Below are 288358 nucleotides of genomic sequence, written 5' to 3'. Positions count from 1 at the left end.
CCATCTACCATGTAATATTTTCCATTTCTAATATTTGTGGCCCCCTAGGAACCAGGAGCCAGCGTTACTGCCACCTCCACACTCCCTATATCAACACCACTGCTTGTTAGTGACTAAAAATCTTCATGCAACATTAATAAAACATCTTCATTTGATAAACTATTCTGATAGTGAACAGATCGTTTGTTCTTATCAGTGCTGATTTCAGATCTTATAAGAGGCCGCTCTTCAGATCCTCGGAGAATGTCTGCGTCTCCTCCATGAAATAATGCCGTATATAGAAACCTATGTCCCTCATAATCTCATGCTCTGCATTTTTTTTTTTTTGGTGAGCTTAAATAATTGTATGCTTATCTTCGATGCCAAATAATACTCCATATGGTGAAACTAATGGGATTTATTTTTCATAACTGACCTACTTTGCAGAAAATAAAACTGCTTTCATAGCCTTTGGCAGTGAATTCTGATCCGACGCACAGATAGAGAAGGTACTTCTTTAATGACTCACATTAATTCTAATGATAATTTCCAACATGGAGAGAAGCTCGTTCAGCTGGGTTTATGGTCTAACAGCGTGAAATAGCATTGATGTACGCCATTAAATTAATCAGGAGAGCTGTGAGTATGTGAAATAGGAATGACTGGGATGCGATTGTGTTTTATTTTAAGAGAACCCTAACTCTATTCGATGGTTTTCTTTTCATTGTTGTGTTAATTACTTCAAATACCAGAATGATAAGGGTTAATTTACCTGGAAGTTCATTAGCTTTACTTTTAACTGTTTGCCTAGGTAGTATGATATATGTCACCCATATTTAGTGGTTCACAGTAAAGCACCATGTAATGCAGGTGATATACCCAGACGGCAATGCCTGTAGCTGCATAAAGCCCTCCATACACATATGTTGCTTTGACCAATTGTTCAGTTGAAAGCCATCTCATTTGGCCGAGTGCTCTTGTAATCTCTATGAGAAAGCCGCTGACAGACGTCTCTTACGGTGGCTTACTCCGGAAGACCAAAGTGATCTGCTGCCCAATATCATACATGCCCGATCAACATCTCCGGCAACAATCAGTTGGCTGGTGTCCCAATACATATTAGACTGTCGGCTGAACCTGTCGATATCGGATGATGCTGCCAACATTAATCTAATAAGTATAGGAGGTGCTTGTGGCCCCCAACTATCAGTCTTTAATAGAATTGGTCTTCTCACGTAGGCCAAAAAGACCTTTTCTGCTCCCTAAAGCTTCATGGCAACTGCAACTCTGTACTCACTATAGTAATACCCCTGCAGGGTGGTTATCCCTACATCTGTCCATTGTTGAGGTTTTGTCTCTGATAAGGTTAAGCTTTTTCCTCTTCTCAGAACCTGTAACTACCAAAAACATTACCTCTTGGGGAGTCTTTGAACCAATCAAGCTCATTGCCTTTCTGTGAGTAAAATGGTTGAATGGTGTCATCTGTGTATGCTTCAATTTTTTTCATCATCCCTAAATGAGGAACCAGTGTAACACCAAAAGCCATTTCATCCATATAATATGTAAAGGAACACAACTCTACAACCTGTGTACACCCCTTATACATAGTCTCACAGTCTGTCTTGGGACCCTGTTCTCGAGATCGTTGGAGTTCACAAAGGTCATATCCCCAGAAGTAATCCATGTATCACCTGTCCTGTAGATAGATGATGAATGTATTGGTGGGGAACTCCTTAAAGAAGTTATCCACTACCCTAAAGGGTACTTTACACGCTGCAATCTCACTAGCGAGATCGCAAGCGATCGAACCCGCCCCCGTCGGTTGTGCGACACGGGCAAATCGCTGTCTGTGCCGCACAACCTCGCTTACCCCCGTCACATGCACTTACCTGCCCTGCGACGTCGCTCTTTCTAAGGGGGCGGTTCATGCAGCGTCATAGCGACGTCACACGGCAGCCATCCAATATAAGCGGAGGGGCGGAGATGAGCAGGACGTAACATCCCGCCCACCTCCTTCCTTCCTCATTGCCGGTGGACGCAGGTAAGGAGATGTTCGTCGCTCCTGCGGTGTCACACACAGCGATGTGTGGTGCCGCAGGAACGAGGAACAGCATCGCTAATAAGCAGAGAACGATTTTTTAGTTTCAGGACAACCTGCTGCAGCAAACGATTTTAACCGCTTTTGCGATCGTTTAAGGTCGCTTGTACTTGTCACACACTGCGATATCGTTAATGACGCCGTATGTGCGTCACAAACACCGTGACCCCGGCGATAATTCAATAACGATATTGCAGCCTGTAAAGTCCCCTTTAGTCATTTCATTTTTTTATTGATCAATCAATGCATCCATACATTTATTATAGTAATATAAACCTTTTATTATGCAGATAACAGCACTTGATGTCTGCCAGCAGCAGCTTTGTTGTTTAAATCCATCTTTTCCCCTACCCAGACTTACTCTGTTCTATTACTACAAGTTTCATAATGCAGGACAGTAGCCTGTTATCCAGCACATAGCTCGCCCCTTCCCTTCTCCACCCTATGTTGCTGATGATATTGAGAAATAACAAGTGTCAGAGTGGCCCAGGGTAGTTCCCAGCTTATCTGGCAATTGCCAGATGGCCAGTACAGGCCTGCCACTGTGTTTGTGATGCAAATTCCATCGCTTTTTAGCTGTCCATGTAAGTGATTGGATTACCTTAACCCTTTGCTAGTGAAGTGCTGAGATCTGCATTTCAAAAGCAAAGGTGTCAGCCCCTACTTTTACTGATGGATGAAATGAAATTATCAACTCATCTTGTGAGGCAGACTAATTGTGATTCACTCAAAAACATCTACACCCACCATCAGAAGCACAGTGACAACTTCCTTTCATTTAGCCTGATTTCTGTGCCGGAAAAGGCAGTACCAGGAGGAAAATGAATCTGGCACATAGTACTGGATTGTTATCCCGCACTATGTGATCCCTGCTGAGATGCGCTCATAGAAGTTATATATCCAGTGTAAGTATATTACAAAAGGTATTGTTTTGAAGAGCTATAATATATGGCAAAGGGGTGAAAAAGCAGTGGAAAACACCTATAAGGGACTGTGCGCACTGGGTAGATGAGTTTCTTAAGCAAAATACACACCCTCTGGCAGAATTCCACACCTGTGGCAAAAAAACGCACCCGAAATCCGCATGCGGTTTTACCGCGGTTTGTTACGGTTTTGCCATGAATTTGTCCCTGCGGTTTTTAACCATTTATCAATGGCAAAACCGCAGGTACCTGCGGAAAAGAAGTGACATGCTGCTTCTTTTTGCTGCAGAAATTCTGCAGCCAAACCTGTAGGGAAAAAAAAACGCAGTGTGCGTACAGCATTTTGGATTTCACATAGATTTTGCTGGGGAAGGACTGCAGAAACGTTAGGAACAAAAAACTGCACCTTTTCTGCAGCAAAAACAGCGGCAAAAAACGCAGTGTGCGCACAGGGCCTAAATATGTTCATCATAGGCTCCAATACCTGGATGTGACTGCTCCTCCTATACTTCAGATACTACACAGCACATATTGTATCTGTATATGTTCAACTACTGTAAGAGCTATAGAGATGCCATGAAGGGTTTCTCCGATTTACCTTTTCTTTTCTACTTTGTTTGTAAATTGCATCTAATGAAGTGATTTTTCCGCATTTGAAGACTGCTGTCTCCTTAGTTAAATAGACTTGTTCCTATCGCTCTGTGTGAAATGGGTGATCGGCTTTGAACTGATTGCAGATTTATGAATGATTAAGGCTGAACACTAACTACAAAGATCAAAAGTAATTTATAGAACTGACGGCGAAACCTCTCCTGAGGGAGACGACTAGCTGATGTTTCCAACAAGGCTGAACGATAATTCTTAAAGAGACACTGTAACAATCACAAACATGTATGGATTTAGTGGATGATATTGCGGATGCTTTAAATGTCACACTGTCCAGTAGTCCTTTACATATTATATACAGTACAATCTACATATGTTTGTTTTACTTGAGACTGAATCTCTATACAGTAAAATGTTCAGCATCCAAGAGTCCAATATCTTAAAGGAAGACCTAAATTTCTACTTATTCACTCCAGCCACAAATTGAGACCAGACCTTTGCCATTCATGTTTATAGGAAGAGATGGCACTTCTTTAGTTGATTGACAGATCTCTCTCGTGTGTACAGATGGAAACACCTGTCAATTACCTAGAACAAAGAAAGGAGAAACTGTCCGGGGCTACTTGTAACGCTTGTCACTACCCAACAAGGTCGCATGAACGGAAGGGGTCTGGTAACAGGAGGTCACGTATAATCATAAGGGGTAAACAGAGACGTAGTCAGGGCACAATCCGAGGGTCACAATACCAAAAGGGCACGTAGTAGTAAAAGTGAGCAAGCAAAGACGTAGTCAGATAACGGTACAGGGTCCAAGACAGGAATAGGGAGTAGTCAGAGGGAAGTCCAATAACAGTGTGGGGTCAGAAAACAAAATCAGAATACTAGCAGATAGGGCTCTTTTCCACTTGCGTACCGCTTCCAATGCGGGAGCATCGGAAGCGATATGCTAATGACCCTCTGCTGCGGGTGTCAGCCGAGGGTCATGCGACTGTGATGCGAACTTACGATCGCATAACAGCTATAGAGAAAATGGAGGGAGCACTTTCTCCCCATCTCTTCCCCTGTCTGTCTCTGCGTGCACCGCACTGCAGTTGCATAACATGTGAGTGCAGTGCGATGTTGGGGGTGCGTGAGCCGAGACTCTGTGGAGAGATAACAGGAAAAGAGGAAACTCGCTCATTGATTAAGACTGGTGCGAGTGCATCAGGTTTTTGTCTTACATGTATTATTAAAAAAAACTTTGGCAATGTTTTCTTTCCACATCTTTTTTAGACTCTAAGTTCCTGTTATTTCAGGAAATCTACATGTACAAATGCCACAATAGTCAGACCCCGACCCTATCCTTTGTTTTAGAGCATCTTTTGAACCTGTAGAAAGGTCATTGTGAATGCAATTGGGGCAGGTTCAACTGTGACATAAAATTATGATTAGTGGAACATGTATGGTGTTTAGACATGTTACCTAGCATTGTAATCCTGCCTCTGGCCTAAAACACACTTCCGCAAAAAAAACTTACATGTCTTACGGTCCGTTTTTCGGGTCCGTGTTCCGTTTTTTAGGGGCGTTTCTCCGGTACGTATGGCATCCGTGTGATGGCGTATGCGAGCCGTGTGTGCGTGTGGAATGTCCGTATTGACATAAAATACGTACGTGTGCTGTCCGTGTGCTGTCCGTTTTTAAAGGCCCGCATTCTTACCCAATTAACGATTTTAATCATTCATCATGAGATCCTGGTGTTGTTGTTTGCTCTCAAATGACCTGATAGATTGGTAGCAAGTGTTGCAGATTTTGTGATGAAAAATGGACACGGACGATACGTGCTGAACACGGACATACTCCATGTGCGGTCCATGCAGGCACGGACCCATAGACTATCGCGGGTCCGTGCCTGCGTGCTGCCGGCCAAAAACAGACATGTCGTCCGTGTAGAAAAGCTCACACACGTACTTACCACACGGACACACGTTCCGTGTGATTTTACGTGTGTGTGCCATCTACCATTGAATAACATGGGTCTTCGTGTCTCTGTGTCTCCGGTACGTGCAAATACATACCGCACACGTACAAAAAAAACGGATGTGGGTTGCAGGTCTCTGATCATAAGGAAACAGTTGTAAAGTCTTTCTGAAAGGACAGGATGTCAGACTCTGAAATAAACAGTGATCACTATGAAAACATGAAAATTGTAAGATTACCAATTTTGTCTTAGATGTTACAAATAGTAATATGAAAAAAGTGACAAAATGTTTAAAAAAAAAATACAAACATAAAAACCTCATTTAAACAATAAGTTATTTGATGTTAATTTCCTTTTAAAGGGAGACACGACTTCCAATCCGACTTGAATAGTCTCTTCCTTCCACTGACAAGGAAAAGGGTAACAATTTTTTTAACTTTTGATTCTTAAGGGGGCTTTACACGCTACGATATCGTTAATGTTTTATCGTCAGGGTCACATTGTTAGTGACGCACATCCGGCGTCATTAACAATATCGCAGCGTGTAATACTTACCAGCGACCTTAGGCGACCTCAAAAATGGTGAAAATCGTTCACCATGGAGAGGTCGTCCCAAACTCAAAAATCGGTAAGGGTTGTTTAGCGTTGTGGTTCATCGCTCATGCGGCAGCACACATCGCTATGTGTGACACCGCATGAGCGAGGAACGTCTCCTTACCTGCCGCCGGCCGCAATGCAGAAGGAAGAGGTGGGCGGGATGTTTACATCACACTCAGCTCCGCCCCTCCGCTTTCATTGGCCGGCCGCTTAGTGACGTTGCGGTTACGTCGCTGTGATGCCGAACGTCCCTCCCCCTTGAAGGAGGGATTGTTCGGCAGTCACAGCGCCGCCGACGACCAGGTAAGTATGTGTGACGCTGCGTAGCGATAATGTTCGCTACGGCAGCGATCACAAACAATCGCATGCGCGACGGGGGCGGGTACTTACACGCTCGCTATCACTACAAATTGCTAGCGATATCGCTACCGTGTAAAGCCCCCTTTAGGCTCCATATCTCACCATCCACCACAGCTTAGAACATGAGACTACCTTTATTTTATAGACAATCATCTTGACTATCTCATTTATGATTAGTTATGCAGATTCTTGTCAAGTCACTGAGAAACCAAGGAAAAAATTGTGAAAACATACCCTGCTGTAACTAAATAAAAGCATAGTGCATATAAACATAGGGTACTTAGTAAACACTGTTTTTAATCAAAAAAAGCATAAAGCTATCCCACCAACGCCAAGGTGTACCCAGTTGGGATAGTACCTACACTCTCTAATATTAAAACCTTACCATGGGTCTAAAATAGGCCTCAATGTGGCTAAGGGCTGAGAGCGACCGGGTCCCAACAGGACACACACAGTCAGGGGGATTCACAGAATGAAATGTCCAGCTCGCTGAGAAGGGGGCCACTCCCTGTTTGTACTGAATACAAAAAAAAAAAAAAAAACTACATAAAAACAAAAAAGTGAGCCGGAGTATGAGATGGAATACATGGTACTTGTGAGACCATGTTCACACTGGCCATGAGACAAAGAGAAACCAAGGAAAAAATTGTGAAAACATACCCTGCTGTAACTAAATAAAAGCATAGTGCATATAAACATAGGGTACTTAGTAAACACTGTTTTTGATCAAAAAAAGCATAAAGCTATCCCACCAACGCCAAGGTGTACCCAGTTGGGATAGTACCTACACTCTCTAATATTAAAACCTTACCATGGGTCTAAAATAGGCCTCAATGTGGCTAAGGGCTGAGAGCGACCGGGTCCCAACAGGACACACACAGTCAGGGGGATTCACAGAATGAAATGTCCAGCTCGCTGAGAAGGGGGCCACTCCCTGTTTGTACTGAATACAAAAAAAAAAACAAAAAAGTGAGCCGGAGTATGAGATGGAATACATGGTACTTGTGAGACCATGTTCACACTGGCCATGAGACAAAGAGAAACCAAGGAAAAAATTGTGAAAACATACCCTGCTGTAACTAAATAAAAGCATAGTGCATATAAACATAGGGTACTTAGTAAACACTGTTTTTGATCAAAAAAAGCATAAAGCTATCCCACCAACGCCAAGGTGTACCCAGTTGGGATAGTACCTACACTCTCTAATATTAAAACCTTACCATGGGTCTAAAATAGGCCTCAATGTGGCTAAGGGCTGAGAGCGACCGGGTCCCAACAGGACACACACAGTCAGGGGGATTCACAGCTGCGTAGCGATAATGTTCGCTACGGCAGCGATCACAAACAATCGCATGCGCGACCGGGGCGGGTACTTACACACTCGCTATCACTACAAATTGCTAGCGATATCGCTACTGTGTAAAGCCCCCTTTAGGCTCCATATCTCACCATCCACCACAGCTTAGAACATGAGACTACCTTTATTTTATAGACAATCATCTTGACTATCTCATTTATGATTAGTTATGCAGATTCTTGTCAAGTCACTGCATTGTTGTTTTGCTCCTAAACATGTACATTTTTGTTATTTTGTTATTATTTTGTAGTTCAATTGGGTTGAGGTCTGGGGACTGTGGAGCCCATCCATCACCTCTACTTCAGTGTCATTGAACCATTTCTTCACCAATCGTGACATATGCTTCGAGTCGTTGTTCTGCTGGAACACTATGTTGTCTTTTTCGTACCTATAGTACTCAAGTGTAGGAAGTAACTCATCTTGTTTCTCACATATAGCTCAGCATTGAGACCACCATAGATCCTGGTCAAGTGTCCAACACCTTTGGCTGTGAAACACCCCCATATCATCAGGCTCCCTCCACCGAACTTGGCAGTTCCTTCAATTTCTTGATCCATTAGCCCCTTTTTCCTTTGTTTCTTCCAGACCAATTTGCACCCATCAGAGCCTAGTCCAGGGGTCGGGAACCTTTTTGGCTGAGAGAGCCATGAACGCCACTTCATTCCTTGAGAGCCAAACTCACCAGGGGGGAGTAGCGATGGTGGAGCGGCTCAAGAGGGTCAGTGTGCGGAGGGTCGGTGATACTGCTGCGGGCTCGTGGGGTGTCACAGAAGCGGGCGGCACTGATCTGCCGGTGTGCTGCTTTGAATCTCCAACAGTCAATGAGATTGACGTCAAGAAAATTGCCACGGCGCATGCACAAAATGACTGCAGAGTCCTATCTGCGCATGCGCCGCCTCGCAGTCATTTTCTTGAAGTCGATCTCATCAACTGCAGGAGATTTAAAGCAGCCCACAGATCAATGGCGCCCGCCACCACCGCGACAGCCCACAGTATTGCCAACCCTGTGCGACGCTGCCACCCCGGTAAGCCTTTTGCAGTTTGTAAGATGCACCCCCATTTTCCCCCCAGTTTTGAGGGAAAAAAGTGTGTCTTATAAACTGGAAGATTTGTCTGCGAGCCAGATCCGGCCATCAAAAGAGCCACATCTGGCTCACGAGCAATAGGTTCCCGACCCCTGGCCTAGTCTATTGACTTTTGTCTCATCGCTCTAGATCACCCTTTTTACACTTTTTGTAATTATGACGATGTTGAAGCCAAGGCTTCTCCACCTTTTTTCCGGCTAGTATTCCAGACTTATGTAACATGCATTGCACAGTGCTTGCATGGACATCTGTAATCTCACTATTATGAAGAATACGAGCCGCCCCCACTGCCGTTTTTGTTGCATCAGAACTGATAGATCTCATGATGAGCCGACTTGTTAACTCTGGTATGTTGCCTGGACGTTCCCCTCTTGGCTTTTGAATGGATGGATGAACTTCATTTCATATTATTCCAACTGTCATGGCCTCACATGATGCAGTTTAGCCATTTTCTTGACCGAGAGACTGCTATCTATGAACTGGATGAAGCTGTTTCTCTTTTCTTGGGAAATCTTCATGGCTGCTCTTCATTTCGAACCAGTGACCTTTCATTTGGAAATCAACATAATAACTCATTGAGCTATTAGGGAATGTGACAACAGGTTGTAATTTGTAGTATGCAGGAAGAAATAAAAAAAATTCAAACACTAGGAGCAAAACAGTAACAATGCACTGATATGACAATAATCTGCATAACTGATCATATACTAAATAGTCGCAGGTCAAATTTATGTATGAGATAGCCAAGATGATCTATAAAATGAAGATAGTCTCACATTCGAAGATGTAGTGATGGTGAGATATGGAGCCTGAAAGTTAAAATTGAAAACATTGTTACCCTTTTGCTCGTCAGTGTATTGCCTCATAGATTGTAAGCTCTTGTGAGCAAGGACAGAATTCCTCTATGAATTGTGTAGCAGAATATGCTGGGGCTATATGAATGACTATTATTAATATTATTATTACTTCAGCAATCTTTGAGCAGTTTATATTTTTAAACCTGAGAATAAAGTTGAGCTGAGCTCTCTTTGCTTATCCCTATAAGTACTACTATAAAATAATGGAAGCAGAACATTTCATGAAGTAGAGAATATCACCAGTTCTCCGACTTTACTCAATTGGCATCACGACACCCCTGTGCTCAATAAGTGGACCAATTTTCAGATCGTAGCAAACTTTTGTAATATTTCTACAAGAGAACCTGTCACATACACCATCTGCAACATGGTAAAATGCAGAAGTAGCTAAGCAGATTGGTATATATGGTAGTTTTGTGGGACCAGATTCTGTGTAATTCATACATTATAAATTGCATCTATGCATCTATTCATAGGACTTCAGTGCACAGGTCCATTAAGAGCCTTAGGCTGAGGCCAAACGGGGATTAGAGCGAGTCCTCACATGACATTCGGCACACGCTGGCAGCACAGCGGGAGCCGATTGTCATGTGAGTGTCATGCGACTGTGGTCCGATCGTGCGATCAGACCACAGTTGCGGAGGGGAAGGCCGGCACTGTGGAGGGGAAGGCTGGTGCTGCGCAGGAGAGGGAGGGATTTATCTCCCCATCTCCTCTGTTGCCGACTGATGCGAGAATCGCACTGCTCTCGCGTTACACCGGTGTAACGCGAGTGCAGTGCGATGTTTCTCTCGCCCCATAGACTTGAATGGGTGTGAGTGAAACAAGATCACATTCCACCCGCATCATGCTGCGATTGTTTTCTCAGTCTAATTAGGGCTGAGAAAACAATCGCTCATGGGACCATAGAGTAATATTGGTCTGAGTGGAATGCGATTTTTTTATCGCATTCCACTCGCTCCGTATTACTCGCCATGTGTGCTGACCCTTACAGTAATGATGAGCGAATAGTAAGATATTTGGGTTTGGATTATTTGTACTGAATACCTAGTACTATTCCAGTATTCATCACGAATTACAAACTAATGCAAGCTAATAGAGAACAGGAGCATTTTTCATGAAGATGTCCAAGAAAAATACTCAGATTCATCATTGACTTGTATTAGATCCGTTATTTGGAACAAATACCGGAATAGTACTAGGTATTGGGTGCGAATAATCCGAACCCGAATATTTTACTATTCATTCATCACATCACTACCTTACAGCTATCATACGTACAGTGCCTACAAGTAGTATTCAACCCCCTGCAGATTTAGCAGGTTTACACATTCGGAATTAACTTGGCATTGTGACATTTGGACTGTAGATCAGCCTGGAAGTGTGAAATGCACTGCAGCAAAAAAGAATGTTATTTTTTTTTTTTTTTTTTTAAATTGTGAAAAGTTTATTCAGAGTGTCATTTATTATTCAACCCTTCAATCCACCAGAATTCTGTTTGGTTCCCCTAAAGTATTAAGAAGTATTTCAGGCACAAAGAACAATGAGCTTCACATGTTTGGATTAATTATCTCTTTTTCCAGCCTTTTCTGACTAATTAAGACCCTCCCCAAACTTGTGAACAGCACTCATACTTGGTCAACATGGGAAAGACAAAGGAGCATTCCAAGGCCATCAGAGACAAGATCGTGGAGGGTCACAAGGCTGGCAAGGGGTACAAAACCCTTTCCAAGGAGTTGGGCCTACCTGTCTCCACTGTTGGGAGCATCATCCGGAAGTGGAAGGCTTATGGAACTACTGTTAGCCTTCCACGGCCTGGACAGCCTTTGAAAGTTTCCACCCGTGCCGAGGCCAGGCTTGTCCGAAGAGTCAAGGCTAACCCAAGGACAACAAGGAAGGAGGTCCGGGAAGATCTCATGGCAGTGGGGACATTGGTTTCAGTCAATACCATAAGTAACGTACTCCACAGCAATGGTCTCCGTTCCAGACGAGCCCGTAAGGTACCTTTACTTTCAAAGCGTCATGTCAAGGCTCGTCTACAGTTTGCTCATGATCACTTGGAGGACTCTGAGACAGACTGGTTCAAGGTTCTCTGTTCTGATGAGACCAAGATCGAGATGTTTGGTGCCAACCACACACGTGACATTTGGAGACTGGATGGCACTGCATACGACCCCAAGAATACCATCCCTACAGTCAAGCATAGTGGTGGCAGCATCATGCTGTGGGGCTGTTTCTCAGCCAAGGGGCCTGGCCATCTGGTCCGCATCCATGGGAAGATGGATAGCACGGCCTACCTGGAGATTTTGGCCAAGAACCTCTGCTCCTCCATCAAGGATCTTAAGATGGGTCATTATTTCATCTTCCAACAAGACAACGACCCAAAGCACACAGCCAAGAAAACCAAGGCCTGGTTCAAGAGGGAAAAAATCAAGGTGTTGAAGTGGCCTAGTCAGTCTCCTGACCTTAACCCAATTGAAAACTTGTGGAAGGAGCTCAAGATTAAAGTCCACATGAGACACCCAAAGAACCTAGATAACTTGGAGAAGATCTGCATGGAGGAGTGGGCCAAGATAACTCCAGAGACCTGTGCCGGCCTGATCAGGTCTTATAAAAGACGATTATTAGCTGTAATTGCAAACAAGGGTTATTCCACAAAATATTAAACCTAGGGGTTGAATAATAATTGACCCACACTTTTATGTTGAAAATTTATTAACATTTAACTGAGCAACATAACTTGTTGGTTTGTAAGATTTATGCATCTGTTAATAAATCCTGCTCTTGTTTGAAGTTTGCAGGCTCTAACTTATTTGCATCTTATCAAACCTGCTAAATCTGCAGGGGGTTGAATACTACTTGTAGGCACTGTAGAAGGCAAGCAAGTATTGAATAAGACTGACTCCTAAACATAGAATGAGAAGAGATACAAGTGAATAAAAAACAAATTATGATGAACCCTTACCCATAAAACGATATATCTGTATGCTCAGTGTCAGACTGAGGCAGCAAGGGCCAACCAGTAACAATGACTTTTGAGGGTCCACTAATTAAGTACATGCAAATATTCCATTCACAAAATTACCTGTGCTTCTAGATAATAATATACTGGATAGTTTGTAAAATGAATGATGTGATGCTTCCTTTATAGATATATAGTGAAACAAGTGTATTGTGCCAACTACTGATTATGTTGGAGGAAAGTGACTTGGGGCCCACCGGAGGATTCTCCTGCTGTCCTGTGGGCCAGTCCAAGCCTGTGTATGCTTAGCTCCTGCTGCCCTATAACATGATATTTGAAGATCAGTTCAATATGAAATGTGTCATTTAATAATTTAATGTCGCCCACTGACGGCTTTTTGGTTTTTTTCCACTATATAACTTTATAGTGTATGAGGGTTTTTTGGCCAGTGCTATGTATTGTAGCCTTGTAATTTTTTTATTTTATTTTGTGTTTTTACAGCAGTTCTGCCATTAACAAGCACTGGGAAGCAGAACTGGCCACACTCAAAGGAAACAATGCCAAGCTCACAGCAGCCTTGCTGGAGTCTACTGCCAATGTCAAACAATGGAAACAACAGCTTGCTGCGTATCAGGAAGAAGCAGAGCGTCTCCACAAACGGGTGGGTATTGGCAAAACCAATGGTGGCTCATGGTGTGGAGCGCCAGGTGGGAACCGGTTAGTTTTTCATGTATTATATTCACAGGATGTTACATGTCATTCTTTTTCTTGAAATCACTTTGCTCTATATATTTCTACAAATTCACCATACAATCTTGGGAGCTTATGGTTGTCTTAGGCTCTTTCAATGTAGCTTCCATTTCCATGTTTGGGAAAGTCTGAGATAGTACATCTTACCGTTATAAAGTCCAAATTACTTACATTCATTAATACTATTTATTTATGGAATAAGAATAAAATCAATGGATGTTCTTTAAAGGGAACCTGTCCCAGATTTGGCAACTATAAACTGCGGCCATCACCAGTGAGCTGTTATATACAGCATTCCAGAATACTCTATATAAGAGCCCAGGCTGCTATGTAGAATGTAAAAATCACTTTTATAATACTCATTTAGGAGTCGGTCCGGTCCAATGGGTGTCGCTGCTCCCCGGTCCGACGCTACCTCTCTCCAGTCCAGTGCATCCTCTCTACGGCGATCGCCGTCTTCCTTCGACCCAGCCCAGTATGGATGACGCGTCCTACATCATCCACATTGGCTGGCATTGGGGTCCTGCGCAGGCTCACTTTGACCTGCCCTGCTTGGGCCAGATCAAAGTACTGTAATATGCAAGCATGATGAAAGGTGAAAGGCCGCCCATGCATTACAGTACTTATATCTGCTCTGAGCAGGGCAGATCAAAGTGCCCCTGCGCAGGACCACATTGCTGGCTTGTGTGAAGGACATAGGACACATCATCCATACTGGGCTAGGTCGAAGGAGGATGGCAATCACAGCAGAGAGGAGGTGCCGGACCGGAGAGAGGAGGCATCAGACTGAAGAGCAGCGACACCCAGCGGACTAGACCGTCCTGTAGGTGATTTTTACGTTATACAGAGCAGCCTTGGCTCTTATATGTAGTATTCTGAGAATCAGCCTCCAGAGCTTATTTTATAAGAAAGGGGGAATTACCAGTGTGAGACATGCAGGAGAGCAGACTGTCAGTCATTACATGCTCACACCGGTTAAAGGGGAAGTGATAGTCCCCTATTAATTACTAATGTCAGCCTTGACTATTAATGATGAATATTTAAATTAATTAATGATGCTTTAATGTTTCCTGTTCCCTATGCTATATACTGTATGTAAAAACAGCAAGTAAACTGAGATGAAACAGTGTACTAAGAAAGAATATTTATTATACGCTCCAAAAAGTCTACAGTTTATTATTTTACTAGCTACAAAAATGCAATAAGAGCACAATAATAATACACAAACCCACAATAACCTAACAACTTTACACATATTACTTAAAACACATACACAATAGCAGCCCACTCCACCTAACACTAGCTGTCCCTAGATGGAGATTAAGGGGTTAATAGCAGTGCAACAAGGGTTAAGATAAATAACCTTTTTTGTGGAAAGATTTAATATATAAGGGGGTTAAAGCAGGGGTCCGACAGGTTACTCACAGTATGCAGGGGTAATGCAGGGTTAATGCAGTGATATTAGTGATGGTTAGAATGCAGGGGTACTGGAGAAGGATACTTAGCACAGTATGCTGTAGGGATGCGGATGAGGGAAGAGCGGAAGGACTAAGAACCCACTTGATGGTGGGGCTACGATGGACAGGAGACGGCAGAGCTGACGGGCTTCTTCCACATAGGAGATGAAATAGACTGAGCGTTGCTACTGCCGAATATTTTAACCCAGTGTGACACTCTTCCATGTGCTTCTGCCCCCTGCAGGTGCACTTGCAAGACGCAAGTGCCAGCGTGGTGATATGATGTGACCACCCCAGCACATGCATACCTGCTGACGCCCTGTCCCAGCGGCAGGGTGCTTTGAAGTGCCGCACGCTTCCAGTGATATGATTCCATTGCCAGGAACATCCTTGATCCTTTGTTCTAGCAGCCTGTGGTCATCTCCTGATATGGTAATTAAGCCTGTCAGCAGATGATCTGCAATCAACAGATGGACTATTGTCCATCTGCTTTTGATAAACCCAGACTGGATATTCCTTCTTAGTCCAGAGCATTATACATGTGGGGGAACATCAGTGGGAGCCTATGTGGGGTCAAATATATGTGTGGGGTTGGTTTCTATACATACATATAGAAAGAGAGATAAATAGATGGATATTTACACAATTGGGCACACATGGGATACTTACCTCTACACTAATTTCTCCCTTTCATATAAAATAGGATCTGGAGGCAGATTCTCGGGGTATATCTGTGTCTGCCCCATAGCTCTTAATAGCTCATTTACATATTAAGAAAAACATGGATTTTCCTGGAAAAAAGACATCAGATCACAGATATAATTTTATACAGCTTCCTAGACCTACATACCCATATAGGACTAATGAAGGTGAATCCTACTGACAGATTCCCTTTATAAAATTCTGACCTTTCTAAACAAAAATAAAAATTTGTTTGTGGTATAACTTTTTTTTATTTTTTTTGTCAATGGAGCAGTGTGGGGGTTGTTTTTTGTGTGCATACATTTTTATTGACACATTGTTGGTGTACAAAAACATTATGATCCTTTTTATTGTATTTTAAGTGAGAAGGGCAACAACCAAAAAATGGCAAATTATTTTATGCTGTTAATCTTCTTGCTGAAATAATTTTATATTTGATAGATAGGACTATTGATGTGGTGATATTGAATATGATTTTCTGATTTCTTTATTTTTGGATGGGGTGAGGAAGGAAGGGGGGGTGATTAAAATCTTTCATTTTTTATATTTTTGTTTTATTAACGTCTCTAAGTCATTTTATTTTTACTTGATTTTTAGTCCCCATACAGTACTTGAACCGGTGATCTTTTTGCTTGTACTATACATCATAGTATTACAGTTTTAATGTACAAATCACAGCCTCCCTTGATGCCCAGTCTGTGACTGTGCTTCACGGGTGAATCAACCTATCAGGGGCGATTGTGCTGAAGGATGGCTAAAACAAGAGCAGACATACTATTGGTGCACAGGTAGCAGAGAATTAAAGGGGCATACTTCCACCTTCAAAGAAGCAAGTGGCTTCTGTCACAAACACATAAAGGGGTCCCATGTATTCTTCTTGCAACTGGTGGACACAGACAGAATATAGTATGTGGGCACTTTTCAGTCCAATAACTCACCAAAATGCACAATTCCACCTGCTTTGAAGGTGGCAGTTATCCCCTTACCTCTTGGGCCCCTTTGTGTCTGCTACAGGTTTTATGGACTCCTGACTGGATGTCCTAGTAGGATTACACCACTTACACATGAACTGACAGCGGCATTTAAGTGGTTAAACAACAGCGAATAGAGCTATCTCTGATTCCTGCTGTTAGAAGTAGGTGCTGGGTGTATACCACAACTGGCACCTGCCCTGTGTGATGAGGGCTCAGCTTCTGAACCTGTTACGTACACCTGCACCTGCTCCATTACGGATATATAAGTCATGGTGCGGGAAGGGGTAATAGGTCATTTGGACTTCTATGGCATTCACTTTTAGGCTGCTATTTTTAGGCTGGGGGTGGCCCAATAAGCATGTGTCTCCCCAGCCTGAGAATACCAGCTTCCAGCTGTCGGGCTTTATCTTGGCTGGGTATCCAAAAAAGCCGCATTCATTCATCTTATTTTGATACACAACCAAGATAAGTGCACGGCTGGGGGCTGCAGCCTGTAGCCGTATTCTTTATCTGTGCTGGGTATCATAATATGAGGAGACCTTCGCTAAATATTTTATTTATTTTTATACCATGATAGATGCATGTAGCGTCTGTGATTGGAAGCAGTCAGCTGACACTCAGGGTGGGGGCACATCTGACTGCAACTAATCACAGATGCCGGTGGGTGCGGAAAGCAGTGCATATGTAATGAAGGTAATGAGCGGCCCTGGAAGGGAATAAGCAGCTGCGGGAGCAGTTACAGCTGCGCCAGAGCCTCGGTAAGTATGAAGCGCTTGCTATTATCCCTCCTACCACCATTTTTAATAGCCAAATTCTGGTCCCCATAGACTTATATGGGGACCAGCGTCCGGACAGATATCCTGGATCAATCTTGGGCCGGAACCAGTTTTTTTTTAACCTGGTTAGACCCGCCAGTCCCGGATATCTGCGTGTCCGCCCATCACTAATAATAAGCCTCCATAAGTATAAGAATTATGTGTTAGTTGAATGGAAGGTTACAATTAATTAGAGAGGTTTTCCAAGTGCAGAAAACTGAGCAAAACTCAGCAAAGGTCTTCTGAATATATAGTGTTCTGGTGTCCAGGGCAATGTAACTTGAGGAGGCCTTAGCATTTGTCTTATGCCTGCGCCCCATTAAACAGCTTGTTGGTGGATGTGCTGAGATCTGATATTTCTCAATTTTATAGAGTTGAAGAACTCTTTACAACATTGAGCAAGGAAACAAATTTCTGTATAGTTGTACTGTGATGAATGATGTTCTCTCTTTCCACAGGTGAGCGAGTTAGAATGTGTCAGCAGTCAAGCGAATGCAGTGCAAACGCACAAAACAGAACTGAACCAGACTATACAAGAATTAGAGTCCACACTAAAAAAGAAAGAAGAGGTACAGTACATTTCTCCAATGGAGCCAGTGCTTACACGAGATTTTACTCACTGGATTGTGAGACTCTGTTTGTTGTGTGCCATTGTTATGTGCCTTATTTTTTCTTATACCTCTGCCACATATCATAAGCCAAATATTAATCTAGGAGAGCAACATATTAGCATTACCATAGGATTTAAAGTAACCAATCACTGAATAATCAACATATCCTTTCCATTTTGGATTTCAAAGGGGTATTCTCAAGTTCTGTCTACGAGAAAGGGAATAATTTCCAAATCGCTGGTGGTCCAAACTTGGGACTGCCCATTTTAAAGGTTTATACAGGTAAAAAAATAAACTTAGTAAATTATGCAACTTACTAGTACAGTTAGGACTAGAAGATATCCTGATCTTCAGGACAAAGGTCCAGCCATAGGTCCCAGCAGGCAAAAGGTCAAGCACGTGGGTCCCAGCAGGCAAAAGGTCCAGCCGTGGGTCCCAGAAGGCAAAAGGTCTAGCCGTGGGTCCCAGCAGGCAAAAGGTCCAGCCGTGGGTCCCAGCAGGCAAAAGGTCCAGCCATGGGTCCCAGCAGGCAAAAGGTCCAGCCGTGGGTCCCAGCAGGCAAAAGGTCCAGCTATGGGTCTCAGCAGAGCAGGTCCAGCCACGGGTCCCAGCAGGCAAAAGGTCCAGCTATGGGTCTCAGCAGAGCAGGTCCAGCCACGGGTCCCAGCAAGTTCTCTTCAGGAAAGTGCTCTGAAGTTGCATTCTTAAAAGTGTGATATTTAGACATAAGGCTTCATTCAGATGACCTTTTATTTGCATACGAGAAAAAAAACCTCCACAATTTTTCATCACTGTGCCAGATCCAATTTTCATCCATTTTTGGGTCTTGTGTCCATTTTTACCATCAGTATGGGATCCGTTTATCTTATGCAAAAAAAAGATAACACTTTCCAAGCATTTCCTACCCATTAAATAGTAAATACCAGAAAGCAGTTGGATGAAAACTGATTAACTTGCAATGGTATTAGTGACAAGCGAGCTCTACCATGCTCGGGTGCTCGGTACTAGTAACGAGCAGTTGGATGCTCAGATGGGCACGACTCGAGCATCAGAGTATAATGGAAGTCAATGGCGGACTGGAGCATTTTTTAGGAAAATTTCCAAGAAAAATGTTTGAGTCTCCCATTTACTTCCATTATACTCAGGTACTGGAGTCACACCCATCAGAGCATCTAACTGCTCATGATGAGTACCGAGCACCCAAGCATGGTAGTGTTCACACGTCACTTATTGATAAATTTGATTCATGACTTAGATCAAAACAAGACATGTCTCCATTTTTTCTTTTTTTTGCTGTTATTCAGTTTGCAAAAAACTATGGAAATGTGAGCAACCCCAGAGACTATAATGTTTACATGCAAATAGGAATAACGTTTGGAACACCATTCTAAGTCCGAACTGGGTGCAAAAACCTAAAAAAACATCACTATGGGGAGATAAGGTATGCACACCAGTGACTATGTAAGGGGAATACATGAAATAGCAGAAACTGCTGTGTGAATACTGACTTGAAAAATCCAATAGCTATATGTAAGAGTGAAAATGTGAAAAATGGAATCTGCATTACTGCCATGAACATATGAATCAAGAGAAATTTAGCTACTGAATTGATCAATGCAATAGAGCCCCAACACTACGCCAAAGTATTTCTACACCTATTGCCAATCCATATCATACGCATAAATAGCCTGGGTCTCAGCGTCCCATACACGGTAGGTTTTTTAACTGCATGAGAGGACACACACAAGCTAGGGACCCCAACGTAGAGAAATACTTTGGCGTAGTGTTGGGGCTCTATTGCATTGATCAATTCAGTAGCTAAATTTCTCTTGATTCATATGTTCATGGCAGTAATGCAGATTCCATTTTTCACATTTTCACTCTTACATATAGCTATTGGATTTTTCAAGTCAGTATTCACACAGCAGTTTCTGCTATTTCATGTATTCCCCTTACATAGTCACTGGTGTGCATACCTTATCTCCCCATTATAATGTTTACATGGTCTATCTGTAAAAAACATGTATGGGGAAAAATAGACATCCAAATGAGGCCCAACACACATATTTTCATTCACAACTTCAATTCCAACCAAGTTGGGATGGTGTGGAAAATGTAGAGAGAACAAGAATGCAATGATTTGGAAATCTCTTAGCCCCCTTTCATACTGTGTTCTGATCTCCATTCAGTGTTCCTGTCGATGCTTCTGTCTGAACACCCCATAAAACGGGTTTCGTACGCATGTGCCGACTGGGCCATTGACTATAATGGTGCAGACCGAGTTACCGTGTGCTCTGTCGTGCACCATTTTTGAGAGTATTTCGCTTTCTGGAGGGGGACACCGAGATGCCCGATAGGACCACTGAACGGAGATCAGAAAGCAACGTTGTTGATAAAATAGTCATATTTTATTCTCAGCAGAACATACATTACAGTTAAGAAGGTGAATGTTAGATATTTCTCCATTTCATTTGAACAAATTAACTCATTTAAAATTCATGGCAACAACACATCTCAAAAAAGTTTGGAAAGCGTTAACAAAGGTTGGAAAAGTAAGTGGCTTAAAGGGAACCTGTCAGGTGCAATATACACCCAGTACCACGAGCAGTTCTGGGTGCATATTGCAAATCCCTGCCTAACTGTCCCTGTATACACTAGCATAGATAAAGAGATTGTTAGAAAAAGTATTTCTAAAGATCCTTTATGATATGCTAATGAGTGAGGGGACTAGTCACAAGGGTGTTACTTCCCCCAACTAATCTGCCTTCTTAGCATGGTAGTACGCCCACAGGGACGTGCTAACATGCTACTCAATGCAACATCATGTTACGGTTGCTGCGAGCACTGGAGACTATGTCCAGATTTCTTGCTACTGCACATGTGCGAGCGCTGGAGACTAAGTCCAGATTTCTTGCTACTGCACATGTGCGAGCGCTGGAGACTAAGTCCAGATTTCTTGCTACTGCACATGTGCGAGCGCTGGAGACTAAGTCCAGATTTCTTGCTACTGCACATGTGCGAGCGCCGGAAACTAAGTCCAATCTTGGAGCCATTGCACATGTGCGGGTGACATCATCGCTGACACGAGGTTACATGTCTCTGACACCTTCTATGCCGATTGGTTGCTGGTCATGTGCTTGTGACGCCTTGCTCGGTGATAGGCCAGCATGACGTCACTCCTGTCGTTCTGGCAGCGGATTGGCTCTGGTGTCCTCCATCTTGGATGAGGCACAGAGTCTATATAAGACCCTGACACACGCCGCATGGTGCTCAGTCCTCTTGGTTCATGCATATGAGTAGACGCTCTGTGCGCGTTCCTCTAGGCATTCCTCTGTCTATGCTAGGTGAGCGCTACCGGCAGGGTAGCGTTCTTATACCTTACAGCTTCGGCTGCTGTCCGTATCCTTACCTCTTAGGGGAGCGGACATAGGCAGGTGCCTGAGGCACATGGTCTGGCTGGGCCTTGTGATTCTACTCGTAGGTGGACGTTGCCGCTAGGGTAACGTTCCTTATACTGCGTCTGGCAGTTGTTCGTATCCTCGCACACTAGGGGAGCGAACAGAGGTAGGAGCTTTGTGCGGCTTACGCTGCTGTTCGTCTCTTTTGCACCACTAGAAGAGCGGACCTAGGCAGGTGCCATATCTAGTGGTTCGTGTCCTCGCACACTAGTGGAGCGAACGCAGGTAGGAGCTTTGTGCGGCTTACGCTGCTGTTCGTCTCTTTTGCACCACTAGAAGAGCGGACCTAGGTAGGTGCCATTTCGCACACATTGCCTTTGTCTCTGTGATTATTAACAGAGTTCATTCCACACACCCTCCAAGTAAGGGAGGAATTGCTTTACTTACTTATTATATCCTTCTGTGAGTTAACAGAGGTATTGCACTCTGCCATAGTCTGCAGCAAAGTCTTTGCACGGTGGACCCTGACTGTCTGATACTCCTTTCGGTTATTATCAGACAGCCCCCCGTAACATTAGGACTGAGCCAAGGGTCTGGCAGTTATGGCAGAATATCAGCAGTTACACCGTTACATACAAGTACTTGAGTCACGGCTCAAGAGTATAGAGGATAAACCTCAGACCATGGTGACATCTGCACATGATCCTCGACTTGCTCTGCCAAACAGATATTCTGGCGATGCCAGATCATGTCGTGGTTTCATTAGTCAGTGTCAGATACACCTAGAGGTCAACTCTTCTCGCTTCTCTACGGAGAGGTCCAGAGTAGGCTTTATCATCTCCTTACTTCAGGACAAAGCCTTAGAATGGGCGACTCCCCTATGGGAGCGCTCTGATGTGGTTACTCTGAGACATCAAAATTTTCTTGATGCTCTTAAGGCGGTATTCATGGGTCCGCAGGTTACCCATGATGCGGCCCTGAGACTGTTAGATCTATCTCAGGGTTCGTTATCCACTAGGTCTTATGCCATTGCTTTTAGAACTCTGGTGGCAGAACTAGATTAGCCAGAGAAGGTGTTGATTCCTATCTTCTGGAGAGGGTTGGCAGGCTATGTCAAGGATGCCCTTGCTACTCGTGAGGTCCCTGCTTCTCTGGAGGACTTGATCACAGTAGCAACGAGGATCGATGTACGCCATAAGGAACGTAGACTCGAGGTCTCTTCCTCACGCCCTAAGCATCGGGCTATTCCAGTTGTTGAGGGTCCACTACCATCTTCCTCAGCATCTGAAACATCTCCCACTCCTATGGAGTTAGGTCATACGTTCTCCAGACTACGCAAGTCTGGTCCTCCTATATGTTACGTATGTCGTCAGGCTGGGCACTATGCCAACAAGTGTCCTAGTCGTCAAGGAAACTCCCTGGCCTAGTAACCATTAGAGGGGGGTTACTAGAGACGTCTTCTGCACCCTCTAAGTGTTGTATCCCAGGTCAGCTCTCGTTATCTGAGAATACATGGCCTATTATGGCTTTTGTGGATTCCGGAGCTGACGGGATTTTTGTGTCCTCAGGATTTGTAAAGGGACACAATATTCCCTCTATCATGTTAGAGGCGCCTATTCCTGTCCGTGTTGTTAATGGAACTATGTTGTCTGACTCCATTACATTGAGGACAGTTCCCTTGCGCCTTTCCCTGTCTCAGGGTCACATAGAGGAGATTTCTTTTCTTGTTTTGCCTGAGGGTATAGACGACGTCCTTCTGGGTCTTCCATGGCTTCGGACTCATGCTCCTCACATTGACTGGGAGTCTGACAGCATTATTAGTTGGGGTTCGAAATGTCAGTCCCGATGTCTTCCCTTACCACCTAAGGTCGTTGCGGTTGCATCAACTGATCTCTCTCCCATACCTACACCCTATTTGGATTTCGCTGACGTGTTCTCCAAACAGGGTGCTGAGGTTCTTCCACCCCATAGGCCGTATGACTGTGCCATAGACCTTATCCCAGGTTCGGTTCCACCTAAAGGCAGGGTTTACCCCCTGTCGATACCTGAGTCGGAGGCCATGTCGACCTATATAAGAGAGAGTTTAGAGAAGGGGTTCATTCGTAAGTCTGTCTCTCCCGCGGTGTTACGGTTGCTGCGAGCACTGGAGACTATGTCCAGATTTCTTGCTACTGCACATGTGCGAGCGCTGGAGACTAAGTCCAGATTTCTTGCTACTGCACATGTGCGAGCGCTGGAGACTAAGTCCAGATTTCTTGCTACTGCACATGTGCGAGCGCTGGAGACTAAGTCCAGATTTCTTGCTACTGCACATGTGCGAGCGCCGGAGACTAAGTCCAATCTTGGAGCCATTGCACATGTGCGGGTGACATCATCGCTGACACGAGGTCACATGTCTCTGACACCTTCTATGCCGATTGGTCGCTGGTCATGTGCTTGTGACGTCTTGCTCGGTGATAGGCCAGCATGACGTCACTCCTGTCGTTCTGGCAGCGGATTGGCTCTGGTGTCCTCCATCTTGGATGAGGCACAGAGTCTATATAAGACCCTGACACACGCCGCATGGTGCTCAGTCCTCTTGGTTCATGCATATGAGTAGACGCTCTGTGCGCGTTCCTCTAGGCATTCCTCTGTCTATGCTAGGTGAGCGCTACCGGCAGGGTAGCGTTCTTATACCTTACAGCTTCGGCTGCTGTCCGTATCCTTACCTCTTAGGTGAGCGGACATAGGCAGGTGCCTGAGGCACATGGTCTGGCTGGGCCTTGTGATTCTACTCGTAGGTGGACGTTGCCGCTAGGGTAACGTTCCTTATACTGCGTCTGGCAGTTCGTATCCTCGCACACTAGGGGAGCGAACAGAGGTAGGAGATTTGTGCGGCTTACGCTGCTGTTCGTCTCTTTTGCACCACTAGAAGAGCGGACCTAGGCAGGTGCCATATCTAGTGGTTCGTGTCCTCGCACACTAGTGGAGCGAACGCAGGTAGGAGCTTTGTGCGGCTTACGCTGCTGTTCGTCTCTTTTGCACCACTAGAAGAGCGGACCTAGGTAGGTGCCATTTCGCACACATTGCCTTTGTCTCTGTGATTATTAACAGAGATCATTCCACACACCCTCCAAGTAAGGGAGGAATTGCTTTACTTACCTATTATATTCTTCTGTGAGTTAACAGAGGTATTGCACTCTGCCATAGTTTGCAGCAAAGTCTTTGCACGGTGGACCCTGACTGTCTGATACTCCTTTCAGTTATTATCAGACAGCCCCCCGTAACATTAGGACTGAGGCAAGGGTCTGGCAGTTATGGCAGAATATCAGCAGTTACACCGTTACATACAAGTACTTGAGTCACGGCTCAAGAGTATAGAGGATAAACCTCAGACCATGGTGACATCTGCACATGATCCTCGACTTGCTCTGCCAAACAGATATTCTGGCGATGCCAGATCATGTCGTGGTTTCATTAGTCAGTGTCAGATACACCTAGAGGTCAACTCTTCTCGCTTCTCTACGGAGAGGTCCAGAGTAGGCTTTATCATCTCCTTACTTCAGGACAAAGCCTTAGAATGGGCGACTCCCCTATGGGAGCGCTCTGATGTGGTTACTCTGAGACATCAAGACTTTCTTGATGCTCTTAAGGCGGTATTCATGGGTCCGCAGGTTACCCATGATGCGGCCCTGAGACTGTTAGATCTATCTCAGGGTTCGTTATCCACTAGTACTTATGCCATTGCTTTTAGAACTCTGGTGGCAGAACTAGATTGGCCAGAGAAGGTGTTGATTCCTATCTTCTGGAGAGGGTTGGCAGGCTATGTCAAGGATGCCCTTGCTACTCGTGAGGTCCCTGCTTCTCTGGAGGACTTGATCACAGTAGCAACGAGGATCGATGTACGCCATAAGGAACGTAGACTCGAGGTCTCTTCCTCACGCCCTAAGCATCGGGCTATTCCAGTTGTTGAGGGTCCACTACCATCTTCCTCAGCATCTGAAACATCTCCCACTCCTATGGAGTTAGGTCATACGTCCTCCAGACTACGCAAGTCTGGTCCTCCTATATGTTACGTATGTCGTCAGGCTGGGCACTATGCCAACAAGTGTCCTAGTCGTCAGGGAAACTTCCTGGCCTAGTAACCATTAGAGGGGGGTTACTAGAGACGTCTTCTGCACCCTCTAAGTGTTGTATCCCAGGTCAGCTCTCGTTATCTGAGAATACATGGCCTATTATGGCTTTTGTGGATTCCGGAGCTGACGGGATTTTTGTGTCCTCAGGATTTGTAAAGGGACACAATATTCCCTCTATCATGTTAGAGGCGCCTATTCCTGTCCGTGTTGTTAATGGAACTATGTTGTCTGACTCCATTACATTGAGGACAGTTCCCTTGCGCCTTTCCCTGTCTCAGGGTCACATAGAGGAGATTTCTTTTCTTGTTTTGCCTGAGGGTATAGACGACGTCCTTCTGGGTCTTCCATGGCTTCGGACTCATGCTCCTCACATTGACTGGGAGTCTGACAGCATTATTAGTTGGGGTTCGAAATGTCAGTCCCGATGTCTTCCCTTACCACCTAAGGTCGTTGCGGTTGCATCAACTGATCTCTCTCCCATACCTACACCCTATTTGGATTTCGCTGACGTGTTCTCCAAACAGGGTGCTGAGGTTCTTCCACCCCATAGGCCGTATGACTGTGCCATAGACCTTATCCCAGGTTCGGTTCCACCTAAAGGCAGGGTTTACCCCCTGTCGATACCTGAGTCGGAGGCCATGTCGACCTATATAAGAGAGAGTTTAGAGAAGGGGTTCATTCGTAAGTCTGTCTCTCCCGCGGGAGCTGGGTTTTTCTTTGTTCGGAAGAAAGAGGGTGATTTGCGTCCCTGCATAGATTACAGGGGTCTCAACGCAATCACAATAAAGAACAAATACCCATTACCTTTAATTTCGGAGCTCTTTGACAGACTGAGAGGAGCTCAAGTTTTTACGAAGTTGGATCTGCGGGGTGCGTATAACTTGGTACGAATTCGAAAGGGTGACGAATGGAAGACCGCTTTTAACACCCGAGACGGTCACTATGAATACCTCGTCATGCCTTTTGGGTTATGTAATGCACCCGCAGTATTTCAGGACTTCGTAAACGATGTGTTCAGGGATTTACTGTTATCCTCAGTAGTGGTGTATCTGGACGACATCCTGATTTTTTCTCCTGATCTGGAGACTCATCGTCAGGATGTCGTTCGTGTCCTTTCCCGTTTAAGGGAGCACTCACTGTTTGCTAAACTCGAGAAATGTGTATTCGAGCAGTCCTCATTGCCTTTTTTGGGTTACATTATCTCACAAGAGGGTCTGGCTATGGATCCTGCGAAGCTCTCTGCTGTCCTGCAATGGTCCGAACCTCATTCCTTGAAGGCGGTGCAACGCTTCTTAGGATTCATAAATTATTACAGGCAGTTCATACCCCATTTTTCTACTTTGGTGGCCCCTTTGGTGGCCTTGACTAAGAAAGGTGCTAATCCCAAAGCCTGGTCTACTGAGACATCTCAGGCTTTTGAGGCAGTAAAAAGACACTTTTCAACTGCTCCCATTCTTCAAAGACCCGATGAGAATAAGCCCTTCCTCTTAGAGGTTGATGCCTCTTCAGTGGGTGCTGGTGCGGTCTTGTATCAAAAGAACGGTGCAGGTAGAAAAAGGCCGTGTTTCTTCTTTGCTAAAACCTTTTCACCGGCAGAGAGAAACTATACCATTGGGGATAGGGAACTGCTCGCCTTGAGATTAGCCTTGGAGGAGTGGCGTCACTTGCTGGAAGGAGCGAAACATCCTTTCCAGGTCTATACAGACCATAAGAATCTGACGTACTTACAAACCGCTCAGCGTCTGAATCCTCGCCAAGGCCGCTGGTCCTTGTTTTTCTCCCGCTTTCACTTCTCCATCAACTATCTGTCTGGGAGTAAGAATAACAAGGCAGACGCCCTGTCTCGCTCTATGCTTTCTACCCAGGAAGAGATTGACGAACCTCGTCTTATCCTTCCCTCCAGGGTTTTTCATACGCTCTCCCCTATGACGTTAGACCAAATCCCACCGGGCAAGACCTTTGTTCCGCCTGATCGACAGAATGATATACTGTCATGGGCCCACACCTCAAAGGTGGGTGGGCATTTTGGTATTAGGCGGACACGAGAGTTACTGGAGAGGTGGTATTGGTGGCCACACTTAGCCAGCCACGTCAAGAGATATGTCGGTTCCTGCTACTCGTGTGCTCGCAACCGTCCATTACGGCAGAGACCGGCTGGGCTCTTGCATCCTTTACCAGTGCCAGATAGACCATGGGAGGTGGTAGGCATGGACTTTGTGGGTGATCTTCCATGTTCACAGGGACATAGATTTGTGTGGGTCATTACGGACCATTTCTCCCGGATGGTTCATCTCGTACCGTTATCGAGAATCCCATCTTCCAGGGTACTAGCCAAACTATTCCTCAAGCATGTCTTTAGGCTTCACGGGATGCCAGATCGTATCATTTGTGATAGAGGCCCGCAATTTACTTCCCGTTTCTGGCGAGATCTTTGTAGCCTTCTGCAAATTGAGTTGAATCTCTCTTCGGCATACCATCCGGAGACTAATGGTTTGGTTGAACGTACCAATCAATCTATGATTATATACCTTCGACACTTTGTTGCTGAGAACCACGATAACTGGTCCTCCCTCCTACCCTGGGCAGAATTTGCCCTTAACAATTCGCTGGCTGAGGCCACTGGGCAGACACCGTTCGTACTCAATAATGGGCAACACCCTAGGGTACCAGTACCGTTTCCCGCTGCTGCACCTCCTCCTCTTGTGGCCGACTGGGCAACTAATGCCAGAGAGGTTTGGGATCGGACTCAAGAGTCGATCCAAGCAGCTAAGGACCGTATGAAGACGGTGTCCGATCGGTTTCGTCGCCCGGCTCCTGTCTTTTCTCCAGGGGACTTTGTGTGGCTCTCTGCAAAACACGTGAAACTTAGAGTGAGCTCTGTCAAATTTGCTCCTCGCTTCCTGGGTCCTTATGAGGTTCTTCGACAGGTAAATCCTGTAGTCTATCAATTGAAGTTACCTGTCCATCTTAGGATTCATGACAAATTCCATGTCTCACTGCTAAAGCCGGCTATTTTACCTCACGCTCGTGAAGTACACTCTCCTGCCTCTGATTCCTCTCGCTCTAGCTATGAGGTACGAGCCATAGTTGGTTCTAAGATGGTTAGAGGGCGCAGGTTCTTCTTGATAGATTGGGAGGGCTATGGCCCGGAACATCGCTCTTGGGAGCCTGAGGAGGCTGTCCATGCTCCCGACTTAGTTGCCGATTACCTGCGTCGCCGGGAGGGGGGCCCTTGAGGGGGAGGTACTGTTACGGTTGCTGCGAGCACTGGAGACTATGTCCAGATTTCTTGCTACTGCACATGTGCGAGCGCTGGAGACTAAGTCCAGATTTCTTGCTACTGCACATGTGCGAGCGCTGGAGACTAAGTCCAGATTTCTTGCTACTGCACATGTGCGAGCGCTGGAGACTAAGTCCAGATTTCTTGCTACTGCACATGTGCGAGCGCCGGAGACTAAGTCCAATCTTGGAGCCATTGCACATGTGCGGGTGACATCATCGCTGACACGAGGTCACATGTCTCTGACACCTTCTATGCCGATTGGTCGCTGGTCATGTGCTTGTGACGTCTTGCTCGGTGATAGGCCAGCATGACGTCACTCCTGTCGTTCTGGCAGCGGATTGGCTCTGGTGTCCTCCATCTTGGATGAGGCACAGAGTCTATATAAGACCCTGACACACGCCGCATGGTGCTCAGTCCTCTTGGTTCATGCATATGAGTAGACGCTCTGTGCGCGTTCCTCTAGGCATTCCTCTGTCTATGCTAGGTGAGCGCTACCGGCAGGGTAGCGTTCTTATACCTTACAGCTTCGGCTGCTGTCCGTATCCTTACCTCTTAGGTGAGCGGACATAGGCAGGTGCCTGAGGCACATGGTCTGGCTGGGCCTTGTGATTCTACTCGTAGGTGGACGTTGCCGCTAGGGTAACGTTCCTTATACTGCGTCTGGCAGTTCGTATCCTCGCACACTAGGGGAGCGAACAGAGGTAGGAGCTTTGTGCGGCTTACGCTGCTGTTCGTCTCTTTTGCACCACTAGAAGAGCGGACCTAGGCAGGTGCCATATCTAGTGGTTCGTGTCCTCGCACACTAGTGGAGCGAACGCAGGTAGGAGCTTTGTGCGGCTTACGCTGCTGTTCGTCTCTTTTGCACCACTAGAAGAGCGGACCTAGGTAGGTGCCATTTCGCACACATTGCCTTTGTCTCTGTGATTATTAACAGAGATCATTCCACACACCCTCCAAGTAAGGGAGGAATTGCTTTACTTACCTATTATATTCTTCTGTGAGTTAACAGAGGTATTGCACTCTGCCATAGTTTGCAGCAAAGTCTTTGCACGGTGGACCCTGACTGTCTGATACTCCTTTCAGTTATTATCAGACAGCCCCCCGTAACACGCGGGAGCTGGGTTTTTCTTTGTTCGGAAGAAAGAGGGTGATTTGCGTCCCTGCATAGATTACAGGGGTCTCAACGCAATCACAATAAAGAACAAATACCCATTACCTTTAATTTCGGAGCTCTTTGACAGACTGAGAGGAGCTCAAGTTTTTACGAAGTTGGATCTGCGGGGTGCGTATAACTTGGTACGAATTCGAAAGGGTGACGAATGGAAGACCGCTTTTAACACCCGAGACAGTCACTATGAATACCTCGTCATGCCTTTTTAGTTATGTAATGCACCCGCAGTATTTCAGGACTTCGTAAACGATGTGTTCAGGGATTTACTGTTATCCTCTGTAGTGGTGTATCTGGACGACATCCTGATTTTTTCTCCTGATCTGGAGACTCATCGTCAGGATGTCGTTCGTGTCCTTTCCCGTTTAAGGGAGCACTCATTGTTTGCTAAACTCGAGAAATGTGTATTCGAGCAGTCCTCATTGCCTTTTTTGGGTTACATTATCTCACAAGAGGGTCTGGCTATGGATCCTGCGAAGCTCTCTGCTGTCCTGCAATGGTCCGAACCTCATTCCTTGAAGGCGGTGCAACGCTTCTTAGGATTCATAAATTATTACAGGCAGTTCATACCCCATTTTTCTACTTTGGTGGCCCCTTTGGTGGCCTTGACTAAGAAAGGTGCTAATCCCAAAGCCTGGTCTACTGAGACATCTCAGGCTTTTGAGGCAGTAAAAAGACACTTTTCAACTGCTCCTGTTCTTCAAAGACCCGATGAGAGTAAGCCCTTCCTCTTAGAGGTTGATGCCTCTTCAGTGGGTGCTGGTGCGGTCTTGTATCAAAAGAACGGTGCAGGTAGAAAAAGGCCGTGTTTCTTCTTTGCTAAAACCTTTTCACCGGCAGAGAGAAACTATACCATTGGGGATAGGGAACTGCTCGCCTTGAGATTAGCCTTGGAGGAGTGGCGTCACTTGCTGGAAGGAGCGAAACATCCTTTCCAGGTCTATACAGACCATAAGAATCTGACGTACTTACAAACCGCTCAGCGTCTGAATCCTCGCCAAGCCCGCTGGTCCTTGTTTTTCTCCCGCTTTCACTTCTCCATCAACTATCTGTCTGGGAGTAAGAATAACAAGGCAGATGCCCTGTCTCGCTCTATGCTTTCTACCCAGGAAGAGATTGACGAACCTCGTCTTATCCTTCCCTCCAGGGTTTTTCATACGCTCTCCCCTGTGACGTTAGACCAAATCCCACCGGGCAAGACCTTTGTTCCGCCTGATCGACAGAATGATATACTGTCATGGGCCCACACCTCAAAGGTGGGTGGGCATTTTGGTATTAGGCGGACACGAGAGTTACTGGAGAGGTGGTATTGGTGGCCACACTTAGCCAGCCACGTCAAGAGATATGTCGGTTCCTGCTACTCGTGTGCTCGCAACCGTCCATTACGGCAGAGACCGGCTGGGCTCTTGCATCCTTTACCAGTGCCAGATAGACCATGGGAGGTGGTAGGCATGGACTTTGTGGGTGATCTTCCATGTTCACAGGGACATAGATTTGTGTGGGTCATTACGGACCATTTCTCCCGGATGGTTCATCTCGTACCGTTATCGAGAATCCCATCTTCCAGGGTACTAGCCAAACTATTCCTCAAGCATGTCTTTAGGCTTCACGGGATGCCAGATCGTATCATTTGTGATAGAGGCCCGCAATTTACTTCCCGTTTCTGGCGAGATCTTTGTAGCCTTCTGCAAATTGAGTTGAATCTCTCTTCGGCATACCATCCGGAGACTAATGGTTTGGTTGAACGTACCAATCAATCTATGATTATATACCTTCGACACTTTGTTGCTGAGAACCACGATAACTGGTCCTCCCTCCTACCCTGGGCAGAATTTGCCCTTAACAATTCGCTGGCTGAGGCCACTGGGCAGACACCGTTCGTACTCAATAATGGGCAACACCCTAGGGTACCGGTACCGTTTCCCGCTGCTGCACCTCCTCCTCTTGTGGCCGACTGGGCAACTAATGCCAGAGAGGTTTGGGATCGGACTCAAGAGTCGATCCAAGCAGCTAAGGACCGTATGAAGACGGTGTCCGATCGGTTTCGTCGCCCGGCTCCTGTCTTTTCTCCAGGGGACTTTGTGTGGCTCTCTGCAAAACACGTGAGACTTAGAGTGAGCTCTGTCAAATTTGCTCCTCGCTTCCTGGGTCCTTATGAGGTTCTTCGACAGGTAAATCCTGTAGTCTACCAATTGAAGTTACCTGTCCATCTTAGGATTCATGACAAATTCCATGTCTCACTGCTAAAGCCGGCTATTTTACCTCACGCTCGTGAAGTGCACTCTCCTGCCTCTGATTCCTCTCGCTCTAGCTATGAGGTACGAGCCATAGTTGGTTCTAAGATGGTTAGAGGGCGCAGGTTCTTCTTGATAGATTGGGAGGACTATGGCCCGGAACATCGCTCTTGGGAGCCTGAGGAGGCTGTCCATGCTCCCTACTTAGTTGCCGATTACCTGCATCGCCGGGAGGGGGGCCCTTGAGGGGGAGGTACTGTTACGGTTGCTGCGAGCACTGGAGACTATGTCCAGATTTCTTGCTACTGCACATGTGCGAGCGCTGGAGACTAAGTCCAGATTTCTTGCTACTGCACATGTGCGAGCGCTGGAGACTAAGTCCAGATTTCTTGCTACTGCACATGTGCGAGCGCTGGAGACTAAGTCCAGATTTCTTGCTACTGCACATGTGCGAGCGCCGGAAACTAAGTCCAATCTTGGAGCCATTGCACATGTGCGGGTGACATCATCGCTGACACGAGGTCACATGTCTCTGACACCTTCTATGCCGATTGGTTGCTGGTCATGTGCTTGTGACGCCTTGCTCGGTGATAGGCCAGCATGACGTCACTCCTGTCGTTCTGGCAGCGGATTGGCTCTGGTGTCCTCCATCTTGGATGAGGCACAGAGTCTATATAAGACCCTGACACACGCCGCATGGTGCTCAGTCCTCTTGGTTCATGCATATGAGTAGACGCTCTGTGCGCGTTCCTCTAGGCATTCCTCTGTCTATGCTAGGTGAGCGCTACCGGCAGGGTAGCGTTCTTATACCTTACAGCTTCGGCTGCTGTCCGTATCCTTACCTCTTAGGGGAGTGGACATAGGCAGGTGCCTGAGGCACATGGTCTGGCTGGGCCTTGTGATTCTACTCGTAGGTGGACGTTGCCGCTAGGGTAACGTTCCTTATACTGCGTCTGGCAGTTGTTCGTATCCTCGCACACTAGGGGAGCGAACAGAGGTAGGAGCTTTGTGCGGCTTACGCTGCTGTTCGTCTCTTTTGCACCACTAGAAGAGCGGACCTAGGCAGGTGCCATATCTAGTGGTTCGTGTCCTCGCACACTAGTGGAGCGAACGCAGGTAGGAGCTTTGTGCGGCTTACGCTGCTGTTCGTCTCTTTTGCACCACTAGAAGAGCGGACCTAGGTAGGTGCCATTTCGCACACATTGCCTTTGTCTCTGTGATTATTAACAGAGTTCATTCCACACACCCTCCAAGTAAGGGAGGAATTGCTTTACTTACTTATTATATCCTTCTGTGAGTTAACAGAGGTATTGCACTCTGCCATAGTCTGCAGCAAAGTCTTTGCACGGTGGACCCTGACTGTCTGATACTCCTTTCGGTTATTATCAGACAGCCCCCCGTAACACATCACCAGCGGTGACGTGCATACCTGTGTCCGCTGTCTCTGCTGTTCAGAAGTCCCTGGCACTTTCAGTCATGTGCAGTATGAAGCTGGGTGTACACGTCTCGGCTTCAGCGAGGCCTAGTACGCATGACCGGAAGTGCCGGGGACTTCTGAAAAGCGGAGACAGCGGACACAGGTACGAACATCACTGCTGGTGATGCTGCATTGAATTGCATATTAGTCCACCCCTGTGAGTGTTCTACCATGCTAAGAGGGCGGACTAATTGGGGGAAATAATGCCCTTGTGACTAGTCCCTGCGCTCATTAGCATATGATAAAAGATCTTTAGAAATACTTTTCTAAAGATCTCTTTATCTATGCTAGTATATACAGGGACGGTTAGGCAGGGATTAAAAATATGCACCCAGAACTGCTCGTGGTACTGGGTGCATATTGCACCTGACAGGTTCCTTTAGGTTATGGGATAACGATGAGAACTTGTGCAGAATTTCTCATTATCAACTTTTCCATTTTAGGAAATAGAGAGATTGAAGGAAGAAGTGGAACACGCTAAAGAACTACAAGACCAGAGGGATTCTTTGAGCCAAAAATTACAGGTATTCTTCCACAATAATATCCCAAATATCTGTTGATGAATGACGTATATTATCCCGGCGATGCTTTACGTGTACTTTAAGTGTGAAATATTTCTTCACATTTGTGTAGCATGTTTTGAAAACGCTTAGCTCTGCGTGAAATGTGGAATCTGCTTAAATATTAAGATTCTTTGTGTCATTAAAGGAATATTAATATGGACTGATAAGATTCTAATTGCGTGGTTCATCCAGAATCCAATATATGGACACAGCAATCTTGGTTAAATGAATTTGAAAGAACGTTTGATAAGCCTTAAATAATTAATTTAAAATAAAGCTCAGGGATAATATAGAGAGTAATGAAAAAGACAGACACTTAATTGCAATAATAAAATGTAAAATATTTTGGAGTCACAGCAGTCAGTGTGGTGCTTTGTAGTTGAGGGTAGACGGAGATTAATTACACGTCTTCCTCTCCAGCTCAGGAATGAGTACAGCAGAAGGCTGGTGAGGGCGTTTGGCTAATTGTCCTAATTGTCATCTGCTCTTACAACAAAAGGGACGATAAAGAGACTTGGATTCAAATTACTTTTATCTGCAAGATCAAAAAAATGTACGAGATTGAGGAAGAATCCAATTCACTGTTAATAGAGGTGCTGGCACCTTGAGATAACCCATTTATGTAATGAATTTGGTCTGCAGGACTGACTCCTGACAACTCAAGTCTGCAAGACTGACTTCTGACACTTCATGTCTGCAGGACCAACTTCTGACACCTCATGTCTGCAGGACTGACTCCTGACACCTCATGTCTGCAGGACTGACTCCTGACAACTCATGTCTGCAGGACCGACTCCTGACACCTCATGTCTGCAGGAACAATTTCTGACACCTCATGTCTGCAGGTCTCACTCCTGACACCTCATGTCTACAGGACCGACTCCTGACACCTCATGTCTGCAGGACCGACTCCTGACACCTCGTGTCTGCATGACCGACTTCTGACACCTCATGTCTGCAGGACCAAATTCTGACAATTCATGTCTGTAAGACTGAATCCTGACAACTCATGTCTGCAGGACCAACTTCTGACAACTCAAGTCTGCAGGACCGACTTCTGACACCCCAGCGATCAGCTCTGATCAGCGACATTAAAATGTCTGGAGAAGCCACATCTTCGATGTTTCTTTGCTCTGGTTTATAGAGGAGTATCCTAAGCAGAGGACCACTCCTCCTCTAATCAATATATAGGATATAAACAAAGGAGTTGTTCTATAATTATTTCTGGGGCTATTGGTTATTTTTACCTTGGAATAGGCTTATAATGTGTTTTGTATGGGCAAAATAAAAATAATAAAAATTGCTTGCCATCTAAGGCGGTACCAAACAGCATCACAAGGAGTGTTTATAGGGCCATAATATAGATATGTGAGGGTACTTGTTGAGTAAAAAACAGAGTTTTTGTCACACCCGAGCGTATGGACACTAAAGTTGCAGTGTGACACAAAAGGAACGACAGGAATGGTATAGAAGGAAGGCACTGGTGACAGGGCGAGGGGACACCTGAGTCTGTACCCTACGCTCCCTAAGGTCCCTATACGGGTCATTCATCCAGTCGTCATCACATGCCTAGGCCCTCACTTCTCACTTGCCCTGAACTCACCCTGGCTAGTGAGAAGGCTGGCAGAAACACTGCAACAATACAAGGGAAGGGAGACAGACAGAGGGAAAATAGAAACAAAAAGAAAAACACTCCAAGCTTCTCCAATGCAGCTAAACACCACAGCTGCAATAGTCACAATTCCTCAGTTTCTTCCAGAGACTAGCTCATTCCAAAGTGGTCAGCATAAGAATGAGATTCTATAACTGGCGTAAGATGGTAAGACATGTGAATTTTTAAAGTGAAGTGGAGTGGTCACAAAAGAGCTGCACCTTAGATTAAGGCTACAAAGGACAGGCAGATAGGAAAGAGTCCTTAACCTCTGCAGCATTAAAAGAAAGTAGATGCACTCAAATACAAGTTGTAGACCTGCAAGCAGTAAGGCGTTGTGACCTTTTGGTCCCAGAATCGCCAACGGTTTCTCCAGAGTGAGACACACTCATGACACACGATGGCAAAGCTATTAAAAAGTACAATAAAGCAATGGTGGGGGATTAGGAGTTATCAAATTGACAGATTCTCTTTACATTTCATCAATAAAGAATAAAAAGACCTAACCATTTAATCACTTGTGCCTCCCTATTGTATCAATACAGTATTGATATATTAAAGGCTTGCAAGATGAGAGGCAAAAGACAGAAGTGATAACCAATTTTAAGTCTATTTTGACATAATTAATTGCATATTACTTACCGAATTTATTCTGGGTCATGTGTCTTCTTAGGATTTTGTTAATCTTAAACGTTTTCAACCGAAACCTAAGAAATGTGTATTTGGGTACATGGGAACGCCAAGATATAAAAAAACGTGCAGTTTAACTTCCAAACATATCTTTCCAAGCATGACCCTGGGTATTATTCTTTTTCGAAGGTAAAGTGGGGAAAATAAATATTTGATATGCTGCTGATTTTGCAAGTTTTCTTCAAAGAATGGAGAGACTTGTAATTTGTATCGTAGGTACACTTTAACTGTGACAGTGAATGAAAAATAAATCCAGAAAATCACATTGTATAATTTTTAAATAATTAATTTGCATTTTATTGCATGAAATAAGTATTTAATCCCCTATCAACAAACAAGAAAGAATTCTGGTTCCCAAAGACCTGTTATTTTTTCTTCAAGAAGCCCTCCTGTGCTGCACGCTTTACCTGTATTAATTGCACCTGTTTGAGCTTGTTACCCGTATAAAAGACACCTGTCCACACACTCAATCAATCACTCTCCAACCTCTCCACCATGGCCAAGACCAAAAAGCTGTCTAAAGACACAAGAGACAAAATTGTAGACCTACACAAGGCTGGGATGGGCTACAGGACAATAGGCAAGCAGCTTGTTAAGAAGGTAACAACTGTTGGTGCAATTATTAGAAAATGGAAGAAACACAAGATGACTGTCAATCTTACTTGGTCTGGTGCTCCATGCAAGATCTTGAATCGTGGGGTAAGGATGATTCTAAGATAGGTCAGGAATCAGCCCGGAACTACACAGGACGACCTGGTCAATGACCTGAAAAGAGCTGGGACCACAGTCTCAAAGATCACCATTAGTAACACACTATGCCGTCATGGATAAAAATCCTGCAGAGCATGCAAGGTCCCCCCTGTTCACACCAGCATATGCCCAGGTCTGTTTGACGTTCGCCAACGGCCATCTGGATGATCCAGAGATGATGCGAGACGATCATATGGTCAGATGAGACCAAACTAGAACTTTTTCGTATCAACTCCACTCGCCGTATTTGGAAGAAGAAAGTTGAGTACAACCCCAAAAACACCGTCCGAACTGTGAAGCATGTGGGTGGAAACATCATACTTTGGGGGTGCTTTTTTGCAAAGGAGACAGGACGACTGCACCGTATTGAATAGAGGATGGTTGGGGTTATGTATCGCAAGATTTTGTTCAACAACCTCCATCCCTCAGTAAGAGCATTAAAGATGGGTCTTGGCTCGGTTTTCCAGCATGACAGTGACCCAAAATATACAGCCAGGGCAACTGAGGAGCAGCTCCGTAAGAAGAATTTCAAGGTCCTGCACTGGCCTAGCCAGTCTCCAGACCTGAACTGGTTGGCACTGAAACTCAATGTTACCCAGCGACAGCCCGAAACCTGAAAGATCTGGAGACGGTCTGTATGGAGGAGTCACCAAAATCCCTGCTGCACTATGTGCAAACTTGGTCAAGAGCTACAGAAAACGTCTGACCTCTGTAATTGCAAAGAAAGGTTTCTGTACCAAATATTAAGTTCTGTTTTATCTATTGTATCAAATACTTCTTTCATGCAATAAAATACAAACTAATCATTTAAAAATCATACAATGTGATTTTCTGGATTTTTTTTTATTCTGGCTGTCATAGTTGAAGTGTACCTACGATACAAATCACAGACCTCTCCATTCTTTGTAAGTGGAAAACTTGCAAAATCAGCAGTGTACCAAATACTTATTTTCCTCACTGTAGACCTCTGTTCTCCTTTTACAAAATGACCAAAAATGTCGATTTTAGATATATAGATTTTTAACAAAAAAATTGTGGGAGGGGGAAAGTGGTGCTTGACAAACCTAAAGCCATGTTCTTTCTTACTGTAAATGCTGTATTTTTTTTCTGCTGCATTTTCTTAGTGCATAAAATCATCTGTGTTTAACAATTCAAGCAATTGATGAAAACTGAGCATTTATAGACGTTGTTGAACCGTACGTTCTTTGTTGCAGTTTTACCTATGGATTTCTGCCCCCAAAGTGTTAAAAAAACCGCTGATTCAAATCTGTATTAAAAACACATAGAAAAGGAAGAAATGTATAAAATAGCAGAACAAAAACACAGCATGCAGCAGATTGTTATTGTGTACTTTGGTGCTGACACCTGTCTCCTTCACATGCCGTGCAAACACTAACATTTTGCATGGTCCATGGTGAAGGTCTGTGTGTGTGTGTGTGGGTGTGTTCTATGCGTGCCATCCCTCTCCTATCCATGTGACATCCAGATAGCACATGGACAGCATGAGCTGGTATACTTACCTTTCTTCGGCGCTGCTGCCTCAGGCGCTGCTGTTACTTCAGGATCTGCGGTGAGTGCAGTGAATATGCATGAGCTTAATGAAGGGGCCCGGAAGGAACAGCTGAATTAGAGTAAGCAGCGCCGGAGACAGGTAAGTATAAAAATTATTTATTTTTATGTGACACGTGTTGTCACATGGATCACATCAGTGTGTGGTCCATGTGACACCCGTGCTGCTGGAGAAGAACAGATATGCCACCATGTGGAGCACACAGACACATGTGTGCTCCATACAACCTTACGGTCTGTGGGAAAACACAGATGTGTGACCAAGCCCATTGAATTTAATGCTTCTACATGTGTCCATGTCTCCAGTACGTGTGAAAACGGACGTGTGAAAGAGGTCTTAGACCATTACGACAACTTTACCATGTTACTATCTTTATGGCAAGTTAGTCAACCAATACCGAAATTTTAACTTGTCGTTTTCACTTTTCAACCATAGGAAGTGGAGACGCATAACAAAGACTTGGAAGGGCAACTGAGCGACTTAGAGCAACGGCTGGAGAAGAGTCAGGGAGAGCAGGAAGCATTTCGCAATAACTTGAAGACTCTTTTAGAAATCCTGGATGGCAAAATCTTTGAACTCACTGAATTGAGAGACAACCTGGCCAAGTTGATAGAGTGCAGTTAAAAAGGCAAAAAAAAAGGGCTGCCACCACCACCCTTCTTAAAGACGCACCGTCTCTCTTCACAGCACGGTGGTGGGCTCTGTATCAGAGTTGCACAAAATCTGAACGGGAAAACTCCTTTCCGAGAGTTTAATTGCAAATTTCGTAGTTGGCTGAAGTGTGAAATTGAGACTTGCTTTATTAGCTAACAGAGAGGAAATTAAAAAAAATAAAACTTGAATTACAAATTACCTCCTTATTCCCTTATTGGCCATAACGAACTTTTAACACATTCGGTGCCAGGTAGTCCCTACAATCTAGCCCTGAATGTACAAGATCCTATCCAGTCATTTTTTAGCAATCGATCTCTGATTTGCTGACAGATGAATATTTAAAAAAAAACAAAACAAAACAAAATATATATATATAGCCGCCAATATTTTTTTTCCCTTTTCTTTTTTCTTTTCAGACATTCTAAACAGGATATTGCTTTATTTTATAGGTTTTTATTTTGTTCTTTTCTATAAAATACCTGCTTGCAGTGTTTTGTGCAAAAAAACAACAAAAAAAACGAAAAAAAAAAAAACACAAAAAAAATAAAACTTAGTGATGGGAGAAGCCCTTTGTATTTTTGTTGAAATCTGAACATTTTCTCAGGATATTTTTGCACTGTTGAAAAAAAAAAGTGCATTACTAATTCACCTAGCCAGGAGTGAGAGAGACAGTGGTTAGAGTACCCTCCGACCCGTTGTATAACATTCTTTCTTTTTTTATATACTGGAAGATGTCTCTTTACAAACTTCACTCTGGTCTTTATTTCTTTACTAGGACGTCTGGTGTAAAGTTTACTTTTCTTTTTTTTTTTGGGTTCATTTTAAGGCAATTTTATTTCCAAAAACAACAACAACTCGGTCTCATTTTCTTATACACTGTAAAGCCAACTCCAAAGGCAGCTGAACATTATGGAGATTAAAGTTGTTACATTAGTATATATTTGAAGAGTATTACTAAGAATATTTAACAAGAGTTTAATATATGGACTTTTAACTGCATATGAGTATGTTTTGAAATGAATGCAAAAATGTTTACTTATGTATTTTGGAAGACATCATTTCTGAACGTCCGATGCATCTCAATGTACGTAGTCAGTGATAATAGGAAATCCTGTTTGTTAATTATATTTAAGGATGTACCTCTATTGGGAAGCTGTTCATTTTAATTGATCAAACTGTGAACTCAATTTCTTGGAAATGTAATGATCCCAGTTTAGCCCCTTCATCCATGAAGACCATTTCTGCAAAGTTTCCCTGGAATACGGTAATTTTCATTAGAAAGATCTCCGTTGGGATAAGAATGAAACTCTACCAATATGCCAATGGGTTTTCCTGCTTGGTGACATCTTTCTTGTACCAAGTGCCAGTAATAATGTAAATTAGGCTCCTGAGAGGCAGATCAGGAGACGTTCACAGTGTGTTTCTGGTGCTGCATTTATAAGCATATACTTAGGCACTTGCTGGGTATTAATACCTCAAAATACAAGTTTATTAGGTATAACCTCTTGTCTGTGTCTTAATGCAAAAAATATGCTTTATTTAATGTACATTTATTTATAAAGTAAATGCCCCTTTTCTAAGTCTGGGTGAGCATCTTGTATAAATGTGAAAAAAATCCTTCCAATCTCAACATCTTATTTTTAAGTGCAGACTTGATCTCTGTATCCTTCCACAGCTCATCACCCACTGGATTGATATACGGTGATATCCCGCCGGACAGTGGCCAGGCACCTTAGATCTCATTTGATCCACATACTATATTTTTCGTTTTATAAGACTCACCCCAAATTTAGAGATAGAAAAGGTAAAACAAAAAAAGGAGTCCTTCTTATACTCTGATGGTGTCTTACAGGAGGGGGGCAGCAACAATGGTGGAGCGGGGTCATAGGAGACAGGGGCAGTACTGGAGTAGGGTATTGCTGCACGCACTACGGTGGGGGGCTATGCTGGCTGCGGGTGCTGTGCTGGCTGTGTGGAGCAGGGCAATGTAGCGGGTGTCACAGATGCTCTGTGACCAGAGTCTGCGCATGCACAGATTGAGCTCTCGTCTCAATGACAAGCCGAGATCTCATCTGCGCACACACCACCTTTGGCGCCATTTTCCTTAAGTCCACTGCTGGGAGATCAGTGGGCTGCAACGCCTGCCTGGAACCACAGGCTCAGACTGGCTGTAATGGACAGGCTAGAAGAAAGCCACTACAAAGCAGGACCCCGAGAACCCGAAACCCTTTAACACCTATACAGGGATTTGAAATTACACAGAGCCCCGGAAATCACTACCTGTTGTAGGCAGCAGTCCGATGAGAGTAATAGCCAGGCAGGGTCAAACTGGGAAATGCAAAACAGGGACAGAATCAGACAGGCAAGGACATAATCAGAAAACAAAGCAGAGGTCAAATCCGGATTGGGCAGCGAGGTATAAATACGGCAGGCAGGAGAGTAGTCAGAGAGCAGGCCGGGGTCAAAGCAGGAATCAAATAATTAGAGTTGGGAGAACCAGAGTCTAGCAGGAATACAATCTATATCTGGCAATGGTCAGCAGACAGAAGAAGGGATAAAAAGAGTGTGGTGTCTTCCCATTGGCTGTAGCTGATTTATGGCAACCTCAGCTGGAAGACACACGCCACCTACACTCAGCCAGTGCTACTGCAGGCACCAGGAAAACTCAGCCTAGTGAATGAGCGGAGCCTACGCCCACCAGAGCCATCGGCACCGACTCCTTCCCCATCACCAGCACAGTAGTCTACAGCGGGAATACTGTAGCGCTTGGTAACTGAAGCAGAGGTCGCAGGAGCGGACTCTGGTGAGGACGTGACATGGGCCGGAGGCAGCGCGTGCACAGATGAGATCTTGAGCTGAGAGGTCTATCTGCACACGTGCCAACTCCGGGCACCATTATTTGAAGCTTGCACCGCTGACAGATGATCTCACCTGCCGCACTGCACTGGTCCACACAGCCCCCACCGCAGCCTGCACAGCGCCCCGCTTGTTTACCGCCGATGAACAATTGTGGGTACAGGACGATCACTAACACGATTGCTCTGTTCTCTACAGTATACTGTTATTGGCAGCACATTGGCTGTTTACGCACAGAGAAGTGCCTCTGATAAGAATGATTTCACCCAACAAATGAGCACTTTGCTTGATCGCCTGCTCATTTCAGTGTAAAAATAGATGATACATTGATACATACAGTTGAAACCAGAAGTTTCCATCCACTCTGTATAAAGACACATCTGCATGTTTTTCTCACTATCTGACATGAAATCAGAATAAACCTTTCTCTTTTATTAGGTCAATTAGGAACCAAAATTATTTATATTTGCCAAATGCCAGAATAATATGAGAATTTTTTTAAGGCATTTTTATTACTTTCAAAAGTTTCCATTCATTTCATTAGTATTTGGTACCACTGCCCTTAAACTGTATGACTTGAGTCAAACGTTTTTGGATATCCTTTCACAAGCTTCTCACAATAGATGGTAGGATTTTTTTGCCCATTCCTCCTGACATAACTGGTATAACTGAGCCATGTTTGTAGGTCACCTGGCCTTTTCAGCTTTGCCCTTACATTTTCAATAGGGTTGAGATCAGGGCTTTGTGATGGCCACTCCAAAACATTGACTTTGTTATCCTTAAGCCACTTGGTAACCAGTTTGGCAGTATATGTCTGGTCATTGTCCATTTGGAATACCAATTCCACCCAAACTTTAAGTTCCTTGTTGATGTCTTGAGATGTTGCTTCAGTATTGCCACATAATCTTCTTTCTTCATGATGCCACCTATTTTGTGAAGTGCACCAGTCCCTCCTGCAGCAAAACAACCCAACAATATGATGCTGCCACCCCTATGTTTCACAGTTAGGATGGTGTTCTTTGGTTTCAAAGCATTTCCCTTTTTCCTCCAAACGTAACGATGATCATTATGGCCAAACAGTTCAATTTTAGTTTTGTCAGACCGCAGGACATGTCTCTAAAAATTAAGGTCTGTGCATTAAAATATTAAAATACATCTACAGGTGTGTCTCTAATTAACTGAGATGTTGCCAATAAACCTATCAGAAGCTTCCAAAGACATGACATCATCATATGGGCTGTCCCATATTGCTTAAAGGCATAGTACTCTTCGTGTATGTAAACTTTTGAATTTGCAAAAAGTAATAAAAATGCCTTAAAACATTCTCTCTCTTTCTCATTATTCTGGCATTTGGCAAATATAAATAATTTTGGTTCCTAATTGACCTAAAAGGGAAAGGTTTATTCTGATTTCATGTCGGATAGTGAGAAAAACATGCAGATGTGTCTTTTTAGACAGTGGATGGAAACTTCTGGTTTCAACTGTGGATAGATAGATAGATAGATAGATAGATAGATAGATAGATAGATAGATAGATAGATAGATCGGGTTGGCATATGTACCCTAGAGGCAGTTCTTCAGAACCAAAAGAGAGGGGTTGTGTATTAGCTTAGACTAATCTTCCCAGTGTAAGGACTTGAAAAGACTGGTGTAGTGTTCCTGTGTTAGGACGATGGAGACCACTGCAGCTATACGGAATTGATCTAGCAGCACTATCAATCACTAAGGTGTTCTTTCAGTCCAGTAGAACAATGAGGTTGTGGGTCTTCCATCACTATTAGGCATTTTTAGGCAAAATGAAAGAGTTGGCTTTATGGTCTCTTAAAATGTGTTTACTGGCATGACCGGCACCAAGGAGAGCCCCTTTATTCTATTGACATCATTTTTACTTCATAATCATCTATAGAAATCTGGTTGAAATCCCAACAGAAGAAACTAGCAAACCTGAATTGGGCACTGATCATATTACCAATAGGAACCTGTTGGAAAATCAATCACTTTTTATGACAACAATATGAAACCTCAACAGAAGCCAGAATCACGTTCTTCCTTACACCTCCAGCAATGTATGGAAAAGATATAGTCGAGTATTGTCTGTGAAATTGCTGGAGATAGCCAAGTGCCCATTACCATTGTTCTGGTAAAGAATAGGGATCCCACCTATCTAGGGCAAGGTTGGTAAATGGCAATGGAGGCGATACCCTTTTATTTCTTAGTAGTAAAGGAGTATTATTTACCACCTTAGAGATTTATCTCATATTCATGGGTTCTGCATCTAGAGAAGGAGTGAATGCAGAGGTGGTCAACACTAGCTCACCTGTTTCTGTGACAAACATAGGGGTAATTTTGATCTCTACTAGGTCTTGGCTATCAGCATCTGCTTGCAGAGGTAAAACAGGGCTTCTGGAGATAGAAGTGGGCTGCACTTCTGGGACCTTTGCCTATCAGACATTTATGGAATACAGATGTAGCAAAGGTTAAGCTGCACAATGCACCGTCTTGCTAACTGTAGCACCGGTGTCCCTGCACTGCTGGGTCTCCCCCTAGCAGGGACACCAACACATGATCACTGCGGCCGGGTTGTGTCCTCCCCTGCTGCCCTTAGGAGGACCACATGCTCCTCTTCTCTCTCTCTCTCTCACTTTCCAAGGCCTGCACATTGCACAGGCTCCCCAGGAATGCGCTTTGGGCGCCCGCAGCACACCTGCCATCTTCTTAAAGGGCCGACACGCCATTTTTTTGAAAGTGCCTCTCAGCTTATGACTGTGAAGCACTAGGTACTTAAGGCATTCTCCCACTAGCGGAGGTTCCTTTAGTTAGTCTACTGTCTGCTAGCTAGTTGTCAGGTCTCATGCTCCTGTCCAGTTACCTATTCCTGAGTCTGCCTTTCCATATCTATCTGTCCCTGTCCTGCCCATTATACCTGTCCATACCCACCTTTCCTGTCTGCCTCAGCCATCTCGCCTGTACCTGTGTGTACCTGCCACAGTCCCGGTCACTGCCCTGGGAGTCGTACTTCGTGTTGGCCTCACTGCAGGCGCTTAGTTAAGCCCCTTAAAAGGTAAACCCGGGTCCCCCCTGTTGTCCACTCTTGCTTGCTGAAAACACCAGCGGTGAGCATTACAGTTTGCACAGGCCATGGACTTCGTCACCTTTTCGCTGCTAGTGCTGTACCACAAGATGTCACAGATGCAGAAATACCAAGATCAGATAATGTCCTTTCTGCGACAGTCAACTCCCATCTGAAAGACCTGGGTCTGGATGTTCCATCGGTATCTGTCCAGCCCACAGCTCCGGCACCAACAAAATCCTGGCCTTGTTTGTCTGCTCTCTCATGTTTTGAGAACAATCCCAAGCAAAGCTGAGGGTTCATCAATCAGTGCCCTTTGTACTTTTGCCACATCAGTCCACTTTGACGTGGGCCAAAGTGGCTTTCCTGATGTCGCACCTCGGCCGGGAGGTTGTCACTTGGATTAACCCTCTGTGGAAGAAAAGCGATCCGGTCACCTCCTACGTCCTAGACCTTCTGGAAGCCTTCAGGAAGGTTTTTGATGAGCCGGGTCATGTAACCGTTGCTGCATCTTCTCTTCTGCAGTTACAGCAGGGTGTCCACACTGTTGGTCAGTATGTGGTACAGTTCCGCACCTTCTCCTTGGAACTAAGCTGGAATAATCAGGTGCTGGTGGCAGCATTTTGGGAAGGCTTATCTAGGAGAATTAAGGATGAACTATCATGCCGTGATATTTAAGCTACTCTGCATGACCTGATTTCCTTGGCTACCTGGGTCGATTTCAGGTTCCAGGAGCGATCCATGGAAGTGAAACGTGATAGGGGACCGATACATTTGGCTCCATCCCTCCAGATGCTTCTTGTTTCCCAGTTTCCAGTTTCCGCTCCTGCTGCTGAACCCATGCAGGTTGACTATATCAAGATGTCTGAACAATGTCAAAACCATTGTCGAGGCATTGGAAGTATTTCTACTGCAGAGGTGCGGAAGACTTCATCTATACATGTCCAGTAAGTCCAGGACCCTCTTGCTTTGGGTCAGTAGGAGGGTCACCCTTGGCAAGAGCAAATCTTTGTTGGCTCTGTCTATGTCACTTGTGTGTAAAGGTATTAATTTCTCTGAGATGGCCCATCTAAATTCCAGATCTGCTGTTAACTTCATTCAATAGGCTGTGGTGGATCGGTACCAGATTCATGTCCGACACTTCTGAAATCCGTTGATGGTGTCTGCGGTAGATGGAACACTCTGGACGGAACCAATATTCTTAGTTTCCAAGCAGGTGGAACTTCAAGTAGGAGCTTCACATTCGGAGAAGATATCTTTCCTGGTGCTTCCGAACTTGTCCTATCCACTGGTTCTTCATCTTCCATGGTTCCATTCCATGCCCATGAGCCGAGCCGCCCCTGGACTGGAAATCCAGAGAGGTGCTTCATTGGGGGCAGAAATTTCATGGGAGATGTCAGGTTCCTGAAGCGTCTGTAATGTCTACACTGGACGTCGGTGCTGTCTTCCTTTCAGGCCCCAGGAAGAAGCCCCCTAAGCAGCAGCCATATGCCATACCTGTTATGATCCGGAACCATGGAAGATCACAATAGATCATTGGCAAAAAGGTGACAAGAGCATTGGCAACTAATCTGGCAGCCATCCCCTTACTAACCATCAACACTAGAAGAAGCTGAAGGGTGAACTAACATCCTATGCACCGCGAACCGAGCTGGGGAACTAGCTATCCTAAAGGAAGGAAGGATGAATAACTCTCTGCCTCAGAAATAGACCGCAAAAGGTATAGCAAGCCCCCCACATTCAAGATTACGGTGATATAGGAAAATACAATACACAGAAGGATAATAGGATCAGGAAAGGTGAGGGCCCCACTGACTAAATAGGAAAGGATAGGAAAGGTGCTGATGGTGGACAGAGAAAAACCCTACAAAAACCCAAATACCTGATAGTACAAAAAGGTCCTCACTCCGCCCTATATCAGGCGCTCTTGTCATACCAATGAACAGAAAACAGGAACAATTACAAATTCAAGAAGCAACAAACACATGGACTTATAGGAGCAAAACCCCAAACATAACTGCGGGGAGCTTCCCAGCAAAGCAACAGAGAGGGAAGATTCCTGCATGCAAATAAACTGAAAATAACCACAATAATTGACAACCCAGATAAGAACAAAAGAACAAAAACAACATAAGAAAGAGCCAAGCACTTATCTGGGGTAGATGTGGTCTGGAGCAAGATGAAAAGGCTGGTGAGCTACAGGACAATGATAACCGGCTCAGCCTGCTAGGAGGCCAGGGTTTAAATAGGCAGAGAGTTAGCAATGGAAACGCCCATTGCTCCAGCACACCTGGTCTCTGTCCAAACCATTCCTGGCCACAAGAGGGAGCCTTACAGTAGCAAAAGCATAACTGACATTCACAACACTTACCTCTTCCACCGGCCATTCATACATCTTCCAAAAACAGCTTGTTGGGGAAGAAACTTCCTTTAGGCCTGGTGAAGAGGGGTCTAAGGGGGGTCCTGTAGTGCTGGCGTCCCTGCAGTTCCCGGTCTCTCCCCAGCAGGGACGCCGATGCACAGGCTCCCTAGGAATGCACTTAGGGCACACACACACACCTGCCCTCCTCTTAAAGGGTCGGTTCAGCATTTCCCAGAAGTGCCTCTCAGCCTGTGGCACTAGTTACTTAAGGCATCTTCCCATTAGGGGTGGTTCCAGCTCAATACCTTTAGTTAGTCTTCTGTCTGCTAGCTAGTGTTCAGGTCCTGTGCTCCTGTTCCATTACCTATTTGTGAGTCCGCCTTCCCATACCTATCTGTCCCTGTCATGCCCACTCGCCTTTCCTGCCTGCACCGGAGTCCATACCTGAGTGAATCTCCTGTCCGGGTCAGCTGCCACAGTCGTGGTCACAGCCATGGGAGTCGTACCTGGCGTCTGCCTCATGGCAGGGGCTTAGTTAAGCCTTTCCCACTAAAGGGTAAGCCCGGGTTCCAGTGTGGTCCAGTGGGTCCAATCTTGCTCGCAACCTCAACACCAGTGGTGAGCGTTACACTAACTAGTTATGGAAGGTTATCATACTTAAGAGGATTTAGATAAAGTTGGCCATACACATTAGATAGCTATCAATCGGCTGACTACTACATTTCCCTACAACCACATGAAGGCAAATACTTGATCCAGCCAAGTTTTCTGGTGTTATGTATGAGAAAGAGCTGCCTGAATTATCTGGCAGTGACTTATCTTCTGGCCAAGCAAAAAGATTAGGGAATTGAATCCTAACCATCACCTGGAGGGCTCCATTCACATTAGATGGTGAGGCATCTATGGGGCCTTTACTTAACACTGACCAGTGTCAAGTAATGTATCAAATTCCACTCTTTTGTGTCATCATATCCCAGTGCTTTGGTAACTGAGTCAAGGTAACCTTTGCTAGATCTGTACATTATGAATACAGTATACCATACATGTCTAGTGTGAGAATATTCTTTTAAGTCATGTTCAAGTTTCTAAAAAGTTGTTTTTAATGATCAGGAAGTTACATTGAGATCTGCTGATGTTTATTAGGCTCAGAAGAGCCTAAAGGGCAAATGCCCAGCAGCCCACTGCATAGTAAAATGTAATGAAAAGCAATAATACAAGTTCAGTTTCCTGCCAGCTACGGTTGTGTACTGAGGTCGGAATGAATGCGTATACTTGACTGATTCACTCAGCTCTTCCCTTGTATTTCAACCATCATTTTATCTCTAATTATTCTTTTTTTTATTCCTAAAGTAATGAAGACACACTATGCTGATATCTCGATAAAATACTGGTGCAATATCTGCCTTAACCACGACACTGTAATATACAGAAATTGCCTCCTGCAATCATTGTGGCATTAACTCAACGTAAATTCTTTTTTTACAGTGAAAAAAAAAAAAAGATTGATACTTCAAATAAAGAAACTCTTCTTCATGTTATGTCTTTAGTTGGCTCCAATATGCAGCATAAAATACCACCGTGAAAATGACAGAATTTATTATTTATGATTAAATAATGTCTAAAACTAATCTGTTCTGTTCATTCTGAGACTGTGTCAGGGGGACGGCTCCTCATGGGCTGGACAGTCTGAGGACAGAGGTGGAGAAGGATGAAGGGGCTAAATACTCGGGGGCCATTAAAGAGCAATCCTATCTAACATAAGAAGAGATCAGTACATATATATCTTTAACCTTCGTCCAGCTGAATAGGTACAATTGTAACTATTCCCTTTTTAAATTGAAATAATTTTTTTTTTCGAAAAGCCGTAGAGGGCTGAAATTTTGTGACATCTCAGCAGTTTTGGTCCAGAATATATTGGCCAAATTTCAATAAAATATCTCCACCCCCTTCCGAGATAAGGGGTCGAGAAATTTTGGCAAAATTATGCAGCCTGACAAAGGTTAAAGAGGACCAACCAGCAGGATTTTGCTATATGAACTAAAGGCAGTGCTATACTGACAGTAAGATGCTGAACCCCGGCATACCCGTATTAGAAAAATGGCATCTTTGATTGATGAAATATCTTTAATCAAAGTTGCAGAAATGCACTGCACTTTGATTGATGGCTGCAATGGTTGTGGGTCTTTGTGGGTCGGGTTCGTACTGTAAAGCCCTCTTCCAGCGTCCTCTATGACGTGCCCCCTTTTCTTTATTTTAATATTGCACCGCCATTGCTGTTGTTGGAGGTGTGTGTGCATCGCCACAGTAATACTGTCTTCACTAAAATGACGCCGGAGTCTGCACATGCGCGTATTGTGATCTTCGGTACCATTTTATTGAAGACACTGCGGTCTTATGAGCAGCAGGGGTGTGTACACAGATGTAAAAGAAAATTCTGTGCACGGACCGATGCCTCTTCACCGCAGTGACTCTGGCCCCATTTTAATGAAGACAGAATTACTGTGTCAGTGCACACGCTATGCTAAGAACAGCAATGGGGCGCAGCACAATATTCAAATAAAGAAAAGGGAGCACGTCAGGACTGGTATTACCACCTGGCACACCCGGGTAAGTGCAGGGGCTCTGAACAAACATGGGGACCCACTTCGCTGTCAGGGACACAGTCAGAACTGTTTGCCCAGTGGTGTCCCCATCCCTTTATGATGTATGGTGCCCGTGCACTTTCCTCCCGTGTGCTGTCTCTCTGCACTATGTGATGAGCGCAACATCCTGACTGCTCCTGGTTTATGAATAATAATAAGCTGGGAGCAGAGACCAGTGAAGTCACCTCACACCTGCGGTCAGTAGCATTGATCTCCTGTATCTCTAGGACACTGCTCAACAGTAAGGACGCTGCACTCATTATACTGTACAGGGGGAGAAGAGAGATCACGGGGAGAAAAGACCGCACATGAGTTGAAGAGACTGCACAGGGGGAGAAGAGACTGTACAGGGGGAGAAGAGACCGCACATAGGGGGCAAGAAACCACACAGGGGGAAGAGACAGCAAAGGGGGTAAAGAGACTGTAGAGAGGGAGAGAAGACCGCGCAGGGGGAGAAGAGAGAGCACAGGGAAGAGACACACATGGGGAGAGACCGCACAGGGGAAGAAACCACAGAGAGGGAGAAGAGAGAGCACAGGGAGCAACCGCACAGGTGGAGAGACAGCACAGGGGACAAGAGACTGCACAGGGGGAGAAGAGAGAGCACAGAGGAAAGATCACATGGGGAGAAGAGACCGCACAGGGGGAGAGACTGCACAGGGAGAGAAGAGTCCGTACAGGGGGAAAAAGAGACCGCACAAAGGGAGAGACTGCACAGGGGGAGAAGAGAGAGCATGGGGGAGAGACTAAAAAGGGGGAGAAGAGAGAGCATGGGGGAGAGACTACAAAGAAGGAGAAGAGAGAGCATGGGGGAGAGCCCACATGGGGAGAAGAGAGAGCAAAGGGGAGAGACCGCACAGAGGGAGAAGAGACCACACAGGGGGACAAGAGACGACACATGGGAAGTAGAAACCACACATGGGGAGAGACTGCACAGGAGGAGAGACCACATAGGGGGAGAAGAGAGAGAACAGGTGAAAGACCACACAGGGGACAAGAGACCAGACAGGGGGAGAAGAGACTACACAGGGGGAGAGAAGACCACACAGGAGGAGAGACCACATAGGGGGAGAAGATACCACAAGGGGGAGCAGAGAGAGCACAGGGAGAGAAGAGACCACATAGGGGGAGAGACTACACAGGGGGAGAAGAGAGAGCATGGGGGAGAGACTACACAGGGGAAGAAGAGAGAGCATGGGGGAGAGACCACACAGTGGGAGAAGAGAGAACATAGGAGAGAGACCGCACAGGGGAGACGAGACCACATAGGGGGAGACACTGCACAGGGGGAGAAGAGAGAGCATGGGGTAGAGACCACACAGAGGGAGAAGAGAGATCATGGGGGAGAGACCGCAAAGGGGGAGAAGATAGAGTATGGGGAGAGACCACATGGGGAGAAGAGACCACACGGGGGGACAAGAGACTACACATGGGAAGTAGAAACCACACATGGGGGAGACTACACAGGAAGAGAGACCGCACAGGGGGAGAGACCTCACAAGGGGAGAAGAGAGAGCATGGGGGAAGGACCGCACAGGTGACAAGAGACCGCACAGGGGGAGAAGAGACTACACAGGGGGAGAGGAGACCACACAGGAGGAGAGACCACATAGGGGGAGAACATACCGCAAGGGGGGAGAAGAGAGAGCACAGGGAGAAAAGAGACCAAATAGGGGGATAGACTGCACAGGGGGAGAAGAGAGCATGGGGTAGAAACCACCCAGGGGAAGAAGAGAGAGCACGGGGGAGAAGCCACACAGTGGGAAAATAGAGAACATAGAGGAGAGACCGCACAGGGGCAGAAGAGACCACACAGGAGGAGAAGAGACCGCACAGGGTAGAGACCGCACAGGGGGAGGAGAGAGAGCATGGGGGAGAGACCGCACAGGGAGAGAAGAGACTGCATAAGGGTAGAAGAGCGCACAGGGAGAGGTGAGAGAGATGTTCATCTGAAATAAAGCAGTGAGCAGTGACAGCTGGAGCCCCTGCACTGGCCTCAATGTCAAGGGGGGGAGCACATGCCTGCGGGCCACAAGAAGCAGCATGAGGGGCCACGAGTTTGAGACAGTACAGATGTTTGAAGTTAGTTTTTTTCCAGCTTTCTTAAAGTGGCAAATGTAAAATTATGCATTAATTAGTCATTCATTTCCATATCATTGCATAGCTAGATTCACCATTCAGGATCTGACTAAAATAATGGCCACTATTCGCTTTCAGCTTCCCCAGATTTTTGAATGGCAGATCTCACTAGTTATGAGTTATGTAGAAGTGAGGAAACTGCATAACTTTACTTCCCAGGAAATTCTCTCTTTTTTTATTTCTAGATTTCTTTCAAATGGTTTTAATGGATTTTCAAATGTAGTACCCTACATTTGAAAATCAATAAAAACCATGTGAAAGAAATCTAGGGTATGAACTAGGAACATATGGGGATACAGAAGGAAAAAGTAGAAAAACGCAGACCTGTAACATCTTCTTTAAGAGGCTCCTCTGTCCTCCACTCATTACCACTAGCATGGCACCTGTTTGACTTTGTTATCAGTATAGAAGGCACCTGTCCACAATCTCAAACAGTCACACTCAAAACTCCACTATAGTGAAGACCAAAGAGCTGTTGAAGGATACCAGAAACAAAATTGTAGCCCTGCACGAGGCTGGGAAGACTGAATCTGCAATAGGCAAGCAGCTTGGTGTGATAAAATCAACTGTTGGAGTAATAATAAGAAAATGGAAGACATACGAGACCACTAATAATCTCCCTTGATCAGGGGCTCCACGCAAGATCTCACCCTGTAAGGTCAAAATGATCACAAGAACGGTGAGCAAAAATCCCAGAACCACATGGGAGGGCCTAGTAAATGATCTGCATAGAGCTGGGACCACTGTGGCAAAGGCTACCAACAGTAACACAGTATGCCGCCAGGGACTCAGATCCTGCAATGCCAGACATGTTCCCCTGCCTAAGGCTGGTTTCAGACGTCCGTGTTTCAGGTACGTGTGACATCCGCTTTCAACACAGATGCCATACGTACCCATGTTATTATTTGCTGTTACTCACACGTCCGTGTTTTCACACGGACCGTGTGACCTCTCATGACCCCGCACGCACACACGCAGGCATGTCCATTTTTTTTCCGGTAGCACGGATGTCACACTGATCGCACACTGATGTGATCCATGTGACATCAGTGTGACACGTACCAGAGAAACGGGTATTTTTAATAAAAAGATTTTCTATATTTACCTGTATCCAGCAATGCTTTCTCCGGCTCTACTGCCTCCTGCTCCTGACCCCCGCTCATTATACTCACTGAATATTCAGTACCCTGTGGAGCTGGAAGTGGGGACAGCGCTGGTGATTTCAGTGCCGCGGGGTGTTATCAGGAAACTCCAATGACCTCCTGGATGTCATTGTGCTTGCAGAATACTCACCTGTCCCCGCAGTGCTGTCCTCGGCGGTGCTGTAACCAGCGCTGTCCCCAGCGCTGCTCCGGCTTCCAGGTCCTGCGTGCGGTGAATAATCGATGACTATAATGAGCGGGGGTCAGCAGCGGGAGGCCGCAGGATGGAGACAGAAGGTAAATATGGAAAATCTTTTTACTTCACAGAACCATGTTTTTTCCGGTACCTGTCACACATCTGCAAACACGGATGTCACACGTGTGACACATGTGTGACACACGTGTGACCATAATCATGTGTGTGACTGGTACCTGATTAAACACGGATGTCTGAAACCGGCCTAAGTCAGTACATGTCCGGGCCCGTCTAAAGTTTGCTAGAGAACATTAGGATTATGCAGAAGAATATTGAGAGAATGTCATATGGTCTGATGAAACCAAAGTAGAACTGTTTGGTAGAAACACAACTCATCGTGTTTGGAGGAGACAGAATGCTGAGTTGCATCCAAAGAACACCATACCTACTGTGAAGCAAAGGGCAGTGGCAACATCATGCTTTGGGGCTGATTCTCTGCAAAGGGACCAGGATGACTGATCAGTGTACATGAAAGAATGAATGGGGCCATATATCGTGAGATTTTGAGTGCAAACCTCTTTCCATCAGCAAGGGCATTGAAGATAAAACGTGGCTGGTTCTTTCAGCATGATAATGATCCCAAGCACATTGCCAGGGCAACGAAGGAGTGGCTTCGTAAAAAGTATATGAAGGTCCTGGAGTGGCCTAGCCAGTCTCCAGATCTCAACCCCATGGAAAACCTTTGGAGGGAGTTGAAAGTCCATGTTGCCCTGCGATATGCCCAAAACATCACTGCTCTAGAGGAGATCTGCGTGGAGGAATGGGCCAACATACCACCAACAGTGTGTGCCAACCTTGTGAATACTTATAGAAAACATTTGACCTCTGGCATTGCCAACAAAGGATATATAACAAAATATTAACCTGAAGTTTTGTTATTGACCAAATTCTTATTTTCCATCATAATTTGCAAAAAAAATCTTGCCAAATTAGACAAGGTGATTTTCTGGATTTGTTTTCTTTTCTTTTTTTTTTTTTTTTTTAAATCAGATCTTTTTTATTAAACAACTAGGAATCAACACAGAGAAAATATATTGCATCTTATATAACTAGTAAAAGCGTACATTGAAAAAACATATGTTGTCTATAAATCAGGTTCTTCCTCTGTATAAAAAAAAAAAAAGAAAGGATTCTTAGATCAGCTATATAAATTGAGTCTACAAAAAACATGGCTCCACAGATAAACAAAAGTTAAATTATGCAATAATACCTCAGTCTAATAGAAAAGTCTCTTCCATCAGCCGTGTCGCTCCACATCATATTTCCATACCCGCTTGCCTCTCTCTCCCTGTTTAATCATCAATCACACCCTTCCGGCCCCTCCCACAGCGCCGCTCAAAGACCACTTTGCCACGTAAAACACTAGTTTTAACTTTTACCCCCCAAACGTTCCATTCACTGCAAGCGCAACAGTAACTGGTCCAGCATTGCATCCTGCACTAGTGCCCCAGAGGGGAGACCCGGCAACTCCATCCATGGCTGCCAGATTTTGTAAAACTTTCTCAGTGTTTTTCTCTTTAAATAAACTCCCCTTTCCAATCTAATGACATTAATTTATTTTTAAGCTCTGGTAATGTTGGTGGTAGAGGATCTAACCAATGGTATGCCAGTATCTTCCTTGCTTGATACAGGATACGTGCTATTCCCAGGGCTGTGGGAGAGTCCGGGTCTACTCCTACCTCCCACAGACTCAACAAACATAAACAAGGTGACAGCTGTATTGTGATATGATATATTTGGTCTATGAGTCCCAGGGTTTGTTTCCAGAAATCACCAATGTGCCCACACTCCCACATAACATGCATCAAATGGGCATCATCCTGTCCACACCTAACACATTGTGCATTTGGTCTAAGTCCCATCCTGAATAATAGGCTGGGAGTTTTATATACCCTGTGGATGAGATATATTTGAGAAAGTCTTTGGCACTCAGAGACCGCCAGTTTAGGGACCTGTTCTAGAATGTCGGACCACTGGTCTTCCGTCAGGGGACCAACGTCCCGTTTCCATTTACTTTTAACAGTCAGTGGGTATGTCTCCAAATGGGCAGGTAGTAATCTTTTGTATAGTTCAGAAATAAGACCTTTAGAGGACTCAGATGTAAGTAGCATATGTAATGTTTGATTATGTGTCACTGTCACCGGGTTTGTCCTCCTCTGTCTTTCCAGTGCGTGCCTCAGCTGTAAGTACTGATAAAAGAAGACATGTGGAAGGTGAAACTCCGTTCTCAATTGCTCAAAACTCTTAAGAATATTATTTTGTAGTACTTGTGACACTAAATGGATCCCTTTATCTTCCCATCCTCTGAACCCCACTAATTTTTGTAATTTCTGGCAAATCCGGGTTCCGCCACAGTGGCCAGAACTCTGTAGGCCCATTTATCTTCAAAAGAAACTTACCTCTGTCCCATACCCTAAATATCATAGCCAACGTGGGATATCATGCCCCATTTATCTGTCTTTGTCTCACATCCAACTGGCTGGATTTGTTTTCTAATTTTGTCTCTTAGGCCTAAGACACACAGCATGAAAATCGGTGCGAGTGGAATGCGATAAAACATCGCATTCCACTCAGACCTATATTAGCCTGTGTGTCAGCGCACGTGAGCGATTGTTTTCTCATCCCTAATCGGACTGAGAAAACAATCGCAGCATGCTGCGAGTGTAATGCGATCCTTGTTTCTCTCGCACCCATTCAAGTCTATGGGGCGAGAGAAAAATCGCACTGCACTCGCAGTACTCTGTGTACTGTGAGGGCAGAGCGAGAATAGCAATAGCTGCCAACGGAGGAGAGAGGGAAATAAATCCCTCCCCTCCTCAGCGACGGCCCGCACCCGGCAGCTGTGGTCGTGTCGTGGCTGTGCTGCCAGCGTGAGCCGAGTGTCATGCGAGGATCGCAGTAGTTCCCGGTGTGGCCCCTGCCTTATAGTTGTGGGCTACCTATGATGTCAATTACAGGCCTCTGTCATCTTCTTAAGTGGGAGAACTTGCACAATTTGGCGGCTGACTACTTTTTTTCCCCACTGTATACAGTATGTACACACGCATAGCACACACACATATATACACCGAGCACACACATGTGAACACACACATAGCCCACACATGTTTACAGAGCACATATATACACATTTATGTCTCCAAATATACAGTATGTCACAGGAGTAAAGGGTACTTTACACACTAATGATATATCGTCGGGGTCACTTAGTGACGCACATCCAAGGAGCGACGATCAACGAGCGCAAACACGTGAAAAAACGTTGCTCGTTGACACGTCTCTCCTTTCCCAAATATCGTTGCTGCTGCAGGTACGATGTTTTGCGTTGTTCCTGCGGCAGCACACATCGCTATTTGTGACACTGCAGGAACGCCGAACATCTCCTTACCTGCGTCCACCGGCAATGAGGAAGGAAGGAGGTGGGCGGCATGTTCCGGCTGCTCATCTCCGCCCCTCCTCTGCTATTAGACGGCTGCCGTGTGACGTCACTGTGACGCCGCACGAACCGCCCCCTTAAAAAGGAGGCAAATCGCCGGCCAGAGCGATGTCGCAGAGAAGGTTCCGTGTGACGGGTGTTAGCGATGTTGTGCGCCACAGGCAGCAATTTGCTCGTGACGCACAACCGATGGGTGTGGGTATGCTCGGGCTCGGTACCGATATCGCATCGGGTAAAGTACCCTTAAGTACACTGCTCACATTTTTGTACAGATTTTATTATATCTTTTCTTGGGACAACACTGAGAACATAACACTTTGTTACAATGTAAAATAGTCAGTGTACAGCTTGTATAACAGTGTAAATTTGGTGTTTTCCTAAATAACTCCGCACACAGCCATAAATGTCTAAGGCTAGTTTCACACTTGCGTTCAGCGCATTCCGTCACTATGGAGAATAGCGCAGTCCATTAACGCACTGCGCTATTCTCCATAGAGTTGTATGGACGACGCACTGTAACGCAAGTGTCTGCGTTGCATCCGCTGGACGACGCAGCGTCGTTATTTTGACGCTGCGTCTGGCGGATGGAACGCTGCATGTAGCGTTTTTCTCCTCTTGGCGGAGTGTCAAAAAAACGCAACCTGCAGGAATCCGTTAGGCGTCCGTTGTTTTTATAATGGACGCCTATGGTGGCGGATTCCGTTAGAATGCGTCATTTGACGGATTCAGTTAACGCATCCGTCTTTACACAACTGCGCATGCCCAGATGTGTAAAGTCAAGGAAAAAAACTATAACGGATTGCGTTATTTTGTACGATCCGTAGCATTGCGTTGTGCCACTATATGCAACGCATCCGTTGCATGATCCACACAACGCAATGCTACGGATCCCGTCCAACGCAAGTGTGAAACTAGCCTAAAGCGCTGGAAACAAAAGTGAGTACACCTCTATGTGAAAATGGCCAAATTGTGGCCAAAATGTCAATATTTTGTGTGGCCACCATTAATTTCAAGCACTACGTTAACTCTCTTGGGCATGGAATTCACTAGAGTGTCACAGAAGCCGCTGGATCCTGTTCCATCCTCCAAGATGACATCACAGAGCTTGTGGATGTTAGAGACCTTGCGCTCCTCCACCTTCCATTTGAGGATGCCCCACAGATGCTCCATAGGGTTTAGGTCTGGAGACATGCTTTACCAGTCCAGCACCTTTGCCCTCAGTTTCTTTAGCAAGGCAGTGGTCATCTTGGAGGTGTTTTTGGGGTCATTATCATGTTGGAATACTACCCTGCAGTCCAGATTCGAAGGGAGGGGATCATGCTCTGCTTCAGTATGTCACAGTACATGTTTCATTCATGGTTAGCTCAATGAACTGTAGCTCCCCACAGCCGGCAACATTCATGCAGCGCCAAACCATGACACTCCACCACAATACTTGACTGTAGGCAAGACACACTTGCCTTTGTACTGCTCACCTGGTTGCTGCCACCACACATGCTTGAAACCATCTGAACCAAATAAATGTATCTTTGTTTCATCAGACCACAGGATATGGTTCCAGTAATCCATGTCCTTAGTCTACTTGTCTTCAGCAAACTTTGTGGGCTCTCTTTAGTAGAGGCTTTCTTCTGGGATGACAACTATGCAGACTAATGGGATGCAGTGTGCGGCGTATGGTCTGAACACTGACTGGCTGACACCCCCCCCCCCCCCATATAATCTCTGCAGCAATGCTGGCAGCACTGATACATCTATTTTCAAAAGACAACCTCTGGATATGATGCTAAGCACATGCACTCAACTTCTTTGATCAACCATGGTGAGGCCTGTTTTGAGTAGAACCTGTTTTGTTAAACTGCTGTATGGTCTTGGTCACCTATATGCAGCTCAGTTTTGGGGTGTCGATCTTCTTATAGTCTGGGCCATCTTTATGTAGAGCAACAATTCTTTTTTTTCAGATCCTCAGAGAATTCTTTGCTATTAATTGCCCATGATAAATATGGGAGAGTGTATGAGTGCTAACACCAAATGTAACACCCTGATCCCTATTAACACACCTGAGACCTGGTAACACTAGTCACATGACAGCGGGGAGGAAAATGGCTAATTGAGCAAAATTGTGCCATTTTCACTTAGGCTACATGCGCACGCTGCTTCTTTTTCGTGTTCACAAACTGCAGCCAAAACTGCACCTTGTCAGAGAGAGCCTGGAAATGTCACAAAAAATGTAGGCGCTTTTTTGGTGCATTTTTGCTGCTTTTTTGGTGCGTTTTTGGCTGCAGTTTTGTCAACAATTGTTTCATGTATTTTTCAGTTCAAACAAGCCCATAAAGCTTGTTGAATTGAAAAAAAAAATTAGAAATAAATAAATAATTAAAAAAAACTGGCGTGCGGTCCACCCAATTTTAATGCCAGCCAGATAAAGCCATACGGCTGAAGGCTGGTATTCTCAGGATGGGGAGCTCCACGTTATGGTGAACCCCTCAGCCTAACAATATCAGTCAGCAGCCGCCCAGAATTGCCGCATACATTAGATGCGACAGTTCTGGGACTGTACCCGGCTCTTCCCGATTTGCCCTGGTGCGTTGGCAAATCGGGGTAATAAGGAGTTAATGGCCGCCCATAGCTGCCAATAAGTCCTAGATTAATCATGTCAGGCGTCTATGAGACACCCTCCATGATTAATCTGTAAATTACAGTAAATAAACACACACACACGAAAAATCCTTTATTAGAAATAAAAAACACAAACACATTCCCTCATTACCAATTTATTAACCCCGACAAAGCCCTCCATGTCCGGCGTAATCCAGGATGGTCCAGCGCCGCATCCAGCTCTGCTGCATGGAGGTGACCGGAGAAGCAGCAGACACCACCGCTCCGGTCACCTCCATGCAGCAAATGAAGACAGCCGCGCGATCAGCTGAGCTGTCACTGAGGTTACCCGCGGCCACCGCTGCATCCAGCGGTGGCCGCGAGTAACCTCAGTGACAGCTCAGCTGATCGCGCTACTGCGTGGAGCTGACAGGAGCGTGGAGGACGGGACTTTCAGCTGTGGCGGTGAGAGGGGTCCATCATCTCCCCTGTGCGTGCACGCTGGGGACAGCGGTACTTCGGGGAACACGTGGAGGACGGGACTATCAGCGGCGGCAGCGAGAGGGGGATGGACATTGGCAGCTAAAAACATTGATTTTTCCCTCTCGCTGCCGCCGCCGCTGATAGTCCCGTCCTCCACATCATCTCCCCTGTGCGTGCATGCTGGGTACAGTGGTACTTCGGGGAACACGTGGAGAACGGGACTATCAGCGGCAGCAGCGAGAGGGGGATGGACATTGGCAGCTAAAAACATTGATTTTTCCCTCTCGCTGCCGCCGTCGCTGATAGTCCCGTCCTCCACATCATCTCCCCTGTGCGTGCATGCTGGGTACAGTGGTACTTCGGGGAACACGTGGAGAACAGGACTATCAGCGGCAGCGAGAGGGGGATGGACATTGGCAGCTGAAAACATTGATTTTTCCCTCTCGCTGCAACCGCTGCTGATAGTCCCCGTCCTTCACATCATCTCCCCTGGGGACAGCGGTACTTCGGGGAACACATGGAGGACGGGACGGGACGGGACCACTTGCCTGACCTCACTTCCTGACAAATCACCTGCGTTTTTGGTACCAAAAACGCAGGTAAAAGGCAGGTAAAATGCACCACTTTTGATTAGCATGCATTTTTCCTGCGTTTTTGATGCCCTCATTGATTTCAATGGGTGACAAATGTTGACAAAAACGCAGGAAGAATGAACATGCTGCATTTTTTTTGTCACAAACTTTTGACAAAAAAAATGCTGACAAATAAACAGAAATGTGCGCATGACAAATCTGACTTCTCATAGACTTTGCTGGGAAGTCAGATGTCAGAAAGTTCTGCTGACAAAACTGCAGCCAAAAAAGCAGCAAAAAAGCAGGAAAAAAAGCAGCGTGCGCATGTAGCCTTAGAAGTGTACTCATTTTTGTTGCAACAGCTTTGACACTTATAGCTGTGTGCTGAGATTTTTAGAGGACACAACGAATTTACACAAGCATACAGTTATACAAGCTGTACACTGATTACTTTACATTGTATCAAAGTGCCAGATCTTCAATGTTGCCCTATGAAAGGATCTAAAATATTTACAAAATGCGAGGGGTGTACTCATTTTTGTGGCATACAGTATACAGTATATACCACCAAGAGTCCATATATTCAAGGCTCCATCACACACCGACACATCCATTCACATCACTGGGCTTCTGTGTCATACAGCACGGACCCTCCAAGAAGAGACATTCTTTGTAACCCCTTATACTCTGACCAAAAGATGGGTATTCTGAGCACAGAAAACACAAATATTTACATACATATTTACACAAATATATATATATATATATATATATATATATATATATATACAGTCATATGAAAACGTTTGGGCACCCCTATTAATGTTAACCTTTTTTCTTTATAACAATTTGGGATTTTGCAACAGCTATTTCAGTTTCATATATCTAATAACTGATGGACTGAGTAATATTTCAGGATTAAAATGAGGTTTATTGTACTAACAGAAAATGTGCAATCCGCCTTTAAACAGAATTTAACCGGTGCAAAAGTATGGGCACCTCAACATAAAAGGGACATTAATATTTTCTAGATCCTCCTTTTGCAAAAATAACAGCCTCTAGTCACTTCCTGTAGCTTTTAATGAGTTCCTGGATTCTGGATGAAGGTATATTTGACCATTCCCGTTTACAAAACAATTCCAGTTCAGTTAAGTTTGATGGTCGCCGAGCATGGACAGCACGCTTCAAATCATCCCACAGATTTTCAATGATATTCAGGTCTGGGGACTGGGATGGCCATTTCAGAACATTGTAATTGTTCCTCTGCATGAATGCCTGAGTAGATTTGGAGCGGTGTTTTGGTCATTGTCTTGCTGAAATATCCATCCCCTGTGTAACTTCAACTTCGTCACTGATTCTTGCACATTAATGTCAAGAATCTGCTGATACTGAGTTGAATCCATGTGACCCTCAACTTTAACAAGATTCCCGGTGCCGGCATTGGCCACACAGCCCCAAAGCATGATGGAACCTCCACCAAATTTTACTGTGGGTAGCAAGTGCTTTTCTTGGAATGCCATGTTTTTTTGCCTCCATGCATAACGCCTTTTTGTATGACCAAACAACTCAATCTTTGTTTCATCAGTCCACAGGACCTTCTTCCAAAATGTAACTGGCTTGTCCAAATGTGCTTTTGCATACCTCAGGCCACTGTTTGTGGCATGCCTGCAGAAACGGCTTCTTTCGCATCACTCTCCCATACAGCTTCTCCTTGTGCAACGTGCACTGGATTGTTGACCGATGCACATTGACACGATCTGCAGCAAGATGATGCTGCAGGTCTCTGGAGGTGGTCTGTGGATTGTCCTTGACTGTTCTCACCATTCTTCTTCTCTGCCTTTCTGATATTTTTCTTGGCCTGCCACTTCTGGGCTTAACAAGAACTGTACCTGTGTTCTTCCATTTCCTTACTATGTTCCTCACAGTGGAAACTGACAGTTTAAATCTCTGAGACAACTTTTTGTATCCTTCCCCTGAACAACTATGTTAAATAATCTTTGATTTCAGATCATTTGAGAGTTGTTTTGAGGAGCCCATGATGCCACTCTTCATAGGAGATTCAAATAGGAGAACAACTTGCAAGTGGCCACCTTAAATACCTTTTCTCATGTTTGGATACACCTGCCTATGAAGTTCAAAGCTCAATGAAGTTACAAAACCAATTTAGTGCTTTAGGAAGTCAGTAAAAAGTAGTTAGGAGTGTTCAAATCAAGAAATTGATAAGGGTGCCCATACTTTTGCACCGGTCAAATTTTGTACAAATGCGGATTGCACATTTTCTGTTAGTACAATAAACCTCATTTCAATCCAGAAATATTACTCAGTCCATCAGTTATTAGATATATGAAACTGAAATAGCTGTTGCAAAAACCCAAATTGTTATAAAGAAAAAAGGTTAACATTAATAGGGGTGCCCAAACTTTTTCATATAACTGTATATATGTATATATATATATATACAGTTAAGTCCAGAAATATTTGGACAGTGACACAATTTTGTTATTTTAGCTGTTTACAAAAACATGTTCAGAAATACAATTATATATATAATATGGGCTGAAAGTGCACACTCCCAGCTGCAATATGAGAGTTTTCACATCCAAATCGGAGAAAGGGTTTAGGAATCATAGCTCTGTAATGCATAGCCTCCTCTTTTTCAAGGGACCAAAAGTAATTGGACAAGGGACTCTAAGGGCTGCAATTAACTCTGAAGGCATCTCCCTCATTAACCTGTAATCAATGAAGTAGTTAAAAGGTCTGTGGTTGATTACAGGTGTGTGGTTTTGCATTTGGAAGCTGTTGCTGTGACCAGACAACATGCGGTCTAAGGAACTCTCAATTGAGGTGAAGCAGAACATCCTGAGGGTGAAAAAAAAGAAAAAATCCATCAGAGAGATAGCAGACATGCTTGGAGTAGCAAAATCAACAGTCGGGTACATTCTGAGAAAAAATGAATTGACTGGTGAGCTTGGGAACTCAAAAAGGCCTCGGCGTCCACGGATGACAACAGTGGTGGATGATCGCCGCATACTTTCTTTGGTGAAGAAGAACCCGTTCACAACATCAACTGAAGTCCAGAACACTCTCAGTGAAGTAGGTGTATCTGTCTCTAAGTCAACAGTAAAGAGAAGACTCCATGAAAGTAAATACAAAGGGTTCACATCTAGATGCAAACCATTCATCAATTCCAAAAATAGACAGGCCAGAGTTAAATTTGCTGAAAAACACCTCATGAAGCCAGCTCAGTTCTGGAAAAGTATTCTATGGACAGATGAGACAAAGATCAACCTGTACCAGAATGATGGGAAGAAAAAAGTTTGGAGAAGAAAGGGAACGGCACATGATCCAAGGCACACCACATCCTCTGTAAAACATGGTGGAGGCAACGTGATGGCATGGGCATGCATGGCTTTCAATCGCACTGGGTCACTTGTGTTTATTGATGACATAACAGCAGACAAGAGTAGCCGGATGAATTCTGAAGTGTACCGGGATATACTTTCAGCCTAGATTCAGCCAAATGCCGCAAAGTTGATTGGACGGCGCTTCATAGTACAGATGGACAATGACCCCAAGCATACAGCCAAAGCTACCCAGGAGTTCATGAGTGCAAAAAAGTGGAACATTCTGCAATGGCCAAGTGAATCACCAGATCTTAACCCAATTGAGCATGCATTTCACTTGCTCAAATCCAGACTTAAGACGGAAAGACCCACAAACAAGCAAGACCTGAAGGCTGCGGCCGTAAAGGCCTGGCAAAGCATTAAGAAGGAGGAAACCCAGCGTTTGGTGATGTCCATGGGTTCCAGACTTAAGGCAGTGATTGCCTCCAAAGGATTCGCAACAAAATATTGAAAATAAAAATATTTTGTTTGGGTTTGGTTTATTTGTCCAATTACTTTTGACCTCCTAAAATGTGGAGTGTTTGTAAAGAAATGTGTACAATTCCTACAATTTCTATCAGATATTTTTGTTCAAACCTTCAAATTAAACGTTACAATCTGCACTTGAATTCTGTTGTAGAGGTTTCATTTCAAATCCAATGTGGTGGCATGCAGAGCCCAACTCGCGAAAATTGTGTCACTGTCCAAATATTTCTGGACCTAACTGTATATATATATACATACACGACAGTTCAAATGATTGGGGTCACCCAATCAATTTTGTCTTTTCCACGAGGAATCATACTTTTATTTATCAAATGAGTTGCATAATGGATAGAACATATAGTCCAGACATTGACGAGGTTAGAAATAATGATTTTTACTTGAAATAATAATTTTCTCCTTCACACTTTTCTTTCGTCACAGAATTCTCCTTTGCAGCAATTTTAGCTTTGCAAACCTTTGGCATTCTAGCTGTTAATTTGCTGACGTAATCTGGAGCTATTTCACCCCATGCTTCCAGAAGGCCCTCCCACAAGTTGGATTGGATTGATGGGCACTTTTTGCGTACCATACGGTTAAGCTGCTCCCACAACAGCTCAATAGGGTTGAGATCTGGTGACTGGGCTGGCCACACCATTACAGATAGAATACCAGCTGCCTGCTTCTTCCCTAAATAGCTCATACATAATTTGGAGGTGTGCTTTGGGTCATTGTCCTGTTGTAGGATGAAATTGGCTCCAATCAAGCGCTGTCCACAGGGTATGGCATGGCATTGTAAAATGATAGCTTTCTTTAGTCAAAATCCCTTTTACATTGTACAAATCTCCCACTTTACCAACACCAAAGCAACCCCGGACAATCACATTACCTCCACCATGCTTGACAGATGGTGTCAGGCACTCTTCCAGGATATTTTCAGGTGTTCTGCATCTCAGAAATGTTCTTCTGTGTGATCCAAACACCTCAAACTTCGTTTTGTCTGTCCATAACACTTTTTTCCAATCTTCCTCTGTCCAATGTCTGTGTTCTTTTGCTCATACTGATCTTTTCCTTTTATTAGCCAGTCTCAGATATGGCTTTTTCTTTGCAACTTTGCTCTGAAGGCCAGCATACCAGAGTCACCTCTTCACTGTAGACGTTGACACTGGGGTTTTGCAGGTACTATTTAATAAAGCTGCCGGTTGAGGACCTGTGAGGCGTCGATTTCTCAAACTAGAGACTTGTCTTGTTGCTCAGTTGTGCAGCGCGGCCTCCCATGTCTCTTTCTACTCTGGTTAGAGCCTGTTTGTGCTCTCCTCTGAAGGGAATAGTACAAACTGTTGCAGGAAATGTTCAGTTTCTTGGCAATTTCTCGCATGGAATATCCTTCATTTCTAAGAACAAGAATAGACTGTCGAGTTTCACATGAAAGTTCTCTTTTTCTGGCCATTTTGAGAGTTTAATGGAATCAACAAATGTAATGCTCCAGATTCTCAACTAGCTTAAAGGAAGGTCAGTTTTATACCTTCTTTAATCAGCAAAACTGTTTTCAGCTGTGCTAACATACTTGCACAACGGTTTTCAAGGGATTTCTAAACATCCATTAGCCTTTTAACACAGGTAGCAAACACAATGTACCATTAGAACACTGGGGTGGTGGTTGTTGGAAATGGGCCTCTATACACCTATGTAGATATTGCATTAAAAACCAGACGTTTTAAGCTAGAATAGTCATTTACCACATTAACAATGTATAGAGTGTATTTCTGTTTAATTTAATGTTAGCTTCATTGAAAAAAAATGTGCTTTTCTTTCAAAAATAAGAAAATATCTAAGTAACCCTAAACATTTGAACTGTAGTGTATTCTCTCACTGAGAGCAATCAATCTTTTTTGCAACTGGTACATAGTACCAAGTTTTCCTGTCTTTCAAAGTTGGGAAGCTGTATGCAAAAAACTAAACAGACAAGAACAATGTAAATAGGTCCTCACAACCAATACAAATTAAGCACAAAACTGCCTACTGCTCCCTTTGAATTATTTACCCCTTAATGACAAACATCTTTAGCACTGTCATGCCTTTGATCCGGCAGCCTCCTGTGCTGTAATTTGTTTCTCTCTTCACTGAGCTACAGTCAGGTTCGGTTGCTGTCCTAGTTCAGAACATTTTGTTTTTGTGTTCATTGCCTTTCTGCCAACAAGTGTTTCCAATGCTGTAATTCAGTCTGCCCTATCACCCGGTGGGTGTAAGTATTTAAAGTTTCGTCAAGCTTGCATTTCCTGCTGGTGATATTTCTGAGGTGTACCCTGCTTGATATTACAGCCTGTCAGCCTAGTGTTTCTCCTGCAGATTATTACTTTTGGTTTACCTTATTTTTACTCTTGACCTTCCCCCGGATTCTTTAAGAAGTATGTGGAACTCTTGATGGCTGCTTAGAAAGCAAAGATCCGAGTGGTCAAATGAGTAATCCAGTTATGGTTGTTTCAGTCTGCGCAGGGGCCTTTAGGCACTGCACAACTGGGACCTCTAATCTGTACAAGAATCGGGCAGATCAGGTGTAGTAGTTTTAAGTTAGACCTTATCATATGTTATATTCCACGTGTGCACATCAGGACACATAACAAGTGCTTATTAGAGCACCTTTAGTTGTTATTACCTGCGGCAAAGAAAATTCAAAGACGGACACCAGCTCTTGGCAGCGTTCCTGAGGTATCCCATTTATTTTGGGAAAAGGCTTCCAGTGCACTAATATTCTTCAGTTTGTGAGCTGCAACTGCTTTCATGAAAGAGCACCAAAGATTTTGTATCGTATTCAAGGCAGTCAACTGTGATGGGCAGCACAAACTCTACCAGGATTTCTTTAGAAACCAAGCTTTGGATGCTGAGGTATTGTCACATCTCCATCAGAACCTGCTCCTGCAATGTCTGTTTCTTTTACCAGGCTTTGCTGTATTCACCCTGTGGGAAGCACTGGTGATAGAGATGTCAGAACCATCTCTGGATGATACAAGTTCTGTCTATCCACTAAGGTTGGAGTGGTTGACACATGTAGTACTTTCCAGTCTGACAGAATTGGTGTGTGTGCTGTTCATCTGAAGTCATCAGCTCCTTGCTTCAGCCCATTAGAAGGCATCACACCCTACTAAAACTGCCACCTTACTGCTGGAAGCTGGCAGATACAGCTTGTGATTCTCTAGTTAGGTCTGTGTTTGTTTCTCCTGTCTAGTATTGGTGTTTTCCTGTTTTGACCTTGCTTGAATATAGACGCTGCGCCTGCCTGACAATTTTGTGCCTTGCGGCTCGCTCGGTTTTGACCCACCTACCTGACTACTCTTACGGATCCTGATTTTGTCCTTTACGTGACCTCTCAGCTTAGACCCTGCTTGGCGACCATTTCTGCCTCTGGTTCACACCTCTAGGTGACAGCCCTAATCTGGGTAGCAATCCACTGGACCCCATTGTAAATTCAGATCCGAGTTAAAGGGTGTCAGGGTTTCTCTGGATTCTGGCAAACAAAATGGCTTGTGCAAAGTCTGTACAAAGTCACCTTTTTGATCTTGTGGCCTCAGGCAGATGTTACAGGTATGCTCAGGATAATTTTGCGTCTAGAAGATTTAATAACGCCCCAGTTTCAGCTTCTTCACAAAAGGCATGATATTCTTTGCTATGATTTACTGATGCTTGATTATGTCTATTTTGTGTGGCGCCCCTGAGGCTTCAGTCGCCACAGGGTATTGCATCTGACTTAAGGTGCAATGCTCATCCGGGTAAGAAGAGGTTAACCACTGGTGTTTTCTAGCTTACACAACACAATGAGTCAGCAGTTACACAACATCCTGTGCTCATGGCTTAGGCTAGTTTCACACTTGCGTTGAACGGTATCCATTGCATTGCGTTGTGTGATGGATGCAACGGATGTGTTGCATATAGTGGCACAATGGATGCAACGGATGCTGCAAAACAACGGAATCTGTTTTGATTTTTTTTTTTTTTACAGTTTACCGCAGACTATTATGAACGATCAGCTGATCGCTCACAGCAGCCGGTCGCCGGGTGATCAGCTGATCGCTCCCAGTAGCCGGCTGCCGGGTGATCAGCTGATGGCTCCCAGTAGCCGGCCGCCGGGTGATCAGCTGATGGCTCCCAGTAGCCGGCCGCCGGGTAATCAGCTGATCGCTCCCAGTAGCCGGCCGCTGGGTGATCAGCTGATCGCTCCCAGTAGCCGGCCGCCGGGTGATCAGCTGATCGCTCCCCGTAGCCGGCCGCCGGGTGATAGGCTAATCGCTCACAGCAGCCGGTCGCCGGGTGATCAGCTGATCACTCACAGCAGCCAGTCGCCGGGTGATCAGCTGATCGCTCCCAGCAGCCGGTCGCCGGGTGATCAGCTGATCACTCACAGCAGCCAGTCGCCGGGTGATCAGCTGATCGCTCCCAGCAGCCGGCCGCCGCGTGATCAGCTGATCGCTCGGCCGCCGAGAATGTGTGCGGGGTGGGTGGAGCCAAGCGGGGCCATGGCGCTGAGGACAGGTGAGTGTGTGTGTGTGTATACATGTGGAGTAGAGTGCGGGAGGAGGCGGAGCCAAGCGGGGAAGTGTTGGGCTCCCTGCACACGTACCCAGGGTAAATATCGGGTATAACTAGGCAAAGCACTTTGCTTGATTACCCGATATTTACCTTGGTTACGGGTGCAGGGAGCCAGAGAGAGCATGCGCAGTGAAATCCTGAGGATTCCGCTGCTCAAAAAAAGTTACATGCTGCGTTCCTCTCGCTGGGCGGAAGCAACGGAGCGTCGCCCAGCGGAAGCAACGCAGGTCTTTTTGGCACAATCCGTCATCCATACAAGTCTATGGGAAACAGCGGAATCCGTTAACGGATTCCGCTGTTTTCCAAAAAGAGAGGGGAGCCAGCACGATCTGAAAATGGCATGCATCATATAAAAAGTGCAAATTCACAGATTTATTCCAACTGTACTGTAATATAAATGAGATTTTTAGCAAATAATTGATCAATTCTTTGAGCCACCCCTGCCAACGTCACGGCAAATCTCAATAGGGGGGTCCTACTCTATATTCTGTATTTCATGTGCCATGCGGCCTCCTAGATAAAGTTAAAAGCAGAACCATAATGGAGCACACATACCTGTAACCTGTATATATAACCGCTTCTATGTTGCAAAAGAGGCAATTGTGGATAGAGGCCAGCCCAGGTCCCAGCATGTGGAGCAAGCTCTACACATACCAGGACTATATCAGAACTGACCCTCCCAGTGCCAGAGAGCAACCATTGATAAAGGCGGACCAGATCCAAGTATGGTGCTTAATTAGCAATGCCTGTGGAAAAGGTGAGGCAACTGAATGTGTACAGCTACCAACAGGAGGAATATATTGCAAACCAAGATCAGGCGTGCATAGCATGGTGGTGACCAGCCACCAGACATTTGTAGCATAACTACAACCAAACAGAGAGAGAGGGGAGCCAGCACGATCTGAAAATGGCATGCATCATATAAAAAGTGCAAATTCACAGATTTATTCCAACTGTACTGTAATATAAATGAGATTTTTAGCAAATAATTGATCAATTCTTTGAGCCACCCCTGCCAACGTCACGGCAAATCTCAATAGGGGGGGTCCTACTCTATATTCTGTATTTCATGTGCCATGCGGCCTCCTAGATAAAGTTAAAAGCAGAACCATAATGGAGCACACATACCTGTAACCTGTATATATAACCGCTTCTATGTTGCAAAAGAGGCAATTGTGGATAGAGGCCAGCCCAGGTCCCAGCATGTGGAGCAAGCTCTACACATACCAGGACTATATCAGAACTGACCCTCCCAGTGTCAGACAGCAACCATTGATAAAGGCGGACCAGATCCAAGTATGGTGCTTAATTAGCAATGCCTGTGGAAAAGGTGAGGCAACTGAATGTGTACAGCTACCAACAGGAGGAATATATTGCAAACCAAGATCAGGCGTGCATAGCTAATAATGGAGCACACATACCTGTAACCTGTGATCATAATGGAGCACACATACCTGTAACCTGTAATAATGTAATAATTTTTTCTCTGTTTTGACCGTAGTTATGCTACAATTCTGGTGACTGACCATCACTATACCATGCACGTGTTAGGGCCAGGTGGATGGGCAGACCCGGGAGGTGGATCCACTGGGCCGAACTCCCCGATGAGGGAAAGGAATCCGGTAGCCGGAGCACTATAGGTAGCCGGACAGTCCGCGCACAAGAGCACAATGGAGAAGTCCCTGGGACCACGGGGTCACTGATGGTGGTCCGGGTGACGGAGCTCAGGTTCGGAAGCCGGGATGATGTCAGGCGGGGTCCGGAACCGTTGGAGCGAGATGACGGGTCACCGCAGGGAACAGAGATGGTACGGACTGTCAGGATGGCAGATAGGCAGCGTTCGGGGTTCGGGATTCGGCAGGACCGGATGGTAATGCAGGATCGGCTCTAGAAGAGAGAGAGGTAAGTATCTCACAGGAACACAAGGAGACCTGACTCCTAGCTTGGGAAACACGAAGAACAGGCCCCGCCCCCTTGGACATTAAACCCCTTTATACCCTGTACCTGTGTGCTTCATTTCCTGTCAGTGGACACTGGCCCTTTAAGAAAGGGTCAGTGACCGCGCGTGCGCCCTAATGCGCATGCGCGCGGCTCGGGTGCCAGAAGCCAGGGCAGGAAGCTGAGAGGAGGAAGCAGCAGAGCCGGGCTGGGGCTGGGAAGTCGACGGGCGCCGGGAGCGGGGGCCAGGAGGCCTGGGAAGCGCGGGCAATGGAGGCTGGAGAGCGGGGAGCGTGGCAGGTGAGCCGGGGAGCGGAGCAGAGGACCCGGGGAGCGTGACAGCATGCCTGATTTTGGTTTGCAATGTATTCCTCCTGTTGGTGGCTGTTCAAATTCAGTTACCTCACCCCTTTCCACAGGCAATGCTAATTAAGCACCATTCTTGGATCTGGTCCGCCTTTATCAATGGTTGCTGTTTGGCACTGGGAGGATCAGTTCTGATATAGTCCTGGTATGTGTAGAGCTTGCTCCACATGCTGGGACCTGGGCTGGTCTCTATCCACAATTGCCTTTTTTGCAACATAGAAGCGGTTATATATACAGGTTACAGGTATGTGTGCTCCATTATGGTTCTGCTTTTAACTTTATCTAGGAGGCCGCATGGCACATGAAATATAGAATGTAGAGTAGGACCCCCCTATTGAGATTTGCCGTGACGTTGGCAGGGGTGGCTCAAAAAATTGATCAATTATTTGCTAAAAATCTCATTTTTTTTATTATAGTACAGTTGGAATAAATCTGTGAATTTTCACTTTTTATATGATGCATGCCAATTTCAGATCGTGCTGGTTCCTTTTTTTCTCTGTTTTCCAAAAAGGCGGATTGTGACGGATGGAAAAAAAACGCAAGTGTGAAAGTACTCTTACACAACACAGCCAGCCAGCAGTTACACAACACAGGTGGTCACCATAGCAACGTTTTTTCCCCAGCACTGGTGAGTCATCAGAAAGGTGGGGACTGTCTGGGGAAGTGAGCGAGCACACACAGTTTCACTTCAGAATGAGTTACTTTTACCAGAGAACAGTTTGGACGCAGGAGAGAGAACAGCTTAAGGCAGAGAAGAGCAAGGCCTTTAGGGAGATGCTGAACGGCTCCTCCCAGAGGGGCCGACCGTGTACCGGGCAGACCGAGAGAGAAGCAGGAGATGACCGGGTGGAGCTGTGAGACAGAGGAGCAACTCAGTAGCCGGAGGGTGAGCCCCCAACAGCGTTTTCGGGATCGGCGCAGTCAGGGTGCAGAGCCCTCAGAGCCTTAAGGTAGAACACCCTCCACGTTGGACTACCAGAATCTGCCAGGGAAAGGGAATTTCAAAACCCATTGCCCACCATAGAGGTCCCGGGGCACAGCAGCATATAGAGACAGGAGCCACGGCCATGGTCAGGTCCATAACATGTTTCGCGCTGCCTGCGTATGGGACGGCAACTAAAGCCAAGGACACTGAGGTCCACAAGTAGCTTCACACCACGGGGATCCACACTACAGAGCGCAAAGAGGAAGGTCTCACATGCTTCACAACACCAGTGGTGACCTTTGATTCATCCAGGAATGGCTGGGGCCCATCACAGTGATGACCGGTACTCTGAGGGCCCAGCACACGAACTGTGAGTAAAAGACCTGGAACCGCAGCCCCTGTGTGAGTCTCTGATTTGCTGACACCGCCGCCCCACGCTTCGATGCCAATGGCCCTTATCCCATCACCACAGTCCTCCCTGAGGCTCGCTCCACCTGTGGGGAGCTGGACTATCTGAGCTGCAGTAACATCAGCCCCGGAGGAGAGCGACATCTCGCAGTGGCGGCTAATCCCTGGCCGCGCACCACAGGTGGCGCTACAAAGCAACCCCCCCATACCCCTGGGACTCTCTTTGCTGGTAGCAGACAGGCCACAGAGCCGGGTCAGGCCATTCACAGCAACCCCACAAAACCACTGTCCTGGTGATGAGTAAGCCCTGCAGGTCCTGTGGGGTGCTACAAATTTGCCCTTAACACTTCAGGTTTGCAGTGCCAGAGGTAGCAACGTAGCCCCAAAGCTTTACCTAGCCACAGACATGCTTCACTGGAAGTTTAGCCGAGTCACTGACATGATTTACTGTAGGCATCACTGAACCAATACCATGCTTAATTGTAGGGAATACTGAGCCACCACCATTCTTCCATGTAGGTTGGGTTTTCTTTCCGTTTTATGCTTTATTCTTCTTTTTACAGATGTAAGAGGGTGTCCAGTGCCCTGTCACCCCTGAAGAAGTGTTATAGATGTTTTAGACTGTAATGTATTGGGTTTGTCCTGTGTAATTTGGCCACTGCCACTAGGTGTCACCGGGTCCCTGGTCCCTTGATGTAGGGAATGTAGAGGGAGTGACAGGACGGCTTGGGTTAATAGGAGGAGGAGAGTCCCCAGCACAGGAGGATATAGGAAAGGAGCTTCCTGTTTTAAGGCAGATCGGAGTAGTGACAAGAAGAGGGAAAGGACCTGTAGGGTCAGATGTAGCAGAGTGGAGTCAGGTGGTGTGGAGGATTCAGGCAGAGAGAGAAGACAGAAGGAAGATGGAGCAAAGGAGACTGAAGTGGAGTGTGAGCTCCCTCAGCTAAAGAGCATAATTCCAGTAAAGAAAGAGAAAAGGAGAAGAGCGTCCCTTTCTTAGGCCGGCAGCTGTAAGGCTCCTTTCACATTGCGTTTTCCCTTCCGCTCACAGGTCCTGTTGGAGCATCAGTCTGAACTGCCCCTCCCCCACTCTGCGAAGCGTGTTCCGGACGCATGCGCCCGACAGGGCCATTCACTGCTATGGAGCGCACTGCGTTAGCGTGTGCTCTGTTTTGTGCCATTTTTTTGCACATATACGTTTCTGCAGACGGACACCCGAACGTAGGTGGACTACGGTCGGATGCTCCGACGGGACCTGTGAGCGGAAGGGAAAACGCAATGTGAAAGGGACATAAGTAAGTGTACAGACAGGTGTCCTGAGGGGTCACTAGCACAGTGGGAGCCCAGTCAGAAGGAGTCCTTCCATTGTTAAAGAGCTGAGTCGTCAGACAGACCAGCCATCATGCTTAATGACTGGATCAGGAAGGAAAGGATAAATCGCTCCTTGATGGCCATAGCTGAAGAACCGGATTCTTTAATGAAGGAAATGCCGGTAGAAAATATTAGAAAATCATAGTGCATAACAAATGTAATGAAATGGATCAGCCTACGTTTCTCAACACCACAGTAGACAGTTGAAGCAAAAAAATACTAGAGAAGAAATTATTGCATGAAGAGAATGAAGCACCCCTGACAGATAGTCCAAAAATCACTCATAAATCAAAGGACGAGAGTTTGACTACTGAGGCTCAGTAACCAAACCAGATGCATGTTTCACACACATGCAATAACATGAGAGAACTGGAGGCTTTTGTGCATGAACACTAGGCTAAAATTCCTCAGGACACCGTCAGAAGTTGCTGTGTGGCTATGCATCATGTTTATAACACGTCAGAACAGCCAAAGAGGCTCTACAGATACTAAAGATGGGTATTATGAAGAATGTGAATTGTGCAGTAAAAGAGGCAGTTTGTGCTGAATTTGGAGAAACCACTTATTATATGTTACACTCGCAGGGCGAACATTGTATTAATGGGTCCACTGGACCGAAGGTACTATTCACTTGCCTGGGGGAGCAAACTAGACCGACCACCGAATCTTCACTACTGCCACTGAAGGTACACACGCTGGTAAGCAGCCGGCAGCCCCAGGGGATCTCCGGTACCCCGGCAGCTGGCGCCATGGATCCAGTATAGTCTTTGGTAGAAGCAACAGCAGCAGCAGGCAGAGTAGTGAGTCTGTCCGGGATGGATGGATACGGCAGCAGCGACCAGTGTGGATATTTGTGGCAGCTTGTATCACAGCAGACAGCCGGCGTAGGTGGTCGTAGCAGCAGCAGATACGAGGTGCACTGAAACAGAGGTACAAAGCAGCAGCAGAAGGTAGCACAGTATCAGCAACAGCACTGAGAACCTGAGAACTAGCAACCTAATTAACTCAATGCCCAGGCACCTCCCTTAAGGGGAAGATACCTTAAATACCTGCAACCTCTCAGCTGATCCCAGAGGCACTTCCAGGTCAGGGTGCACTGGCCCTTTAAAAAAAGGGGTGTGGACGCTCGCGCACCCTTTAGGCAGAACCAGAAGCCTGTGAGGTGTACACAGGTTCTGGGAGACAGCAGCATAGACCAGGGATGGGGAAGCCACCGCAGGATGGCCAGTCGGTGAGAGAACTAACGTCTCTGCCGGGGGAGGGGGGCAGGATGCCGGTATGGGCATTACATTTGTTGCATTAAAGTATTTAAATTGTTCTTCTTTGATTGGTTTACTACAGACAGCAGAAGTTTGTACGTTTGGCTAATGAGCCTAATTTACAATGGGGGATAAATAATTTTGTATTGCAATTGAATATCACAATATAAATAGTGAGATTTGCATTTGGCATTCAAGACATATGTGAATAAATCCCAAAATTATGGAGTGCTCATAAAAACTACAGGCTTTATATAAGTGAAACTATCTGTATTGGAAGCTAATAAGATGAGTTGAAAACCTGTCTGCTACAACTAGGGGTACTTTCACACTTGCGTTTATTTCCTTCCGTTACAATCCGCCCTTTTGGAAAACAGCGGAATCCGTTAACGGATTCCGCTGTTTCCCATAGACTTGTATGGGTGACGGATTGTACCAAAAGGACCTGCGTTGCTTCCGCTGGGCGACGGTCCGTTGCTTCCGCCCAGCGGGAGGAACGCAGCATGTAACGTTATTTTGAGCAGCGGAATCCTCTGGATTTCACTGCGCATGCTCTTTTTTTTTTTAAAATCAAACTTTATTTTGGCTCACGGTGGCCGAACGTTCAGCTGAGCGTCTGGCCGTCGGCAAGCGACAGTGCTCAGCTGAGCGCCCGCCCGCCGGCATGCCCGGACGCCGGCAAGTGACAGCGCTCAGCTGAGCGCCCGCCCGCCGGCATGCCCGGGCGCCGGCAAGCGACAGTGCTCAGCTGAGCGATCGGCCGCCGGCATGCCCGGCCGTCGGCAAGTCACAGCGCTCAGCTGAGCGCCCGCCCGCCGGCATGCCCGGGCGCCGGCAAGTGACAGCGCTCAGCTGAGCGCACGCCCGCCGGCATGCCCGGGCGCCGGCAAGTGACAGCGCTCAGCTGATCACCCGGCGGTCGGCTGCAGGGAGCGATCACCTGATCACCCGGCGGCCGGCAAGTGACAGAGCTCAGCTGATCACCGGCGGTCGGCTGCAGGGAGCAATCAGCTGATCACCCGGCGGCCGGCTACTGGGAGCGATCAGCTGATCACCCGGCGGCCGGCTGCAGGGAGCGATCAGCTGATCGTTCACAATAGTCTGCCGCTGGTAAAAAAAAAAAAAAAAATCAAAACGAATTGCGTTGTTTTGCAGGATCCGTTGCATCCGTTGTGCCACTATATGCAACACATCCGTTGCATCCGTTACACAACGCAGTGCAACGGATACCGTTCAACGCAAGTGTGAAACTAGCCTAAGTCACAAATGTAAATTACACTGGAACACATAAAGCAGGGTAATAATCACCATGGCAACCTACAGAGATGTAGCAGAGATGAGCTTGTCATTTGGCACAACTCATCAACCTGCACAATGTTAGGTATGACTGAGAACAGGCCAAGTTATCATGATGTACAGTGGAGTATATATCACAAAGCAGCAGAAGAGACTTAAAGGGAGACTGAAAGGTCCTCTGTGCCACCAGAATCACCGGCAGCTGTGTCTCCCTATCTAAATTCCCTTCCTAAAGGCCCCTTTACACACTGAGACTTTCTAGCGATCCCACCAGCGATTCCGACCTGGTCGGGATCGCTGGAAAGTCGCTGGTGAGCTGTCAAACAGGAGAACGACCTCGCTGGTCGTTGGGGACGTTTCACACAGCAGGGGACGCTATAGCACGCTGGGTTCTAAGTCGCTAACAATGTCATTGTAACGGTGTCAAACACACCGATACATGCTGCGCAGCGGGAAACAAAGGACCAAAAAATGGTCCTGAAAGATTTGGTCGCTGATGCGTGTCACACACTGCAATGTCGCTGGGGAGGACGCTATTATGTCACAACACTGGTGACGCTACAGCGATATCGCTAGTGATGTTGCAGTGTGTAAAGGGGCCTTAACAGTCCCTTTATTACATTGCACATAAACAGATCTTTAGAAAATGTATTTCTAAAGTCTGTTTATGATATGCAAATAAACCCTTTGACTAGTCAATGGGGCGTTAGTTCCCATTGACTAGTCAACCACTTCACAGACTAGTTGACCACTTAGCATGTTTTGTTCTTGTCGGCATGATAACATGACTTATAAGAGCCAGACTGCACTGTACAAACTGGCCTCAGGCTATTCAAGAGCTGTCTCTGGGTTATAAGGCTGTACAAGAGTTGTCCCTGGGTTGTAAGTCTATACAAAAGCTGTCCCTGGGTATAACAGAGCTGTCTCTTGGCAGTTGGGTATATGACAGCTGTCCCTGGGTGGTATGACTATACGAGAGCTGTCCCTGGGTAATAGGGCTATACAACAGCTGTCCCTGGGTAGTAGGACTATACAAGCAGCCCCATAGTACATACTGCATTATGCAGCCCATTAGTCCATATAGTATAATGCACCCCCATAATCCATATTGTATTAGACAGCCCCATTTTCCCATATAGTATAATGTATCCCCATAGTCCATATTGTATTATGCAGCCGCCATAGTCCATATTGTATTATGCAGCCCCTAGTCCATAATGTATAATGCACCCCCATAGTCCATATTGTATAATGCAGTCCCATAGTCCATATTGTATTATGCAGCCCCAAAGTCGATATTGTATTATGCAGCCCCCATACAGTTTAATGCACCCCCATAGGCCTCTTCCACTGTGTATTCACTGATTAAAAAACATAAACAAGTTCTGACCCTCCTCGTTCCCCTGCTGCTCCGGTCAGTGTCCCACGCACTCTGCAGTATCAGCACAGCAGACACGCAGTAGTGACATCACCGCACTCTGCTGCACTGAGATATCGAGTGCAGGTACAGGGGGAGAAAGAAGAAGGATGGAGTGGAGCACACCTCTCCATTCTTCATCATTGCTGTGTACGATGATGGGCAAAGGCCTGCAGGCAAGGGGGGCCCGGGGCCGCTGCTGGCACCGGGACCCTCTGACTCATGGGCCCCATAGCGGCCACATAGTCTGCCACTGAACAGTGCAGCTCCTCTCTCACAGAGAGGAGCCGGCTGCTTCTCTGCAGGGCGGGCGCTGGGCCCCTAACTCTGCTAGGCCTGGTCATAGAGGCGATTTCTGCGATTGTGGTCATTACGCCCCTGAAGATGAGTTTGACACCCCTGGCATGTAGTATCCAATTCTCTCACATAAGAGAATCCCTTGGATTGTATATGCCGTTGTGTACGCAGTTGTGACCCCAGCCAAAGCCTGAAGCTGCTGGGAGGAATAAAGTTCATTTCCTCTCAGTGTGGCAGCCACATAGATTCAGAAAGGTATTAAGCAGATTAACTGCTTATCTGCAGATTAATATGATTTCTTTTTTTACATGACAGATTCCTTTTAATTTGCAATTACAATTGCAGATAATTATGAACAAGCATTTTTAAAAACGCTATTTGCACGATAATCTTTCAATGTAAACAGGTTGCCAATCACACTATGAACAAGCAAAATGCTCATTCCCTGGGTGTATAGTGCAAAAGATCATTGTTATCGCTGGTGAATAATCCTGTGTAAACAGGACTCGCACTACCGAGAACCAAGGCAGACAATGCGCACTGAGCGAACTGCAGCATATTGTGTACGCTGGTCTGCGTGTGTAAACAGGCTATTAAACGGGTGCCGAGTGCCGACCAACAAAAGTCTCCAGAATAGTGGCCATGTCGCTGGTTGTTTCGTGGAAAAAGACCCTCAATAAGTGACTAATCTAGTTCTGCTACACCACACGTGACAAAGTGGAGACACAACTGCAGCGAGTGTTGGGATCTGTTGGGTCTGACGGGGATGTTACTCATGTTCATGTCATTATATAACCTGCACTTTAAATATAAAAGTGACAGTTTTCTAAAGGTCTCAAAATAAAGATCGTGTGTGGTAGGAGTATACGTGGGGGATTGGATGTGAGATAGTGAATACTAAATGAAGCAAAGAATGAAGAATAGGTTTAGTTTTCCAATTATGACAAGAATATTTTTTAACTAAAAAAAGCCATTATTTTGCTCTTTAGAGAAGAGCATTTCAAGACGCATGTATAGCATCTGCTACGATGGGCAGTTTCCAAGAGGCATAATATCACATGTAGTGAGTGATAGACACTGACGATGACTGCCAAGCCTAGAGCAAGCGTCAGGATAAAAAATATGGAAATGGTTCTGTTATGGGAATCAATCAACTAATTATGCTAGAGATTGCTAAATCTAGAATAGTGGAGAACTGTTCCAATAGTTGTTCTGGAAATACAATCAACATGTGTATGCCAGATTTTCTTTATTACTCCAAAGCCTATTACAAATATAAAGGCCGATTTACACACAGTGACATCGCTAATGAGATATTGCTGGGGTCACGGAATTGACGCACATCCGGCCTCGTTAGCGACGTCGTTGTGTGACACCTACGAGCGACCGCTAACGATCAGAAATACTCACCTAATCGTTGATCATTGACACGTCGTTCATTTTCAAAATATGGTTCTCTTTCAGGACGCAGGTTGTTCGTTGTTCCTGAGGCAGCACACATCGCTATGTGTGACACCCCGGGAACGACGAACAACAGCGTTCCTGCGTCCTCCGGCAACGAGGCGGGAGTGACGTGAATGCAGATGCTCTCTGCCCCTCCGCTTCTATTGGTGGCCCGCTGAGTGACATCGCTGTGATGGCGCACAAACCTTCCCCTTAAAAAAAGAGGTTGTAGACTTCCTGTTCCTGTGCTGAGATGTGAGGAGGGAAAAGGAGCAGCTCCATACAGCCCCTGCAATATACAGCGACCTACAGAAGCAAACAGCACCCTAGACCAACATAGAGAGGCTGCACTGAATTACCAGCTGTCAGTGCATGGATCGTTATCTTCTCAGAAGTGGAGGAACACCATTCAAGCCCAGAGCAGAGCAGAGGGAGGAGGGGGTGAGTGGAGATAACATGGGGCCGACAGTGAGGAGGAAGGAGGGGGAGGAGGGAGAGGAACCACAAGGGCAGCTGCAGCAATGTGCAGGAGGCCAAGATAACAGTAGAATTCAGAGTATGCAGAGTGGTACAGAGACATTGGGCTTAGGGGAAAGATATGAGATTGATTACAAAAGGCTGGCAAAAGAAGTGGCAGATCATCTGACAGCAGAAATCAGAGAGGCAATAGCAGCCTCAGTGAAGAAGGCTTTGGCTGCGCTGCAGGAGGATGTGGAGCACCATGATATGAGACTGACAGAGGTAGAGCAAAGAGTTTCTGAAGCTGAAGAGAATATGACAAGATTGGAGAGCAGATTTAAGGAGGTAATGCTCAGCTTATGAAGGATAAAATAGAAGATCTTGAAAACAGATCTAGGAGGAATAACTTAAGGCTGGTGGGTCTGCCTGAGACAGTGACAACAAAATATTTGGACTCAATCTGTGAAAAAGAATTACCCCAGGCTTTAGGCTTACCACATAGCTGCCGTGTAGAAAGAGCGCACAGAGTGGGACCCATAAGGGAGCAAAGAGATGGTCACAGTAACAATGATAATACCTCCAGGCAAGGTGAAATGTCCAGAGCAAGACAGGTTATTATAAAATACCTGGAATACAAAGATAAAGAAGAAATTCTTCGGGCCTTCAGGAATAGGAAACAGGCACTATGCATTCAGGGACACAAGATTCTATTATTTGTCGACTATTCGGCAGAAGTCACACGAAAAAGAAAAGCATTTAGCCAGATCTGCACTTCCCTCTATCACAAAAACATTAAATTTCAGCTTTTATACCCAGCAATACTAAGAGTAAGAGGAGCAGATGGGGTCACAAAGACTTTTCGGGATCCTTCAGAGGCGGAGCGAGAGATACTACAGGAGGGGAGAACACGGCGACAGGAGAGGAATGGAAAAGAAGGGACTTTCACTGATCCGAAACATGCAGATCCTGCAAACATAACATGTGCAGTTAGACCCGACAACGAGCCAGAGTGGAGTCAATCGAGATCCAGACCAGCCAGTCCGAAGGAAAAGCGACAGATGGCGACTTCAGCTGGGAAAAGAGGAGGAAAAGGCAGCAGCTCATGAACAAGCAGGCAAGACAAGGACTTAGTTTGGGACTGCTGAATGGAGCCGTATGGTGACAAATGTGCCTTAACTCTCTAAAGTCTCGCCTACCTCCTCTTCTCTTTCTTCTCTATTTCTTTTTCTTTCGCTCCCTTTTTCTCTCTCTTTTTCATGCTTATCACTTTTTCCCATCTACTAATGCTTTTTTTTTTCTCTCTCTCTCTTTTTCTTCTCTTAATGACGGTTTTAGGAGCTTGATAAATTTATAAAGGCTGTTTAGGGGCAAGGAGTTAATAGCCAATAGAGGGGGAGAGGTGACTTAGTGGGGTGGCCTCATGGAGAGCTTGACTTGAAGCAGGGGTTTGAAAGGAGTCTCAATCATCTCAGAAAAAATGGAAGACGTTAATTGTATTTGTAAAGTTGGGGATGGGAGGAGTTATATACAGTTGGGGGAGCGGAGGGGAGGGAAGAGAGTTGGGGAATCCATGCGACACGGCCTGAAAAAGGAACTGTTGATTTTGGGGATTATGGTTAAGCTCATTACGTGGAATGTTAAGGGACTCAGATCGCCGCACAAACAAAATATGATACTATGTCATCTCAAGAAGCTTAAGGTTGATATTGCTTTATTACAGGAGACGCACTTGCAAAAGGATGAGTTCTTCCGTATGAACAAGATGTGGGTGGGAAGGGTATATGGGTCGGCCTCAAAAGGTAGGAAAGCAGGGGTTCTTATTTTGATCAATAAAAACTTTGCACAGGAGGTGGAAACACAAGATTCAGATGAAGAAGGAAGATACATACATATAAAGATTTCAGGTACTCAAGGCACTTTTAGTATCCACAATATATATGCACCCAATACGGAACAAAGGTGTTTTTTTTTTTAAATATAGCTAATAAGATTTTGCTGGATGGGGATATATGTAAATTGGTGGGGGGAGACTTCAATACAGTGGTTTCTTAGGAAGAATACAGGAGGAGTCAGAGGAAGCAGGGGAGGAACACGGAGGTGTCGCTGAGAGCATTGTTAAATACAACTACACTACAGGATTGCTGGAGATTATATCATCCGCAAGAGTGAGAATTTACACACTATTCCCACCCACACGACTCTTGGTCAAGGATTGACCTTTGGCTGACAAGTGAGAATTTATTGCAGAGGGTAGAAGAGATAGTTATAGAGACTATGGTAATATCGGATCATAGCCCAGTGGTAGTCAGTATAGCTGACAAAGTTCAGAGAGGACAGGATTATATATGGCGCTTCCCCTCATTCTTGACTTTGGACGAGAACTTCCATAGAATACTGAGAGAATGGTGGGTGGATTATACATTGACGAATCAGGAGCACAGTGGGGAAACACTATTGTATTGGGAGACGGCTAAGGCAGTTTTGAGAGGAAAAGTGATAGGATATACGACAAAGGCGAAACGACAGGCACAAGTAAAGTTTCAGGAGGCTAGCCGGGCAGTCAGGGAAGCATATACTGACTTCTTAGAAAAACTATCAAAGGTGACAAAAGCAAAGTGGGTGGAGGCGAAGGGCAATTTTGAGAACTGGGTAGAAAGGAAAGAAGGTATGTACGGGACACAACAAGAGGCAGAGTTGAATCGTTTCAGGAACAAGGCAGGGAAGTTATTGGCAAATCTGGCAAGGGGACGACGACCGATGACACATATTATGACACTGAGAAACGCTGTGGGGAGTAAAACGACAGATCCCAAAGAGATAAACGACATTCTTGGTGACTTCTATGCAGGTTTATATAAAGAGGAGGGGTTAGATGATAGGAGAGAAGGAAATGAGTGGTTAAAAGGAACAAAAATGCCTACGCTCACAGAGGAAAATTTACAGGCTCTGAATAAAGAGGTGACGGAGGAGGAGGTGCTACAGGTTATAGGAGAGTTAAAAACTACAAAGGCCCAAGGACCAGATGGCTTTAGCGGCAGTTTTTTCAAAATTCTGAAGGATCAAATCTCACCTATACTGACAGAGTTATTCAATAAGATAATGGACGGGGAAAGAATATCGGGTACACTTAATACAGCATATATAAAGATCATTCCTAAAGGAGGAAAGAATTTAGAAGAACCATCTAGTTATAGGCCCATCTCGCTGATTAATCAAGACCTAAAAATTTTAGCGAAGTTGATGGCAAATAGGTTAGCGGCAGTATTGCCAGAGATTATAGATCTCCCCCAGGCTGGCTTTGTTAAAGGACGTTCAGTGGTGACAAACATTAGGAAAGTAATGCTAGCAATTGATGTAGTAAAGCAAAGGAGAGAAGGGGGGTAGGGGCATCCAGCCTTGATCACCTTGGACGCGGAAAAAGCCTTTGACAATGTGAGGTGGTCATGGCTGGAACAGGTGTTAGATCACCTGGGCTTACTCGGAGCTATTAGAAATTTTGTGAGGGTCCTTTATGCAAATCCTCAGGAAAGAGTGAGTACCCCGGTATTTCTGTCAAAAACATTTCCTTTGATGAAGGGAACCAGGCAAGGATGCCCGATGTCACCACTATTGTTTAACTTGGCTATTGAACCACTGGCTAGACGTTTGAATGAGGGGGGTGGTTTGAAGGGATCAAGGTAGGGAGGAAGTCATTGCACTCAGCCTTGTTTGCTGACGATATAATCCTGTTCATGAGGAAACCTAAAACGCAATTGAGTAGAGTCATAGAACAAATTGATGAGTTTGGGAGGTTAGCAGGGTTTAGACTTAACAAAAACAAATGTGAAATTTTCTTCTTGGACGGAAAGAGAGCGGAGGGGGAGAGGGGTGCATTATGTGACATTCCAATAGCTAGAAATACAATTAAATACTTGGGAGTACAGGTTGGGAGGGATACAAAAACCATATATTCATTAAATTATTCCCCTTTGATCGAGAAAATTGAACGTGAACTGCAAGGTTGGGCAAATTTGCCGTTGACTCTTCTGGGAAGAAATCATCTAATAAAAATGATGAGCTTTTCCAAGCTTCTCTATCCAATGCAGACAATCCCATTGCTTCTTAAACACTCGGATGTGAACAGATTGACAAAAGCGTTCTCACGTTTTTTGTGGAAGGGATATAGGCCGAGGATTAGTGCCAAAAAGCTAATGTTATCAACGGAAAATGGAGGGATCAGACTACCTAACATCAGGGGGTACAATTTGGCCTGTATCTTAAGACATGTAGTCGATTGGATTAGACGAACAAGTAGGTATTCTGACTGGGATATAGAGGCTGAATTTTGTAAACCTTGGGACCTGAGTTCAATCCTACATACCTCCATTAAAAATTTGCCGCCCAACATTAAACACTCACTGATTTGTAGAGACACAGTGATGACTTGGAAGGCGGTTAGGAAAAAGTTCGGGTTAGCCTGGAACATCTCCAAATTCCTTAATATATGGGCTTGTCCTGACTTTCCACAGGGAAGGGAAAATTATCTCTTTACAGAATGGAGGAAAAAAGGGATTGGAACTCTAAAAAACCTGATGCATGATACAGAACGGAGATGGATGACGTGTGAGGAGTTGACAGCAAAGTATGACTTGCGCCCACTCCAGACTCTCCAGTTTGAACAGGTGAAACAAGGGATAATGAAGAAACTATACAACATAAATAACGAATATGAGGCAAATCAGATGGATGCGATCATATATAGGGACATCCATGCCACAAATATATCAAGTCTTTATGGAAATATGAGAGAAGTGTTAGTCCCTAACATATCAGGAAGAATGTTGGAAGGGTGGGCAAAGCAGTTGGGAGATCAAGAGGTGGAGGAGAAGATTTTGAATGGTTGGATGGTGATGAGAAAGAAGATTGTGAATGAGAACTTAAGAGATACCCAATTCAGGATCATACATAGAGCTATCTATGGATTTAATATACTGAATGCAAGACATCCAGATAAGATGATGAGTTGTCCAAATTGTGGTACGGAAAAAACAGATCTATAACATGGGATATGGCAGTGCGAAAGGATTGAAAGATTTTGGAAACAAGTCCAAGGGGTAGTGAGGAAAATCTTGAATAGAAATGTAGAGTTGGATCCAATGGTCTGGTTATTTCACTATCAGCATCGGGAGGAGGGAGAGAAAGGGGATACAAGTTACCGAATCTTTTCCATGATATAGCAATAATAAGTAAAAGGGCTATTCTTCAGAAGTGGCTAGTGAAGGAAATACCAACAAAAGAAGAACTTGTTAATCAATTGAAAAAAAACGCTCATGTTGGAGAAGGTGATGGTGGAGAGGTGTAAAGAAAGGATGACAGCAACATTTTTCAGTAAATGGAGAAAGTTCATAAGCGTTATATGTTCTAGAGAAGAAATAATACAAATAATGTCCACATTTGTGTCTACGGAATGGTACATGAAGGAAGACCTGTCAGGGTCCCTGTGCGAGCTGAAAGTATAGTTGGCCAAATTCTGGGTTGTGTCGCATGGAGAGGGGAGGGGGGGATGGGAGGGATAGTGTTTATAAGTAATGTTTGTAACAAGTTATCAAGGAATGCTGAAGGGGGGTAGCGGAGACTGAATAATGGAAGAAGGGAATTTTGTTTACTTACCGTAAATTCCTTTTCTTCTAGCTCCTATTGGGAGACCCAGACAATTGGGTGTATAGCTTCTGCCTCCGGAGGCCACACAAAGTATTACACTTTAAAAAGTGTAACCCCTCCCCTCTGCCTGTACACCCTCCCGTGGCTCACGGGCTCCTCAGTTTTGGTGCAAAAGCAGGAAGGAGGAAACTTATAAATGGTCTAAGGTAAATTCAATCCGAAGGATGTTCGGAGAACTGAAACCATGAACCAAAGGAACAAATCAACATGAACAACATGTGTACACAAAAGAACAAACAGCCCGAAGGGAACAGGGGCGGGTGCTGGGTCTCCCAATAGGAGCTAGAAGAAAAGGAATTTACGGTAAGTAAACAAAATTCCCTTCTTCTTTGTCGCTCCATTGGGAGACCCAGACAATTGGGACGTCCAAAAGCAGTCCCTGGGTGGGTAAAGAATAACCCGATAAAAAGAGCCGAAAACGGCCCCCTCTTACAGGTGGGCAACCGCCGCCTGAAGGACTCGCCTACCTAGACTGGCATCTGCCGAAGCATAGGTATGCACCTGATAGTGTTTTGTGAAAGTGTGCAGACTAGACCAGGTAGCCGCCTAACACACCTGCTGAGCCGTAGCCCGGTGCCGCAATGCCCAGGACGCACCCACGGCTCTGGTAGAATGGGCTTTCAGCCCTGAAGGAATCGGAAGCCCCGAAGAACGGTAGGCTTCAAAAATCGGTTCCTTGATCCACCGAGCCAAGGTTGACCTGGAAGCCTGCGACCCCTTACGCTGGCCAGCGACAAGGACAAAGAGCGCATCAGAACGGCGCAGTGGCGCCGTGCGAGACACGTAGAGCCGGAGTGCTCTCACTAGATCTAACAAGTGCAAATCCTTTTCACATTGGTGAACTGGATGAGGGCAAAATGAAGGTAAGGAGATATCCTGATTGAGATGAAAAGGGGATACCACCTTAGGGAGGAATTCCGGGACCGGACGCAGAACCACCTTATCCTGGTGAAAAACCAGGAAGGGGGCTTTGCATGACAGCGCTGCAAGCTCCGACACTCTACGGAGCGATGTAACTGCCACTAGAAAAGCCACCTTCTGCGAAAGACGTGATAGAGAGACATCCCGCAGCGGCTCGAAAGGTGGTTTCTGAAGAGCCCTTAGAACCCTGTTAAGATCCCAGGGTTCCAGCGGCCGCTTGTAAGGTGGGACTATGTGGCAAACTCCCTGCAGGAACGTGCGGACCTGCGGAAGCCTGGCTAGACGTTTTTGAAAAAACACGGAAAGCGCCGATACTTGTCCCTTGAGAGAGCCGAGAGACAAACCCTTGTCCATTCCAGATTGAAGGAAGGAAAGAAAAGTGGGTAAGGCAAACGGCCAGGGGGTAAAACCCTTATCAGAGCACCAGGATAAGAAGATCCTCCAAGCCCTGTGATAGATCTTGGCGGACGTTGGTTTCCTGGCCTGTCTCATAGTGGCAATGACATCTTGAGATAACCCTGAGGACGCTAGGAGCCAGGACTTAATGGCCACACAGTCAGGTTGAGGGCCGCAGAATTCAGATGGAAAAATGGCCCTTGAGACAGCAAGTCTGGTCGGTCTGGGAGTGCCCACGGTTGACCCACCGTGAGGTGCTACAGATCCGGGTACCACGACCTCCTCGGCCAGTCTGGAGCGACGAGGATGGCGCGTCGGCAGTCGGACCTGATCTTGCGTAACACTCTGGGCAGCATTGCCAGAGGAGGAAATACATAAGGCAGTCGAAACTGCGACCAATCCTGAACTAATGCGTCCGCCGCCAGAGCTCTGTGATCCTGAGACCGTGCCATGAATGCCGGGACTTTGTTGTTGTGCCGAGACGCCATGAGATCGACGTCCGGCGTTCCCCAGCGGCAACAGATCTCTTGAAACACGTCCGGGTGAAGAGACCATTCCCCTGCGTCCATGCCCTGGCGACTGAGAAAGTCTGCTTCCCAGTTTTCTACGCCCGGGATGTGAACTGTGGAGATGGTGGAGGCTGTGGTCTCCGCCCACAGCAGAATCCGCCGAACTTCTTGGAAGGCTTGACGGCTGCGCGTGCCGCCCTGGAGGGCTAGGTACACTGCCCTTATCTCCAGAACATTGATCTGAAGGGAGGACTCTGTCGGAGTCCAGGTTCCCTGAGCCCTGTGGTGGAGAAAAAAACGTTCCCCACCCTGACAGACTCGCGTCCGTCGTGACCACAGCCCAGGATGGGGGCAGGAAGGATTTTCCCTTCGACAGAGAAGTGGGAAGAAGCCACCACTGAAGAGAGGTTTTCGCTGCCAGAGAAAGAGAGACGTTCCTGTCTAGGGACGTCGACCTCCTGTCCCATTTGCGGAGAATGTCCCATTGGAGTGGACGCAGATGAAACTGCGCAAAGGGGACTGCCTCCATTGCTGCCACCATCTTCCCCAGGAAGTGCATAAGGCGTCTCAAAGGGTGTGACTGGGCCCGAAGAAGAGAGTGCACCCCTGTCTGCAGTGAACGCTGTTTGTCCAGCGGTAGCTTGACTATCGCTGAGAGAGTATGAAACTCCATCCCGAGGTAAGTCAGTGATTGGGTCAGAGTCAATTTTGACTTTGGGAAATTGATGATCCACCCGAACCTCTGGAGAGTCTCCAGAGCAACGGTCAGGCTGTGTTGACATGCCACCCGGGAGGGTGCCTTGACTAGGAGATCGTCTAAGTAAGGGATCACCGAGTGGCCCTGAGAGTGTAGGACTGCCACAACGGATGCCATGACCTTGGTGAAGACCCGTGGGGCTGTCGCCAGGCCGAAAGGCAGTGCCACAAACTGAAGGTGTTCGTCCCCGATGGCGAAACGCAGGAAGCGTTGATGCTCTGGTGCGATCGGCACATGGAGATAAGCATCCCTGATGTCGATTGATGCTAGGAAGACTCCTTGGGACATCGAAGCGATGACAGAGCGGAGAGATTCCATGCGAAACCGTCTGGTTCTCACATGTCTGTTGAGTAGTTTGAGGTCCAAAACGGGACGGAATGATCCGTCCTTTTTTGGCACCACGAACAAGTTGGAGTAAAAACCGCGACCACGTTCCTGAAGGGGAACGGGGATCACTACTCCTTCTGTCTTCAGAGTGTTCACCGCCTGAAAAAGTGCATCGGCTCGCTCGGGGGGCGGAGATGTTCTGAAGAAACGAGTCGGAGGACGAGAGCTGAACTCTATCCTGTAACCGTGAGACAGAAGGTCTCTCACCCATCGGTCTTGGACATGTGGCCACCAGGCGTCGCCAAAGCGGGAGAGCCTGCCACCGACCGAGGATGCGGTTTGTGGGGGCCGAAAGTCATGAGGAGGCCGCCTTGGAGACGGTGCCTCCGGCGGTCTTTGGAGGACGTGACTTAGACCACCATGCAGAAGAGTTCCTCTGGCTCTTCTGTGGCCTGTTGGACGAGGAGGATTGGGATCTGGCTGAGGGCTGAAAGGACCGAAACCTCGCTTGAATTTTCCGTTGCTGAGGTCTGTTTGGTTTGGACTGGGGTAAGGACGAGTCCTTTCCCTTGGATTGCTTAATAATTTCATCCAATCGCTCGCCAAACAATCGGTCGCCAGAAAATGGCAAACCGGTTAAGAACTTCTTGGAAGCAGAGTCTGCCTTCCATTCGCGTAGCCACATGGCCCTGCGGACTGCCACCGAATTGGCGGATGCTACCGCTGTACGGCTAGCAGAGTCCAGGACGGCATTCATGGCGTAGGATGAAAATACCGACGCCTGAGAAGTCAAAGACGCTACTTGCGGAGCAGAGGTACGTGTGACCGCATTAATCTCAGACAGACAAGCTGAGATAGCTTGGAGTGCCCACACGGCTGCAAAGGCCGGAGCAAAAGACGCGCCTGTGGCTTCATAGATGGATTTCATTAGGAGCTCTATCTGCCTGTCAGTGGCATCCTTGCGCGATGAACCGTCAGCCACTGATACTACGGATCTAGCCGCCAGTCTAGAAACTGGAGGATCCACCTTGGGACATTGAGCCCAACCCTTAACTACGTCAGAGGGGAAGGGGTAACGTGTGTCATTAAGGCGCTTAGTAAAGCGCTTGTCCGGAAAAGCTCTGTGCTTCTGGACAGCATCTCTGAAGTTAGAGTGATCGAAAAAAGCACTCCGTGTACGTTTGGGAAACCTAAACTGGTGTTTCTCCTGCTGTGAAGCCGACTCCTCTACAGGTGGAGTTGGGGGAGAAAGATCTAGCACCTGGTTGATGGACGCTATAAGGTCGTTTACTATGGCGTCCCCTTCAGGTGTATCAAGATTGAGAGCAACGTCAGGGTCAGAGCCCTGGGCTGCGACCTCCGCTTCATCCTCCAGAGAGTCCTCAAGCTGAGACCCCGAACAGCGTGATGAAGTCGGGGAAGATTCCCAGCGAGCCCGCTTAGCCGGTCTGGGACTGCGGTCCGTGCCGGAGTCCTCCACGTGATACCTAGGGGCCACCCCGGGAGCACGCTGCGGCGCAGACCGAGAGGGGCCTGGGGGCGATGATCCCGCAGTGCCCGGGGCCTGTGTAAGGGCCGGTCTGGACTGCAAAGCTTCTAGTATCTTAGCAGACCATTTGTCCATAGACTGCGCCATGGATTGTGAAAGTGACTCAGAGAGTTTCTCAGCTAAAACTGCAAACTCTGTCCCTGCCACCTGGACAGAGGAAGCCGGCGGTTCCACCTGAGCCGAGGGTCCCACCAGTGCCCGAGGCTCCGGCTGAGCAAGTGCCACAGGGCCCGAGCATTGCTCACAGTGAGGGTAGGTGGAACCTGCAGGTAGCATAGCCGCACAAGAGGTACAGGTTGCAAAATAACCCTGTGTCTTGGCACCCTTGCTCCTTGTGAACGACATGCTGTTGTCTCCTAGGAGAGTGATCACTGAGGGTATATAGCCAAAAGCAAAACAATGCGGCCGAACAGAGAAAATGTATACAAATATATCTATATATATACACTTCGGCACCCTAGGGGGACCAGCACCGGGTGACCGGTGTGGCTTACCGACCGCCCAAAGCGGTGTGTGTCCACCAGATTCCCTGCCTTGGGTCTCCCAGGCTGCAGCCAGAAGTCCTCCACCGGCAGAATGTGTTTAAAACATGGCTGCCGGCGTTCTCAGGGGAGGAGGGAGCCGTGGGCGGCGACTAATAAAGTGCGGGAATCTGGTGCCCCACAGTGATTAGTGAGGGGGGAGGAGGACACCTAAAGTGTGCTCCAGCCCTCACTGTCGACGTCAGGTCGACCGTCCCGCCCTTACCCCTGACTGGCAGGCCCGGGGGCGGGAGTTATGGCACTAGGCCGCATGAAGCCGGGGACTAAATTTAATACCGCGGCCGGCAAACAGGCGCGGTCGGCGCGGTAGTCCCGGTCGTCATAAAAATACAGCAGCCGCTGCAGCGTCTGAGACCAAAGTGCTCCATGCACCGTCCCCAAGGGGACACAGAGTACCTTTAGATGCAGGGCCCTGTCCCTGATGATACCAAGTCTCCTGTCCGTCAGATTCCCACAGGGGCTGCGGAGGGAGCCCGGTCCCAGTGAATGGATGACCGGTTAGGATCCCACTTCTCCCAGAGCCTCTAAGGGATGGGGAAGGCAAACGGCATGTGGCTCCAGCCTTTGTACCCGCAATGGGTACCTCAACCTTAACAGCACCGCCGACTCAGTGGGGTGAGAAGGGAGCATGCCGGGAGCCCTGTGGGGGCCCTCTTTTCTTCCATCCGATACAATCAGCAGCTGCTGCTGACTAAAATGGGAGCTCGAGTGAATGTGTGCCTACTTCAACACAAAGCATAAAACTGAGGAGCCCGTGAGCCACGGGAGGGTGTATAGGCAGAGGGGAGGGGTTACACTTTTTAAAGTGTAATACTTTGTGTGGCCTCCGGAGGCAAAAGCTATACACCCAATTGTCTGGGTCTCCCAATGGAGCGACAAAGAAATATACACTGACGAAGAAGGGGAAGGAGCAAATTTGATGACTGTGACAAATATTTGATCGATAAATTGTACAGAGTATGTTATTTGATATTTTATTTTCTTCATTCTGTACCCTATTTTACCATTACAAGAAAAGAAATAAAAATTTGGTTTAAAAAAAAAAGAAAGAGGTTGTTCGGCGGCCACAGCGATGTCGCTAGGAAGGTAAGTATGTGTGACGCGTACCGGCAATATTGTTCGCCACGGGCAGCGATTTGCCTGTGACACACAAACGACGGGGGCGGGTGCTTTCGCTAGTGACATCGCTAGCGATGTCGCAGCTTGTAAAGCAGCCTTAAGAACTGTGTAGCGTTAACCAGACATTAAAGGGGTTGTCAAGGGGATAAAAAGGATTGCTTACAGAGCATAACTAATGCTCACCCTCATCAATTCCCCACCCCCTTCCCCTGAGCATTCTATTTACAAGTGTCAACCCCGGTAAATTACCAGAAATGCCCAATTGGTCAATATCTGGCTGAGGAGGGTTAAAACACTGATCTGATCAGTGGGCTTTCTGGCAACTTCTGATGTTTCAAGATGGAACCAGGAAGGTGAGACCAGCCGGGAAAGTGTAAGTATCAGGAAAAGAACTGGGAGGGATCAGTGGGGGGCAGTATTTTAATTTAACATTTTTAACCAGTTTTGAAGCTTTGAAATATTCTTTATCTCTTGGACAATGTTTTTAAAAATGTTCTGTAATTCATATGGACATTGTAGAGGCAAAATGTCACGGGTGTGTCATGGGTGAAAGACAGTCCTGTGGTTCCGGCTGTAGAAGGTCACAGCATTTGGCTGCGTAAACTGCTCCCTGACCTTCTATAATTTCTGCTTGGTTTTCATCCCTTTCTCTTTAGGACCCTGCAGAGTTCCTCAGCCTTTCAGCTGCTTTTCATCAGCACTTCCCTTGGTGTCTTTATATACCTTCACTTCCTATTACTCGGTGCTGATGATAGCTCTTATACCCCCTTAATAAGACTTCAGTGCAAGCAGTCGGTGTTACGAACCGGCGCCGCCATAGCCGCAAGCAGCCTGGTGCGGTTCCTGTTGCGCCCAGGCGCCGGCTGCCGTTCTTGGCCGTGCCTCGGGTCGTCCAGTTGGCTGTTCCTTCCACCACGTCTAAGTGTGGAGAGGCGGCTAGTGCGCATGCGTGCGCCGATTTACCCCAGCCAGAGTCTAAGTCCGGTGTTTTGCCTAGTGAGCATGCTCAGCCAGTTTGTGTTATGTCTGAGACTAAGTCCTCAGTTCAGGCTACTGAGCATGCTCCCACAATTAACCCTAACAGCCTCTTTGCACAGGTACTTGGACTTCGTGCTGTGTCTAAGTTCTGGGATGTGCCTACTGAGCATGCTCAAACTGATAGTCTGCTTTCTAAGCCTGTGGCTCAGGCTACTGAGCATGCTCAGGCACTTAGTGCATCAGAGGCTAGGTCCGGTAAGGACCTCACTGAGCATGTCCGTGAGGTGGCAGGCCCTGATAGGGCAGAGGGCGTCAGGCGTCCTGATGACGTGGCAACTCCGGACTGGCTCGCAGAGGCCAGCCCCTATGATCTGGCACCTCAGTATTGGTCGTCAGACGATGACTGGTGAAGTGTTTGGGGCGTGGCTGCCATGAGGTCATCAATGACGTGGCGGTTCCGGATAGGTCGCATGTGACGTCACTGATGACATGGCACTCTGCTATTGGACCTTGGTGGTTCCACCCTGGGTTTGGGGCGGACCCAGGTTATAAAAGGGGCTGGAGACAACATGGAGGTGCGCAGTCTTCACTTTTGCTCAGTCAGAGCACACCTCCATGTTAGAGCCTCATTGCGGCATAAGCCTATGTTGGGAAGCGGTAGGTAGGGTTAGGCGAACGGTGCCTGTCACGCCAAGATTCGTGGCTCGGCACATCAGGGTCAGGCGCCGTGCTTCCCTCCTGCCGTTCCAGTCTTGCTATAGCAGCCCAGTGGTGTTAACTGGGCTGCGGCTGCTGTGCTTCCTGTCCGATTGTGCTCCCTACGCACACGGACAACGCACCTGCTGCGCCACCTGTCCGATTGTGCCCCCTACGCACACGGACAACGCACCTGTTGCGCCACATGTCCGATTGTGCCCCTACGCACACGGACAACGCACCTGCTGCGCCACCTGTCCGGTTGTGCCCCCTACGCGCACAGACAGCGTACCCCAGGACCCCTGTGAAGTTAACAGGGTGTTCCTTATCCTCCTCGGCTTCCCGGTCAACGCTACTGGTGTACCCATCTGGCCTGACGTGTCCTACACACACGTGGCCAGTCGAGAGGTGGCCAGAAACGCTAATCGGAGGACCGCTCGGCCTGACGTGTCCTACACACGTGGCCGACAGGGCGCTTTCGTGGCGGTCTTCCGGTCAACGCTACCTGGTTACCACCCGGCCTGACGTGTTTCCTGCACACGTGGTTGGTGTAGCGCTAGGTGCACCAAAACGCTAATCGGGTTGTCGTCCGGTCTGACGTGTCCCAACACACGTGACCGGTTCCCAGAGTACCTGGGTTATCTCAGAGCCATCCAGCTCTATAGTCTCCGCCTAACCCTCAGGTGCCAGCAGCTCCATTGTCATCTGGAGCACGGTGGGCCCCGACTGGCGATTAGGATATATACCCCCTGGTCCTAATCTGCCGGTCCCCCCGTAACAGTCGGCTTGCATACATCTGGAGAAACTTTGTGGTTCTTGCAGTTCTGCTCCCTTAGTCATCTGGAGATAAGTTATTCGTTCACTTTACCTGTTTGTTATCCCTGTGTCTTCTTTACTGCTCAGTTGGGTTGACTACACACACTCATTCCATCCACTCCTCACCTAGGGCCTACTTCAGGGTCAGAGTCAGGTACCGGCTCGGCGCATAGGTGCGGAACCTATATAGGGTGGAGAGGGAAGCCAGGGCCCAGCAGTAGGCTTGGTTAGGGGTCACCATCTCCCCCTTCCCTAGACACAGGGTTTCCCTTCCCTTTCGCTTCGTGCTTCCCCGTACCCAGCGTGACACAGAAACACTTGAGAGCAGCATGTCAATTCCATTAAGGCCCAGGTTATGTTAGCATTAGCATATGGCAACCGCTACAATATAGTAATGACACTTGGCTCAAACTCTGCTGTGAGCATGAGAAAAGTGTGATTCACTGTGCTCCTATTCTCTCGCATGTGAGATTAGGAGCACAGGTTTGGAACAGATGGAAAAATTAAATTCTCTATCTTCTCCATTCTTTGTCTCAGCGTATATCGCACTGCATTGGATGTCATTGTTCAAGTTTTTCAGGTCTGGGAGCCGGCAGCAGGGACTGGGAATGGAGTAGATACCGCTCTGCGGCTGGGAGGGTGAGGGGGGCAGTACTGTGCAGGGGAGCCGGTAAGGGCGTTACAATTCTTACTATAAGACAGCTAAATGTCCCCCATTATCTGCTTCCATTGTATGACATGTTCAACAATATTGTCACTATTAAGGTTTGTACCTTCGTATTAATTTTTTGTTGCCCTCAACTTAAAGTGGATTGATAGTTCTGTGAGAAGACACTCCAGCCTAGTACAGCTGTTATGACAAACACTGATGTCATTAAGTTCGTCTGCACTGCGAAAACTGCCAGCAACCTCTGCATTTGATCACTCATTGTCAATGTTTTCATGGATATTCTTGAAAGTGTATTAATAAGAGCTGTGCATCATTGCAGGGATCCATCAGAAGGGGATCTTTCTGTCACAGGATGTGGCGAGGTGACTTAGATAGAACAGGGGTACCTACACTGGCCCTAGGGTGGCCCTAGCTATCCCTGTTCCCAAAGATACATCTAATGGTGACAATATTTGGGCTGCTTTCCTAACCCTAACTCCTGAATAACCCTGGTCTATATCCCCAGGAAGGGGCTCTGACAGGAGTGGTTTATTCTCCACAAATAGACAGGGAAAAACCAAAACTCAAAGTCACTGCACATACGCACAGAGGTAAGACAATGCATGCTCAGGAGGAAATAATAAGGAGGAAGTAATCAAACAATGAGGATATTTCCACAACACACCAAATAATGCACAGGAGATCACCAGAACTACTCTAGATCACCACAGCACAAGAAGCGGTATTCACAGATGAAGCTATAATCAGCATGGGGGAACAGACTCTACCATCTTTTAAAGGGCAGAGATGGCTCTGATAGGTTTCCTGTAACCTGTGACCCTAGCAGCAATACACAGACCAGCAGAAATTAACTTCAGCTAGACTGATCACTAATCAGCACACTACTGGTCGACGACCGAGTCTGACAGTGCAACTTAAAAGAACGAGGGAAACCATAGTGTGATGTGTCAGACTCTGCAGTGTGAACAGTGTCACACGGTGAGTTTGCCACACATGCTACTCGGTGAGTTTAAAGCTCAACACTATGTGACATGTTCTTTGAAATGATGCACATCTCTCTGAAAAAGTGGTTACATATTACTTACCTCTGAAAAACAAGCTGCACAACTGCTGGACTATTCACACAATAGTTGATGGTTATGACTTTTATTGTGAAGTATGTAGTGTCTATTGTCGTACTAATCTAGTGTTGCTTGGTGGCTCCGGTCATTATGTGCAAGTTGATGAGTCTTGTTATCTTCATAAAAAACAGTAAAACCTGGATGAATAATAGTGGGTCTTTGGAATTGAGGAAATGGCAACAATGCCAACATTTGGGTACATGGAAGTCGTTCATTACAGGTACAGGTACGGAAATCCTTAAGTGTTGTGTGCTCAGGTTCAACTTTGCATGGATTCCTGGGCTGCCTACAAAAATATTAAACCAACACTGAATTTGAGTCATGGACGAGTCAATCACAGTGACTGACACGTGAAGTCTATGTCATAGGAGGACCTGATCTTCGCTGACCATTCCATCCCAGCACTCCGTGGCAGCCAGACCGGTGTGATCTTCCTTGGCTGGTACTTGAATGATGGCACTTTCAGAATCTTTTTAATTTAGTAGGCCCCGACGATATTGTGACATCACATGAGGCATAGCAAATACAACAGGCCTCAGGATAAGTTCACACTTACCTGGTCCATCTGCCACAGATTACCAATCGGGATGCCAGATCAGTGTTCTAATGTAATGGCTATTTACAAGACAAGATTTACCAGAGCAAACAAACAACACCGATTATTACTTACATTTTACTTTAAATGTCAATAGCATTTTGATGATACATCCTTCCACACGAGGCGGCAGGTTACTAAGAAACAGACTTACTGTGTGAGGACACGACTGCGGCTCATAGAAATGTACTTATTTTTTCAGATAAAGTTGTAATGACTAAACTTAAAACTGGATGATACCGTAGGTGTAGTAAGATACAGTATAAATAGAATATATCGTATGTATCACAAAAATCAGGATTTTACTCAAGCACGACAGATTCCTTAACTTACACCAGCTTGTGACAAGCTGTCTTTTTAGTCACTTTTGGACTTTTAATTTTAGAAATTTTTGGCCTAACCAAAAGATAGGATTGGTTCCAGTCACTAGAATTTGGGTCCGCAATCTCTGTTCCACAGCCATTGTAAAAGTGGTGACGTGGGTTCTTTTATGCTCTTCTACAGGAGTTCTGAAAATTGCTGAGCTACAAAGTAAACCTGTGTTCACATGTCCTGTAATGATCCGTTTGTAACGGATCCATCGGAGGAATATTAATGGATTCCTTAACGGAACAAACAATTTGATCACTTTTTTTTAACCAATCTATTATTATAGCATTATAATCAACAGAGCCGATAACAGATCCGTTATGTTATATAGCTAGCTAGCTAGATGTGCAACACATATATAATGTCCCACCCCCTGCATATTGTAAGCTTGCACCCTTTAGTGTCTTCGTGTGGCACTAAAGGGTGTTTTGCTTGTTTTTTTAGCCCCAAATTCAATAATAAATAAAAAAAAGGAAGACATGGTGTCCACCTTATTTTTGGTAGCTGGCAGCATTACCTTGGCTTGTAATCCAAAACAGAGGTCACCTCATGCTGTTGCTTTAAATTATTTATTTAAAAATAAATACATAATAAAAAACAAACAAACAAACCATGGCGCCCCCCCAAATTGGATCACCAGCCAAGGTAAATCAGATAGTTGGGGTCTGGTATTCTCGGGCTGGGGAGGCGCATGCTTATTGGGCCCACCCCAGCATAAAAATAGCAGGCCGCATCCGCCCCAGATGTGGCACATGCATTAGTTGGGCTAATCCTTGCACTTCTCCTTGGCTCATCCCATTGACCTGGTACGGTGGCAAAGAGGATAATATTTGGGGTTGATGCCAACTGTGAAATGCCAGCTGGCATCAAACTCTGATATTAGTAATGGGTGGGCGTCCATTTGACACCCGCATTACTAACCAGTATTTGTAAGTTAAAAAAAAAACCCCACCAGTAATATTTTATTTATAATAAACTCCCCCGACACAAGCCCTCATTCACCAATTTATTTGAGAGAACAAAACAAAACTGCTTTGGTGCTCTGTCTCCCAACAGGGGAGGAAGCATTAAATACCTGGTGCCTCCCAGAGATAGGCTGGGGACACCTTAGTAAGGTGTGCATGCTTCCTCTTAAAGAGATAGGAAGCATGTACGCACGTTCCCTAGGTTGGAGACCAGGAAACCCCACATGGCATGCTAAGGGCATCTGAGGGGAGTTGGGGATGGCACTACACGTGGATGGCAAAGCAGGGGCGCAGAGACCACGAGACACATTGGTGGACATGGGGGGGTCGAGGATCATACAACACGAGGATTGCTGTACGGGAGCGTAGGGGACAACGCAACACCTAGCCGGCTGTGCAGGTAAGTACAGGACCACGCATCACGAGGATGGCTATGTGGGAGAAATCCTTGCTGGTGAGTTGACAGTGCATGGATACCGGCACTCAGACACACTGGCATACTTAGAGACAGGGAAGCTGGCGCTACAGTAAATTTATAAAACACTAACAAAATAATAAAAATTAACATTTAGATTTTTAGGAGCAAAACAGTAACAATGCAGTAATCCTACACACATATACTATGCATACACCCTACTCTCGGACACATTGTGTTCTACATATACATCAGATAAACCCTACACAGACGGTACATATACCGTACTACACACACACTATGCATAAACTCTACTATAGACATTACATACACTACACATAGTCACTATACAGACTCTACATATACACTCCATATACCGTTTCCCAACTCCAAACATGCCAATCAGAGTAACTCCCTGGATCTACGAACCACCCCCAGTTATCTAGTAACTAAATGACAGACGTTGCCATAGAAACTGCTTTTCTGCTGCACAAGCAGATTTCATATTGATAGTAAAACATCAAAACTACCATAAAATTAACATTGCTGTGCATTATGGTAATGTTATGGGGCGCTTTATCAGTTGGATTCTGAGCAAAATCTGCCTGAAAAAGAGCCAGTGTGCACATATCCCAGTGAAGCGATGGCAGACTAAGGCTGGTTCGTAGCTGGTGCATTTTTACTCCACATTATTTTTTATTCTCTATTTAGCTCCGTTTACCTGTGTTACATTCACATCTTCCGTGTGTTCCTATGTCATTCCTATGGCCAATTAAAACTTGCATGTGCCGGGCAGACACATACAACACTCTTCCTTTTGTTCAGTGAAGACTTTGCGCACTGGAGGGTGTGTGTGAACTTGTACTTACTGCTGTGCTTTTTTTAATGTCTGCTGCTTTAGTGTAGTCTTTAGTTGTATTTTAAGCTGTAAAACATGACCTAAAACCAATGAACACAGTTTGCAAAAAGTATTAAAAATGCCTTAAAACATTCATTCTCTTTCATTATTCTGGAATTTGATAGAAATAATTTTGTGTAACAACAATCCAGGAGGGGACCCACAGGACCATGCACCGGACTCCCCCGAGGAAGCAACCACGAGCTAACCCCTATACAGGGACGGTCGAGCGCAACCCCACAGGGCCTGAATGCACGGCAGCCAGAACCAGCGGATTTGACTGGATAGTGTCCTTTTCGGGTCTACAGATGAGGCAGTAACTGGCCCAAGATAGGTGCAGGCTGGCGGGATCAGATGGAGACCAGAGCTGAAGACAGGTGCAGGCTGGCGGAAAAAGGTGGAGACTACAGCTGACTGTCACAGGAGGTAGTAGGCAAGGGAAGGGGACTTTGAGAGACATAAGGACGGATGTTCTCAGACTGGCATTCAGAATCTGCAGGCAGAGACAGAGTTAATCAGCGTATGAGGCACAGAGGGACCTGAACAATAAGCACAAGAGACAAGGCTACAGGAACACGTTGAACAAGCACCACCCAATGGAAAAAGAAGCCTTAAGTACCCAGTACCTGTCAGAGGTCAGCAGAGCAAAATCCAGTTTAAGAGATGCTGGCCCTTTAAAAAAAAGGTTAGCGTGTGCGCCTGTGCCCTAGTGCGCATGCGCAACCCCCAAGACATGGACACCAGAGCAGGAGACACAGGAGAGGAACCAGAGTGCAGAGGTGCAGGGGCCCGAGTGGAGAGCGAGGTGCGACGCTGGGACCTGTGGACAGGGCGTGCAGGCGGCGCCGACGGAGAACAGGAACAGCGGCCAGGAGCCGGGCGCACGGGGACCAGAGCGGTGAGTGATGGGTGGTGCCACCGCCCCGGAAGCGTGACATTTTGTTTCCTAATTGAGCTAAAACGGGAAAGGTTTATTCTGATTTCATGTCAGATAGTGAAAAAAAACCTGCAAATTTGTGTTACTAGAGAGTGGATATAAACTTCTGGTTTCAACTGTAGATAAATTTACTGTAATAAAATGCCAACATCACTTTTTATATAATGTAGCTGAAGTGCAGCACAGATTCATCTCAACTAAAAAGCCAAGATCCTTTGTTCAGGAATAGAATAGACATTGATAGGACATTTTAGAACTTTCCCAAATTCTGATGAAAAAATATTCATCACATACTGCATTGAACCGCTGTATCCAATTTATTATATAATATAGAAGTCGGAGTTGGTCAATTTTATACCGACTCCACCAAAATGGACACTGACTCCGACTCCACAGCCCTGCTAAAAACTGATATTTACAATCTATCCTAAGGATAAGCCACCAATATAAAGTACTGAATGAGCCCTAACAGTACATCATGGGGCACAAAGCGCTTACAGGTCAATTCCGAACACTGCATGTGATCACCTTTCCGATGGACAACCTGATAATAATAGTGGTGAGAGACTTCCATTCAGATGGGGCATTTTAGAGCTCGTTCTTCGCATGGGTGAGGGCCCAGCAATCGGACACCCAGCAATCAGCAAGGTATCACATGTCCTGACAAAAGGTGATATCCTACAATGTCGAGAATTTAGTTTTGGGGCAAAAAGTAAAATCTGGATTGCTGGCTGCCTGGGGTGACGAAAGGTGGGCATATCGCTACAGTATAGCGCTCACCTGCTCCTGGTGGTGGTTGTTCCCTCTGAAGCACCTCCTGGCAGAGTTTTCCTCACTTTGCCGCTTCTGTTCCTCTTCTCTTTTGCTCCCTGAACTTCTCTCATTTTCTGTTTACCCTGAACTTTACTTTACAGGCTCTGCCCCTCTCTCTTCTGATTGGTCAGTCTCTAATGTGGTCATCAGCTCTCTCCATTTCTCCAATGACCTGTCCATCAGGGATGAACTCCTCTGCCTCCTACAGACTGAAATCTGTATGTGTGGAGCTCCCCCTCTTCCCTAGTAACACCTTTCCGTTTTTCATTTTTTTTCTCCCCTTCTTCCAAGAGCCATAACATTTTAATTTTTTCGTCATTATAGCCATATGAGGGCTTCTGTTTTTTTTTTTTTTTTCCCAAAACTTTTTATTAATTTTCCAATTTTTTATAAACATAACAAGATATTCAAGGTTACGCAAGGAAAAACATTTGTCTGACAATATGTGACATAATAGGGTGCAATGCCCCAACTTGATATTTTAAACTGATTATCTGATTGATATGGTCTCTATCAAACCAAGGCAAAAGTACTAAGAAATAACAGACGCGATACAAGTCAATTAGAATCATTAAGCCCCTAAGCCAACCCCGAATGCTTCTAAATTTTCTGGCACGTCTTGTGGCTACCTTAGCGTCTCGTCTCCCTTTCCTCCGGAACCCACACCTCCGTGATTTTCAATTTACCCAGTTTGTCCTGGATATCATTCAGAAGGTACCATTCCGATTGTATAAAAGGTGTCATCAGATTATTTATTTCTCCCTGAGTAAATTGACTTTCAATGAAATTTCTCCATTTCCCAAAGAACTTGGGTGTCAACCTGTCTTTGTCCGTTTCCGCTTCCACTTTCTCCAGCCTCAATAAATTATGTAATTCCCCGATGACCTCTTTTATGGATGGTCCCTCCCTTTGTATCCAATGCTTTAATATGGACCGTTTGGCTATCATGGCTATGTCATGTACTATTGTATATTTCTTCTTTCCCGGCATGTCCGATCCCCCTCTTACTCCTCCCTCAAAGGAATGGAAAATCCACACCATTAGCTCTAGATTTCCAGAAATTCCCCATGTTGCCTGGACAAATAATCTAACTTGATTCCAGAACCTGTGAATTTCCTTACACTCCCATAGTCCATGTAGCATATCTGTTTTTTCTCTTTGACATTTAGGACACTGCATATCTCTTCCCGGAATGTTGAAGCCCATAATAGCCCTGTGTAAAATTCTAAATTGGGTGTCTCTCCATCTCTCATTGGTAACATGTTTCCGCATCTGTGCCCATCCCTTCAATATATCCCCTACAACTTCCTGCCCTTTCAATTGTTTCCCCCACGCTGTTAGAGTACGGCTATCCTCCCCAGATATAAGCATTCCCCGAAATGTTCGGTAAATTTTGGAAACATTTACACTTGCTACATCACTTTCCATAAGCTCATCAATCAAACTCTTATTCAATTCCTTTCCAAGCTCCCCCAAATCTACAAATACTCCATGCTTCAGTTGTTCATACTGGATGATATGTGAGCTATTAAGTTCATACTTGTCAAGCACTTCCCGTCCTGTCAGCCACCTTCTCTCCTCCACATTCATGACATCCTTCATTCTCTCGACGCCCTTCTCTTTCCATCTAGTAAATAGCTTATTTTCCCGTCCCATGGGAAAGTTCGGAGATGCCCAGGGATTTAAGTACTTAGATACTTTCCATGACAGTCCCAATTTCTTTCTTACCAGTTTCCATGTTAGCATAGTGTCTCGGAATAAGATTGAGTTCCTTATATGCCCATCCGCCCTGGACAATGGGGAGTGTAAAATGGGCGCCAAATCCCACGGTGATGCATACTTGGCTTCCATGCCATAGTCTGAGTGCCTGCTTGTTCCTCTCAACCAATCAAACACATGTCTCATTATACACACCAGGTTATAACCCCGAACATCCGGGAAACTAAGACCTCCTTCCTCCGTTGACTTCATCAATGTTTGTAACTTTATTCTAGGTTTCCTTCCCCGCCATATAAAATCCGCATACGCTGAGTTGAGCCTATTTACGTCCCTCAGTTTTAGCAATATCGGGATCGTCTGGAATGGGTACAACAGTCTAGGAAAGCTCATCATTTTTATCAGGTGGCACCTTGCCAGTAGTGGTAGAGGCAGACCCTTCCAACCCTTTAGTTGTGCTATAATTTTCCTAATTAGTGGGCCATAATTCATCTCGTAAATTGATTCCACCGTTCTTCCTATATGAATTCCCAGATATTTAAGTGATGTCTGTGCTATAGGAATGCCACATATACAACCATCCCTTACATTCCCCCCTTTTAGGAACAGGATCTCACACTTTTTTTTATTCAATTTGAATCCTGAGACTAATCTAAATTTTTCAATTAGGGCTAGAGTCTGTGGCAAATCCACGCTAGGGTCCCCCATATATAGTATGACATCATCGGCAAAAAGTGCTGTCTTTATTTCAGTTCCCCTTACCTTAATCCCTTTAAAACTATTCGGGCCCTGCAATATTCTTGACAATGGTTCAATGGCCAAGTCGAATAGGAGGGGAGATAGCGGGCAGCCTTGTCTTGTTCCCTTCATCAAAGGGAACACGTCTGATAAAAAACCTGGAGTGTGTACCCTAGCTCCCGAGTTAGCGTAAAGATTCCTAATGTAAAGCCTCATTTTGCCTGCAATCCCTGTGGCCTCTAGTACTTTGTCCAGCCAGCTCCAATTTACATTGTCAAACGCTTTTTCTGCGTCGAGTGTAACTAGAGCGGGTCTTGCCCCCCTCTCTATCTGATCCAATCTCATCGCATCCACCACTAGTATTGTCTTCCGGATATTAGTGACAGCATTTCTCCCTTTAATAAACCCTACCTGATGCTCTGTAATGATCCTTGGAAGAATCATGGCCAATCTATTAGCCATAATCTTAGATATTATTTTTAAATCCTGGTTTATAAGTGATATGGGTCTATAACTAGAGGGATCATCCAGGTCTTTAGTTCCCTTAGGGAGTAATTTGATATATGCTACGTTTGAATTTTTAGGAATTTCCTCTCCTTCCAAAAATGCATTAAATACCGCAGTTAAATCTGGCGAGATCAGATCCCTCATAGCCTTATAAAACTCGCTGTTAAAACCGTCGGGGCCTGGTGCCTTGTTGGTGTTAAGCTCCCCGATTGTTCTAGTCACCTCCTCAACTGTGATATCTGCATTTAGGTCACTCAGATCTTCCTCTGTTACGCTAGGCAAGTGCGCTTGTCTTAACCACTCTGCCTCGTCAGTCATGTCATTGTTTCCTGGCCCATATAGTTTTCTATAAAAATGTCCCAGCAATTTATTAATTTCCTTAGGATCTGTGGTCACCTCCCCCCCCTTTCTTTTTAGTTTGGAAATCACTGTCATTTTCCTGCTACCCCTTGCCAAATTTGCCAGCATCCTCCCCGCCTTGTTGCCAAATCTATGTAGCTCTGCTTCCCTGTGCGACCAAAATAATTGTTCCTTTTTTTTTGCCCATTCGTCGAACCCCCTTTTTGCCTCCAACCATCTGTCTTTCGTCGTGGGAGATCTATTAGCCAAATACTTTGTGTATGCTACCCGCACTGCTTCACTCTGGGCATTATAATTCTCATTGGTCTTCCTTTTGATCATGGCCGCATATCCAATCAGGCGACCCCTCAAGACCGCTTTTGCCGTTTCCCAGTATAGCACTGGGTTCCCTTTGTGTTCCTTGTTTTCCTCTGTGAATTCTCCCCACCACTCTCGTAATACCCTGTGGAAATTATCTTGTCTGAGAAGAAATGATGGAAATCTCCATATGATATCTGTACCTCTCTTGAACTGCTCTCTGATACCCAATCTCAACGGACTATGATCAGATATCACCATGTTTTCTATCACACATTCTTGTGCCCGATTAACTAGGCCTTGAGAAATCCAAAATTGATCAATACGCGACCAGCTATCATGAGGATGCGAGAAGTGTGTATATTCTCTATCATGCGGGTGAGCTAATCTCCAGATGTCCTTCAAACCCACGTCTTCTAATGTCACATCCCTATGGTCCGGCCTTCTGTCCACATCCTCTGTCCTCTCCTTCCCCCTCCTCCTGTCTTCAGCTGAGTCTGGAACGGTGTTAAAATCACCTCCTACTATGATGTTGGTCTCCCCATCTGCTAGTATGCTGGCCTTTATGCCATCATGAAATATGCTCTGTTGGGAGTTTGGACCGTAAACATTATAGATACTTAATTTACCCGCTGGACTAATGATTGTTAAATGCTGCCACCGTCCCTGGTCGTCTGCCTCGTGTGTCACTACTTCATGGCTGAGCTGTTTATGTATTAGAATCATTGTCCCCGCTTTCCTACCTTGTGCCTCTGCCCCATATACAGTACCCACCCAGTATTTCTTCATGCGGAAAAAGTCCTCCTTCCTCAAATGCGTTTCCTGTAATAATGCAATATCTGTTTTTAGTCTTTTCAGATGTCTTAGTATCATTGCTCGTTTGTTAGGAGATCTCAAGCCTTTCACATTCCATGTAGTTATTTGTACCATATTTGCCTTTGTATTTTGCTCTTACTACTTCCTCCCCTGTGGGCCCTGAACTCACAAGAGACGAGACAATTATTACCAGGTATAGAATTTGCCCCCCAGGCTTGATATATCTTTTCCCCACCTTGTATGTATAACAAATATAACAATAAACAAGTAACTGTAGAACACGTTTTCCCTTCTGGGAAATTTTTGGCTCTTTTCGCCATGCTGATGACTTCCCCTTTTCCTAGCCAAACTGTTGAGCTCCCTAGTCACCCCCCTTAGAGTATACGTTCTAGCCCCGGATTCACATGAGTCACATGAACAAGCCTTAAATAATGGCAAAAATAGTACAGTATGACAAAAACTCTATAAGGACTTCAAGTCCAACTTAGCTCTATTTTCTGGTGGTCATCCCAGCACTCAGAGCAGACAGATCCACTTCATTTACGCCTGGAAGTCGTTCCTGGACAAAGGCGAGTGAAAGTAAGAATGAAAGTGAATCTGGAAGTGGAACTGAAAGTAAGCGTGAGACTGAATATGCGAGAGAAAAAGAGTGAGACAGAGCGCGTGAGGTACTGAAAGTGAGCGTGAGACTGAAAATGAAACTGAGTGTGAAACTGAAAGTAAGCGTGAAACTGAAAATGAGACTGAATATGTGAGGGAGGGAGAAAAAAAAAAAAAAAAAATCTAAAATAAAAAAAAAAAAAAAGTGTGAGAGTGAGAGTGAGTGTGAGAGTGTGAGACTGAACGTTAGGAGTAAGACTGAAAGTGAAACTGATAGCAAGCGTGAAAGCAAAACTGAACATGAGAGAGTGAAATCAAGAGAGTGAGAGAGTGCGAGAACAGGACCAGCAATATCTAGTTCAGTTCAGTTATCATGAACCATTTCCAACAGTTAGTCTCTGTGTTCCGAGCGAGGATTATTTTGTTGTTTTGGGCTCAATCTCCTTTCCTCTCTACTCTCCACCCGCGATTGCTCCTCAAAGCTTCTCGAGTCTTTCCCTGGGCCTCTTGGAGATCCTCCTCTGCTGGTCCCTTCTCCATTGTTTCCTCTTTTTTGTCCATCAGCCCGATTCTTATCTTGTTCTGCCATGAGAGTACGCTCTGCTTCTTTAAAGTCTTTGTAATATGCAAACGAGCCATTAAGATTTCTGACTTTCAGTGTGGCAGGGTATAGCAGTTGGCACTTGACTTTTTTGTTATACAGGAATGAACATACTTTGCTGAATTATTTTCTCTTTCTGGAGACTTCTGCTGAATAATCGCCGAAAATTAGCAGTCTGTTGCCTTGGTAATGCAATGGTCGCTGTCTGTCTCTAAAGGCCCTCAGTATTTCCTCTTTATGTTTATAATCAAGATATTTGACTATCACTTGTCTAGCCCTCAGCAGGGCTTTCTTGTTTGGGTTTGGATCCTCTCCCCTATTCGCTTCTTGTTGTCTCAGTGGTCCCACTCTGTGCGCTCTTTCCACTCTGAATTTAGCCTTAATGCCCAGGGCCTGAGGTAACTCGTGTTCACATATGTTATCCAGCTGTCCCAAAGATACCGATTCTGGCAGCCCCACAATGCGCAGATTATTTCGCCTCGATCGGTTCTCTAAGTCTTCCGCTTTATCTCTCAAATAATCGTTAGATTTCACTAGAGCTGCTATTTGCTCTTGCATAGCCATTATTTTCTCCTCTGAGTCAGATATTCTCTGCTCTGTTTCTGCCAGTCTAGATGCATGTCCACTAATCTGCTTTTGCATAGCTGCTAGGGATGTTTGTATGGCTGTTTCAATGGCCACTTTAATCTCTTTTGACAGCTGTGATGTCACTTCGGCAGCCAATTTTTTATAATCAACATTGAGCTCTTGTGCATGCTTGTCTTGGCCTGCAGGTGGTGCTGGTTTCTTAGTTCTCTTATTCTGAGCTGGGGATTTTCCACCCTCCCCCATTTGTTTACAGTATTTAGATAATGGTGTGGCCGGCAGTTTCTTGTTTGCTTTAGAAGGAATGTTACTGTTTCTGACATGCAGCTTCTGCTGGCATTTATCATGATTAGACACCTTATATTGCATGTCTAAGTGATCAGTCCGGTCTCCTGCGTCTCTGGCCACTCTTTGCTTGCTGCACTCCTCCTCCTCCTCTCTTTCTTGTTCCTCCATGTCCCCTTCCTCTATCCATTGTGTTTCTCCCTCTGCAATCCCCTGCAGCGATTTCTCTCCTGCTCCATCCTCCCCCGACCCCCCGCTCTCATCTCCTTCACTTCTCCCTCTCCTGGCTTCCATTACCACATCTTGCACTGGGGACTCTGGCTCCTCCTCCATCAGGCTTGTAGGTGCCATGTCAGTCTCCTCTTCTCCCTGCCGGCAGTCAGGATCTCCACTCCTGCAGGTCCTCTCACCACCACCAGCACTCCTCAGTAAGTACCGCTCCATAGCTGTGTGCTTCCTGCTACCAGACGTGCTGCTCTCTGCTCGCTCACTTGCCCGGGTATGCGGTTTATCGTCGGTTTCTCAGAGGGGTGTCGGGAGCTTCTCCTCTATGCTGCCTCCTCAGCCAGGACCGGAACAGGAAGTCAGGGCTTCTGTTTTGTGAGACAAGTTGTGTTTTCAAATGACACAATTCATTCTGCCCCATATTCTACTGAAAAATGGGGGAAAAAACCCCCTCCAAGAGCGGTGAAATTCCAAAAAAAAGTGAAATCGGACAATTTTTTTTATTTACCATGTTCACTATATAGTAAAACTGATCTATCAATATGATTCCCCAGTTCAGTATGAGTACGTAGATGCCAAACACGTATAGTTTTACTTTTATTGCAGTGGTGAAAAAAATTTTTGGAAGTTAAAAAAAAAAAAAGAATTGCGATTTGTTGCCATTTTCCGAGACCCATTTTTCAGGATCTGGGGCTCAGTGACGGCTTCGTTTTTGCATTTTGAGCTGGCGTTTTTAATTATATCCATTATGATGTAGGTTGCGATGTTTGATCACCTAATATTGCATTTTAATCCGCACCCCCCTACCACCCACCAGGCTCGTACCCACGCTACGCTCCGGGCCCCCACCAGACTGGGCAACCCTGTGCTACCCAACAGGCCCCCACCCCACTACCAACCACCGAGCCCATTAGCTTTCATTCCTATTGGGTTTTTCTGTATGTGCACATTTTTCAAGGATCCGTTTTGCTGAACCAATAAGTTACTAATTACAGTATAACTAGTTATTAATTACAGTATTTGTTGGGCTGGTCCCTTTTGCTCAGTATCACAACGGATCCGTCAAAAAACCAAAGGAACTGATGGGAAAAAAAACTGATACAACCGATCCGTTTTTTCTCCGGATCCATCGCATCAGTTTTTTCGCCGGATCGTGCCTGATGCCAAAAAACTGATGTGTGAAAGCAGCCTAAATGGTGAGTTTTTGATGTTGTGGATTTACTTTAATGACTTTTTGCCAGAATATGAATCACTGCTCAGTGGCTTAAATCCTATATTAAACTTGTCAAATGCAAACAATCAAAAGTGCTGATTGCTCTTAATACCTGCATGTTACACTTTTGACCACCTATTTGGCCACTATTTGGATACTTCCCACAATTCCTTCATGACAGGTCGCACATGCTCAATAGATACCCGCTGTTCTGTAGGAAGTATCCGCTACATACATATGTGATTGCTCACAGCACAGCTAATGTCATCTGTGGGGGGGGGGACACGTAGTTTATATATAGGTCACATGTACAGAACTGAAGGACTGTCCACATCACACGGAGCAAACACCATTATGGAGCCAGGAAAAGATGTAATAAGCCAGTATCTGAAGACTCATTGGGTTATTATACTACAAGGCGAAAAATAAAATATAGATTCTGGGATAAGCCCTTTAGGCTACATGCGCACGCTGCAGTTTTTTCTGCACACAAACTGCAACAAAAACTGCACCTTGCTACAGTAAGGCTATGTGCGCACGTAGCGTTCTGTCCCTGCAGAAATTTTTGCAGCGATTTGAACAGCACACGTGCGCTTCAAATCGCTGCAGAAACAGTGCGTACTGAAAAGCCGATTTCATGCGCTCTGAGTACAGCCCCTCCCATAGACAGGGCGGGGGATACATGCAGAGCGCACGAAAAAAGTGACATGTCACCTCTTAGAACGCACGCTTCGGGCAGCAGCCGAAGCGCTGCGCTCTAATACGCCACGTGCGCACGTCTCCTGCATAATCTCCATAGATTATGCTGGGGACGCAGGACGCATGCAGTTACGCTGCGGTGCAGATCGCAGCACAACTGCATGCAATTACGCAACGTGCGCACATAGCCTTAGCCTGGAAATGTAAAAACCAAACCCAAAAAGCTTCCAACGATGGTGTGATTTTGATAGAGTTTTTTTTTAAAGAAGAAACAAAATATTATAGGATAGGATAATTGATAGATACAGTGGCACCTCGGTTTTCATTGACATCGGTTATCAGTGTTTTTGGCTGATTTTTTGCACTAAAAATTTCCTTCGGTTTTCGCTTGTTGTCTGGATGCCCACATGACTACTACTAATTTGGCGACAACAATGGGTGATCCACGCATTCTCCTGCTCTGTGTGGCGTTGTGTGAGCGTCACTCCGCTCGTCAGTTGCAAAATGTATGTAAGATAAAATGTATTTATTCTTTACATTAGTGTTTAATATTCATTTAATATTCCTTTTATATTCATTTCTTATTGTTTTTAGTATTAATCACTATCTTTATTCTCTATAAAATGAGGTACAGTATTTTTCTATGTATTTTACAGTATCTAAAACAAATTAATTGGATTTGCATTGATTTCTATGGAAATAATTGCTTCGGTTTTCATTGGTTTCGCTTTTCACTGATTGTATTCAGACGGATTATCAACGAAAACTACGGTACCACTGTAGCTAGGATAGAAAAAATAGAAATGATAGGTAAAACATATAGAATAGATAGAAAGAGCATATACAGTGTGTACACCCATATACTGTCCACCGCCATTAACTTGAGAACGGCGGCAGCTATAGGCATAGAAGTGGTGTCTAGGTATAGTAAAGTAGTCATGCGCTACGCAATGAAACCACCTATAGCGCCACCTGGTGGAAAACAACGGAGTTAGCATTTTGATCTCGAAAACGAAACTAGAGAGAAAACAAGTGAATTACAAAGTTGTAGGGCATCATCAATTCAATACGAATCAACACCTTGCATACAGAAATGCAATGATTAGAACGTGTAAAACTTACAAGGCTGCGGATGTGAAGCGATACCTCGTGGAGACCTTCCTACAAGTCATTAGGTATGATGGCTGTGTGGAGTGGCCTCCACACTCACCTGACCTGACCCCATTGGACTTCTTTCTGTGAGGTCACATCAAACAGCAGGTGTATGCGACCCCTCCACCAACATTGCAGGACCTATGACGAAGTATCACAGATGCTTGTGCAAACGTGTCACATACCATATTGCACAACGTGCAGCAAGATACAGTATGCTGTCCAGAGTCCAGATGTGCATTGCAGCTGATGGTGGCCACTTTGAGCATCAAAGTTAAATGAGCGCCATATGTGTGACCAGCATTCAATGTTTTCGGGGGGGGGGTCATAGGTTTCATATCATAGCATTTCTGTATGCAAGGTGTCGATTCGTATTGAATCGATTATGCCCTACAATTTTTTAAATTCACTTTTTTTCTCTATCTCATTCCGTTTGAGATAAAAATGTTAACTCCGTGGTTTCCACCAGGTGGCGCTATAGGTGGTTTCATAGCGTAGCGCATGACTACTTTACGATACCTAGACACCACTTCTATGCCTATAGCTGCCGCCGTTCTCAAGTTAATGGCAGTGGACAGGATATGGGTGGACACACTCTAGAATAGCTAATAAGAAAGAACAGATAGAATAGCTCAATAGAGGGATAGCTAGCTTTGACAGCTGTATTTTTAATTATTTTTTGGCATCCAGCAAAGAAACAGCAGCAGAGGTTTGAATTAATTTAATGATCTGCTCATTTAGTCAGGCTCTTGGAGGGTCTGTTTGTTTATACATACAGTGTATTAAAGTACTATTTGTGGAGTATGTATTCTTCCCATGGTTTCCAGACATTTATTCTATTTTTTACAACAATGAAGGTTGAAATATGGTATCCCTTTATAGCATTGTTCTACTGATGGGGTTTCTCGTTATCTGCTGTTGGCTCATGTGTAACATCTTTGACATTAAGTGATATGAAAATTTGGTGACACAATTAAATCATTTTGAATGGCAAGACACTTTTTGCTGGGCGTCATTAGACGTGGAAAGTTTATTCACAAGAATACCGCAGCATTTGGGTGTCGACGTTATTATCGAGATGCGGAGAGGACTCGGTGAAGATGATTTATTGATAAACTTTGTGGAGGAGGCCTATTTTTTGTATTAAAAAATAACACCTTTAAATTTGGCCACACCTGGTATCAGCAAAATAGCGGGGTGGCGATGGGGACCCCTGTGGCTTGCACCTTTGCAAACCTTTTTCTTGCACATATGGAAGATAATCTCATATACAGCCCTAGTAATCCTTTCATAAGGCACATAAAGAAATTTATGCGTTTTGTGGATGATGTATTGATAGTTTGGGATGGGGACAGATCTCAGTTTGAATCTTTTGTGGCATATCTGAATGTGAACAACAATTATAATATGTTGTTTACACACCATTTTGGTGATAAAACTATAGAGTTCCTTGACGTTAAATTGACGGCCCAGGAAGGCAGAATTGTACGGGAACTTTATAGAAAACCCACCACTGTTAATGCTTTGTTGCATTATGATAGTGCCCATCCGAGTCATGTGCTGAGATCTGTCCCCTTTAGTCAATTCTTAAGGTTAAATAGGGTCACGAATAATCCTGATACTGTTGTTGCACAGACGAATGACCTCAGGCAAAGGTTTCGGGAAAGGGGGTATCCCTCCAATTTTATTAATTCAATGCAAAAACAAGCTGAATGTAAGATTCAATACGAGAAAAATATTTCTAGCGAAAATCAGAGCACTACACCTGCTAAAAAATTGGATCGTTTCATTTTTAACTTCAAATATGGTCCGATGGATCGGATGATCAAAACAATCATAAATAAAAATTGGCACATAATTGAAGGAGTATCAGAGCTTAGGGAAATGGCCCTTAATAAACCCCTGGTAACGCACAGAAGATGTAAAAATATTGGTGATATTATAGTCAAGAAACGGTATGTACCTCCTAAAACCTGGTTACACCAGGAAGGTCCTACAGGTAATTACAGATGTGGAAACTGTTCTTTCTGCAGTTTTCACATGACGGGTAATTCCTTTATAATTGGTGGCCATTCACATTATGTGAGGCATTTGATAACCTGTAGGACTAAAATGGTCGTTTGTGATTTTCTGCCCGTGCCAATATTTTTACATTGGAAAGACTATACGACAGCTCGTAAGATTCAGAGAACATAGGAATTCCATTCATAGTGGAATAGGGGCAACCAGGTTAATAAACCATATAAAAGAATATCACAATTCTCATTGTAATGTATTGTCCTTTGCAGGGATTGAATTGATTGAGCCTAGTGCCAGAGGAGGTGATACGCATAAAATGTTACTAAGAAAGGAAGCTGAATATATGAGATTTAATGCAATAGGCCCTTTAGGGTTAAATGATAAAAATTATCTAAGTGTGGTTCTAGGTTGATTTATGAGGCATTTGGCTTTATCCGTATATATTCATATATTTTTGCTGAAAAGTGTTGCGGAATTTCAAGTTTTGTATATATTTCTTGTTTTTAATATATGTTTTAATTATTTGACATCAACCACATTTTTGGATGTGGATAAAACGGACATGATGTCATACCTAATCAGACCAGCTGAAGCACCGGACAGGTGCGAAACGGCCGTCGTCTGCCACAGCGTGTACTCCCTCTCCCCAACAGCCCTCTCCGCACATGTAATCTCCACTGTTGAATAAATGGTACCATGCACAGCAACATAACCGGTGAGTGCTATACCTTTTTTCTATTTTCATATCGCATGATCTGTAACCTGTGGATATAAGCACCCCGGTTTTTGCTCCTGGCCTCTGGATATGAGACTTTTCCTATATTGGATATAATGGCTTGCTTGAATGCTGAGTAGTGCCCTGGAATCTCCTCCTCACCCCTGATTTGACATTAAGTGATTTTGTGTGTTTTGCATTAATAAAATTCAAATAACACTACAAAAAACACAGCATGTGCATATAGCCTTAAGTATTGTTGCACAGTTCCTCTGTTAATCCTCCTGGTAACGTGTGAACAAATTGACAACTGGCTTACCAGTAATGTGTGAACGAGGCGTCGCAGGTGGAGAAATTTGAGTGGCGCAGAACACTTGTGAGCAAAGAAGGCATAAAATAAAAACAAAATATTCAAGATGGATAAATCCTCTGTGGCTGCACCCAAATGAAGGGAATTTTGTTTACTTACCGTAAATTCCTTTTCTTCTAGCTCCAATTGGGAGACCCAGACAATTGGGTGTATAGGCTATGCCTCCGGAGGCCGCACAAAGTATTACACTAAAAGTGTAAAGCCCCTCCCCTTCTGCCTATACACCCCCCGTGCTCCCACGGGCTCCTCAGTTTTGGTGCAAAAGCAAGAAGGAGGAAAAAATTATAAACTGGTTTAAAGTAAATTCAATCCGAAGGAATATCGGAGAACTGAAACCATTCAACATGAACAACATGTGTACACAAAAAAACAGGGGCGGGTGCTGGGTCTCCCAATTGGAGCTAGAAGAAAAGGAATTTACGGTAAGTAAACAAAATTCCCTTCTTCTTTGTCGCTCCATTGGGAGACCCAGACAATTGGGACGTCCAAAAGCAGTCCCTGGGTGGGTAAAATAATACCTCGTAATAGAGCCGTAAAACGGCCCCTTCCTACAGGTGGGCAACCGCCGCCTGAAGGACTCGTCTACCTAGGCTGGCATCCGCCAAAGCATAGGTATGCACCTGATAGTGTTTCGTGAAAGTGTGCAGGCTCGACCAGGTAGCCGCCTGACACACCTGCTGAGCCGTAGCCTGGTGCCTCAAAGCCCAGGACGCACCCACGGCTCTGGTAGAATGGGCCTTCAGCCCTGAGGGAACCGGAAGCCCAGCAGAACGGTAGGCTTAAAAAATCGGTTCCTTGATCCACCGAGCCAAGGTTGACCTGGAAGCCTGCGACCCCTTACGCTGGCCAGCGACAAGGACAAAGAGCGCATCAGAACGGCGCAGTGGCGCCGTGCGAGACACGTAGAGCCGGAGTGCTCTCACTAGATCTGGAAAAACGGCCCTTGGGATAGCAAGTCTGGTCGGTCTGGTAGTGCCCACGGTTGGCCGACCGTGAGATGCCACAGATCCGGGTACCACGACCTCCTCGGCCAGTCTGGAGCGACGAGGATGACGCGGCGGCAGTCGGCCCTGATCTTGCGTAACACTCTGGGCAACAGTGCCAACGGAGGAAACACACAAGGGAGCTGAAACTGCGACCAATCCTGAACTAAGGCGTCTGCCGCCATAGCTCTGGGATCTTGAGACCGTGCCATGAACGTCGGTACCTTGTTGTTGTGCCGGGACGCCATTAGGTCGACGTCCGGCATGCCCCAGCGGCAACATATCTCCTGAAACACGTCCGAATGAAGGGACCATTCCCCTGCGTCCATGCCCTGGCGACTGAGAAAGTCTGCTTCCCAGTTTTCTACGCCTGGGATGTGAACTGCGGATATGGTGGAGGCTGTGGCTTCCACCCACAGTAGAATCCGCCGGACTTCCTGGAAGGCTTGCCGACTGCGTGTCCCGCCTTGGTGGTTGATGTATGCCACCGCTGTGGAGTTGTCCGACTGAATTCGGATCTGCTTGCCTTCCAGCCACTGCTGGAACGCTTTTAGGGCCAGATACACTGCCCTGATCTCCAGAACATTGATCTGAAGCGAGGACTCTTGCTGAGTCCACGTACCCTGAGCCCTGTGGTGGAGAAAAACTGCTCCCCACCCTGACAGACTCGCGTCCGTCGTGACCACCGCCCAGGATGGGGGTAGGAAGGATTTCCCCTTCGATAATGAAGTGGGAAGAAGCCACCACCGAAGGGAAGCTTTGGTTGCCTGAGAGAGGGAGACGTTCCTGTCGAGGGACGTCGGTTTCCTGTCCCATTTGCGTAGGATGTCCCATTGAAGAGGACGCAGGTGAAACTGCGCGAAAGGGACTGCCTCCATTGCTGCCACCATCTTCCCCAGGAAGTGCATGAGGCGCCTCAAGGGGTGTGACTGACCTTGAAGGAGAGATTGCACCCCCGTCTGTAGTGAACGCTGCTTGTTCAGCGGAAGCTTCACTATCGCTGAGAGGGTATGAAACTCCATGCCAAGATATGTCAGCGATTGGGCCGGTGTCAGATTTGACTTTGGAAAATTGATGATCCACCCGAAACTCTGGAGAGTCTCCAGAGTAGCGTTGAGGCTGTGCTGGCATGCCTCTTGGGAGGGAGCCTTGACCAGCAGATCGTCTAAGTAAGGGATCACCGAGTGACCCTGGCAGTGGAGGACCGCGACTACTGTAGCCATGACCTTGGTGAAAACCCGGGGGGCTGTCGCCAGGCCGAACGGCAGTGCCACAAACTGGAGGTGTTCGTCTCCTATGGCGAAGCGCAGGAAGCGCTGATGCTCTGGAGCAATTGGAACGTGAAGATAAGCATCTTTGATATCGATCGATGCAAGGAAATCTCCTTGGAACATTGAGGCGATGACGGAGCGGAGGGATTCCATCCGGAACCGCCTGGTCTTTACGTGTTTGTTGAGCAGTTTTAGGTCCAGGACAGGACGGAAAGACCCGTCCTTCTTTGGAACCACAAACAGGTTGGAGTAAAAACCGTGAGACAGAATGTCTCTCACCCATCGGTCTTTTACCTGTGGCAGCCAGGTGTCGCAGAAGAGGGAGAGCCTGCCACCGACCGAGGATGCGGTGTGAGGCGGCCGTAAGTCATGAGGAAGCCGCCTTGGTAGCGGCACCTCCGGCGGTCTTTTTAGGGCGTGACTTAGACCGCCATGAATCGGAGTTCCTCTGATCCTTCTGAGGCCTTTTGGACGAGGAGAATTGGGCTCTGCCCGCACCCCGAAAGGACCGAAACCTCGACTGTCCCCTCCTCTGTTGGGGTAATTTTGGTTTGGCCTGGGGTAAGGATGTTTCCTTTCCCTTGGATTGTTTTATGATTTCATCCAATCTCTCACCAAACAAACGGTCGCCAGAAAATGGCAAACCGATTAAGCACTTTTTGGCAATCGAATCTGCCTTCCATTCCCGTAGCCACAAGGCCCTGCGTAATGCCACCGAATTGTCGGCTGCAACCGCCGTACGGCTCGCAGAGTCCAGGATAGCATTAATAGCGTAGGACGCAAATGCCGACGTTTGAGATGTTATGGAAGCCACTTGCGGCGCAGACGTACGTGTGAGTGCGTCAATTTGGGCTTGACCCGCTGAGATAGCTTGGAGTGCCCATACTGCTGCGAATGCTGGAGCGAAAGACGCGCCGATAGCCTCATAGATGGATTTCAACCAGAGCTCCATCTGTCTGGCAGTGGCATCCTTGAGTGAAGCCCCATCTTCAACTGCAACTATGGATCTAGCCGCCAGTCTGGAGATTGGAGGATCCACCTTGGGACACTGAGTCCAGCCCTTGACCACGTCAGGGGGGAAGGGATAACGTGTATCCTTAAGGCGCTTGGAAAAACGCTTATCTGGACAAACTCGGTGTTTCTGGACTGCCTCTCTGAAGTCGGAGTGATCCAGAAACATACTCGCTGTACGCTTGGGGAACCTGAAACGGAACTTCTCCTGCTGAGAAGGTGACTCCTCTGCTGGAGGAGCTGAGGGAGAAATATCCAGCATCTTATTTATGGACGCAATAAGATCATTCACTATGGCGTCCCCATCAGGAGTATCAAGGTTGAGAGCGGCCTCAGGATCAGAATCCTGATCAGCTACCTCCGCTTCATCATACAGAGAGTCATCTCTCTGAGACCCTGAACAATGTGATGAGGTCGAGGGGATTTCCAAGCGAGCTCGCTTAGGCGGTCTGGGACTGCGGTCCGTGTCAGAGACCTCACCTTGGGATCTATGAGACACCCCGGGGGGACATTGTTGTTCCAACTGAGGGGAACTAGGGGGCAGTGATTCCACAGTGCCCTTGGTCTGAGATACCGGTCTGGACTGCAAAGCTTCTAGAATCTTAGCCATAGTCTCAGAAAGTCTTTCAGTAAAAACTGCAAACTCCGTCCCTGTCACCTGGACAGTGTTAGCTGGTTGCTCCCCCTGGGCCACCCCTAGCAGAGGCCCCGGCTGAGTAAGTGCCACAGGGGCCGAGCAGTGCACACAATGAGGGTCAGTGGAACCTGCCGGTAGCGAGGTTGTACATGCGGCGCAGGCAGCATAGTAAGCCTGTTTTGGCACCCCTGCTTCTTGTGGGCGCCATATTGTTGTCTCCTTTGAGCAACACAACAGGGTATATAGCCAGAAATCAACTGTGCACCATACAGTGTAAAGTATAGCCTATAAACATATAAACTATAATCACACTTCTGCACAAGTGGGGCCAGCACCTCAGGTGCTGCTTACCGCCCGCTTAAAGCGGTTGTGTGGCCACCAGAATCCCTGCCTGGGTCCCCCAGAGTTTGTCTCCCCTCTGCAGCGTCCTAGGAGCTGACAGGAATGGCTGCCGGCGTCCTGAGGAGAGGAGGGAGCCGTGGGCGTGACCCAGAAAGTGCGGGAGCTGGTGCCTCACTGTGCACAGTGAGGGGGGTGGAGTATTCAAAGCATGCTCCAGCCCTCAGTGCTGCCGTGCTGTACAGCGTCCCGCCCTTCCCCTGACTGGCAGGGCTGGGGGCGGGAAGAAAAAGAGACTAGGCCAAAAAGCCGGGGACTCGAGTTATAAGCGCGGCCGCCGTATAAGCGCGGCCGGCGCAGAGTCCCCGGCGCACTAACAGTCCCAGCCGCGCCTCAGTAAAAACAATGGCAGCGGCGGTCAGCGCGGTAGTCCCCATACACAAACACACTCAGCGACGCTGCAGTGTATAATGGCACAAACGCGGTCAGCGCCGCGGTCCCCGGTGCACTAGCACACCCAGCAATGCTGGAGTGTTGCTGTGCGCGGTCCCCACGGGGACACAGAGTACCTTAAAGTAGCAGGGCCATGTCCCTGAACGATACCCGGCTCCTATCCAGCAGGCTCCTCAGGAGTTGTGGATGAAGCACGGTCTCAGTGCCTGGAGACCGATAGGATCCCACTTCACCCAGAGCCCTAAGGGGGATGGGGAAGGAAAACAGCATGTGGGCTCCAGCCTCCGTACCCGCAATGGATACCTCAACCTTAACAACACCGCCGACAAGAGTGGGGTGAGAAGGGAGCATGCTGGGGGCCCTATATGGGCCCACTTTTCTTCCATCCGACATAGTCAGCAGTTGCTGCTGACTAATCTGTGGAGCTGTGCGTGCATGTCTGCCTCCTTCGCACAAAGCAAAAAACTGGGGAGCCCGTGGGAGCATGGGGGGGTGTATAGGCAGAAGGGGAGGGGCTTTACACTTTTAGTGTAATACTTTGTGCGGCCTCCGGAGGCATAGCCTATACACCCAATTGTCTGGGTCTCCCAATGGAGCGACAAAGAAAAATAGATACAATCTTCAGGGAACCGTAAATATGATCTTACAGGATATAATGTACTGGGGGAAAAAAAAAAAAAGAGAGAAAACATTTTGGTTCAAATAAATAACCTTTATTGAATAAAACAAATTAATAGTTTAGAAGCACCAAAACTGTGAGTATGCAGTTACACATAATATGAGAAAAGTGATTGAAAAACAACATATCAAATGGTAAAAAGAAGGGAAGGGTGGAATAAAATTAAGGAATAACCGGACTATAATAGAAAAAAAAAGCAAACAAGGAACAGAGAATTCAATATTTTCATCTCAGAGTATTGCTATATATAAAGGTTTTTTTTTATTTATTTTTTTTATTTAAATGATACTTTCATCACTTAATAAATACTTTAGGATAATGGATCATTTGTTGGAAACTGGACATTTCTGCATCACCATTTACAATACACTGAAAATAGCCATTTATTAAAGTGATATTGTCTTGTAGACAGCGCCGCGCGCCGACATTGCCTGTTTTAGTATATTGCACAAAGCTATAAAGTGAGCAGTCTACATTTTCCTATGATGGTTTCCTATACATTTATTAAAAAAAAAAAAAACAAAACAACAAAAAATAAAACCGGTACAGGCAGCTTATAGTATACGAGAACCGATCTATAGGCAGATGAGCGGTAGGCATGAGCATTCAATGGAATATCGTGTGCCATCTGAGGCAAAAGACCTGGATTATATGGTTTAGCAGAATTGATGTACGCCGGGGGGCACAGCAGACCACCTGCATGCAGAGCCCACTGTGACCGTACAATTATTTTCTTTTCTTCCTTATATAATGTATTTGGAGCTAAAAATATCATTTTTGAAATGTGGTTTGATTAAAAATGTTGCTTTTACAGACTCTTGTTTCCTGGCACATTCACCTGTGGTCATATCAACTGAGAGGCGCTTAAAAAAAAAAAGCAAAAAAATAACAGATAAGACCCCCTCCCATTGGACTATATGAACCAGCTCACTGACAGATTCTCAGTTAACTCATTCTGCAGTTAGTAATAAGACATTGCAACAAAGGCTACAAATTACCAAACGGTGCAAAATGTTTACTGAAGCCCAATTACAAGTACGGGAAAAAAAAACCTCGACAAAGGAGGACATTACCTTTCAAAATTGTGGTCACTACCAAAATTGAATTCAGAAGATTTATATATTTTTTTTTATATTGTTTTATAAACAATTTTCACCAGATCAATAATCCAATACGTCCCTTCCCCACAGAGATGCACGCTCAGCACAGCTGGGCATGCATGTTTATTTTAATAGAAAATACGTGAATGATATGGAGACAGACTCTTAAGGCAGCAGCTATTGACATTGATCTAATGAAGTCTCGCTTTACCCCACCCCATTGCCCACTAGTAGTAGACGAGAATAAATGGTCAGTTTGTCAGTGCCGAGCACGTGTCTGGATAATGTCAGAATACACCGAACATCACACTGCTCCAAGAAAAAGGGTCAAATGTAAAGAAGATATAGAGAATTCATCATTTTATGTCAGTTTTTCTTCAAAATCTGTGAATAAATGTGGTGTCAATGTCCCAGAAGCTATGAGCTTTCTACTCTAATATAAAGGGAACCAGTCACCAGCTTTAATCTATATACACTCCAACCACCACCTTTAAGGCCTCTTTTACAGCATTCTAATAAGCTGTATACAAGTTCCTTATCTGCTCTGCATAGCCCCCAAAAATCCCTTTTATAATCCTCTTCCCATATGGCATGGGCCAGTCTGATCGATGTCGCTGGTCTTGTTTCGGTGTCTTCTCTTTCATCGCAATTCCGGTCCCGTCCTGTGTCATCCAGTGTCCCCAGTCTCGTTACTGCGCAGCTGCGTGTTGTCAGTGCTGGCCTCAGCAGGGCAAAGTACTGTAATGCGCATGTGCCAGGAGAAGTCTAAGCGCGCTCATGATCTGGAAGTAAAGCCGATCCATGTGTATTAGTGATTTGCCCTCTACGTAGCAGGGCAAAGTACTGTAATGTGCATGCGCCAGGAGAAGGCTAAGCGCGCTCATTATACGGAAGTAAAGCCGATCCATGTGTATTAGGGATTTGCCCTGTACTTAGCAGGGCAAAGTACTGTAATGTGCATGCGCAGGGAGAGGCCCAAGAGTGCTCATGATCTGGAAGTAAAGCCGATGCATGCGCATTAGTGATTTGATTTGCCCTCTACTTAGCAGGACAAAGTGCTGTAATGTACATGCGCATGGAGAGGCCCAAGAGCGCTCATGATCTGGAAGTAAAGCCGGTACATGTGCATTAGTGCTTTGCTCTGTCCTCACAGGGTATAGTGAAGTGCGCCTGTGCAGGAGCATGATCGTGGATAGTGTGGATGACGTAGGAAGTCTTATCCACATGAAGCAGGGCAGGCAGGGGGGACAGTGATTGTGAGCTGAGAAGGTACTAAAGCAAGACCAGCGATGCCCATCGGACCGGACTGGGGGGGGGGGGGAAGAGGTGTTTAGAAAAGAAGGTATATTTGGGTTAAGCACAGGGTGTCGGGGACTCGCACAGAGCTTGCTATAATATCACAAAAGAGACATTAAAGGTGGTGGCCGTAGTTTACTTTGGGAAAACCCGGTGACAGGTTCCCTTTAATTGTAGTAAATCTTTCGGGCCATGGTTGGTCCCATCTACATCAGGGAAGAGAAGTTGTTTATTTTTTTTTATTTAAATAACAATAGTAAGAAACACAAAACGTTCACTTCTTACAAAACTGCAGGTTGTGAAAAATATATGTAAAAACAGAAAACGGGTGCAAAGCGTTTCATGAATGATCCCCGTTCCCCATAGTGTCAGTTATAGAAGTAGAGGGCCTCAGCTTTCCTTGTGTCCTCCACGTGATAACAATTCTGGAGCCTCTTGTCTTAGACGCTGTATCGCGCGCCCTTCCTCTGTCATTCCTCCTGGAAGGATTCTTTTGGTGATGGTTTCCCTTCCCAGTCTGACACTGTAGGCACTGATTAGCAGAGCCAGACGATGTCCCAATGACAAATAGGCAAAAAAATGGCTAAGTGGATGTTACCATTCTAAGATTTCCAGGAGGAATAAGTGAGGAACAGTCTATAATGCTAAGTACAGGTGATCCAGCATTGATAGACATGTTGGACGTGCTGACGGGTCGTCTTCTGGTACAGGATTCTTCATGTCGGACTGCACAATCCTATTGTAAGAGTTACCAAGAACCGTTTACATATTATCTTATAGTGCTTTCCTTATTTTAAAGTGCTGCGGCTCGTTTTCTACCAAAGGGGTTAAAAATAACATAACATTCAGAATATAGTCACAAAGCAATACATTATGAAAATAATCCGCTAAATCCATACAAACTATATACAAGATTTCTAGGCGGTTATGGCATCTTTTACAACTTCCCGGACCGGAGCACTGAATGTCCTCTCCTTCATAGCAGAGCATGTATGGAAAATCAGAACGAGCGCGAGAAGGGCCGGGACCACATAGGGGACCTCACTGTATTCACAGACACACAACCACATAGCAGCCTCTAAGACGTCCAACCATGATCTGATGTGCGGAGCCTTCAAATAATGACAAAAACTACTACATCTCATATAGAAAGTGCATTGCAAGATGGAGACCGGCTGTCAGGAGAGGAAGCATGGAAGTGACAAGGACACAACGGACACACTGTGTGATCGTAGAGGATACTGTGGGAAGTTTAGCCATAGAGCGCCGATGACGTTCATCATATGTGACACTTGTGGCCTTTCATCAGAATGACTGGGAGGGATCCAGGACGAGGTGTGGCTACTGCTGACCCTCCATGTTCACCAACTCCCAGGGTTTCTTATGCCAGTGTTTAAATGGAGGAGCATTTCTGGTGAAGCGCATGCACCTGAGAAGATGTGCTGAACTCATTACCTGGGGTGTGCCACTTAATGAATCTGGGGCATCGTACTCCAGCGCACCACCAGTCTTAACATGTTGGCCTCTAGGATTACATACACATTACTTTTCTGTATATTTTGCTCCAGGAAAAAAACAGGGGAAAATCGTCCCCATAAAATCACTTAAATTGATGTTCCAACATCCACTTGTCGGAGCGGTGATATCAGCAGGTCAGCTTTCTTCCAGACATACCCTGAATCTTATCTATGGGCTGCTTCTAGCATTGCTGGCTCAGACACATGCAACCTAAAGGGGGCTACTGCATCACCAAAAGGGATTGTGTCATCATCTAAAGACCGATTGTTTAAATGAGCTTTTTGTGTTACTTTTCATTAAAAAAAATACATTTTTTCATATCCTCAGCTATATTGAAAAAACCCTACAGAAATCTTGTAATTTTCACTATTAAGCCTTGTACTACACTCATACTTCCTGTTCTACACAGAAGACTTTTCAGCAGTCTCATTATCATTACAGACAGCATAAAAATGAAAGCTAACTACAGCGAAGGAAATAATTATTTGATCCCTTGCCGATTTTGTAAGTTTGACTGGCGTGCATGGGTTAAAGTCCTCCTACACTGTGTGAGGAGGCGTGACGATTCGCATGTCTCAGTGCCCTGTGTGGTAGTGAGTATCTGCGCATGCGCTGACAACGTCACAATCAGTGATGTGTGCGCCTCAAGCGTGCGTTCCACTGTGCGTCCCGGAAGAGAGGGGCGGCGTGGATGCAGCGTCACACGCAGCAGCTAATTAAGGATTTAAAAATGGCGGGCGCAAAAGAGCGGTGCACAGCATTTTGAAAGGCCCGCTGCTGCCGCTTGGTGAGTCTTTGTCAGCTATCTTCCTAGCGGTTTGCTGGATATAATGATCCTTTATTTGCAGTACTTTGATTATATGTTTTTTTTGTTTTCAGCATGTCCCGCCCAGTCCATGTGATTTTAGGACTGGTGTGTGTTGTTTTACTCCCCTGACGAATACTAAGTGTAGGAAACGCGTCGGGAGAACGGGGACACTAGGACCTCATTTCCTAATAAGGGGTCCATATGCTCAGTCCATGCAAGGACCATTGGGACACCCTGAGTGCTAAGAGGATCCTCTAGAGAAAAAGGTGGATGAATCGTTTCTGGGTGAGACCATTCCACTTTCTCCACATATTAAAGCAGTGATTTTTGTGACCCAGTGGTACTGAGGTGGTCCATATCCTGTTGGTAGCGGCCCTGTCTTTGCAGAATTGCAGTGGTCAGCTTACCAGATTGTTATTGAAGTGACCTTCTGGCCGTTGAAACCCCCTCTCCCCTACATGCTGAGGGGATTTGTGTGTTGTTTTGGCCATTTTAAGATAACATTTTATTTGAAGTTGGGATCTCCGTCTTCTTTTAAGGAATATATTAAAAGTTAAGTTTTATTTCTTGTACCCCGGCTGACTATTCTACTTATTGATGTGGTACCTTACCAATTGCTATATATAAGTTTGCTCACTGACAGACATGAAGTCTATAATTTTAAGAGTAGATTAATTTTAACAGTGAGAGATAGAATATCCCAAATAAAATCTAGAAAATCATATTGTATAAATTATATACATTTATTGGCATTTTGCAGACAGAAATAAGTATTTGATCCTTCTGGCAGACAAGACTTAATACTTGGTGGCAAAACCCTTGTTGACAGCACAGCAGTCAGATGTATTTGCAGTTGATGATGAGGTTTGCGCACATGTCAGGAGGAATTTTGCTCCACTCCTCTTTGCAGATCATCTCTAAATCATTAAGATTTTGAGGCTGTCGCTTGCCAACTCAGAGCTTCAGCTCCTCCATACTTTTTCTATAGATTAAGGTCTGGAAACTAGCTAGGCCCCTCAATGACCTTAATGTGTTTCTTTTTGAGCCACTCCTTTTTCGCCTTGGCTGCATGTTTTTGAAGACCAAGCCACAATCCATTTTTAATGTCCCAGCGGAGGGAAGGAGGTTGTAACTCAGGATTTTACGGTACATGGCTCCATCCATTGTCCCATTGATGCGGTGAAGTAGTCCTGTGCCCTTAGCAGAGAAACACTTCTAAAACATAATGTTTCCACCTCCATGCTTCACAGTGGGGACGATGTTCTTTGGGTCATAGCCAGCATTTCTCCTCCTCCAAACACGGCGAGCTGAGTTAAGGCCAAAGAGCTCAATTTTTGTCTCATTTTACACAGTACCGTCTCCCATTCATTCTCAGAATCATCCAGGTGTTCACTGGCAAACTTCAGATTGACCGGCTGCACATGTGCCTTCTTGAGCAGTGGGACTTTGCGGGCACTGCAGGATTTTAAGCCATCACGGTGTAATGTGTTACCAATGGTTTTCTTGGTGACAGTGGTCCCAGCTGCCTTGAGATCATTAACAAGTTCAACCCGGGTAGTTTTAGGGCGATTTCTCACAGTCTTCCTGATCTTGGATACCTCATGAAATGAGATTTTGCATGGAGCCCAGATCGATGTCGATTGATTGGTATTTCTTCCATTTTCTTACTATTGCACAAACTGTTGTCTCCTTCTCACCCAGTGTCTTACTTAAGGTTTTGTAGCCCATTATAGCCTTGTGCAGGTCTATGATCTTATCCCTGACATCCTTAGAAAGCTCTTTGGTGTTGCCCATGTTGTAGAGGTTAGAGTCTGTGGACAGGAGCCTTTTATACAGGTGACAATTTCAGACATCTGTCTTTAATGCAGATAACGAGTTGATTAGGAGCATCTAAGTGTCTGTAGGAGCCAGAAATCTTAAATGGTAGGTAGGGGATCAAATACTTATTTCTCTCTTCAATATGAAAATAATTTTCTATAATTTTTACAATGTGAGTTTCTGGATTTTGGATATTTTATCTCTCAAAATTAACCTACCGTTAAAACTATAGATTGTTCATGTCTGTCAGTGGCAAACTTACAAAATCAGTAAGGGATCAAATACTTATTTCCTTCACGGTATATGTGCAGAAGATAAAGGATTTACCATTTACAAGAACTTTGTCCAGAATTGAACTTGCTGAAATAATATTTCGAAGTGAAGGACAGCGCACGAGTCAGTCTACAGTAGTAAAAGTACAGACTTCAAAATAGACAATATAAGCGCAGGTGCACTACATTACTACCATTTATCAGCACGGCCCTTTTCATGCACTACGAACCAGCAGCGCTCTTATCACTCTGCTGTGGTCATGTCAATGGCCGCTATATCCGATCTTGCTGCTGAAAAGTGGCTGTGTGCAGATCTGAGGCCACAGGTTGAGAACACGCCATACATTTGCCATGTTCTTCAATCCAATGTACTGCCATCATCTGTGATGTCCTGTACAAGAGCTGGAATATGACCCGTGTGAACAGTAAAAAAGGTGGCACGGCTCGAGGAAAGGACTGGGTAGAGCTGGATGACTGGCGCCACAATGTGGCATGTTGGGAAATGTAGTTTTTATCATCAAAGGATGAAGATTAGTGATGAGAGAGCACCACCAAGCTCAGGTGCTCGGTACTCCTAAAGGCCACTTTACACACAGAGATAAATCTTTGGCAGATCTGTGGTTGCAGTGAAATCATGGATATATTGTTCCATTTGTACACAGCCACAAACCTGGCACTGATTGTCCACAATTTCACTGCAACCACAGATCTGCCACAGATTTATTTCTGTGTGTAAAGTGGCCTTAACAAGCAGTTGGACGCTCGCGACTTGTGTACTGAGTATAATGGAAGTCAATGGGAAGTGGAGCAATTTTCTACAAGATCTTGCGGAAAAATGCTCCAATTGCCCATTGTCTTCCATTATACACGGTACACGAGTCGCGTCCATCCGAGCATCTCACGGCTCGTTATGAGAACCGAGCCTCTGACCATCGTAGTGCCCGCTCATCACTAGTTACGAGATCCGAGCCCCCGAGCATGGTCGCGCCCACTCATCACTAGTTACGAGATCCGAGCCCCCGAGCATGGTAGTGCCCGCTCATCACTAGTTACAACTACTTAGCACCCGAGCATGGTAGTGCCCGCTCATCACTAGTTACGAGTACTGAGCACCCGAGCATGGTAGTGCCCGCTCATCACTAGTTACGAGATCCGAGCCCCCGAGCATGGTAGTGCCTGCTTATCACTAGTTACGAGATCCGAGCCCCCGAGCATGGTAGTGCCCGCTCATCACTAGTTACAACTACTTAGCACCCGAGCATGGTAGTGCCCGCTCATCACTCGTTACGAGTACTGAGCACCCGAGCATGGTAGTGCCCGCTCATCACCAGTTACGAGATCCGAGCCCCCGAGCATGGTAGTGCCCGCTCATCACTAGTTACAACTACTTAGCACCCGAGCATGGTAGTGCCCGCTCATCACTAGTTACGAGTACTGAGCACCCGAGCATGGTAGTGCCCGCTCATCACTAGTGAACATCATTCAAACAACTGAGAGCCGCACAGGGGGGAAAAAAACTACTTTTTATAAAAAAAATCAGCATCAAGATAATGTGTTAGATTTTAAAAAGATATATAAAGATTAATTTTTTGAAAAGCCTAATGAAATAAGACTGCGCTTCAATACTGGATGGGGGAGGGGTGTAACACTACACCTTTACATCATATTAGTAATATGATAAATCAAAGCCATAGATACAAAGCCTCGGATTGTGTGGGCGCCTGATGTAAAATGAAATACTCGTGTCTCCATAGAACAGATCCTCCGTGTTCACAAATAGACGAGCAGGGAGGGAGCGTCTGATTAAGGAAAACTCTTTCATGTGCTGCGGGGAAAGTGGGTGACAAGTTAATCACCTTTTTTCAGGTTTTTTTTCTGGCGAATGCAGTTGTATTAGGACATGAATTAAAGAACAGCTCTGCACCATCAAAAGACCAACTTCTCTTTTGAACCGATCATTTATTCCCAAAGCATAAGTCTGACCTAGCTGTTCTGTTTTCCAGGATCGGGGTAGGGCATGCCGGCACTGCAACAGAAACCGCCAGGACTAAGGAGGCACCCGCTACAATCAGGGGCCATTACACAGAGCACTACAATCACTACAGCAGATAGCCACTAGGAACTATTACTTATGGGCAGGAGATGAAACCTGCGAGAATGCAACTGGATCTGATGGCCGACTTCTGATTATTGTGCTTTTTGCTTTGTTTTCCCCTTTATTTAAGGGCTTGTAGCCGGTGTAATCTATTCTGATCAAAGTAATGGATCAGACACGAAAAAGTAATGTACAATGCTAGGAAAGGGAAAAATATTAAAATTTTGCCTTTCAGATGGTCATTTCAGTGTCCCAGCCTCAATATACAGCTGGTCTATGAAGAAGTCCGTATGTACGGTATTTTCCTTTAGTTTGTTAGATGTTGATGCATTTTGTAAAATTGAGTAAAGAAAAAAAACAAAAAAAGGAAACAACCATTAACTTCTCACCTCCTGATATTCCACAGAAAGCCATATACTGTACACTACATTTCACAGTACACATATATTAGGATAAAAGCGCTCACCTCATATACAAAGTACAGGTAAGAGATTATAGCACGGGGGAACAAACACACAGGAACCTGCAGGTATTTATAAAAAGGCACAGATATTCCAAAATGTCCTAAACATACAATATGTGCAAAATGCTAAAGATTAAAGAAAGGATAGTACATCTCACCAAGACGTCTCCATTCTGGTGCGGTGCTGCCTTTCCTGGGTTGAGCACTTGTTACTAATATTTCATTCAGAGCAGAACTATGGTTAATATGGTGGTCATGGTGTAAAGAATAAGTGCATCTACGTTCTGGGACATTATTAGGTCTGAATTCAGCCCTGCACCTGGAGAACTTTCCATTTACTTATGCTGATTGATTACCATTTCACTTACATGAATTTTCTGACATGACTACCTGAAAGCTTCACGCTTTGCTCTTAGTGGGTGTCCCCTGTGCTGCACACTGCCTCTGTCTTGCACTTCCTGTTCTCAGTGCCTTTAGTCCCCTGTACTGCACACTGCCTCCGCCTTGCACTTCCTGCTCTCAGTGCTTTAGTCCCCGGTGCTGCACACGACCCCCGCGTTGCACTTCCTGCTCGCAGTGCCTTTAGTCCCCTGTACAGCATACTGCCTCCGCCTTGCACTTCCTGCTCTCAGTGCTTTAGTCCCCTGTGCTGCACACAGCCTCCGCCTTGCACGTCCTGCTCTCAGTGCCTTTAGTACCCTGTACTGCACACTGCGCTCAGTGCCTTTAGTCTATGCCCCCAGTCCTTGCAGATACAGTGATGTGATATAAGCGGTGTGTGAGCCACATTAATCTATAAAAGGAGCACAGAAATCATAACTGCAGGATGAGACTTCACAAACCACATAAATGAATATGGTCCCTTCTGCTTAACTGGAGAACAAATAATTGGTATTTTCATTCATTTAGGTATAGAAAGCGGCCAATATTTGAAAATATTATCCACATCTTAATAAGTGATGGCAAATCATCATCCGTTAAAGGGGTGGTCTTATGTTAGCTTCCAGAGCGCACCACTCCCCATCCTCTCGGCTTCCTGCGGGAGTGGTGCGCTCCTGACAGATTGGATCAGCAGCAGCATCTTACTACTGGCCCAAACTCTGTGCTCTCTGATGCTGCTGTATGAAGCACTTTTTTCCCTCTGTGCATCGGACAAGCACAGAGCAGTACTTACACTCTATTGGGAAGAGCTTGTAAGCACTGTGCTGACTGCCTAGGAAACCGTCCACCGCTGATAGACTGCAGAAGTGGCCAGTAATCATGGCAATCAGCAGTAAACAAAAAAAAAAATTAAATTCTTCCGTTCTTAAGAACAAAGAATATTATTGAGAAGTAAACTATAAAGTTTTTTGTCTTTACAAGAACTTTGCAACTTAACCCATGAAATAATTTTTGAGAATAACCCCCCTTAAATGAGTCCTACCAAATTGGAAAAAGAAAGCTGCAGCAGAGCTGGAGTGGGCCAGGGTTGCCCCCAAAAACCTTTAATTATCGGGATCGGTGGTGAGGGCATATCCTACTCGTGCCATCAATTACTGAGATAGGAATAACCCTTCAGACAGTATTAACAAGTCCCCTATTTACTTGAACCAAAAAAGTGCATCGATATTAGTACTGAAGGACCCCAGACCCCGGTTCCCCATCATACACAGTGCTACGATAGCGGTAGGAGTTTGTAAAATATTACTTGCATAGTTTAGGTTTTAATATCTATCATGTTATAAAAAACTGTGGCAAAGAAAAAAATCATCAGTACACATTCAGCATAAAATACAGGAAGAAAAGCCGACATCATTGCACTCAGGTTTTTTACCTGTTTAGTAAGCAACATGAAATTACAGGGAGACGAACGACATATAAGTTGTTTTACGCATGTCAGGGTTTACACAGTGATTCAATGTTTACAAGGGCAATTGCCTTAAGCTGGGGTCACACTAAACGACAGCGACAACGACGTCGCTGTTACGTCACCAAAATGGTGACGTAGCAGCGACCTTGTTCGTCGCTGTTATGATCGCTGCTTAGCTGTCAAACACAGCAGCCGAAGCAGCGATCATAACGACACGCGTCGCTTTGCTGCAACATGTGCAGAGAGCAGGGAGCCGCGCACACTGCTTAGCGCTGGCTCCCTGCTCTCCTAGCTACAGTACACATGGGGTTAATTACACGATGTGTACTGCAGCTACATGTGCAGAGAGCAGGAGCCGGCGCTGGCAGCGTGAGAGCGGCGGAGGCTGGTAGCAAAGGGAAATATCGGGTAACCACCTTGGTTACCCGATGTTTACAGCTTACCGCAGCTGCCAGATGCCGGCTCCTGCTCCCTGCTCGCTTCATTTCGTCGCTCTCTCGCTGTCACACACAGCGATCTGTGCGTCACAGCGGGAGAGCGACGACCAAAAAATGAAGCTGGACATTCAGCAACGAGCGGCGACCTCACAGCAGGGGCCAGCTCGTTGCTGGATGTCACACACAGCGACAGCGACAGGACGTCGCTGCAATGTCACAGAAAATGGTGACGTAGCAGCGACGTCGCTGTCGCTGTGTGTGACACCACCTTTAGTGTAAGGGCCTTAGATAAGAGGGTAGACCGAGCAGTCAGGGAAGGTTTCTGCTGCAGCAATCTGCCTCCACAGCTGATCTACTCTAAATACCATGTTTTCCAGATTATAAAATGCACTTTTCCCCCCCAAAACTGGGGGTAAAATGGGGGTGCGGGTTACAATCCAGATTTGGCTTTCCGGGGCGGCGGTGAAGTTGGGTCATAGGAGGCAGGGTTGGCGATACGGAGGACTCAGGAGGGTCAAAGGATTGGGTGTTTCAGTGGCGGGTGCATTGATCTGACTGCGGGCTCCGTTGAGTCACCCACGGTTGACGCCATGGTCTTCAATTAAATGGCTGCAGAGGCAGTGCGTGCGCAGATTGAAGCAATGGACTTCATGAAAACGGCCATGGACTCCTATCTGCGCACACGCCGCCTCTGCAGCCATTTTCTTGAAGTCCATCTCATCAACCGCGGGCGATTCAATGGTGCCCACAGTCAGCTCAATAGCACTCGCGACACCCCATCCTGTGACCCTCCTGAGTCGCTCCACTGCAGTGACCCCCAACGCAACCCGCTGGCAGATGAATGTGCCCGTCGACGCCTATCAATAGCGCCTGCTGCCGCAACACCCCGAGCCAGCAGTATCGCTGACCCTCCTGAGCCACAACACCCCCTCCTGTGAGCCCGCAGCATCACTGACCCTGCCTCCTGTGTCCTTCCTGAGCTGCTCCACCACCGCCGCTCCCCCCGGTGAGCATTAGGATTAAGACGCACAAGGATTATAAAACGGACCCTCACTTTTACATTAAAAATTATTTTTTCCTATTCTCCTCCTCTAAATTTGAGGTGTGTCTTATAATCCGATGCGTCTTCTAAAATAACAAATACAGTATACTAATCCCAATACTGTACTGGCCAAAAGGGAGTCACAATTAACAGTTTTCAGACACCTTTATAGATATATTTTATAACTTCTAAGTTTAGCCGATAAGTATAGATCTAGGCGGGAGGCAACAAAACCGTACATAGACCAATCCCTACCTGTTTGCTGATGAAAGTGACGTTACATCCCCTGGTCACAGCCAATACCTTATCACAGTAATGCAAAAAACGCCTTCTTTGTTGTGCAAACTGGAATTTACGGAATGATCTCTAAAATATCTGAAAATGCTAAAAAATAAAATGTGATTTGCTATTCATTGACAGATGTAGAAAAATACATTACTGATTGAAAACGGTGCATGCCGTGAACTACCGGAAAACTTGGATGCTAAAACATCACATGAGCATCGTCATGCCGGAACAATTCTGCTTCTTTATAAAGAAAATAGCTATGTCTACCAAGCCAAGATTACTTTTTTTGGTTTTATCAAAACTAAGCAAAATATCATTTCTGTGAGACGCGTACAAGTAGTAAGCGGAGCAGCGGGGCGAGAGCTTTACCTAAATCCTTCAATACACGGGACAGTACTGAATTTAGGTAACTTGTTGGTCGGGGGAACCAAATCATGGCCATCACACGCTAAATGCCATACAACATTATCAAAGAATATATGCACAGGAAATAATACTACATTTTTGTTGTTTTTTTCTCCTTTTTTTTTTTTTTTTTTTTTTTAAGATTGATGTATAAATATAAATTTTGCATTTTCCTTAGGAAACCTATTAAGGAACTCAAAACAACATTGCATAAAATAATTAAGACAAAATAAAAAGCCATCAAATAATAAAAATGCAAAAAAAAAAAAAGAATTACTAAAATGACTAACTGCTCCTTACATTGCAGCTATATGCATTGGGCCAGCATGGAAAAAAGATTTTTTTTTTTTTTTGTCCACGGCCATAGAATTTAGTCTTGAAGAGAAAGACTGCATGAGAATGAGACGTCAGACCAAAGTCTCGGGTGAACCTAACCCGGCTTTCAAGACACACAAGATGAGATTCTGTAATGCTAAGTAATGGCAAGCACCTCATCATCATGGCCGCCTCTTCAGAAAAAAAAACAAACAAAAGCAAAATGTTTTTTTTAATGTTCACTGTAATGTTACTGCAATCCATTGGATCCTTGATTGGAGTAAACAGCACACAATCTACTTCTGATTAATACCGTGCCCGATACTGTTGCTGGACAGGAGGCGAGTGGTCGTCATTCTCCCTCGTGTGGATTGGGGTCAGTGCATCCAGTGATATGGATTGTAAAGACGTCCTTCGTAGACTCCATATTTCACAGGTAATTGAATAGCGTTTGCCAAGAAATACCAAGAATCGGCAAATAAGCGTCATGAAGGGAAAAAACTGCATTGGGAAGCGGAGGAAAGCTCGTATAGTCCAACATGCCTGATCACAAGACTTACGACATGGCTTCCTCTACCGTTAGATGAGGGTTCCCAATTGCTCTTTAATGCATGTACCTGATGCTCTTGTCTCCTCATTCCTTTCTTCATGCAGCAGAAGCAGTTCAGTTTGGCTGTGGATGTCTCTATGGTCCACGAGATCCACCTGGGCACAGAGAAGACGTGGTCACAGGTTTATTACATGCGCAATATGAGTTATCTGGCTATCGGCATCTAGAAAACCACTGCCCAACATTGTGTAAGCCGTCCTTGTGCTGCCACAAAAAGCTCTAACTTAGTGACTCCACTTTAGTTGGTCTACTGGGGACATCCCACAAGGCCTGATATTAAAGCCCCTCTCCAGCAGTTTTTATTTATTTCCCCGCTGAAGTGGTGCTTCCAATCTAAGTCACCTGATGCCTGTCTTTTACTCACTCTCTGGTGCCTTTAATCTTTAATCACTGCTGCTTCTGCAGTTTGTGACCTGCCGACTGCTCCAGTGTTTCATAGAGTGCGTCAGAGGTCAGAACCCAATGCAAGTCTATGAGAGCCTCATTCTGGACCTCATGGACTTGTACTGAGAACTTGTGACTTCCAGTCAGTAAGAAATTAGTGACAACCTGGCGTAACAGGAGCGAAGACTCTTAGAAAGAAAAAAAAAGGTGAAGATGCTGGAGGGCAAGTACAAGACCAGCAGCGTGTCAGAGGTCAGAACCCAATGCAAGTCTATGAGAGCCTTATTCTGGACCTCAGACTTGTACTGAGAACTTGTGACATAACTTCTGACTTCCAGTCAGTAAGAAATTAGTGACAAGATGGCGTCACGGGAGCAAAGAGTCTCCAAAAAAAAAAAAAAAGGTGAAGACGCTGGAGGGCAAGTACAAGACCAGATGCAGGGGACTTAGATTTACAATGCCAATCCAGCGCTGAAAAAAAAAAAAAAAAAAAAAAAAAATAAACAAGCTGGAGTGGTGCTTTAAGACATGCTCTGACACAGTAGTCTAGCCATCTCAATCTGGGCCTTATCAAAAAAGCTCAGAGCCTGGCACATTCCCATTTTCCTGCTTTCAACACAAAAATTGACTGTTCACTTGATTCCCAATATAGTGCAGCACTCTCACAAGATAACCAATGTTATTCACTTCTTTTTTAGGTGGGTTTATAGTTCAGGCTGATCTATGCATGTGGCAACCATAATTATTCATTGGTACTTGCAGGTCTGACTGCCACAGAGAGAACCAGGTGCAACAATGTGGATCTTTTTTATTTCTTTTTATTTATCTTGTAATCTGTTTTAGCATGCAAGTTAAACTGTGAAGAAACTTTGTTTGCATCTTTTTTCCATATTCAATTTTACTGAATAATTGTGGGGTGAAAGTACCGGGTGAAATACTATTCTGGCCCGAGCACCAAGTGTACTGAGCACAGCGCTGCTCGAGCGAGTGGTTATCCATACGTAAAAGCACCCAAACTCTGTTTTTTTAAGAAAAGTCTGTCCTTAGTAAAGACACCGAACCACGGGTTCGCTCATCTCTACTTACAATTACTGGAGTAACATGTCCATCTTGAACTGTCCTCCTGCTCCCTCTGACTGGTTACAATCTGGCTTTCGACTGCATAATTCAACTGCAACTGCCCTAACTAAAGTCCCCAATGACCTACTAACAGCCAAAGCCAAGCCACACTACTCTGTCCTCCTCAGACTTCTGGACCTGTCCTCTGCCGACACAGTGGACCATTCCCTTCGACAGATTCTCTCATATCTTGGTATCACAGACTTGGTCCTATCTTAGATCTCTTCAAACCTAAGCAACCTGATATTCAGCGTTTCCCACTCTCACACCACCTCCTCATATCGCCCTCTATCTCTTGGTATCCCCCTAGGTTCAGTTCTTGCACCCCTACTGTTGCCCATCTACACCTTCGGCCGGGGACAGCTCATAGAGTAGTAAGGCTTCCAGTATCATCTCTATGCAGATGATATACAGATTTACCTCTCTGAACCGGACTATCACCCTCATTACTACTCAGAATCCCACAATGTCTGCCTGCTATGTCATCCTTTATATCGGCTCAATTTCTAAAACTTAAAATGGACATATGGAATTCATCATCTATCCTCCCATCTCACTTATTACACCCCCATCATAGCAATGGATGCTCACTCACTCTTCTCAGTCCCACAAGCTCGCTGCCTCGGGGTAATCCTTGACTCTGCTCTCTCCCTCAAGCCACATCATATCCAAGCCCTTTCCATCTCCTGCTGACTCAAACTCAAATATTTCCCAGATCCATGCATTCCTTAACCAAGATTCTGCAAAAACACTAGTGTATGCCCTCATCCTCTCCCTCCTGGACTACTGAAACCTCCTGCTTTATGGCCTCACTTCTAACACTCTTGCACCCCTCTAATCTATTGTAAACTCTGCTGCCCGACTAATCCACCTGTCCCCCCTGCTATTCCCTAGCCTCTCCTCTCTGCCAATCCCTTCCCTGCCCAAAGACCCCAGTTCAAAACCCTAACCGTGACATAAAAGCCATCCACAACCTGTCTCCTCCATACATCTATGACATAATCTCCCGGTACCTATTGCATGCAACCTCTGATCCTCACAAGCCCTTCTTTTCACCTCCCTTCTTATCTTCTCTTCCTATAACCTCATACAAGATTTGCTCTGTCCATCCCTCATACTCAAACTCTCTATCCAAACGTATCACACTCTCACCTACAGTGAAAAAGGAACCTGAAGACCCTCCTCTTCTGACAAGACTAAAGCCTGCAGTAACCCTTAGTCCACTATACTGCTGTATGACCTACTCTACCCTCACCTACTGTATCCTCACCCATCCCCTACAGACTGAGCACTCGTGGGCAGTGCCCTCCCTCCGCCTGTACCGATCTGTGCCTTGTATTGTTCATGATTATTGTACTTGTCTATGTATACCCCCCTTTTCACATGTAAAGTGCCATGGAATAAATTGAGCTATAAAAATAAATAATAATAATAATACCGATTAGTTTTCCCAGTCTGTGCAAGGCAAACTCTCATCCTCATCTTCTGACTCAGGCGAGGCCTCCTTGATCCGTCTAAGTGCTTCGTGAATGCTGCGTGTCAGTGGGTCAGCGTCAGGAAGAAGTGTAAAGGATTCTTTCAAAATATCTGTTTGTACTTTCTTCAATTTGACTCCTTTTCTGATTTGTGCTAATATGTTATTACTGTCGTCTTCATCTGGGAAAGGAGCCAACATCCGCTGTTCCACCTTCTTCAGATGAAAACTACCACGCTTTAAGGATGCCAGCACTTCATCCATTGGCGAACTCACTGCAAAAGAGGAGAAAGTCTAAAAAGTTAAATACTACAGTATTTCAATACTAAAAGAATACTAGAGAATAGTTTACGACTTCTATCATCACCAAGCTCATTCATTAATGTGCAAGACAGTAAAGATGTCAACACCATGTTTTTTAGCACCCAGGAATAAAGTCTGTGCTTTCACCTATAGCAATGGCTATCATGTTAACATACAGATCTAGAGGAGTTGGACGATCAACTACAAACTGCGTTCTCTGAATGATGGGCGTTACATGGACAGCGCAGACACTTCCATTGGCACCATGCAAGACTTTATTTCCCTTGTAAAAGAAAACTTACTGCCCGTTTCCCATAAAATACAGTTCAACTCTGGGGTCCCAGAAATAGGGCACCAGGTGATCAGCCTATCTCTGGGGTCCTCATCTAATTCAGAGGAATTGTTCAAGGCAGACATTCCCTGTAAAGTAACTTATCGATTGTAGATAAACACCCAGTAAAATGACCAGTTGTTAAAGGAAATTGTAACAGCAAAGTGATATATATCACATAAGTGATATAAAGTGATATATATATATACACATATTTGTATTTTAGATTTTACACACGTCTGTTGGTGAGTCTAGTAGACATGCTCCGTGACCTGTACAGAGGTTATTTTGCAGGGAAGGGGAAAGCATTGATCTGGTCTGATCCGTACTTATTTTAGGTGTTAATGATCATTGTAATCCTGGCTCTGAGGATAATGAGACTGCTGAAATCTGAGATCGCTACAGAAAAGCAAAAGCCAGGTTATTATCAAGATAAGTGTGAAAAAGGCAACATTTCTAAATTATTTTTAATAAAGATAATGAGAATGTTTTTAATTTCCAAACAAAAACCCAATATTGTAGTTTATTCTGCACTTCTATCCATTTTGTGAGTTACCAGTCCTATGACCAGTTGAGGGCAGTGACTCTGGTTCTGTTTTAAAGGAGTTGTTCACTACTTGGACAACCCCTTCTAATTCCCCCCAAATTGCTTCCATTATTTGTCTGTATTATTACTGCTCCAGTCATTGTAGCCACTTGTTCAGCTGTAATATCCATTCTATATTTATTTTATTGTCTAAACCAATTGATAAGTCATCACACAGGTGCTATTTTATTGCCGGCAGCAAGACACTATAAGAGTCAACTCCCTTGAAGTGCTTTTTGCAGCTCACAAGCTCCAGTAATCTCTACCATTTGTCTGTACACTTCTCATTCCCAATGTTTGGCCTCATTAAAATAAAAAACCTATACTCCAATCTGGTGCCGTTTCAGCGGTGTCCGCGCTTCCCTGGTTCATGTGAGGCTGTGATGTCACGCAAGTCCTGAGCCCAATCACCGCCAGCTTCTCCCCCTGACTTTGAGCAACTGAGTAATGAACGGGAAGAGCTGTATCTGCCGCTCACTTCTTGTGGATAAATGATTTGTCCGACGGCAGGGAGAGAAGCCGGCGGCAGGGAGAGAGGCCGGCGGCGGCAGGGAGAGAAGCCGGCGGCGGCAGGGAGAGAAGCCGGCGGCGGCAGGGAGAGAAGCCGGCGGCGGCAGGGAGAGAAGCCGGCGGCGGCAGGGAGAGAAGCCGGCGGCGGCAGGGAGAGAAGCCGGCGGCGGCAGGGAGAGAAGCCGGCGGTGATTGGGAGAGAAGCCGGTGGCGGCAGGGGGGGAAGCTGGCGGCGGCAGGGAGAGAAGCCGGCGGCGGCAGGGAGAGAAGCTAGCGGTGATTGGGAGAGAAGCCGGTGGCGGCAGGGAGAGAAGCTGGAGGTGATTGGGAGAGAAGCCGGTGGCGGCAGGGAGAGAAGCTAGCGGCGGCAGGGAGAGAAGCTGGCGGTGATTGGGCTTGGGACTCGCGTGACGTCACAACCTCACGTGAACCCCAGGAACCTGAGAATTAGTATTCTACTGTCTCTTCACTCAGAGAAGTGCTTGCTATAAATCACACTAAAGAAAACCACAGTAAACTATATTTTATATACCGTATATTTTTAGACGGTTCATGTTAAATACACAGTAACTGAATTAACCAGACTTGCACTTACAATTTTACTTCACATTTGCATGAGCTATTCCCTGGGGCCTTATTAAGTGTTAGTCAGTACAGTTGGTCATTTAGAAGCCTTGAAACTTTGGCAAGTGCCACACAAATTTGTCAATGTGAATCAAAAGGTAATAATAGAGGACCAGAGAAACGTCTGAGATTTGTCCCTCCAGAGCCAGATAAGGGTCTATAGCAAAATACTTAATATTTATATTCAGAAATGACTGTAAATAAAATTCCCTACTGAAAATGACAACAAAAGAAAAAATTATGCTCTCATCATCTCCCACTTAGACTACTGCCACACGCTTCCTCATCAAATTTTGACACCCAGAACTCCGCTGTCTACCTTTCCATTCAATATACCAGTGCCGCTCTCTTCTGCCTTTTAGATATTGAGAATTCTTCTTACAATACGATGACAAGGTTACCTATAACCGGTCCACACACATTTTTCCCAATATCTCCTCATAAGGCTTCTTTGTTCTCAGGGCCTCACATCAATATTGCCAACTTTTTTCCCATGCCTCCCCCATACTTGGCAACTTGTTATACCAACACATCAGATTGTCCCAGCAAAAGCAATCTAAGAATCTCCCTTTCCCAAAAAAGCTAAAATTAACCCCACTGGCATATTAGCAGCTTCCACCGTCACCTACCGTCTCCCTCCCCTTTCCTCGTGGGCAGGGTCCTAACTCCTTTACTTATAAGTGTATCACTAATTAGGCTCATATTTTATTATTTTGGTATTGAACCCCTTCTTTCATATATACATTGCCCTTCCATAATCATTGCTTTAAAGTTCGTAGTAACAAAACATGAAAACGGGCTTCATACCTCTTCTTCTTTGTATGCCGTCCAGAGCTCCGGTTTTCTTCAGTTTTTTTCTGGCACTGACGAGCTGACTGCTATCAAATAATTGGGACAGAGGGCCGCTGCCAGGTGCCTGGGGTGCAGGCTCTTCTGACTCCTTCTTCACGTGAATAACTCTGACTTCTAGATTTGCGTCTTTCTGCAGAAGTGGAGGAGGTGGTGGTGGTGGTGGTGGCGGCGGCGGCGGTGGGGGAGAGGACAGTGGAAGTGACAGGGGCTGCACAGTATTAGTTTCAAGTGTATTATGAGTAAAAGTTGGGAGTGACGTTGTTTCCTGAAGTCCATAGGCATCTACATCAGGAGGTAATAAATGCTCTTCAAGTTTTAGGTTTTCGAGCTTAATCTCCAAAGGTTGTACAATTTCTGGTGACTCCAAGTCAAGTATCCCCTGTGTCTGAATACTGACCGAGAGGGACTGTGGCTCATCAACACTGGGGGTAACTCTCCCTGCGGTTTTTCTTCTACTATGAGTCAGACGCAGTCTTGTTGACTTAAGGATCACTTGCCCAGGATGTCGCTGAACACAGAAAAAGAAAGTAGGCTCATTAAAGAAATACATTGTAAATATAAGTCACTAATGTAAAACATGGTGCAGCACACCGGCCTAGAAGTGTCCCCTGCAATAAGGAGTGCAAAACTAATCGAGCACATGAAGTGAAAGTGAATTACACAAACCGATCTCCAAAGTAGTCTACAGATCACGTGCTGAACATGGGACAGAGTCATCAGAAAATGGCCTATTATTTAAAGGGGTTTTCCAGGCTGAACCTAAATGTCCTGTCTGTGATAATAATGAGAGTTCTGAAAAATCGTCTGGACAGTACGAGTCTAGTATTAAGCATAGTGGTTAGTGTGAAAATTGCTAAATTTCTTTATTATATTACTTTTAGATTTTTTATATAGCCACAAGAGAAAATGCAAAACAAAAAAAATTAAAGGGAACCTGTCAGGTCGAATATGCACCCAGAGCCACGAACAGTTCTGGGTGTATATTAGTAATCCCTGCCTACATCCTGTATACACTAGCATAGATAAAGAGATCTTTAGAAAAAGTATTTCTAAAGATCTTTTACAGTATGATAAGGCGAGGGCAGTAGTCCCCTGGGTGTTAGTTCCCTGCCCGCCCATTCACATGCTAATGAATACGCAGCGCCACAGGATGATCTCACTCACCTCTCTGCTGTCATCGTGTCTGATGGGGTATTTCGGCACAGTGCACATGACCCCGGAGTTTTGGTCATGTGCAATATGAAGCCGGGTGTATGTGTCCTGGCTTCAAACTAAAGTAGCGCACATGACCCAAACTCCGGGGTCATGCGCACTGAGCCGAAATCCAGCGATGGCGGCGGAGAGGTGAGAGATTATCCTGTGACGCTGCGGATTCATTAGCATGTTAGGACACCCACAGGGGCATATTAACATGCTAATGGGGGCGACTGGCCGAGGAACTAACGCCCAGGGGACTAGTGCCCTCGCTCATTAGCATACGGTAATAGATCTTTAGAAATACTTTTTCTAAAGATCTCTTTATCTATACTAGTATATACAGGGACAATTAGGCAGGAATTAGCAATATGCATCCAGAACTGCTCGTGGTTATTGGTGCATATTGCACCTGACAGGTTCCCTTTAAAATGATAAAAAACTTGGAAAACACATTTAACATAAGACTTTGATATAACAATAGATCATTTTTCTGATGACATTTCATTCAACAAAATCAGAACTTTCTTACTGAACTTTTAACCTACTGAAATACTTTATATATATATATACACACACACACACACACACGTGCGCGCACACACACGTGCACACACACACACACAATATATATATATATATATATAATATATATATATATATAATATATATATATATATATATATATATATATATATATATAATATATATATATATAATATATATATATATATATATATATATATATATATATATATATATATATATATATATATATATATATATATATATATATAACCTGAAAACTAGATGGATCATCCTTCTTGAGAGGCATGATAGTAATTAAGAGGATAGGCCACTACTAAACATGTCTTTCATGTAAACTAACAACCACGGATAAGCATTTCATTAACCCCTTCATGACCTTGCTGACCAGACCAAATTTTACAATTATGAGAGGTATCAATTTACGAGATTATAAAGGGTGCTTTACACGCTGCGACATCGCAACCGATATATATCGTCGGGGTCACGTCGTTAGTGACGCACATCCGGGACCGGTAGCGACATCGCAGCGTGTAACACCAAGGAGCGACGATCAATGATCGAAAAATCGTTCAAAACCGGTGATCGTTGACACGTCGCTCATTTCCTTAATATCGTTGCTGCTGCAGGTACGATGTTGTTCGTCGTTCCTGCGGCATCACAAATCGCTACGTGTGACACCGCAGGGACGACGAACATCTCCATACCTGCATCCACCGGAAAAGAAGGAAGGAAGGAGGTGGGCGGGATGTTACGTCCCACTCATCTCCGCCCCTCCACTTCTATTGGCCGGCCGCTTAGTGACGCCACTATGATGCCGAACGCACCTCCCCGTTGAAGGAGGGATTGTTCGGCGGTCACAGCGACATCGCTGACAAGGTATGTGCGTGTGACGCTGCTGTAGCGATAATGTTCGCTACGGCAGCGAGCACCACATATCGCACCAACGACGGGGGCAGGTGCTATCACACGCGACATTGCTAGCAATCGATAACGATGTTGCAGCGTGTAAAGCACCCTTAACTCTGGAACGCGTCAATGTATCCCACGGATTCTGAGACTGATTTTTTTGTGACACATTGTACTTTATGATAATAGTAAATTTAGATAATTTTTTTTCCTGTTTATTGTAAACATAACAGAATTTTAGCAAAAATGTAGCAATTTTAACATTTTCAAGGTTTATGCCTTTGAACCAGAGAGTTGTCACACAAAATAGTCAATAAATAACATTGAGCACATGTCTACTTTACAGCAACATCAATTTTCTTGCCATAAGCATTTATGGCAAAACCAGTAAGTGCTTTTCACCGGGAGTATACAATTAAAAACTAACCTAATATATCACTTTAAAAGACTTGTCAATAATAAAAAGAGTTAATCTATTCAATATTCAATGGGAAGTGGTAGAAATAGGGTGCCCTATTACCAATCTATTCTCCCCTATTGAATTCTGCCTGACTGTGGAGAATAACACCCTAATGTTAAATTGGTGCCCCCACGACGGCTGTCTCTATTTCAGCTCGAAGACAGGGGAAAAGTATAACCATAATCTCCAACTCACCCCAGATTACTTCTCATGGCTCTTCAGATATGAGCACACTAGTGTTGAGGGTCCATCCCCCATCAGAAGTGTTACAGCACCTAAATCAAGATTTGGATACAGTTGATGACCCACACTATTTCGATAATGGTAAACGCCTGTATGAGGTATCCTGAAGATAAATGTGCACTATAATCACCTATATATGTTTGAAGCAGATAAACTCAATGTATATTCAAAACTTATAGATTATATAGTATATGCAATTTCAAAAGATAGAGGGAAAATTGCTACTGATCACACTCAACGCATTTCTCCCTGGGTTAATCAGGAGTGGCAGATGTTCTTTCCGATATCAAAACTGGAGCACTGGTACCGAGCCCCAGAGCACAAGTGACAGCCGACAAGTGGCCATTCTCCTTTGATGGTGTAACATAATATAGGGACAACTAGGGCCCATAGGGACAGCCGACGTGGAGCCGGGGCACCAATTTAACGTTGGGGTGTTAAGCTGTGCCGTCAGGCAGAATTCAATAGGGTGAGAATAGATTGGTAATAGGGCACCCTATTTCTACCACTCCCCAAGTCTCTTAAAGTGACTTATTAAAAGTTAATTTTTAATTGAATCTTTTCAGTCAATAGCACTTACTGGTTTTGCCATAAATGTTTAAAGGGAACCTGTCATCACTTTTTCGGCCTATAAGCTGTGGCAACAACCAGTGGGCTCTTATATACAGCATTCTAAGATGCTGATGCTGTATATAAAACACTTTATAATACTCGCCTAAACCGGTCGCTGCGGTGGATGTGGCGCAGATCGGCGTCTTCGTCCTCCGGTGCCTGCACCGTCTCTTTCGGCCATCTTCGTCCTCCTTCTGAAGCCTGTGTGCATCTAAGTCATACACGCTCGCCGGTCCGGCGCATGTGCACTACGATACTTTGATCTGCCCTGCTCAGGACCTGAATGCTGGCGACTGTGTATGACGTCGGACGAGTCATGAACTGCGGCTTCAGAAGACGACAGAGGCGGCGACAAAGATGGCCAAAGAAGGGAATTTTGTTTACTTACCGTAAATTCCTTTTCTTCTAGCTCCTATTGGGAGACCCAGACAATTGGGTGTATAGCTTCTGCCTCCCGAGGCCACACAAAGTATTACACTCAAAAGTGTAACCCCTCCCCTCTGCCTATACACCCTCCCGTGCATCACGGGCTCCTCATTTTTTGGTGCAAAAGCAGGAAGGAGGAAACTTATAAATTGGTTTAAGGTAAATTCAATCCGAAGGATGTTCGGAGAACTGAAAACCATGAAACAATTGAACATGAACAACATGTGTACACAAAAGAACAACTAGCCCGAAGGGAACAGGGGCGGGTGCTGGGTCTCCCAATAGGAGCTAGAAGAAAAGGAATTTACGGTAAGTAAACAAAATTCCCTTCTTCTTTGTCGCTCCATTGGGAGACCCAGACAATTGGGACGTCCAAAAGCAGTCCCTGGGTGGGTAAAAGAATACCTCGATAACAAGAGCCGACACGACTCCCTCTTACAGGTGGGCCACCGCCGCCTGAAGGACTTGCCTACCTAGACTGGCATCTGCCGAAGCATAGGCATGCACTTGATAGTGCTTTGTGAAAGTGTGCATACTAGACCACGTAGCTGCCTGACACACTTGTAGAGCCGTTGCCTGGTGCCGCAATGCCCAGGACGCCCCCACGGCTCTGGTAGAATGGGCTTTCAGCCCCGAAGGAATCGGAAGCCCCGAAGAACGGTAAGCTTCAAGAATCAGTTCCTTGATCCACCGAGCCAAGGTTGACCTGGAAGCTTGCGAACCCTTACGCTGACCAGCCACAAGGACAAAAAGCGCATCTGAACAGCGCAGGGGCGCTGTGCGAGACACGTAGAAACGGAGTGCTCTCACTAGATCTAATGAGTGCAAATCCTTTTCAAAGCGGTGAATTGGATTAGGGCAAAATGAAGGTAAGGTGATATCCTGATTGAGATGAAAAGGCGATACCACCTTAGGGAGAAATTCCGGAACAGGACGGAGAACCACCTTATCCTGGTGAAAAACCAGGAAGGGGGCTTTGCATGACAGTGCTGCAAGCTCCGACACTCTACGGAGTGAAGTAACTGCTACTAGAAATGCCACCTTCTGCGAAAGACGTGATAAGGAGACATCCCGCAGCGGCTCAAAAGGCGGTTTCTGAAGAGCCGTTAGCACCCTGTTAAGGTCCCAGGGTTCAAGCGGGCGCTTGTAAGGTGGGACTATGTGGCAAACTCCCTGCAGGAACGTGCGGACCTGCGGAAGCTTGGCCAGGCGCTTTTGAAAGAATATTGAGAGTGCCGATACTTGCCCTTTGAGAGAACTAAGTGACAACCCCTTATCCATTCTGGATTGAAGGAAGGAAAGAAAAGTGGGTAAGGCAAAAGGCCAGGGGGTAAAACCTTTATCAGAACACCAGGACAAGAAAATCCGCCAAGTCCTGTGATAGATCTTGGCGGACGTCGGTTTCCTGGCCTGTCTCATAGTGGCAATGACATCCTGAGACAACCCTGAAGACTCTAGGAGCCAGGACTCAATGGCCACACAGTCAGGTTGAGGGCCGCAGAATTCAGATGGAAAAACGGCCCTTGCGACAGCAAGTCTGGGCGGTCTGGCAGCGCCCACGGCTGACCCACCGTGAGATGCCACAGATCCGGGTACCATGACCGCCTCGGCCAGTCTGGAGCGACGAGAATGGTGCGACGGCAGTTGGACCTGATCTTGCGTAGTACTCTGGGCAGCATTGCCAGAGGAGGAAATACATAAGGCAGTCGAAACTGCGACCAATCCTGAACTAATGCGTCCGCCGCCAGAGCTCTGTGATCTTGAGATCGTGCCATGAAGGCCGGGACCTTGTTGTTGTGCCGTGACGCCATGAGATCGACGTCCGGCGATCCCCAGCGGCGACAGATCTCTCGAAACACTTCTGGGTGCAGGGACCATTCCCCCGCATCCATGCCCTGACGACTGAGAAAATCTGCTTCCCAGTTTTCTACGCCCGGTATGTGAACTGCGGAGATGGTGGATGCTGTGGCTTCCACCCACTGCAGAATTCGCCGGACTTCTTGGAAGGCTTGACGACTCCGCGTGCCGCCTTGATGGTTGATGTATGCGACGGCAGTGGCGTTGTCCGACTGGATACGGATCTGCCTGCCCTCCAGCAACTGCTGGAAAGCCAATAGGGCTAGATACACTGCCCTTATCTCCAGGACATTGATCTGAAGGGAAGACTCTATCGGAGTCCAGGTTCCCTGAGCCCTGTGATGGAGGATCACCGCTCCCCACCCTGACAGGCTCGCGTCCGTGGTGACCACAGCCCAGGTTGGGGGCAGGAAGGATTTTCCCTGTGATAGAGAAGTGGGAAGAAGCCACCACTGAAGAGACGTCTTTGTTGCAAGGGAAAGAGAGACGTTCCTGTCGAGAGAGTTCGACCTCCTGTCCCATTTGTGGAGAATGTCCCACTGGAGCGGGCGCAGATGGAATTGTGCGAAGGGCACTGCTTCCATCGCTGCCACCATCTTCCCCAGGAAGTGCATGAGGCGTCTCAAGGGGTGTGACTGAGTCTGAATCAGAGATTGCACCCCTGCCTGCAGTGACAGCTGTTTGTCTAGTGGTAGCTTGACTACCGCTGACTGTGTATGAAACTCCATCCCTAGATAGGTCAGAGATTGGGTCGGTGTCAACTTGGATTTTGGGAAGTTGATGAGCCACCCGAACTGCTGGAGGGTCTCCAGAGCGACGGTAAGGCTGTGTTGACACGCCGCCCGAGAAGGTGCCCTGACTAGGAGATCGTCTAAGTAGGGAATCACCGAGTGCCCCTGAGAATGCAGGACCGCCACAACGGATGCCCTGACTTTGGTGAAAACCCGTGGGGCTGTCGCCAGGCCGAAGGGCAATGCCACGAACTGAAGGTGTTCGTCCCCGATGGCGAAACGCAAAAAGCGTTGATGTTCTGGTGCGATCGGCACATGGAGATAGGCATCCTTGATGTCGATCGATGCGAGGAAATCTCCTTGTGACATCGAGGCGATGACCGAGCGGAGAGATTCCATCCGGAATCGTCTGGTGCTCACGTGTTTGTTGAGCAATTTGAGGTCCAGAACGGGACGGAATGATCCGTCTTTCTTTGGCACCACGAATAAGTTGGAGTAAAAACCGCGACCCTGTTCCTGAGTGGGAACGGGGGTCACGACTCCTTTTTTCAGAGCGTCCACTGCTTGAAAAAGTGCGTCTGCTCGCGCGGGGGGGCGGGGAGGTTCTGAAGAAACGAGTCGGAGGACGAGAGCTGAACTCTATCCTGTAACCGTGAGACAGGATGTCTCTCACCCATCGGTCTTGAACATGTGGCCACCAGGCGTCGCGAAAGCGGGAGAGCCTGCCACCGACCGAGGATGCGGTTCGGGGATGCCGTGAGTCATGAGGAGGCCGCCTTGGAAGCAGTGCCTCCGGCGGTCTTTTGGGGGCGTGACTTAGACCGCCACGCATAGGAGTTCCTCTGGCCTTTGTCCTGTCTATTGGACGAAGAGGACTGTGGCTTGGCGGAGGGACGAAAGGACCGAAACCTCGATTGTATTTTTCGTTGCTGAGGTCTCTTAGGTTTGGACTGGGGTAAGGAGGAGTCCTTTCCCTTGGATTCCTTAATAATCTCATCCAATCGTTCGCCAAACAATCTCTCGCCAGAAAACGGCAAACCGGTTAAGAACCTCTTGGAAGCCGAGTCTGCCTTCCATTCGCGCAGCCACATGGCCCTGCGGACTGCAACAGAATTAGCGGATGCCACCGCTGTACGGATAGCAGAGTCTAGGACTGCGTTCATGGCGTAGGAAGAAAATGCCGACGCTTGAGAGGTTAAAGGTGCAACCTGCGGGGCAGACGTACGTGTGACCGCATTAATCTCAGCCAGACAAGCTGAGATAGCTTGGAGTGCCCACACGGCTGCAAAAGCCGGGGCAAAAGACGCTCCCGTGGCCTCATAGATGGATTTCACCAGGAGTTCTATCTGCCTGTCAGTGGCATCTTTTAGTGATGAGCCATCTGCAACCGAAACCACAGATCTAGCCGCCAATCTGGAGACTGGGGGATCCACCTTAGGACATTGAGCCCAACCCTTAACTACGTCAGCGGGGAAGGGGTAACGTGTGTCAGTAAGGCGCTTAGTAAAGCGCTTGTCCGGAACCGCTCTGGGCTTCTGGATGGCATCCCTGAAGTTAGAGTGATTAAAAAATGCACTCCGTGTACGTTTGGGAAACCGAAACTGGTGTTTCTCCTGCTGAGAGGCCGACTCCTCTATAGGTGGAGGCGGGGGAGATAGATCCAACACCTGATTGATGGACGAGATAAGATCATTTACTAAGGCGTCCCCTTCAGGTGTATCAAGATTGAGAGCAACATCAGGGTCCGAGCCCTGAGCTGCAACCTCCGCCTCGTCCTCCAGAGAGTCCTCAAGCTGGGAACCCGAGCAGCGTGAGGAAGTCGGGGAAGATTCCAAGCGAGCCCGCTTAGCTGGTCTGGGACTGTGGTCCGTGGAGGAGTCCTCCACGTGAGACCTAGGGCCCACCCCGGCCGGGGTGTACCGAGAGGGACCTGGAGGCGCCGATCTAACAGGGTCCGGGGCCTGTGTAAGGACCGGTCTGGACTGCAGGGCTTCCAGCAACTTGGCAGACCATTTGTCCATAGACTGAGCCATGGATTGTGAGAGTGACTCTGAGAGCTTTTCAGCAAAAACTGCAAACTCTGTCGCTGCCACCTGGACAGTGGAAGCAAGGGGGTCTGCCTGAGCCGAGGGGCCCACTAGTGACCGAGGCTCCGGCTGAGCAAGCGTAACAGGGGTCGAGCATTGCTCACAGTGAGGGTAGGTGGAACCCGCAGGTAACATGGCCCTACAAGAGGTACATGTCGCAAAAAACCCCCTGTGCTTTAGTGCCCTTGCTCCTTGTGGCCGACATGCTGTTGTGTCCTAGGAGCGTGATCACTGAGGGTATATAGAAAAAAGGGTATACAGCCCGGCCGAACAGAAATAAGTATATATATACGTATCTATACCGGCACCCAAGGGGACCAACACCGAGTGACCGGTGCGGCTTACCGACCGCTAAAAAGCGGGGTGTGTGTGCTCCAGATTCCCTGCCTTGGTCTCCCAGAGCTGCAGAGCTGTTCTCTGTGATTCTCCACCGGCAGAATGTCCTAAAAATGGCTGCCGGAGCTCTCAGGGGAGGAGTGAAGCCATGGGCGGCGTTAGGAAAAGTGCGGTAATCTGGGGTCCCCACAGTGATCAGTGAGGGGGGAGGGAGCATACAGGATGCCCCGGCCCTCACATCCGACGTCAGGTCGGCTGTCCCGCCCCTATCTATGATAGACAGGCCCGGGGGCGGGAGTTTTGCCACTAGGCCGCGATGAAGCCGGGGACTAAATTTAATACCGCGGCCGACAAGCAGGCGCGGTCGGCGCGGTAGTCCCCGGTCTTCACAATTCAGCAGTCAGTTGCGGCGTCCGGTAACCAGGCGCTCCATACACAGTCCCCATGGGGACACAGAGTACCTCGTGGATGCAGGGCCCTGTCCCTGAGGATAGATAAGCTCCTGTCCAGCAGATTCCCTCAGGGGCTGCGGAGAGAGCACGGTCCCAGAACCTGGATGACCGCTTCGGATCCCACTTCTACCAGAGCCCTCAGGGATGGAGAAGGAAACACGGCATGAGGCTCCGGCCGTCGTACCCGCAATGGGTACCTCAACCTTAACAGCACCGCCGACTTAGTGGGGTGAGAAGGGAGCATGCCGGGGGCCCCGTGGGGGCCCTCTTTTCTTCCAACCGATACAATCAGCAGCTGCTGCTGACTAAAATGGAGATGTGTGAGTGGATGTGTGCCTCCTTCCACACAAAGCATAAAACTGAGGAGCCCGTGATGCACGGGAGGGTGTATAGGCAGAGGGGAGGGATTACACTTTTGAGTGTAATACTTTGTGTGGCCTCCGGAGGCAGAAGCTATACACCCAATTGTCTGGGTCTCCCAATGGAGCGACAAAGAAAGAGGCGGCGCTGGCACCAGAGGATATAGACGCCCATCTGAGCCACATCCACCGCAGCGACCGGTTTAAGTGAGTATTATAAAGTGTTTTTTATGTTGTACACAGCGGCCTGGACTCTTATATACAGTATGTTAGAATGCTATATATAAAGAGCCCACTGGTGGTGGCCGCAGCTTACATGTCGAAAAACCAGTGACCGGTTCCCTTTAAGGATAAAGCCCCATAAATAATCCTATGCACCATGTAATTGACTATATGGTACAACAATTACAATTCTGTGATAATTCAAAACCAATAAGTGGTTCGGGATGGAGGGCGGCCTCTTTAATACTCCTCTGCACATGTAAAAAAAACATTTTAGGATGGAGGTAAATCCACCTTGTCAGTTTTGGCCATTTTGTCCATGGGTGAGACAGTTATATTGGTTTCACAGTAGTAAGGTCTTCCTCAGTTTAAGTGTGTCCCTCCAGCAATAAGTATCATGCACTGTACAGCCATTGCTAAAGTAAGCATATCTGCACCCCAAGGCCTAACCTGCTTAAATGTGCGAAGCCTGTCCAAAGTCTTCTGTCGCTCCTGAGTGACCCAAATGCTTTTGCGATCTTCTTCATCTTGTTGCTTGTCTCGTGCCTTAAGAAAAGAAAGAATACATACCAAAATAACGTTATACAAGAAAGAAAACTGCACAATAAGCAGTAATGACAAAATCATTTTAGTGCATATCCAAATATGCAAATAATCCCTATTACAAAACTAAATGTTGGTTCTTGGACAGGCTTCAGTTATAAGCACATGACGTCACGCTCAGGCAGATTCCACCAAATACATCGCAAAAAGTGACCACAATGCACAGCAATGTAAAAAGCACACTGCGGTCCACGTTTATTGATTGTTACTTCTTGTAATCGCTCCAGGGTTCAGAGGGCGTGATGTGGGAGAAGTAGCATGTGCATTCACCGGCCGGCGTCTGCTAGAGAACTGTCCGCTAGTTAGGAGTTTAAATAATAGAAAAAACTACAGTAAAAAGCGCCAGGAGACGATTCAGGAGAAAGATTGCCGGGTTTATTCCTGAAGCAACTTCACCTAAAGGAACCTAGGTGGAGGAGCCGGCATCTTAAAGGGAACCGGTCACCAGTTTTTCGGCCTAAAAGCTGCGGCCACCACCAGTGGGCTCTTATATACAGTATTCTAACATGCTGTATATAAGACCCCAGGCCGCTGTGTAGAACATAAACACTTTATAATACTTACCTAACGGTCGCGCTGCGGTGGATTGTAGTCAGATGGGCGTCTCTGTACTCTGGTGCCGGCGCCTCCTCTTTCGCCCATCTTTGTCATCCTTCTTCTGAAGCCGGGGTGCATGACGCGTCCTACGTCATACACATGTAGCGGCATTGAGGTCCTGCACAGGTGCACTTTGATCTGCCGTGAGTAGGGCAGAGCAAAGTATTGTAGTGCGCCTGCGCAGGACCGGCGAGTGTGTATGACGCAGACGCGTCATGCACCCAGGCTTCAGAAGATGGCCAAAAGAGGCGGCGCCGTCACCGGAGAACAGAGACACCCATCTGACTAGAATCCACCGCAGCGCGACAGTTTAGGGGAGTATTATAAAGTTTGTTTTTTTATACACAGCGGCCTGGGCTCTTATATACAAAATGTTAGAATGCTGTATATAAGAGCCCATTGGTGGTGGCCGCAGCTTATAGGCCGAAAAAGTGGTGACAGGTTCCCTTTAAAGACGTTATGTGCACATACACTTATTGTGAAGTAATAACCTGAAGACCATCAATGCGTATATTCACCAATGCTTACCTACCAGAATATCAACAATGGCATTGTTGATATTCTGGTCATGAGGAAGAGGTTTTCATACCTCGAAACGTGTAGACGTATGGAATGGAGTTATTAATCTATCAACATTTCCACATCTTAAGCCCGCTTTACACGCTACAATAAATCTTACGATGTGTCGGCGGGGTCACGTCGTAAGTGACGCACATCCGGCATCGTAAGTATGATTGTAGCGTGTAAAACCTCCGTGCAATTGCGATTGAACGAAAATCCGTTCATCGCATGCACGTCGTTCATTCCTCAAAAAATGAACGTGAGGTTGTGCAATGTTCCCGAGGCAGCACACATCGCAGTGTGTGACACCCCGGGAACATTGAACGACAGCTTACCTCCGTCCGCGGCTCCCGCCGACAATGCGGAAGGAAGGAGGTGGGCGAGATGTTTACGTCCCGCTCAGCTCCGCCCCTCCGCTTCTATTGGCCGGCAGCCGCGTGACGTCGATGTGACGCCGAACGTCCCTCCCACTCCAGGAAGTGGACGTTCGCCGCCCACATCGAGGTCGTATGGTAGGTAAGTACGTGTGACGAGGGTGAATCGTCTGTGCGGCATGTTCAACAAATTGAACGTGCCGCACAGACGATGGGGGCGTTGCAAATCGCATACGATATTGTATGCGAAATTGCAACGTGTAAAGCAGGCTTTATTCTGGCAGATTGCGCGGCATTAACCCTTTTTTCTCCTCCTGCTTTAAAGACATGTGCACGTGGGGCCGCGGCAGCCGCCATTATCTCATGCTATCTACGGTGGTTGTGACCCTTCACAACCACATCTGGTGAGGGTATTATATCATATATTACCTTGTTTATTTATCTGGTAAGACCCCATCAGTGCTTCTGTTTTTCTAGCTATATTACTGGATCATATTGATACCTGAGGTGTGTCACAGAATTTTATATCAAGAAAAAAAAAAATTACAATTTTACTAGAAAAACTGTTTCAGATCCAGATTTTCCTTTTTCAGATGCGGAAATGGGTGAAAAAGAAGGGAATTTTGTTTACTTACCGTAAATTCCTTTTCTTCTAGCTCCAATTGGGAGACCCAGACAATTGGGTGTATAGCTCATGCCTCCGGAGGCCGCACAAAGTATTACACTAAAAGTGTAAAGCCCCTCCCCTTCTGCCTATACACCCCCCGTGCATCACGGGTTCCTCAGTTTTAGTGCAAAAGCAAGAAGGAGGAAAGCAAATAAATTGGTTTAAAGTAACTTCAATCCGAAGAATCTCGGAGAACTGAAACCATTCAACATGAACAACATGTGTACACGAAAAAACAACAGGGCGGGTGCTGGGTCTCCCAATTGGAGCTAGAAGAAAAGGAATTTACGGTAAGTAAACAAAATTCCCTTCTTCTTTGTCGCTCCATTGGGAGACCCAGACAATTGGGACGTCCCAAAGCAGTCCCTGGGTGGGTAAAATAATACCTCATAATAGAGCCGTAAAACGGCCCGTTCCTACAGGTGGGCAACCGCCGCCTGAAGGACTAGTCTACCTAGGCTGGCATCCGCCGAAGCATAGGCCTGCACCTGATAGTGTTTGGTGAAAGTGTGCAGGCTCGACCAGGTAGCCGCCTGGCACACCTGCTGAGCCGTCGCCTGGTGTCGTAAAGCCCAGGACGCACCGACGGCTCTGGTAGAATGGGCCTTTAGCCCTGAGGGAACCGGAAGCCCAGAAGAACGGTAGGCTTCAAGAATTGGTTCCTTGATCCACCGAGCCAGGGTGGATTTGGAAGCCTGTAACCCCTTACGCTGACCAGCGACAAGGACAAAGAGTGCATCCGAGCGGCGCAGAGGCGCCGTACGGGAAATGTAGATTCTGAGTGCTCTCACCAGATCTAACAAATGCAAATCCCTTTCACATTGATGAACTGGATGAGGACAAAAAGAAGGCAAGGAGATATCCTGATTGAGATGAAAGGTGGATACCACCTTAGGAAGGAATTCCGGAACCGGGCGCAGCACCACCTTGTCCTGGTGAAACACCAGGAAAGGGGCTTTGCATGACAGCGCTGCTAGCTCAGACACTCTCCGAAGTGAGGTGACTGCTACTAGGAAGACCACTTTCTGCGAAAGGCGAGAAAGAGAAATATCTTTCAAAGGTTCAAAGGGTGCCTTCTGAAGGGCCAGCAGAACCCTGTTCAGATCCCAGGGTTCTAACGGCCGCCTGTAAGGAGGAACAATGTGACAAACCCCTTGCAGGAACGTGCGTACCTGAGAAAGCCTGGCAAGACGCTTCTGAAAGAACACAGAGAGCGCTGAGACTTGTCCCTTAAGGGAGCCGAGCGACAAACCTTTTTCCAATCCTGATTGAAGAAAGGAAAGAAACGTAGGCAATGCAAATGGCCAGGGAGAAAATCCCTGATCAGAGCACCAAGAAAGGAATATCTTCCACGTCCTGTGGTAGATCTTGGCAGACGTTGGTTTCCTGGCCTGTCTCATAGTGGCAATGACCTCTTGAGACAACCCTGAAGACGCTAGGATCCAGGACTCAATGGCCACACAGTCAGGTTGAGGGCCGCAGAATTCAGATGGAAAAACGGCCCTTGAGACAGCAAGTCTGGACGGTCTGGCAGCGCCCACGGTTGGCCCACCGTGAGATGCCACAGATCCAGGTACCACGACCTCCTCGGCCAGTCTGGAGCGACGAGAATGGCGTGGCGGCAGTCTGACCTGATCTTGCGTATCACTCTGGGCAACAGTGCCAGAGGTGGGAACACATAAGGGAGTTGAAACTGCGACCAATCCTGAACTAAGGCGTCTGCCGCCAGAGCTCTGTGATCGTGAGATCGTGCCATGAATGCAGTGACCTTGTTGTTGTGCCGGGACGCCATTAGGTCGACGTCCGGCATCCCCCAGCGGCAACAGATCTCCTGAAACACGTCCGGGTGAAGAGACCATTCCCCTGCGTCCATGCCATGGCGACTGAGAAAATCTGCTTCCCAGTTTTCTACGCCCGGGATGTGAACTGCGGATATGGTGGAGGCCGTGGCTTCCACCCACATCAGAATCCGCTGAACTTCCTGGAAAGCCTGACGACTGCGTGTGCCGCCTTGGTGGTTGATGTAAGCCACCGCTGTGGAGTTGTCCGACTGAATTCGGATCTGCTTGCCTTCCAGCCACTGCTGGAACGCTTTTAGGGCAAGATACACTGCCCTGATCTCCAGAACATTGATCTGAAGGGAGGACTCCTGCTGAGTCCACGTACCCTGAGCCCTGTGGTGGAGAAAGACTGCTCCCCACCCTGACAGACTCGCGTCCGTCGTGACCACCGCCCAGGATGGGGGTAGGAAGGATTTCCCTTTCGACGATGAAGTGGGAAGAAGCCACCACCGAAGGGAAGCTTTTTGGCTGCTTGGGAGAGGGAGACGTTCCTGTCGAGGGACGTCGACTTCCTGTCCCACTTGCGGAGAATGTCCCATTGAAGTGGGCGCAGATGAAACTGCGCAAAAGGAACTGCCTCCATTGCTGCTACCATCTTCCCTAGGAAGTGCATGAGGCATCTCAGGGGGTGTGACTGACCTAGAAGGAGAGATTGCACCCCAGTCTGCAGTGAACGCTGTTTGTTCAGCGGAAGCTTCACTATCGCTGAGAGAGTATGAAACTCCATGCCAAGATATGTCAGTGATTGGGCCGGAGTCAGATTTGACCTTGGAAAATTGATGATCCAACCGAAACTCTGGAGAGTCTCTAGAGTAGCATTGAGGCTGTGTTGGCATGCCTCTTGAGAGGGTGCCTTGACTAGGAGATCGTCTAAGTAAGGAATCACCGAGTGTCCCTGAGAGTGAAGGACCGCCACTACTGTAGCCATGACCTTGGTGAAAACCCGTGGGGCTGTCGCCAGGCCGAACGGCAGTGCCACGAACTGAAGGTGTTCGTCTGCTATGGCGAAACGCAGGAAGCGCTGATGCTCTGGAGCAATCGGTACGTGAAGATACGCATCTTTGATATCGACCGATGCAAGGAAGTCTCCCTGGGACATTGAGGCGATGACAGAGCGAAGGGATTCCATCCGGAACCGCCTGGTCTTTACGTGTTTGTTGAGCAGTTTTAGGTCCAGGACAGGACGGAAGGACCCGTCTTTCTTTGGAACCACAAACAGGTTTGAGTAAAAACCGTGACCCTGTTGCTGAAGAGGAACCGGGATCACCACTCCTTCCGCCTTTAGAGTGTCCACCGCCTGCAGAAGAGCATCGGCTCGCTCGGGAGGCGGAGATGTTCTGAAGAATCGAGTCGGAGGACGAGAGCTGAACTCTATCCTGTAACCGTGAGACAGAATGTCTCTCACCCAACGGTCTTTTACCTGTGGCAGCCAGGTGTCGCAAAAGCGGGAGAGCCTGCCACCGACCGAGGATGCGGTATGAGGAGACTGAAAGTCATGAGGAGGCCGCTTTGGTAGCGGCACCTCCAGCGGTCTTTTTAGGACGTGACTTAGACCGCCATGAATCGGATTTTGTCTGATCCTTCTGAGGCCTTTTGGACGAGGAGAATTGGGACCTGCCCGCCCCCTGAAAGGACCGAAACCTCGACTGTCCCCTCCTCTGTTGGGGTATGTTTGGTTTGGCCTGGGGTAAGGATGTATCCTTTCCCTTGGATTGCTTGATTATTTCATCCAATCGCTCACCAAACAAACGGTCACCAGAAAATGGCAAACTGGTTAAGCACTTTTTGGAAGCCGAATCTGCCTTCCATTCCCGTAGCCACAATGCCCTGCGTATTGCCACCGAATTGTCGGCTGCAACCGCCGTACGGCTCGCAGAGTCCAGGATGGCATTAATAGCGTAGGACGCAAATGCCGTCGTTTGAGAGGTTATGGACGCCACCTGCGGCGCAGACGTACGTGTGAGTGCGTCAATTTGCGCCTGACCAGCTGAGATAGCTTGGAGTGCCCATACGGCTGCGAATGCTGGAGCAAAAGACGCGCCGATAGCTTCATAGATGGATTTCAACCAGAGCTCCATCTGTCTGTCAGTGGCATCCTTGAGTGAAGCTCCATCTTCCACTGCAACTATGGATCTAGCCGCAATTCTGGAGATTGGAGGATCCACCTTGGGACACTGAGTCCAGCCCTTGACCACGTCAGGAGGGAAGGGATAACGTGTATCCTTAAGGCGTTTGGAGAAACGCTTATCTGGATAAGCGTGGTGTTTCTGGACTGCCTCCCTGAAGTCAGAGTGGTCCAGAAAAGTACTCAATTTACGCTTGGGATACCTGAAATGGAATTTCTCCTGCTGTGAAGCTGACTCCTCCACTGGAGGACCTGAGGGAGAAATATCCAACATTCGATTGATGGACGCTATAAGATCATTCACTATGGCGTCACCCTCAGGTGTATCCAGATTGAGAGCGGTCTCAGGATCCGAATCCTGATCAGCTACCTCCGCTTCATCATACAGAGAGTCTTCCTGCTGGGACCCTGACCAGTGTGATGATGTCGAGGGCCGTTCCCAGCGAGCTCGCTTAGGCCGTCTGGGACTGTCGTCCGTGTCAGAGCCCTCACCCTGGGATGGATGGGACATCCCCGGAGCCCGGAGTTGATCCAACTGAGGGGGACCAGGGGGCAATGATTCAACAGTGCCCATGGTCTGAGGTACCGGTCTGGACTGCAAAGTTTCTAGAATTTTAGTCATAGTCACAGACAATCTATCAGCAAAAACTGCAAACTCCGTCCCCGTCACCTGGACAGTGTTCACAGGTGGTTCTCCCTGGGTCACCTCTAGCAGAGACCCCGGCTGAGCAAGTGCCACAGGGGCCGAACATTGCACACAATGGGGATCAGTGGAACCTGCCGGTAGAACAGCCTCACAAGCAGTACAAGCAGCATAGAAAGCCTGTGCCTTGGCACCCTTGCTTTTTTGCGGACGACATGCTGTCCTCTGAGCAATCTAGGAGGGTATATAGCCAAGAATAGCGACCGTACAGTGCAATGTATAGAATACAAGCATAAAAGTACAAATGAACACTTCGGCTCTAGTGGGGTCAGCACTTCAGGTGCTGCTTACCGCCCGCTGAAAGCGGGTGTGTGGTCGCCAGAATCCCGTGTCTGGGTCCCCCAGAACTTGTCTCCCCTCTCCAGCTCCGACTGCACACAGGAATAGCTGCCGGCGTCCTGTGAAGAGGGGCGTACCGTGGGCATGCCTCAGACAAAGTGCGGGAAACTGGCGTCCCACTGTGTTCAGTGAGTGGGCTGGAGTATGCAAGCAGACTCCAGCCCTCGGCGCTGACGTCCGGCACAGCGTCCCGCCCCTCCCCTGACTGGCAGGCCTGGGGGCGGGAAAGCCACGAGACTAGGCCGCAAAAGCCGGGGACTCGAGTAATAAGCGCGGCCGTCCAGAGGCACGGCCAGCGCGGAAGTCCCCGGCGCACTACAAGTCCCAGCCGTGCCGCAGTGTAAAACTGACAGCAGCGGCCGGCGCGGCAGTCCCCAATACATTAACTAACTCAGCAAAGCTGTAGTGAGTAGTGGCACAAGCGCGCAGCGCTGTTGTCTCCAGCGCACTAACACACCCAGCAATGCTGCGGTGTGTCTGCGCGCGGTCTGTACGAGGACACAGAGTACCTTGACGTAGCAGGGCCATGTCCCTGACGATACTCAGCTCCATATCCAGCAGATACCCCAGTGGCAGTGGATGGAGCACGGTCTCCTGTGCCTGGAGACCGGTAGGATCCCACTTCACCCAGAGCCCTAAGGGGGATGGGGAAGGAAAGCAGCATGTGGGCTCCAGCCTCCGTACCCGCAATGGATACCTCAACCTTAACAAACACCGCCAAGAGTGGGGTGAGAAGGGAGCATGCTGGGGGCCCTAGTATGGGCCCTCTTTTCTTCCATCCGACATAGTCAGCAGCTACTGCTGACTAAACAGTGGAGCTATGCGTGGATGTCTGACCTCCTTCGCACAAAGCTTGAAAACTGGGGAACCCGTGATGCACGGGGGGTGTATAGGCAGAAGGGGAGGGGCTTTACACTTTTAGTGTAATACTTTGTGTGGCCTCCGGAGGCATGAGCTATACACCCAATTGTCTGGGTCTCCCAATGGAGCGACAAAGAAAAGGGTACCAAAATAAGTCACAATTTCTGCTAAATGCGGTAATACCTCACATGACTGTACAGTACCGCTTAGCCATACGGCGTGACTTGCAAGGGAAGAAGGAGCGCTATTTGACTCTTGGAGCATAGATTTTCTTAGAATAGTTTTCAAACTCTATATATTAACCCCTAATTGTCAGAAGAGCAGTATCCCCCCTCAAGTGACCCTAATTTGGGAATTAAACCCCTCTGGGGTGCACAGGTGTAGTGAAAATTTTAACTCCATGTTTTCCAGAAACAAGCAGCAATGAATGTTGCTGAGTGAAAATTGCATATCTGTTAATGTAGTGCCTAGTACAATGTGCCCAGCTCGCGCTTCTGGAGACACGCACCCTGTAAATTAAGCTGGATTCCTCACTACAGAAATGCCAAACATGTGGACATTAAATGTGGATTAGGCACACTGCAGGACAGAAGGAGGGGGGCGTATGGATTTTGGAGCACAGGATTTGATGGTTTCTTTGTGTGCGTGGGTGAGCATATCGCTTTCCCAAATTCTTTGTGTTACCAGTAATGTGAAAACCCCCTATATTTCCATTGATAGATGGCGGACCTGAGTGGGGACTTTTTTTGTGGATTGTTGAAGCTTTTATTGGGATCATTTTATATAAAATGTTATATCACATTTAGCCTGTGCACTCTGGTGAGTGCCTACATTGGGTTTTACATCTAAAGATAAGCTCACACAGCCATAGATTATTTTTTGTGACAGAATCGGGCTGATGATTGTAATATCACTGGGTTCAAACCTTGCCAGAGTACTCTGGTGTGACCGAGGTCTCTTGCATGAAAGAGTCGGAGCACAGCTGCGGAGAAGACTATGAACTTAATTTCTGCATTGTGTGGGCGGTAATCAGACTGCACTTAGATGACATCAAAGTGCAGTCCGATGTTTCACACGCACCCACAGACTTGTATGGGTGCGACTGATCAGAATATCAGAGCCACTCCCAGCATGCTGAGATTGTTTTTTCGGGCTGAATTGTCTTGAAAAAAAGAAGGGAATTTTGTTACTTACCGTAAATTCCTTTTCTTCTAGCTCTTATTGGGAGACCCAGACGATTGGGTGTATAGCACTGCCTCCGGAGGCCACACAAAGCAACTACACTAAAAAGTGTAAGGCCCCTCCCCTTCTGGCTATACACCCCCAGTGGGATCACTGGCTCACCAGTTTTAGTGCAAAAGCAAGAAGGAGGAAAGCCAATAACTGGTTTAAACAAATTCCCTCCGAGTAACATCGGAGAACTGAAAACCGTTCAACATGAACAACATGTGTACCCGCAAACAAACCAAAAATCCCGAAGGACAACAGGGCGGGTGCTGGGTCTCCCAATAAGAGCTAGAAGAAAAGGAATTTACGGTAAGTAACAAAATTCCCTTCTTCTTCGGCGCTCTATTGGGAGACCCAGACGATTGGGACGTCCAAAAGCTGTCCCTGGGTGGGTAAAGAAATACCTCATGTTAGAGCTGCAAGACAGCCCTCCCCTACGGGGAGGCAACTGCCGCCTGCAGGACTCTTCTACCTAGGCTGGCGTCCGCCGAAGCATAGGTATGCACCTGATAATGTTTGGTGAAAGTGTGCAGACTCGACCAGGTAGCTGCCTGACACACCTGTTGAGCCGTAGCCTGGTGTCGCAATGCCCAGGACGCACCCACGGCTCTGGTAGAATGGGCCTTTAGCCCTGATGGAACCTGAAGCCCCGCAGAACGGTAGGCTTCAAGAATTGGTTCTTTGATCCATCGAGCCAGGGTGGCCTTAGAAGCCTGCGACCCTTTGCGCTTACCAGCGACAAGGACAAAGAGTGCATCCGAACGGCGCAGGGGCGCTGTGCGGGAAATGTAGATTCTGAGTGCTCTCACCAGATCTAACAAATGTAAATCCTTCTCATACCGATGAACTGCATGAGGACAAAACGAAGGCAAAAAGATATCCTGATTAAGATGAAAAGAGGATACCACCTTCGGGAGAAACTCCTGAATGGGGCGCAGCACTACCTTGTCCTGGTGGAAGACCAGGAAGGGAGCCTTGGAAGACAGCGCTGCTAGCTCAGACACTCTCCGAAGAGATGTGATCGCTACCAGAAAAGCCACTTTCTGTGATAGTCTAGAAAGTGAAACCTCCTTCAGAGGCTCGAAGGGCGGCTTCTGGAGGGCAACTAGTACCCTGTTCAGATCCCATGGATCTAACGGCCGCTTGTACGGGGGAACTATATGGCAAACCCCCTGTAGGAACGTGCGCACCTTAGAAAGTCGTGCTAGACGCTTCTGAAAAAAGACGGATAGCGCCGAGACTTGCCCTTTAAGGGAGCCGAGCGACAAACCTTTTTCTAACCCAGATTGGAGGAAAGAAAGAAGGGTAGGTAATGCAAATGGCCAGGGAGACACTCTCTGAGCAGAGCACCAGGATAAGAATATCCTCCACGTTCTGTGGTAGATCTTAGCAGACGTGGGCTTCCTAGCCTGTCTCATGGTGGCAACGACCCCTTGGGATAAGCCTGAAGACGCTAGGATCCAGGACTCAATGGCCACGCAGTCAGGTTGAGGGCCGCAGAATTCCGATGGAAAAACGGCCCTTGGGACAGTAAGTCTGGTCGGTCTGGTAGTGCCCACGGTTGGCCGACCGTGAGATGCCACAGATCCGGATACCACGCCCTCCTCGGCCAGTCTGGAGCGACGAGTATGACGCGGCTGCAGTCGGATCTGATCTTGCGTAGCACTCTGGGCAAGAGTGCCAGAGGTGGAAACACATAAGGGAGCCGGAACTGCGACCAATCTTGCACTAGGGCGTCTGCTGCTAGAGCTCTTTGATCGCGAGACCGTGCCATGAATGTTGGGACCTTGTTGTTGTGCCGGGACGCCATTAGGTCGACGTCCGGCCTTCCCCATCGGCGACAGATTTCCTGAAACACGTCCGGGTGAAGGGACCATTCCCCTGCGTCCATGCCCTGGCGACTGAGGAAGTCTGCTTCCCAGTTTTCTACGCCGGGGATGTGAACTGCGGATATGGTGGAGGCCGTGGCTTCCACCCACATCATAATGCGCCGGACTTCCTGGAAGGCTTGCCGACTGCGAGTCCCTCCTTGGTGATTGATGTATGCCACCGCTGTGGAGTTGTCCGATTGAATTCGGATCTGCTTCCCTTCCAGCCACTGCTGGAAGGCTAGTAGGGCAAGAAACACTGCTCTGATTTCCAGAACATTGATCTGAAGGCTGGACTCCTGACGAGTCCACGTACCCTGAGCCCTGTGGTGGAGAAACACTGCTCCCCACCCTGACAGACTCGCGTCTGTCGTGACCACCGCCCAGGACGGTGGTAGGAAGGATCTTCCCTGTGATAATGAGGCGGAAAGGAGCCACCACTGCAGAGAGTCCTTGGCCGTCTGGGAAAGGGAGACTTTCCTGTCCAGGGATGTCGACTTCCCGTCCCATTGGCGGAGAATGTCCCATTGAAGTGGACGCAGATGAAACTGCGCAAACGGAACCGCCTCCATTGCCGCCACCATCTTCCCGAGGAAGTGCATGAGGCGTCTTAAGGAGTGCGACTGACCCTGAAGGAGAGACTGCACCCCTGTCTGTAGTGACCGCTGCTTGCTCAGCGGAAGCTTCACTATCGCTGAGAGAGTATGAAACTCCATGCCAAGATACGTTAGTGATTGGGTTGGTGACAGATTTGACTTTGGAAAGTTGATGATCCACCCGAACGCCTGGAGAGTCTCCAGTGCAAAATTCAGGCTGAGTTGGCATGCCTCCTGAGAGGGTGCCTTGACCAGTAGATCGTCCAAGTAAGGGATCACAGAGTGTCCGTGAGAGTGCAAGACTGCTACCACTGCTGCCATGATCTTGGTGAACACCCGGGGGGCTGTCGCCAGACCAAATGGCAGAGCCACGAACTGAAGATGTTCGTCTCCTATCACGAAGCGCAGAAAGCGTTGGTGCTCCGTAGCAATCGGCACGTGGAGATAAGCATCCTTGATGTCTATTGATGCTAGGAAATCTCCTTGGGACATTGAGGCAATGACTGAGCGGAGGGATTCCATCCGGAACCGCCTGGCGTTCACATGCTTGTTGAGCAGTTTTAGGTCCAGAACAGGACGGAAGGAGCCGTCCTTTTTTGGAACCACAAAGAGATTGGAGTAAAATCCTCGCCCCCGTTCCAGAGGGGGGACAGGGATCACGACTCCTTCTGCTCTTAGAGAGTCCACCGCCTGCAGCAGGGCATCTGCTCGGTTGGGGTGTGGGGAGGTTCTGAAGAACCGAAGTGGAGGCCGAGAACTGAACTCGATTCTGTACCCGCGAGACAAAATGTCTGTTACCCACCGGTCTTTGACCTGTGACAGCCAAATGTCGCAAAAGCGGGAGAGCCTGCCACCGACCGAGGATGCGGAGGGAGGAGGCCGAAAGTCATGAGGTAGCCGCCTTGGAAGCGGTTCCTCCATTTGCTTTCCTGGGGCGTGAGTGAGCCCGCCAGGAATCTGAGCTCCCTTGTCCTTTCTGAGTCCCTTTGGACGAGGAGAATTGGGGCTTGCCCGAGCCTCGAAAGGACCGAAACCTCGACTGCCACTTTTTCTGTTGAGGTTTACTTGCTCTGGGCTGTGGCAAGGAAGAGTCCTTACCCTTGGACTGTTTTATGATTTCAGCCAATGGCTCACCAAACAGTCTGTCTCTAGATAATGGCAAGCTGGTTAAGCATTTTTTGGAACCAGCATCTGCTTTCCAGTCCTTTAACCATAAGGCTCTGCGCAAAACCACAGAATTGGCGGCCGCCATAGAGGTACGGCTCGTAGATTCTAGGACAGCATTGATAGCATAGGTCGCAAACGCAGACATTTGCGAAGTTAGGGACGCCACCTGTGGCACTGCTGGATGCATGATAGCATCCACCTGTGCTAAACCAGCTGAAATAGCTTGTAGTGCCCACACGGCCGCGAATGCTGGAGCAAACGACGCGCCGATAGCTTCATAGACAGATTTCAACCAAAGGTCCATCTGTCTGTCGTTGGCATCTTTAAGTGAAGCGCCATCCTCTACTGCGACTATGGATCTAGCCGCAAGCTTGGAAATTGGGGGATCCACCTTTGGGCACTGGGTCCAGCGTTTGGCCACTTCAGCGGGAAAAGGATAACGGGCATCCTTAGAACGCTTAGAGAAACGCTTGTCTGGATGAGCGTCGTGCTTCTGGATTGATTCTCTGAAGTCAGAGTGGTCCAAAAAAGCACTTAATTTACGCTTGGGATACAGGAAATGGAACTTCTCCTGCTGTGCAGCTGCCTCCTCTGCTGAAGGAGCTGGGGGAGAAATATCCAACAGTCTATTAATCGCCGATATAAGGTCATTAACCATGGCGTCACCATCAGGGGCATCCAGATTGAGAGGGGCCTCAGGATTAGAATCCTGATCACCGTCCTCAGTCTCATCACAGAGAGATTCTTCTCGCTGAGACCCTGAGCAGTGTGATGACGTCGAGGGTCTTTCCCAGCGAGCTCGCTTAGGCTGCCTGGGACTGTCATCTGAGTCAGAGACTTCAGCTTGTGATGCTTGAGACCCCCTTGAAGTACGGATTAGTTCCAACTGAGGGGGACTAGAGAGCATAGCCACAGCAGTGTCCATGGTCTGAGGAACTGGCCTGGCCTGCAAGGTCTCCAGGATTTTTGTCATAGCCTCAGACATTTTATCAGCAAACACTGCAAAGTCTGTCCCCGTCACCGGGGCAGGGTTCACAGGCGTCTCTGCCTGGGCTACCACCACATTAGGCTCTGGCTGACGAAGTGCCACTGGGACTGAACATTGCACACAATGTGAATCATTGGAGCCTGCCGGTAGATCAGCCCCACATGCAGTACAAACAGTGTACACAGCCCGTGCCTTGGCAGCCTTGCGTTTTGCGGATGACATGTTGCTGCCTCCTCAGAGCAGTACAGGGTGTCCAGCCAAGAAGCGACCTTACAGTGCAACTATATATAGATATGGTACCAAGAAAAAAGTACACTAATATATCACTGAGGCACTAGTGGGGCCAGCACTACTGTGCAGCTTACCGCCCGCTTAGGAGCGGTGTGTGGTCGCCAGAAATCCCTCTAGTCTGGGTCTCCCAGAGCCTGCTGCCTTTCCCCAGCCAGATCGCATGTGTAATGGCTGCCGGCGTCCTTGTGGAGAGGGGGGGCGGGCCCTGGGCGTACACCGACGAAGAGCGGGAAGTCTGCTTCCCCTTGTGCCTAGTGAGAGGGCTGGAGCATGTAAATAAAGCTCCAGCCCTCGGCGCTGCCATTGAGCAGCGTCTCTCCCCTACCCTGATTGACAGGGTGGGGGCGGGAACGAAGCGGCGCTAGGCCGCAGAAGCCGGGGGCTAAAGTTAGAAGCGCCGCCGCCGTAAAAGCGCGGTCGGCGCAAAGCCCCCGGCGCACCACAAGTCGCAGCTGCGCCGCCGCTCCAGGAGCGGTCGGCGCAGTAGTTCCCAACACACAACGTCACTCAGCAAAGCTGCAGTGACCTAACCCCCAGCGTACAGCGCCACTGTCCCCGGCGCACTACAACGCTCAGCAAGCCCTGAGAGTGTCCGTGCCTGCCGGGGACACAGAGTACCTGAAAGTTGCAGGGCCTTGTCCCTGAACGGCACTCCCGCTCCCAATCCAGCAGGTTCTATGGGTCTGTGGATGGAGCCCGGCCCCAGGGCTTGGGGGCCGGCAAGATCCCACTTCCACAGAGCCCTCCAGGGGATGTGGAAGGAAAACAGCATGTGGGCTCCAGCCTCTGTACCAGCAATAGGTACCTCAACCTTACAAGCACCAACCGCGGGTGAGAAGGGAGCATGCTGGGGGCCCCATATGGGCCCTCTTTTCTTCCATCCGATAGAGCCAGCAGCTACTGCTGACTACAAACAGTGGAGCTATGCGTGGATGTCTGACCTCCTTCGCACAAAGCAGAAAACTGGTGAGCCAGTGATCCCACTGGGGGTGTATAGCCAGAAGGGGAGGGGCCTTACACTTTTTAGTGTAGTTGCTTTGTGTGGCCTCCGGAGGCAGTGCTATACACCCAATCGTCTGGGTCTCCCAATAGAGCGCCGAAGAAAAGAGAATTTTGTTTACTTACCGTAAATTCTTTTTCTTATAGTTCCGTAATGGGAGACCCAGACCATGGGTGTATAGCTTCTGCCTCCGGAGGACACACAAAGTACTACACTAAAAAGTGTAGCCCCTCCCTCCGAGCATATACACCCCCTGGATAACCAAATATAGCCAGTTTAGTGCAAAAGCTGAAGGAGAGTAGCCACCCACAAGTAGAGATAGAGCAAGAACCGGAACAACCGGAGCCTCTGTCTACAACAACAGCCGGTTATAACACACGGAACAAGAACTGCCAACAGGCAATAGGGAGGGTGCTGGGTCTCCCATTACGGAACTATAAGAAAAAGAATTTACGGTAAGTAAACAAAATTCTCTTTTTCTTCATCGTTCCTTATGGGAGACCCAGACCATGGGACGTTCCAAAGCAGTCCATGGGTGGGAAATAAACAGAAAAACTGAGAAGTAGGCGAAACCTAACTTCACAAATGGGCGACAGCCGCCTGAAGGATGCGTCTGCCCAAGCTCGCATCTGCCGAAGCATGAGCATGCACTTGGTAGTGCTTCGAAAAGGTATGCAGACTAGTCCAAGTGGCAGTCTGACAGACCTGCTGAGCCGTAGCCTGGTGCCTGAAAACCGAAGAGGCACCGACAGCTCTGGTCAAGTGTGCCTTGATCCCCGGCGGGAGAGGCACTTGAGTACACTGGTAGGCATCGGAAATGGCCGACCTAATCCAACGAGTTAGGGTCGGCTTAGAAGCCGAGAGGCCCTTACGCTGACCTGTGGTCAGCACAAAAAGAGAGGTGCACCGCCTAAGAACAGCGGTGCGAGACACATAGATCTGGAGCGCCCGCACCAGATCCAGAGTATGCAACGCCTTTTCAAAGCGATGAACAGGAGCCGCACAAAAGGAAGGCAGGGAAATGTCCCGGTTAAGGTGGAAGCAGAAACCACCTTAGGGAGAAAGTCCGGAGTCGGACGGAGAACCACCTTGTCTTGATGAAAAACCAAAAAAGGTGACTCCGAAGAGAGTGCAGCCAAATCAGAGACTCTCCTGAGGGAAGTTATGGCCACTAGAAAGACAACTTTCTGTGAAAGACAAGACAAAGAAACCTCCCTAAGAGGCTCAAAGGGGGGTTTCTGGAAGCCGTGAGGACCGGATTAAGGTCCCAGGGCTCCAAAGGCCGCCGGTAAGGCGGAATGATGTGAGATGCGCCCTGAATGAAGGAGCGCACCTGAGCCAGCCGGGCGAAACGCCGCTGGAACAACACTGACAGAGCCGAGACCTGTCCCTTGAGGGAATTGAGGGATAGTCCTAGCTGCAGACCGGACAGGAGGGTCGGCAAGGAAAAAAGGCCAAGAAGCATGGCCGGAAGAACGACACCAGGACAGGAAAATTCTCCAGGTCCTGTGATAGATTTTGGCCAAGGGATACTTCCGAGCCCGAGTCATAGTGGAGATGACTTCAGGAGGGATACCAGAAGTCGTCAAGATCCAGGACTCAAGAACCACGCCGTCAATCTGAGAGCCGCAGGATTCTGGCGGAAAGACGGACCTTGTGAGAGAAGGTCTGGACAGTCCGGGAGATGCCACAGCACCTCTACGGACAGATGGAGCAGGTCAGGGTACCAAGCTCGCCTGGGTCAGTCTGGAGCAATGAGAATGACCCGACGGCCCTCCATTCTGATCTTGCACAGGACTCTGGGCAAGAGCTAGAGGGTGAAACACGTAAGACAGACGAAACTGGGACCAATCTTGAACCAGTGCGTCTGCTGCAAAAGCCTGAGGATCGTGGAGCGAAGATCCACGTCCGGAGTGCCCCACTTGCGGCAGATTGACTGAAACACTGCCGGATGCAGAGCCCACTCGCCGCTGTCCACGGTTTGACGGCTGAGATAATCTGCCTCCCAGTTTTCCACGTCTGGGATGTGGACTGCGGATATGGTGGACTTGGAGTCCTCCGTCCACTGAAGGATGCGTTGAACCTCCAACATTGCCAGGCGGCTGAGTGTCCCGCCCTGGTGGTTGATGTAGGCAAACGCTGTTGCGTTGTCTGACTGGACTCGAATGTGCCTGGCCGCCAACAGATGGTGAAATTCTAAGAGAGCTAGAAGCACAGCTCTGATTTCCAGCACATTGATCGAGAGGGCTGATTCGGATGGAGTCCAAGTGCCCTGCGCTCCATGGTAGAGATATACTGCTCCCCAGCCGGATAGACTGGCATCCGTGGTGAGGATCACCCGGGACGGGGCCAGGAAGGAGCGTCCCTGAAGAGAGAGGGGCCGAAGCCACCTCTGAAAGGAGCCCCTGGTCTGTGGCGACAGAGCCACCAACCCGTGGAAGGAGGAAGTCCGCTTGTTCCAACAGCGGAAAATGTCCAACTGCAGAGGACGCAGATGGAACTGGGCAAGGGAACCGCTTCCATTGACGCCACCATCTGACCCAGCACCTGCATTAGGTGCCTGATGGAACGACGTCGGGGCCTCAGCAAAGAGCGCACCGCCAGAGGGGGGACTGCTGTTTGACTAAGGGCAGCTTCACAAGTGCCGGCAGAGTCTCGAATTGCATCCCTGGGTACGTGAGCTTCTGGGTCGGAGTCAGAGTGGACTTGGACAGAATGACAAGCCACCAGAATTGGCTAGAGTGGCGAGAGTGAGCGAGGCACTCCGCTAACAGTCTGCACTGGATGAAGCCTTGACTAGAAGGTCGTCCAGGAAAAAAAGGATCACTGCCAACCCCTGGAGGTGCAGAACCGCAACCACTGCTGCCATGACCTTGAGAATACTCGAGGGACCGTGGCTAACCCCAAGGGAAGAGTCACGAATTGGAAATGTTCCACTCCGATTGCAAAACGTAGCCAACGCTGGTGTGAAACTGCAATTGGCACATGCAGATAGGCATCTCTGATGTCGATGGATGCTAGGAAATCTCCTTGGGTCATTGAGGCAATGACTGATCGCAGAGACTCCATGTGAAAATGATGCACCTGAACATGCTTGTTGAGAAGCTTGAGATCCAGGTCGGAAGGCACCGTCCTTTTCGGGGACTAGGAAGAGATTTGAGTAGAAATCTCAGAACCGTTCCCAGTCGGGAACCGGTACAATTACTCCATTGGCCTGCAAGAATGCCACGGCCTGTGAGAAGGCGGCGGCCTTGGAGCAGGGGGGAGTTGACAGAAAAAATCTGTTTGGCGGGCTGGATAGAATTCTATCCTGTAGCTGTGGGAGATGGTATCCCGCACCCACTGATCGGAGACGTGTTGAAACCACACGTCGCCAAAGTGGGAGAGCCTGCCACCGACCAAGGACGTTGCTGGCGCGGCCAGATAGTCAAGAGGAGGCTGCCTTAGTGGCAGCAGCTCCTGCGGTCTTCTGAGGACGCGGCTTCGTGCGCCAGTTGAGTTTACGGTCCTTGGCTGAGTTAGTGGACGAGGCCGAGGGCTTAGAGGACGACCACTTGGAGGAACGAAAGGAACGAAACCTCGACTGGTTCCTGCCCTGGACAGGTTTCCTGGTTTTGGTTTGTGGCATGGAAGTACTCTTCCTGCCAGAAGCTTCCTTAATAATTTCACCCAGTTGTTCACCGAATAGTCTGGTTCCAGCAAAAGGGAGCCCAGCAAGGAACTTCTTTGAAGCAGCATCTGCCTTCCACTCTCGAAGCCACAGGAGCCTGCGGATAGCGAGGGAATTAGCCGAGGCCACCGCAGTGCGGTGAGAGTCTCCAGCATGGCAGACATGGCATAGGATGAAAAGGCTGAAGCCTGGAAGTTAAGGCAACCATTTCGGGCATAGAGTCCCTGGTGAGGGAATGCATCTCCTCTAGAGAAGCAGAGATGGCTTTGAGAGCCCGCACTGCTGCAAAAGATGGGGAGAACGAGGCCCCTGCCGCCTCATATACAGATTTGGCCAGAAGGTCAACCTGGCGGACAGTGGAATCCTTAAGAGAGGTGCCATCAGCCACTGATACAACTGTCCGGGCTGAGAGTCTAGACACCGGAGGGTCCACCTTTGGTGAATGAGCCCACTCCTTGACCACTTCTGGTGGAAAGGGAAAACGGTCATCAGAACCACGCTTTGGGAAGCGTTTGTCAGGGCAGGCCCTGGGCTTGGTCACAGTGGCCTGAAAACTGGAGTGGTTAAGGAACACACTCCTTGTTCTCTTAGGCAAGGTAAACTGGTGCTTTTTTGCCAGAGAGGGTTGCTCCTCTGATACTGGCGGATTGAGGTCCAGTACAGAATTAATGTACGCAATCGAAACACTAACATCTGCGTCACCCTCGGACAGATCAATGGGGGACATGGAGGTAGCGTCCGAGCCCCCAGTAAAGGCATCCTCCTCGTCCTGCGAGTCAGCTCGTGAATCAGAGCCGCGGGACGAGGAAGGAGAGGGGACCCTGCGTCTCCTTTGAGGAGGACGGGGTCTGAGACCAGAAGAAGAAGAATCCTCTGTGGGCCTTGCTGAGCGAGCCGTAGCAGCAGAGGTGCCCTGAGAAGGGGGCTGATGCATGCTCAGCAGAGTCCGGGGCAGCTGTCCCATGGAGAGAAGGATTCTACCCAAGCCGGGGGTTCAGCCACCGGAGCCGGAGCAGCCGGAGGGACCACTGGGGATGAGACTCCAGGCTGAGGCACCACCATGTTAGAGCAGGGATCACAATGTGGTTATGTGCTCGGTACAGGCAGTACGAGCCTACATGCAGTGCATAATGAGTGCAGCCTTGCTTCTCGTGTGAGACATGCTGCTGAAGTGGGGGCTCTGAGCCAGAATGACCCCCAGCAGAGTATATAAGCAGTATATAAGCAGGTCCACAACCGGAGGTTGTGGCTTGCCAGACCGTTTGACATTGTCTCTGTGCCCTCCAGATCCCACAGCCCGGACCCCCAGAGAGATGCTGCAGTCAGCGCCGATCGCTGTGCAGACATGGCATAAGAACGCTGATAAAATGGCGCCGGAGTGAGGAGAGGGGGCGTGGCCTACTCTAAGAGCGGGATCCGGAGGGCCAAGGAGATATACAGGGGAGGGAATCTTTCCTCAGAGAGGAGTGTCTCTCCCCTGTGCCGATCAGCCGCTGGGCGGAGCCGCACTGTCCCTCTGCATGACTGACATGCAGGGGCAGTGAAATCGAAACTAGGCCTCAGGCGAAGCCAGGGCCTAGATTTAACAATGCGGCCGGCAAACAGGCACCATCGACGCGGTTCTCGGGTGAAAACCAGAGAACCGGCCGGGAATGTCAGAATACATACACAGCACACTCTCCCCCACATTAAAGTACAAGGGACCCCCTGAAAATAACGTCTCAGATACTTAGCTTGTGAGACGCAGGGCCAGGTCCCTGAGGGATGAGTGCTCCGTCCGGCAGGATCCTGAAAGGGCTGCGGATGGAGACTGGTCTCCTGCCAGGCAGGGAGAACCGTGCTGGCTCCCACTTCAAGCCAGAGCCCGAGGGATGGTGAAGGAGCGCAGCATGTAAGGCTCCAGCCCTGAAATCAACCTTAACAACACCGCCGACACAGTGGGGTGAGAAGGGACATGCCGGGGGTCCAGGGTTGGACCCGCTTTTCTTCAAACTCTTTTCCAAAAATCAAAATCAGATGAGAATGCATGTGTGGATGTGTGCCTCCTGAACACAAAGCATTGAACTGGCTATATTTGGTTATCCAGGGGGTGTATATGCTCGGAGGGAGGGGCTACACTTTTTAGTGTAGTACTTTGTGTGTCCTCCGGACGCAGAAGCTATACACCCATGGTCTGGGTCTCCCATAAGGAACGATGAAGAAAAATAAAATCGCAGATTGCAGACATCACTCAGTCATGTTATACAGTGTGAGCGGGCCCTAAACCTCTGAATGTCGTGATAAAAATGACACCCCTGAGGGATCCATTCACTATAATGAGGCAGCAGAAATGATCTTGACTCCATCTGGCCTCTGTTCAGTGGTTTCCATCTTTTCAGAAGTGCACCAAACTGTGGTCGACTGCGCCTTCTGGGAACCTCTGAAAAGATGTACACCTCCAGATCATAGGACAAACTGAGTCCAACATGTCTCCCCTAGCCTCATTACAGTGAATGTTCCATCAGGGGCATCGCCTGAATCACATCATCATGAATATATGTGACTCGACCCGGGGCTATGGAGTACTCGGTCCCGGACCATATATGTACGGGGATGTTGTGTCACGGGTGTGTAATGGTCGATGCCCGGTTCCGTGACCCCGGGGGTCACTTGAAAAGAGGGTTATATACAGGGGAGATTAGAGAGTTTAGGTCATGACGCCAATTGCGGGTTGCGGCTAGCTAGATGGAGCCGCCTCTGCACAGTCTATCGCCACTGGGGCTGGTGGTGAAGGTAGCTTGGATGTTGGTCCCTCCGCAAGTAGAAGTGCCAAGCCCCAGAGGGTAAATGATTGAGTTCGGCGTGGAAAGAAGGGGGACCACACGATCGGAATGCAGTGCAACTGGTGTTTACTCACAGCGGTGGTAATGCTGGTTCACTGAGGACGGCTGGTTTTGACCCCTGGTCCCTTTAGTCCCAGTGCCAGTATGGTAACCTGGTGGCTTCTTTCCCCTGCACCTCTCACTGGTTGGTGGAACCCCGTGGCTTGGAGCATCTGGGGGTCCCCTCCTGTTTGTTGTTCAGTCTCTGATCCGTACGGCGGGCAGTGTGAACCTTGTAGGGTCAGGTTCTGTTCTGGTCCCTGGCTCTCTCATTACTGCTAATGCCTCCGGATTCTTGGGTCAGTGAGGTCCTGGATGGCTCCCTCACTGTGCAGGTATTGGTCAGGTAGCCTGAAGCGTTCAACTGAGATAGGGCTCTGTGCCCCGCCGGTGCTATGGTTCCAGGGATATGACTGTACCCTCCCTGGCAACCTCTCTCCTTCACCATTTAGGTCACTGCTACACGACCCCGTCTGCAGACACGTACGTCTCTTACAACGGTCACTACAGACTGTCCGGCTGTCTCACTCCTCCACCTCCCTGGTTGTCGTCTAGTGGACTGGATCAGCTCCACCCGTGGGTGGCCATCCATTGGGTTTCAAACTAGTCAGTCACCATTGATTGGGAGAGGGAAACTGGGGATGGTTATGTATTTTGATGTTACCGGCACTGGTCTTCCAGGTCCCTGGGGGTAGGCCCTGCATCTTTGACAGGATGCAGTACCATGTAGTGCCCTGACAGGTTCAGGGGCACTACACATGCATCACTGCTGGCTTGTTGCTTGTACTATTTTTAGGAACAGTTAATGTAAATTTCCACAGCATAAACGTATAAACTCACCATTTGCGTGGTGTGATGAATTCTATACTGCTCGTCCGTCTGAAGACGCTGTTGCATCTTTTCGCTGTTCTTAGCGATGCAAATCTCCTAAAAAAAACCCAAAAAGAAATTAACAGCACAAAATGTTAGTAACACACAACGTAATGAGGAAAATCAGTCATTTAAAGTGTAGACTGAAAACAATTTTGGAATAATTATTGCTCTGGACACAATTCCCTATAATTTTTTTTCTATTATTTATATTTTTATAAGTGTGATACAACAACCCCGGAAATCAGAAGCCTTTAGATAACAGAAGAACTACGTCAAAAACATTGTAATAGGCCTGACAGCCAGTAATTTTACAGCCCCAGTTTTCCTGCTCCTTTATAGAGCCTGGTCTAAAGTCTAATAAGAATCTAAAGTTATGCTGGAAAGTATTGTTATTTACATAAAAAAAAAAGGTTTGTGGAGGAATTTATGGCTATTCAACCCCAGGCAACCTTGAAAGCGCAACCCTCCAAGTGGAGTCTCATTTTAGACCTGAAAACGTAGGCCACATGATGCTAAAGGACTGGATGAATGGGCTGAGGAGCAGAGTCTGCTCCATACCGGGAGGACGTCGGTTGTGTTACATCACCGTCATCTGCAGTGACTGGAATATGCTCAGATTGCTGAAGCTTTAGGCTATGTGCGCACTGGGAAATGGAATTTTCTTGAGAAAATTCCGCATGCTCTCAAAGATTACCACACCCGTGGTAAAAAAACGCGGCAAACCGCATGCGGTTTGCCGCGGTTTCATCGCGGTATTGTTCGCGGTATTGCCGCGGTTTTGCCGCGTGCGGGTTGGGATGTGCTTTATTGCATTCAATGCAATAAAGCACATTGAAAAAAGAAAAAAGAAAAAAAAGTCATTTAATTCTGAGATAGTAGATAGATAGACAGAAGAATAGATAGAGGGATAGATAGATAGATAGATAGATAGATAGATAGATAGATAGATAGATAGATCGATCGATAGATAGATCGCTACATTTCCCACGGTCGGCAGTGAGTTCACATTACCGGCCGTGGGAAATGACCGGTAATTACCTCTGCTGTCTGCTGCATTCATTCATTCAGCGCTGTGTCTGTGACAGTCGCGGCTGGATGTAAGCAGCGCAGGACGTCGGAGCTGTGGATTACGCCGGAGCTTTGTTGCGGGAGGGGTTAATAAAATGGTGAACGAGGCTTGTTTGTTTTATTTAAAATAAAGGATTTTTCGGTGTCTGTGTTTTTTCACTTTACTTACGGGTTGATCATGTCAGCTGTCACATAGACGCTGCCATGATCAAGCCTGGAGTTAATGGCGGTGATCCACCACCATTAACCCCTTGTATTACCCTGACTGCCACTGCTACACGGCGGCAGGAAGAGCCGAGGACACGCCGGTGCTGCCGCATAATGCATGCGACAGTCCCGGGGCAGCTGCGGCTGATATTCTCGGCTGCGGGAGGTGGGAGTGAGGCGGGGGACATTAACCCTGCCCCTCTCCCTCCCCAGCCTGAGAATACCGGGCCGCCGCTGTGTGCTTACCTCGGCTGGAAGGTAAATATGCAGCGGAGCCCACGTTCTTTGTTTTCTATATTTCCGTTTTCTTTCTATGTGTGTTCTATGTGTCTGTGTCTGTGATCTATGTCTGTGATGTCTGTATGTGTCTGTGATCTGTGTGTTTACTCTCTGCACGGCTTCCTCTTCCTGTAATGACATCACTTCCCTGCAAAACCGCAGACAGGTGATGTACATTACCGGAAGTAAACCGCGAAATACCGCAGGAAAACGCAGTGAACCGCACAGAATTTGCTTCCTGCGTTATTCCCTGCGGGATTTCACGATTAACATTGCAGTCAATGGAGTGAAATCCCACAGCGACGTGCGGAAAAGAATTGACATACAATTGTTTTTGCTGCGGGAATCCCGCAGCAAAACATGCAGCTGTCAAATTCCGCCTAGTGCGCACAGGATTTTTTTTGCCCATAGGTTTTGCTGGTGATTCACTGCAGAGATGTTAGGAACATTTTCTGCAGCGAAACATGCAGCAAAACCGCAAAAAATCTGCGGCAAAATCCGGTAAGTGCGCACATAGCCTTAAGAGGTTTTCAACTACTAATGTGATCCCTTTCTTTTATCCTAACCCTTCCTACCTAACACTTTCCAAATATAATTCTACTTCTCTAAGGTGATCTCTACCAGGCTCGTAATAACCTTTATTGTTGTTGTAGCTTTCATCCTTCCGGCTGCAGACCGGAATCAGACCAGCTGAGTACAGCACGTCACTGCTAGGGGCTGACAGGAGAGTGAAGTGTGATATGGGCATGCGTGCGCAGACTGCTATCACTCACAGAAAGGCAGTCCCACCTTCACCAGTGACGTGCCCTGCTCAGTTGGTCTAATTCGGGTGTGCAGCCAGAAGGATCAAAGCTACAACAACAATAAAGGCATTTACGAGCGGGTAGATTGCAGAAGTATATTAGGAAAAAGTTAGGATAAAAGAAAGGGGATCACATTAGTAGTGGAAAACCTCTTTAACCATTTAAATAAATACTGTGGGTAATCTCTGACAGATTCATTTACATGACATCATTCCTAGTCTCAGCCACCTGCAATCACTTCAAACTGATGGATTGCCATACGAGCCAGTGTCCTGGTGAAGGCCCTGGTGGCTGCCATCTTTGCCCTCTTAATGAAGCTTACCCCATTAAAGGGAAATGATTACTCACTGCTCATCCTGACCATAATCTGGCCCACTTCTCGGTGTCAGTGATAGTAAATGACTGTGAAGATTTTTAAGATTTTTACGATCACTGACACAGAAATGTGGGCCAGATTATGGGTGTTCAAAGTAGTGAATAAACATTTCCCTTGCATGGGGAAATGTTTATTCACTGCTCCGTTGCATTCTGCAGCAGCGACCCTGCTCCTGTGACCTCACTGCACAGCCACGGTCCCCCTCCCCAACTATAAGACGAACCCCCATTTTCCTCTCAAATTTGAGGAAAAAAAAGGTCCACCCTATCAAATACTAAGTTGTTTCATCCGTAAGTTAAATGCCAAAAAGGGAAAAAAAAACAAAACAAAAAAAAACAAAAAACTAAAAACCTGAAACGCTAAAATTGACAAACGAAGAGATTGAGAGAAAAAAAAAAAAAAAGGCAAAGAAGGGAATTTTGTTACTTACCGTAAATTCCTTTTCTTCTGGCTCTTATTGGGAGACCCAGACGATTGGGGTATAGCTACTGCCCTCCGGAGGCCACACAAAGCACTACACTAAAAAGTGCAAGGCCCCTCCCCTTCTGGCTATACCCCCCCGTGGTATCACGGGTTCTCCAGTTTTAGTGCCAAAGCAAGAAGGAGGAAGCCAATAACTGGTTTAAACAAATTAACTCCGAATAACGTCGGAGAACTGAAAAACCGTTCAACATGAACAACATGTGTACCCGCAAACAACCAAGAAATCCCGAAGGACAACAGGGCGGGTGCTGGGTCTCCCAATAAGAGCTAGAAGAAAAGGAATTTACGGTAAGTAACAAAATTCCCTTCTTCTTCAGCGCTCTATTGGGAGACCCAGACGATTGGGACGTCCAAAAGCTGTCCCTGGGTGGGTAAAGAGATACCTCATGTTAGAGCTGCAAAACAGCCCTCCCCTACGGGGATGTCACTGCCGCCTGCAGGACTCTTCTACCTAAGCTGGCATCCGCCGAAGCATAGGTATGCACCTGATAATGTTTGGTGAAAGTGTGCAGACTCGACCAGGTAGCTGCCTGGCACACCTGTTGAGCCGAAGCCTGGTGTCGTAGCGCCCAGGACGCACCCACGGCTCTGGTTGAATGGGCTTTCAGCCCTGAAAGAACCGGAAGCCCTGCAGAACGGTAGGCTTCCAGAATTGGTTCTTTGATCCATCGAGCCAGGGTGGCTTTAGAAGCCTGCAACCTCTTGCGCGTACCAGCGACAAGGGCATCGGAACGGCGTATGGGCGCCGTGCGGGAAATGTAGATTCTGAGTGCTCTCACCAGATCTAGCAAACGTAAACATTCTCATACCGGTGAACCGGATGAGTGCAAAAGGACGGTAAGGAGATATCCTGATTAAGATGAAACGAGGATACGACCTTAGGGAGAAACTCCGGAATGATGCGCAGCACTACCTTGTCCTGGTGAAAACACCAGGAAGGGAGCCTTGGATGACAGAGCTGCCAGCTCAGACACTCGCCGAAGCGATGTGATCGCAACGAGAAACGCCACCTTCTGTGACAGGCGAGAAAAGGAAACTTCCTTCAGAGGCTCGAAAGGCGGCTTCTGGAGAGCAACTAGAACCCTGTTCAGATCCCATGGATCTAACGGCCGCTTGTACGGGGGTACGATATGACAAACCCCCTGCGGGAACGTGCGCACCTTAGAAAGACGTGCTAGACGCTTCTGAAAAAACACGGATAGTGCTGAGACTTGCCCTTTGAGGGAGTCTAGCGACAAGCCCTTTTCTAACTCCTATTGTAGGAAGGAAAGAAAAGTAGGCAATGCAAATGGCCAGGGAGACACTCCCTGAGTAGAGCACCAGATTAAGAAAATCTTCCACGTTCTGTGGTAGATCTTAGCAGACGTGGGCTTCCTAGCCTGTCTCATGGTGGCAACGACCCCTTGAGATAATCCTGAAGACGCTAGGATCCAGGACACAAAGGCCACACAGTCAGGTTCAGGTCCGCAGAATTCCGATGGAGAAAACGGCCCTTGAGACATTAAGTCTGGTCGGTCTGGTAGTGACCCCGGCCGGCCGACCGTGAGATGCCACAGATCCGGGTACCACGATCTCCTCGGCCAGTCTGGTGCGACGAGTATGACGCGGCTGCAATCGGATCTGATTTTTGCGCAGTACTCTGGGCAAGAGTGCCAGAGGTGGAAACACATATGTGAGCCGGAACTGCGACCAATCTTGCACTAAGGCGTCTGCCGCCAGAGCTCTGTGATCGCGCGATCGTGCCATAAATGCCGGGACCTTGTTGGTGTGCCGAGACGCCATTAGGTCGACGTCCGGCACCCCCCAGCGGCAACAGATTTCCTGAAACACGTCCGGGTGAAGGGACCATTCCCCCGCGTCCATGCCCTGGCGACTGAGGAAGTCTGCTTCCCAGTTTTCTACGCCCGGGATGTGAACTGCGGATATGGTGGATGCTGTGTCCTCCACCCACATGAGGATTCGCCGGACTTCCTGGAAGGCTGCTGACTGCGTGTCCCTCCTTGGTGGTTGATGTATGCCACCGCTGTGGAGATGTCCGACTGGATTCGGATCTGCTCTCTTTCTAGCCACTTCTGGAAAGCTAATAGGGTAAGATACCCTGCCCCGATTTCCAGAACATCGATCTGAAGGGTGGACTCCTGCTGAGTCCACGTCCCCTGAGCCATGTGGCGGAGACAAACTGCTCCCCACCCTGACAGACTCGTATCTGTCGTGACCACTGCCCAGGATGGGGGCTATGACAATGAGGTGGGAATAAGCCACTATTGCAGAGAGTCCTCGGCCGTCAGGGAAAGGGAGACTTCCCGTCCAGGGAGGTTGACTGCCCATCCCATTGGCGGAGAATGTCCCATTGCCGTTGGCGCAGATGAAACTGCGCAAAGAGAACTGCCTCGATGGCTGCCACCATCTTCCTTAGGAAGTGCATGAGGCGCCTTAAGGGGTGCGACTGGCCTTGAAGGAGAGACTGCACCTCTGTCTGCAGTGAACGCTGCTGGTTCAGCGGAAGCTTCACTATGGCTGATAGAGTATGAAACTCCATGCCGAGATACGTTAGTGATTGAGTCGGAGACAGATTTGACCTTGCCAAATTGATGATCCACCCGAAAGTCTGGAGAGTCTCCAGCGTAACATTCAGGCTGCGTTGGCATGCCTCAAGGGAGGGTGCTTTGACGAGAAGATCGTCCAAGTACGGGATCACCGGGTGTCCCTGAGAGTGCAAGACTGCTACCACTGCTGCCATGACCTTGGTGAACACCCGTGGGGCTGTCGCCAGACTGAATGGCAGAGCTACGAACTGAAGATGTTCGTCTCCTATCACAAAACGTAGAAAACGTTGGTGCTCCGTAGCAATTGGCACGTGGAGATAGGCATCTTTGATGTCTGTTGAGGCAAGGAAGTCTCCTCGAGACATTGAGGCAATGACGGATCGGAGGGATCCCATCCGGAACCGCCTGGCGTTCGCATGCTCATTGAGCAGTTTCAGGACCAGAACAGGACGGAAGGAACCGTCCATTTTTGGAGCCACAAAGAGATTGGAGTACAAACCCTCGCCCTCGTTCCTGAGGGGGGACAGGGATCACCACTCCTTCTGCTCTTAGCGCGTCCACCGCCTGCAGCAGGGCATCTGCTCGGTGGAGAGGTGGGGCCGTTCTGAAGAATGGAGTCGGAGGACGAGAACAGAACACTGTCCTGTGCACGTGAGCACAATGTCCGTCACCCACCGGTCTGTGACCTGTGGCAGCTAAATGTCGCCAAAGGCGGGGGAGTCTGCCATCAACCGCGGATGCGGAGAGAGAGAGAGAGAGCTGAGAGTCCTGAGGAGACCGCCTTGGTAGCGGTTCCTCCGACTGCCTTCCTTGGGCGAGATTGAGCCCGGCCGGAATCTGAGCCCGTCTGAGGTTTTGTAGCCCTTTTGCACGAGGACAATTGGGACCTGCCGGAGCTTGGGAAGGACCGAAACCTCGACTGTACTTTTAGGACAGTATTAACAGGGTAAGTCGCAGTGCAGACATTGCGGGGTTACGGACGCCTCTGCGGTACAGATGTCCCTGCTCAAGGTCAGCTGCGCAAGAACAGCTGAAAAGGTTAGGTTGCCAATACGGCTGTGGATGCCGGAGCAACCGACACGCCGATAGCCTCCTAGACAGATTTCAACCAGAGTCCATCTGTCTGTGAATGGCATCTTTAAGTGAAGCCCTATCTCCAGTGCAACTATGGCTCTATATGCAAGCCTGGAGATTGTAGAATCCACCTTTGGACCCTGGGTCCAGCGCTGACCACGTCAGGGGAAAAGGGATAACGTGTATCCTAAAAACGTTTGGAGAAGACGCTTATCTGGTAAGCGTGGTGTTCCTGGACTGCTTCTCTGAAGTCAGCGTGGCCAGAAAAATACTCAATATCTGCGTGAGATACTGAAAAGGAACTTCTCCTGTTCGTCTCCTATCTCCACTGGGGGAGCTGAGGGAGAAAGATCCAACCTTCCATTGATGGACGGTATAGGATCATTCCGTATGGCGTTACCACCCGGTGTATCCGGATTGAGAGCGATGTCAGTATCAAAGCCCTGAAGAGCTGCCTTTTGGTCAAGTAGATTGCCCATGGGTGCAAGTCTCTATATTATGACTACTCCGTCCCTGTCCATGGACAGGGTTGACAGGAGGTTTCTTTGGCCACAACTAGTAGAGCCCCGGCAGACGAAGTGCTAGAGACCCCGGCAGACGACGTGCTACAGGGGAGCATGCACACAATGGGACGGTGTCATGAACAGCATCCCATGTAGTAAAAACAGCACTGAAATCTGTGTTGCTTTTTTGCCGCTGCCTACTAGCTATCTAGAAGTATATAGCCAAGATTGGTGACCGTACATTGCAATGTATAGCATACAGGCATAAAGTACAAAAGACCACTGCAGCACAAGCAATACAAGCAGCATAGAAGCCTGTGCCCTGGCACCCCTGCTCTTCTGCTGCTGTATACTAGTCATCTAGGGGAATATAGCCCAGAAGAGTGACCCTACAGTGCAATGTATAGCATACAAGCACAAGTACAAATGAACACTGCAGCACATGCAATACAAGCAGCATAGAAGCCTGTGCCCTGGCACCCCAGCTCTTCTGCTGCTGTAGACTAGTCATCTCGGGGAATATGGCCCAGAAGAGTGACCATACAGTGCTATGTATAGCATACAAGCACAAGTACAAATGCACACTGCAGCCCATGCAATACAAGCAGCATAGAAAAAAAACCTGTGCCCCAGCACCCTTGGTTTTCTGCTGCTGTAGTCTAGCCATTCCAGGAGAATATAGCTAAGACTAGCGACTGTACAGTGCAATGTATAGCATATAAGCATAAACACAAATGAACACCTCAGTCGTGCAATACAAGCAGCCTAGAAAGCCTGTGCCTTAGCACACCTGCTTTCCTGCTGCTGATGTGTCGCTCCCCAAGCGGGCATATAGCGACCTATGCAGTAAAAAACAACACATGTACACACTGGTCAGCACTATGTGTGCCTCTTACCGCCCGCCTATAAGCGGGTGTATGATCGCCACCGTCCTGCCTTGGTGCCGAAAGTCCGAGCTCGGACTGCAGTAATGGCTGCCGGCTTCTTCCCCAGCTCATGTGAGGAGGGGCGGGCCGTGGGCGTGCCCCCAAGGCAGAGCGGGAATCCGGCGTCCGACAGTGTGCAGTGAGAGGGCTGGAGCATGTAAAAAGGCTCCAGCCCTCGGCGCTGCTGATTGCTCAGCGCCTGTCCCCTTCCCTGAGTGACAGGGAGGGGGCGGGAACGAAGCGGCACTAGGCCGCAGAAGCCGGGGACTGGATTTATAAGCGCCGCCGCCGTAAAAGCGCGGTCGGCGCCCAGTCCCCGGCGAACTACAAGTCCCAGCCGCGCCGCCGCTCCCGGAGCGTCCGGCGCGGTAGTTCCCAAAACACAAAGTCACTCAGCAAAGCTGCAGTGACTGTAACCCTTTACTGTCCCCGGCGCACTAGCACACCCAGCAAGTCTGGAGTGTGCTGTGCCTGTGTGTACGGGGACACAGAGTACCTGTAATGGTGCAGGGCCATGTCCCTGAACGGTACTCCAGCTCCGTATCCAGCAGGTTCAAATGGGTCTGTGGATGGAGCCCGGCGTCAGAGCTTTGAGGCCGGCAGGATCCCACTTCCTCAGAGCCCCTCAGGGGGATGTGGAAGGAAAGCAGCATGTGGGCTCCAGCCTCCGTACCAGCAATAGGTACCTCAACCTTACAACACCATCAACGGGTGAGAAGGGAGCATGCTGGGGGCCCTATATGGGCCCTCTTTTCTTCCATCCGAAATAGTCAGCAGCTACTGCTGACTAAAATCTGTGGAGCTATGCGTGGATGTCTGACCTCCTTCGCACAAAGCTTGAAAACTGGAGAACCCGTGATACCACGGGGGGGTATAGCCAGAAGGGGAGGGGCCTTGCACTTTTTAGTGTAGTGCTTTGTGTGGCCTCCGGAGGGCAGTAGCTATACCCCAATCGTCTGGGTCTCCCAATAGAGCGCTGAAGAAAAGAGGTTTTCGGATAAACACACATACCAAAGTTCAGATCAGCGCTTAACTTACTCTGCCAGTCACAAATTAATCCCAGAGCCTGTTTTCACCTTCCTGATCAGGCCACTTTTTCACTTTATGCTGTAATAACTCTGGAACAGTTCAATGGATCCCAGTGATTCTGAGACTCTTTTGTGGGGGATATATTGTACTTCACGTTAGTGGGAAATTTAGGATGACATTTTTGTTTTTTTTTTTATGCCATTCACCTGGCAGTGTAAGTGATTAGGCGGCTTTATTTCTCAGGTCAGTACGATGACAGCGATACAAGTCTTATATTGTTTTTTTTAGGCTGCTATCACACTAAATGTGTTGTTTGTTTTTTTGTTTTTTTTTACAAAATAAAGGGTTTTTTTTAAAAATTTCTGCCAACAGTCATGTGAGGGCTCGTTTTTTGCAGGATGAGTTGGGAGTTTTTATTGGTACCATTTTGGCCCACATAACATTTTTTGATCGATTTCTATTCTGTTTTTTTGTGAGGCAGAATCAAGAAGAAACAGCAATTGAGAAAATGTGTTTTCAAGACAGCTTTATTCTTCAAGTCCGTACAAATACAGCCATACCACATTTATATTGTTTTTTTTTTTCTATGATTTACCAGTTTTACACCATAAAAACTATTTTATAGAAAAAATATATATATATATTTTTGCATTGCTGTATTCTGACCGCTATAGCTTAGCTTTTTATTTTTTCACCGACGGAGCTATATAATTTTTATTTACATATGACTTTTTTGATCGTGTTTTATTCCCCTATTTGTGTCACCTGTATAATGAAATAACATCGTTTTTGAGACTTCTTTTTAATATGTACGACATTCACTCAATGGTGAATGTATGACAGTTTTATAGATTGGGTTGTTCCGGACTCGGCGATACCAAATGTGTGCACTTTTTTTTTGTTTATTTTTGTTTTTTACATGAATATAAAGATTTATTGGTATAATAGTTTCATTCTTTTGTTCTTTATTTTCTGATTTTTGTTAAATATTTGTAAAACTTTTTTCCCTATTTGGGACATTAACGTTTATTAGTCTAATCGCTGGTATAATGTATTGCAATGCACCAATACATGATAACTGTTAGTTTCACACTGACAAAAGCATCTTAGACCCTGCTCCTGGCAAAGTCTAAGACGCTTTTAGTGGCTGGCTGACCCAGATGTCATTATGACCACCTTAGGTTGCCACGGCAACAATCGGGAACCCGTGATCCCGTTGTGGGGGTCCCTATCGGGATGGGACTACCTCTCACAGCCCCTAAATGCTGTGATTTCTATTGATCGCAGCATTTAGGGCGTTTAACAACCAGGAGCGGTGCAGTCACCATACCTGGCTGTGACAGCCAGTGCTCGGAAATCACTTAGGCCGAGCTCCCGGCAGCGATCGTGTGGGCACAGCTCCTGTAGCCGCACGATCGCCATGACATAAGTTTACATAAGGGGTTAAGGACGTGACTGGCTTTGCACGCTCATCTACATAGCAGACGGGTGCAGAACGTGCCCCATGTTTACATGAGCTAGTCTGGTACATAAACCTGACCTCTGTGTGAAATATCGCACAATGGTGTCAAAATAGTTTGAATACGGTGATTGATATCTAATTGGATCGGATTATTTTAAAAAGTAAATCTCAGTTATAGCAAAATTATTGCCGTTTGAAATGCATTCATTTTGACACCGATTTCTATATAGGGTGAAGAAACCATTTGTGCGCTTACATCCATGACTCCTACAATACCTTGTGAATATATCGCACAATAACACAGAGGCTACAAATAGTCTATGAGCACAGCGTTGGTGTGAGCCATACACTCCTTTACGGTGAGCAGACCCCATCAGGTTGAAGTCTGTGGATTCTGCAGTATTGGTTGCATCCAACAAATACAGTGTGTGTGTTCTGTATACCTTTTTGTTTCTGAGGTAGGCTTTTTTCGCTGAAATTCGGCCTCGTTTCGCCTCCAGCTGCCGAACTTTAAGCTGAAGTTTATGGAACTCTTCCCTCTGTATATGTATGGATGACGCCATGTCGTCTGTAGCAAGCATTGCCTCCATACTTTCATACGCATCATAATAAACCACTTCTTCTCTTTTCTCTGGGGGTAAAAAAAAAGAAAATTAAGAAATCATCAGTGGACATAAAATGAATTGGGCTTCACTTGAATATGTCTGATACAATGTGAAGCAATAGGCAATGCAGAAGAAGAAGACCTCTGGATTGTCCAGTTCTTCTGCTCTTCAGAGGTCATGTTAAAAAAAAATGTATGAATCATAAGGCTATGGCTTGTCCTACTGATTTAACTAAGTGACCCCACTGCCCGTGCTGTGCGCCAGCGGTCTCCGGACAGTAGGTGAAGACCACTGCTGTACACACATCTGTACCGGAGCCAAGCACTGTGCCTTCCTCAGACAGGCATTTTACGTTTTCATTTTTGCCACCTTTTCATCTAAGAGACATAACTTTTTTATTTTCCCATCCAGATAGCCTTTTTAATGGGGGAAAGAGACGATTTGAACTTTTATAACAAATTATCTTCTTTTTTTCAATTTTTACAATATTTGTTAGTCTTAAGAGACCTGTGATCATCCGATCGCTTGTGCTCTACCCATCATTGCTACAGCACTACAGTGTATAGCAATAATCACTGTTAGAGTTGAGCGAGTACCTAACTATTCGTCCTCGCTATACTCCTAACGAGCACTGTCTAACACTTGGGTATTCGTTCCGAATAGTGTGTGCAATGCAAATCAATGGGAAAAACTCGCAAAGTAACGAGTAACCAGAATGTCGTACTATTTGTGTGAGTAGCAAATAGGTTACTCGTTACTTTGCGAGTTTTCCCCAGTGACTTGCATTGCACACGCTATTCGGAATGAATATGTGAGTATTAGACAGTACTGGTTATGACCATAGCATGTACGAATAGTTAAGTATTTTAACTTTAATCACAGTCTCCTATGAATGTCAGTCATACAGGCACATGGTGGGGTGGGGAGCGTCATCAGACCCCGGTCTGTCATGGCGGACCTGTCGGCACACAGCTATTGCATCACGGGCATAGAGTGACTTGCCCAACTGCTGACATGTTGTAAATGCCGCTGTCAGAGATTGACAGCGCTATTTAACAGGTAAGGAGCTGTGGGAGGAGAGGAGCAGCACCCCACCTGCGGCTGTTAGAGGCAGATGATGGCTGAATAACTCTGGGGTCGAGGAGCCAGCATATGATATGATGTACCAGTGTTTCTTATATCTGTAAGGGGTAAAAGAACTGGAAGTGAAGTTGTCCTCAGGTGAGTTCAGGAAAGGAGAAAATTACCCAATACCAAATACAGTATGTAATATAGAACAGAAGTGATTATATAGTGACGCTCAATGACAGTTCTGTATTCATGGTGAAGTGTCCCTCTTTTTTTTCCCCCTGATGTATACATTAAATTTGCATTTCCATTTCTGCGGGTGTCTAACCTGAGATCTGCCGCTTGATGCTTTCCAGTTGAGCTGTTAGCAGCAGCTCCTCGCACTTGAGAATCTCAAACTGTACTTCATATAGCTGGAGCTGATGGCCGTAATAATCCGCCTCCAATTGGTCTAATACGGCTATTGCTTCTGTTCCACCATGTAAACTCTGCATCTACATTATGAAGAAAAAAAAACGTCTTGATTAGCTCCTAGCAGTATATATGCGAGCTCCTTACCTAATAAGGAGATCAGCCTTCCATTTGCTTGTTTGTCTCGTACGCTTCCTTGGCTTTCAAATTAAAACAAACAAGTAACAGGCTGGAAAGAGAAAGGCTAAAAGCCCCGGCTCCTGTGATTGTAAGCAGGCCCGGAACGTAGAGCCAACACGAGTGCAACATCTCATAGCACGTCTCCATCCTGATATCCCTGTCTGAAGAGATGGACCCTAAAAAGGAGCACAAGCGGAGCCCAGCTTCATAGTGTGACTATTGTCGGATTTATTTCAATGGCGCCATCAGGGTAAGTCTGAATCCCTGTTTTGGTGGATTTAGATTGATGCTGTGAATGGAGAGCTGAACGCACTACTAATCTGAGAGAACAGGCTGTAAGGCCTCCTTCACACATCAGTTTTTTGCGATTAGGCACAATCCGGTTTGTGTCTGATGCGACGAATCTGGTAAAAAAAAAAACGGGTCATTTTTTCCCTTCAGCCCAAAGGTTATCTGCTATGGAGGACGAGGAAGAGACGAGGGGGAAGAGACGAGGGGGGGGGAAGAAATGAGGTGGGGGGGGGGGGGAAGAGACGAGGGGGGGAGGGGGGGAAGAGACGAGGGGGGAGGGGGGGAAGAGACGAGGGGGGAGAGGGGGGAAGAGACGAGGGGGGGGAGGGGGGAAGAGACGAGGGGGGGGAGGGGGGAAGAGACGAGGGGGGAAGAGACGAGGGGGGGAGGGTGGAAGAGACGAGGGGGGGGGAGGGGGGAAGAGACGAGGGGGGGGAGGGGGGAAGAGACGAGGGGGGGGAGGGGGGAAGAGACGAGGGGGGGAGGGGGGAAGAGACGAGGGGGGGAGGGTGGAAGAGACGAGGGGGGGAGGGTGGAAGAGACGAGGGGGGGAGGGGGGAAGAGACGAGGGGGGGAGGGGGGAAGAGACGAGGGGGGGAGGGGGGAAGAGACGAGGGGGGAAGGGGGGGGAAGAGACGAGGGGGGAAGGGGGGGGAAGAGACGAGGGGGGAAGGGGGGGGAAGAGACGAGGGGGGGAGGGGGGAAAGAGACGAGGGGGGGAGGGGGGGGAAGAGACGAGGGGGGGAGGGGGGAAGAGACGAGGGGGGGAGGGGGGAAGAGACGAGGGGGGGAGGGGGGAACAGACGAGGGGGGGAGGGGGGGAAGAGACGAGGGGGGGAGGGGGGAAGAGACGAGGGGGGGAGGGGGGGAAGAGACGAGGGGGGGAGGGGGGAAGAGACGGGGGGGGAGGGGGGAAGAGACGAGGGGGGGAGGGGGGAAGAGACGAGGGGGGGAGGGGGGAAGAGACGAGGGGGGGAGGGGGGGAAGAGACGAGGGGGGGAGGGGGGGGAAGAGACGAGGGGGGGAGGGGGGAGAGACGAGGGGGGGAGGGGGGAAGAGACGAGGGGGGGAAGAGACGAGGGGGGGGAAGAGACGAGGGGGGGGGAAGAGACAGGGGGGGGAAGAGACAGGGGGGGAAGAGACAGGGGGGGAAGAGACAGGGGGGGAAGAGACAGGGGGGGGGAAGAGACGAGGGGGGGGGAAGAGACGAGGGGGGGGAAGAGACGAGGGGGGGAAGAGACGAGGGGGGGGAAGAGACGAGGGGGGGGAGAGACGAGGGGGGGGAGAGACGAGGGGGGGGGAGAGACGAGGGGGGGGAAGAGACGAGGGGGGGGGGAGAGACGAGGGGGGGGGAGAGACGAGGGGGGGGGGAGAGACGAGGGGGGGGAAGAGACGAGGGGGGGAGGGGGGAAGAGACGAGGGGGGGGAGAGACGAGGAGGGGGGGAAGAGACGAGGGGGGGGAAGAGACGAGGGGGGGGGAAGAGATGAGGGGGGGGGGAAGAGACGAGGGGGGGGGGAAGAGACGAGGGGGGGGGGAAGAGACGAGGGGGGGGGAAGAGACGAGGGGGGTGGAAGAGACGAGGGGGGGGGAGAGACGAGGGGGGGGGAGAGACGAGGGGGGGGGAAGAGACGAGGGGGGGGGAAGAGACGAGGGGGGGGGGAAGAGACGAGGGGGGGGGAAGAGACGAGGGGGGGGAAGAGACGAGGGGGGGGAGAGACGAGGGGGGGGGGAGAGACGAGGGGGGGGAAGAGACGAGGGGGGGGGGAAGAGACGAGGGGGGGGGAAGAGACGAGGGGGGGGGAAGAGACGAGGGGGGGGGAGAGACGAGGGGGGGGAAGAGACGAGGGGGGTGGAAGAGACGAGGGGGGTGGAAGAGACGAGGGGGGGGAGAGACGAGGGGGGGGAAGAGAGGAAGGGGGCGAAGAGAGGAAGGGGGGGGAAGAGAGGAGAGGGGGGAAGAGAGGGCGAGAGAGAGGAAGTGTGAGTGAGGAAGTGAGAGTGTGTGAGTGTGTGAGAGTGAGTCATAAAAACATTGCTTTGGACGTTCCTTTCGGTGACCGCACACACAAGTTTCGCACGCCGGATGAAACGTGAGACCATGCGGCACAAACCAGTGCTAATACAAGTCAATAAAGAAAAAAAACGGCTCCGGCGGCATCAGACACCAGATCCGTTTTATCCGCAATTCGCCGGATTGTGACTGATGGCAAAAATCTGATGTGTGAAAGAGGCCTTAGACGATGAGGGGGACCAGGAACCCGAGACCGGCAAGGAACAAGGAAGCATCAAAACAGTGTGGCAGCGAAAATATATAATCTGAGATTTTTTAAGTTTTTTAAAGGGCTGTCTCAAGATCATTTTTCAGAAGCACACTGCTCACCTTCTTCCAGTCTACCAGGGGCCCTGTGCTCTTGAATATCAACTCCACGCTCTACAATGCCACTACCAGAAGCAGCAGCTTGTCCCTGCATTCTCAAAGCAGCATAGGGGCACTGAAGCTGGAAAGACAGTCAATTTTCACAGCAGAGCTTGTAAGCGCTGCACACATTGCCTAGAGGACCAGCCACCACTGTTAGTTTGCAGCAATGGTTGGTAGCTAAAGCAATGAGCAGAAAGGTATAACATGAATAATCACTCAGTTCTGGAGAACTAACAGAGATTTGCATTTCTGGCTTCATAAAAAAAGTTGAACTGTTCATAAGTGAATAAGAGTGAAGCAGAGAAGTGACAGTAAGAGTACACACATGATCCTCTACAGAACAGACAAGACAGCAACACAACACACAGCTACTGGCCAAAGCCACAGAGGCCGCAGAACACGAGAGTGCAACTAATAAGTGAACATGTCACGCCATGGACTGATTTCAAAGGTGTTAGTCAACCACAAGATAAATGATGATCTGAAGGGGACAGCCCGCTGAGGTCTTCCAATGATCACAACATTGGGGGTCCCATGTTCACCATGTGACTGCAGCAATAGTGCACGTGTCCCAAAGGTTCATGCACTATTGGAGTGCACTATTACTGTGACAGACCGATAAAAGGCTATGGAGAGGTGGTCGTGCACGATTATCATGCAAAAGGTTCAAGGGTTCAAACGCTATACCGCCCTACCTGTCTCTTTTGATAGAAGACAAAGGTTGTGCGTGGGATAACATTTTAAAGAATATCCTGTCCTTAAGGGTCTGTGCACACTGAGAAATTTGCTTTTCTTAAGGAAAATCTGCATCCTCTGGCAGAATTCCACATCCGCGGCAAAAACTGCACCAAAAATGCACCCAAATCCGCATGCGGTTTAGCTGCGGATTTCCTGCTGTTTTTCCATGGGTTGGTCCCTGCAGTTTTTTAGCTATGGCAAAGACGCAGGTAACTGCATAAAACAAGTGACATGCTACTTTTTTGCTGCAGAAAAGTTCCAGAAATTCTGCAGCAAAACCTGTAGGAAAAAAAAAACCGCAGTGTGCGCACAGCATTTTGGATTTCCCATAGATTTTGATGTGGAAGGACTGCAGAAATGTTATGAACAAAAACCGCACCTGTTCTGCAGCAAAAAACGCGGCAAAAAAGGCAGTGTGCGCACAGGGGCCTAAAAGGGAAATTATGTTGAAAATAGTATGCGATCTGCAGGTAAGATCTTATAAAGCAGGAGAGGATATCTGGAAATCTGGATATTGGTAATGCAGCGGAGGTGATTTATTTGGACTTTGCAAAGGCATTTGATACTGAACCACATAACAGCCTTATACTGAAGCTCCAGAAGCAAGAACTATGGGAAACTATTAGCAGATGGGTAAGGAATTGGCTAAAAGATAGGAAACAAAGAGTAGTCATAAATGGCACATTCTCTAAATGGGCTATAGTCAGCAGTGGGGTGCCGCAGGGATCTGTGCTAGGACCAATTCTTTTTAATCTCTTTATTAATCACCTTGTGGATGGGATTGATAGTAAAGTGTCAGTCTTTGCTGATGACACCAAACTATGTAGGATATTAAAAACTGACCTTGATAGTACAATATTACAAAACGATCTGGATAAGATGTCAGAATGGGCAGATACTTGGCAAATGAGATTTAATGTTGATAAATATAAAGTAATGCACCTAGGACGGAGTAATCCTATAACTGCGTATACATTAAATGGAAGTAAACTCGGGTCTACAGAACAGGAGAAGGACTTTGGTATTCTCATTACAAATAAGCTGAGCAGCAGCACTCAATGTCAAGCAGCAGCTGCTAAAGCAAACAAGATTCTAGGGTGTATAAAAAAAGAGATTAGATCCTGTGATCCCAATATATTGTTACCCCTCTATAGATCACTTGTAAGGCCACATCTGTAATATGGGTTCCAGTTTTGGGCTCCACATTTAAAAAAGGACAATCAGAAGTTAGAGTCAGTTCAAAGGCGGCAACTAGACTACTACAAGGAATGGAGGCCTCCCATATGATGACAGGTTGAAAAAGTTAGATATGTTTAGCTTAGAAAAAAGACGTCTCAGAGGAGAAATCATTTATATGTATAAATACATGTGTGGTCAATATAAAGGACTGGCACATGACTTATTCTTTCCAAAGACAATACTAAGGGGTATTTTGCACGTTGCGACATCGTTAATGCGATATCGTCATGGTCAAATCGAAAGTGACGCACATCCGGCGCCGGTAACGACGTCGCAACGTGTAAAGCCTAGATGCGCCGATAAATAATCGCAAAAGCGTCGTAAAATCGGTGATCTGTGTAGTGTCGGACATTTTCATAATGTCGCACCAATAGGAGATACGATGTTCCTCGTTCATGCGGCACCACACATCGCTGTGTGTGAAGCCGCAGGAGCGAGGAACATCTCCTTACCTGCCTCCACCGGCAATGCGGAAGGAAGGAGGTGGGCGAGATGTTATATCCCGCTCATCTCCGCTTCTATTGGCCGCCTGCTGTGTGACGTCGCTGTGACAGGAAGGAGGCGGGTCGCCGGCCAGAGCGACGTCGCAGGGCAGGTAAGTCCGTGTGAAGCTGCCGTAGCGATAATGTTCGCTACAGCAGCTATCACAAGATATCGCATGTGCGACGGGGCCGGGTACTATCGCGCTCGGCATCGCTAGCATCGGCTAGCGATGTCGCAGCATGTAAAGTACCCCTAAGAACAAGGGGGCACTCACTGTGAGTGGAAGAAAAGCGATTCCGACAGCTAAATAGGAAAGGGTTCTTTACAGTTAGAGCAGTCAGACTGTGGAATGTCGACCACAAGAGGTAGTGATGGCAGATACTATAACAGCTTTTAAAAAAAGGGCTGGATGATTTCCTCAGTACACACAACATTGTTGGTTATAAATGACTTCGTGACCAAATGTAGAACTGGTGGAGGAAGGTTGAACTAGATCAGGGGTCTCAAAGACGCGGCCCGTCAGGCTGCTTCGTGCGGCCGCCAGGCCAGTGCCCCTGGTCACTATCGCGGCCGGTGCAGGGGCCGCAGCCACTGTCTGCAATTTGTTAGATGAGTGTTTTGCCGGCGCTGCGTTCTTAGAGGCAAGGACTGTGCGCGCGCAGCGCCGGCAAAACAACCATTGATCTGACATAAATCGCTGCCAGTGGCTGCGGCCCCTGCACCGTCTGCGATAGTCACCGGGGCACGGCCTGCAGACAGCAAGAAGCAGAGATGAGGAGCCGAGGGAACGCGGGACAGGTGAGATGTGTGTATGTGAAGGACGGCACATTACCCCTTAGCGACCTATGACGTACTGGGTACATCATGGCTCCCTGGTACTTAAGGACCCATGACGTACCCAGTACGTCATGGCGAAATCACAGCCCCGGTGGCTGCGATCGCTGTTTGCATTGCAAATAGCAAATACCTTAGATTCGGGGAGGAGGGGACCTCTGCCTGACCTCAGGAGGGGTGGCGTCTCCTCCCCGGACCTACGGAGGCTGTGATTGGCTGACGAACGCCGCACAGCCAATCACAGCCACTGTAATGTTTCAGCCATTGAAAATGGCTGTAACATTGAAATCCAGCCCTGATCAGTGCAGCTGTAGCACCAATCATTGGCTGGAACTGGGTGACCTCTGTTTCACCCCCCCAGCTCTGATTGGAGAGACCAGCCTTGTGACCGATCTGTCCAATCACTGTGGATCTGGAGCCTGAGACCGCCCCCTCAGCTTCACTCAGGAATCTGTGGGTGGAAGCCGAGAACGATCGGTAAATTATCACCTTTCACCCGCCGCCGCCACTGCCCCCCCCCATTACTACAGGATGGGGACATTACTATAGAATAGGGACAAGGTGGGCACATGTCTATAGGATGGGGACAAGGTGGGCACATGACTATAGCATGGGGACAAGGTGGGCACATGACTATAGCATGGGGACAAGGTGGGCACATGACTATAGCATGGGGACAAGGTGGGCACATGACTATAGCATGGGGACAAGGTGGGCACATGACTATAGGATGGGGACAAGGTGGGCACATGTCTATAGGATGGGGACAAGGTGGGCACATGACTATAGGATGGGGACAAGGTGGGCACATGACTATAGGATGGGGACAAGGTGGGCACATGACTATAGGATGGGGACAAGGTGGGCACATGACTATAGGATGGGGACAAGGTGGGCACATGACTATAGGATTGGGACATTACTAAAAGATGGGAACATTACAAGGATGGGCATAATACTATTGGATGGGGACATTACTATAGAATAGGGACAAGGCTGGGGTCATTACTATAGGATGGGGACAAGGTGGGCACATTACTATAGGATGGGGAACATTACTAAAAGATGTTGGCCAAAATTTCTATATAGTGATAATTGTAAGACTATTAGTTACAAGAAAGGGATAAAATGTAAAAAAACAAAAAACAAAATAAGGCATGACTTTTTTTTTTAACATCATTTTTTTTTTTTTTTAGATTTAACCAAAGGATGTGCACATTTGTTACAATAAACAAGTGAAAAATGTTGAAAATCAGTCATCCAAAGGGGTGTAAAAAAATATATATGGTTCCAATAAAAAATTTCACTTTGTCCTGCAAAGAATGCGGCCCCCCAAATTATTTTTTTCCTCTGTGCGGCCCATACACCCAGCCGAGTTTGAGACCCCTGAACTAGATGGACCTAGGTCTTTTTTAACCTATGTAACTGTGATTACATTGAAGTACATTTTTTGTGATAAATGTGTCAGGTAAACGTCATTGAAATCCTTCCTGCTTACACATGAGTCCAGTGGGAGCTAATATCCAGTCATTGACTGGATGACTGTGCCTGCAAATATAGCTGTCAATCACTGAACAGGAACGCCCACTGGACTCCTATGTGTACAAACAACAGGGATTTCAATTAATTAAATACAAGTTTACAATATATATTTTCCGACAAATCTATACATAATTCCTATCCGCTTATCCTTCTCTATACCGTGCTGTCTACAGACCGGCCTGTATGTACAATAGGACAGATTGCCTGTGAAGTTGTAGTCAAATGTTACAACGCAAGGTGAAACTGTAGGATCTAAGTTGGGTCCCTGTAATCCTACCCAGCAGATGTGATCTGTGCTACACAGCCAGCATCTGCCTGCAGCAGCAGTGTCTGGAGCGGTGTGCAATTGCTGCTGTTTAACCATTTAAATGTCACTGTAATTAACTTAGTGATTGCTGGTGCATCCCATCGGCTACCCTGCAATATGATTAAGCCTGGGAGCAACCACCCAGAACTGGCCCAAAATTACAACATAGATATGGGAATAGAATAAAGCTTACGACATAGAGATAGTATCAGAACTAAGTTAATTATTTACATATGGAAATAGAACCAAGCTTTACGAAATATATGGCAAAATACCTAAGGCAACTACACAGATACAGGAACAGAACAGAGCTTAGTACAAGAATATGGAAACAAAACCAAGTTTGCTACATAGATATGGGAACACAACCAAGCCTACTGAATAAATATGGAAACAGAACCAGGATAACTATAGTTACGTGAATAAAACTAAGCTGACTACATAGATATGGGGACAGACTAAAGCTTGCTACGTAGATGTAGGAACAGAACCAAGCTTACTACATAGATACAGGAAAAAAATCCACTTGCGACTTATAGACCCTATGAGAACTAGGTTTCCTACCTAGATAACAGAACTGAGCGTGCTACATAGATATGGGAACACAAGCAAGATTGCTACATACATAAAAAGAAAGGAAAACTACTACATAGACCGCATTAAAACAAAGTTAGTGGCGTAGATTTACTACAGATACGGGAATAGAACCAAACTTACTAAATATATATAAAAAGGAACAGAACCAAGCTTACTAAATAGATTTGATCTGTAACCATAACTTTTTACATAGATATGGGAACAAAACCAAGTGAGACAAAGACAACAAAGCCTACTAAATAGATATAGTGACAGAACCAAGTCTATTACATAAATAGGAAAACTGCACCAAGCTTACAATAGAGACAAAAGGGAACAGAACAAAAGTTACAACATTACATATATATGGGACCACAACCAAGCTTACTGCATAGATATGTGAATAGAACAAAAATTCTTACACATACACCGTAATAGAACCATGGTTTCTACATAGATATGGTAACAGGACCGAGCTAAAGAATCCCTACAGAAACCGAATCAAGCTTACTGCATAGATGCTATATGAGAACCAAGCTCATCACATAGACACAGGAAGAGAACCAAGTTTGCAATAGACATGGGAACAAAACCAAGGATACTACATAAACACAGCAACAAAATTGAGCTTACTACATAGATACAGTAATAGAACTGAGCTTACTACATAGACATGGACAGAGCCCATGATAAACACAAAATGAGCAAATACCCTGCAGAAAGTAAAAAAATAAATAGTAATAGTGTCTGTAAATAACAGGGTAAATGGGCGACACAATATTGATTAAAAGATTATAAAAGTCATTTGGACCCTAACTCTTCTACTTTAGTTCACCTTGTTACATGTCAGCAATCCTCAAAAAAAAAAAAAAAAAAAAAAAAAAAAAAAAAAAGACTGGGGCAGAGCTCTTTTGATCAAAATAGTATCAACAAAGTCTTGTTATTTACATGTATGATTTCTATTTACTTACTGTAGGGTATTTGCTCATTTTGTTTTTACCCTAGGTTCTGTCTGTTAAATGGTCACAGTGTAAATATAAACCTGCACATTGCACTTATACCAATGTGTTCTGGCTTATTTCTTTGATTTTACATAAATACGGAACAAAATGAACCTTACTACATAGATACTGTACCAGAACCAACCTTACTACATACAGTTGAAAGTTTACATACAGTACACTAAATAAAAATGCCTTAAAACATTCTCTTTCATTATTCTGGCATTTGGCAAATATAAATAATTTTGGTTCCTAATTGACCTAAAATAGGAAAGGTTTATTCTGATTTCGTGTCAGATAGTGAGAAAACCATGCAGATGTGTCTTTTAAGATAGTGGATGTAAACTTCTGGTTTCAACCATAGATATGGAAACTAAACTTTGAACATTGGTATGGCAACAAAGAAGGGAATTTTGTTTACTTACCGTAAATTCCTTTTCTTCTAGCTCCTATTGGGAGACCCAGACAATTGGGGTGTATAGCTTCTGCCTCCGGAGGCCACACAAAGTTATTACACTTTAAAAAGTGTAACCCCTCCCCTCTGCTATACACCCTCCCGTGCATCACGGGCCCATCAGTTTTGGTGCCAAAGCAGGAAGGAGGAAACTTATAAATTGGTCTAAGGTAAATTCAATCCGAAGGATGTTCGGAGAACTGAAACCATGAACCAAAGAACAATTGAACATGAACAACATGTGTACACAAAAGAACAACAGCCCGAAGGGAACAGGGGCGGGAGCTGGGTCTCCCAATAGGAGCTAGAAGAAAAGGAATTTACGGTAAGTAAACAAAATTCCCTTCTTCTTTGTCGCTCCATTGGGAGACCCAGACAATTGGGATGTCCAAAAGCAATCCCTGGGTGGGTAAAAGAATACCTCGATAAAAAAGAGCCGAAACAACGGTCCCTTCTTACAGGTGGGCCACTGCCGCCTGAAGGACTTGCCTACCTAGGCTGGCGTCTGCCGAAGCATAGGCATGCACCTGATAGTGTTTTGTAAAGGTGTGCAGACTCGACCAGGTAGCCGCCTGACACACCTGCTGAGCCGTAGCCTGGTGCCGCAATGCCCAGGACGCACCTACCGCTCTGGTAGAATGGGCTTTCAGCCCTGAAGGAATCGGAAGCCCAGACGAACGGTAGGCTTCAAGAATCGGTTCCTTGATCCACCTAGCCAAGGTTGACTTGGAAGCTTGCGACCCCTTACGCTGTCCAGCGACAAGGACAAAGAGCGCATCAGAACGGCGCAAGGGCGCCGTGCGTGAAATGTAGAGCCTGAGTGCTCTCACGAGATCTAACAAGTGCAAATCCTTTTCACATTGGTGAACTGGATGAGGGCAAAAAGAAGGTAAGGCGATATCCTGATTGAGATGAAACGGGGATACCACCTTAGGGAGAAATTCCGGGACCGGACGCAGAACCACCTTATCCTGGTGAAACACCAGGAAGGGGGCTTTGCATGACAGCGCTGCTAGCTCAGACACTCTCCGAAGTGATGTGACTGCCACTAGGAAGGCCACCTTCTGCGAAAGGCGAGATAGAGAGACATCCCGCATCGGCTCGAAAGGTGGCTTCTGGAGAGCTGTCAGCACTCTGTTAAGATCCCAGGGTTCTAGCGGACGCTTGTAAGGTGGGACTATGTGGCAAACCCCCTACAGGAACGTGCGGACCTGCGGAAGCCTGGCTAGACGCTTTTGAAAAAACACGGAAAGCGCCGATACTTGTCCCTTGAGAGAGCCGAGAGACAAGCCCTTGTCCATTCCGGATTGAAGGAAAGAAAGAAAAGTGGGCAAGGCAAACGGCCAGGGAGTGAAACCCTGATCAGAGCACCAGGATAAGAAGATCCTCCAAGTCCTGTGGTAGATCTTGGCGGACGTTGGTTTCCTGGCCTGTCTCATGGTGGCAATGACATCTTGAGATAACCCTGATGACGCTAGGAGCCAGGACTCAATGGCCACACAGTCAGGTTGAGGGCCGCGGAATTCAGATGGAAAAATGGCCCTTGAGACAGCAAGTCTGGTCGGTCTGGGAGTGCCCACGGTTGACCCACCGTGAGGTGCCACAGATCCGGGTACCACGATCTCCTCGGCCAGTCTGGAGCGACGAGGATGGCGCGACTGCAGTCGGACCTGATCTTGGTAATACTCTGGGCAGCAGTGCCAGAGGAGGAAATACATAAGGCAGTCGAAACTGCGACCAGTCCTGAACTAACGCGTCTGCCGCCAGAGCTCTGTGATCCTTGGACCGAGCCATGAATGCCGGGACTTTGTTGTTGTGCCGAGACGCCATTAGATCGACGTCCGGCGTTCCCCAGCGGCAACAGATCTCCCGAAACACGTCCGGGTGAAGAGACCATTCCCCTGCATCCATGCCCTGGCGACTGAGAAAATCTGCTTCCCAGTTTTCTACGCCCGGGATGTGAACTGCGGAGATGGTGGAGGCTGTGGCTTCCGCCCACAGCAGAATCCGCTGAACTTCTCGGAAGGCTTGAAGACTGCGAGTGCCGCCCTGGTGGTTGATGTACGCAACCGCCGTGGCGTTGTCCGACTGTATCCGGATCTGCCGTCCCTCCAGCCACCGCTGGAACGCCTTTAGGGCCAGATATACTGCCCTTATCTCCAGAACGTTGATCTGAAGGGAGGACTCTGTCGGAGTCCAGGTTCCCTGAGCCCTGTGGTGGAGGAAGACCGCTCCCCACCCTGACAGACTCGCGTCCGTCGTGACCCCAGCCCAGGATGGGGGCAAGAAGGATTTTCCTTTTGACAAGGAAGTGGGAAGAAGCCACCACTGAAGAGAGGTCTTGGCTGTCCGTGACAGCGAAACGTTCCTGTCTAGGGACGTCGGCTTCCTGTCCCACTTGCGGAGGATATCCCATTGAAGTGGACGCAGATGAAACTGCGCAAAAGGAACTGCCTCCATTGCTGCCACCATCTTCCCTAGGAAGTGCATGAGGCGCCTCAAGGGGTGTGATTGACCCCGAAGAAGAGATTGTACCCCTGTCTGTAGTGAACGCTGTTTGTCCAGCGGGAGCTTCACTATCGCTGAAAGGGTATGAAATTCCATCCCGAGGTAAGTCAGTGATTGGGTCGGTGTCAAATTTGACTTTGGGAAATTGATGATCCACCCGAACCTCTGGAGAGTCTCCAGAGTGACGGTCAGGCTGTGTTGGCATGCCACCCTGGAGGGTGCCTTGACTAGAAGATCGTCTAAGTAAGGGATCACCGAGTGGCCCTGAGAGTGTAGGACCGCCACCACTGCTGCCATGACCTTGGTGAAGACCCGTGGGGCTGTCGCCAGGCCGAAAGGCAGTGCCACGAACTGAAGGTGTTCGTCCCCGATGGCGAAACGCAGGAAGCGGTGATGCTCGGGAGCGATCGGCACATGGAGATAAGCATCTTTGATGTCGACTGATGCTAGGAAGTCTCCTTGTGACATCGAGGCGATGACTGAGCGGAGAGATTCCATCCGAAACCTTCTGGTGCTCACATGCTTGTTGAGCAGCTTGAGGTCTAGAACGGGACGGAATGATCCGTCCTTTTTTGGCACCACGAACAAGTTGGAGTAGAAGCCGTGACCATGTTCCTGAGGTGGAACGGGAATCACCACTCCTTCTGCCTTCAGAGTGTTTACCCCCTGAAAAAGTGCATCGGCTCGCTCGGGGGGCGGAGATGTTCTGAAGAAACGAGTCGGAGGACGAGAACTGAGCTCTATCCTGTAACCGTGAGACAGAATGTCTCTCACCCATCGGTCTTGGACATGTGGCCACCAGGCGTCGCAAAAGCGGAAGAGCCTGCCACCGACCGAGGATGCGGTTTGTGGAGACCGAAAGTCATGAGGAGGCCGCCTTGGGGGCGGCTCCTCCGGCGGTCTTTTTAGGACGTGACTTAGACCGCCATGCAGAAGAGTTGTTTTGGCCCTTCTGTGACCTGTTGGACGTGGAGGAACGGGACCTGGCTGAGGGCCGAAAGGACTGAAACCTCGGTTGAATCTTTCGCTGCTGAGGTCTGTTCAGTTTAGACTGGGGTAAGGACGAGTCCTTTCCCTTGGATTGCTTGATAATTTCGTCCAATTGCTCGCCAAACAAGCGGTCGCCGGAAAATGGCAAACCGGTTAAAAACTTCTTGGAAGCAGAGTCTGCCTTCCATTCGCGTAGCCACATGGCCCTGCGGACTGCCACCGAATTGGCGGATGCCACCGCTGTACGGCTCACCGAGTCGAGGACCGCGTTCATGGCGTAGGACGAAAAAGCCGATGCCTGAGAAGTCAAAGACACGACCTGCGGAGTAGCGGTGCGTGTGACCGCCTTAATCTCAGACAGACAATCTGAGATAGCTTGGAGCGCCCACACGGCTGCAAATGCTGGAGCAAAAGACGCACCTATGGCTTCATAGATGGATTTCATCAGGAGCTCTATTTGCCTGTCAGTGGCATCTTTGAGCGATGAGCCATCTGCCACTGATACCACGGATCTAGCCGCCAGCCTAGAGACCGGAGGATCCACCTTGGGACACTGAGCCCAACCCTTAACTACATCAGGTGGGAATGGGTAACGTGTGTCATTAAGGCGCTTAGTAAAGCGCTTGTCCGGATATGCTCTGTGCTTCCGGACAGCATCCCTGAAGTTAGAGTGATCGAAAAAAGCACTCCTTGTACGTTTGGGAAACCTGAACTGGTGTTTCTCCTGTTGTGAAGCTGACTCCTCAACAGGTGGAGTTGGAGGAGGAAGTTCTAGCACTTGGTTAATGGACGCTATAAGGTCATTTACAATGGCGTCTCCTTCAGGTGTATCAAGATTGAGAGCACCGTCAGGATCAGAGCCCTGAGCTGCAACGTCCGCCTCATCCTCCAGAGAGTCCTCATGCTGAGACCCTGAGCAGCGTGATGAAGTGGATGAAGGTCCCCAGCGAGCCCGCTTAGACGGTCTGTGACTACAGTCCGAGTCGGAGTCCTCCCCGTGGGACCTATGTGTCACCTCAGGAGCAGTTTGCTGCTCTAACCGAGAGGGGCCTGGGGTCAATGAATCAACAGTGCCCGGGGCCTGTGTTACCGGTCTGGACTGCAAAGCTTCAAGTATCTTAGCAGACCATTTGTCCATAGACTGAGCCATGGATTGTGAAAGGGACTCAGAAAGTTTCTCAGCCAACACTGCAAACTCTGTCCCTGCCACCTGGACAGTAACAGCCGGTGGTTCTACCTGAGCCGAGGGTCCCACCAGTGCCTGAGGCTCCGGCTGAGTGAGTGTCACAGGGGCCAAGCATTGCACACAATGAGGGTAGGTGGAACCTGCAGGTAACATGGCCGCACAAGAGGTACAAGTTGCAAAATAAGCCTGTGCCTTGGCACCCTTGCTTTTTGCAGACGACATGCTGTTATCTCCTCTTAGCAAACAGTGAGGGTATATAGCTAAGCAAATACTGCAGCCGAGCAGAGCAAATGTATACCCAATATGGATATATATATATATATACACACTGCGGCACCCAGGGGGGCCAGCACCTGTAACAGGTGCGGCTTACCGACCGCGCTCAGCGGTTGTGTGTCCACCAGATTCCCTGCCTGGGCCTCCCAGAGTTGTGGAGCTCTATCTGAAGTTCTCCTCCGGCAGCAGCGATGATAACAATGGCTGCCAGCGTTCTGAGAGGAGGAGGGAGCCGTGGCCGTGCCTCAGAAAGTGCGGGAATCTGGTGCCCCACGGTGCTCAGTGAGGGGGGAGGAGGATACTAAGTATGCTCCAGCCCTCACCGCTGACGTTCAGTCTAGCGTCCCGCTCTTGCCCCTGACTGGCAGGCCCGGGGGCGGGAATTTGCGGTACTAGGCCGCAAAAGCCGGGGACTCGAGTTATAAGCGCGGCCGGCAAACAGGCACGGTCGGCGCGGTAGTCCCGGCGGCCCCAAACACAGCGCAGCTGCTGCAGTGTCCGATCCACAGGCGCTCTATGCGCCGTCCCCAAGGAGACACAGAGTACCTCAGAGAAGCAGGGCCTGTCCCTGATGACATCCAGTCTCCTGTCCGTCAGGTTCCCACAGGGGCTGCGGAGGGAGCCCGGTCCCAGTGCCTGGTGACCGGCTAGGATCCCACTTCTCCCAGAGCCCCTAAGGGATGGGGAAGGAAAACGGCATGTGGCTCCAGCCTTTGTACCCGCAATGGGTACCTCAACCTTAACAGCACCGCCGACCAAAGTGGGGTGAGAAGGGAGCATGCCGGGGGCCCCGTGAGGGGCCCTCTTTTCTTCCATCCGATAAAGTCAGCAGCTGCTGCTGACTAAAATGTGGAGCTTGCGTGAATGTGTGCCTCCTTCAACACAAAGCATAAAACTGATGGGCCCGTGATGCACGGGAGGGTGTATAGCAGAGGGGAGGGGTTACACTTTTTAAAGTGTAATAACTTTGTGTGGCCTCCGGAGGCAGAAGCTATACACCCCAATTGTCTGGGTCTCCCAATGGAGCGACAAAGAAAGTGAGTTAAATGGAACCTGCCAGGTCCAATGTGCACCCAGAACCACGAGCAGTTCTGGTTGCATATTGCTAATTCCGGCCTAACTATCCCTGTATAAAGGGATCTTTGGAAAAAGTATTTCTAAAGATTTATTACCGTATACTAATGAGCGAGGGCACTAGCCCCCTGGGCATTAGTTCCCCGCCCAGTCGCCCTCATTGGCATGTTAACACGCCCCTGTGGGCATGCTAACATGCTAATGCATACGCAGCGTCACAGGATGATCTCACTCACCTCTCCGCCGCCATCGCGTCCGTCGGGGGATTTCGGCTCAGTGCGCATGACCCCGGAGTTTAAGCCATGTGCACTATGAAGCCGGGTGTATGCGTCCTGGCTTCAAACTGAAGTAGTGCGAATGACCCAAACTCCGGGGTCATACACAATGAGCCGAAATCCAGCGTCGGGCGCGATGGCAGCAAAGAGGTGAGTGAGATCATCCTTTGACGCTGCACATTTATTAGCATGTTATCATGCTCACTGGGGAGTACTAGCATGGTAATAGGGGCAACTGGCAGGGGACCTAACGCCCAGGGGACTAGTCCCCTCGCTCATTAGCATATGGCAAAAGATCTTTAGAAATACTTTTTCTACAGATCTCTTTATCTATGCTAGTGTATACAGGGACGGTTAGGCAGGAATTAGCAATAGGCACCCAGAACTGCTCGTGGTTCTGGGTGCATATTGGACCTGACAGGTTCCCTTTAACTGTATTTTTAGCTTACTATAGATCACAAAAGTGAGCACACCCCTCACATTTTTGTAAATATTTTACATCTTTTTTATGGGACAAAACTGAAGATATGGCACTTTGTTATACACGCTGTACACTGCCTACTTTACAGGTATCAATGCTGCTGGGTTGAGGGGCAAATGGGACAGGACAGGTTCGCTTTAATACTTTTTTAACACCTTCAATAATATATTGGAATTTCTTTAGAGTGACAAATCTATCATGTGTGAACAGCCAGCTAAAATGTTCATGTGGCAAAAACAATGTTTTGTGGAGCTCACCTCTAGAACAATCAGAGAAATTCCAAATAAAAAAAGAAGTATAAGTGGCACTGAGCACCTCATGAATAGAAGTTAGTAGTTTTTGCATCTATGCAGTGCCTTGAAAAAGTATTCGAACCCAATTAAGTTTTTTGACATTACACCCCCAAAAAAATGGATTTTATTGGGCTTGTTTGTGATATGCCAACACAAAGTAGCAAGTATTTGTGAAGTGTAAAGGAAATGATGATGTTAAAGGTTTTCTAAGTATATAAAAAATATAAAATTCAATGCACCGAACATCCTGCCAGGAATTACAATAATAGTTTGGCTGAGACAGGCCGGGGAGCGAGACAGGCAGGCCGGGGAGCGAGACAGGCAGGCCGGGGAGCGAGACAGGCAGGCCGGGGAGCGAGACAGGCAGGCCGGGGAGCGAGACAGGCAGGCCGGGGAGCGAGACAGGCAGGCCGGGGAACGAGACAGGCAGGCCGGGGAACGAGACAGGCAGGCCGGGGAACGAGACAGGCAGGCCGGGGAACGAGACAGGCAGGCCGGGGAGCGAGACAGGCAGGCCGGGGAGCGAGACAGGCAGGCCGGGGAGCGAGACAGGCAGGCCGGGGAGCGAGACAGGCAGGCCGGGGAGCGAGACAGGCAGGCCGGGGAGCGAGACAGGCAGGCCGGGGAGCGAGACAGGCAGGCCGGGGAGCGAGACAGGCAGGCCGGGGAGCGAGACAGGCAGGCCGGGGAGCGAGACAGGCAGGCCGGGGAGCGAGACAGGCAGGCCGGGGAGCGAGACAGGCAGGCCGGCCGGGGAACGAGACAGACAGACACAGAAATAAAGAGATACACAGAGATAGAGAGAGACAGACAGAGAGACTAATACAGACAGACACACAGATAGACAGAGACAGTCAGAAACTCGAAAAGAGACAGTTGTTATCCTGGGCAATGCCCGGGTACTACAGCTAGTATGTAATATTAACATATTTAATGTGTTTTGACTTTTACTCCTAGATGTCATATTCTTACTTCCATCATATTGATACTGTGAGGAAACTAAACATTGGTGGTCAGGTCCTCAAAAATGACAGCTTGATACCCTTGTCATATATAGGCACTGACCACGCCAGATACCCCACACCTAACTTAAAGTACAGTTTTCAGTTACCTCCTCCTTTAGTGCATGCTTCTTTTGTTCCAGACAGATTTCTTTCGCTCTCATCAATTGCAAGGTCTCCTTAGATACCCCGTACTGAAGTTTCTCCATGCGCTCCACCGCTGCCGTCCAGGAAGTCTTTCCAAACTTTTTCTGGTCTGCTCGCATCCGATCAAAAACAGCTTCATATATAAAAATATATGTGTGAAAGAAGTGAATGGGAAATCAGGACAGTAGGAAACAAATAAGCTTTTCTTACACACTGTAGCCATGCATAAACCACTAATTACGGTGCTCACTATAAAGGCTTTTTAACCCCTTAACGACCGCCGATACGCCTTTTAACGGCGACAAATTAGGGTACTTTTTCCGATCCGCCGCTTTTTAACGGCGGTCGGAAAAAAGGGTCTAGCGCCCCCCAGAGTCAGAAAATTTCCGGGGTCTCAGCTGCCGGGGGTAGCTGAGACCCTGGAGATCATGATTCGGGCCGGTTTTTCCGGTCCCCGCTCACCTGATGACCAGTATACACCGTATACCGATCATCAAGTTATAGTAAATGACCGCGCCGGTAAAAAATGATTTATCTCCCATCTGGCATGATCAAACATGCCAGATGGGAGATAAATCTTTTTCCCGGTTCCCTCCGGTCCCCTCGGTATCCCCAAAGTGCCCCCCCGACCCCCAACCCCCTCCCGAAAATCCAAGATGGCCGCGCGCACCGGCGAGCACAGCAGCGCGCCGGCCGCATTTACACTGTTCCTATGGTTTCTGTCGTATGTGCCATAACACATGCGACAGAAATCTGCTCCCTAGGCCCTGCCGGGTCCCCCCCTATCCCCCCCGGTGTCATACATACCTGTCGGAGCGCTGATCCCCCGCGGCCCCCTCCTCCGGCTCCTTCTCAGCAGACTCCGGTCACATGTGCAGAGCGCGGCTGTCAGCTTCCTGTGTTCAGGACGCTGGCTGCTGCTCGCACACTGCAGCTGTGACCCGGGGAGAGTGGGTGCAGATTCTTTGCACCCACTCTCCTCAAATGGAGGGTCTGCCCTCCTAGAAAATGGGGGATACGTTCCCTGAACGTGTCCCCCATATTCTAGAAGGTCCAGAGTCGACGTGGGACGTCCAAATGGATTATTGTGGATTTTTTTTTTTTTCTTTTCAATAAATTGGTCAATCAGGGAATGTTTTGGGGAGTGTTTTTTCAAATAAATTTTTTTTTGTTGTCAATTTTTTTTTTTATTACTGTCAATTAGTTATGTCTGGTATCTGATAGACGCCGTGACATAACTAATTGCTGGGCTTGATGCCAGGTGACATTACACACCTGGTATCAACCCCATTCATTACCCCGTTAGCCAACGCACCAGGGCGCGGGATGAGCTGGGGCGAAGCGCCAGAATTGGCGCATCTAATGGATGCGCCACTTCTGGGGCGGCTGCGGCCTGCTATTTTTAGGCTGGGAAGAGTCCAATAACCGTGGCTCTTCCCATCCTGAGAATACCAGACCCCAGCTGTCCGCTTCACCTTGGCTGGTGATCTAATTTGGGGGGACCCCACGTTTGTTGTTTTTTTTTTAATTATTTATTTATAAATAATTAAAAAAAAAAAAACAGCTTGGGGAGCCCTCCAAATTGATCACCAGACAAGATGAAGCTGTCAGCTGTGGTTTGCAGGCTACAGCTGTCTGCTTTACCCTAGCTGGCTATCAAAAATAGAGGGGACCCCACGTCATTTATTTTAATTCTTTTTTTTTTTTGGGCTAAATACAAGGCTAGGCATCCTTTAGTGTCACATGAAAGGCACTAAAGGGCGCCAGCTTAGAATATGCAGGGGGGTGGGACGTTATATATGTTTGACATCTATCCATTCATCCATTGTAGCATTTTACGCTGTGTGCCCACAATCAGGGTTTGCAACGTTTTGGGCGCAGGGTGTTTTCCCTGCGTCCATAACGCTGCGTTGTGCAGTAGAAGCACAGTGGCAGGATTTTTAGAAATCCCGTGCCCACTGTGTTTCTTTTCTCCGCAGCATAAATCGACCTGTGGCGCAGCTTCCCGAGCCTCAGCATGTCAATTTATGCTGCGGAGATGAGTGTTCTTTGCAGGTAGAATAGAACTAAAGTCCACAGCAGCCTGAACCCAAATCGTGGGCATGGGCAGCTGCGTTCTCCCGTGGACAACACTCACATCTCTGCAGGAAGGCTGACACTGTGTACTAGACGCCGTGTCGCTGGATCATGGCCACATAGCCTAAAGGCTACTTTACACGCTGCGATATCGGTCCCGACATCGCTAGCGTGGGTACCCGCCCCCATCTGTTGTGCGACACGGGCAAATCGCTGCCCGTGCCGCACAACATCGCGCAGATGCGTCACACATACTTACCTGCCCGGCGACGTCGCTGTGACCGGCGAACCGCCTCCTTTCTAAGGGGGCGGTCCGTGTGGCGTCACAGTGACGTCACTGAGCGGCCGCCCAATAGAAGCGGAGGGGCGGAGATGAGTGGCCGGAACATCCCGCCCACCTCCTTCCTTCCTCATAGCAGCCGGGAGGCAGGTAAGGAGAGGTTCCTCGTTCCTGCGGCGTCACACATAGCGATATGTGCTGCCGCAGCAGCGACGAACTACATCGTTACTGCTGCAGTAACGATAATCGAGAATGGACCCCCATGTCACCAATGAGCGATTTTGCACGTTTTTGCAACGATGCAAAATCGCTCATCGGTGTCACACGCAGCAACATCGCTAATGCGGCCGGATGTGCGTCACCAATTCCGTGACCCCAACGACTCCGCATTAGCGATGTCGCAGCGTGTAAAGCCCCCTTAACAGTGAGAAATTTGTTGCTACAGGAACATTTTTGTGAAGTACCTGTGGATTCAAAATGTTTACTATACTCCTGAATAAAATCCCTGAGGGGTCCAGTTTCCAAAATGAGGTCACTTGTGGGGGGTTTCTGATGTATAGGTACCCAAGGGGCCCTGCTAATGTGACATGGTGCGCGCAATTTACTTCAACTTTTCCAAAATTCAAATGGTGCTCCTTCCATTCCAAGCCCTCCCATTTATCCAAACAAAGGTTTTTGGCCACATGTGGGGTATCCCTGCGCTCACAAGAAATTAGATAACAACCTGTGGGGTACACGTTTTGTTGTTGCCTCTTGAAAAAGTGAAAAATGTGTCGCTAAATCAACATTTTTGTGAAAAAAATGAAAATTTCAATATGGCAACCTAAGCTTATCAAATTCTGTGAAGTATTCGTGGATTCAAAATGCTCAATATACACCTAGATTAAAGCCTTGAGGGGTCTTATTTCCAGAATGGGGTCACTTGTGGTGGACCTCCACTGCTTAGGCACCTCAGGGGTTCTCCTAATGCAACATGGCGTCCGCTATTGATTCCAGCCAATTTTGCAGTCAAATTGCACTCCTTCTCTTCTGAGCCCTGTAGTGTGCCCAAACAGTTGATTTCCACCACATACAAGAGATCAACAAACTCAGGAGAAATTGCGCAATAAATTTCATGGTGATTTTTTTCCTGTTACCCTTGTGAAAAAAAAAGCTACCTGGTTGAAGTAACAATTTTGTGGTAAAATTTTATTTTTTTATTTTCATGGCTCAACGTTATAAACTTCTGTAAAGCACCTGGGGGTTCAGGGTACTCACCAAACATCAAGATAAATTCCTTGAGGGGCCTAGTTTCCAATATGGGGTCACTTGTGGTGTTTTTTTGCTGTTTATGTACCTTAGGGGTCCTCCAAATGCGACATGGTGCCCGCAATCTTTTTCAGCAAAATTTCCTTTCCAAAATTCAAATATTGCTCCTTCCGTTCCAAGCCCTCCCATTTCTCCAAACAAAGGTTTCAGACCACATGTGAGGTATCACCGCGCTCATAAAAAAGTGGGTAACAAACATTGGGGTCAAATTTTTGGAATTACCTCTTGAAAAAGTGAAAAAATTGATGCTAAAGCAACATTTTTGAGAAAAAAATGAAAATTTTCAATGTGACAACGTAACGTTATCAAAATCTGTGAAGTACCTGTGGATCCAAAATGCTCACTATAACCCTAGATAGAAGCCTTAAGGGGTCTAGTTTCCAAAATGGTGTCACTTGTGAGGGGTTTCTGCTGTTTAGGTACCTTAGCGGACATGTAAATGTAACATGGTGCCCGCAATCTATTTCAGCCAAATTTGCTTTCCAAAATTCAAATATTGCTCCTTCTGTTCCGAGCCCTCCCATTTGTCTAAACAAAGGTTTCTGACCACATGTGGGGTATTGGCGCGTTCATAAGAAAGTGGGTAACAAGTTTTGGGGTTCATTTTGTTGTGTTATTTCTTCTAAAAGTGAATAAATTTGGGGTAGAGCAACATTTTAGGTAAAATTTTATTTTTTGCTTTTTTTCATTCCACTTTGCTTTAGTTCCTGTGAAGCACCTGAAGGGTTAATAAACTTCTTGGATGTGGTTTTGAGTACTTTGAGGGGTGCTGTTTTGAGAATGGTGTCACTTTTAGGTATTTTCTGTCACTTAGGCCTCTCAAAGTCACTTCAAGTGTGATGTGAGCCCTAAAAAAATGGTTTTGTGAATTTTGTTGAAAAAATGGGAAATTGCTGATGAACTTTGACCCCTTCTAACTTCCTAACCCCAAAACATTTTGTTTCAGAAATTGCGCTAATGTAAAGTAGACATGTGGGAAATGTTATTTATTAACTGTTTTGTGTGACATAACTCTCTGGGTTAAGGGCATAAAAATTAAAAGTTTGAAAATTGCAAAATTTTCAAAATTTTCATCAAATTTCCGATTTTTTCACAAATAAAAGCAAAAAATATCGTTCTAAATTTATAACTATCATGAAGTACAATATGTCACGAAAAAACAATGTCAGAATCACCGGGATCCATTGAAGCGTTCCAGAGTTATGACCTCATAAAGTGACACTGGTCAGAATTGCAAAAAATGGCCTGGTCATTAAGTACAAAACTGGCTTCGTCCTTAAGGGGTTAACAAGAAAAATCCATATGAGTTGTAGGCACCTTTTTGTAGAAGAAAATGGGGGGGAGGCACATGTAGTAACAAGGGCGGCCAACAGGGGACAAGACTAAGCTAAATTAAACTGGATGAAGTAGATTTGTAGACTGTGAGCCCTCGCGGGCAGGGTCCTCTCTCCTCCTATACCAGTCTGTTATGTACTGATAATGATTGTTGTACGTATACCCTTTCACTTGTAAAGCGCCATGGAATAAATGGCGCTATAATAATAAATAATAATAATAATAATTTTGATGTTGCAGGAAAAATAAACCTATCGTTCGATTACCTGATTGGACTTTACTAAAAACGCATAGTGTCATGCGGACCACCCTTGGTTATATGTCCTATGGCGGATCGCCACCACTAAGTCCAGGCTTGATCATGGCAGCGTCTATGTGACAGCTGACATGATCAACCCGTAAGTAAAGTGAAAAAACACACGCACCGAAAAATCCTTTATTTTAAATAAAACACAAAAAAGCCCCTGGTTCACCTGTTTATTAACCCCCCCCGAAACACACAGCTGCGGCGTAATCCACACAGGACCGGCGTAATCCACGTCCTGCGATGCTTGCATCCAGACGCAACTGATACACAGCGCTGAATGCAGCCTCGCAGCGAGACAGCAGAGAGGTAATTACCGGTCATTTCCCACAGCCGGTAATGTAAACTCACTGCCGACCGTGAGAAATGCAGCGTGCGCTCACAGGGAACTCTGTCTATCTCTCTATCTATTTATCTATCTGCTATCTAAGAAGGAAATGGCTTTTTTTCTTTTCAATTTGTTTTCTTGAATTGAATGCATTAAAGTACATGTACCGACCCGCACGCGGCAAAACCACGGCAATACCGCGGTAAAACCGCATGCGGTTTTCGGGTGTGGTTTGTCGCGGTTTTTTACCGCGGGTGCGGTAATCTTTCAGACTGCGGAATTTTCTTAAGAAAATTCCGTTTTCCAGTGTGCACAGGGCCTAAATATTTCTCTCAGAATCACATTTTTGCCAAAGTGGAGAAATTGCATACTCTTATTGTTAATACACAGATTAAGCAAGATGTAACGTCTCTAATATCTTTGTGTCTTTATTCAGCTCTTTCTGCCCCAAAATGCATCTAGCTTCATAGAGCTGAATGGGCAGACCTATTCATAACTACTAAAACTACATTTACCAGCAGCACTTGCTTCTCCTCAGTGCTACAGACCCCTCCATCCCTCTCCTGTGTGCTACCAACAAGCCCACCCTCTCAAAGTTATTGTCAAGGTAATCTGAGGCTGTGTACACAGTATCTTTTAGACTCCAGAGCAGACGCCAAGTCATTTCCGAACCCCTGAAGAGTAAAGGGCACTTTACATGCTGCAATATCGGTACCGATATTGCTAGCGAGCGTACCCACCCCTGTCGGTTGTGCGTCACGGGCAAATCGCTCCCGTGGCGCACAACATCGCTAACACCAGTCACACGGACTTACCTTCCCTGCGACGTCGCTCTGGCCGGCGATCCGCCTCCTTTCTAAGGGGGCGGTTCGTGCGGTGTCACACGGCAGCCGTCCAATAGCAGAGGAGGGGCGGAGATGAGCGGCTGGAACATCCCGCCCACCTCCTTCCTTTCGCATTGCCGGTGGAGGCAGGTAAGGAGATGTCCCTCGTTCCTGCGGTGTCACACATAGCGATGTGTGCTGCCGCAGGAACAACTAACAAAGTCGTACCTGCAGCAGCAACGATATTTAGAAAAGGAGCAACGTGTAACGATTTTTCACGTTTTTTTCGCTCGGTGATTGTCGCTCCTTAGTGTCACGCGCTACGATGTCGCTAACGGCGCCGGATGTGCGTCACTAACGACGTGACCCCGACTATATATAGTTAGCGATGTCGCAGCGTGTAAAGCACCCTTAAAAGAAGCGACATAAGACAGAACATGTGCACAGCAAAGTCTTTTTGACATTGGCATGCACTTTATTGTTTTAACTTCTTTTCCAGGCGGAATATGACAGAAACAGGCATCAAAACCACATACCCAACTTATGATTCTGTGTTCTCTCAGCACCTTTACACTACCCTGCCTGATCAATTTTATCCTCCGCCATCTACTCCAGTGTAGCCGTCTGTGTGGGTCTGCATTATTAGCTTGCTCTAGCAGAGGTCAACTCTCCTGCAATCTTCCACAACGGCCGCGCAAAGCTATGTTTGTTGCCTGCTGATGACAGATCAATTTTGTGAAACTGCTCTATTGATGCTTATAGCAGAAAATAATCTTCTGTCATATGCATCAACAAAGCCGCATTTGCAGTTTCAGATCACTGGTTTCTCAGCAACCAGCGGCAAACACAGCTTAACTACTCATAGACCTTATTTCAAGCCTCATCCTGCAGTATAGCAATCCTTTGAGCCCCTCTATACTGCGCTCCATCATTCCATGTACACAACCTCATCACTACTCATGTTACCAGCACACCCACACCATTGCTTTCTGGTATGAGCTTTCTGCGTTATAATGGAGACTGTGCCCCTTCTTTTAGAATAAGGAGCTTCAAAAGTAGGAATAAAACATCTTAAAAAATATATATCTAAAAAGAAAATGTTGATTTTCCTGCAAAAAGTTAGAATTTAGCAAAAAGGTAGGAGAATTTTTTTTTTTTTTTTTTAGAAATATTGCTGTGTCCTCAAGGCCCAAAATACCTGCGTCCTTAAGAGGCTAATCATGATGCCAACACAGTACGTCAGCTTTGGTGACATGCACTATACACTACTTTTGATGCAGCTAGTCAATTCATTATGAGTTTATGGAGACATGGTGTGAGCGAGATACTGTACGTTTATAATCACTCGCTCATGTAGATGTCGGACGTATCAGACTGTTATGAATACGGCTGCCCTTGCTATTTGTGCAATTCCATAATGCACTTAGAAGGTTCATAAAGCAGAGAATTTGGAGGTTTCTATTACCCCCCCAGTCACATAATGCAGATACACTATAGACACAGATCAGACCCAATTACCTTTCTGAGCTTTCGCCGTGATTTCAAAGTATTTCACGGTCAAGTCTTGGATAGACAGCACGGCCATGTGAGCCTTTTTCTGCCAGTCCGCATCTTCCTTCTTCAGACTTTCGATTCGCCTGGGTCCTAAGTAATCATTTTCTATAGAGATCTGAGAATAAAACCAAAAGAAATCCGGTTTGTAGAAAACGTCTATAATCACAGCCGAGTTTACTTGTATATACTGCGATCATGTATATCTTATCACATTGATACATGTCAGCTTCAAAAAGTCCATATAGGTACAAGTAAATGGGCGTCATGTGGACTCTTACGTAACTGATGTATTTAAGAAGAATTTTTCAATAGGTTTTTGCTACCCCATCTAAGAGCAGCATGATATAGGGCAGAGACCCCAGATTCCAGCAATGTGTCACTTAAGCTGCTTTCACACTACGTTTTTTTAACATGCGTCATGAATGTTTTTTTGCTGTAAAAGCAGATCCTGCTTTTACAGCAAAAGAACGCATGCAAACGCAAGAGTTATTTTGCAGGATCCTGTCACTTTAAGTTTATGGGCGGGCATTGGAGTCATGTGATCGGGAGTCAGTGGAACTGAACGTGATAGACTGGGAGCCGGCATCTGACAGCTGCAGAGGCTCGTAACCAAGGTAAACATCGGGTAACTTGCTTGGATACCCGATATTTAACTTTAGTTACGAACATCCGCAACAGCTAGGAGCCAGGCTGCCTGCTCCCTGCACACATAACCAATTTAAACATCGGGTAACTAAGAGAAGCGCTTTGCTTGGTTACCCGATATTTACCTTGGTTATGAGTGTCTGCAGCTCTCAGGCGGGGAGAGAGAGGAGAGGGAGAGGGAGGGGGAGAGAGAGAGACTGATCACACCAGGCTTGTTTCTGGGCATGCTCAGTAGAGCAAGCAGGATCCTGTTTATCAGCATGCCAGCGCTCACATGCGTTTGCGTGCAGTATAGTCAGGATCCAGCAATTTTCAGTATTTGGACGCAGCTCAAAAACGCTACAAGTAGCGTTCTTGAAAAATGTTAAAAAAAACTGCAACTCGCTGGATCCTCACTAGAACGCACGCAAATGCATGTGAACGCATGTTGACGCGAGTCCATTGCAAATGCATTGAAATGAAAACGCATTTGCACTGGATCCGTTTTTGCGTTAAAAAAAAAGTTCAGGACGCATGTTAAAAAAACGTAGTGTGAAAGCAGCCTTACTGGGCTTCTTGCTGCAGTTTTGATAAAATCACAGTTTTATCTGTTTCAGAGCTACCAGTTCTCTGAATGCTGAGCTCTGTATAACCCCGTCCATACCACTAATAGACAGCTTTATTTTTACACACTGCATAGGCAGAAAACGCCAATCAGTGGTAGTGTTACACAGAGCTCATGACAATGGAGGACCTACATGGTCGTAAGTTTACTAGTCATTTAGTGATAATCTGAGGATAAATCAACCAAATCAAGCAGCCCAGTGACATCTCTGGAATCAGGGTCTCTGCCCCTACATTATGCTGCTCTCAGATTACGTAGAAAAAGCTTACTGATAGACTAATTTATTGATTAGTTGTTTGTCAAACTTAAAAAAAGAGAAAATAAATGCAAAGTTTTTTTTCCTGCATAATACAATCTGTAGTGAAAATAAAAAGATTAAATCTTGCAATTTTCCCCCTGGAGCATTTTTACATTCACATTTTTCAGGAAACTCCACAATAGGTGGATTTCGACTATATTTTGTATTGAAGTATCTAATGAGCATTGGTCATTGTAAAGGCAAGGAGAAGCCAGCAGGGTCAGCTGTGAGATCACAAAATTTCATTACTGGATTCTTGCTTATTAGCTGTATATAGAGGTGCTACCTGTCATTTTAATACTGCCTCCGCTGATAAGAAAACTCCTGAAAACATTAAAAAAAAAAAAAAAAAAAAAGAGGCCGGTGTGAAAGCTTAATATATTACTGTATTTATATTTGTAGACCTTCAAGGGTCCTTTTGGGGTTGATAAACAGGGGAAAGAGGGTGTTGTATTTTATTTCAAATAAAGGATTTTTCTCTGTTTGCATTTATTTCTTTTTACTTATCGGATTAGTGGTGGGCTTTATTACAGTTGTGCGCTGTCATTTAACTCCTTATTACCCCAATTGCCACCGCAGCAGGGCAATTGCAAAGAGCCGGGTAAAGCGTTGGGATTGTCGCATCTACTGGATACGACAATTTCGAGGCGGCTGCTATTTTTAGGCTGGGGGGGCTCCCAATAACCATGGGTCCCCCCAGCCTGAGAATACCAGCCCCCAACTGTCAGGCTTTATCATGGCTGGGTATCAATATTGGGGAGGGGGGGGGGGGTGGACTTGGACGACACCACACGCTGATTTTTTTTGTTGTTTTTTTAATTATTTATTTAAAAGGATTGCATGCAGTTCCTCCCATTTTTACATACAGCCAAGGTAAGCACAGAGCTGGGGGCTGCAGCCCGTAGCTGTAGGTTTTATCTGTGCTAGTATCATAATACCGGGGAACCCTACACCAAATATTTTATTAATTTTTACTGTACAACATAGACCGGGCCTGTGATGTGTTGCAGACAGACGCTGTCACACAGGCTGGGGGTGCGGCTGACTGCAACTAATCACAGACACCAGGACAGCCGGTGGGTGGGGAAAGCCGTGCATATGTATGAGCAATAATGAGCGGCCCAGGAAGTGAAGAAGAGGCCATGGAAGCAGTTACAGGCGCCAGAGCCTCGGTAAGTATGAAGCAATTGCTTCATTCTTATATTCCCTTTTTTTTTTTTTTTTTTTTTATTCCCAGAGATGCTGAATCCATATCAACACCCAGGCCCGGCACTCGGGTAAGTTTGAACCTGCGCGGATCCAGACTTTTACAGTCCGGGTCCGCCCATCACTATCCAAACACTTACATTGAGAATACAACTTCCAGTTCACACATGAACCCTGTCTTTGTCACTAGTCTGATTTCAGACCATAGTGACTGGTCTGTAAGTACCATAATACACTTACATTACAAAACATAATTAGAAGGGATTAGTGAAAAAAAAAAGAAAATAAAAAATTGCTGAATCTTTTTAAAAATATCAAGTGGAGTAAAAGCAGTGAAACCATCAGCTAAGGCTGCTTTCACACTACGTTTTTTTAACATGCGTCATGAACATTTTTTTAACTCAAAAACGGATCCAGTGCAAATGCGTTTTCATTTCAATGCATTTGCAATGGACACGCGTCAACATGCGTTCACATGCGTTTGCGTGCGGTATAGTGAGGATCCAGCGACTTGCAGTTTTTTAACATTTTTCAAAAACGCTACTTGTAGCGTTTTTGAGCAGCGTCCAAATACTGTTTTTCACTGGATCCTGACTATACTGCACGCAAACGCATGTGAACGCTGGCATGCTGATAGACAGGATCCTGTTTGCTCTACTGAGCATGCCCAGAAACCAGCCTAGCGTGATCAGTCCCTCTCTCCCCCTCCCTCTTTCCCCCTCCTCCCCTCTCTCTCCTCTCGCTCTCCCCCGCCTGAGAGAGGCAGACGCTCGTAACCAAGGTAAATATCGGGTAACCAAGCAAAGCGCTTCTCTTAGTTACCCGATGTTTACCTTGTTTATGTGTGCAGGGAGCAGGCGGCCCGGCTCCTAGCAGCTGCGGACGCTGGTAACCAAGGTAAATATCGGGTATCCAAGCAAAGCACTTTGCTTAGTTACCCGATGTTTACCTTGGTTACCAGCATCCACAGCTGTTAGATGCCGGCTCCCAGTCTATCACGTTCAGTTCCCCTCACTCCCGATCACATGACTTCAATGCCCGCCCATAAACTTCAAGTGACAGGATCCTGCAAAACAACACATGCATGCGTTTTTCTTTGTAAAAACAGGATCCACTTTTACAGCAAAAAAACGTTCATGACGCATGTTAAAAAAAAACGTAGTGTGAAAGCAGCCTTAGCAGTACAGAGACACCCAGTGTGCTGAAGCCAGTGGCATTACACAACCAGATCCATAGACTATCGACTTCCATGCTCAGACACTAGCAGCTGCGCACACACTGCACACATTTGCAAATCTCATCTATCTTTAACGTTCCGTATTTGCATGAACATGAACATGCTTACCTTACACCTATGAAAACTAATCTCACTCACATCTATACTGGGAACACCGAATCACCCTAATACATGACAATCCTGAAACAGACATAACATGAGCAGCATAGGACAGGACGTCATTAGAGAAAGCCATCAGAAGATACATGAAAGACACCGAGGAATTAAAATGAAACAGAAAATTACAGATAAATGTAGAGTTTTATGTGGTAGAAACAAACGTTCCATCTCACAGACCGAGCAGCAGAATAGTTTGTGCTTCAAACTTTGCCGCATGTTGCCAAATGTGCATGGTAATTTGTAACAGAAAGAAATAGTAGAAATCGGGTTTCTGAAGCCGCGCCAAAGATCATCACCAGGACATCAGATTTATGTGACTTTATTACAGCATCGGTCTACGCGTTTCATGAGCTCTGCTCACTTCCTCAGGACCACATGAAAGACACCATCAAATAAAACACCACATATTTCCCCTAGAGGTAACACCAGTAGCTCAACGTCCTCCTTCCCGGTGCGTTTCCTCACAGCGATTCATCAGGGGAGAGGGAGGCTATAGTATCAGAGGCATGCTGAGCAGAAATGAGAAACCCTAAGGATGCTGTCTAACACATTACATTATGGGGTTGTAGATATGAAAGTGTATCACAAGGCCATTATAGACTACCATACCCTCATTTCCAATGCAGTAGGAGCAGGGTTCCTTAATAATGATGAAAAAAAGTTTCTGGAAATCAAAAATCCTAGACTGGCTTTTTATTACCATCTCCCCAAAATCCACAAGAGTTTATCTAATCCACCTGGGAGACCCATCATATCTGGGATTGGGGCATTAACGGAGAATTTGGCAGCATATATAGACTCCATAATGAGAGTACATGTTATAAACCTCAAAAGTTACCTTAGGGATTCCACCCATTTAATTACTATTCTGAAAGACATCAAGTGGAAGGAATCATATCTGTTAGTGACCTTAGATATAGCCTCACTCTATACAAATATTTCGCATCCTTTGGGACTTAATTGCTTTAGGCAATTTTTGGAGAGGGATGACAGATTACCTCTCTCTCAAAAGGAATTTGTCTATGAAGGGATGAGGTTCATCCTTGAGAATAACTTCTTCACGTTTCAAGATACCCTGTATCATCAACGCTGTGGAGTCGCTATGGGCTCTAAGGTTTCACCTACTTTTGCTAACCTGGTCATGGGACTGTTTGAAATTTTATATATTTATTCCTCCAAATACTTCCAACACGTGGTGCTATATAAAAGATACATAGATGATCTCTTCATCATCTGGGATAATAGTAGTAATAATCTCTCCTCTTTCCTAGAGGACATTGACAGAAATGATTGGGGTTTGAAATTCTCTCCCACAATTGGTATAGAATCCATTGATTTTTTGGACCTGACTATATTACATAGTAACGACACAATTTTAACCAAAACTTTTTTTAAACCTGTGGACTCCAATGGATACATAGATTTTTCCAGCAGCCATTATGATAAATGGTTGCTCAACATACCTAAAAACCAATTTCAGAGGATAAGGAAGAATTGTACTCTGGATAAAGATTACAGGGATCAGGCCATCATACTAAGAGACAGATTCAGGGACAAAAATTACCCTATGACACATATTAAGAAAGCTTATCAGGCTAACTTACATCTCAAACAAACAGATTTGGTTAAAAAAAGAGGACAGGGGCAGTATTGCCAATGCCAATGAAAGGTTCTCATCTCATTTTCTCACCACGTTCAGTAGTGATGGGAATTTGATCAAGAGCATCTTGAAAAAGCATTGGGCCATATTGCTCAATGACCCATTTCTGAACAAGGTACTACCTAAATACCCTGGGGTGACATATCGTAGAGCATCCACAATAAAAAATCAGATAGCACCCAGTAGACTTAGAGAGGATGTCTGTCTCACCGGTAATGATAAAAAGGCAGGCGTTTACAAATGCCTCACCAAAAATTGTTTATGTTGCAAAAATATTCAACATGGAAGAAAAAATTTTGGTGTAGCCCCTGGAGGAAAGGAATTTGCCATCAAAAGGATATCTGACTTGTCAATCTGACTTCGTCATTTACCTTATTGAATGTGACTGTGACAAACGTTACGTGGGTAGAACTGTTCAGGCTCTACATAATAGGATTAACTCTCACAGGCACAATATGAAAGTGGGGTTCATGCTTCATGGGTTATCTCGGCATGTGACCCTACATCATGACAAACAAATTAAACTTAAAGTAACACCCATTGAACAAATTCCACCACATGTGCCTAATAGAATTGAGACCCTAAACAGAAAAGAAACATACTGGATCTACAAGCTCAATACCCTGAAACCCCAGGGCTTGAATGAAGTAACTGATCTATTTCATTAAAATATTGTTCTTCCTTAAGGGTCTTTGTGAGTGATGGCTACATTGTGATTTTGTGTATTATGAAGGTCCACATATATATTGTATATATCTCCTTTGGATATATGTACTGTTTTTATTCATCTATTTTATCTCTATATTGTTATATTTTTTATATTCATATTTTTATTGCCAATGCCTTGTTGCTAATGCATTTTAAACTAGCATCATTCCATGTGACTTTTTTATGCCTTGAATGTGTAGTTTTGTTGTTTGGTTTATTAATAATAATTCTAAGGAAGGAATGGTTCCAATTGTAATATATTGATGGTTTGATAATTTTGGCATCAATACCCGATTTGTGATATATTTGTATGTCTGTGACCATTAGTAGTTACATTCAGTTATGCTATATGGCTCATATAGGGGTCATTGAGAGCATGGAACAAATGAAGGATCACTTTACCTCTGTTGTGGGTTAATGCCTAGAACCGTTGTTCCCTTTTTAGATTTTTAGTTGTTTTTATCCAAATTTTAGTAGCCCCCCTTTTTTGTCTTATATATATATGTGTATATAAAATAATGGAGTGCGCCTTCGGCACTCGGACTGTGCTCTGGGGGACGCTTCCTTATTGTTTAATGGCACTTTGCGCACGATTCTGGTATCTTCTATACGGGTATTCCCTATATTAAAAACTTGTCCCGTGTTTTATAAAGATTGCCAGTCACTATGGGAGAATTCTTGTTGTTTTAATTTCTGTTTTTGTAGCGCACTGAATGTGCACGTTCTTTCATTATTGTTCTGCTGGTCCTTTGCATTCCCATGTTCACTGTTCTTCTTGGTCTACACTGGATCTACACGGGGATGGGCGCAATCGACGCATGCGCTTGGGTCACTTTCCCACGGGTATGAACTCTGTTCACCCCTCCTATCTGTAGCTCCTTGTGCGCAACCGCTGGGTAATTTTTTCCCACGGTACTGAACTTTAGTAAACCCTCACTCCTTCTAATAGAAGGGGAATGAGTTTTGTGTTTTAAATATTCACATAGACATTCACTTCACGGTTTTCTGATCACTTGGGTCTATGGTCTTTATCTCTTAACCACCACAGTATATATTATATAATATATATGTTGATTATCTGATTGATCCTGATTGTTGGGTTACATATAAGCGTAACTTGTCACAGTTCTCCTGGTGGAGGGGGCTAACACCTCTACATCTTATATCCTTGCTTGCCTGGAATCTGAGGTCAGGTGTCCTTCATAGGTTCCAGGCTCATTCGGACTTGTGGAGGAGTTATAAATATAGACACACATATATATATTTTACAATCCATTTTTTTGGCTGTATCATAGATAATGATGTTGATCACACATACATTGTTTCACAATTTTTATTTTTTAATTTTCATTCAATTTGTTGTGTTTATCATGATTGTGCACATTTGGTTCCCAGACGTATATTATGTTTTGTATCTTCACCTGGCTTCTTTTGTAATGCGTCATGTTTTCAACAACAGGCTTTTCTCTCCCGCTCATTTTTTCTATATGGGGCGGTTCTATGATGTCACTATGTCTATTTAATGTACACTTGTATCTTGCATGGTAGATTTGATGGTGTCTTTCATGTGGTCCTGAGGAAGTGAGCAGAGCTCATGAAACGCGTAGGGTTTCTCATTTCTGCTCAGCATGCCTCTGATACTATAGCCTCCCTCTCCCCTGATGAATCGCTGTGAGGAAACGCACCGGGAAGGAGGACGTTGAGCTACTGGTGTTACCTCTAGGGGAAATATGTGGTGTTTTATTTGATGGTGTCTTTCATGTGGTCCTGAGGAAGTGAGCAGAGCTCATGAAACGCGTAGACCGATGCTGTAATAAAGTCACATAAATCTGATGTCCTGGTGATGATCTTTGGCGCGGCTTCAGAAACCCGATTTCTACTATTTCTTTCTGTTATCAGCCCTTGGGTTGCCGCGGCCTGGATCCATTAACACATGCGAACATAGTAGTTGTGACTTTCACAACTGCATATGGTGAGTAGTATTGCTCCCTACCGTACCCTGTACCTATAAGGGTAAGACCCTATTGCGCTTTTTGTCCACAGCTCCTGTTTGTACATGGTAATTTGTAAGGAGGGGGGATGGGAAGGGGCTGCAGGCGGAGGCGAATGACCGCTCCCTAGTTTGTCATAACTACCTACACCCATCTAGTTTATCATCCAGATTGAAGCCGGATTCAGACAAGCGTACGTGAAATCATCCGTTTTTAGCATGTCATATCTATATTGCATCTGTATGTCCGTTTTTATGCCCGTTTTCCATCCTCATGCCAGTTTTATCCATGTGTATAAAATCCAATTTTTACATGAAAAATGTCAATTAGTAAAAGTCAAATACAGTCTCCTATCTTATTAATTGCAATTTATGTGTGGAAAACACATGACATTCAAATGGTAACCTGTGTGCAGATGTCACAGGGTAATTAATCACAGGACATGAGACACTGCACTATTATCTTGGAGGTAGACTTGATAGTAGCCTGGTCCGAGTCCCCAGCGTGACCCTGACTCCTGTCCAAGCCCTGACTTTACTTCCCCTTCCTTGAGGCGGGCTGGAAAACGCAAGACCCCACAAAAAGACACGGACAAGGAGAACGGAAACTCATACACATAGGACTCAAAACACACAGGAGAGAGACTATACGTGTACTGGGGAGCAACGAAAAAGGGTAGGAAATAACATACAAGGGAACACACACACCAGTCAAAAGCGCAACATGGACCACCATTAACAGGATAACCACCAAGACAGAGATCGCTGAAGCTATCATCTGCACATACTGGAAAGAAGCCGTGCTTTAGGTAGGGAGGAGACAGCTGCACGTGGCAATTAGCAACCTGAGCTCTTAGATCCTGCTCACAAGTCTGCAGGAATAAACTCCTGCAAAGCTGAAGACCAATGAACCTGAACCAGCTGATGCCCGGCTCTGGCTGAGCAATCCAGAAGCCTCAGGTTGCTTGTCAGACTCTGTGGTGTGAACAGTGCCTGACGACACAATGCCAGCAGGCGTGTGCAGAGCCAAACATCTCATGACAGCAGAGTACAGTGATAAGGCTGCACATCAAACATGCATTGATCAATGTAACTGAGCCCCAAGACCTCGTCAAGGTATATCTCTTGGGGCTCAGTTACATTGAGCAATGCGATTGCTAAATATCTCCTTTTTCCTAATATTCATGGCAGGTATGCAATTCATTATTCACATGTTCAAATTCGCAAGTAGCATTTTTCATTGTATATTCCAATATTTTTCCATATGCTTGAGGCATTATACCATTATCTATGTTTGATGTGCAGCCTTATCCTTGTATAGTATGTAATTTTTGGCTTGCACTCATAATATATATATATATATATATATATATATATATATATATATATATATATATATATATATATATATATATATATATATATATATATATATATATATATATATATATATATATATATATATATATATATATATATATATATATATATATATATATATATATTAGTGCTCACTTCAGTTATCCTATTCAGCAGAGTACAGTGACTGCAGACTTTGAAATCCTTACAGTGCACACACTGTCAGGATTCTCCCGTGTCACAATTTGCATACTTCTGGCCACATTCTCACTAGACAAGTTTGGCCTCGATCCTCGATCAATTCACTTGTATCCAGTGAGGCCAAGCAAATCTAGCTGGTACGTGACCGCATATATACAAATTGCATAATTTTAACATTACTACCCACCCTCACTGGAGAATCCTGACAGCACGCAGCGCACACGGTCTAAGGATTGGAGTCACATAATGGTGATAACCAATTACAGTGGTCCCCACTCTCTGATTGATGTGACTGGTTAGTCAATCTGATAAAGAAATAACGTTTGGAACACCATTCTAAGTCTGAACTGGGTGCAAAAACCTAAAAAAACATCACTATATGGAGAGAAGGTATGCACCGACACATACCTTCTCTCCATATGGCTAGTCAATCTGAGGTGCTGAAACAGCAGTACTTCCCCACACAATCGCTTTCAGAAGCTCGACTTAGCGGTCAGCCAAGCTCCTGCGGCAATAGTCAGAGCGGGCGACAGCATCGTCCCAGCTGATTACTCTCCAGATGCCATGATTGATAGCGATCGCATCACTTAGACGGTTGTGACAAAGAGGGAGCAAGGGTTCTCTCTCCACCAATCGACACCACCGCAACACAATCACGGGAAGACAATGGTGGCCATTTCACCCGGAGGTCAAACAATAACCTTCTGGTCTGCCAAGTATTGTGGCCTGTAAAGGAATTCGTGACGCACATCCGTTCTCATTAGCGACGTCGTTGCGTGTGACACGTACGAGCTACCGCTAACAATCAAAAATACTCACCTTATCGTTGATCGTTGACATGCTGTCCAGTTCCCAAATATCGTTGCTGTTGCAGGACACAGGTTGTTCGTCGTTCCTGCGGCAGCACACATCGCTCTGTGTGACACCGCAGGAACAAGGAACCACATTGTACCTGCGGCCGCCCGCAATGAGGAGGGAAGGAGGTGAGCGGGATGTTCGTCCCGCTCATCTCCGCCCTTCCGCTTCTATTGGGCGGCCGCTTAGTGACGTCGAATGAACCGCCCCCGTAGAAAGGAGGTCACAGCGACGTCGCTAGGCAGGTAAGTAGTGTGACGGGTACGAGTGATGTTGTGCGCCACGGGCAGCGATTTGCCCGTGACGCACAACCGACGGGGGCGTGTATGCACGCTAGCGAGCTCGTTTGCGAGATTGCTGCATGTAAAGCGGCCTTTAGACAAAGTCATAGGCGTATTCTCACATGCATTCAGCCTGTGTAATACATGTGTATTTCCTTGGGGGTGTACTCACTTTTGTTGCCAGCGGTTTAGACATTAATGGTTGTGTGGTGAGATATTTAGAGGGCACACAAAATTTAGACTGTTATACATGGACAACTTCACACTGTATTAAACAGTCATAGCTTCAGTGTTGTCCAATGACAGATATAATAACATATGTAGAAAAATATGAGTGTATTCACTTGTGATATACTGTATATATTTAATATTTATTACACTCATGTCCTGGTGCAGCCATTTTTTTGCATTTGTCAAATTTATTCATTTTCTCCCATTTTCACGTGGTCAGATTATATCTATTTTTGATTGCAGGTGATTTAGGCAACTTGTGGCTCTTCTTGCCCACTTTCAATTGTAATATGTTTGGTTGCATGTTGTTTTTAATTTTCTTTTTGCATTAATAAACAAACAATTATCTATTTATTATTTTCACTGAAGTATTTTTGTACTACTGGCTCACATTTATCCTGCGCTCTATGCAGAGCACTTACACCGACTTTCAGTCTAAACTTAAGAAATACGTGATTCATATCCCAAAGTAACATTTTCAATAAAGAGGAATATGGAGACACTCTACTGCATGTCACAAAAGATTGACAACGTCAAAGTGTGCTTAACCACAGATTTGTGCACCACTAAAAAGACAGACACCGCTGGACAAAGTCCAGAGTAAAGGCGGCATCACACGCAACGATGGATCTAACGATATATCGCCGGGGTCACGGATTCCGTGACGCACATCCGGCATAGTTAGCGACGTCGTTGCGTGTGACAGCAAGGAACGACCGTTAACTATGGAAAATACTCACCTTATTGTCCATCGTTGACACGTCGTTCCTTTTTAAAAAAAAAACGTTGATTGTGGAGGACGCAGGTTGTTCATCGTTCCCGAGGCAGCACACATCGCTACGTGTGACACCTCAGGAACGATGACCTGCAGCTTACCTGCGGCCGCCGGCAATGCGGAAGGAAGGAGGTGGGCGGGATGTTACGTCCCCCTCATCTCTGCCCCTCCGCTTCTATTGGGCGGCCGCTTAGTGACGCCGCACGGACCGCCCCTTTAGAAAGGAGGTGGTTCGCCGGCAACAGCGACGTCACTAGGCAGGTAAGTCCGTGTGACGGCTCCAAACGATTTTGTACGCCACAGGCAGCAATTTGCCCGTGACGCACAAACGACGGGGGCGGGTGCTTTCACCAGCGATATCGCAAGCAATATCGCTGCGTGTAACACCCCCTTAAGGGCTCAGATAGTAATGCACAGACTGGTCTTGGGTCTCCTGATTAGAGCGTGGCAGCTTGATATATTTCTATGAGGCTAACATGCTTGGGTCATGAGACCCGCAGCCAATCCGTGCAATATGGTCCCAGATTGGACATCTTCATGAACCGGATCTCTGCCTCATTAGTGAATGGATCCTTAAAAGAATTTCATCTAAATCACGTATTTTGTAGATTTAGATGGAAACCCCTACGTAGCACTCAAGTAGAGCACAGGATAAATGTGAACTGATCCAAAATGTTCTATACTCAAAATGCCACCAATTAAAGCTTCAACTCAACCCACAAAAACAAGTCTCAACTCAGGTGCGTCACTTGTGAACAGAAATATAGACAATTTCCATATTACGGATAGCATAAAAACTCTGGAAAAGTGCCATGGCTCCCCCTCTCTCCCGACAGAAATCCAGCAAAATCTGTGCTTCCAAACCCAGATGCCCCCCTCCCTTCTAAGCCCCGCAGTGTGCCTGAACTGCAGTTTGTGCCCACAAGTTTGGCATTACTGTAGCGAGAAGAGCCCACTTAATTTACAGGGTGAATATCTCCGCAAGTACAAGGACTACAATATATTGCACAGTGCAATAGAATAATTTTCAATATTCACTGTGTAATATACACTGTTTGTTTCTGGAAAACACCTATGGAGTGAAAATGGTCACTACACCTGTATATTAATTCCCAGAAAGGTGTAATTTCCAAATTAGGGTCATTTAGAGTGTTTCTGCTCTTCTGGCACTTAGGGGCTTTTGCAAGTTGAGCCTGCAAACTATATTAGGAAAATATGCGCCCCAATTGTCAAATAGTGCTCTTTCTTTCCTGAACCCTGCCGTGTGGTGAAACTTAACAGATTAAACTTGGTGAGGGACGTATGACTCAAGCCGTATACAAGGTTATCTTTGAAAAACAGTTGCTTCCTTCTGCTCAGGCAATGTTCCCCAACCCTGAGGACTGGATTTCGCAGCAGAACAATGCACCATGCCACCCAGCTAGGTCAATCAATGTGTGAAGAACCACCACATTAAAACCCTGTCATGGCCAGCCCAATCTCCAGACCTGAACCCCATTGAAAACATCTGGAATAGAATCCAGAGGAAGATGGATAGTCACAAGCCATCAAAGAAAGAAAAACCGCTTACATTTTTGCTCCAGGAGGGGCATAAGGTCACCCAAAAGCAGTGTGAAAGACTGGTGGAAAGCATGCCAAAACGCATTAAAGCTGTGATTACAAATCATGGTTATTCCACAAAATATTGATTTCTGAACTCTTCCTGAGGTAAAACATTAGTATTGTTGTTTCTAAATTATTAAACTTGTTTTCTTTGCATTATTTCAGGTCTGAAAGCAATGCATTTTTTTTGGTTATTTTCACCATTTCTCATCTTCAGAAAATAAATACAAACACACACACACACACACACACACACACACACACACACACACACTATACCTTGGTTTTCGTTGAAAATCCGTCTAAATACAATGAAAACCGAAAACCAACTAAAATCGAAGCAATTATTTCCATAGGAATCTATTTAAATCCAATTAATTTTGTTTAGACACTAAAATACAGACCAAAAAACAGATTTTATAGAGAATATAGATAGTGATTAATACAAAAAACAATAAGAAATGAATATAAAATGAATATTAAATTAATATAAGACACTAATGTCAAGAATAAATACATTTTCTTACATTTTTTACATACATTTTGAAACTGACAAGTGGGGTGACGCTCACACAACGCCACACAGAGCAGGGGAATGCGTGGATCACACTTTGTTGATGCAAAAATAGTAGTGTAGTCACGTGGGCATCCAGACAAAACCAGACGAAAACCAAAGCAATCAATGAAAACTGAAACCAACGATAACCGATGTCAACGAAAACCAAGGTACCACTGTATATACACCCTGAAAGTGACCAACAAAGGACCTAAAATGCCACTAAACCTATAGCACTCAGCTACAAATGCACTTTGCAACAAGAACTGCATCATTTGATATCTCATATGACAGATCAAGGAGGTTCACATCGATGGGGTCCATACCAACTTTGATAGACGGGGGTCCCTCATCTACACCAAGAAAGATGGACACGTGTCCAGTCACTAGAAGTCACAGGAGGCACAAACAATTCAGAGTGCGATTAGAGGATGTGCGGGGTGACATTCAGAGCTCAGAATTAGCTGTGAGCTACAAAACTGTACCATTAGCTCGTAGAAAAAAGCAGCAAGAAGTGTCAATTTACCTGCCAGCCATGCAAGTGTCATGGATAGGTCTCACTGGGATTTAAAAGGGAAAAAAGAAAAAAACAAAAACGGCCAACAGCAGGAATTATATTAGTACATCCTCTACTATCATATCACCAGGCTGCAGAAGTAATATACTGGGAACAGGGCCTTAGGGAATGTAAAGGCAAAAAATGCTGTCTCACTGCAGAATTGCATGTAAGGCTCTGTGCACATGTTGAGTATTCGGTTGCAGACATTTCTGCACCATTTCCAGCTGCCAATCAGAGATGGGGCAGGGTTATACAGAGCTCATGAGCATGGAGGAATACCAGCAGGTTTACTACTGCTCTATGGATATTATTCAGCTGTTGAAAGACGGATTTTATTGAAACTACAGCAAGCAGCCCAGAAAGTGGCACATTGCTGGAATCAAAATCAGAGGAACCTGGAGAAGCGTGGCTAGATCTCTGCTGCTGTGCAATGATACGAGGGTCCAGTCCATGTAGTCAATAAGAAGGTATTTTAGTAATGCTTTTTGAAGAGTAACCTCACTTATTCTTCAGAAGGCACCAAGTTACAACATATTAACAGTGTCAGAGTTTAAAAGGGAACCTGTCAGGTGCAATATACAATACTGTTTGTTCTCACCCACAAAGCTCTCCACAGTGCGGCACCCCCCTACATCTCCACCCTCCTCTCTATCATCCCACCCGTTCTCTACGCTCTGCAAGCGACTTTCGACTAACATCCACACTAATTCGAACCTCCCACTCCTGGATCCAAGACTTCTTCCGAGCTGCACCAACCCTCTGGAACGCTCTACCCCAAGAAGTTAGGACAATTCCCAACTTACTCAGCTTCAGACGCACCCTAAAGACGCATCTTTTTAGGTCGGCCTATCATACTCCCTAATCAGATTTGATTCACATAGTCCCTCTACAACTTCTCACAACATAACTCCACATCAAACTCCATGGCACCCAAAGGCATCTCAAGGCTCGGGCCCACTGGTCGAGGAAACCATTATCTATCCCTCATGTCCGTGAGATGGTTGGATTGTCATTGTAAATAAACACTTGAACCTTGCCTCCCCCCCCCCATCTCATTGTAGATTGTAAGCTCTCACGAGCAGGGTTGTGTTTTTTCTTTTTTTTTTCCCTCTAAATATTGTATTTCTATAACTGTTACTTGTTTGCATATGATCCTCCTGAATTGTAAAGCGCTGCGGAATATGTTGGCGCTATAGAAATAAAGATTATTATTATTATTATTATTATTATTATTATTAATATGCACTCAAAACCGCAAGCAGTTCTGGATGCATATTGCTAGTCTCTCCCTAACTGTCCCTGAATCTAGTTGCATAGATAAAGAGATCTTTAGTAAAAGCATTTCTAAAGATCTTTTACGATATGCTAATGAGTGCAGGGACTAGTTGTATGGGCGTTACTTCCTACTCTCATTCCGCCCTCTTAGCATATTAGCACACCCACAGGGGTATCTTAACATGCTATTCAATGCAGCATCATCAACAGTGTCGCACGTACCTATGTTCGCCGTCACCGCTGATCAGCATGCTTGGACTTCCAGTCATGCGCACTACACCTCTCTGAAGCAGGGACGCGTACACCCGCCTTCATAGTGCGCATGACCAGGAAGTGGCGGGGCATGCTGATCAGCGGTGACATGCAGGGATTAGAAATATGCACCCAAATATGATGTAGCACAAAAAATAAGGAAACCACCAAAAGAACTCGAGATCTGGGGCAGATACGTCAGAGTTCAATGGGTTACTGGTGAGATCAACTGTCAAATGTCTAAAGTTAAAATAAAACAAATATTTTATACAAAGAATTAAAAGGTGAAAGAAGTGTGAAGAGGAAAAAAGGGAAAAACGGAACTGAGAATATGAATAAGAAAAAGAGAAGGATTCACACCCACGAGGGTTAGATCAAGTAATGCTGAGGCAGCAGTCAGACCGCTGGCCACAATGGCTAGAAAACTAACATTCAAAAATGTACAAGATCAGAAGAATTGTGTGCGCAGGATCAATATAGTGAATATTATATCCAATTTGTGCTCAGATTTCTTTTTGAACATTAGTTTTCCAGCCATTGTGGCCGAGCGGTGGGAGTGCTAAGTCAGCACCAAACTAACCCTCATGGGTTCGAATCCTTTTTTTCATATTCTCCTTCCAGTTACCATTTTTTCTTTTTTCTTCTTTTCTTGTTCCATACTTTTTTCACCTTTATTCTTTGAATAAAATATTTGTTTTATTTTAAACTTTAGACATTTGACAGTCGGTCTCTTCAGTAACCCTTTTAGCTCTGACTTATTTGCCCCAAATGTCGTGTTCTTTTGGTGGTTTCTTTTGGTGCTTTTTGTGATACAATCAGGTCTCTAAACTCTGACACTGTTAATAAGTTATAACTCGGTGCCTGTTCTGAGGAATAAGTGGGGGTTTCACTTCAAAACGCATCACAAAATCTTTCTCTTATTGACTAAAGCAGCAGAGGTCTATCCACTCGTCTCCAGGTTCCTCTTGATTTTTCTCCAGCCTTAGGACTCGTGGATCTTGCGGCAGCGGTCACTGCTGCTATACTGGTTGTGTGTCACAATCACACGAGGTGAGCGGCCAGCTCTCTCATGAACGCCCTTTTATTTTGGCGTCCTATTGCACCATTTTCTCCACAGCATTTTTCATTGTTGGAATCAGGGTCTCTGACTCTACATTATCCTCCTTTCAGATTAGGTGGTAAAAACAGGGTGACAGACTCTCTTTAGAGGGATTGTCCACTACCTGGACAGCCCCTTCTTAAATACTAGATTACTGAGTGTAAGATAAAAATTAACAAATAAGTCCCAAGCCCGCACCTTTTCAGCGAGGTCAGTGCCTGGTCTCTAGGGGCTCGTATTACAACCCTTAAGCGCCGCTCACATCAGCGGTATTTTTATGCAAAGCCGAATCCGTCACAAATGCGCTTCAGTTCCATTCTTTTCCAATGGAATCGCGGCAAGATGCAGTCAAATGCAGTTGCGGGCGTCATACATATCCACATGTGACCGCATCTTGCCGAGATTCCATTGGAAAAGAATAGAACTGAAATGCATTTGTGACGGATCCGACTTTACGGGAAAATACTGCTGATGTGAGCGGCGCCTTACTTCACTTAAAAGGGGTTGTCTCTTGTTAAAAGGAACCTGTCACCACTTTTTTGCCCTATAAGCTGCGGCCACCACCACCGGGCTCTTATTCTAATACCACCACCTTATTCTTATACCACCGGGCATTCTAACATGCTGTTTATAGAAGCCTAGGCCGCTGTGAGAACATAAACAACACTTTATAATACTTACCTAATGGTCGTGCGGTGAGCCATATGGGCGTCTCCGTTGTCCGGTGCTGGCGCCGCCTCTTTCGGCCATCTTCATCCTCCATCTTCTGAAGCCGCGGTGCATGACGCGTCCTACATCATACACACTCGCCGGCAGGGCAGATCAAAATATTGTAGTGCGCCTGCGCAGGACCGGCGAGTGTGTATGACGTAGACGCGTCATGCACACAGCCTTCAGAAAGAGGATGAAGATGGCCGAAAGAGGCGGCGCCGGCACCGGACAACGGAGACGCCCATATGGCCAACCAAGTGACCGTTAGGTAAGTATTATAAAGTGTTTTTTATGCTCTCACAGCCAGGGCTGTGGAGTCGGAATCGGAGCTCATTTTGGAGGAGTCGGTATAAAATGCACCGACTCCTAAAATATCTAATAAATTGGGGACAGTAGTGCAATGCAGAATGTGCTGAATATTTTTTCATAGGAATTTGGGAAAGTTATGAAATGTCCTATAAATGGCTGCTCTAGTCCTGATCTAAGGCTACATTCACACACAGCGTTTTGCTGCGTTTTTTGAGGATACGTTTTTCAGCTGCAAAAGCAGATCAGCTTTTTAAAAAAACGCATCACCTGAAAAGTTTCTGAGCTCATAAATAATGCTTTCAATAGCAAAAGCAGATTAGAAAACACCACAAACTGACTGCTCATTCTTTGTGAGGATCCTCACAAAACGCTGTGTCTGAATGTCCTATCTTTTCACCCATTGCCTTTGCTGGATGCAAAGTCACTGCATTTCACTGAATTATTTTGCCATTAATGTTCGATAGGTTTGTGACAAGAAAGAAATTGTTAGCAAGACACTGGCAGTAAAAAAGATACTAAAGCTCATTACAGCAGCCAGTTTCTCCAGGCCTTAGTGGAAAAAGTTCTGCAAGATTACAAACTCAAAAAAGAACAGGTTCTTGCCATTGTAAAGGACAATGCTTCAAACATGATAAGTAGAATTAAACTGATGAATGAGAGTAATGAACAAAAGCTAGAAGAAAATTTAGGATTCAGTATGTGTGAGATGGAAGGCCACAGTGCTGTTCATGTAACTGAGGAACAAACAGATATTACAACAGAAGAACAGCAAAATGATACTTTAGGATTAGATGATCTTGTTGAAGCTGCTTCAAAACACTTTCCCATTCATCACATGCGCTGTGTTGTGCACACGATGCAGCTGGCAATAAGAGCTAGTCGGCAAGAGGGACCCAGATTTCACACATCCGGTTTTTCGCCGGTTTGGTGGATGCGGCGCACTCCAGTACAGTGTATACAGTACTGTATCGTACTGTACTGGCGTGCGCCACATCCGCCAAACCGGCGAAAAGCCGGATGTGTGAAACTGGGCGGACATGCTGGAAATCTGATTGGAAAAGTGAGGAAATTGGTTATTGCCGCAAGAACCCCTAAAATTGATTGCATCTTGAAGAGACGTGCTGGGAAAGGGGCAATTGTTGATCAAGCCACTCGGTGAGGCAGCACTTATTTAATGACTGAGCGATTGCTTGAACTAAAATAATAATTTCTTATAGATATGGTGAACCCTCAAGTAACCTTAAATGAAGGTCAATGGACACAGGTGGCTGAATTAAAGGAATTGCTTAATCACCCATTTACCATGACTAAAAAATTACAAGCTGAGGATTTAACTCCTGGCATTTCATAAGTGAGTGAAAGAACTTGCTATTTTGCCTGTCCCAAAGTGGAGGTTTAATCCCAGACGGCATTTCTACTTCAATGAAACGGAGAGAGACACAGCTATTGAAAAATAAAAATCTTCTGGCAGCTGTTTATGTGGACCCAAGTCATCGTATACTGCTTGATGATCAACAGCTTACTAAAGGAAAAGAAGCTTTGAGTGAGGTAGCAGTTAGGATAAGCAGCTACAGGACTGCCAGGCGCAAGAGGACTTGGGGCCTGACAGTGCTACTGCAGCCATATCTTCATCCTCGTCAGATGAGGAGTTTAACTTTGACAAGTATTTGGATGACATAGAGCAGGCAAAGTGTTGCCGCAAGGAAAAAGATTTCACTCCATCTCCTATAGCAGATACCAGATTTCAGTAAAATTTTTCACTTGCTCTCAAAGAAATAGAAAACTTCAACCGTTCATCAAAACTGACTGTGCATGAGGCTATTCCTTTATACCCGGAAATTGTTAGAGATGTTGCCCATGTGGTTATGGCTTTGCCTCCAACCCAAGTTACTGTAGAGAGGTTGTTCTCTAGCCTTCAAATTATTAGGTCAGATTTGAGGTCATCTATGAAGGAGGATCTGATGGAGGCAATTCTAGAACAAATTTATAGACTGCACAAATGTTATTTAGTATGTTTTTGTTGAAAACTGTTTATCGCCACTTACATAGTGTATTACATAGTGTTATATACAACAGTATGTAAGTGGCAAAAAACAGTTTTCAACAAAAACATACTAAATAATAAAATAACATTTAGTATAATGCTTATATTTAAGTGAAAAATGTATTGTAGTACAATGTGAACATCAGACATTTAATCATTTTTATGATACAATAATCAAGATATTTAGATAGAACATAAAATATATTTATTGGAATACAACTTAAGAACACAAAAAAACTGTAATAAATTGTAAGGCTATGTGCGCACGTTGCGTAAATACTTGCAGTTACGCTGCGCTTTGTAGCGCAGCGTAACTGCATGCGTCCTGCGTCCCCTGCACAGTCTATGGAGATTGTGCAGGGGCCGTGCGCACGTGGCGTTTTAGAGCGCAGCGCTTCGGCTACTGCCGAAGCGCTGCGTAAAAAGAAGTGACATGTCACTTCTTCCGTGCGCTTTGCCGGCAGCTCCTGCTCTGTCTATGGGAGGAGCTGCAGGCAGAGCGCATGGAATCGGCTTCACTACGGACATTTCTGCAGCGATTTAAAGCGCACATGTGCTCTTCAGATCGCTGCAGAAACTTCTGCAGTGAACTGTACGCAACGTGCGCACATAGCCTTAATGTGGAATACAATATGTAATATACAGTAGATTACATATATATCTTGTGTATATATATATTTACATATTGTATTACATATTTACAATTTATTACACTTGTTTCTAAAGTTGTATCCAATAAATATATTTTATGTTCTAAGTATCTTGATTATTATATCATAAAAATGATTAAATGTCTGATGTTCACATTGTACTACAATACATTTTGCACTTAAGCAATATATGTGGGAGTCGGAGTCGTGGAGTCGGTGCAAGGAAAATTGAGGAGTCGGGGTCGAAGGTTTGGCTTAGGGTACTTTCACACTTGCGTTCAGCGGAGTCCATCACTATGGAGAATAGCGCAGTCCGTTAACGCACTGCGCTATTCTCCATAGACTTGTATGGATGACGCACTGTAACGCAAGTGTCAGCGTTGCATCCGCCGGACGACGCAGCGTCGTTATTTTGACGCTGTGTTGGGTGGAAGGAACGCAGCATGTAACGTTTTTACGAGCAGCAGAATCCTTTGGATTTCACTGCGCGTGCTCTCTCTTGCTCCCTCCACCCGTAACCAGGGTACACATCGGGTAACCAAGGAACCCTGGTTGCGTGTGCCAGGAGCCCGACACTTCCCCGCTCGGCTCTGCCCCCTCCCGCACTCCGTATGTATATACACACACAATCGCACACACACTCTCACTCACCCGTCCCCCAGCGATGCAATCCCCGCGGCACTGACGTCCTTAGCCATGGCCCCGCTCGGCTCCATCCACTTCGCACTCCGCCCCCCCGCTCACATTGTCGGCGACCGAACGATCAGTTGAACACCCGGCGGCCGGCTACTGGAAGTGATCAGCTGATCGTTCACAATAGTCTGCCGACGGTAAAACTGTAAAAAAACCAAAACGGATTGCGTTGTTTTGCAGCATCCGTTGTGCCACTATATGCAACACATCCGTTGCATCCGTCCCACAACGCAATGCAAAGTATACCGTTCAACGCAAGTGTGAATGTAGCCTTACCGACTCAACAGCCCTGCCTGGGCTCTTCTATACAGCATGTTAGAATGCTGCATATAAGAGCCCAGTTACAGCTTACACGCCAAAAAAGTAGTGACAGGTTCCCTTTAAGAGAAAGTTGTTTTGAAAAAAGTGATTTTCATTCATCTTTTCCTGCCAAAATAAAGAGAATGGGGGGGGTAGGGGTCCAAGCACAATTTAGCACATGTAATACAACTGCACCTACTCTACAGTCGGAGGCAATAAACATCAGTTGTATCGTACACGTTCCCTTCTCTACCCACCACCTATGTATGTGCGTCCTGCTGAGCTCATCAATCTTGGCTGTGAGAAAGCTTTAGTATACATACGATGTAACAGCAGTTTTCATATTTATGATGTTCTATGTGGAGTCCGGTGGTTTCCACTGTAATAATTTACACTTTATATTTCCCCAGATTTTCTAAGTTTATGATTTATAAAACACGCACTTGCCAACTTCTTGCATATAATTTGCTTACTCACAATCTTCCCTTAGTTACAGCTACACATCCCCCTTCATTATAGGAAGCTGGGTCATTGATAACCGGTCTCCCATCCAGTCCAGTACATGGGCCGACGTGTCCTGTAAGCTACATCATTGCCCATTAGATCCCTGCTGGCAGGCACGCCTCCACTCCCCGTACACACATTGTATACATGAAAAAACATCTAGTAAACATTTATAGAGCAACTTTCACTTTTCAAAAGAGAAAAACTTATTCTGCTCTACGATTGATACTTTGAAAAGCAAAAGGTATTTTTTTTTTTATCCTTTACCTTCATAAATGTGCCACCATTATTTGTAGATATGTACCTTATATAAGAGAGCAGCGATATTATCAGGGAGATTCTGCTATAAACATCACATAGGAGACGGACACTGCTGAATATACATCACATAGGAGACACTGAGGCTGATGTATATACATCACACAGGATACACTGGGAATGATGTATATATCACGTAGGAGACCCTGAGGCTGATGTATATACATCACACAGGATACACTGGGAATGATGTATATATCACATAGGAGACACTGAGGCTGATGTATATACAGTGCCTACAAGTAGTATTCAACCCCCTGCAGATTTAGCAGGTTTGATAAGATGCAAATAAGTTAGAGCCTGCAAACTTCAAACAAGAGCAGGATTTATTAACAGATGCATAAATCTTACAAACCAACAAGTTATGTTGCTCAGTTAAATTTTAATAAATTTTCAACATAAAAGTGTGGGTCAATTATTATTCAACCCCTAGGTTTAATATTTTGTGGAATAACCCTTGTTTGCAATTACAGCTAATAATTGTCTTTTATAAGACCTGATCAGGTCGGCACAGGTCTCTGGAGTTATCTTGGCCCACTCCTCCAAGCAGATCTTCTCCAAGTTATCTAGGTTCTTTGGGTGTCTCATGTGGACTTTAATCTTGAGCTCCTTCCACAAGTTTTCAATTGGGTTAAGGTCAGGAGACTGACTAGGCCACTGCAACACCTTGATTTTTTCCCTCTTGAACCAGGCCTTGGTTTTCTTGGCTGTGTGCTTTGGGTCGTTGTCTTGTTGGAAGATGAAATGACGACCCATCTTAAGATCCTTGATAGAGGAGCGGAGGTTCTTGGCCAAAATCTCCAGGTAGGCCATGCTATCCATCTTCCCATGGATGCGGACCAGATGGCCAGGCCCCTTGGCTGAGAAACAGCCCCACAGCATGATGCTGCCACCACCGTGATTGACTGTAGGGATGGTATTCTTGGGGTCGTATGCAGTGCCATCCAGTCTCCAAACGTCACGTGTGTGGTTGGCACCAAAGATCTCGATCTTGGTCTCATCAGACCAGAGAACCTTGAACCAGTCTGTCTCAGAGTCCTCCAAGTGATCATGAGCAAACTGTAGACGATCCTTGACATGACGCTTTGAAAGTAAAAGGTACCTTACGGGCTCGTCTGGAACGGAGACCATTGCAGTGGAGTACGTTACTTATGGTATTGACTGAAACCAATGTCCCCACTGCCATGAGATCTTCCCGGAGCTCCTTCCTTGTTGTCCTTGGGTTAGCCTTGACTCTTCGGACAAGCCTGGCCTCGGCACGGGTGGAAACTTTCAAAGGCTGTCCAGGCCGTGGAAGGCTAACAGTAGTTCCATAAGCCTTCCACTTCCGGATGATGCTCCCAACAGTGGAGACAGGTAGGCCCAACTCCTTGGAAAGGGTTTTGTACCCCTTGCCAGCCTTGTGACCCTCTACGATCTTGTCTCTGATGGCCTTGGAATGCTCCTTTGTCTTTCCCATGTTGACCAAGTATGAGTGCTGTTCACAAGTTTGGGGAGGGTCTTAATTAGTCAGAAAAGGCTAGAAAAAGATAATTAATCCAAACATGTGAAGCTCATTGTTCTTTGTGCCTGAAATACTTCTTAATACTTTAGGGGAACCAAACAGAATTCTTGTGGTTTGAGGGGTTGAATAATAAATGACCCTCTAAATAAACTTTTCACAATTTAAAAAAAAAAAAAAAAAAAAAAAGAAATAACATTCTTTTTTGCTTCAGTGCATTTCACACTTCCAGGCTGATCTACAGTCCAAATGTCACAATGCCAAGTTAATTCCGAATGTGTAAACCTGCTAAATCTGCAGGGGGTTGAATACTACTTGTAGGCACTGTGTATGTATGTATGTATGTATGTATGTATGTATGTATGTATGTATGTATGTATATATATATATATATATATATATATATATATATATATATATATATATATATATATATATATATATATATATATAACAAAAATCATACATTAACTACACAATACGTAAATTCTAGAATACCCGATGCGTAGAATCGGGCCACCTTCTAGTTCTATATAAAGACACAGTTGTTTATCTGCTTTCTTCTTGAAAGATGTAAAAGAATTTTAATTGAATATGCCATTCTGAAATCAAGCCCACGTTGTCAACTTGCATTGGAAGGAAAGGAGACATCAAAGGCTATAACTACTTGACACAACTGGGACAATCTAAGCAAGACCTATATTTCTCATATAATGAGATTACAATATGTATCTTAAGGGAAAAGACAAAAAGTTACTGATACTTAACAAGTGAACAAAATCATTCTTGGTTGGATAGTCTCCAGATGAAAAGCCAGAGTCCAACATGCTCACTGTCGAGGTCAGACTGCCCCCTCCCGCACCTCTCCACAAGTGTCCACGTGCTCTCCTGCCACCTCCTGCTCCCGAGGCCTGCACACAATGCACAGGTCTCCCGGGAGTGCGTTTAGGGTGCCTGCACGCTCCGTTCCTGCTCTTAAAGGGCCAGCACTCTATTATCCAGAAGTGCCTCTCAGGCTATGGCTGAGAAGCACTAGATATTTAAGGCATACTACTCTTAGGTGAGGTGCTGAGCAACGCGTCGAGTTTAGTAAGTTTACTCTCTGCTTGCTAGTTAGTTGTCAGGCCCCGTGTCTGTTACCCAAACCTGTCAGTATTTGTCGTACCCTCTGTAACTGCCTGTACCAGCTGTACAGTCTGCATTATCCGTCCCAGCTGCACTAGAGTCTGTACCTGAGCCCATACCTGCATCTGTTACTCCGGGGGTCAGCGGCCACAGCACCGGACACTGCCGTGAGTGTGGCACCTGGCGTCTAACAGCAGCTAAGCCCATCCTCACCATTACAGGCTCTGGTGAATACCTGGTAGACGCTTTGTTAAATCCCTCCCACTTCAGGGGATGCCCGGGTCCCCCCATGATCCACTCCTGCTAGCCACAACCTCGGCGAGTGTTACACCAGCAACATCACTAAATGTTATTAAATACAACCGAATAATGGAAATCTACTGGAATTATTTTTTCCCAAAATATTTGTCATATTTTCCCCCCATATCACTAGTTATTCTGATGGGGGTCTCTAATCAGACACAACCCCATGCAGCCTGCAGGTCCTAAACCCAAGGGCCGTTCCTATGTCAGAGCATCAGGAGGCATGCTGGATTGCTGCCTTGTAATATTAGGAGACCTGGAGTTTGCCAGGACAGTAGCTGCTCTCCTGTTTGGCTCAAATAGTAATGTCAACAAACCCTCAGAGAAGCCTTCACGAGGCCATGCCTTCAAACACTGAACTGCGATTTTAGGTGAATCCTCAGCAGCAGGTCCATGCCTGCCTGGTCTACCACTAGCATCGCCACCATCCCACTCCATAGACTTCTATGAGCTGCATCTATTAACTATCTGCTTAGTGTGGGATCAGACATCTCTGAAACAGAGATAATGATCATTACAGGAAGAGAAAGAAGAATTGAATTTTCTGTATTAATATATATTATAAAGTTTACTATCTTCACTTGTATAGATTTATGAAATAATATAAACAATGGTTACCTTTAAATAATACATTTTTTAGATTGTCCAGAGCCCCCAAAATTTGGCTAACACACATATCACAGAGCAAGCCAGCAGCACCCTGCCATAGAAGTGGCTGTGTTCTTATGTAATGGGCTATGGCAGAGGTCTGGAGCTACTGGTCCGGTTGGCTTATATTACCACTGGGAAGCCCCCCTCCTCCCGTCACCTCTCTCCTTGTGTAGACACATGTTGCCCACAGGAGCGTGCTAACATGGTATACAATGTCCAGCGTAATTAGCGGTGACATGCGTACTTGTGTCCATAGTCACCGCATCAGATTCCAGGCAGTGCGCATGATCGGACATCACCGCACTTCCAGTCATTCGCATTATGAAGTCGGGTGTACGCGTCCTGGCTTCAGAGATGCCTAGTGTGCGTGACCGGAAGTGCCGGGGCTTCTGATCATGCGCACTGCCCGGCGTTGGAAGCAGTGATAGTCTGATGCGGTGACAATGGACACAGGTATGTGCGTCATCACTGATGACGCTGGGCATTTAATACCATGTTAGCATGCCCCTGCGGGCATGGTAACATACTAAGAGGGCGGAATGAGCGCAGGAACCATCGCCCTTGTGACTAGTCCCTGCGCTCATTAGCATATCATAAAGGATCCTTAGAAATACTTTTTCTAAAGATTTCTTTATCTATGCTACTAGACACAGGGACAGTTAGACCGGGATGCTCATGGTTTTGCGTGCATATTGCACCTGACAGGTCTCTTTAAATCATGGTTTTGGGGCCAACAGTCTCCATACAAGTGTTTTTGTTTTTTTTTCATCTATGAAGGGAACTTCTTAATAAAAACTGTAGCTCAGTTGTTAGGATTGTGGACTACAAAACTTCCAGGAAAGCATCATATGGAGTTAGCCGCATATTGTAGGGTTTGTGGGTACCAGACTCACAGGTTTACTCCATTAGCCTGGTCAGAGTTACCCCAGTTCTTCTCTTTTATGCTTTACACCCCTAAACAGAAGTCCAGACGTTTTCGATACTTTAGTACTAGAATGATAAGTGAATTATTGCAGTCATTTATAGGAGCCACACTATATGCACTACAGACCAAAAGTTTGGACACACCGTCTCATCTCTAGAACAACTGTTAAGAGGAGACTTTGTGCAGCAGGCCTTCATGGTAAAATAGCTGCTAGGAAACCACTGCTAAGGACAGGCAACAAGCAGAAGAGACTTGTTTGGTCTAAAGAACACGAGGAATGGACATTAGACCAGTGGAAATCTGTGCTTTGGTCTGATGAGTCCAAATTTGAGATCTTTGGATCCAACCACCGTGTCTTTGTAGAAAAGGTGAACGGATGGACTCTACATGCCTGGTTCCCACCGTCAAGCATGGAGGAGGAGGTGTGATGGTGTGGGGGTGCTTTGCTGGTGACATTGTTGGGGATTTATTCAAAATTGAAGGCATACTGAACCAGCATGGCTACCACAGCATCTTGCAGCGGCATGCTATTCCATCCGGTTTGCGTTTAGTTGGACCATCATTTATTTTTCAACAGGACCATGACCCCAAGCACACCTCCAGGCTGTGTAAGGGCTATTTGACTAAGAAGGAGCGTGATGGGGTGCTACGCCAAATGACCTGGTCTCCACAGTCACCAGACCTGAACCCAATCGAGATGGTTTGGCCTGAGCTGGACTGCAGAGTGAAGGCAAAAGGGCCAACAAGTGCTAAGCATCTCTGGGAACTCCTTCAAGACTGTTGGAAAACCATTTCCGGTGACTACTTCTTGAAGCTCATCAAGAGAATGCCAAGAGTGTGCAAAGCAGTAATCAAAGCAAAATGTGGCTACTTTGAAGAACCTAGAATATAAGACATATTTTCAGTTCTTTCACACTTTTTTAAGTATTTCATTCCACATGTTTTAATTCATAATGTTGATGCCTTCAATGTGAATCTACAATTTTCAGAGTCCTGAAAATAAAGAAAACTCTTTGAATGAGAATGTGTGTGCAAACTTTTGGTCTGTACGGTAAGTCATTTAATATTTGTTTTATTCAGATCAAAAGAAAATATACAAGAACATATCAGAATTACCTTAATCTGCTGCCTCCTTAACATAGCAAGCTCCCTCATGTCTCGAAAGGGTTGTAACAAGTACTGATAAAATTCTGTAGTGGCTTCTACAACTCCATTATAAGCTTCGTCCTCCATCTGATACAGCTCCAGGAGATCAATCATGTTTTCTGTGGCTTTATGCTTTTCCAACAGCTAAAAAAGGGGAAAAAAGAAGAATTTTAGAGCATAACATGAAGGCTTACAGGACCAGAATCATCAAAGGTGTTAGGATAGTATTCTCGCTGGTGCCAAAAGCTTTAAGACAGTAAATAATTTTGGCACAAATTGAGGCTGCGCTAAAATTTTGACACCTTTACCGCTCTCACGCGTTTTCTGACCACCACATGACAAAGTGAGAGGAGCTGGGGTGTAATAGGGGCATCGCAAACACCGCTCATCAAATTCATGACAAGTGGTGGCATTCGCTAGGTCACAAATCTAATTCCTGCAGCGACTGGAGTAAGATTCGTGGAGAGGTGCACGCCACTCATCCGACACTCGCAATTCATGACTCTTCATGAAAATGGATAGACCTCGTCAGGAAGGGAATATGGGTGAGAGCACACAACAAATGTACCATAGTTTATGGCGCAGTGGTAAGTATTAAAACAGAAAAGTATTCCAGTCCCCATCTACAATACAAATTTATGCAGAGGCACACCGCAACAAAAGGACGCACCAAATTCATTAAAGTGACACACGTCCTATAATGTATTTGCCACATCCTACTCCATTACAAATTTCATCAAGATTGGCGTACAATGCACAGAATTGGCCCCAATTATTCCTCACTTCTCCTCCCCGATTCTTCTCTCGTTTTGCATTTTGCTGGGATCCTAGTCAATATTTGTAGCATGAGGTGGTACCTGAAGCCCAGGTAGCTCTGCACATTCACACATGCTGTCTCAAGAAGGTTTGCTGCGTCTCCCAGCACAGTCTCAAGGGCATGAAACCAGGACAAAGGAAGATACTGGAAGAGCAGCAGGACCGGTATCTGCTCCTTTGAAGACGCACTACCAGAGCCCTACAAAAAGACTTCTAACCAAACTGTCAGAAAAGACTTCATGGAGGTGCCAAGAGAGCCCAGCATCCTATAGTGAGACCGATGCCCACATGTCAGCATCATACAGCTTGGGTGGCAGAAAACACCAGATAAGGCAGATCCACCGGTAACGCCCCATTTCTTCACAGTTGTGACCGCATTCACTGTTCACGTGAAAGAGACTGGACGTAGCGTGGCCAGCCAACATGTTTCGCCGTGGGTCAGTGATGGTCAGGGGAACCAAACTCTGGAGGGCTGCAAATACCTCCAAGTGATAGCCAACTGCACCCCGACTACTGTGAAGTTACTCTGGTGCAGTGGGTCCTGGGCTCCTGCTGGTGTAGGACGATGCCCAGTCTCATGTGTCCAGAATACTTATGCATTTTATGGATGATGAAGGTATTGATGCCACAAACTGACTCATGTTCCCCTAACCTGAATCCAATTGAGAATCTCTGTGACAATATGGATCAGAGCATCCAACACATCCAAGTAGCACCATAGATGATCTCAGAATATCAGCCCCAGCTGTCTGCTTTATATTATCTTGGAATCAAAATTTGGGGGAGGGGGGGGGGGGGGGGGGGGGAGACCACACACCATTTTTTAAAATGATTTAATTTTTTTTTTCTTTTAAAAAGCCGTATTTTGATAGAGGGCCAAGATAACGCACAGCTTGGGGCTGCAGCCTTCAGCTGTATGCTGTATCTGCACTGAGTATGAAAAAACAGGGGACCTCATGCCATTTTTTCTAATTATTATTTTTACACTACACTTCGGGGACTCAAACAGATACTGTGAGGGTAACCAATTAAAGACGCCGACACGTCTGACTGCAACCATAGATTAAGTCACAGAGGGTGGGTGGGGGAAGCAGTGCATATTCATAAGGTTTAATGAGCGGACCCAGAAGTAGTTGACAGCTGTGTAGAAACTTAATAAGTATAATTGTCCCACTTTAATCTCTTTTTCTAAAAATTATTCTTAACCATGTGGCTGAACCCGAACCGTAACACGGAGTTCCCTGAGCGGTCTGTGTTCGGGGTCCGTGCACGAACACTGGGAGTCCGGTTTGGACCCTGTACTTCAGTTTTGGGTGCGTCCATCAGTAATTTATTAACAAAGAATCCTATCGTATTTATAGATTGACAACTACAGTATCAGAAGAACTTAACAGTAAAAGCGGACATTTTTATATGTATTTTCATATAGGAGGAATATTAATTTTTTATTGTTTGTAATTATTTTTGTTTACAGATTTTTACATTTGTGAACTATAGTTCACACCTGTACATTGTACTGTGATTAATTCATTTGATTATGGGCTATACAAGTCTTTATCTTGCTAATTTGTTTGAGCACCTGACGAAGGGGAGGGAATGTCTCAGAAACGTGTTGAGCAATAAGGAGTTTTACCTTCATGTTTCTGCAGCGCCCGGATACCAACAGACGGCTTTTATATTTTTTTCTATGGTGCAGAGGTGAGCGTCCTAGGATTTTACAACGCTCGCTCCAGCACTGAAGACAGGACCTAAGGGTACTTTCACACTTGCGTTTATTTCCTTCCGTTACAATCCACCCTTTTGGAAAACAGCGGAATCCGTTAACGGATTCCACTGTTTCCCATAGACTTGTATGTGTGACGGATTGTACCAAAAGGACCTGCGTTGCTTCCGCTGGGCGACGCTCCGTTGCTTCCGCCCAGCGGGAGGAACGCAGCATGTAACGTTATTTTGAGCAGCGGAATCCTCTGGATTTCACTGCGCATGCTTTTTTTTAATCAAACTTTATTTTGGCTCGCGGTGGCCGGATGTTCAGCCGACTGCCCGGCCATCGGCAAGCGACAGCGCTCAGCTGAGCGACCGGCCGCCAGAATGCCCGGCCGCCGGCAAGTCACAGCGCTCAGCTGAGCGCCCGCCCGCCCGCCGGCATGCCCGGGCGCCGGCAAGTGACAGCGCTCAGCTGAGCGCCCGCCCGCTGACATGCCCGGCCGCAGGCATGCCCGGCCGCCGGCAAGTGACAGCGCTCAGCTGATCACCCGGCGGTCGGCTGCAGGGAGCGATCAGCTGATCACCCGGCAGCCGGCAAGTGACAGCGCTCAGCTGCACGGAGCGATCAGCTGATCACCCAGCGGTCGGCTGCAGGGAGCGATTAGCTGATCACCCGGCGGCCGGCTACTGGGAGCGATCAGCTGATCACCCGGCGGCCGGCTACTGGGAGCGATCAGCTGATCACCCGGCGGCCGGCTGCAGGGAGCGATCAGCTGATCGTTCACAATAGTCTGCCGCTGGTAAAACTGTAAAAAAAACAAAAAAAAAAAAAACAAAACGAATTGCGTTGTTTTGCAGCATCCGTTGTGCCACTATATGCAACACATCCGTTGCATCCGTTACACAACGCAATGCAACGGATACCGTTCAACGCAAGTGTGAAACTAGCCTAAGAGTGATGAGCCGGACGTTGCCTAGTTTATATCAGCCCGCAGCATAGACTTTGGGAGATCGAAACTGCAGGTCATCAGCAAAAATACGTAATGTAGAAATATAATTATTACTCTGCACCATAATCATTTTCTTGTGAATCTGGAGGGACAATTTTTACATATCACACAGAAGTAGTACATTTTGCATTCAGATCACTTAACAGCTCTGTTTGTCTTTAAGGGTATGTGCACACGATCAGGACTCACTGCGTCCTGACCTGCGGGTCCACGAGCCTCCTCCGCAGGAGACTGCAGCTGCTCGTACCCACGATCAGGGTTCAGTGCGCTGCGGTCTCTCGCTTGTGTTCTCCCTACGGAGGACGCATGCAAATCCACAGCAAACAATTGACATACTGCAGTTTGGAAAGACACACCGTAGTTCAGGATTTGCTGCGGAAAAAACAAGCACAATGGGCAGGAGATTTCTAGAAATCCATCCACTATGCTTGTACTGTACAACACAGCGAAAACACACTATATCCCATAAACTACAAAAACTTATTGGAGGGCATGCAGCCTAAGACCCTAAATACCAGAATTAATTTCTCAGGGCCCATTACAGGGGTAGAAAACTAGAATTAGTCCACCACTTATCTATGTCTATGTGAGAACTTATACAGCTGACACCTAGCTACAAAAGCCAGGTTGAAAGAAAAAAAACACAGATGCTGTGGTCAATAGCAACCGCAGCCCCTCATCATCCCCGTCCCCCAACACAATTGCCGGTTTGGTAATGGGATATCAAGTACATGAGGTGCAAAATGGCACAAATCAGAAATCTTACTGCTAGTTAGGTCCTGTGGCTATACAAAGACAGACATAATACACTGCCATACCTGAGTATTGTAGTGTAATATATGAAAGATCAAGCTCTCATAGGTGGGACCAACAAAGGTGATATAAAAAAATAAGTTGCATGAAATTCAATGTGGTACCAATGATAACTCATCTCGCCAAAAGCAGCAGAGCTAGTCAATAGGATAGCTGGAAAAGACTGAAAATGGCTTAAGGACACATTGTGCAAACCAAATCAACAGAATCACATGGATCTCAGAATTGGAGATTAAGAAATATACAAAAAAAATGAAAACACACACATATAAGATACACACAGTGTCAGCAACAGCACTACCAATGCCACCAATTAGTCACAAACATGACTTGGCAACATACCATATGTCCTTCGTGCTATTGTAAAGGGGGACTTTGCTTCCCACGCTAACTCGTCCACTCATCTATCCCAATAGGCTGACTATGAGCGAAGCAGACCCCGCGGCCAGTTCCCACATCAAACCTTTCGGTACCACCACTTGCCATTTTAATGGGCCACCGAGATGCCTGCAGTGGGTCACATAATAGCACACACCCCACCCAACTTATCCAAGCTCCCGATACTCTCCTGGCACTCTGCCATACACAATATGCAGTAAAGAGCAAACTTATTAATTTTTTAGATAATATACAAAAAATACAGTGCTTAAAAAGTTTGCAAAAGATAATAATAATAATAATAATAATAATAATAAACCGATACATAAAGGCAAAAACAGCATAGCATAAAAGGGATAAAATATGGAGACGTCCTGCAAATTGGTCTGTGAGAGCTTCCGACGGAAGAGAAAGCCGCAGGAAATATGGACAGATCTGCAATTCTCACTGCTTCACCTTGGGTCTGACACGGATATTCAGTAGACCCCTCTCCTATCCCACTGCTAAGGTAAGAGGGGGACTCTTAGTCAATCCTAATCTAATTTTAGCCCTTATATGTGCTGTTGGTCATATTTTCGGCAACAAAAGGTGAAAGAATTCTTAAAAAGTTAATTTATTTCAGTAATTCAATACAAAAAGGGAAATGCATATATTATATAGTCATTACACACAGAGGGATCTATTTCAAGTGTTTATGTTGTTGATTATGGCTTACAGACAATGAAAACCCAAAAGTCATTATCACAGAAAATTAGAATAATTACCACAAAACACCTGCAAAGGCTTCCTACGCGTTTAATATGGTCCCTTAGTCTGGTTCAGTAGGCTACACAATTATGGGGAAGACTGCTGACTTCACAGATGTCCAGAAGGCAGTGATTGACACACTCCACAAGGAGGGTAAGCCACAAAAGGTCATTGCTAATGAACCTGGCTGTTCACAGAGTGCTGTATCAAAGCATATTAATGGAAGGTTGAGCGGAAGGAAAAAGTGTGGTAGAAAAAGGTGCACAAGCAACCGGGATAACTGCAGCCTTGAAAATATTAAGAAAATGCCATTCAAAACTTTGGGGGGAGAGTCACAAGGAGTGGACTGCTGCTGGAGTCAGTGCTTCAAGAGCCACCACACACAGACGTATCCAGGACATGGGCCACAACTGTTGCATTCCTTGTGTAAAGCCACTCATGACCAATAGACAACACCAGAAGAGCCTTACCTGGGCCAAGGAGAGAAAGAACTGGACTGTTGCTCAGGGGTCTAAGTTATTGTTTTCAGATGAAAGTAAATTATGCATTTCATTTGGAAATCGCGGTCCCAAAGTCTGGAGGAAGAGTGGAGAGGCCACAATCCAAGCTGCTTGAGGTTGAGTGTGAAGTTTCCACAATCAGTGATGGTTTGGGGAGCCATGTCATCTGCTGGTGTAGGTCCACTGTGTTTTATCAAGACCAAAGTCAGCGCAGCCGTCTACCAGGAAATTTTAGAGCTCTTCATGCTTCCCTCTGCCAACAAGCTTTTTGGAGATGGAAATTTCATTTTCCAGCAGGACATGGCACCTGTCCACACTGCCAAAAGTACCAATAGGTTTAATAACCACAGTATCACTGTGCTCGATTGGACAGCAAACTCGCCTGACCTAAACCCCATAGAAAATCTATGGGGTATTGTCAAGAGGAAAATGAGACACCAGACCCAACAATGCAGAGGAGTTGAAGGCTGCCATCAAAGCAACCTGGGCTTCCATAACACCTCAGCAGTGCCACAGGCTGATCGCCTCCATGCCACGCCACATTGATGCAGTAATTCATGAAAAAGGAGCCCCGACCAAGTATTCAGGGCATCTACTGTACAGACTTTTCAGTAGGCGCCAACATTTCTGAGTTTATAAATCATTTTTTCAGTTGGTCTTATATAATATTCTAATTTTCTGAGATAATGACTTTTGGGTTTTCATTGACGGTCAGCCATAATCATCAACATTAACAGAAATAAACACCTGAAATACATCCCTCTGTGTGTAATGACTCTATATAATATAAAGGAATAGATCCCTCTGTGTGTAATGACTCTATATAATATATAGAAATAGATCCCTCTGTGTGTAATGACTCTATATAATATATAGAAATAGATCCCTCTGTGTGTAATGACTCTATATAATATATAGGAATAGATCCCTCTGTGTGTAATGACTCTATATAATATATAGAAATAGATCAGTCTGTGTGTAATGACTATATAATAAGTTTCCTTTTTTGTTTTGAATTACTGAAATAAATGAACTTTTTGATGATATTATAATTTTCTGAGATACACTTTTATAAGAAGGGAAAAAAAATTGGAGGAAACACTGTAGGAAGAACAGTCATAATGGCAACAAAAGGTGAAAGAATTGACACCCCTGTGTTCAACACCTACAGTATATACCAGCAGAGGCATACAGGGACACATCTGCAGCCCCAAATGGTTCTCCAATATTGACAGCTACCTGTTAACTATGCGGTATACATACTCCATTCCTGCTCTTCATCAGATAACCTGCTGCAATTACCTGTGCACAGCAGGGGGGGGTGCAGGCAGAGATCACACGCCCCCAGCCTTGGGTCTATATACCTCATAACTCCATTTGTGACACACATCATAAAAGGCTAAAACTGGATATTTCAGCAATGCGTTAAATTAGATACTCTGCTTACTACTGCCTTGTCATATATAGAAACACATTTCATCAGATTTTTCAAAATCAAATTTTCTTTGTCACCCATGGCAACCATTCACAACTTTCACAATGTTCAAAAGCAGCTCCATGACTGGCCGCCAACAATGACCATGTTACAGTGTGACAACATAAATCTGCCATGATGGCCTTTGGTGGGCTACATTTCCTCTGTGGGATGCTCAGCTGCTCCCTGACAGTGCTTCATCTCTACTACAGATGCCTTGGTGCGGTGTCTTCCCCCGCTCTCTCCAGGGGCATAGACAGAAATCATAGAGCCGCACAAGAAAACTTACTAATTTACCAATTTTTTTTTTATATTCGGTTAATGTTCACCATGATTTTGTAAGGGATATTTACCAGTGGAGCAGTTAATACTGATGCAGCATGTGATTGAGCCAATGCCGCTCCTCTGCAACATGGAACAGATTTATTAGCAGGGTGCACACCCTGTTGATGAATCTGGCCTCAGCTAAAAACATTGGGTCGGACCTTTTCCAAAGCTTTTCTTTTGTAGAACTTTGAAGCCACGCCAATTTTACTTGTATGCTGTAAAAAGCAGAGCAAATATTTTATTAATACAATGTTCAGCTCGAACACTATATTTTTAAATACATTAATACCAGATTTCTGGTGTAAATACAATGCAGAATCTCCCCTATAAAGCCCAAAATCTATGCCCTGTTTCACACAGTACACTAGGTGGAGCTTGTTTTCTTTGTTTTCTTTTTTGCAGCCTCTGACAGGTTTTCCTCCAGGATTGCCTTGTATTTAGCTCCATCCATCTTTTCATCATCTCTGACTAACCTTCCTGTCCCAGCTGAAGAAAAGCATTCCCACACAGCATAATGCTGCCACCATGTTTGACAGTGGGGATGTTTTCAGGAGGATGTGCAGGGTTTGTTTTACACCACACAAAGCATTTAGTATGTAACCCAAAAAGTTCTACTTTCGTCTCATCTGACCAGATCACCTTCCATATGCTTACTTAGGCCCCTATATAGCTTTTTGCAAACTGCATATGGTACTTCTTATGGCTTGCTTTTCTTCTTTTAACTATTCTATATAGACCAGATTTGTAAACAAATAGTTGTTGTGTATACAGATTCTCTCACTTGAACTGTGGATCACTGCAGCTCCTTCAAAGTGACCATGGGCCTCTTGGCTTCATCTTTAATTAGTGCTCTCTGTGCTTGGGATGTCAGTTTAGGTGGACGGCCATGTCTTGGTAGGTTTGCAGCTGTGCCACTCACCTACCATTTTTGGATGATGGATTGAATTTAAGATATTAAGAGCTTGGGCAATATTTTTTTTTCTTTTTTTTTTAAATAACCTAACCCAGCTTCACTCTTCAATTTATCCCTGACCTGTCTGGTGTGTTCCTTTGTTTTCACAATGTGGTTTGATCCTTTATGTTGTCAAACAAACCCCTGAGCCCTTCACAGAAAAGCTGTAGCTATACTGAAAATAAAGTACATGCAGGTGCACTCAATTTACTAATTAGGTGATTTCTGGAGGCAATCGGTCGCTCGGGAATAGGGGTAGCTGGAACTGCAGCCGCACCGGAGGAAAGTTTAGGTTTATTTATTTTTATAGGGACGAACAAGGGGAATGAGAAGGGATTGTCCAAGCAATGGACAACCCCTTTAAAATTTTACAGAAGTAGTCTTCCCAAGAAATATTGCATTCTGTAGAAATAAATTTGTGTATAATATATATATATATATATATAATTGCCTTATTCTGTCTGTCTGTCTGTCATGCTCCAAAATTGTGTCCTTCCGGTGACATTGTGTCCTTACGGTGACACAAAGCCATGGCCCCACCCCCCCCACACGGATTGGCCGCTCGCCCAGGCTGCGCCCCCACACGGATTGGCCAGCCGCTCGCCCAGGCACCACCCCCCCCCACAGATTGGCCTCTCGCCCCGGCACCCTGCAGGCATTGGCAACTCGCCCACGCTACGCCACGCCCCCCTCACGCAATGCACGCTAGCTCTGGCCCCGTCCACCCCCCCCGCGCATTCACCGAACTGACACGGTCACGGAACTACGACTCCCAGGTGAGTACTGTTCTCCCCCCCCCCCCCTAACGGGAGCCCACATCAGCGTACGCCGCCGACACTGACCCTCGCATTGCTGGCCTTGCCGCCGTATGCTGGTGTGGGCTCCCGTGCGAGCGGGGGACGGGATACGTTGGTAACCATGGTTACCAGCTCATCAAGGTCCTGCAGCGGCGGAAGATCCTCACGCACACACACACACACACATACACACACATCAGATCACACTCACTCTCACAAACACCTCACACACACCTCACACACACATCGCATCCACACACTCACAGCATCCGGCGATATCGCTTGCTTCTCGGCCTCGATACTGTGCTGTGACCTTCCAGGACCTGACGGAGGATCACATGGCCAGAAGCATGTGGTATCTCCGGATGTTGTGAGTGAGCGCGTATGTGCAATATCGTCAGTGTCTGTGTGTGTGAGTGTATGCCATCGGGTGTGTGTGAGTGTATGCCATCGGGTGTGTGAGTGTCGGCAGAGGAGCACGGCGTGCTGGAGGAGGCTGGGAGCAGAGAGGCTGATCTTGGGGAAGGCTGGGAGGGGGAGGCTGATGCTGAGGGAGGCTGGGAGGAAGGAGGCTGGGAGGAGAGAGGCTGATCCAGGGGAAGGCTGGGAAGGGGAGGCTGATGCTGAGGGAGGCTGGAAGGAGAGAGGCTGATGCTGGGGGAGGTTGGAAGGAGAGAGGCTGAGGCTGGGGACAGAGAGGAGAGGCTGATGCTGGGATGAGAGAGGCTGATGCTGTGAGGAGAGAGGCTGATGCTGGGGGAGGCTGGGAGGGGGAGGCTGGGAGGAGAGAGGCTGATCCTGGGGAAGGCTGGGAGAGGGAGGCTGATGCTGAGGGAAGCTGGAAGGAGAGAGGCTGATGCTGGGGGAGGCTGGAAGGAGAGAGGCTGATGCTGGGGGAAGGCTGATGCTGAGGGAGGCTGGGAGGGGAAAGCTGATGCTGGGGAAGGCTGGGAGGACGGAGGCTGGGAGGAGAGAGGCTGATCCTGGGGAAGGCTGGGAGAGGGAGGCTGATGCTGAGGGAAGCTGGAAGGAGAGAGGCTGATGCTGGGGGAGGCTGGAAGGAGAGAGGCTGATGCTGGGGGAGGCTGATGCTGGGAGGAGAGAGGCTGGGAGGAGAGAGGCTGATGCTGTGGAAGGCTGGAAGGAGAGAGGCTGATGCTGGGGACAGAGAGGAGAGGCTGATGCTGGGATGAGAGAGGCTGATGCTGTGAGGAGAGAGGCTGATGCTGGGGGAGGCTGGGAGGGGGAGGCTGATGCTGGGGGAGGCTGGGACGAGGGAGGCTGATGCTGGGGGAGGCTGGAAGGAGAGAGGCTGATGCTGGTGGAGGCTGATGCTTAGGGAGGCTGATGCTGGGGGAGACTGGGAGGGGAAGGCTGATGCTGAGGGAGGCTGGGAGGGGGAGGCTGGGAGGAAGGAGGCTGGGAGGAGAGAGGCTGATCCTGGAGAAGGCTGGGAAGGGGAGGCTGATGCTGAGGGAGGCTGGAAGGAGAGAGGCTGATGCTGGGGGAGGCTGGAAGGAGAGAGGCTGAGGCTGGGAGGAGAGAGGCTGATGCTGGGGAAGGCTGATGCTGAGGGAGGCTGGGAGGGGAAAGCTGATGCTGGGGAAGGCTGGGAGGACGGAGGCTGGGAGGAGAGAGGCTGATCCTGGGGAAGGCTGGGAGAGGGAGGCTGATGCTGGGGGAGGCTGGAAGGAGAGAGGCTGATGCTGGGGGAGGCTGATGCTGGGGGAGGCTGTGATGCTGGGGGAGGCTGGGAGGGGGAGGCTGATGCTGGGGGAGGCTGGGACGAGGGAGGCTGGGAGGAGAGAGGCTGATGCTGGGGGAGGCTGATGCTGGGGGAGGCTGGAAGGAGAGAGGCTGATGCTGGTGGAGGCTGATGCTTGGGGAGGCTGATGCTGGGGGAGACTGGGAGGGGGAGGCTGGGAGGAGAGAGGCTGATGCTGGGGGAGGCTGATGCTGGGGGAGGCTGGAAGGAGAGAGGCTGATGCTGGTGGAGGCTGATGCTTGGGGAGGCTGATGCTGGGGGAGACTGGGAGGGGGAGGCTGGGAGGAGAGAGGCTGATCCTGGGGAAGGCTGGGAAGGGGAGGCTGATGCTGAGGGAGGCTGGAAGGAGAGAGGCTGATGCTGGGGGAGGCTGGAAGGAGAGAGGCTGATGCTGGGGGAGGCTGGAAGGAGAGAGGCTGAGGCTGGGAGGGGAAAGCTGATGCTGGGGAAAGCTGGGAGGACGGAGGCTGGGAGGAGAGAGGCTGATCCTGGGGAAGGCTGGGAGAGAGAGGCTGATGCTGAGGGAAGCTGGAAGGAGAGAGGCTGATGCTGGGGGAGGCTGGAAGGAGAGAGGCTGATGCTGGGAGGAGAGAGGCTGGGAGGAGAGAGGCTGGGAGGAGAGAGGCTGGGAGGAGAGAGGCTGGGAGGAGAGAGGCTGGGAGGAGAGAGGCTGGGAGGAGAGAGGCTGGGAGGAGAGAGGCTGGGAGGAGAGAGGCTGGGAGGAGAGAGGCTGGGAGGAGAGAGGCTGGGAGGAGAGAGGCTGGGAGGAGAGAGGCTGGGAGGAGAGAGGCTGGGAGGAGAGAGGCTGGGAGGAGAGAGGCTGGGAGGAGAGAGGCTGGGAGGAGAGAGGCTGATGCTGGGGACAGAGAGGAGAGGCTGATGCTGGGATGAGAGAGGCTGATGCTGTGAGGAGAGAGGCTGATGCTGGGGGAGGCTGGGAGGGGGAGGCTGATGCTGGGGGAGGCTGGAAGGAGAGAGGCTGATGCTGGGGGAGGCTGGAAGGAGAGAGGCTGATGCTGGGGACAGAGAGGCTGATGCTGGGGACAGAGAGGCTGATGCTGGGGACAGAGAGGCTGATGCTGGGGACAGAGAGGCTGATGCTGGGGACAGAGAGGCTGATGCTGGGGACAGAGAGGCTGATGCTGGGGACAGAGAGGCTGATGCTGGGGACAGAGAGGCTGATGCTGGGGACAGAGAGGCTGATGCTGGGGACAGAGAGGCTGATGCTGGGGACAGAGAGGCTGATGCTGGGGACAGAGAGGCTGATGCTGCGGGGAGAGAGGCTGATGCTGCGGGGAGAGAGGCTAATGCTGCGGGCAGAGAGGCTGATGCTGCGGGCAGAGAGGCTGATGCTGCGGGTAGAGAGGCTGATGCTGGCGCAGCATGGCGGATGGAGCACGTTTGGGAGTGCGCAGCATGGGAGATGGAGCACGATGGGGGGTGCGCAGCATAGGGGATGGAGCACGATGGGGAGTGCGCTGCATGGGGGATGGAGCACGATGGGGAGTGCGGAGTATGGCGGATGGAGCACGTTTGGGAGTGCGCAGCATGGCGGATGGAGCACGTTTGGGAGTGCGCAGCATGGGGGATGGAGCACGTTTGGGAGTGCGCAGCATGGGGGATGGAGCACGAAAGGGAGTGCGCAGCATGGCGGATGGAGCACGATGGGGAGTGCGCTGCATGGCGGATGGAGCACGTTTGGGAGTGCGCAGGATGGGAGATGGAGCACGATGGGGGGTGCGCAGCATAGGGGATGGAGCACGATGGGGAGTGCGCTGCATGGGGGGATGGAGCACGATGGGAAGTGCACACCTCCCCCCAACACACACACACGTGCGCGCACTGCACAACACACCACACACACACACTGGGAACCACAAACAACTGCCCTACACAGACACCCACACACAGACAACGCTGCACACACAAATATACGCACATACCGCACAACACACACATTGCACAAAACATACCTCCCCCCAAAACACACCACACACACAAACCGCGCAACACACACACAACGCTACAGACACACAGCGCTCCACAAACAACGCAACACACAAACAACACTGCTCTCACCCCCCGCCACACCCAGAACATGTACAGCGCCCTACACAAACACTTGGTAACTACACACAACAACATATATATATATATATCTATAACAAAAATCATACATGAACTACACAATACGTAAATTCTAGAATACCCGATGCGTAGAATCGGGCCACCTTCTAGTATAATATATATATATATATATATATATATATATATATATATATATATATATATATATATACAGTTAGGTCCAGAAATATTTGGACAGTGACACAATTTTCGCGAGTTGGGCTCTGCATGCCACCACATTGGATTTGAAATGAAACCTCTACAACAGAATTCAAGTGCAGATTGTAACGTTTAATTTGAAGGTTTGAACAAAAATATCTGATAGAAATTGAAGGAATTGTACACATTTCTTTACAAACACTCCACATATTAGGAGGTCAAAAGTAATTGGACAAATAAACCAAACCCAAAAAAAATATTTTTATTTTCAATATTTTGTTGCGAATCCTTTGGAGGCAATCACTGCCTTAAGTCTGGAACCCATGGACATCACCAAACACTGGGTTTCCTCCTTCTTAATGCTTTGCCAGGCCTTTACAGCCGCAGCCTTCAGGTCTTGCTTGTTTGTGGGTCTTTCCGTCTTAAGTCTGGATTTGAGCAAGTGAAATGCATGCTCAATTGGGTTAAGATCTGGTGATTGACTTGGCCATTGCAGAATGTTTCACTTTTTTGCACTCATGAACTCCTGGGTAGCTTTGGCTGTATGCTTGGGGTCATTGTCCATCTGTACTATGAAGCGCCGTCCGATCAACTTTGCGGCATTTGGCTGAATCTGGGCTGAAAGTATATCCCGGTACACTTCAGAATTCATCCGGCTACTCTTGTCTGCTGTTATGTCATCAATAAACACAAGTGACCCAGTGCCATTGAAAGCCATGCATGCCCATGCCATCACGTTGCCTCCACCATGTTTTAGAGGATGTGGTGTGCCTTGGATCATCTGCCGTTCCCTTTCTTCTCCAAACGTTTTTCTTCCCATCATTCTGGTACAGGTTGATCTTTGTCTCATCTGTCCATAGAATACTTTTCCAGAACTGAGCTGGCTTCATGAGGTGTTTTTCAGCAAATTTAACTCTGGCCTGTCTATTTTTGGAATTGATGAATGGTTTGCATCTAGATGTGAACCCTTTGTATTTACTTTCATGGAGTCTTCTCTTTACTGTTGACTTAGAGACAGATACACCTACTTCACTGAGAGTGTTCTGGACTTCAGTTGATGTTGTGAACGGGTTCTTCTTCACCAAAGAAAGTATGCGGCGATCATCCACCACTGTTGTCATCCGTAGACGCCCAGGCCTTTTTGAGTTCCCAAGCTCACCAGTCAATTCCTTTTTTCTCAGAATGTACCCGACTGTTGATTTTGCTACTCCAAGCATGTCTGCTATCTCTCTGATGGATTTTTTCTTTTTTTTCAGCCTCAGGATGTTCTGCTTCACCTCAATTGAGAGTTCCTTAGACCGCATGTTGTCTGGTCACAGCAACAGCTTCCAAATGCAAAACCACACACCTGTAATCAACCCCAGACCTTTTAACTACTTCACTGATTACAGGTTAACGGGGGAGACGCCTTCAGAGTTAATTGCAGCCCTTAGGCTATGTGCGCACTGGGAAATGAAATTTCCTTGCGTAAATTCCGCAGGCTCTCAAAGATCTTATCACCTGCGGAAAAAATCCGCATCAAATCCGCACCCAAATCCGCATGCGGATTGTCGCGTTTTGTTGCGGAATTGGTGCGGTTTTTCCGCAAGCTGTTCCCTGCGTGATTTTTACATTAGATTAGGGAAAACCCGCAGCTACCTGCGGAAAAGAAGTGACATGCACTTGTTTTTGCTGCGGGATTTCCGCAGCAAAACATGCAGCTGTCAAATTCTGCCTAGTGCGCACAGGATTTTTTTTCTCCATAGGATTTGCTGGTGATTCACTGCAGAGATGTTATGAACATTTTCTGCAGCGAAACATGCAGCAAATCCGCGGAAAATCCGGTAAGTGCGCACATAGCCTTAGAGTCCCTTGTCCAATTACTTTTGGTCCCTTTAAAAAGAGGAGGCTATGCATTACAGAGCTATGATTCCTAAACCCTTTCTCCGATTTGGATGTGAAAACTCTCATTTTGCAGCTGGGAGTGTGCACTTTCAGCCCATATTATATATAGAATTGTATTTCTGAACATGTTTTTGTAAACAGCTAAAATAACAAAACTTGTGTCACTGTCCAAATATTTCTGGACCTAACTGTAACATATATATATATATATATATATATATTGTGACGGTGTGGGCCCCGAGTGTATGGGGGCCACACGTCAGGTAGCGTCAGCAACACACGTACAGTCTCTTTATAACAATTCCAGCAGTTTATTTAAAATACTCCCAACATAAACTGCTCTTGTACATAAACGATCCACGTACCATGGCTTCCAGTCCATTACAAGTCCATAGTGGAAGTTTAACCACTTTCCCCACTCTCTGGCACCTGCCAGCAGACACCTCTAGCTGAGGTTCCTTCTCAGCCCCCAGGGCCCTCTGCAGACCACTGGGTCTGTGTCTCCTCCAGGAGAGGTTCGGCCCTACAGCCCTGGCCTGGCTGCACTCACCTCAGTCTCGACTCAGACCCAATTTCAGAGCCCTGTGCCCAGCCTCCACACAGGTTGCTCCATCCAGAGCTCTCTGCTCTCACTCCTCAGAACTCACACTGCCAGTCTCCTAAATCAAGCTGGACACACCCACAGGTGGAGGTCTGTGATTCTCAGACCTGCACAGCACACTGGGATTATTAAAGGGAACCTGACCCTTATATGCAGCAAGAAGCATTTGTGGAACTACAAGTCCAATAGCAACCTCTTCCGTTTAACTATCGCAGGTACCTTCTCCACTGTGACATATAGCGACCGTTTACCACATTGGTGGTCGCTGCCTCACAAATATATATTATATATATATATATATACACACACACACACAGATACACAAACACTCTGTTTTGCACCCTGAAAATGAAATGAGCCACAAGTATAAGTGGCCTGAACAACAGGAAGTCTAAGATTAGAGGTACATGGAGACTTTTTGTAACACAGTCCAAAACAATATATTTAATTGTATGCAATCTGGTGGACTACAGCCCTTACGACATCAATCAGTAACACTACAGAAAGTCCAGGAATATACAGCGATGGCCTATCCTTGGGCTCAGCAGAATGAATGTTATCCAGACAACAGCTCCTCTGTATATGTCTGTCCCTGCGGCTCATTAAAGAGCACAGGGCTGATGCAGAACCCGGAGCCTCCGGATTCTGAGCAAGGGCAGGACTCTGCCAAACACACTTTGATGTTCTATCCTAAACACAGGCGATCTAAGCATAATATGAGAAACCCCCTAAATTATTTTGTTGGCTCTCAAAACATGACTTATGTGAAACAGCAAATAGAACGGACATTCACTTTTGTGTCCTCTAAGCATAAAGTCTAGGGAAGAAAAACCCTCCTAAGTAGTCTATTTATCAAGGCAATGTAGAACAAAAGTCAGAGCTGAACTGTATGTGAAAACCGCCACTGAGCACTGGGTGATTATTGTGAAGTGTACTGAGGATCCCACATTTCCTGTACATCGGCCAATGTAACCAAGCTGCAGATAACGTGAAGAAAAAAACAAAACGATCGGTCGTCAGGTGAAACGATTTTTTAGGTTCACAAAAAAAAAAAAAAAATAAATAAATAAATAAATAACTTCTCTTAGCACATCCTCCGGTGTAACCATGACATGTGCTGCTGAGAACAATAACAGCCTCTGTGCACAAAACAATCTACTAATCTGTCACAAAGATTTTAACAAACTTCACAGACTGTCATGGCGGCATCAGGTTCTCTTCAGATTACAGATTCTGATAATTCTTCCTTGGTGGGAGAGGGGACATCAAAATAGATCTTGTCAGGAGAAGGGCCAGGAACAGGACTCAGATGTCTCCACCATTAGGAGTATCCCTGAGGTTAGGGACAGCTTAGGGGCCCCTAGTGTAAGGGACAGCCAAGGGGTCCCTGTCCCACGTTATCCAACAATCACATCGTGACATTCGCTGTCAGCATCGGAGCACGGTCGTCCTGTCTAAACAGACTATTAACCGCTGATAGACAATGTGTATTGATTGGCGGTCAGTTAACAACCACAGGTTGTCTAATGTAAAAAGATGGAAAATCTTGTCAGGAGAGTAGCATACCGTAACCAGACAACATCTGATGGAAGTGACTATAGCAAACTGAGATAATCTGATCACAAAATATGTACAAACTGAAGAGTGAGACAACATGGCATAAGTGTGAGATCAGCTCATTAATGCAGGGGAGGCTCAGCACGATAAATGTGCCATTGATATGAATGCAGAGACATGCCAACTTGCTAACAGAATATGCAAATGGAGAACAATTGTGTTACAGTCATTGCAGCGTGCAGTAATCAGTGACAGTGCCGCTCTGTTCTGAGTGCACCATGTTACCCTCACATGGCAAGTCACACGCAGCACGAAACGCCCGATGCTGGGAGTGGACGAGCGCACACCTGCACACACGCTTCCTCAGAGCTAGGGAGGGATGAACTTTCTTTGGAAACTACTGGACACGATCACTCATTCTGGGGACACGATGCCCTGTTATACCCATGAATGATGAGCAGGGCTGGAGATCTGCAATCAAAGGCCCCACAACTACTCAGGTGTCTCCAAATCTCAATAGTTTTACTCGCATTTTAGCAACTGTGTCTGTTCAAAGAACATTAAGCTGATGAATTAACGTTACATTGTGCCAGGCTCACAAGTCTTTTTCTCGGAAATCTGCCTTTGTATTTCCTAATTGATTTACTGAGCAGTGGTATTAGAGCCTCGGATCCCAGGGGAGGAGGAGAGAGGACACACTGGGATTATAGGAAACTACACTCATCACTGCATTGTTAGGCCGGATTCACACTTGCGAGTGACTCATGTGAAATACGCGCAAGTCTCGCATGGTATCACCCGGCACGGCCTGCTACTCTCGGTGCAAGAGCGCCTCAGCTGCATAGAAATACATGCAGCCGACTGGAGAGTGATGCAATGCGAGACTTGTGCGTATTACTCGTGAGTCACTCACAAGTGTGACTTCAATCTTAGCAGGAACCTGTCACCAGGTTATTCCTGCAGCCACCACCAGTGAACCCCAATATATTACATTCTAGAACACTGTATATAAGAGCCCAGACCGCTCTGTATAATATAAAAAACACCTTTTATTATACTCACCTTTGGGGTGGTCCAATGGGCGTCACTTGTCTTGATCTGGCCCCTCCTCTCTGCTTGGGATCGCCGTCCTCTTTCCGTTTCGTGTGGATAAGACGTCCTACGTCATCCACACAGTGTCCTCCATTGCGATCCTACACACTTCTTCACTTTGCTGTGTCTGCAGCAGGGCAGAGAGAAGTGCACTTGCACAGGAGCACAATGGAGGGAAAGAGGACGGCGACCGCAAGCAGAGAGGAGGCGACGGAACAAAATCAAGACCGCCCCACAGGAAAGTATAATAAAAGGTCTATGTAGGGCCTCCTTCACCCATCTGTGCAAAACACAAACATTTATTGTACGGTCCATGGTGAAGGTGCATATGTGTGTGCTCTGTGTGTGCTGACCCTGTGCTATCTGGACAGCATGAGCTGGTATACTTACCTGTCTCCAGCGCTGCTCTTACTTCCGGGTTCACCGTGAGTGCAGTGAATATGCATGAGCATAATGAGCGGACCCGGAAGCAACAGCAGAGACAGAGACAGCAGCGCCGGAAACAGGCAAGTATAAAAATTCTTTATTTTTATATGACGTGTTTCCTCCGGTACGTGTCACACTGGTGTCACCAATGCTGCCGCCAGAAAACGGACATGTCGCCATGTCGAGCACATGAACAGCCACACGGACTGTGTGAAAACACGGATGTGTGATCATGCCCATTGATTTTAAGGGGTCTACTAGAGTCCGTGACTACCAGAGACATGGATGTGTGAAGGAGTCCTTATACAGACTGGATTGGAAACTTATATACTCTGTTCTAGAATGCTGTATATAAGAGTTTATGGGTTCTGGCCACAGTTTATATGGGAAATACCTGGTGACAGGTTCCATTTAAAGTCACATTAGGCCCTGTCATTCGGTAACTACCTCCAGTGAACAAAAGAAATACAGAACAAATAAAACACAACCAGACGGAAGATTTAAAGCTGGTTTCATGTACAATGGGGGGAGGGGGGTGTTAAAAAACAAAAACAACAAAACTCTCTCATGCAATTTTAAGGGAACTAACAAGCAGGATTTTCATATATAAAGCCAGTGCTATACTGGTGCTAGGATGCTGAAAGGAAGCAGAGCTTTTTTGAAAGATTGGACGTTTTATTTCAGAAATTCCAGGAATGCACTGCTATTTGATTGACAGGTATGTGTGTGATGGGTCTGGCTATCTATACCAACCCCATTTTGCCTGCCTGTACTTCATCCCCCTGTTGCCATCAGAGACGTTAATGCTGGCGCAGGCAGACAGACAGAGGTGGGAATAGATAGCAAGACCCGACCTGCATATTCCCGCCTCTGTTGCACATGTCAAATAGCAGTGCATTGCTGGAACTTTACTTGCACACATCTCTGAAATAAGGGTATGTGCGTTCTATTCCACAGCGTTTAAGTCACTGCATGTGCGTTTCAAAATGCAGCCGAAAAGCTGCACTTTGAATGCATTGTGAATGCAGAATTCATGCGTTCTGGATGCTTGCTCTGCCATCGACAGAGTGGGAAAAGCATCCAAAACGCACAAAACAAGTGACATGTTCCTTTTTAGAACACAGCGTTTTGACAAAAAATTTCAGCATGCAAAACGCAACGTGCGGATGGAATGTGCACAATCTTCATAGATTGTGCTGGGGACGCAGGACGCATGCTTTTACGCTGCGGTGCAATACGCAGTGCAAAAGCATGCACAACGCACACGTGTGCATACAGCCTTAGGCTGTGTTCACACACTGCGTTTTTTACCTGCGTTTTTGCTGCAGAAATTTCTTGAGAAATTCTTGTAACCTTTCTGCAGACATTCCCCAGCCAAACCTATGGCAAAAAAAAAAAGTTAGCTGTGCGCACACTGCGTTTTTTTCTTAAGAAAATTCTTTCAGTAGATTTTCTTAAGAAAAAGAATGAGCATGTCACTTCTTTTCTGCAGCTAACTGCGTTAGTTACCATAGATAATGGCACAATAACCCAGGGAGCAACCAGCGGTAAAAGCGCACCAAAAATGCACCAAATCGCGGTAAAACGCAGGTGCGCTAATCCTTCACTCAAGAAATTTTCTTCAGAAAAATCCTTTTTCTAGTGTGCACATAGCCTAAAACATCCAATCTCTGAACTATAGCTAAGCTTACACTCAGCACCCTAGCACCAGTATGGCACTGGCTTTACTTTATATATCCAGCAGGAAAGAGAATTACAAACCCTTCCTATATATTGCCCGTGACTTTTGGATCTGACATAAAAAACTGGAGTGAGGCTTTTCAAAAATGCTATGTGCGCAAAACCAGCCAAAAGCACAGATTTGTAAAGTTCTCCTATTGAAGTCTATTGACAACTTCTTCAGACGGTGATGCTGCGGACCCGGTTTAATGTCTATCCCTGCACTGAGGGACACCTTCATCGACAACTTCCGACACTCCCTACGTGTCTCCTATCAAGGCTCCAGCCTACACTACAAATGTCTGCACCGTTTCTGCATCCGCAAATGCAGCTTAAAAACACCATTTTTTGCATGCATTTTTCAATTTAATTAAATAGATGAAAAACGCTGCAAAGATGCTGTAAGAATTGACATGCTGAAGATTGATTTCTGCACCAAACCTGAGCGCAATACTCAATGTATGCACCAGACTTCAGGATTTTCATGGACTTTGCTGGCATCAAGATTCACTTGCAAATTCAGATGGTCAAAAACTCTTAAGGCCCCGTCACACTAAGCAACATCGCTAGCAACATCGCTGGTAACGAACAACTTTTGTGACATTGCTAGCGATGTTGCTGTGTGTGACATCCAGCAACAACCTGGCCCCTGCTGTGAGGTCGTTGGTTGTTGCTGAATGTCCTGGGCCATTTTTTAGTTGTTGCTGTCCCGCTGTGAAGCACAGATCGCTGTGTGTGACAGCGAGACAGCAACAACTAAATGTGCAGGCAGCAGGAGCCGGCTTCTGCCGAGGCTGGTAACCAATGTAAACATCGGGTAACCAAGAAGCCCTGTCCTTGGTTACCCGATATTTACCTTTGATACCAGCCTCCTCCGCTCTCACTGCCTGTGCTGCCGGCTCCTGCTCTGTGCACATGTAGCTGCAGGACACATCAGGTAATTAACCCGATGTGTGCTGTAACTAGGAGAGCAAGGAGCCAGCACTAAGCAGTGTGCGCTGCTCCCTGCTCTGTGCACATTTAGCTGCAGCACACATCGGGTTAATTAACCTGATGTGTGCTGTAACTAGGAGACTGGGGGCTGGTCACTGGTTGCTGGTGAGCTCACCAGCAACTCGTGTAGCCACGCTCCAGCGATCCCTGCCAGGTCAGGTTGCTGGTGGGATCGCTGGAGCGTCGCAGTGTGACAGCTCACCAGCAACCTCCTAGCAACTTACCAGCGATCCCTATCGTTGTTGGGATCGCTGGTAAGTTGCTTAGTGTGACTGGACCTTTAACTTGTCTTCACTTTCAGGACAAAAATGCTATAAGATCATGCAAGTAGCGGGGACACATGTGACTGCAGCAACCCTATACGACAGGTTCTGAAAATCTGCAGAATGCCCAATTCTGATGGGAAAGGAGCACAGAATTGATGCAGGTTTTCTGTTGATTTCAGTGGGAAATCAGAAAAATAAAGTAGGATCTGTGTTGTGGATATTGCAGAGCATGAGCCGTATGATCTGCAGGTGAGGGATACTAGCCTAAAATAAGACCCCTGTAGTGATGATAATCCCCAGCGGGCGCTGGCACAGGATATAGACACATTACCATTCCGACAATCACTGCAGCCTGTAACTGACTGCAGCAGTCAGGTGACGTTAGTGGCGCATCATTGGATGTTTTACTGATAACGCACTGTTTTAAATCACTTGACCACTGCAGCCAATCACAAGCCGCACCAGCTGGTGGAATGGGGAGGTCGCCACCTCCTGTGCAGGCACAGACCAAGGATCCAGACGGCTGCCAGGAGGGGAGTCATAATGAGTTCATTTATTTTCAACAAAACCAGTCCTCGGGCGAGGATTCACGTTGTGTGACATCAGCACATCATACCTGGAGACCAGGATCAGGGACACCCGGGGTAGTAATGAAGCGCGGCCACGGGGCGGCATAGGGATGCTGAGGACACAGGGCAGCATAGGGATGCTGAGGACACAGCTCTACACTTCTTGGGACACATTTGTTTGTACACATTTCCGTTAGGACACCTATGGAAATTAGGTGTGATCATCCCTCTAGCCTCCTCACCTGGAGAACCTCCCCTCACACACCTCAATCGTATAAGCCTCCCCCTTACTAACGTGAAGCCCATTCTCCTCATCACACCTGCAGCAGAGGATCTGGCTCTTCCCCTGGAGCAGACCCTCTTCCTCACCCCCTCTTCAGGGCAGCTCCTTATCTAGCTCTTTCCCTGGAGGAGCCCCCTCCTGCTCACCCCAGCTTAGCAGCCCTGCCCCGGTCTCCATGGTGATGCTGCTCCTCCTCAGCATACCACGTGCAGCCTCCACCTCTCTCGCCCCGGTCTGCATAGTGACCATCTTTTTGCCTATGCAGCCTCCACCAAGTCCACTATAATCCCTCTTCTCGTCTCCATGGTGACCGCTGCTCTTTGCCCACTGTAGCCCCTACCCCGGTCTCCACGGTGACTGCCGCTCTCCCCGTGCAGCCTCCGCCGGTCCCACTGTAGGTCCTCCCCCAGTCTCCATAGTGCCCGCCTCTCTGCCAGTGCAGCCTCCGCCGGGCCCGCTGTAACTCATCCCCCCAGTCTCCATGGTGACCGCCGCTCTCCCCGTGCAGCCTCCGCCGGGCCAGGTGTAGCCCCTCCCTCTCCCCGGTCTCCATGGTGACTGCCGCTCTCCCCATGCAGCCTCCGCCCGGCCGGCTGTAGCCCCTCCCTCTCCCCGGTCTCCATGGTGACCGCCGCTCTCCCGTGCAGCCTCCGCCGGGCCGGGTGTAGCCCCTCCCTCTCCCTGGTCTCCATGGTGACCGCCGCTCTCCCGTGCAGCCTCCGCCGGGTCGGGTGTAGCCCCTCCCTCTCCCCGGTCTCCATGGTGACCGCCGCTCTCCCGTGCAGCCTCCGCCGGGCCCGCTGTAGCCCCTCCCTCTCCCCGGTCTCCATGGTGACCGCCGCTCTCCCGTGCAGCCTCCGCCGGGCCGGCTGTAGCCCCTCCCTCTCCCCGGTCTCCATGGTGACCGCCGCTCTCCCGTGCAGCCTCCGCCGGGCCGGCTGTAGCCCCTCCCTCTCCCCGGTCTCCATGGTGACCGCCGCTCACCTCGTGCAGCCTCCGCCGCGCCCGCTGCAGCGCCTCTTCGTAGCCCTTGTGCCGCAGCTCGCTCAGGCTCTCGTAGTACTCCTCCGGGTCGTCGCTCTCCGTGAACAGCACCTGGGACAGGATCTTCCAGCCGCAGGTGTCCAGGCCGTGGCCCAGGTACTGCTGCAGGCGGCCGCACAGCTCCTCCACCTGCTCCTCGCTGAGCTCCGGTTGCCCGAACAGCACGGACCACATGCCGGACGGCTCCTCGGGGAAGGCGGGCAGGCAGGGCTCCAGCTCGGCGCTGACGGAGCACAGCTGCTGGTGCACGGCCCGCAGGTCCTGGAAGGAGAAGAGTCCGGCCCAGCTGCAGTCCTCGTCCTCCGGCTCCCGGGCCGGGCTCCCCCCCGGGGTCGCGTCCCTCCTCCCCGGGCTGCCTCCCGGCTCTTCCCTCCGGCCGGGGCTGCCGCCTTTGTCCGCGCTCCGCTGCCGCTGCGCAGTCCGGTTGTGACAGGTGATGGCGAACCTGCCCTCCACCTCATTCCAGGCCACGATGAACACGAACTTGTGCCGCTCCTTCTCCTCGAATACATTGGGCCGCACGGCGACCCAGTCCGCCTCCAGCGTGTCCTCCAGCGAGAACGACGCCATCTCCGGCCCTCGCCTGTGTACGTGCGCGGCGCTGCGGCGGATGGATCCGTGCGAGTGTCTGCGGCCGGATCTCTCTACACTTGTGCCCTATTGTTGTTGTTATCAGCGGCCGGCGGTCATGTGACCAGGTGCCTTGCTGACGGTCACCGGGCAGCGGCCCCGTTCTCCTTCCGCCGTGGCCCGTCTTGTCTCCGGCATGACCTCCTCGCCTGTCACCCGCATCACGTATTCGCCCACAGACCGGACCGCGCGTTGTTGTCGCCGCTGCCTCCTCCTCTCCCCTCAGCGACCTCCCCTTCTCAGGACGATGGAGAGACAACAAAGCTGTCAGGCCGGTGCTGACGTCACGACCTGCGAAGAAGGAACGTAAACATGCGCACGTGTCCCGTGTCCTGACGCGCATGCTCACAGCGGCCGCCTGCTGGTCACGTGACTAGATAAGCTCCTCCCGCCTCAGTGCGGCTGGCCAGCGTGGGCAGCTTGTGTGCAGTCTACTGCTCTCTGTAATCACCCGGAGGGCTGGTCTGGACAGTTCTCTAGTGGAGTCTTATCTTCTTCTATGATCTCTGCTATATCTGTAGATATGAGAAGCGCTGGATACAGGGACATCAGAAAGTGCAGCTTCCCATATCCCCGCACCACTGTGACCCCCATGTAATGTCCTCCATCCGGGCCCCCATCCTGTAATAATGTCCTCCGTCCGGGCCCCCATCCTGTAATAATGTCCTCCGTCCTGGCCCCCATCCTGTAATAATGTCCTCCCGTCCTGGCCACCATCCTGTAATAATGTCCTCCGTCCTGGCCACCATCCTGTAATAATGTCCTCCGTTCTGGCCCCCATCCTGTAATAATGTCCTCCGTTCTGGCCCCCATCCTGTAATAATGTCCTCCGTCCTGGCCACCATCCTGTAATAATGTCCTCCGTCCTGGCCACCATCCTGTAATAATGTCCTCCGTCCTGGCCACCATCCTGTAATAATGTCCCCTGTCCGGGCCCCCATCCTGTAATAATGTCCTCCGTCCGGGTCCCCATCCTGTAATGTCCTCCGTCCGGGTCCCCATCCTGTAATAATGTCCTCCGTTCTGGCCCCCATCCTGTAATAATGTCCTCCGTTCTGGCCACCATCCTGTAATAATGTCCTCCGTCCTGGCCACCATCCTGTAATAATGTCCTCCGTCCTGGCCACCATCCTGTAATAATGTCCTCCGTCCTGGCCCCCATCCTGTAATAATGTCCTCCGTTCTGGCCCCCATCCTGTAATAATGTCCTCCGTTCTGGCCCCCATCCTGTAATAATGTCCTCCGTCCTGGCCACCATCCTGTAATAATGTCCTCCGTCCTGGCCACCATCCTGTAATAATGTCCTCCGTCCTGGCCACCATCCTGTAATAATGTCCTCCGTCCGGGTCACCATCCTGTAATAATGTCCTCCGTCCGGGTCCCCATCCTGTAATGTCCTCCGTCCGGGTCCCCATCCTGTAATAATGTCCTCCGTTCTGGCCCCCATCCTGTAATAATGTCCTCCGTCCTGGCCCCCATCCTGTAATAATGTCCTCCGTCCTGGCCCCCATCCTGTAATAATGTCCTCCGTCCTGGCCCCCATCCTGTAATAATGTCCTCCGTCCTGGCCCCCATCCTGTAATAATGTCCTCCGTCCTGGCCCCCATCCTGTAATAATGTCCTCCGTCCTGGCCCCCATCCTGTAATAATGTCCTCCGTCCTGGCCCCCATCCTGTAATAATGTCCTCCGTCCTGGCCCCCATCCTGTAATAATGTCCTCCGTCCTGGCCCCCATCCTGTAATAATGTCCTCCGTCCTGGCCCCCATCCTGTAATAATGTCCTCCGTCCTGGCCCCCATCCTGTAATAATGTCCTCCGTCCTGGCCCCCATCCTGTAATAATGTCCTCCGTCCTGGCCCCCATCCTGTAATAATGTCCTCCGTCCTGGCCCCCATCCTGTAATAATGTCCTCCGTCCTGGCCCCCATCCTGTAATAATGTCCTCCGTCCTGGCCTGCATCCTATGAGAAATGTCCCCCATTCTGGTCCCTTTCTGTAATAATTCCCCCATTTTATAAGAAATGTCCCCCATCATGGGCCCCTTTTTGTAATAATGCTCCTCATCATGGGGCCTCTTCCTTTAATAATGTCCCCCAAACTGGCCTGTATCCTTTAAGAAATGGCCCTCATCCTATTAGAAATTTCCCCTATCCTAGTCCCTCCTTGTAATAATCTCCCCATCCTTTAAGAAATGTCCCCTCTCATGGGCCCCTTCCTTTACTAATGTCCTTCATCATGGCCTGCATCATGAGCCTCTTACTGCAATACTGTCTCCTATACTGGCCCGTATCCTTTCAGAAATGGCCCCATCTTGGCCCTTATTTCTATAAGAAATGTCCCACATCATGAGTCTTTCCTGTAATAATATCCTCCATCATGGCCCGCATACTATTAGAAATGTTCCCCATCATGAGCCCCTTCCTCTAATAATGTCCCCCAACCTGGTCCCGTCCTATTTTAACTTTCCCTGTTCTGCTGCTGTTCTATAACACGCAAAAAAAAATACCTTCCCCCACTCCCACGACATGCGGTGTCCTCCATGGCCGGCAGCTGACTTCAACTTCAGAGTCAATGACAGCGCATGACGTTAGTGCCATGTTCCCTGCCTGTGACTGGCAAGCCACTTAAATATATACAGCTGCACTTTGTGGCACTAATGCATGCAAATGTGAAATAAGGGAATTATGGACCTGCATTACTGCAAATGGAAATGGATGAACTGTTGGGATATTATAAACTGGCCACTTTTTGCGCTATCTCAGTTATTCCATTTTCAATACCTGTAATACGAGTCCATAATTCCCTTATTTAATGTTTGCATGCTTTAGTGCCACAGAGTGCAGCTGTATATTTTTTAGTTCATTGTATTTATGGCTTTCATCTGTTCACATTTGTGTGTTAGGATGTGCAGGTCAGTTTTTTGTTTTACAATGTGACTGGCACACCGACGTCAGCTGCCGGCCTCTGATTGGCCAGCGGTGTGGATTGGAGTTCAGGGACAATTTGCGTCCTTTTGTTACGCCACTGCCAATAGAGCACTGTGCTATAAAATGTATTTTCAAAGATTATTGTGCTGCATGCAAAGTAGGGGTTTCCCTACTTTAGAAGTTATTAGCAGGCCCAGAGTGGGGTAATTAAAAAAAAAAAAAATGTAATACTCTCCTTCATGACAGATTCCACTCTTTCTTAAGGCTAGGTTCACATTTCCGTTGTTTTGCATCAGTCAAATGCGTTGCTTGACGCTTGTGACTGATGTGCTGTACAACGGATGACAAGAATAAGAATTCATTGTCCGATTCCATTGCAAAACGTGAGAGAGAGAACGATCAGCTGATCGTTCACAATAGCCGGCCACTGGCTTTTGAGAGCGAACAGATGATCTCCCGGCGGCCGGCTAATGAGAGTGATCAGCTGATCGTTCTCATTAGCCGGCCGCTGGGTGATCAGCTGATCGCTCTCATTAGCCGGCCGCTGGGTGATCAGCTGATCGTTCTCATTAGCCGGCCGCTGGGTGATCAGCTGATCGCTTTCATTAGCCGGCCGCTGGGTGATCAGCTGATCGCTTTCATTAGCCGGCCGCTGGGTGATCAGCTGATCGCTCTCATTAGCCGGCCGCTGGGTGATCAGCTGATCGCTCTCATTAGCCGGCCGCCGGGTGATCAGCTTATCGCTCTCATTAGCCGGCCGCTGGGTGATCAGCTGATCGCTCACATTAGCCGGCCGCTGGGTGATCAGCTGATCGCTCACATTAGCCGGCCGCCGGGTGATCAGCTTATCGCTCTCATTAGCCGGCCGCTGGGTGATCAGCTGATCGCTCTCATTAGCCGGCCGCTGGGTGATCAGCTTATCGCTCTCATTAGCCGGCCGCTGGGTGATCAGCTGATCGCTCTCATTAGCCGGCCGCTGGGTGATCAGCTGATCGCTCTCATTAGCCGGCCGCCGGGTGATCAGCTTATCGCTCTCATTAGCCGGCCGCTGGGTGATCAGCTGATCGCTCTCATTAGCCGGCCGCCGGGTGATCAGCTGATCGCTCTCATTAGCCGGCCGCCGGGTGATCAGCTTATCGCTCTCATTAGCCGGCCGCTGGGTGATCAGCTGATCGCTCACATTAGCCAGCCGCCGGGCGATCAGCTGATTGCTCACAGAAGCCGGCCGCCGGGTGATCAGCTGATCGCTCACAGAAGGCGGCTGCCGGGCAATCAGCTGATCGTTCGGTCGCCGAGAGAGAGCATGCGCAGCAAAATCAAAAGGATTCCGCTGCTCAAAAAATGCTACATGCTGCGTTCCTGCCGCCCAACAGTCAGTCGTTCCACGACTGATCAGTCGGGCAGCGGATCGCAATCCGCCGCTCCTACAAGTCTATGGGAACAACGGAATCCGCCAAACGGATTGCGTTGTTTATCAGAGCGGCGGATTGTGACTGATCATAAACAACGCAAATGTGGACCTAGCCTTAATCACTACTGTTTTCCTGGCTGATGTAGTGGCATCAGCACCCGGGGAAGGCATCACAAGGCGGCTGGCACTGCTGCCACTCAGAGTGAAGGCTGCAGCCCAGCAGCAGCTACATGACACCTCCTTCAGATTTTGGTGCCCCAATACACAGTAGTGAGTGCAGAGGAGCCTTGCCGGCAGTCTGTTAGGTGGCTATCCTCCACCGTTGAGCTGGATTAATTCTCCCGAACCATGTGCGTGAAGATATCCTTAAAGTAGGGGCAACCACTTGGTACACCCAGGCTTTGGTGTCCTGATCACTTGGCTTTCTTCCAGGTTGTGGGGTAGACCAGATGTTTTTACTCGTCCCACAAAAGGCCTAACACCTCTACCATGCAAGCTCCAAGTTTTCTGTATCCTGTGGATAACATCTACACCAATCAACCAGCCAGGGTCGGACTTAAAGGGAACCTGTCAGCAGGTTTTGTTACCTCATCTGAGAGCAGCATGATCTAGGCAAAGATATCCTGAATCTAATGATGTATCACTTAGATTACTGGGTGCAGCCGTTCTGACAAAATCAGAAATTTTAGATGTATCCATGCAGCTGAGCTGAGAGAGCTGTCCCGCCCACACCAGGCTTACAATAGAGGTTGTACATTGACAGCGAGGTGTCAATCACAGCAGAGGGTGTGCCTGACTTTGTAGTCACCTTGCTGCTAAAACAAACATAGCAATCAAACAACAGATTGGACCTTGACAAGACAGGCATCCCTGAGTTCTCTGTATTAACCCTTGCAGCCTTCTCTCTTCAGCTTACATAGCAAAAACCTGCTGACAGATTCCCTTTAAGAGGGTTTTTACTAAAGGCCGCTTTACACGCAACCGGGCTTTCTCTATTTTTTGCTTTACACGCAACGACATCGCTAACGAAATGTCGTTGGGGTCACGGAATTCGTGATGCACATCCGGCCTCGTTATCAACGTTGTTGCGTGTGAAACGCACGAACGACCGTTAATGTTCCAAATTACTCACCTAATCGTTGATGCGTCGTTCTAATCCCAATTATCGTTGCTGTTGCAGGACGCAGGTTGTTCGTCGTTCCTGCGGCAGCACACATCGCTACGTGTGACACCGCAGGAACGAGGAACCTCACCTTACCTGCGGCCGCCGCCAATGAGGAAGGAAGGAGGTGGGCGGGATGTTCGGCCCGCTCATCTCCGCCCCTTCGCTTCTATTGGGCGGCTGCTTAGTGACGTCGCTGTAACGCCGCACGAACCGCCCCCTTAGAAAGGATTCGGTTCGCCAGCGACAGCGACGTTGCTAGGCAGGTAAGTACGTGTGACGGGTCCGCGCGATGTGGTGTTCCACGAGCAGCGATTTGCCCGTGACGCACAACCGACGGGGGCGTCTGCTTTCACCAGCGACATTGCTAGCGATGTCACCGTGTGTAAAGTCCCCTTTACTTTTTAAATTATCGAAGGGGATAACTTAATATTTACTGGTGGTCTCAGCGATCCCACAAACTTGTCTGAAAGGAGTGGAGGTAAAACACGGGCAACTCTGCTACATTAATTCTTTATATGACGGCAGAATGTACCGTAGCAGAGGAATAGCACAATGCACAGTTCTAGGAAAACGCTGGACGTTCCTGGAGGCTGCAAGGATTCGCTATCACAGATGTCAAGAGAAGGAACAGGTCTCCTTTAAATAAACATGCTCGCTCCGAGAATCTAAGCATGCATGTTTATCCGGTAGAGTAATTCAGCTTTCGGCTGACAGCGATCTGCGCTCCTATGTATGAGTGCTATATGCTGCGTGTCACACCCGCTGCCTGTATCATAAAAGGAATCCTTGCACACAGCGATCAGCGGCGATGTTGACTGCTGATTTTATTTCTCATTACTTTCACTCATTAAAATTTAAATCATTACATTTAGATAATTAAAATCAGTAACTAATGTAATAGGAAGCATGCTAATTGTCCTAATTAGAATTACCATGGCAGGTATCAGTGAAATGACAGATTTGCTCCTGTTAATCTGCGTATTACACATGTCCATTCCAAGAAGTAATAAATTAAGGTCACCTCACCCATTACCATTATAATGATCTCGTTACATTATTTTGCAAGATACTGACAAGTTTATTTTAGGCTATTGGCCTGGCTGGCAGCATTCAATGTCATATGAACTGAATAATTTCTGAAGATTTGTGTTCACGCTGAGTTTGAGCTTAAAGAGTTTTCCCACAAACAAACTTCATTTTAATCCGTAGATCTTGGAATAATAATCATTTCCACAATTGGATGTGTTTAAAAAAAATGTTCCAGTGCTGAGATAATCTTATATATGTGTCCCTGCTATGTACTGTGTAATGGCCGTGTCTAAAGGCCGCTTTACACACTACGACATCGCTAATGCAATGTCGTTGGGGTCACGGAATTTGTGACGCACATCCGGCCGCATTAGCGATGCCGTTGCGTGTGACACCTATGAGCGATTTTGAATCGTCGCAAAAACGTTCAAAATAGCTCATCGGTGACATGGGGGTCCATTCTCAAATATCGCTGCTGCAGCGTGTACGATGTAGTTCGTCGCTCCTGCGGCAGCACACATCGCTCCGTGTGACACCGCAGGAACGAGGAACATCTCCTTACCTGCCGCCGCCCGCAATGCGGAAGGAAGGAGGTGGGCGGGATGTTACTTCCCGCTCATCTCCGCCCCTCCACTTTGATTGGGCGGCCTCTTAGTGACGTCGCTGTGACGCCGCACGGACCGCCCCCTTAGAAAAGAGGCGGTTTGCCGGTCACAGCGACGTCGCAGAGAAAGTAAGTAGTGTGACGGGTCCGGGCGATGTTGTGCACCACGGGCAGTGATTTGCCCGTGTCGCACAACCGATGGGGGCGGGTACCCACACTAGCGATATCGGTACCGATATCGCAGCGTGTAAAGTGGCCTTAACTGTACAGGGACATGGTCTGATCATACCACAGTTCCTGGGGTGGGGAGGAAGTAAAAAAGTATACAGATATGACAGCACAGATTACAAATTACAGATTACAAATTATTCTTTCTTTGAGGTAAAACATTTAAAAGAAAACAGGCAGGGAACTGTTTTACCTCACAAAAAGAATCAGCTGTGATCCTGTGTTGTTATGTCTCTATACTCTCTTTTGTGTCCTCTCCGGCCCAGGAGATGCGGTATGATCAGACCATGTTCCTGGACGGTCAGACACGGCCATTACACAGCACATAGCAGGGGACTATATATAAGATCATCTCAGCACATATTAACTAGTTAGATCGTCCTGTAAAACTTTCACGGCGCTTCTGCAGGGATTGTGACATTCCCCGCCGCCATCGGTGGCCCCGTGAAACAATCGCGGGGCGTCTCTAGGATGTCATGACAACCGGGGGTTCAGCTGAAGCATCGCTCTGAACAGCAGAAGTGATCGGATAGTGCGGGCTTTAAGTGCACTAAATGGACTGATAAAATCAATAAAAAATGGACAAAAAAAGTTTTTAAAAATGAAAATAAACCCTAAAAGTTGAAATCACCCCCCTATTGTTCCATTTAAAGTAAAACAATATTAATAATAAAAAAATACACAGATTTGGTATCGCCACGTTCAGAAATGCCCGATCTATCAAAATATAAAATTAATTAATTTGATTGGTAAAGGACGTAGCGAGAAAAAAATCAAAACTCCAGAATTACGTATCTTTTTGGTAACCGCAACATTGCATTAAAATGAAATAACAGGCAATCAAAACATCTCATCTACATAAAAATGGTAAAATTAAAAACGCCAGCTCAAGACGCAAAAAATAAGCCATCACTGAGCCCCAGATCCTAAAAATGAGAGCGTTACGGGTCTTGGAAAATGGAGACAAAAATGCAATTCTTATTTTTTTTTTTTTTTTTTTTTTTTACAAATTTCAGATTTTTTTTTACAACTTAGATAAAAGTAAAAGTATACATGTTTGATATCTACAAACTCATACCGACCTGAGGAATCATAATGCTGGGACAATTTTACCATGCAGTGAACATGGCAAATAAAAAACAAAAATAACAATAGTGGAATTGCACTTTTCTTTTCATTTTCACCGCACTTGGAATTTTATTTCAGTACAATATGGGGCAGATTGAATGGTCTCATTCAAAAGTACAACTCGTCCCGCAAAACACAAGCCCCCATATAGCTATACAGTATTGATGGAAAAATAAAAAAAGTTATGGCTCTTGCAAGAAGAGGAGGAAACAAACGGACGTTCGCCCAGCGTTGAAGTGGTTAATCAATCAGGACCTACCTGTATATAGTATATGTTTTTTACAATTAAGAGTTAATATGGCTAGACAGCGCCATATATCCGGAGCCTTTTATTGGAGGGATACATGGGGAAATACTTCCAATGTGTATGTCTGACAGAGGGATCAGATGTGAACAGAGCCTAAAGTGTACAAAATGGATAGAAAAAAAAGAGCACAGCTGTTAGGGTATGTACCCACAGGTCTGTACCTGCGTGTTTTGCTGCGGAAAATCTGCAGATTTATCTGGATTTTCTAGATAAATCCGCAGGTTTCAGCAAGTACAGACACTCGCCATGTTATCCTATGGGACATGGGGAGGGCTGTGTCCATGCTGTGGTATGTGCGGCTGCGGAATATGCTGCGGATGTCCCGCAGCCGCACATAACTGCATGTCAATTATTCCTGCGGAAATACCTTCGGAAATCCCGTCTCCACACTATGGCGATAGAGGTCGGGACTTCTACGGGTAAGTCGCACAAATGTCCGCTGGTTTACTGCAGCTATTTCGCTGGAATCCCGCAGCTATGTATAGCTGAGGATTCCAGGGATCAGCTGCGGGAAACCGCATATATCCACGGGTGCAGAGTCCCGTGGGCGCATAGCCTTAGGGAACTTCTGAAAGATTTGCTGAAAAATCAATACACAAGGTTCTGGCAAGTCATAATAAAAGCTGACTATAAGGCTATGTCCGCACGTTGCTTTTTACCTGCTTTTTACCTGCTTTTTCAACTGCAGCGTTTAATGCCAAAATGGTTGTGTTCTGCTTTTCAAGCAAAGTCTATGGGAATTTGGGTTTCTTGTCCCCACTATGCAGTTCAAACTGCAGCCTTTTTGTTGCAGAACTTTGGCCAAAAACTCAGCTTTGCAGGGCAAAACCCAAATGGCAAAAACAATTGACATGTGAATTGTTTTTGCCATTTGGGTTTTGCCCTGCAAAGCTGAATTTTTGACCAAAGTTCTGCAACAAAAAGGCTGCAGTTTGAACTGCATAGTGGGGACAAGAAACCCAAATTCCCATAGACTTTGCTTGAAAAGCAGAACACAACCATTTTGGCATTAAACGCTGCAGTTGAAAAAGCAGCAAAAAAGCAACGTGCGGACATAGCCTAAGACCTCATCCAAATTAATGAATAGGACATGTACCTTTGATCATCCAAGGGCCTGTTCACATGTCCACATCTTTTGCTGACTGTGACGGGGTCCTTCTCCCATATCACACAATCAACAGAGCAAGAGGTGGCTGTACAATCCAATAAGCATTTATTCCAAGCAAATCAAACGGTCCACAAGATAATCCACCACACAGAGGGTAAAAGTAGTCCAGAAATATGAATATAATCCAATAAGCGATAAATGACCAGGTCCCTGGGGGGAGCCGCAGTTTTTTCCTCCTCCTTCTTTCTCTCTTCAAGTTCTCAAACAGACTGACAAATCCCCCAGGTAAGCAGAGAGTTTAAAGTAGGTGGATCCCAGGCCCCTTCCAACAGACTAAGGGGTACTTCTCACATAGCGAGATCGCTGCTGAGTCACGGTTCTTGTGATGCACCAGTGATGTCATTAGCGATCTCGCTGTGTGTGACACTGAGCAGCGATCTGGCCCCTGCTGTGAGATCGCTACTCGTTACACAGTGCTGGTTCATTTTTTGAACGTTGCTCTCCCGCTGTGAAGCACACATCGCTGTGTTTGACAGGGAGAGAGCAACGATCTGAACGTGAAGGGAGCCGGCTTCTGGCAGCCTGCGGTAAGCTGTAACCAAGGTAAACATCGGGTAACCAAGCGAGCCCTTTGCTTGGTTACCCGATATTTACCTTGGTTACTAGCGTCCGCCGCTCTCAGGCTGTCAGTGCCGGCTCCCTTCTCCCTGCACAAGTAGCCGGAGTACACATCGGGTAAATAAGCAAAGCGATTTGCTTATTAACCCGATGTGTACTCTGGCTAGGAGTGCAGGGAGCCAGCGCTAAGCGGTGTGCGCTGGTAACCAAGGTAAATATCGGGTAACCAAGCGCTTGGTTACCTGATATTTACTTTAGTTACCAAGCGCAGCATCGCTTCCACGCGTCGCTGCTGGTTGCTGGTGAGATCTGCCTGATTGACAGCTCACCAGCGACCATGTAGCGATGCACCAGCGATCCTGACCAGGTCAGATCACTGGTGGGATCGCTGGAGCATCGCTAAAGTGTGACGGTACCCTTAGGGCCAGGAACATTACAGGGGTGATTACCTACAGACAATACAATGTACATACGTGCAATACAAATAATGGACAGTGAACCATGCCTAAACATTAACCCACACAAAATGGTACATGACCCACAATATCCCACCATCACACTGATCATGTGTCCAGTGAAATATCAGTGAGCCATGTCCGTTTTTTCATCGGCATGTATGGGTGCATGAAAATCACGGACAGTACATGGATGGTATCAGTGTGTAATCCATGCCCTGTGCACGATTAAATTACCCAGATTGTGTGCTCCGCTATGGTAATAACATACAAATGAGCAAACAATTTTGAGACATTTCTAAAAGTCTCAAATGATAAATTAGCTGAAAATATGATGAGGGCTAAAAAAAAACTAGCATAAAAATATCACAAAAGCCTTTAATGAATTTGATGCAGACATAAAAATGTCTAAAATCTCAAACTTTTACTAAAGAAAATAATTGGGTAAAAACAATTATAATAATTGGGGCTATAGTACTTAAAGGGTTATCTAGGCTGTAAAACTTTGAGCCAATCATCATTAAATGCAACCTGTCATCTCCAGAAAGACTGTTTACCTGCTGATATAGCGGTATTCCGCTGGTAAATAGAATTTAAATCACACCTACCGGACTTATTGGGACAGTGGCTACAGGGAAAAAATAAAGTTATATTCTCCCTGCAGCCGCTTATGTAAGGTCATTGGGACGGTGCAGGGATGGTTACAGTCACTCTTCACTATATTTGAGCACAGTTGTTATCACACCCCATGCTCCGTGACTGACAGCCTGCTCTGCAGACGCATTGCACACAAACGCAGCAGAGACTGTCAATCAATGTGCCGGGAACTGATTACAGCACTTTCACTGTGTTGTGAGCAGTAACGGTAACCGCTCCCTGCACCGCCTTGATAATTGAAAGTGAGAATGAAGGAAGAATATAAATACGTTTTCTCCCTGCAGCTGCGCATCCAATAAACCTGTAGGATATGATTTATATGCTACTTACCTTCAGATTACCACTATATCGGCAGATAAATAGTGTTCATAGGTTGCCTTTATGCTAGGTTCACACGACTGTATAACAAATTGGTCCGATTTTCCTCTAGAAAAGTGGGGCAATGTATTTCTCACTTGTCATCCTTTTGCAATCCATTTTTTTTACAGTAGCTGTAATTACTCATTTACAGGACCTCTTACCGTTCCCTGTGTTAAAGAATTGTAATGTATCTGTAAAATCGGATGCTATACTGTGGCATTCAATTTATTTATTTTTTTCTCCATAGAGTTGCATGAGTCTCATCCCATTTCAGGGACAAATCGTAGCACGGGGTGATTTCTTTCATAGCCAGATTATGTCAGTGAAAATATAAGTCATCTGCACTGCCTCTTTGCTATCTGATAAAGAAAAAAAATTTGCTTTCGTCCGATTTATATGGTTGTCTGAACGAGCCCTTAAAGAGGATCTGTCACCAGGTTTTTGCTATGTCATATAAATGCAGCATAGTATAGGAAAAGAGGGCCCGATTCCAACAGTATCATATAGTTTATTGGGTGTAGCAGTTGTGACATTATCAGAGTTTTTAGATGTAGCAGAGCTCAGGAAGCTAACCCGGTCCACACCACACCCCTCTGTGAACATTGTCTATTGACAGTGAACTGCTTATCAGAGGAGGGGGTATAGAGTGGCACAGGCCGGTAGTCATAACCAAGGGATTCACTCCGGATGCCCCAGCATGCTACATGAAATACCTGGTCCTGGATATGTGTGTGGACTTGCGCCGTGCGGCCTGGGAACCCATTTAGGCCACACACTGACACTGGTGTCAGTTGGCCAGGACCAGATGACGACTAAAATCTCACAAGTAGACCAACAGTTCACTTTAACACTAGAACTACTGAGGTAGTCATTTTGACTACTATTGCACCATGTATTTCTATATAGGTGTCACGAGTCCAGTAGTTCTAGTGTTAAAGGGAATCTGTCACCGGAGGTTTACAATACTCACCTAATGGTCAGTGCAGAGCAGACTGGTCGGATGGGCGTCTCCATTCTCCAGGTGCGCCTCCTCTTTCGGCCATCTTTGCCCTCCTTGTGAAGCTAGTGTGGATGATGCGTTCTACGTCATACACACAAGCCGACATTGAGGTCCCACGCAGGCACGCTACAATACTTTGATCTGCCCTACTCAGTCACATAGTCCCTGGTGCAGTTTCCAAGTTATGTGTTCTCCGACAGGCTTGCAACGTTTCAGAGTAAACTGTACACATCTGCAATAACAGATCTGAGTCATGCTGCCTGTGATTTGATCACGATGAATCAGATAACCGGTTTCCTTTAAGAATTTGTTTTGTCCTTATCTGGGACAAACCCCTTCAATGAGCAAAACACAAGAACACTTTGTAATATTTTTACCTTTTACTTTCCCATCCGTGTGCCATTGCTGTTCCTCCGTTTTATATATTTACAAGGTGGAATGATCACGTCTTCACCCTGTAGGCAGGAGTCAAAACCTCAAATTAAAACGAGCTGGTTCAGTAGACAGCTCATACAGCTCATATACAGTGGGATTGTATATTTTTTTGTAGAACGTTTACTGTTGTTTTTGTGTTTTTATTTTGTTTATACAGTGACAGCTATACAGTGAGGATGATGATAATCAATAATAAAAATATTAATCACACCATCATTTATGTTGATAAATGCTTTTAAGAAATAAGTAGTCATTGTCTCTGCTCTAATATCTCTTAGGGGTACTTTGCACGTTGCGACATCGCTACTGCAATATCGTCGGGGTCAAATCGAAAGTGCCGCACATCCGGCGCCGGTAACGACATCGCAACGTGTAAAGCCTAGATGCGCCGATAAACGATCGCAAAAGCGTTGAAAATCTGTGATCTGTGTAGAGTCGGACATTTCCATAATGTCGCACCAATAGGAGATACGATGTTGTTCCTCGTTCCTGCGGCAGCACACATCGCTGTGTGTGAAGCCGCAGGAGCGAGGAACATCTCCTTACCTACCTCCACCGGCTATGCGGAAGGAAGGAGGTGGGCGGGATGTTTACATGCCGCTCATCTCTGCCCCTCCGCTTCTATTGGCCGCCTGCCGTGTGACGCCGTACGACCCACCCCCCTAGGAAGGAGGCGGGTCACCGGCCAGAGCGACGTCGCAGGGCAGGTAAGTGCGTGTGAAGCTGCCGTAGCGATAATGTTCGCTACGGCAGCTATCACAAGATATCGCATGTGCGACGGGGCGGGGACTATCGTGCTCGGCATCGCTAGCCGATGCTAGCGATGTCGCAGCGTGTAAAACGGCCTTTAGTCTAGTTTGAAGACATGTTAAACTATAGAATTTGCTCTGAGAACATTAGTTACATTCACGTGCAGCGTAAAATCTAATACAAACCCTAAAATCTTTTATTTATAATTTGCACAAACTGAAACACTATGGAAATAACTGAAATGCATGATGGATTATACTCGGAGCTTAGATTTCGTACACTTACATGTGTAATATTTATCCCATTAATGCAGAATTCACAGTTTTATTGATCTCGTCTTTTTACAATGGCTTCTCCACAATAGGATCTTATCCAGAGTCATGCCATTGTTGTTCTAGGCCCTCATCCAAAATTTCAATCCTGGCTCTGTTTCCACTGCGAGAAAGTTGGTTACTGTGCATTCTCAAAGTAGATGTCTTCTACAGTTTTGGCCTTTTGTATTGAACAATGACGGCCTTAGGCGATATACCTGAATAGTTGCTGCATACCACTGAAATCTGGCACTGGTGATTACTTATCCTGTAGCTACCCTTCATTTGCTTATTCTGTGTTGTATATCAGGTTGCACTTACAGATTCAGTTACAGAAGTGTGTGTACATATTTATACAACAATAAGAATGATTATGCTGCAAATGTGTGTGTGTGTATATATATATATATATATATATATATATATATATATATATATCAGGTTAAATAAGTATTGAACATGCCACCTATTTTCTAAAGTAGTATATTTCTAAAGGAACAATCCTTGTAATCAACACACAGTCAATGAAATCAAACCATAGATGTTCATACATTACGGTATGTTATGGGTAATAATGAGAACTGAAACAGGTAAAAAGTATTGAACGCATGCTTCCTTAAATGTAATACTTTGTACAAAAGCCTATGTTGGTAATGTCAGCTAGAGGCTTCTTGTATGGAGAAAGAAGTGGCATGCACTGCTCAGGTGTAATTCTAACCATTCTTCTACACAAACACTCTTCAAATCTTGAAGTTTCTGGTGGCTCCGTCTATGAACTCTGAACTTTATCTTCTTCCATAAATTTTCTATTTGATTCAGGTCAGGTGATTCATTGGCCATTTTAGCAGCTTTATTTTGTTTATCTGGGACAAGTTTTCTTGGTTCTGTGTTTGGGATTATTGTGTCGCTGAAATGTCCACCCTCATTTCATCTTAACCACCCTGGTAGATGTCAGCAAACTTTTATCAAGACTATCTCGGTACATTTGTCCGTTCATCCTTCCTTCAATTACATGACGCTAGCCAGTGCTGCATGTTGAAAAACAGCCCCACACCATGATGTTCCCAACTCCAAACTTCACTGTTGGTATGTTTTTAGGATGATATACAGTGCCTTTTGGCCTCTAAACAGGGTGTGTATTATGGCATCCAAAGAGTTCAATTTTGGTCTCATCTGACCTGACTATATTCTCCTAGTATTTCACAGACCGGTACCAGTTCAGGTACAGGCAGGATGGGTACAGGTTCGGTTACATACAGAAGTGCGAGTAGAGGTACACAGGACAGGTTCCAGGCCACAGGTCAGGTACTGGTACACAGGACGGGTTCAGGTATGCAGTAGAGGTTAAGAGACAGGGTCACAAAATGGGTTCAGGAGCAGGGACCTGATAACACAACTAGCAGGTACAGGACTAACTAAAGCTAATGTTGCTCAGGCACCTCCCTACTGGGGCAGGTGCCTTAAATACCTAGTGCTTCTCAGCCATAGGCTGCGGACACTTCCGTAGTACCCATGCTGCTCCTTTAACAAGTGGGGAGTGCGTGCCTTACGCACGAGACCAGGAGACTTGCACAACTTGAACAGGAGCTGGGAGATGCAGCTAGTACCAAAGCAGGAGATGCAGGAGGGTGGTTGCAGCAGTGAGTATGTTGGTTGCAGGGCAATGCAAGGATGCCAGCATTACAACTAGAATCTTCATTAGTTTAGAAATTCTTCTGTAACCAATACCATCAGTATGTTTTGCAACAATAATGTTGCAAAGGTCATGAGACAGCTCACTAGTTTTACCCATCATGACATATTTATTGTGTGGCACCTTGGTAATGAGACACCTTTTTAGAGGCCATCAGTTGAACCAGCTATTATTTTTCATTAAGTGGCAGGATTGTTTTCTAATTACTAATAGTCATGGTCGACCAAAGAGGTTGAGTGCACGTGGTCAGCATTATATCCAGAGGTTTTCTTTTCAAAATAGACATATTAGTGCTACCAGCATTGCTGCAGAGGCTAAGGATTGGGGATTCAGAATGTCAGTGCTCAAACTATATGCCGCACACTAAATCAAATTGGTCTGCATGGCTGTCATCCCAGAGGGAAGCCTCTTCTACAGATGATGCACAAGAAAGCCCACAAACTGCTTGTCTTCAGCAAACTAAGGATATAGAAACATGTTCTGTAATCTGATGAGACCACGATAAACTTATTTTGTTCATATGGTGCCAAGCATGTGTCGTGGCAACCAGGGAGGAGTACAAAGACAAGTATGTCTTGCCTGCAGTCAAGCATGGTGGTGGGAGTGTCATGGTTTGGGGCTGCATGAGTGCTGCCAGCTGTGAGGAGCTACAGTTTATTAAGGGAGCCATAAATGCCAACATTTTGTGTGACATACTGAAACAGAGCATGTGTCAGGATATAATATGGAGGGGAGAGAGGGATGTAAACCCACTGCACCCAGAACCAGGCTTTTCCTGTAGGGGAGTGACTAAATGCCTACCGAGCTTTCAGCCTCTGATGGTGAGGATGGACTGGGGTGCAGGTATACAGCAGGTATTACTCCAGGGCAGTCCCCAGTACTGCAGCAGCTGACCCAGGGGTCATTAACGCAGCTACGGAGGGCAGACAGGACAGCGCATATAGTGGATGCTGACTGGACGGAGTTCTTTGAGGAGACAGGCAGGACGGGCAGGCACAGGAGACAACCAGGACGGGTTCAGGTACAAGACAACAGGCAGACAGCTGGCTTGGCAGGCCTGGCTCCCCTGCACTACCACCGTGAATGGGCAAAATTATTCATTGCTACATTGCAATCTTGACCAGGGGTGCTAATATGTAATTTTATAGGGCTCTGTCTCATCTGCTATATTTATACTATCTGTGAATGGCCTGAGCTTAAGCCCTATTATACTTACCTACCACTGAGTTTTTCATTGTGGTCTATGGGATCCAGATTTTTATTTCTTTAACTTGTGCTAGTAAACGTCCTTCTATTTTCTACTTGTTATTTATAAATATAAAATAAAATTTATACTATTTGCACCAGTACTCCTAGTGCTCTTGTTTTATCACCACAATAGGGGTGTAGGGGTGAGTTAATTAATTGTTTTACAAAATATATTAGGGTAATTTTCAAGCTGATAATTTGGTGCGGCCCCCGAAGGTTGGTAGAAATTTCTAAATGGCCCCCGGCAGAAAAAAAGTTCCCCACCCCTGCATTAAACTATCGCTGAACGCAGTGTGTCTCTAGTCCTAGAATGACTTACAATTTTCATTACAATTCATGTTGTTCATTCATGAAATTGTAACATCTCATACAATCTCATGAGTTATGTCAAATCTTTAACAAATAAAGTGCGCTTTACACACTGCGACATCGCACCCGCCCCCGTCGTTTGTGTGTCATGGGCAAATCGTTGCCCGTAGCGAACAATATCGCTAGGACATGTCAAACATATTTACCTTCCTAGTGACGTCGCTGTGGGCGGTGAACAACCTCTTTTTTTAAGGGGGAGGTTCGTGTGCCATCACAGAGATGTCACATAGCGGCTCGCCAATAGAAGCGGAGGGGCGGAGACCAGCCACATTAACGTCACGCCCACCTCATTGCCGGAGGACGCAGGTACGCTGTTGTTCGTCGTTCCCGGGGTGTCACACATAGCGATGTGTGCTGCCTCAGGAACGACGAACAACTTGTGTCCAGCACCAGCAACGATATTTTGAAAATGAATGACGTGTCAATCAACAATTAGGTGAGTATTTCTGATCGTTAGCAGTTGCTTGTAGGTGTCACCCGCAACGATGTCGATAACAAGGCCGGATGTGCGTCATGAATTCCGTGACCCCAGCGATATCTCGTTAGCGATGTCGTTGCGTGTAAAGCAGCCTTTAGGGGCACATTTCACACTACGATATCGCAAGCCGATGCTTGCGATGTCGAGCGCGATAGGCCCCGCCACCGTCGCAGGTGCGATATCTAGTGATAGCTGCCCTAGCGAACATTATCGCTACGACAGCTTCACATGCACTCACCTGCCCTGCGACGTTGCTCTGACCGGCGAACCGCCTCCTTATTAAGGGGGTGGGTCATGCGGCGTCATAGCGACGTCACACGGCAGGCGGCTAATAGAAGTGGAGGGGCGGAGGTGAGCGGGACGTAAACATCCCGCCCACCTCCGTCCTTCCGCAGAGCCAGCGTGAGCCGCAGGACCAAATTATGGAAATGACCAACGCTACACCGATGATACGATTTGGACGTTTTTGCGCTCGTAAATCGTATCAAAAAAGATTTACACACTACGATATCGACTGCGACGCCGGATGTGCGTCACTTTCGATTTGACCCCACCGACATCGCAGCTGCGATGTCGTAGTGTGCAAAGTGCCCCTTAGACTCAGCCAAAAAATAAAAGTTTAAAGTATTAAAAAAAAATTACATTTTGAAATAAAATCAGTAAAAGAAAATTACATAGAAAAAGGCCATAAAAAAAGTGTAACAATGCAGGGTGTTTGCATGAGCCTTTTGACTCGAAAACATATAACAGAAAATTTATGTGAAGGTTCCCTAATTGGATATTTCAAAATAGTTTATTTAGAAAGAAAAAAAAACCAACCCGGTTACAATATAAGCTTTCCCGGTTAATATGTATTAAAGTGGTGTTCTCAAGTTTGGAAGTTACCACTATCCATGGGATCCAGGATAATTTCCCTATTGTTGGGGTTCCAACTGCTGGGACACCCACCCACTGTTGCTCTTCTGGTGGTTATCATCCACATTGCCGATCCATTCATTCTTATGGGAGTACCAAACACCAGGGACATGTTGCGCTCCGCAATCTCCAGTGGTCCCATTAAGGGGTACTTTGGACGTTGCGACATCGCTACTGCGATGTCGTCGGGGTGAAATAATCGAAAGTTACGCACATCCGGCGCCGGTAACGACGTTGCAACGTGTAAAGCCTAGATGCACCGATAAACGATCGCAAAAGCGTCGTAAATCGGTGATCTGTATAGTGTCGGTCATTTTCATAATTTCGCTGCAGTGACAGGTACGATGTTGTTCCTCGTTGCTGCAGCAGCACACATCGCTGTGTATGAAGCCCAGGAGCGAGGAACATCTCCTTACCTGCCTCCAGCAGCTATGCGGAAGGAAGGAGGTGGGCGGGATGTTTACGTCCCGCTCATCTCCGCCCCTCCGCTTCTATTGGCCACCTGCAGTGTGACGTCGCTGTGACGTCGCACGACCCGCCCCCTTAGGAAGGAGGTGGGTCGCCGGCCAGAGCAAAGTCACAGGGCAGGTAAGTGCGTGTGAAGCTGCCGTAGCGATAATGTTCGCTACGGCAGCTATCACAAGAGATCGCATCTGCGACGGGGGCGGGGACTATCGCGCTCAGCATCGCTACAATCAGCTAGCGATGTCGCAGCGTGCAAAGTACCCCTAAGAATGAATGGAGTGTGATTACACAAGATTAACCACCGCCTCAGGCATAAAGGGGATCTTTAGAGCCCCCGTTTTTGGGATCAGCGGGGTCCCAACTGTCAATCCTTAGTGATCAGAAAGTTATCTCCTATCCAATATATAGGAGATATCTTCCATAATTGAGAATACCCCTCTAAGCTTTTCTAGAATTTTGACTAACATTCTTTTGTATTGCTTGCATATTTCATTTTTATAATCTTTACTAAAAAGTCACATAAAAGCATAAGACTTTATTAAAATCAGAAATATTGGATATTTTGGGCAATGTTCATTAGGTCTGCTAATTTTTCATACACTTTGAGCAAAACAAAAGTGCACTTAAAATTCCAACAATATCAGAATAATCAGTATGATCTTATCAATTTGGTCAAGAAATGACCTGTAGCAATTTGTCCACATTATGTCTGTAATGTATATATCCAGCTACATTATCCCTGTGTGTGACTGAGCAGTTGAAGCTAATAATATATTACAAATAACTCTGTTAACATTTAATTAACCATTGCCGGTAATTATCTTTCATGTCCTGTATTCAGTGAATAAAAACACGGATGTCAACGGATGTATTTAAAGGTCATCCTTAGGTATGGCAGCCTTAAACATTTCGCTGATATGGGATTGTAAGCACTTTAAAGGAAATATATGGTGCATTATTTAACAGCTGAGCAAGAAAGGCATGAGTGATGCATGCTCGTGTGATGAAAAATAGAAGAGACAGATAATTGCTGCATCTCTGAGAAGAAAGACAAGAACACGAGAACGCTCAATATAATGAGGGAGATAACTGCTCGGGTCTATTAGACTTCAAAAGAAAGTGTTGCTAGATCTGCCATAATTATTTTAGCTTATTCTATATATAAGTACTGTAACTATATGTGGAATACAGCACAAAGTGTGTGTGTGTGTGTGTGCGTGCGCGTGTGCGTGCGTGTATACAGTGGGTTTGGAAAGTATTCAGACCCCTTTAAATTTTTCACTCTTTGTTTCATTGCAGCCATTTGGTAAATTCAAAAAAAGTTCATTTTTTCTCATTAATGTACACTCTGCACCCCTTCATGACAAAACCCCCCCCCCCAGAAATGTAGACATTTTTGAAGATGTATTAAACAAGAAAAACTGAAATATCACATAGTCATAAGTATTCAGACCCTTTGCTCAGTATTCCCCCTTTTGAGCTAGTACAGCCATGAGTCTTCTTGGGAATGATGCAACAAGTTTTTCACACCTGGATTTGGGGATCCTCTGCCATTCTTCCTTGCAGATCGTCTCCAGTTCCGTCAGGTTGGATGGGGAACGATGGTGGACAGCCATTTTCAGGTCTCTCCAGAGATGCGTTTGAGTTTAGGTCAGGGCTATGACTGGGCCAGTCAAGAATGGTCACAGAGTTGTTCTGAAGCCACTCCTTTGTTATTTTAGCTTTAGTTAGGGTCATTGTCTTGTTGGAAGGTGAACCTTCGGCCAAGTCTGAGGACCAGAGCACTCTGGAAGAGGTTTTCTTCCAGGATATCTCTGTACTTAGCTGCATTCATCCTTCCTTCAATTTCA

The 288358-nt window shown here is 46.8% G+C and overlaps 2 protein-coding genes across 6 annotated transcripts in view; one reads left to right on the top strand and one right to left on the bottom strand.

The window, feature by feature from the left end:
* HOMER1 (homer scaffold protein 1) overlaps nucleotides 1–40686 on the top strand; it is a 170099-nt gene extending 129413 nt beyond the window's left edge. For all 5 annotated transcript variants that reach the window (XM_075325749.1, XM_075325732.1, XM_075325739.1 and 2 more), the window contains exons 7-10: nucleotides 13283–13442; nucleotides 17938–18048; nucleotides 34209–34289; nucleotides 39425–40686. In XM_075325749.1, the coding sequence (XP_075181864.1) occupies nucleotides 13283–13442; nucleotides 17938–18048; nucleotides 34209–34289; nucleotides 39425–39613 (541 nt within the window). In that variant the 3' untranslated portion in view covers nucleotides 39614–40686. The remainder of the gene's footprint in view (nucleotides 1–13282; nucleotides 13443–17937; nucleotides 18049–34208; nucleotides 34290–39424) is intronic.
* A 79547-nt stretch (nucleotides 40687–120233) lies between these two features.
* On the bottom strand, nucleotides 120234–267134 carry JMY (junction mediating and regulatory protein, p53 cofactor). Its single transcript, XM_075325719.1, has 11 exons — nucleotides 266159–267134; nucleotides 242183–242356; nucleotides 213445–213595; nucleotides 205435–205604; nucleotides 187092–187257; nucleotides 185534–185721; nucleotides 174302–174388; nucleotides 151573–151668; nucleotides 140644–141196; nucleotides 137447–137757; nucleotides 120234–134600 (listed from the first exon to the last, which is right to left on the bottom strand). The coding sequence occupies exons 1-10, from the start codon at nucleotides 266786–266788 to the stop codon at nucleotides 137450–137452; spliced, it is 2523 nt and encodes an 840-aa protein (XP_075181834.1). The 5' UTR covers nucleotides 266789–267134; the 3' UTR covers nucleotides 120234–134600; nucleotides 137447–137449.
* Nucleotides 267135–288358: the final 21224 nt, after the last annotated feature.

The sequence above is a fragment of the Anomaloglossus baeobatrachus genome, chromosome 1 (assembly GCF_048569485.1).
Source record: "Anomaloglossus baeobatrachus isolate aAnoBae1 chromosome 1, aAnoBae1.hap1, whole genome shotgun sequence".
In the NCBI taxonomy this organism is placed as follows: domain Eukaryota; kingdom Metazoa; phylum Chordata; class Amphibia; order Anura; family Aromobatidae; genus Anomaloglossus; species Anomaloglossus baeobatrachus.
The sequence above is the reverse complement of the archived record's forward strand: the minus strand, read 5'-3'. Positions and strand labels throughout refer to the sequence as shown.

Excerpts from the sequence above, each read along its gene's own strand:
- JMY (XM_075325719.1), bottom strand. The coding sequence starts at position 266,788 with ATGGCGTCGTTCTCGCTGGAGGACACGCTGGAGGCGGACTGGGTCGCC. Across the intron at positions 174,389-185,533 it reads CCTACCTCAGAAACAAAAAG|GAGATTTGCATCGCTAAGAA; the intron begins GTATACAGAACA and ends GGTTTTTTTTAG. Across the intron at positions 141,197-151,572 it reads GGCTTCGCACATTTAAGCAG|CGACATCCTGGGCAAGTGAT; the intron begins GTTAGGCCTTGG and ends TTCTGTGTTCAG.